Here is a 288358-nt window from a genome sequence, read left to right on the forward strand (position 1 = left end):
AGGCAAAGGACGCAGATCTCGGTGAATTCAAGGACAGTGTGGTCTACCGAGAGAGTTCCAGGACAGCCAGAGTTGTTACACAGAGAAACCCTGTCTCGAAAAAAAAGAAAAGAAAAGAAAAACAACAAAAAGTGTGGTGGCACATGCCTGGAATGCCAGCACTCAGAAGACAGTGGCAAGAAGATCCCCAGTTCAAGTCAGACAGGCCTTGGCTGTAAAGCAAGTTGGAGAACAACCCGGTGCCACATGAGACCCTGTCTTAAACAAATTAGGAACAAACCCAGAAGGAAAATCCAGGATAATGTCATTGGAGGCTGACAGAGAAAACAACAGACAGCCAAGCTGGGGATCTCCAGAATTGAGAGATAGAAAGAGGAAAAAAAAAAAAGGAACTTACACTTTCTAATTTAGAAATTACGGAAGCAGGGAGGTTTAGCGACAGCTTGGGGTGGGTGTCTCCAGAGCAAGCAGGAGCAGGCTTTGGACCAGTGTCTGGAGAAGGGAGAGAGAAGGGAGCAGGAGGGAGAAGGTTTAAATTCAGAAAGCATACTGGCTTAGCAGTGAGGGTATACAAGCAACTGAATGGAGGGAGGGACTTCTGGGGCATATCATTTCATAGCTGTCTTAGTTTGCCTTTCTATTGCTGTGATCGAACTCCAAGACCAAAAGCAATTGAGGGAGGAAGGGGGTTATTTCAGCTTACAATCTACAGTACATTATTGAGGAAAGCCAAGGCAAGAACTCAAGGCAGAAACCTGGTGGCAGCAACTGAAGCAGAGAATACGGAGGGATGCTCCTCCCGTGGCTTGTTCCTGTGGCTTGTTCCCATGGCTTGCTCCCATAGCTTGTTCCTGTGGCTTGTTCCCATGGCTTGCTCCCATAGCTTGTTCTTGTGGCTTGTTCCTGTGGCTTGTTCCCATGGCTTGCTCCCGTGGCTTGCTCCTGTGGCTTGTTCCCATGGCTTGCTCCCATAGCTTGTTCTTGTGGCTTGTTCCTGTGGCTTGTTCCCATGGCTTGCTCCTGTGGCTTGTTCCTGTGGCTTGTTCCCATGGCTTGCTCCCATAGCTTGTTCCTTGGCTTGTTCCCATGACTTGTTCCCGTGGCTTGTTCCTGTGGCTTGTTCCCATGGCTTGCTCCCATAGCTTGTTCCTGTGGCTTGTTCCCATGGCTTGCTCCCATAGCTTGTTCTTGTGGCTTGTTCCTGTGGCTTGTTCCCATGGCTTGCTCCTGTGGCTTGTTCCTGTGGCTTGTTCCCATGGCTTGCTCCCGTGGCTTGTTCCTGTGGCTTGTTCCCATGGCTTGCTCCCATAGCTTGTTCCTTGGCATGTTCCCATGGCTTGCTCCCATAGCTTGTTCCTGTGGCTTGTTCCCATGGCTTGCTCCCATAGCTTGTTCCTTGGCATGTTCCCATGGCTTGCTCCCATAGCTTGTTCCTTGGCATGTTCCCATGGCTTGCTCCCATAGCTTGTTCCTGTGGCTTGTTCCCATGGCTTGCTCCTGTGGCTTGTTCCTGTGGCTTGTTCCCATGGCTTGCTCCCATAGCTTGTTCTTGTGGCTTGTTCCTGTGGCTTGTTCCCATGGCTTGCTCCCGTGGCTTGTTCCTGTGGCTTGTTCCCATGGCTTGCTCCCGTGGCTTGTTCCTGTGGCTTGTTCCCATGGCTTGCTCCCATAGCTTGTTCCTGTGGCTTGCTCAGTTTGCTTTTTATACCACGGGCTGGGTTCTCTCATAGTCTAATCTGCTACAGGTTTTCTTAATTAAGATTCCTTCTTCCCAGAAAACTCCATGGTGTTAAGTTGACAAAAAACAAAACAAAACAAAACAAAAAAACAAAACCAAGCAAACAAAACCCCAGCACAATAGCTAATGAAGGAGACAATTTCCCTTCTATTTTCTTTTTTCTTATTTTTTTTTAGATTTATTTATTTATTATGTATACAGTATTCTGCCAGGATGTGTCCCTACAGGCCAGAAGAGGGCACCAGAGCTCATTACAGATGGTTGTGAGCCACCATGTGGTTGCTGGGAATTGAACTCAGGACCTCTGGAAGAGCAGTTGGTGCTCTTAACCACTGAGCCATCTCTCCAGCCCCCCTTCTATTTTCTTAACTTACCTTTGGGTGTATCATATTTCTTTCATGCTCTGCCTTTAGGTGGGTCTTCTTTGGGTTATAAAACAAGATTTTCTCCTTAGCTCAAGAAATCTCTGTGGCCATTTGGACAAGGGAAATACCTGCTGTTTTTTATCATAAGCCATTTGACCAAGCCATTAGTATAGGTGGTTACTATCAACCATTCACGTTTCCAAAGAGGGAGCTGGAGAGATGGCTCAGTGGTTAAGAGCACTGGCTGCTCTTCCAGAGGACCTGGGTTCAATTCTCAGTACCCACATGAGAACTCACAACTGTTCCAGTTCCAGGAGATCCGATGCCCTCACATAGATGTACCTGCAGGCAACATACCAATGTACATAAAATAAAAAATTAAAATATTAAAAGAAAAAGAGCCTGACCAGGAAGGGCTCCCACCTGTGTACAATCTGATGGTATCGGCCATGGATTGTGTCACGTGCAACAGACGGCGATGATGACAAAGATATTCATGTGTCCCAAATGGCATCTGGGAAGCAGCTGAGAGCAGAATGGTCCTTTTCATTCCCCTCTCTTCCAGCCTAGCATCCCCACTACCCCCACCCACATCTCATCTTTTCCTTCAAGAGCAACACCATCCCTTACTTGCCTCTGCCATGCCGGCAATGTCTGCCGTACCACCGCCAGCAACTCTTGGTCCCTCCATCTCTTCTGAAGAAGAGGTCTGTTCTCACAGCTGCCGTCCCACCCATCTCATAACCGAACACTGAAAGAATGTTCTTGTCTGGGTGGCTTACTAAATCAGCATCTGTGGGGTCTCATGTTTTGGATGAGAAGGCTAAGGCCAAAATGGAGTGAGAGTAACAGAGGAACGTGTAAGTGTTCTAGATTAGTACAAGTGCATGGACATAAAGAAACATATTAGAATCCTGGAAAGTTAGAAAGCCTTGGAAGTAATGTGAAGCCCTCAGATTTTTCCCAAGTAGTTGGTGAGAAAAGCACTTTCTAACTGCCTGTGCATGGTGTGAAATTCCCAAAGAATCAATAAAGAAATTATGTTAAATTTAAAAAAAGAAGAATCCAGAGTCTTCCTCCTGGAGTAGTTTAAACCAAGAGTAAGTCCCAAACTGAATTCTCCACTTCTCTTTCTGCATCTTCTGTCTGTCTGTTGTCTGTCTGTGGTGTGTATCTGATGTCTGTCCCGTTGTTTATCTCTCTGGAACAAAGGGCTTTTCTCTGTATTTATTGAATAGCACAGAAGACATGGTGTGGGAAAGAGATGAGGAATACCTTACAGAAAACTTTACAGTTTTCCAAGGGTAGAGGTTACTTTATTGACTCCAACGGACCCAGAATGGCATTCAAAATCTTAGTCAGAAATTATCATTTATTTATTTATTTATTTATTTATTTATTTATTTATTTATTTATTTATTTATTGGTTTTTCGAGACAGGGTTTCTCTGTGTAGTTTTGGTGCCTGTCCTGGATCTCACTCTGTAGACCAGGCTGGCCTCGAACTGACAGAGATCCTCCTGGCTCTGCTTCTTGAGTGCTGGGATTAAAGGTGTGCGCCACTGCCACTCGGCAGAAGTTATCTATTTATATCCACATATTGCTTGCAAAATTTATAGGAAATTTCTTTTCTTTTCTTTTCTTTCTTTCTTTCTTTCTTTCCTTCCTTCCTTCCTTCCTTCCTTCTTTCTTTCTTTCTTTCTTTCTTTCTTTCTTGCTTTCTTTCTTTCTTTCTTTCTTTCTTTCTTTCTTTCTTTCTTTCTTTCTTTCTTTCTTTCGTGTGTGCTGGGAACTGAACCTGGGTCCTCTGGAAGAACAGCCAGTGCTCTTAACCATTGAGTTATCTCTTCTTCCCCTTCTGCTGTGACTGATTTTAAAGAATAAATTGCACCAACATTCACTCTAAAACAAAACAGGCTTACAAATCTTTACATTCAAAGGGCAAGAGAGCTTTCTGTGCAAGTACAAGGAACTGAGATAAAATCCCCAGCATCCCTTCTTTTATATATTTTAAATTTTTTATCGGTCGATTCTGCTGGAGTATCCGCTGCAGATAAGCACTGGAGGGCTTCTGTTGCAAATCACCCTCTGGAGCGATGGAAGGATCTTTCTACTGGCACTTGGAGGAGACCGGATCTGGTGTTGGTGTGGGCCTGGGGTTCTGTTTATGTCTTTCCTCAGGACAATGAGGTTCCTCTTTGGATTTCTGAGTGCTGTGTGCTGCTGTGGGATGTTCTGTATGGCAAATGTGTTGCTGATTGGTCAATAAATAAAACACTGATTGGCCAGTGGCTAGGCAGGAAGTATAGGCGGGACAAGGAGGAGAATAAAGCTGGGAAGTGGAAGGCTAAGTCAGAGAGACACTGCCAGCTGCCACGATCACAAACAGCATGTGAAGATGCCGGTAAGCCATGAGCAACGTGGCAATGTATAGATTTATAGAAATGGATTAATTTAAGCTATAAGAACAGTTAGCAAGAAGCCTGCCACAGCCATACAGTTTGTAACTAATATAAGTCTCTGTGTTTACTTGGTTGGGTCTGAGCGGGACTGGCAGGTGAGAGAGATTTGTCCTGACTGTGGGCCAGGCAGGAAAACTTTAGCTACAGTGTGCACCCTGTGGCTGCTGCTGAAGCCCAACATGGCAGAGACCTATTGGTCCTTCGTGAAAAACTCTCCCCTTCTGATGCCAATGGGGATTGAGAGCCCAATATGGCCAGCTTTGGCAAGCATTAACGTAAGCCTAGGAACTGTAGCCATGTGATTGGATTCTCCAGAAGGTAATGTACGGTAACTGCTTTTTCAAGTATGTTTGAGAAGGTGTCACCCAGACACCTTGGAGATTAAGATTAACCATGAAGGTCACTGACCTCCATTTGTTAACAGTAACATGCCAGCTAAGCCTTTTCATTTTCACAATCCTCTTCAAGCTGGTGTAGTACCTACTTTTCAGGAGTGGCTCTGTGCAACATTTATTGGCCTCCTGAAATTCATTTAGCCCCCTTTGAAGATACCTTTAAAATTTGTGAACCTGAATGTAGCCATTATGAGACAATTAGTTCTGCTCCTTGTGAGCTGCCTGTTTTTTCTTTATGGTTCTTAGTTGTTCTTTTGCAGAGCTGCCAGCTTAAGTCGTGCTGGGATCAAGAAAAATGGGCCTTGGTGGTTCGTGTTCCTGGAGTTGTATCCATGCCAGTGGATGCCCACACACTCCAGAAGAGAATTTGACATCGCTGCTGCCATTGTTGCTGTTATAGCAGTGGCAACCACTGCTGCTACTGTCTCTGGGATTACCATTTCATAATTGGCTACTACAATTAGCACAGTGGAGACCCTGGCAGCAAAAGTAGCTACCACAGTTAGTTAATCTTTCATTCTATTGGGCATGATGAATTTAATTCAATAGTTATATATATTTCGATTGGCTTTGAAAATTATAAATTTATAAACTCAAGTTCCATTTGCTTTTGGGATACCATCTTACAAGGACTCCAATTTGCAGTAAGGCTCGTTAAGGAAGGGAATGGCTCAGTTGCCTTTAGCCTACTGGCTATGGGTGGGTTAGGACTTCTGTTGGTCTTTTCTGTGTCGAACACACAGATTGCAAGCCCAGCTCCACTTTGAAATCTTTGGCAGCAGTTAACTCTGCAGCTCACACATGATTGAGCCTGTATGATAATGAGTATTCAGAGAGGAGTAATGCCTGGGGAGCGCTCACCAACCTAAGACAGAGCGCCTGTGTGTCCTGGGCAGGCATCTCCATGACGGGTAAGGTGACCTGCTGACGTCCCATGCAACCTAAGTCAGAAGCTCAATTTTTAGTAAAAGGGGGACCTGTAGGGTCCTGGCCCCCGTTTTGGGTAACTGTTGCCTTGCTTGCTGACCTTGACCTTTATATTCTCCCTATGCTAATTCCCTGCTGGGTTCCATCCTCCTGAATGCTTAAGGGAAGTTCCTTGTCTGTGTATCCTTGATAATGGGCATTAACAGCTTAGATGCAAGATTGTAAAACATTGGTAGCGAACTTCTGCCCTCCGGGGTTCTCCCATTGTGCTGTAAGCCTGTATTTAAGACATCCTCCCTCCTTCAATAAATGGCATTCGGCATTAAAAAAAAAAGGGTTGGGGATTTAGCTCAGTGGTAGAGTGCTTGCCTAGCAAGTGCAAGGCCCTGGGTTCAGTCCCCAGCTCCAGGAAAATAAATAAATAAACAAACAAACAAACAAACAAACAAACAAATAAATAAATAAATGGGCTGGAGAGATGGCTCAGAGGTTAAGAGCACCAACTGCTCTTCCAGAGGTCCTGAGTTCAATTCCCAGTGCCCACATGGTGGCTCACAACCATCTGTAATGAGATCTGGCGCCCTCTTCTGTATATATAATAAATAAATAAATCTTTTTTTTTTTAAATCCCCAGCACTACAGTGAACACCAGTAACCGCAGCTCTAAGGGCAAGCGCAGAGGGAGGAGAATTACTGGGGTTTTCGGCTGCCTACCTGGCTGCTGGTCCAGTGAGAGACTCTCTTTCAAGGGAATAAGGTAGAGGGGGATAGAGTAGGATACCCAGTGTTCTCTTCTAACCTTCACATGCACACACAGTTATGGACATGACCACACATACCACCCTCACCATCCCCATACACGTATACTATCCATGTAATAGCTAATACTGGAGATAAAGCACATTACACTAGGCTATCTCTGATAGGAATTCCAACCACGCCCCATGGTTGCGCATGCCCAGGCAGGACACTTAGTCATTTCCACCTAGTCATTTCCAAGTCATATGTCCTGTGTAACCCATGCCCCATGTGCTGCGTGGTCACGTAATCACGCAGCGTGACCACATGATCTATGTGCATGTGAGGAGTAGCCACATGGGCCTGTGTGCACAGGTGCGAGCTGACCCTTAAAAAGGCAGGCCCCATGTCCCCCTGCCCCCTTCTCCCACACATGTCCTTCAGCAAGCCTGATCACATCTATCCCTTTCTCCTTTCCTTAATAAAACTCTTGTTAGTAGGTTTTTATGTTCCGTGACTTTTCCTGGCAGGATAAGAGCACCACTAAAAACCATTATTGGTACTGTGCACAGCAGGCCCTCCTGGCACTTTGCACCCAGGAACCTAAATGGGGGGGTGCGGAGTCTGCTCCATCCACGACAGCCCACTGTCCATTTGCCTGGCCGCCGGATCCTGCACACACCACTGGCTACTTCGGTTGGTGAGTCCCCCACTTTTCAGCCAGTGTAAACAGTCTCCTAGACCCGTGAGAATGACTGTCGAGTGTCCAGTGCCCCTCTGGTGTCCCTGAGACTGGGGGTACCCCTGGCCACGGTCTTCACTGGTTACGGTTGGTCCCTATAACAGGCTAAAATTTCTAGTCATCTCCCACATCTGCAGTTTGAGATATAATTCTCACAGTCAGACCCCTGTCTTCGGGTGCGTCTTCAGGCTGTGTAAGTCCAACACATTTTTCTGGCTTGAAGAAGCAGTAAATGATGTTGGACGCCCCAGGAGTCCTTGCCTTCACACACCTTAGGCACACACCTTACGTCTAAGGAGATGCCTGGTGGCCTGTGCCTGGTACAGATCCATCCTTGGCCTTAGGGACGCCTGGGGCCTTGGCTTGCGATCACGTTTGTTTTTTTATTTTTATTTTTTTTATTTTTTGCCTCTCTGCTACAGACATGGGAAATAAGGCTTCCAATTCCGTCAGTTCCACCTCTCCCCTAGGATGCCTTCTGGAAGCTTTAAAACCTCTCAGCTAAATGCCTTGCTTAAAAATTCCTAAGCTTGGTCATCTCTGTACTAAGATGGCCCAAATATGCCTTAGAAAATAACAAAAAATGGGTGCTGAGCAGTTCCTTAGACCCCGATATTTTATGGGAATTGTCTAACTTCTGCCAGAGAACAGGCAAATAGAAAGAGTTGCCCTATATTATAGCTTTTTTCTCTTTAATTTCTAAACCTTCTCTTCTGGATTCTTTCTCTCCTGCCCATATGCTCTTAGCTATGCCTGAACTGGATGAATCTCTGACTCCAGAACCTCTAACTCTGGATCCTGCAAATGAACCTCCGCCTATTCGACTTTCCACTCCCACTCTTGCTCCCAGGGTGCCTGTCCCTTCAACTCTTCCTCTGGCTTCCTCCTCCTCTTCAACAAAGGGCATTTCCAAAGGCCCAGCTCTGGCTCCAACCTTCACACCTCCTACTATCCACTCTCAGACAGCTAAAGGATCTGACCCCAGCCATTCAAACCCGCCAACAATTCTGCTTTTGCAAGAGGTGGCTGGAATGGATGGACTGGCTAAGGTCCACGTCCCATTCTCTCTTGCAGAACTCTCTCACATAGAAAAGAAACTGGGTTCTTATACCTCTAATTCTGCTTCCTTTATTAAAAAATTTCAATATTTTACCCAATCTTATAGTCTCACCTTTCATGACATATATATGATACTTGCTAATAATCTACTTCCTGAGGAACACAGGCGGGTTTGGGAGCAGGCTAGGATGCATGCAGATGAGGTTTACCAAACTAACCCCGCACACCCTCCAGGGGCTGAGGCAGTTCCTGATCAGGACCCACACTGGGATTATAACACTCAGGATGGGTCTCTAACCAGGGATAGATTTATTACCTGCCTCCTGGCAGGCCTCCATATGGCAGCCCTAAAACCAGCAAACTATGAAAAACTGAAAATGATAATTCAAGATAAGGATGAAAATGCATCTCATTTCTTAAAACAGCTCACTAACGCCCTCCTTATATATACTAGCCTAGATCCTGAAAGCCCAGAGGGCAGGCAGCTCCTTATGACCGACTTTGTCTCACAGAGCTTCCCCGACATAAGGGCAAAACTTAAATGCTTGAAGAAAGGACCTCTGACCCCACAGGCAGAAGTGTTAGCTGTGGCATTTAAGGTGTACCATGGAAAAGATGAAAAAAGCCCAAAAAAGAAACTGCCAGATGCTGGCACATGCTGTCTGACCAGTTCCTGGAAAGCCACCGGGTCCCTGTTTCAAGTGTGGGAAAGACAGCCATTGGGCCCAGGCTTGCACCACCGCCCCACAGGTGGCACCCGTAGGGCCTTGCCCAAAATAGTGCCAAAAGGGCCACTGGTCAGCTGTGTCCTAATACACGAGCAGCATAGGAATGCCAGATAAGGACCACCCTCCAGCTGACATTCTAGGCTTGGCTTTCAATGATGACTGACGCTGACCGGGTTATGTCCCGGCCACTCCCATCTCACACAGGGAACCCAGGGTAGAGATGATAATATCTGTGTGACCGATCTCCTTCCTTCTGGACACTGGAGCTACCTATTCAGTCCTGAGAGAGTACTGGAGCCCTACTTCTCCTTCTCATCTCCCTTACCTGCCTCACCAGACCCCACCACTTAATTGTATTTTCAGGGGCATTCCTCTTACACACACACTCTTAGTGGTGCCAACCTGCCCTGTGCCCCTAATGGGAAGGGAGTTTCTAGCTAAGGTAGGAGGAACTACTTCATTTGCTCCCCACATTCACCTCACCCCAGACTCGCCAGCAGCTCCTCTCTTTCTTCTCCTAGCCACTAACTCTACTAACTCTAACAGTTCGTTTCCCTTGCCAGCCTCTAAGGTGGACCCAAAAGTCTGGAATACCCAGAACCCTTCTATCACTAGGCACCATCAGCCTATTACTATCCAGTACAGGACCCTACCAGATGTATCACCCAAGCTCAGTACCCTCTCTCACTCCAGAGCCTAAGAGGACTTAAGCGTATCATTTCTGACCTTCTCAGGAAAAAGCTGCTCCGCCCAACCTCTTCACCCTTTAACACTCCATACTTGCAGTTCAACAGTCTAATGGAATCTATTGCCTGGTTCAAGACCTCTGGCTTATTAACTCTGCAGTGGTCCCCCTCTATCCTGTAGTGTCTAACCCTTATACTCTCCTGTCCACTATCCCCTCAGGAATCTCTCACTTCTCAGTTCTAGATCCCAAAGATGCCTTCTTTTCTATTCCTCTCAGCCCTCAGTCTCAAAATATCTTTGCTTTCACCTGGACTGACCCTGACACTCACCTGTCCACACAGCTGACCTGGACTGTTCTGCCACAGGGATTCAGGGACAGTCCACACCTATTTGGTCAGGCTCTGGCCTCTGACCTTCTTTCTCTGCCTCTCCCTGGCTCTAAACTAATACAGTATGTATATGACATTCCACTCTGCAGCCCGTCCTTACAGGTTAGCCAAACTAGCACCTCTGCTCTCCTAAGTTTCTTATCCAGCCCAGGTTACAGGGTATCCCCTTCTAAAGTTCAGCTGTCCACTCCCCAGGTCACCTTTTTGGGTCTAACCATTACTCCAACCCACAAGACTATTACTGTAGATAGAAAGCATCTCATCTAGTCTCTTGCAGTCCCTTCTACTAAACAGGAGATTCTGTCTTTCCTAGGAATACTGGCTTCCTACAGTATTGGGTTCCATCTTTTTCTCTCTTTGCTCACCCCTTATACCAGGCAGCTCAGGACTCCCCACACAATGCCCTCCTTCACTCTGTCACTAAACGTTTCTAGAAGCTCCAGCAGGCTCTCCTCCAGGCCCCAGCGCTTGACCTCCCAAACCAAACCCGTCCCTTCTCCCTCTATGTAGCAGAGAAGGAGGCATTTGCCCTGGGAACTCTAGGGCACCAGCTGGGACCCTCCTTTGCACTGTAGCCTATCTGTCAAAGAAGTTAGACATTACCAGTCAGGGCTGGGCACCTTGCCTCCGTGCCTTAGCAGCTGCAGAGCTCCTTATTTGGGAATCAAAGAAGCTAAGCTTTGGGTCACCTACTACTGTCTTCTCTCACCACAACCTGTCCCATGTCTTAGCTTATAAAGGCTTACAAACTTTACCTCCCTCCTGGGTTCTTTCTCTCCAGGTGGCATTACTAGAGGGTGCCACACTTACTTACCGGACCTGTCCTCCCCTTAATATTTCAAGTCTCTTCCCTCAACCCAATGCTGACTATTCTCCTCATTCCTGCACTGAAACCTTGGAGGAACTGTTGCCTCACCCTTCACACATACAGGAGGGCACATTGCCTCAGGCCACTTATACCTGGTACACAGATGGCAGCTCCTTTTTACATGAGGGGACCTGTGAAGCAGGCTATGCCATAGTGTCAGACACTGAGGTAATAGAAGCACAGGCATTACCCACACACACCACTAACCAACAGGATGAGCTGTTAGCTCTCACCTGTGCCTTCTAATTGGAACAGGGGCAATCTCTAAATGTTTACACAGACTCCAAATATGCTTTTTATATCCTCCTATCCAACGCTGCTATTTGGAGAGACTGTGGCCTCCTCACAGCAAAAGGTGGATCCATATCTAACTCAGGCCAAATAATGGCCATGCTGGAGGCTTCCCACTTCCCCAAGACTATAGGAATTGTCCACTGCTGGTCTCATCAGACCAATAGCTCCATCATCCCTAAGGGAAATAACCAGGCTGACCAGGCAGCCAGGACAGCGGCCCTCCAGGGCCGAGTCTCACCCCACCCACCTCAGGGAATCCATACAGTGCAGCTCACACCCTCACAGGCAACTCCTGACACTAGGCAAATTCTTTCCTATCTACACCAGCTCTTTCATCCTAACAATCTTGCTCTGTCTCAATTTGTAAAAGCTCACCTGCAGCCCACCTCTGAGGACTTACAGTTCTTAAGAACTGTTACTGCCTCTTGTGAGATCTGCCAAAAAACAGATCCCAATACCAAGTACAGGAGTCAGCCTTTTCCCACCCACCAGGCCAAAGGTTCCCCTCCAGGGACTGACTGGCAGCTCGATTTTACCCATATGACCACCGTCAGGAAAGTTATATATCTCCTCATGATGGTGGATTCATTTTCAAATTGGGTGGAGGCATACCTGGTTTCTAATAAGCGGGCTCAGACAGTTGCAGGTCTCCTTCTCTGAGAAATTATTCTTTGGTTTGGGATTCCTGCCTCTCTTCATTCTGACAATGGTCCAGAGTTCACCTCCCAGGTTTCCCAGACACTAGCTAAGGCTCTTACCATTCCTTGGCACTTTCATATCCCACAACGTCCTCAGTCCTCAGGAAAGGCCGAGCGCACCAACCGGTCTTTAAAATTTATTCTTACTAAGATGTCACAGGAACTTCACCTCAACTGGTAAGATTATTGCCTCTAGCTCTCCTCAGGCTCAGGGCTCTCCCTAAAGAGCCTCTTTCAATTTCTCCGTTTGAACCTGTATGTGTAGGAGACCGCCTCAAAACCAGGTCTTCTATCCAATCCTCCAACAATTCCAGACAGCCTGTTAACTCCCTTATTCTGTCACCTAAGGTCTATCCTGTGGAACTTCACAGACCATTCCTTACCTCAGCCATGTGACAGTCCTTGCCCACCCCCGATCCACATTGGGGATCAGGTTCTTCTTTCCCCTCCAGGCCAGTGCCCCTCACCCTTTCCCCTAAATGGCGGGGACCCTCTCTTCAAGGTCATTCTTGTAACCCCCACAGCTGCTAAGCTCGAGGGCTTTCCTCACTGGGTCCACCTGTCTCATCTGAATCCTTTTATCTCACCTCCATCCCAGAAAAATCTCTCTTCATCCACAGTGACACAGACACTGTGTATGTGCTCTCTCAAGTTCCAGAGGACACAAGGATTCACTGCCTTGTCACCAATTCCAGAGGAACGAGGTATCACCCCATAAGCTCTCCCTTTCCTAATTAATTACTCAGCTAATTGTTATTGGACCACCACAGAGCTGGAGGCCAAGGACCATCAGACATATCCAGGCGGTAAGGAAAAAAAACAGTAACAATCAAAAGGTATTTACACCCCCAGACCCAAAAGTGTGTGGGCTCTGCAAAAAAAAAAAAAAAAAACAAAACAAAAAAAAAAAAACAAAACAAAACAAAACCAGACTCTAATATATTAAACAGTCTCTCACTGTTGAATGCTCTCAGCAATTGATCACCTGTGTCTCCTGAATGCTAAACTAATAAAGGAAACAGGTGCCTTAAAATAAACAGCACTCGGGAGGCAGAGCCAGGCGGATCTCTGTGAGTTCGAGGCCAGCCTGGGCTACCAAGTGAGTTCCAGGAAAGGCGCAAAGCTACACAGAGAAACCCTGTCTCGAAAAAACAAAAAAAACAAAAAAAAAAAATAAAAATAAACTGTCTCTAATAAAGCTTGTCTCAGGTAAAAAGTAAGCAGAGTACTAAACACCACAATTGTCACCAGCCCAAGACTTTTATTTTCTCATGGTTGCTTCTTAATGTGTTCATATTTTTTCCCAAGCTCCAGAAACCAGCTTAACTCCATCTGGATAGGTCGGATCTACCTCAAGGTAAGTGCCAAATCCAAACCTTCCTGGTCTTGGGGCCCCTTCTATCACCCTGGGAACCCTCCAAAGGAAAAAATAAAAAAAAAATAATGATTTTTTTCCTAAGCTTTTCTGTGTCTCACCAGTATCCTGTCAGACATGAGCAGCCAAAGAGTTCCGAGACAGAAAAGATGGACAACTCCAGGGTAGCAGATAATAGCCCACCATCCCAGGACCCCTGTGTACCTCAGAAGCCCCCTTCCTTATCCCCCCAAGAGCCAACCAACGCCTACCTACCAAGGAGGCTGGAAGCAGTTTTCGGGAGAAATGATGCCCCATACCCACTCATCCTCCATCTTTTATAAAAACAAAGCGTCCAGGATGATAGGAATTCCAGCCACGCCCCCATGTTCGTGCATGCCCTGGCTGGACACTTAGTCATTTCTGGGTCATACATCCTATGTAACCCATGAGCTGAGTGGTCATGTGCGGGGTGGACCTTAAATGTCGAATCCCCTGTTTCCCCCGCCCCGCCCCTTCCTCACGTGTCCTTTCAGCAGGCCTGATCACATCTATCCCTTCTCCTTCCCTTAATAAAACTCTTGTTAGTGGGTTTGTCGTGTTCCGTGACTTTTCCTCGCAGGGTAAGAGCGCTGCTAAAAACCATCATTGGTGCTGTGCACAGCAGGCCCTCCTCGGGCTATACGGAGGGTAAGGGCGGTGGGGGGGGGGGGGAGTCTGCTCCATCCACGACAGCCCACTGTCCATTTGCCTGTCCGCCGGATCCTGCACACACCACTGGCTACTTCGATTGGCTAGTCCCCAGGGTCTCTAACTGAATCTAGAAGTCACTGGCCAGAAAAACCCAGTGGTGTTTTGTCTCCACTCACCCAGGGCTAGGGCTTCAGATCCATGCTGTCAGGTCCAAAAGAAACTCAGAAATGGCTATCTGTGGTGTCCAGTAGCATACCAAAGAGCCTGCTAGTCCCCAGACTCTCAGTATCACTCAGGACCATGGCTCTTGTCAGCATTTCTCATCTTGACTCCTACCTAAACTTCTCCAGCTCAAGGGCTTCCCTTCCCCCACTTCTCATTCCTATATAACCCGCCATTTTAGCCACCATTCTCTTGGTCCCCTCTCTCTTGGTCTTTTTTGTCTCCTCTTTGTCTCCTCCTCTCTGCTCCCCCAACCCCTCATGGCCCTGTCCATTCTGCCCTGTCCATTCTTCGTCATATACACGCCGAAAGCCTTCCCTTCAACCAGACCTTGGTGGAAAGCCATGGCCTCAGTTTATCCACATGCTACAATGCCGGTCTTTTACATGAGTATGTGCTGGAAATCTGGGCTCAGGTCCTCATGCTCCCACAAAGAATCTTATCAAATGGGCCATCTCTGGCGCACCAATGCTTCTTAAGGAGAGAGAGACAGAAATTGGGAGAGAGAATTGTTAGGCACTGTTCTGTTGGTGTGGTAGAAAAAATTTTTTTTAAAGATGAGCGAGAAAGCAAAGCAACACTTTAAGATACCTGTCATTGAGATAGGGAGTTAAGGTTTCTCTCTGTTTTTCATATCAGTTATTAAACAATTTTGTCGTATTAGAAGAAAAAAATGTCCACTCTTTCAAAATGATTACTAAGACAAGGAAACACATAAAATATGTGTGAAAAATTCAAAGTTACACATAGCAATTACACAGATCAATGGGATTCAGTGTAATGATTTCAAAAATATGATAAAGCAATCGGGCAAATACTGACGTCCATGTATTTTCAATATACTTGTATAAGTGAAAAAAAGAGGGAAACAATTATAATAAGATATAATTAAAATAGCCAAATGAATGGAAACACATGAACTATGAACCAATGGCTGAGGGGTCCACACTGGATCAGGCCCTCCGAATGGGAGAGACAGTTGATTGGCTTGATCTGTTTGGGAGGCATCCAGGCAGTGGGACCAGATCTTGTGCTCATTGCATGAGTTGGCTGTTTGAAACCTGGGGCCTATGCAGGATTGTTTGGCTCGGCCTGGGAGGAGGGGACTAGACCTACCTGGACTGAGTCTACCAGGTTGACCTCAGTCTGTGGGGAAGGCTTTGCCCTGGAGGAGATGGGAATGGGGGGGGGGGGCGTTGTGGGGAAGGTGAGGGGGACGGGAGGGGGGAGAACAAGGGAATCCGTGACCGATATGTAGAACTGAATTGTATTGCAAAATAAATTAAAAAAAAATAAAAATAAAAATAAAACACAAAAAAAAAAAAAAAAAAAAAAAAAAAAAGATATAATTAATGACAACCATGCAGTAATGGGACTGTAAGAATTTTCATCAATATGCTTCTGTAGAAACGTGAAGAGATTAAGTGAAGCCTAAATTGAAATTATTTATTAATAACTGACCCTAGAACAAAGGCCAAGCTATGGAAAGATTGGCAAAGGCCTTTCAGAGAAGCCTAAACCCGAGGAGGTGGGGTGCCTAGACCACCCAACTAGTGGAAAAAAACATTCAAAAGCACAGGCTTTGGATTTTAGGCGGGAAACAGTTCACAAAGAGAAAACCCCCTTGTCTAAGTCTAGCAGGCCTTACCCAGGCAGGGAGGAGGAAAGAGGAAAAAAAAAAAAAATTCCAACCAATTTCCAATTTTTTTCAAACAGGAAGGGCGGGGGAGCACCGAGAACACGGCAATAGTTCGTAGCAACACTGCCATCTACTGGTCAGAGAAACCTAAATTTACCGACACCCAAAGAAAGTCGACATTTTCTTCAGTTCTTCCAGTCACCGCCAGAAAGGCTAGGACTCAGAAAGCTAAACAGGATAGCGTGACCACAGAACACAGCCTTATAGGCACTAAGTGAGCCCGGGGAACAAGCCCGGGCCGGGCTGCCTACCTTAGTCTCGCCCTCGGAGTTATAACAATAGCAGCCAGAAGCCGGGACACAAAGGACCGACACAGTTAGCAAGCCCTTGGATTGGCAGGCGGTGGGTCGGCGCATAGGTCCACAGTGAGATCCTGGGCATTTTCTTGCCTTTTGCTTGTGCCGTTGTCCTCTCTTTGAGGTTTCACTTGTAGCCTAGGGGGTAGGGCAGGTGACATGCTGACCTAACGCCCGCGTCGCCCCACTTTCGATCCGTGCACCCAATCTTCTGCAGGCTCATGATCACTGTGTTCCTGGAAGCCCCCACACCCACCACGTCCACTGACCCTAACAGCCCAACTCTGCGCCCACGGGCCTGAGAAGGCTGCCACCTCACCTTTCCTTCTCAGGGGTCTTGTGCTCTTTCTCTGAAAGGTCTCCCTACCCGCGGTCACGCCCTGGGCAGCACAGATACCACGCCTTTCTGTGAAGTCTAGTAGTGGACAGTCGCCAGACTTATCTGAATAGCACAGGACCCCCACCTTCCCGAAAGTTTCACTTACTTAAACCACAGCGGTTGCAATCCACCTACTTATTTCAAAAATGCTTTATGGTTTTCTTTTGTTTCATAACTATAGAAACTTCATGAAGTGTTTCCACGTTGAAGTCAGGATGTCCTGAATACCACATCCCCATAAAACAGTTGCTTACATTTTGCTTAAGAACAAACTCTTTTATTTGCTTTGAGGGAAGAGTTGAATATTTTTTGGCCACGTTATAGATTTAAAAAGCCCGTGGGAAAAATCACTACAAAGCATTATTAATGGATAGTGGGAGTGCGGCGCGATTCTCGCTTTCTTTCCGAGCTAGACACCCTTTTCTAGGCTCCGAACTTTCATCCTGCTTGGCTGCTGCAGCTTTTCTCCTGGGCGTTGTCTCTAAAAGCCACGGAGGCAGTTTTATTAGGATGTAAGCGATTTTCAGTTTCTCTGGCCATTAGGTGGCAGTGTTGCACAAGGCAGCGACTACGGCGGCCTCTTCCCCCGCCCTGTGTGTTTGAAAAAAAACTCTATAGAGCATTTTTTTTCCTTTTTCTTTTTCCCTCTCTGCCACTGTTCTGTGGGGCCCAGCCTCAAACTGAGGATAGAATAAAGCACATTCTGCTCATTTGCCTCCATACAAACTTCTTTGCTTTTCATATTGGCAATTTTTCTTATGGGCCCACCTAAGCACCCCAGCTACATTTATTTCCATTTCTCTGTAAGTACTATTTTTTTCAAACTTGTCCTGAATTTATAGGCTTATGGTTTATGGATATGGGTTTGTGGCTAATGTTATTGCAGTGTGAATGTCATTTAACCCAGGAGTGTGTTCAAAGAAGGCGTCGCTGAGGGCTTCATGGTGCACTCCCGGAATCCCACCAGGGCTGTGGACAAGTCTCTCAAGGAGGGAAGCCATCAACACCGACAAGAAAACCTACTGAATGAATGAGAAAGTCAGTAATATGGACAAAAAAAGCCAGCAACATGAAGCAGAAATTCAGCAAGGAAACTGAAATTTGAAAAATGAAAAGTGAATGGAAATGTTGGAAATGAAAAAAAAAATCAGTGAATCAAATAATCTACAGGGGAAAGCAACACTGATCAAGAAAGTCTTCCAGAGATAGAAGTAGAAAAAATGTCAGGTAGGAGGTTGCTCATACCTGTAATCCCAGCACTCTGGAGGCTGTGGTAGGATTATTACAGTTACAGGCCAGTTTAGACTACAGAGTGTGACTTGGTGGCAAACCAAACAAAAACCCCCAAACAAAGAAATGAGGAGGATGTAGCTCAGTAGTAAATTGCTTGCCTAGTATGTACGTATGGGGCCCTAGGTTAACTCTCAAAAACTGTAAAATAAAAATCAATCTATGAATACGCATGACTACGTCATCTAAAAACATCAAAATATGATCAACAGAAGAAGTCTAAGAACCCAAGAGACAGAAGCAGCAGAGATAAAGACTGAAGTACGCTCAGCGCTCAATGAAATGTACAGAAAGAGTTAGGTACCCAACACGGGCACAGCCAGAGAAGAGCCTGTCCATGACTTACTATGGTCAACATGTCGAAAACTCAAAAGGGACAACATTCAAAGCTTCCAGAGAAAAATGCAGGAAAATGTAAATTCTGGCTGTCCCACCAGTATGACAAAGAAAACCAATGCCTGCAAGGCTGTGGGGAAAAGGCAGCCTTCTGCATTGATTGTAAGAATGTAAATTAGTCTAATCACCACAGACACCAGTGTGGATGTTCCTCAGAACCCTACAACTACAACACGACCCAGATATACCACAGAAGGCTGTATACTCTAAAGGGATCAAAGGCAGCGAACAGAGATACTTACACACCCAAGTCAGGATGCAACAGAGACAGTAGCCTGGCCACGTCTACCACTGCGCTATTCACAGGAGCTGAGAAAATGGAATTAGGCTAGCTGTTCACCAACCAATGAGCAGACAATGAAAATGTGGTACACACATATACACAAAATGGAATTTCACTCAGCTGTGAAGAAAAGTGAAATTATGACATTTTCAGGAAAATGGATCAGACTGGAGATAATAAATGTTAAGCAAAATAAGTCAGACACAGAAAAACAAATACCCCATTTTCTCTCCTATGTGGAAACTCGATTTAAATATACATACATATACACACATATGTACACACATACATACGTGTGTATATGACACAAAAGTATAATGCGGGGCTATGAAAGTGGAGGAACAGGTGTAAAGGGTGGGAGAGAGGGAAGGAGTGGAAAATGGAATACACACACACACACACACACACACACACATCATGAGAGCAGAAAGAACACTATTTAGAGAGAGAAAGAGGACCAGCAAGAGGAGGATGGGATAGGGGAGGGCAGTGGAAGAGGCAAGTAAGAAATATCTAAAAGTTTAGGGTGGAGACACCAGTGACCAGAGAGATTTAATTTTTCTATTTTATTTATTTTTCCTTTATTATTGTTATATACACACATAATACATATATACATATAACCACATGCATACATAAATACAATCAGTGAGTTCACTTAGTGCTGCTCAAATGTACATTTTTAAGAAGGACCATTTGATAGTGAGTGGATAAGGAACTGGGGTGGGGAACTCATCCCTGGGAAAGGCCGATTCCTCTCTCAGCAGTCAGCAAACTGCTTGCAGCTCTCCATCAAAACTTGGGGCCTTGTGAGATTTTCCCCTTCCGCATTGGCACGTCCGTGCTGTTGTCCTTGTTCGGGTCTTGTTTAGGTGATCACATTGTTGAGAGTCCATGGGTGCAGCTTCCCAGTCATATATAGAAGGCACAGTCTCACAGCTGACTTCCTGCGCCTCTGGCTCGTACACTTAGGGACATAACCAAACATGGTATAATATGCTACAATAAGACCAGGTACACACCATTACATAAAGACTAGACGGGGCAACCCAGTAGAAGGAAAAGGGTCCCATAAGTAGGCAAAAGAGTCAGAGACAACCCCCACACACACTGTAAGGAGTCCCACAAGAATACCAAGCTACTCAGCCATAGCATATATGCAGAGGACCTAGGTCAGACCCCTTCAGACCCCCATGAGTCCCAGCCAATTGATTCTGTGGGCCATATTCTCTTGGTGTCCCTATGCCTCTGGTTCCTCTGATCCGTCCTCCTCCGCCTCCACAGGACTCTTGGAGGTCTGCCTAATGTTTGGTTGTGGGACTCTGCATCTGCTCCCATCAGTTGTTGGATGAAGTCCCTATCATCTCTTTGATGATGCTTCTGCTAGGCTCTGATCACAGAACACTGCAGGCAGGACAGACTGCAGGTCAAAGGTTCTGCAGCTGGGCTGATGTCCCATTCCCTTTGTTTGAGGCCTTGCCTGGTTACAGAAGATTGCTGGTTCAGGCTGTGTCCCCCACTACTAGGAGTCTTTGCTAGGGTTACTCTCATGGATTCCAGAGTTTTTGTTGGACTGGGTTTCCACCTCACCCCCAAAATGCCATCCATTTTCTTTAGTTTCTCCCAGTATTTACTCTCCCACCTCCAGTTGGTATCTTCTGTTCCCAACCCCACCTACCCCCTGTTCATCAGCAATATCTGTTATAGATTTTCTTCCTAGGGAGATCCATGCATTCCTACTTGAACCCTCGTTTCTTAGCTTCTCTGGGTCTGTGGGTTGTAGCATGGTTATCCTTTGCTTTACAGCTAATATCCATTTATAAGTGAATACGTATCATGTTTGTCTTTTTGGGTCTGGGTTACCTCACTCAGGATGATTTTTTTTCAAGTTCGATTTATTTGCCTGCAAATTTCATGATGTTATTTTTTTAATAGCTAAGTAATACTCCATTGTGTAAATGTACCACATTTTCTTTATCTTCATTTGAGTTGAAGGGGCATTCTAGGTTGTTTCCAGATTCTGGTTATTACAAATAATGCTGCTATGAACATGGTTGAGCATGTGTCCCTGTGGTATGATGTAGCATCCTTTGGGTATATGCTCAAGAAGGTGTAACTGGGTCTTGAGGTAGACTGATTCCCAATTTTCTGAGAAACCACTATATCGATTTCCAAAGCAGATGAACACGTTTGCACTCCCACTAGCAATGGAGTGGTGGTTCTCTTGCTCCACATCCTTGCCAGCATGAGCTGTCACTTACATTTTTGATCTTAGCCATTCTGACACGTGTAAGATGGTATCTCAGTGTCATTTTGGTATGCATTTCCCTGATGGCTAAGGATGTTGGGCATTTCTTTAAGTGTTTCTCAGCCATTTATGTTTCCTCTGTTGCTAACTTGTTTAGATCAGTACCTCATTTTTTAATTGAATAGTTTAGTTTGTTGATGTCTAGTTTCTTAAGTTCCTTATGTATTTTAGATGTTAGTCCTCTGTTAGATGTGGGATTCCATTTATTTATCTAAGTGAATATGCTACTGGTGTTCTGTTCAGGAAGTGGTCTCCTGTACCGATGCATTCAAGGCTATTCCCCACTTTCTCTATCAGGTTCAGTGCTTTATGTTGAGATCTTTGATCCACTTGAACTTGAATTTTGTGCATGGTGATAGATAAGGATCTATTTGAATTCTTTACATGCTGACATCCAGTTAGATCAGGATGATTTGTTGAAGGCACATTCTTTTTTCCATTGTATATTTCTGGCTTCTTTATAAAAAAATCAAATGTCGATATGTGTCTGGATTTACCTGAGGGTCTTTGATTCAATTCTATTGGTTAATCTGCCTGCTTTTATGCCAATACCAAACAGTTTTGATTACTACATCTCTGTAGTACATCTTGACATCAGGGATGGTGATGCTTCTGGAAGTTCTTTTATTGTACAGGATTGTGTTAGCTGGGTTTTTTATTTTTTCATATGAAGTTAAATATTGTTCTTTCAAGGTCTGTAAAGAATTCGAATTTTGATGAGGATTATTTTAATCTGTAGATTGCTTTTGGTAGGGTGGCCGTTTTTACTATGTTAATCCCATCCATAGGTGAGCATGAGAGATCTTTCCATTTGCTGATATCTTCTCCAATTTCTTTCTTCAAAGAAGTTCTTGTCATACAGGTCTTTCATTTGCTTTGTTAGTTACCCTAAGTTACTTTATATTATCTGTGGCTACTGTGCAGGGTGTTGTTTTCCTGATTTCTTTCTCAGCCCATTTCATTTATTGTTTGTATACAGCAGGGCTACCGATTGTTTTGAGTTAATCTTATATCCAGCCACTTCACTGAAGGTGTTTAGCAGCTGTAGGAGTTCCTTGATAGAATTTTTTGGGTTGCTTGTGTATACTATCATATCATCTGCAAATAGTGATACTTTTGTCTTTTCCTGTTACTATTTGTATACATTTGATCTCCTTTAGTTGCTCTATCAGATTTTCATATGTAGAACCATCCCTGTATCTCTAGGGTGAAGCCTTCTTGATCATGGTGGACGCCTTTAATCCCAACACTCAGGAGGCAGACCAGGCAGATCTCTGTGAGTTTGAGGTCAGCCTGGTATGCAACAGCGAGTTCCAGGACAGGAACCAAAGCTACACAGAGAAACCCTGTCTCAAAAAACAAATAAATAAAAAAATAAATGAATAAAAAAAATGAATAAATGAATAAATAAATAAATAAATAAAATTGTCAGTGTTCCTTTTGTTTGTATTTTGTGGAATAATTTGAGAAGTATTGTTATTAGCTCTTCTTTGAAATTCTACTACAATTTTGCATGCAAACTGCCTGGCTCTCGGCTTTCTTTGGCTGGGAGACATTTTTTAAAAAGCTTTTTTCTTTTTTATATATTATTAAGAAATTTTCTATTCATTTTACATACCAACCACAGATTCCCCTGTCCTCCCTGCTCCTGTCCCCCAGCCTTCCCCCCAAACCCACCCCCCATTCCCACTTCTTCCAAGGCAAGGTCTCCCTCCCATGGGGCATCAGCAGAGCCTGGTACATTCAGTTGAGGCAGGTCCAAGCCCCTCTTCCCTGCACCAGGGCTGCGCAGTGACCCACCAAAGGTACTGGGCTCCAAAAAGCCAGTTCATGCACCAGGGATGGGTCCTGATCCCACTGCCTGCCTGCCGCCCCCACTAAAAAGTTCAAGCTAAACAACTGTCTCTCCTATCCAGAGGGCCTAGTCCAGTACCTTGGGGTTATTCCAATTTTTGTGTATCTGTTGAGATTTGCTTTCTGACCGAGCACGTTGTCAATTTAGAGAAGGTTCCATGGGGTGCTGAGAAGAAGGTGTATTCTTTTGTGTTAGGGTAGAATGTTCTGTGGGTATCTATTAAGACCATTTGAGTCATAACGTCTGTTAGATACCTTATTTCTCTCTTAAGTTTCTGTCTGGCAGACCTGTCCAGTGGTGAGAGTGGGGTGCTGAAATCTCCCACTACTAGTGTGTGGGGATTGATGTGTGATTTAAGCTTTAGTAATGTTTCTTTTACATATGTGGGTGCCCTTGTACTTGGGGCACAAATGTTCAGAATTCAGACTTCATCTTGGTGGGTTTTCCATGTGATAAGTATCTAATGTCCTTCCTGATCTCTTTTGATTGATTTTAGTTTGAAGTATATTTTATTAGATTTTAGGGTAACTACACCATCTTGCTTCTTAAATTCATTTGATTGGATAGTCTTTTCCCAGCCTTTTTTCTCTGAGGTAGTGTCTGTCCTTAAAGTTGAGGTGTGTTTCTTTTATGCAGCACAAGGATGCACCCTGTTTTTGTATCCATTCTGTCAGCCTGTGTCTTTTTATAGGCAAATTGAGACCATTGATATTAATGGATATTAATGACCAGTGATTGTTAATTCCTATTATTTTTTTGTTGGTAGTGTTGTGTTTTTCCCTTCTTTGGTATTTGTTGGTGTGGGACTATCTATTGCCTGTGGTTTCATGGGTACATCTAAGTTCCTTAGGTTGGATTTTTCCTTCTAGAGCTTTCTGTAGGGCTGGATTTGTGGGTGGGTATTGTTTAAATCTGGTTTTATCATGGAATATTTTGTTTACTCCGTCTATGGCGACTGAGAGTTTTGCTTGTTATAATAGTCTGGGTTGGCATCCATGGTCTCTTAGTGTCTGCATAATGTCTGTCCAGGACCTTCAGACTCTCCATTGAGAAATCAGGTGTTATTCTGATGGGTCTGCCTTTATTTATCTGGCCTTTTTCCTTTGCAGCTCTTAATATTTTTCTTTGTTCTGTATGTTTAGTGGTTTATTATGTGGCGAGGGGACTTTATTTTTTGCATCCAGTCTATTTGGTGTTCTTTAAGCTTCTTGTATCTTCATAGGCATTTCCTTCTTTAGGTTGGGAAAGTTTTCTTCTATGATTTTGTTGAATATATGTTCTGTACTTTTCAATTGGTATTCTTCTCCTTCTTCTATGCCTATTATTCTAATGTTTGGTCTTTTCATGGTGTCCCAAATTTCCTGGATGTTTTGTGCTCTGACTTTTTTGGCTTTAGTGTTTTCTTTGACTGATGAATCTATTTCCTCTCTCATATCTTCAATGCCAGAGAGTCTCTCTTCCATCTCTTGTATTCTGTTGGTTATACTTGCATCTGTAGTTCCTCTTCATTTACTCAGATTTTCCATTTCCAGCATTCCCTCAGTTTGTGTCGTCTTTATTGTCTCTATCTCAGTTTTCAAATCTTTGACTGTTTCCTTCACCTGTTTAATTGCTTTTTCTTGGCTTTTTTTAAGGGGTATATTGATTTCTTCCAATTTTTGTTTGTTTTTTCCTCAAATTCTTTATTGATTTCTTCCAATTTTTTGACTGTCTTTTCTTTGATTTAAGGGAGTTTTTCATGTCCTCTTTAAAGGCCTCTTTCATCTTCTTAAAGTCATTTTTAAGGTCGATTTCGTCTGTTTCTTCTGCATTGGGATGTTCAGGTCTTGCTGACGTAGAACCACTAGGTTCTGATGGAGCCATATTGGTTTTTATGTTGTTGACTGTATTTTTGCACTGGCATCTACCCATCTCTTCCTCCAGTTGGTACAAGCTGTATCTGTGTCTGGGGGAGGCTCTCTTGGTCCAATCAGTGCTGATGGACTCTGTGTCTCAGGGAGCAGCTCTTAGTCCAATTGGCGCCGGCAGGCTCTGTCTCAGGGAGCAGTTGCAGTCTCCGAGGAAAGGTGGGGTTTGGAGGAGGTAGGGCTTGAGGGCTACAGGATCTAGTCGGGGATGGTTGTAGTCCGATCTGTCTGCAGGAGACCTGCCTACTGGCCTGAAACTGGGACAGCAATGGGTGGTGGTGTGGGCCCAAAGCCTTGAGGCTGGGGTATTTGGCTATGAGGACAAAGACTCACCTATTAGTCCAATCGGCGCTAGCGGGCTCTCTCAGCATTTTATTAAACCCATTCCAGTGATAAATCTTTACAGTATACAAGAGCATTCCACAGCATTATAGATCTTTATAATTGTTTTTATATGCTGTAAAAAGAAGTGTCTTTAATGAGGAGTGAGGTCTACATTTTTCTGTGTGTATATAGATAAATATTTAGAATGCAGTTAAATATTATACTAGTTTAAGAAAGTGGCAGTAGTAGGTTCCTCTAGGTTCATGAGCCAAGGGCAGTTGGCTAAGTCTATAGTACCAGGCATGAAATCCCTCCTATTGAGCTGGCCTTAAGTCCAATTAGGTGGCATTTTGTTATCCCCAAGATATAAGTGCCACTATTGCATCTTTGGGCATATCTTGCCATGCTGGCCATTGTACTTTGTAGGCTTTATATGTGGGGAGGACTTTTTCCCATGGTAGTTCTTGTGCCCTGGGGAAGAGGATTTCAGGGCATCAAGCTCAGTTCCTCTAAGTCCTGGATCTGAAGTTTGCATTTTCTTCAGATCCCAAGATGCTACCAAGACCAATGGCAATATTTTATATGATTTGGGGAAGGGTGTTGCTTGGACTCCCCTGACTCACAACTCAAAAGGAGAGGAAACCAATCTTTTCAATACATTCCTTACGATGTGGTAACATTTCCCTTTTGCAGGAAGAGTGTCAATGCAAATCCCAATTACCACAGAATGTGTAGTGGAGTTTCCTCTATTTAGAGAAATGGCAGGGTCAGCAGAGTGTGATGGAAAAGGTCTCCGCTTTCTTGATCATGGTATCTTCCCTGCAAAGTAAAGATGCAGTAACATCTTATTTTTAAACTATATACAAATATATAGTTGGTGAAATTAATATACTATTTAAAAGCACAACTTAACTCCATCCTAGGAAGTAGGTAGGCAGACTGCAAACCTTCACATCTTCTTCTGTTCCTCCAAATCAAATCCTCCAGTCTCATTCCCAGCTCTCTGACAGAACACCTGCTGTACCCTCATCCCCCCGCCCCCATCTCTGGTGGGTCACACAGATTTTCCCCTTATAACTGCCCTCCCAACACTCATAGCTTGATCCCAGCCCCCAACTCCGGCAGGCACTCCCTGGGAACCCACAGGCCACTCTGACCTTGGAAGCAGGTAGGCTGACTGCAGATCTTCACTTCTCCTTCTATTTCTCCAAATGGAATCCCCCAGTCTCATCCCCAGCTCTGTAGCAGACCTTCTTCTGTGGCCTCTCCTCACTCTCTGCCCTCATTCCCAGGGGACTATTTAAGCAGATCCTGTAGCTAGAGTTTTCCTGCCTGGCCCACAGTCAGGACAAATCTCTCTCACCTGCCAGTCCCACAGCCGCTCAGACCCAACCAAGTAAACACAGAGACTTATATTGCTAACAAACTGTATGGCCGTGGCAGGCTTCTTGCTATCTACTTCTTCTATCTTGAATTAACCCATTTCTATTAATGTATAAGTTGCCACGTGGCTCGTGGCTTACTGGCCTCTTCACATGCTGCTTGTCATCATGGCGGCTGGCAGTGTCTCTGACTCAGCCTTCCACTTCCCAGCTTTATTCTCCTCCTTGTCCCGCCTATACTTCCTGCCTGGCCATTGGCCAGTCAGTGATTTATTTATTGATCAATCAGCAACACACTTGACATACAGACCATCCCACAGCACTTCCCCTTTTCTTTGTAGCTAGAGTTTTCCTGCCTGGCCCACAGTCAGGACAAATCTCTCTCACCTGCCAGTCCCACAGCTGCTCAGACCCAACCAAGTAAACACAGAGACTTATATTGGTTACAAACTGTACGGTCATACCAGGCTTCTTGCTAACTGTTCTTACAGCTTAAATTAATCCATTTCTATAAATCTATACCTTGCCACATGGCTCGTGGCTTACCGGCATCTTCACATGCTGTTTGTCATCGTGGCGGCTGGCAGTGTCTCTCTGATTCAGCCTTCCACTTCCCAGCTTTATTCTCCTCCTTGTCCTGTCTATACTTCCTGCCTGGCCACTGGCCAATCAGTGATTTATTTATTGACCAAATCAGCAACACACTTGACATACAGACCATCCCACAGCAAGATCCTGGTGGAACACCCTGCTTTCCCTCACTCCTGTGAACCCTCTCACCGACCCCAGCCCATCCCTATTCCTAAGTCTTAGGTACCAATACCCAGGAACGTTTTACATGGAACCCTCGGTGCCCACACCTATCAGGACCCCAGAAGATTTTCCTAGCAGCCAACACAGAGACACCACATACTCCTAAAAATCAGAGAGGAAACAGAAACCAAGGAACAAAACACCCACCCAACAAAGACAAGACCAGATAACAGCACCTAGAATTACAATCTTCCCAAACACAGATGCCAAGACACCAGCATAAAAACACAATCAGTAACAGCTAGGACAATGTATCTGTCTCCACTAGAGCCCAGCAACCCTACTTACCTAGCAAGAAAATTAAACCTGAGGGAAATTTGAAACTAAAAATTTAGGAATTCAAACAGGAACTACATAGGCAAGACTCACCAACACAATACAAGAGATGGAAGAGAGAATCTCAGGCATTGAAGATACAATAGAAGAAATGGATACATGAGTCAAAGAAAGTGTTGAATGTAAAAAACTCCTGAAACAAGATATACAGGAAATCTGGGACACTATGAAAATAAATCTAAAAATAATAGGAAAAGAGAAAAGAAAAGAAAGCCAGGTCAAAGGCACAGAAAATATTTTCAACAAAATCATGGAAGAAAACTTCCCTAACCTAAAGATGGTGAGGTGAGGTAGCTGTGGCTTGTTCAGCTTCTCTGATCTTCCAGCATTCACCCCAATAACTGGCCTCAGGTTTGATCTTATTAATAAGAACTTTTAAGATTCATGCTACACTCACTTATATGTGGATATTAGCTGTGAAGTCAATGGTAAATAAGCTACAATCCATACAGCCACAGAGCTTAAGTATAGAGTAAGGGATTAGAAGGAACAAATAGACCTTGCTAGGAAAGAGAAATAGAATAGATAGCTATGGATAGATGGATGGGGGTGGGGGTCTGGAATGGGAGGATCAAGTGAAAAAGGGGAAAGGAGGAGTGGGGGGAAATACAGGGAGAGAGAGTTATAATCATGGAACATCTTGAAAAGGTAGTATGGAAATGGACTACAGAAGAAACTTACTAAAATATATACCTATACAAAGGTGATCTAAATGAAATAATGGGGAAGACAGAGTCCTAACTGGACATCTCTTGTCAGTACAGGGATTGGATTACATCTAATTGAGTTCTTGGCCAAAGGTGCCCCATGGGGATCCTCAAACAATCCAGGCTGTTGCCAAGACAACTGACAAACTGACAGCAAGGCCCATTGCTGAAGACAACACCTACACAACTCATTGAACATGGAGATGTCAAGCTGGTCCCTACATAGAGTCTTAACTCCTATTTTCCAGCATCTGTGGTACAGGAATATACTCTGCATGCTCTCAAAAGAGAAATGTAAACTCCAAGCCAGCCACAACCCCTCTATCTACAATAGTGTACTACCTGCAAGATACGCTAGTGTAATGGTGGCACCCAGCCAATGTCCCATTTGACTTAAGGTCCAATACATGAGATGGAACCCATACCCTACACTGCTTGGGTGACCAAGAACATGAGATTACGTAGCCCAGGGACCTAGGGTCAAACCAAACACTACTGTTCTTAAAAAACAATAAAAGGACTCCTAATGACATTCTGCTATACTCATAGGTCAGTGCCTTGTTCAGGCATCATCAGAGAAACTTCCTCCTGCAGCAGATGGGAACAAATACAGAGACCTACAGCCAGTCGTTATGCAGAGACTGAGTGGCCTTGGAACACTCAGCCCTAAACGGGATGTCTCTATCATATCCCTTCCCTCAGAGTTCAGGGAACCCCAAGGAAGAGGAAGTGGAAAAAGTCAGAGGGGTTGGAGGAAACTAAGAAAACAAGGCCCTCTAAATCAACACAAGCAAAGCTCATAGGAACTCACAGGGACTGAAGCAGCATGTGCAGGGCCTGCACAGGTCTGCACCAGGTCCTCTGTGTGTATATTATGGCTTCCAGTTTAGTGTTTTCATGGGACTGTTGAGTGTGTGAATGAGTGGGTGTCTGATCCTTGTGCCTTTTCATGGGCTCTGTTCCTTCTGTTGGTTTCTTTTGTCCAACTTCAATGTGAGAGCTTTTGCTTCATCTTATTATATTTTATTTTGTCTTATTTAAAAAATGAATGAAAATTTAGCCCCTAGGGTAAAAGTTAACAACCAAACTGTCATTTATACCTTCTGGGAGAGGAAAAATTAATTTTCCCAAATGGAGTAACCTGGGTATAGCAACCACTCCAGGGCAGGCCTCATGTTCATATTCAGGAGAAGTTGATTAACACTGCACATTGTGTGTGTGTGTGTGTGTGTGTATACTTACATTTGGTTACAGTTAGGTGTCTGCTTTTTTTTCTTTTTGAATGTTGTTTTATTTTGTTTTCTTGGTTTGGAGGTTTTGTTTGTTTCCTGAGAAAGACCTTAAAGTTGGGTGGTTAGGGAGGCAGAGAGGATCTGGAAGGACTTGGGAATATGATCAAAATATTTTTTTGGGGGGTTTTTCAAGACAGGGTTTCTCTTTGTAACAGCCCTAGCTGTCCTGGAACTCACTCTGTAGCCCAGGCTGGCCTTGTACTCAGAGAGATCTGTCTGCCTCTGCCTCCCAAATGCTGGGAGGCTACCTAGTAAAGAGGACCCTAAGAAAGACATAGGGATCACCCAACGACAGAGAAATGGATGAGATCTACATGAGCAAACTGGGGGGAGGGGAATGGAGAGCAAGGGTCGGGGGAAAGAGAGCTTAGGGGAGCAGGAAGTCCCAGCTGGATCAGGAACAGAGTGGGAAAACAAGGAAAGAGATACCATGATAAATGAAGACCCCATGGGAACAGGAAGAAGCAGAGTGCTGGAGAGGTCCCCAGAAATCCACAAAGATACCTCCACAATAGACTACTGGCAATGGTCGAAAGAGTGCCTGAGCTGACCTACTCTGGTGATCGGATGGCCGAACACCCTAACTGTCATGATAGAACTCTCATCCAGTGATTGGTGGAAGCAGATGCAGAGATCCACAGCTGAGCCCCAGGTGGAGCTCCAGGAGTCCAATCAGCGAGAGAGAGGAGGGATTATATGAGCAAGAGATGTTGAGACCATGATTGGAAAAAGCACAGAGACAACTAGCCAAACTAGTGGAAACACATGAACTGTGGACCAATAGCTGAGGAGCCTCCATGGAACTGGACCAGTCCCTCTGGATAAGTGAGACAGTTGATGAGCTTGAAATGTTTAGGGGGGCCCCCAGGCAGTGGGACTGGGACTGGCCCTTGGTGCATGAGCTGGCTTTTTGGAACCTAGGGCCTATGCTGAGACACTTTGCTCAGCCTGGGTGCAGGGAGGAGGGGACTGGACCTGCCTCAACTGAATCTACCAGGCTGGGCTGACTCCCCATGGGAGACCTTGCCTTGGAGGAGGTGGGAATGGGGGGTGGATTGGAGGGGAAGGTAGGAGGGGGGTGGGAGGACAGGGGAATCCGTGGCTGATATGTGAAATTAAATTAATTATAAAACAAAAATATTTATAAAAAAAAGATGTGTGCCACCACCACCCAGCCATCAAAATAAATTTAAACTTATAAATTGTTTTAAATAGTAAAAATGCAAGTTAATATTTGGTGGCTCTGGTTCCTGATCTACTTCCTAAATGATGTTAGGGTTATCTCTTCTGAAAAGGAATATTAGAGCAGCAATAAAGGCCCATTAAAAGAAAAGTTCTGGTCAAGAGAACAGAATCTCAGGCTTGAGTAGACTTACATTCCAGCTGAGCATGTCAATCATCTGGCCAAGGGACCAGGACAAAGGGACCACAGCTAGGAAGGCAATCATACTAAGTCACTCTAAAGACATACAGTGGGCTGGGCATATTGAACATGTTGGTCCACACAGTCAATATCAGCACTTGAAAGGCAGCTGGGCCTTGTGAGTTCAAGGCCAGCCTGGTCTACCCAGTGAGTTTAGATTTCTGTGAAGAATTTTGTGGGAATTTTGATGGAGATTCCATTGAATCTGTAGATTGCTTTTGTTTGGATGGTAGTTTTCACTCTATTAATCCTATCAGTTATGTGTAGTTATTGTTTTTTTCCCTTCTCTTTTTACTCTTTGGGGGCCTGCCACCCAGCTCCCAAATAAATCACATGGAGTCTTATTCTTCCTTAGGAATGCCTGGCCTTAGCTTAGCTTATTTCTAGCCAGTTTTTCTTAAATTATGCTGTCTATCTTTTGTCTCTGGGCTTTTACTTTTCTCTACTTCTGTATACCTTTCCCTCTCACTCCATGGCTGGCTGTAAAACTGGGTGGCTGGTCCCTCGCATCCTCTTCTCCTTTTCTCGTTCCTTGATCTTTTTCTCCCAGATTTCTCCTCCTATACATTCTCTCTGCCTGCCAGCCCCACCTATCCCTTCTCCTGCCTCGCTATTGGCCATTCAGCTCTTTATTAGACCATTAGGTATTTTAGACAGGCACAGTAACAGCTTCACTGAGTTAAACAAGTGCAACATAAAAGAATGCAACACATTTTTGCATTGTTAAACAAATGTTCCACAGCATAAACAAATGTAACACATCTTTAATTAACATTCCACAACATAACTTAAGATTAGTAAGAATTAAGCCAGGTGTGATGGCACATACCTAGAATCTCAGTCACTCAAGAAACTCAGGCCAGACCTCCATTTCAAAACAAAACAAAACAAAACAAAACAGAAGAGAATTAGTAAGAATTAGCATAAACACTAATTCATCTTTACCACATAATCCATCTTTAGTCTTCAACTTACAGGGTAACTGATGTTTTAGGTCAAATGCAACTGTGTATTCAATGTGTAACAAACCCTGACAGCTACGCAGGTACTAGGAGTCTACATAAGAAATGAAAATGTCACTTTCATTCCAAAAGAATTTTTATTTTCCAGACTTTAGGTTTTAGGGACTTAGCAGACATTAAATTCAATATAATTGAGTGGGGGGAAATCTATCAACCTGAGACGTTTCCCAAATCCCAAATGTGTCTAATATGACATATATTTATGTATTTATTTATGTATTTATTTATTTGAGATAGGATCTCACTATGTAGCCCTGGCTGACCTGGAGTTCACTATGTAGTTCTGAAGCAGCTGGCCTGATAGAAAGATGGAATGACCCTTTGAAGACACAGTTACAGTGCCAATTAAGTAGCAGCAGCCTGGAGGGCGGGGCTGGGGCAGGCTTCTCAATATGGCAGTATATGCTTTGAATCACCATCCAATACATGATACATTTTCTCCCATAGCCAGGATCTAGTAACCAAGGGGTGGAAAAGGGAACAGTTCCACTCGCGATCACCCATAGTGACCCACTATGAATATTTTTGTTCCCTGTTCCCATGACCTTAAGTTCTGCTGGCCTAGAAGTTTTGGTTCCAGAGAGGGGCGCACTCTTACCAGGAGCCACCAGAAATATTCCATTGAACTGGATGCTCAGACTTCCTCTTGGCCACTTCGGGCTTCTGATGCCCTTAAGCCAACCTGCTAAGAAAGGACTACCTCTTCACAATGGAGGTAAGAAGGATTATGTCTGGAGTAAGCAGATCTTTTAGGGAGTCTCTTGGTGCTACCATGCCCTGTGATTAAAGTCAATGGGAAACTACAACAGCCTAATCCAGGCAGGATGACAAAGAATACAGACCCCTCAGGAAAGAAGGTATAGGTCACTCCAGGAAAAGAGCCAAGAGCTGCTGAGGTACTTGCCAAGGGTGGAGGAAATACAGAATGGGTAGTAGAGGAAGGTAGTTATAAATATCAGCTAAGGCCACATGATCAGTTGCAGAAACAAGGATTATAACTGACACAAGTGTTTCTGTCATATTTTGTTAAGAATATATATGTGAAGTTATTTGTGTTTTCGTTTCTTTATTATATAATATAACACAAGAGAATATCAGTGGTTCATAATCATATTTAAGCTTTGAGATACTAAAAGAATGTCCCTCAAGGGACATTCTAAAATATAAAATGTGTTTGCAGTTGTACATGGGACAGTTATATCAAATCAGGCATAATTATAACCTAGTTATTATTTTCACTTAGAAAATAAGCATAACATAAGTAGATATAATTGTGTGTCAAGCTGACAAGGGGTGAATTTGTGATGGCTATTCTTGGTTGTCAACTTTACTATATTTGGAATAAACTAAAGCCTAAGCTGCTGGGTATAACTGTAAGGAGTTTTTCTTGATTGGATCATTTGAGGTTGGAAGACCCATCTTAAATCTGGGCCACATCTTCGGGTGGTAGCCTACAGAAAGGACATAGAAGAAATAAGCTTTTGCTCTTTGCTTGCTTGCCCTCATTCTCACTGGCAAGTTCAATTCTCCACTTGTATTAGAGCCTACTTCTTTAGGATGCTGACATATACTGAAGATTGTAACAGGGTCCCTGTAGCTGGAGTTTTCCTGTGTCTACACAGCTCCTGCAGCCGCTCAGAACCAAGTAAACACATAGAGACTTATAGTACTTATAAACTGTATGGCTGTGACAGGCTTCTTGCTATCTAGTTCTCATATCTTAAATTAACCCATTTCTATAAATCTATACCTTGCCATGAGGCTCATGGCTTACCGGTATATTTATATCTTACTTCTCATGGCGGCGGTGGCTGGCAGCATCTCCTAACTCAGCCTTCCACTTCCCAGATTTCTCCTCTCTGCTTATCCCGCTTATACTTACACTTCATGCCTGGCTACTGGCCAATCAGCCTTTTACTTATCAATCAATCAAAGTAACACATTCACAGCATACAGAAAGACAACCCCAGCACTTCCCCTTTTCTTTTTTTTTCAAAAAGGAAGGTTTTAACTTTAACATAGTAAAATTACATATAACAAAACAATTATCAAGCAAGAATTATAGTTATAATATCTAGTCTATTTGTATTTGGCAAAATTAAAGAAGATATCCTATCTATCCTATATTTGTGAGTCTAAGGTTTTATATCTAACTTATCTTTTATCATAACTAAGGAAATTATAACTATCTAGTCTTCAACTACATCAAAGACCTCAGAAGGATATAATATTACCTGAGAAATAGGAGAAGGACACAAGCAACTTTCTGGAGTCTTGCAAGAGTAGACAGAGACAGCTGGCAGCCTAGACAGTCATCCAAAGTTCCTCTGTAAAGTTGGGGCATCTGTGTTCAGCCCACAGGCCTAGAGTCTCTCAGTCACTTTTCTCTGTGTCTTGTAGAATGTCTGGCAGTTTCCTCTGTGAAGCAGGAACCTGAAGGACCATTTCGCCAAGCAAAGTTCAGTGGTTACCTTCCTATGGGTCCTGCATATCCAGTTGACACATCCTTTGGGAAAGCAGTCCAGGCAAGAACAGTTTCTTTCCCAAATGGCTATCTTTGCCAAGAAGAAGATTAACTCCATATAGAGTATCTTCGATGCCCATCCTCCTCTCTGAAGTAAATTGGTACTGCCAGGAGCAGACATGTCTCACTGTCCAGAAAGTCTAAATTTTTAAAACATTTTAAATGTCGTATTCTGTAGGTCTTTGAAGTGTTTGAAAACTACCTACTTAATTGAATTATATCTATGTATACCTAGAAAACCTAACATGACTATAAGTTTGACTATCACAGAAGACTAATTATTAATCTGTATTTTTAATTATCCATTACAATCTAAATGAGTTACATAAACATAATACCTCAAACCAGAGTGTGTGTGTATATATATATATATACATATATATACACATATATATGTATATATATATATATATACAGTATAACAAAATTAAGTTTAAACTTGTATCAATAAACTAAAATCCATAGCAATGTAAAACATTTCTAAACAAGTTGTTCTATAAAAGTAGGCTCATTAATCTACCCTTTCATCCTATCATATCTATATGTAGCTGGAGTTTTCCTGTGTCCACCCAGCTCCTGCAGCCGCTCAGATCCAAGTAAACATGCAGAGACTTATATTACTTGTAAACAGTATGGCCATGGCAGGCTTCTTGCTATCTAGTTCTTATATCTTAAATTAACCCATTTCTATAAATCTCTACCTTGCCACACGGCTCGTGGCTTCACGGTATCTTTACTGGCCCCAGACCTTAGTAAGCCTCCAGACCTTGGCAAAACTGACTCCATGATGGAAGTGCCATTCACGCTGTAAAAGTAAGTAAATGGACAGCACTAGCTGCCAAAACTAAAACAAAGGCCTAATCCATCAAAACCCACAGTTCTGGGAGAAATCTCTAAATGTACTAACCTTGCTTTTTAGCTCCTGTAATTTCACTTCTGACTAAAACTATTCTTGTTATCTAAAGTATGTCAACCCAGAACATGGTTTTTGTGCTTAAAAGCTCACCCTGAGAAAGGCTCAGTGCTACACTGGGATCCCAAACATAAAGTTTTGTCACTGACCAGCTAATAAAGACTTTCTGTTAGCTTAAACCCATGCCCAAGCAGTCTTCCCTGGAGGATACCCCACAACATTTCTGGAGGTTCCACTGAGATCTCCAGAGACTAAACCTTGAGACACTGGGGAGGGAGTCTCAGAGCCCTTTGGCGCAGGGAAGAATATGTTGGTCTAGGGACTCCTAAGGGGTGCACAACCTGAGTTCCACATCCCTAAGATTCCCTTTGATCATTTGGTGTCTAATGCTTTGGAGGAGTCTGACACCTCCACCCCAAAATAAATTAGAAAGTTACTTGGTCTGTCACCTCCTGCCCACGTTGGGCACCAGATAAAGTTGCAATTAATGAGGCAATTCCACGTAGTTTATCTGGTAGTTAAAAGAGGTTTATTTCAGGATAACTTGCAACTAGTAAAGGGGCCAGTTACAGGATTCAGGAGAGGTGAGGTGCAGTCCAGCATGGTTCTCTGGAGAACTCTGACTTAGTCTGCAATCCAGCATCCAGGATCACAAGGAGCCAAGAGAGTGGGCACATATGCATCTCGGGTCTTAAGGGATCCCATCTTGGCCACACCTCAGGGGCAGGTCATAGGCAGGTGTGGGAGTTACCTGTTGCCTCACTGGGGCAGTGCTTCAAGGCCAAAGCTGGAACAGCTACCCACTACATATCTTTCTATGTGTTTCTGTCAGTTCTGTTTCCCTGTATCCAGTGGCTTTCTCTAGTGTAAGAAACTCCTCCATTCAACCTGCGTTAAGTCCTGTGCTCCCTCCTGTTGCGGACTCAAATCCTTTTGGCTCTGCCAAGTTGCCCAGAAAGGGAAAAAGGCTCTGCTTGCTCCATTTGCAGAGTGCTCACTAGTTTCATCACTTGACTCTTGCTCATAGTCAGGGTTGGTCCTGGTCCCCAGATGGAAGTGAAGAAGGGTCAGGCCTGTCATTCTGAGGGTACCCTGACATCTAAGCAGAATGCACACAGGGAGGGGGAAATAGATCCCTAAGATACACATACCCTCCTAAGAAGCCCCAAGGTGGGGTAACAGTACCCCTGGGCTGAGCCCAAAGGAAAAAAGAAAGTTTCACTCCTTCCTCTTTCATGTTTTATATCTCCATTTCAACCAGTAATTTGGATAATTGAAAAATTCAAAACCCATCATTCTCTGAAAAAAGAAAAAAAGAGAAACTATCCCCAGGCCAGGCAGGGGGATCACTGCCAGACAATGCAGCCTGGATGGAACAGATTTGTCTTCTGTCCAATACAGACCAAGGAGACAACTTTTGCTAGGTCCTTTTAAGAAGGATTAAAGACAACTGCTAAAAAGATTTCCTTTGTCACCCAGCTGGGCCCCAGATATTAAAACAGTTATAATGTTTAAAATTTTAAATGTGTATGTAGGTCCCAGTTGCCTGAGATAGCGTAAAGCGTGTTTAACAACAGAGAACTGATTGGGACAAGGCATTTTGCCTAACTGAAACCACTTCACATTCTGATGAAGAGCTGCAGTTAGACTTACAGATACCCAGCAAAATTTTGGTGACAACATTCCTTCTGTCAGACGAATATCTGTTGTGGCATATTCTTTTTGTACACTGTCAAGATGTGTCACTTGGATTGGTTTAATAAAAAGCTGAAGCAGGATTTTTGGGGCAGAGAGTAGGCTGAGAAGAAGAACAGAAGACACCAGGAGATGCAGAGCAAGCAGGACGGGCACTACAGAGATGAGGTAATAAAGCCATGGGGCAGAAAGTAAATGAATAGAAATGGGTTAATTTAAGTTTTAAGCACTAGTTAGAAACAAGCTTAATATATCAGCTGAGCTTTTTTTTTTTGGAGACAGAGTTTCTCTGTGTAGTTTTTTTGTGCCTGTCCTGGATCTCGCTCTGTAGACCCCGCTGGCCTTGAACTCACAGAGATCCGCCTGCCTCTGCCTCCCGAGTGCTGGGATTAAAGGTGTGTGCCATCACCGTCCGGCTCAGCCAAGCTTTCATATTTAATAATAAGTCTCGATGTAGTGATTTGGGAGCTGGCTGGTGGTACAGAGAAAGACTCGCTACAGGTTATCACGTAGCAGGAAGTTCTGCCTCCAATCAAAAGATACAGTTGGACTGTCTCTCAGATTGACAATTAAGATTGCTGGGGTGTGGGCAAAAACCAACTCCAGGACTGGCCCAATACCAAGTTCTTCTAATTGTTCAACTAACCAGTTCAGCTACCCGTCCAGATTACATAGTACCCAATGGCCCTGGACACAAAAGGGAAATTGCAGTCCATGTTGCCTGGCTTGAAGAGACAGGCATCCTGGTGCCCTGTCAGTCACCCTGGAATACACCTCTCCCACCTGTGAAAAGACCTGGGATCTCTGATTCTCATGAGTTTGATTCTTCCAGAGAAACAGGTGTACACTGTCTTGGACCTGAAAGATGCATTCTTCAGCCTCCCATTGGCAGAGGTGAGTCAACCCATCTTTGACTTTAAATGGACAGACCCAGAGGGAGGTTACTGTGGACAACATACCTTGACCAGGTTGTCCCAGGATTTAAAGACACAAAATGCAGACTTCCTGCACTTCTGTCAGAGGTTTCCTGGAAAACTAGATTATAAAAGGACCACTGAGGGACTGCTGCATGAGTTATAGACCTTGAATTACAGAATGTCAGCTAAGAAAGCCCAACTTTGTAGGCGGCTACCTATCTTGGCTACCAGCTGAAGGGAGACAAAAGGAGCCTGTCTCAGGGTAGGGTTGCTGCCATCCTCAGATCCCAACTCCAAAGACTAAGAGACAGGTTCCAGAGTTCCTAGGTGCAGCTGGATATTGCTGGCTCTGGGTACCAGAGTTTGTGGGAACAGCAAGGCCTCTCTCTATACACCAGCACAGAGGGAGACACTAAGCCCCTGATCTGGACTGAGACTAAACAAAGGCATTTGAGGCTTTAAAAGAAGCTCTGACTTCTGCACCAATCCTAGAATTTCCAGATGAATCAAAACTTTTGTATTGGTTTGCCCATGAAACGAAAGACATTACAAAAGGAATTTTAACCCAAACTTTGGGGCCATGGAAACGCCCTGTGATATACCTGTCCAAACAATTGGACCCTGTAGCCACCAGATGGCCCACCTGCCTAAGAGATGTGGCAGCTACTGCTAGTCTGATGAAAATGCAAGCAAACAAAAACAAGCTAACTCTGAGTCAAGATCCTATACACGCAGCACCCCATGCAATTGAGGCCCTCCTCTGAGGAGCACCAATGCTGTCTGTCTGTCTAATGACTGTGACGCAGTACCAGGCCCTACTCCTGGACCACCCTCGAGTCTGGTTTGAGAAACCCACCTCCACCAATCCTGTTGCCCTCTTGCCTGATGACAACCTTCAGGTGCTCATCACTAACTGTCATGAGGTGAAAGATGAAACGAGGTACATAGAGGCTGCAGCAGTTACTTTAACTGAATTGATTTGGGCCCAAGCCAGGTACCACAGTGCAAAGAGAATTGATTGATCTGACCCAGGCTTTCAGTTGGGGAAAAGGGAAGTCCACCACCATATACATGGACCAACACTATGCTTTTACTACCATGCATGTCCATATGATCTATAGAGAAGGAAGGTTTCTCACTGCTGGGAAAAAGAACACTAGAAAATCTTGGCCCTCCTAGAGGCTATTTGGCTTTCCCCAAATTGCTGTCCTCCATACCCGCCACTGACCTGGTTGTCCAGTAAACTACTGATATTCTGATGACATACCCCTGACTCCATGCTGCCTGAGACTCTATGTTAAAGAAAAAACAGACAGCTCAAACCCACACACAGGATGATGGATGACACCAGAGGGAAAGATCATTCTCTCAGAAACAAGTGACAGGACTCTGGTAACTGACCTTCACCAGGCTACTCATCTGGAGTCCACAAAACTTTGTGAGTTGATCAGACCAAGGTATGTTATACCTAGATCGGACAAGCTATTGTGGGACGTCTCAGCCAGATGCCAGGTTTGTGCTCAAGTGAATCCAAACCAGAGACGTTACCCAGGAAGGGGTACAAATGAGAGACTAACACCCTGGTGAACTCTGGGAAAACTGACTTCAACCAAGACCTGGCCCTCCCGTACTACACATGATAGGAACTAACCAGACTGTCAGCCCATTGACTGACAAAACTCATCATGACTGGGGGCAGCCCAAATTAATGTGAGAGGACTTACAAGGGGATGAAACTTGTCTAATCTCCAAAACCTTTAACACAGGCACTTCCCCTTATTCCAGTGTCTGCTATTCTGACTTACAGATTAATTCATCTGGACAACAGCAGTATCACCGAGCCCCTGAGACTACTTGGTGGCATATACTAATGGTTTGACTAAATGTGCCTCTTCTGATACTTTCTAAACTAAGCAGACAGGTTGATGATCATACATAGAAATATTAAAAGTTATCATTTCTAAACTAACAATTAGATTTAATTACAGAATGGCCCTACAAATAAGAGAGGTTTAAACGTACTTCTCATGAGAGAAGGGGGACTATACATGGCTTTGGGGAAAACCTGTTGTTTCTATGCCAATCAATCAGGAGTAATTAGAAAAATCTTGCCATGGTTGGAAAAAACTAAAAAAGACATTGCCTTAGTTAGGGTTTCTTTCTATTACTGTGAAGAGACACTATGATGACACCAACTCTTATAAATGAAAACATTTAACTGAGGCTACCTTACAGTTCAGAGGTTTAGCCTATTATCATCATAGTGGGCGGCATGCAGGCAGACACGATGCTGGAGAAGCTGAGAGTTCTACATCTTGATTGGCTCGCAAGAGGAAGTGAATTGTAATACTGGGTGTAGCTTAATTAAGCATAGGAGACCTCAAAGCCCACTCCCACTCTCACAAAGACACACATCCTCATACAAGGCCACACCTCCTAATAGTGCCATTCCCTTTGGGGGCCATCTTTCAAACTACCACAGAAATTAATTATGTAATTGGTACCAGTCTGTATTCTCTTGGTCCCCTGACTAACTACTCTGCTATCAGCACTGGCAAGGCCTTTAATTCTCATTCTGATTGGATTAAAAGTGGGTCCTGCATCTTAAACTATATGGCCAATTATATATTAAATAAAATTAATTGCTCTTAGTACCAACTCCACCTCTTCAGAGCAGGATGAGTCCACAATTTGACTCATTCACTAAGACCAGTAGGGAATGTAACAGGGCCCCAGACCTTGATAAGCAACCCCCCCCACCAACCTTAGCACAACTGACTCCATGATAAAAGTGACATTTAGGCTGTAACACTCAACACATAGACAGCACCACCTGCCAAAACTAAAACAAAGACCTAATCCATCAAAGTCCATAGTTCTGGGAAAGTCTCTAAATATACTAACCTTGCTTTTTAGCTTCTGTGGTTCTGCTTCTGGCTAGCTGTTCTTATTACCTGAAGTATGTCAATCCAGGACATGGCCTTTCTGCTTAAAATTTCACCCTGAGATAGGGTTGGGGTTGGGATCCCAAACACTCTATGTAGTCGCAGGCTGGCTAAGAGATTTTCTATTGGCTTAAACCCACGTCCAAGCAGTCTTCTCTGATGGCTACCCCCAACAAAGACCAGCTAAGACATTTATTCTAGAACTTTCTACCAGGAGACAGCCATTATTGGAATAATCAGACCATAGGTTGTAAACCACTATAAGAAATCACATACACAATGAATATATGTGTGTGTATACATACACACACACACACACACACACACACACACACACACATATTAGTTCTGTTATTCTAGAGAACCCTGACTAATACAGGCCACTTGGGCTACACAGCCAGATCTCCATCTCAAAACAAAAAAGAGAATTAATAAGCATTAGCATAAATAGTAATTCATCTTAATCATGTAATATAATTTGGAGCTTTAATTTCCAGGCTAATTGGTGTTTTAGGTTGAACACAACTATCTATTCAATGTGTGACAAACCTTGAAATTACCCAGGTACAAGAGGTCTACATAAGAAAGTGTCACATTTCATTCCTAATGAATTTGTATTTTCCAGATCTTGGGTTTTAGAGACTTAGAGGGCATCAAGTTCAATATAATTGGGGGAGGGGGAACAGACTGGGAATTGTTCTCAAGTGTGCCTAACCTAATATGTATTTATTTATTTGAGATAGAATCTCACTCTCCAGCCCTGGGTGACATGGAACTCACCACATAGACCAGGCTGGCCTTGAACCTACACCTGCTTCTCTGCCTTGTGAGTGCTGGGATTAAAGGTGTGTACCACTATGCCCTACCTAACCTGATACTTAATATAAGTCAGATATAATTCATCTTCTTTATAACAGGCCCCCAGACTTTAGCAAAACTGACTCAGCACATAGACAGCACCACTTGCCAAACTAAAACAAAGACCTAATCCATCAAAGTCTATAGTTCTGGGAAAGTCTCTAAATGTACTAACCTTGCTTTTTAGCTTCTGTGGTTCTGTTTCTGGCTAACTGTTCTTGTTAACTGAAGTATGTCAACCTAGAACATGGTTTTTGTGCTTTAAAGCTCCCCCTGAAAAAGGTTTGGGGTGCACTGGGATCCTGAACCTCAGTGTAGTCACAGACCAGATAATAGACTTTCTATTGACTTAAACTCATGTCCGAGCAGCTTCTCTGGTGGATACCCCACAACATTCTTAAAGGCTGGTTTTTCTTCTAGACGCTAACTGTCATTTTGGCTTTCCACACACAGAATTTTAAACTGGTGCTTATTGCACATCCCATATGCACTTAATAGGTATCTCGGAGGATGGGGCTCAGACATCACTTTCCCACGATGCCCTATGGGAGATTTTGATAGATCAAAGCACTCTCTCCATTTATATTGTCATTATTTTTGACATTGTCTGATTTTATATTATATTCGCTATCATGGAAGTATACATCAATTATCATATGTTTTATAAAGAAAAATTAATTTTAAAGTTTTTTTCTATATAAATGTTATTCTAAAGTAATCCCTCCATTACTGAAATGTAGAAAAGCATCATTTCATTGTATCATTGTTCACTGCCAGTATTTTTATCCCAGAGTTCTCCCTTTTTTACTTGATATGAGAGAAGAGGAAGAAAAGGGGCCTCACAGAGGAGATGGATCCGTGATCTGTTGTCTTAGTAACAGCTCTGCTTCCCAGCTCTTGTGAGTGATTCAGCCCAGGCAGGGACATTGTGTTTGGCATCCAGGAGCAGGTAATAGCCTACCTTCCTCTTTGTTGTTCAGTGCTAAGAGGCTGAAACAAAAAGATAATGAATGTTGCCAGGGAAACCAAAGCAGAATCTATCAAGGCCATGAGGAAGAAATGTCAAGTATAATACAAAATGGATGGTAGGTCCATTTTCATCCTCCTACAATCATAGATTGAGACTCTTCTGTGTTCATTTGAAGGGTTTTGTTGTGAACATACAAGTGATTCTTTCTGTACACATAACCACAAGGACATAATGAAGGTCAGAAAGAGAGACACAGGAAAAGCAGAGAAACCAGACAGTAAATGGGAGAAATATAAATTTAAAAAGATCATGTATTTCCTTTTAAGACTCATTTTGACATCCATGTCCTACTTTAATCCACATTTATATAGGATTATCAAGCAAGCCTTACCTGAAAGAAAATACAGCTTCTTTCCTTTTTGTTTATTAATAATTCACATTGGGACGTAGCTGAGCCCCAGGAACCTACGATGCTTTTCGGTAGCTCTGCCTTTATTGCATAGCAAAGTGGCACCTCCTGTAAGGAATACAGGCCAGCACCAGTTTAAAATTCTGTGTGGAAAGCAAAATGGCAGCTACCACACAGGCACACACAGTAAAAAAATAAAATAAAACATAAGGAGGGCCGAGGATCTAGCTTAGTGGGAGAGTGCTGCACAAGGTACTGGGTTCAATCCCAAATATTCCCCCTCAAAGGTCTCAGCATGGTACAAACATGCATACAGACTAATGCAGCATTATAAAAAATCATAGAAATAAATCTGCACATCCTAGATGCCAAGAACGGATTAGAAAGGGAGAGTCTCTACCATAAATTGGGAAAGCATGCAGAAGAATGAAACTAAAGTATCTTCCTACCCCATATACAAAACCCAATTCAAATCGATTAAAGACTCATACTTAGGATACGGAACTAATAGAAGAAAACCTATAGAAAAGCCTTTGGACATTGGGTTTGGCAGATTCTTTTGATGCGCCCCCCCAAGTCACTGGCAACAGAAGCAAAACTATACAAACTGAATTGCACCAAACCAAAGAGTTTCTAAATGATGAACAATCAACACAGTGCGAGAACAGTCCACACTACCAGAGAACATGGGGCAGAGCAAAGCTGCTCACATCCTAGCATCCAGGAGTAGGGGTGGGTGGCAGGGGCAGGGCAGGGGCAGTGAAGAAGGGTATCCCTCAAAACCCTACTTCCTCCAAATATGCCCATCTCCTAATAATACCATCATACTATAAAACCAGCAGTTATTTATTGACTAGGTTAGAACATTCAGTACCTGATCACTGCCCCAGAGTCCATCAGAAATGTTCTTAGGGAACATCTGTCATATACCATATACCGCATACAGCATCAATATCTTAAATATGTAAGGGATTTAGACAACTCAATAGTGATAAAAGAACCTGATTAAAAGTGAGCAGAGGGGCCTGAGGGCGCATTAATAGCTCAGTGATAGCTCATGTACTTAGCATGTGGGTGAAGCCTAGGTTCAATCCCCAGTGCAGAAAAAAATGGAAGCAATGGATTTGAATCAATATTTTCCCGGAGAAGACTGTTAGGGCTGAACGTGAAATATAGCCTACAGACTCACGTGTTTGCACACTGAATCTGCAGCTGGTGCTCATACTTGGGTTGTGGAACCTTTAGAAGGCAGAGCCTGGCTGGAGGAAGTGGTTCACTGGGGATCGGGTCTTGAGGGTTATAAGCCCAGCCCTATGCATCTCTCTGTCTCTGTCTGTCTGTCTGTCTGTCTCTCTCCTGTCCCCCTTCCTTCCTGGTGCACTGGGCTGCAGGCACACCACCACTCCGGCGGTCATGTCTTCCACTACATCCTCAAACTGTGAGCCAAAGCGGATAGATGCCTCGTCATCTTCTCAGGGATTTGCTGACAGTGATGAGAAAAGTAAAACGAAGACCTCCACATTGTCAACGTGTACGAAGATGTGCTGAACATCATCAATCATGAGGGGGAAAGGCAAATTCAAGCCACCATGACACGGAGATTCATATTTGTTAGAAAGGCCATGGTCAAAAAGACAGAACAAGTGTTGAGGAGGATTAGAAAAAGTGAACTCTTGCACAGCGGTCCTGGGAATGTCAATTAGCAGAGCCATTATGGAAAACAGTGTGGGGCTTCCTCAAAAGTTTTGAAGTAGCTGGACGCCAATAGTCCGGGCCTGTCATCCTAAATACTCAGAGGCTAAGGCAGAAAGATCACAAGTTCAAGGCCAGCCTGGATAATTTAGTGAGACACTGTCTCAAAAACAACAAAATGGTCTGAGGACATAGCTCCAGGTTGAACACTTGCCTAACATGCCTTGAGTTCAATGCATATATCTATATCTATACCTATATCTATACATATATCTCCATTTAGAAGTATGCTATAAGGGGAATGTCCCTGAGCGCTATGTCTTATCATGAGCCAAACTAAATCCCTCTTAGAACTGTTTCTGTCGGGTATTTCTCAGTGATGAAAAGTCTAACGTACATCTGTTGTGTGCTATTTTGTTACAGCATCCTTAGCAGGAATATACTAACTACACCAGTATCCTAGATTTTCATCCGGATTAACTTCTGAATCCTATAGGCATTCAATAACCACCCCCAGTGATGAAAGGGTTGAATGAAGAAGTGAGCCTGCTACTGCTGGGTCCAGGTCTGTTAATTTACATATGTGTTTCATGTCGTGCATAAGCACATCTCTTTCAACAACAGACCACATATGTGATGGTAGTTCCATAAGAGTACAACATCTGGTAATGTCATAGTCTACTCTCAGGTGTTTCCATAGTGATGAAATCACCAAACAGCACACTTTTCAAAACATATTCCTATTGTTAACCATCACTATATAATGGTCTTTTTGATAAAGGACTGAGATATGTGAAGGCCTCCCTAGTGTTTTAGGTAAACCTTGTAAAAAGTATCGATAAAATGTTTTAAGATTAACACTCCAGGTCTTATTACAAGAGGCAAGTGGAGGAACTGGACGGGCAGACACAAGGTATGGTTTCAAAGCACACACTTCAGAGATGGGAAGACCTGGGCTGGGCTCCTATTTTCAGGTGGTACCTCGTCTGCAAATTGAGGAAGGTAAATGTCTAAATTAGACAATTAGTAGGGAAATTACTGCATAGTAATTGACCTTGACCCATGAAAATCAATTTCCCTACCAGAATTTCCCCCAAACTACAAAGGGCTTTGGTAACTAAAAGTATCCGAGAGGTCTTAGCATCAGTAGCAATTCTGTTCACCTTGCCATTCACAAGAAGTTAGCCTCAGACAAGCAATTAATTTTCTTTGTAAGAGCCAACTTAGTTAAGATACCCAACTTATTTATATATTTATATATATACCTGATTATAATATTCACAAAAAATTCTAGCAAAGCTAGTGGTACACAATACATTCTCATCACTATAAGCTTATCCTCTTCATACAGGCATGCACGCACCTGCACGCACACCTACTCAAATCTAAGCTTTTTGTTTACTAGGGCAAGTCTCCCAATCTTAGAAGACACTGTAGTCAGATATGAACAGACCTTGTTTGCCTAAAACTTTAAAGCAGGCTTCACATTAACTTTTAAATTCCCTGGGAATCACAATATTAGAACACATTTGAATTTTCTGACGTCATTTCAGAGTATGCAAAGGATGGCTTGACAAAATTGAACATTGTTTCTCTTACAGAAACAATGTTTATATCTGTTTATATCAGAAAGTAGTTGCCATATATTATTTTCCCATCAGAAGAATTGTAAGACCCTGGATGAATACCTCTTTTTGGTCTTTCATAATAAAAACTATAAACAGAGGTATTCAACCACGACGAAAAACAGATACAAGTCTAAAGCTCTGTATATAACATTCAAATGGGGGGAGAAAAAAACCAGCTTTAATGGCCTTCAGCAGTCCAAGGCTGCAGTAACTATTTGTTCCACTAGGGGCAGCAGTGTATAAGGAATGGCAAAGTAAGCATTTCAATTATGTTTGCATAGAACTCTGCTAGCTGACCTATTAATTAGACATATGAAAGATCGATAATTTGGTTTTATTTCATTTTAAGAGGAATTTTTTGGGAAATGTTTTGGTGCCGGGATTCATATCTTTGTTGTTTTTAAAGCTAAAAGAAATAATTCTCCCTCCCTTAGCTCCTTCCCCTCTAGCTGACTCCATGATGAGACAGGCTTATTAGGATTTCATCAGACTCAGGCGTGGGACACAATGAGAGAGAAATAGTGTGGGGCCAGAAGAAAGAATAGAAGGCACCAGGAGTAGAATTCAAGACCTTTCTGAAGAGTCCCAACTAACCCCGAAGGAAAATCTGGTTTTTTCGTTTATGTATTTGTGACTGTGTCTGTGTGTGCGTGCGCGCTTACTCGTGAAAAATAATTGTAAGGATTAATGGATGTCTAGATGCTTAATGCCCATCCTCCACAAGAGCTTGCATTCTGAATAGCAATTTTTTCTTTATCTCAAAGTTAACCAATCAAACACACTCAGCTTCAGTTTCCTTGGTAACCGACCTCTGCTTCCTGTCTAGACTTCTGGTCATAAGAGAGAAAAGGAAAAACACAGGACTATAGCAAGCAGGCTAGAAAATGTCATCTCTTCTACCCCCGCCCCCCACTTCTTACTGCAGTCTATTTCTCTGCCTTTGTCATCTCCCCCACCCCCACCACCAAAAAAACATCAGCAAAGCCTGTTGGTGAGGTCCAGTGAGATGACATCCACCTGTATGTATCTTTGCCTTTATCTCTGCATCAGTTTGGTCCTAGCTAGTCAAATCCTCAGCAAAACAGATGTCTTTCTTTGTACTCTCTTTATTTCTGGAATATATTATTCTCATGATTAGTCACAAGCATGATCCTCCACCTTTTTTTTCTCTCCTGCCTCTTCCCTTTCTGTCTTAATAAGAAACATGAGCCATAGAAGAGACAGAGGCAGCTACTACTCATGGGATCCCTGGGTGGTGGCTTTCTAAAACCCATGCTTTGGGGACTCCCACTACTCCATCCTCATTGAACTCTGAAGGGTACACACACATGCACCGTGTCTAATAAATCTGAGTAAGATTGTCTGCGAAATTTCCCCCTTCCATGTTAACATATCCACCGATAATGCCATTGTTCTGGTTATGTGGTCATTTCTAGGAGAGGTTACAGCAGACTTAGTAGGATCCTGGCTCTTAACATCTTTACAGCCCCTCTTCCTTGACGTTCCCTGAGTCATAAATGCAGGAGCTGTGATACAGATCTATCCACTGGGCCTGGGTTTCCCACAATCCACTGATCTCTGCACTGTGTCCAGTTGTGGTTTGCTGTGATGGTCTCCATTTGCTGTAGAGAGAGGCTTCTTTGATGAGGCTACACTTATCTGTGGATGTAAGGGTAGTAAGATTTACAATGTAGAAGGAATTATGCTGGTCTAGCAAAGTGGTGGTAGTGGATTCTTTTCTAAGGTTCATGATCTCATTAGCTTGGAGAAGCAGGGTAGGTTTCCAGTACCAGACATGGTTTCCCTACTGCTCAGTGGACCTTAAGTCCAATTAGACAGCTATTGGTTGCCACCGACATGTGAGTGCCACTTACTACACCTTCATGCATATCCTTCCATGCTGGTAATTGCCCTGGTTCATAGGTGGGGCAGCTGGGTGGGTTTGTTTAATTGTTTCCCTCCCTTGGCACTTGCATAGTAATTTCTGGAACAGCAGCAGCTAGAGGCAGGATGTATGTACTTCCTGCCTACATACCTACTGCCTACATCCAATCAGGGGCAAGGGTACATCCTGACATATTTCCTGCCCATGTATTATCAAGCACATCTGGTACAGATTGCTCAAACAAACTTGTTTAGAGGAGTGAAAACATGTGGCATGTTATCTCTCATAGTCATACATCACAGGGCTTTTGCCTTTCTGCTAATTACTGTTGGCTCTTGCATCAATGATACTTTAACTAAATGATAATTCCTGTCTGGGTGCCATTAAGCTGATTGGCTATTGGATCCAAATATAAACAGGTACCCATCACAGAGTCAAGGATTTGACTCAGGATACAACTCATGGGGGAATGTGAGAGCCAAAGTTACAGTTCAAGTTTTAATTCCTATGCCTAAGAGATTTGTGAAACAAAATGCCTCTGATCTGCAAGCCCCTTGTCCAAGGGTTGTTTTTCTTGTTTAATTTTTTGAGTCCTTTGTATATTCTAGACACTAATTTTCTGTCAGACATATATTTGGCAAATATTTTTCCCATTCTATATGCTGCCTCTTCATTAGAATAATGGGAAGTGTCTCATGATGCAGCTCGGATAGTCATGGGACTGGATATGTGGACCAGGTTGGCCTCAAACTCATAGAGATCCACCTGATCCTGTCTCCCAAGTGGAGTCTGAAGGAATACGTCACCACGCCTAGCTTTTTGTTTTGTTTTGATTTTTATGAGATAGGGCCTCATGTATCCAAGTCCAACTTTGAACTTGCTATATATAGACAAGGCTGGATTTGAACTCCTGAGCCTCCCACCTCAGTCCTCTCAGCCATGACCATGTCCAGTTTATGAGGGTCTAGGGATTGAACCCAAGAATTTGTGCATTGTAGCCAAGCACTCTGCCAAGTGAGTTATACCATCAAAAAGCAATAAGCCTTAAGGAAAAAAATGATAGGAAAAAAAAAAGAGCATTCTTTGGCTTAGTGAATGTAAAAGCAATTGTTAACCATTTGGAATAAAAGTGTTTGATAATTATCTCATGAGATTGCTTCCCTTCTCCCAAGTACTGGAAATTATTGATCAGTTTGATTTGTTAAGTAGTGATGAAGATATGAAGTAATCAAAATCTTCATATACTATTGTTGGGAACATAAACTGCTATATTCTCTCCGAAACACTATTTGCTAGAGCCTATTAACATCAGAACACACACAGTACATATAACTAGACATACTGCCAACAAGAATATATACATGTTTATCATAAAATGTGCCAATGAACATTTAAGTCACACAATTAATCCTCAACTAGATACTTCTCAAATGTCCATCAACAACAGAATAGACAAATAAAATTTAGTATATTTACACAATGGAAAATCACATAGTAGTGAGAATGAAAGAAACCACATTGCAATCTTGAACATAATGTTCCCCTAGAAGGAAGTGGGTATAAAAGCATGAGTTCGTACTATACCATCTCACTTGTTAATCATCCAAACACAAATGAAACTAATCCATGGCCTAAGTAAAGATTAGAAAATAGTTTATCTTCCTGGAGGGTCAACTTCAAACATCTGTACAGCAATTTAAAACCCAGAAGGAAAGTTAGCCACAGATTCATGGGACAAAGTGGGCAACCTGATCTTTGCCAAGACATCACCCTGGGTTGATGAAGTCCTAGAGAGGATTAAAAAGCCTCCAACAAAAATATATGCTATTTTATCTTTTGGCAGCCATGGACCTGCTTTTTCAGGCCCCAAAGTCCTCTGTAGAGAGAGTTTATCAAATTAAACAAATAAACAATAATGAAGGATCTTGAAAAGTAGAAAGTAAGACACTATAACACTCTAATGTTCAGGGAATGACAGAAGGAACATAAAAGACTGCAGATGGGCAGGAGTATTGTAAAATGATGTCTCCTGGACATGACATGGCTTCTGTACCCATAAACCCACAGCAGTAGTAGCTACCTGCACAAGACCTTCACACGGTTGGGCCCATCAACACTGCACCATGGATGGGGAAGGGTTCATTAGGTCCACCTCTCTGAGAAGTTATAGGCAGCTAATTGTTGCTGGGAGATGGAAAGTCATATTTCTCAGGTATTTGCAAATTGCTCTTGCTAAAATAAGTACCTACAATCCGTGCCCATGCAAATGCCCCTGATTAGATACAGTGGGCCACAAAAAAGTCATGGAAGTAGTAGGGAGACTTGCTGGGAAGAAGGGGCTGTTGGGAGGGAATAAGGATAACAAGAGGAACATGATCAAAGTATGTCTTACATTTATATATGGATGGATGGATGAAATTTTGAAAGAATAATTTTTTAAAATGCTCAGATTTTTTTGACAGAATCTTATATTTTGCCTCCAAGTCCTGACACTCAGGGCCTATGATCCCCAAAATGCTATAGGGCCATTCTTCCACTATCTTAATAACTAGCCCGTGACTTCCTTCCACCCTTAGGAATCTCATAATCAAATACACGGTCTCTTGCTACATCTGCAATTTTTACTTTTATTACGGTTTTCACTGTAGTCCTTACATTCTCTCCATGGGCAGCCTAAGCATTTTCCAAATCTTTGCATTCTCTTTCCTCCTTGATTATAAATTACGTTTAAAACCCATTTCTGTCATCTCATATTTTATTACAAGTATTTAAGAAGAGCCATGTCAGGCATGGTGGCACATGCCTTTAATCCTAGCACTGAGAAGGCAGAGTCATGTGGATCTCTGCGAGTTCGAAGTCAATTTGACCCACACAGTGAGTTCCAGGCCAGCCAGAGCTAGGTACATAAGGAGACCCTGTCCTAAAACTAAACAAAACAAAACAAAACGAAGAGACATATAACATCCCAAATACTTAGATATTTCTTCCACTAAAGAATCTATGTGCTTGCTGGGCGGTGGTGGTGCACGCCTTTAATCCCAGCACTCGGGAGGCAGAGCCAGGCGGATCTCTGTGAGTTCGAGGCCAGCCTGGGCTACCAAGTGAGTTCCAGGAAAAGGCGCAAAGCTACACAGAGAAACCCTGTCTCGAAAAACCAAAAAAAAAAAAAAGAATCTATGTGCTTAACTATGTTCATAGCAGCATTGTTCATAATAACCAGAACCTGGAAACAACCCAGATGCCCTTCAACCCAAGAATAAATAAAGAAAATGTGGCACATATACACAATGGAATACTACTCAGCAGTAAAAAACAGTGACATCATGAAATTTGCAGGCAAATGGATGGAACTAGAAAATATCATCCTGAGTGAGGTAACCCAGACTCAGAAGGACAAGCATGGTATGTACTCACTCATAAGTGGATACTAGATGTAAAGCAAAGGATAACCAGACTATGAGTCACAGAACCAGAGAAGTTAGGTAACAAGGAGGACCCAAAGAGGGATGCATGGATGACCCTGGGAAAGGGAAATAGATGAGATCTCCCTGAGTAAACTGGGGATGAGAAGTGGGCAATGGAGGGTAGGGGATGGGGGATGAGAACATAAGGGAACAGGATGGTCCAGCTGGAACAGGGACGGAATGGAAGAGCTATGAAAGAGATACCACAATAGAGGGAGACACCATAGGGATAAGGAGAAACTGGGTGCTAGGGAAGTTCCAAGAAATCTACAAGGATGACCCCATCTTAGACTACTAGCTATAGCAGAGAGGATGCCTGAACTAGCCTACCCTGGTAATCAGATCAGTGAATACCCTAACTGTCATCATAGAGTCTTCATCCAGTGACTGATGGAAGCAGATGCTGAGATCCACGACCAGGTACCAGGCCGAGCTCCAGGAGTCCAGTCGAAGATAGAGGAGAGGGATTATATGAGCAAGGAGAATCAAGATCATGATGGGGAAATGTACAAAGACAACCAAACCAAACTAGTAGAACCTATGAACTGTGGACCAATAGCTGTGGAGCCTCAATGGGACTGGACTAGGCCCTCTGCATAAATGAGACAGTTATGTAGCTTGATCTGCTTAAGGGGCCCCCTGGCAGTGGGATCAGGATCCATCCCTAGGACATGAATGGGCTTTTTGGAGTCTACTGCCTATGGTGGGACAGCTTACACAGCCTTGGTGCAGGAGGAGGGGCTTAGACCTGGCTCCACTGAATGTACCAGGCTCTGCTGACTCCCCATGGGAGGTCTTGCCTTGGAGGAGGTGGGAATGGGGGTTGGGATGAGGGGGTGGGCGGGAGGCTGAGGGGGTGGAAGGAGGGAGGGGAGGGGATCTGTGGTTGGTATGTAAAATGAATAGAAAATTTCTTAATAAAAATACTTAAAGAAAAAAAAGAATCTATGTGCTAATGCTCATAGCATTTATTTCTATGTTCATCACAATTAAGTCTTCCATAAAACATTAGACCACAGACATAATTCAGCAAAGTTCTTGTTCACTTTGCAGTTAGGATGATTATTCTTCTTGTTTACAATAATAAAATGTTCATTTCCAACTGAAACCTCATCAAAATGGCCTTTTGCTCTTCATATTTCTATCAATATTCTAATCAACATCACACAAAAAGACTTGAGAAATTCGAGGTGAATTCTTTAGTTCTCAACTTTTGAGCCCTTCCCAGAATCAACCTCTCTATTCTGTTCACCGAAACACAGATTTTTAAGCTGCTCCTGCAAGCTATTCCAGCTCTTAGCTTTCCCAGTTCTAAAGCTGAAGTCACATTTTCAGCTATTTGATAGGACAGAGCTCCACTTTCTTTCTGTACCAGAGACTGAGTCATCTGTAAACAACAGATATAAACAGAAGTGAGTAATTTCCCACAGTTCTAGAGCCGGTAAGGGCGACATAAAGGTTCCAGTAGGTTTGCTGTGTGGTGAGGGCTTCTGACGACTTTTAAGATAGTGTCTTAGTGCCTCATCTTCTAGAGGGGAACATCACAAGGTAGAAGGGATTAAAGGGCCAAATACACCATTGCAAGCCTTTTAACTTCTTTTTTTTTAAAGGTTTTATTATCTTCCTTATTAATTAATTAATTAATTAATTATTACACAACAAAATCTTTTATTTGGCCATTGGAACCTGAGCAGAAATGGGCTGTGGAGTCATCGAACAAGGAAGGGACTGATAGCTGATAAAACAGTCTCTGTGTTTGAAGAGCTGGTCCTATTTACAGGGTTAAAAATATTCACAGCTCAGAGTCAAAGGAGGCCCAGAGGGAAGGGGAATGGTTCTCCAGGTATAAAAGCCCCATGGAGGCATGAACAGTGGGCATGCTAGTAGCTGCCCACTACCTAGGCAGCTGTAGGACAATGTCAGCCAGGTGTGTGTGTGGGGGGGGGCCAGGAATGACTCAGCATTATTTTTATCTTAATTATGTGCATGTGTGTGAATCTATGGGTGGGTATGTACATGTGAGTGTAGGTGCCCACAGAGGCCAGAGGCATCTGATCCCTGGAACTGGAGTTACAGATGGCTGTGGGTGCTAGAAACTGAACTGAGGTTCTCTGCAAGCGCACCATGTGTTTTTATCTGCAGAATCATCTCTCCACTCCTCAAGACTTTCTTTACAAGGGCAATAATCCATTAATGAAGGTGGAGCCTTCATGGTCTGATCATCTTCTAAAGGCTTCACCTTATGATACTGTTGCATTGAATAGCAAGTTTCAACAGAAATTTGGTAGAAGGCAGAAATAATTCAAATTATATAATTCAAATTATAGCATAACTGTAGAGGCCTGGCCTGCTAATTACAGCTACATTCCCAGTCAGGGCTTCAGCATATGAATTTCTTGGCATGAGATCCAAGAATTCAGTCTATAATAAACTATGATACATAAGATTGATGCTACATGTTTTGTGAGAGACTTGTCCTAGGAAGATGAAACACACACAGGTTTACTCACCTCAGAAAGGGAGCCCATGACAGACAAAGTAATGCTTATACCAAGGTCCAATTCGGGGAACCAATGACTTTTTATTGGGATACTAACTGTCTTAGGTTTCTATTGATGTGAAGAGATATCATGACTGTGACAGCTCTTACAAGGAAAACATTTAATTGGGACTGACATATAGTTCAGAGTCTGTTATCATCATGGTGGTACATGATGGCATGTAGGCAGGCATAGTGCTGGAGAAGGAGCTGAGAGTCCTGTATCTTGATCTAAAGGCAACAGGAAGTGAACTGAGCACCACACTGAGCAAAGCTTGAATAAAGGAGACCTCAAAGCCCACCCCACCAGTGACATACTTCCTTCAACAAGGTCACACCTACTCCAACAAGGCCACATGTTGTACAATATTACTTTAAGGTGTATTACTTTTGTTTATGTTGCATTTGTTTAACTCTGTGAAGCTGTGTTACTGTGCCTGTCTAAAACACGTAACTGGTCTAATAAAAAACTGAACGGCCAATAGCAAGGCAGGAGAGAGAGACAGGCAGGGCTGGCAGGCAGAAAGTATAAATAGAAGGAGAAATCTGAGGAGAGGAAGAAGTATCCAGAGAAGGAAGAGGACTCCAGGGGCCAGCCACCCAGCTACACTGAAAACCACAAGGAAGAGTAAGATTTACAGAAGAGAAAAGGAAAAGCCCAGAGGCAAAAGATAGAAGGGATAATTTAAGTTAAGAAAAACTGGCAAGAAACAAGTTAAGCTAAGGCCGGGCATTCATAAGTAATATTAAGACTCCATGTGTGATTTATGTAGGAGCTGGGTGGTGGGTCCCCCTAAAAAGAAAAACACACGCACACAACAACAGTCACACCTCCTAATAGTGCCTCTTCCTATGAGTATGGGGGCCAATTACATTCCAACTACCACACTAACCATAGAAGTGATGTCTCAAAGGCAGCTGCATCACTGAAAAGTCCACCCCAACACAGATAACGACTCAAGAAAGCTGAATCTGTGTATAGATTTATATGTTCTGTTTTCTATAAGCCTAACAAAGAAAAAGAAGTCTTCTAACAGAAAGAAAGGTTTGGATACTTTCAACTCAGTCTTGCCCATTTCTCTCCAGAAGTGCCAGCAGTCATAATATTGGGCAATGGCAGCCTGGATGTTTCTAGCATTTCTCATCAAAGAAACAGCAGCAGAACAGACCTTAATTCAACAAATCATTCTATGTATAAATCCTAATCTTAGATACTCAAGGAACATGCTCGCTCATCTTTATCTCACATAAGACAGAACAGGTGCAAAAGCGGTGGGCACTGCTCACAAAAGGGAAAGAAGACCACAAACTGGAAGGTGACCCATCACCCAGGGATAAGAGAGTCTTACTGGAGACCACAGACACCTAGAAAGACAAACAAAAGAAACAATACTGGTAACAACCAGAGAGAAGAAAGACCCCATAGACAGACGAAACCATCATTGATCTCAAAGAAATCTTAGAGGCAAAAAGACAAGAGGTGATATTTGAAGTGCTGAAAGAAAAAAAGTCTAAGAAGAGACAGTTTTTGTTTCTTGTATTTGTTGGTTGGTTTTTCTGAGACAGGGTTTCTCTGTGTAACAGCCCTGGCTGTCCTGGAACTCACTCTGTAGACCAGGCTGGCCTGGATCTCAGAGATCTGCCTCCCTCCGCCTTCTGAGTGCTGGGATTCAAGGTATGTAACACCACCACCACCAGGCAAAGAGACAGTTTTATATCCAGGAAAACAGACAGTTCTTTTGAAAGCAAAATAAATAATAAATAAATAGATGAGATAGACATTTCCATATTCTTTTAAAAAATGCAAGGAGATCTCCTACATGAAATGGTAAAGGCTGAATGAAAGGTTGTCAGGTAGTAACTTGAGGCTATAATGTATTAAGTAAATAAATGTGAAAGAGTAAAAACAAAAAGAAAGTGCAAAAACTTGTACACAGAAAATTACTGTGATGGCTAATCTTGGTTGTCCACTTGACCACAACTGGAATCAACTAAAAACCCAAGCAGCTGAGCACACCTGTGAGGAATATTTGTTGATTGGATAATTTGAGTGGGGACGATCCATTCTAAATCTGGTGTGAATATAAAATATTGTAACCATTGTAGAAAATACTTTGGCTTTTCTCAAAAGATTAAATGTAGAATTATAGTATGATTCATAAAGTCCATTACTAGACATAAGCAGGGTCTTGATATGTGAGGTAGAAATAATCCAAATGTCCACCAGAAAATGAATGGAGAAACAAAATGGGACATAGGCAGGCAGGCAGACAGACAGATATTGTTCAGTCTAAAAAAGAAGCAAAATGATGATACATTCGACAACATGGGTGAACCTTAAAAATCCGCCATGTGAGGGCTGTGGAGGTGGCTCAGTTCATGCAGCGCTTGCTGTGTGAGCATGCAGACCTGATTTGGGATTTCTAGCACCTGTGTAAAAGGCAGGCATGGGGGTTCCTGCTTGTCATCCCGGTGCTGGGGAGGTGGAGATGGCTGGCTCCCTGGGACTGGCTGGCTAAGCAACCAGCCAGACAGGTAAGAGCCCACAAAAATAATGAGGAAAAGACATTAAGAAAGATGTCAACCTCTGGCCTGTCTCTCTCCCTCTCCCTGTCTCTATTTCTGTCTGTCTCTGTCTCTGTCTCTGTCTCTGTCTCTCTCTCTGTGTGTGTGTGTGTGTGTGTGTGTGTGTGTGTGTGTGTGTGTGTGTGTGTGTGTCTGCATGTGCTAAGACCAAGAGAGGGTTGGGTTCCCTGGAGCTGGAATTACAGGCAGTTGTGAGGCACCCAACAACAAGTGTTTGAAACTGAACTCTGGTCCCCGGCAAGAACAATAAGCATTCCTAATTGCTGAACCATTTCTCCAGCCATCTAGGAAAGATTTTAAAAACTAAAAGTAAGTTGCACATATCAGATCATGCCTTTAATCCCAGCACTCAGCTCTGTGGGTCCCTTTTGAAGAGAAAATGTAGCTACATTCCTCAATTGGTTGTAATAGGGTTCTCTAGTATGTCATCTAGTACCACATTCAGGAAAATAGGATTGTTATTTTAGATTTCATTGTATGAGTATTTTTCCTACATGTATGTATGTATGTACACGTGTGTGCCTTTTACCTTTGCAGGTTAGAAGAGGACACTGGATCATTTGGAACTAGAGTTACAGATGGCTATGAGTCACCATATGGGTGCTAGGAATTGAACCTGGATCCCCTGAAAGAACAACTTAACCACTTAGCCATCCCTTCAGCCCCTGGAAAATAGGATTTCATTCTAGAAAAATGAAAACAGTAATTTTCTAGAGTCTGACAGCTGTTGGAGTACTTAATAATACCTAGTAAGTTCCTCTGTAAATTATTTTAAGCTGGCCCAGGGAGCCATTGAGGATATGCAGTTAAGGAAAACATTACACATACATACCACAGATAACCTATAATGAACTAGATTTAATTTTTCCACAATGGAATATATACTTAGAATCATCATGTTATTGTAATACTAGCACGTAGGAGGCTCAGGCAAGAGGATTGCCATCTTCTCTGAAAAATAAAGAAAGACTTAACAAGAGATCAAAGTGATAACATTTAAAAATTGTATAGGTAAAAGCGGACAATCACACAAGTAATTCTGAGCATGGTCAGTGGATGAGTCTTGAAAGCATTATGTTGAGGGGAAATACTATCTGATTCCATATGCATGAGGGAGGTGTCTGCTGTAATCATCTCCACACAGTCAGAAAGAAGAAGGGAGACTGGGGATTATCATTTTAGGGGTATAATTTTCAGTTTGGAAAAATGAAAAAGTTGGGAAATGGAATGGATGGTTGCAACAGTTGCAATGTATGTCTCAAAGTGGTTAATATGGCAAAATTTTTAACTATGTGTGCTTTATCATAATAATAAGAAGTAACAATACCTACGTAAAATTCCATAAGATTGGTTTGGGATTTTTTTCAAAACTCTAAATCTAATGTGAGTACTGTGATGTTCTATGTACTTTGGGAGTTTCTATTTAACTGCCTTTAGTTCCTACACTGTGAAATAGTATTTAATGTTATTTATCCAATCAGAATATCAGGGTCCCTGTACACAGTGTTGCCCTCAGAGCCTTAACCTTATTAAGTGTTCAGTAACTTTTGTTGGATGATAAAGACTTAAATCACTGTTTTATTTTTATAATTTCAAATTCTCCTGAAAACAGACAAGTTAAGCTGGGTGTGGTGGCACACACCTTTAATCCCAGCACTTGGGAGGCAGAGGAAGAGGCAGGTGGCTCTCTATGACTTCCAAGTCAACCTGGTTTACATAGCAAGTTTCAGGCCAGGCAAGACTATATAAGAAGGCCCACACCTCCTGGTGCTTTACCAGAGGCCAAGTGGGCCCTAGGGACTCCAGGTAAGACTTTGCCTGCAGCCTGCTAACACCACTTAAGCCTGCCCAACAACCCCAGACTGCACTCCATTTCCCTGGGCTCCATATTCTGGCAAACAACTTTGGCAGAAGACTTATGTTTTACCAGAGGCCAGGCTGGACCCAAGATAAGACATCACCCACCACCTGCTAACATTTATTTTTAAGCCTGAATAACAACCCCAGACTGCACCCCCTCCCCTGGAGTCCATATCCCTGCCCAAACCTTCAGCTGCCAGGCCTGATCTAGGGACCTAAGGTAATCCCAGCTTGTCACTGGTCCCACTGCTGGGTCCTGCCCCCAACCCAGTGGACTTTTGCCACTCAGGGGCAGGCCACACCAGTCAGAACAGAACCAGTGAGTGACCTGGAAAAACTGCACAATTCCCTAAATTCTGTATCCCAAGACCTTTCCCACAGCTCACTCTATCCCAGTTCATCGCTGGCCCCTCTGCTGGTCTCTGCCCCCAATCCATGGACTTCCACCACTCAGGTGCAAGCCACACCAGTCAGAACAGGCACAAGCCACACCAGCTTGATCAGGCTCCAGCTGCTCAGGTGCAGGTCACATCAGTCAGAAGAAGGGTGCAGGCCATACCAATCAGAAGTATAGAGACCCCCTGCTGTACCAAAGGCCAAACTAACCACTAGAAGGCCAAATCCCAACTTAGATAGAAATTCCCAATTAGACCAGAGGTTATGCCAGCCACTAGAAATCCAGGCCACAAAGAAGAGAAAACCAAAGAGGAAACAGAAACCAAGGAACAAAACACTTATCCAACAAAGACAAACTCAGAAATCAAGGACTAGAACTAAGCATCTCAAACCCAGATACCTAAACAACAGTGTAAAAATACAATCAACAACAGCCAGGGCAATATGTCACCACCAAAGCCCAGCTACTCTACAACAGCAAGACCTGAACATTCCAACGCAGCTGAAGCACAAGAAAATGAGCTTAAAAACAACTTTATGAAGATGATAGAAGTCCTTAAAGAGGAAATGAAAAACTCCCTTAAAAAAATCGAGGAAAAAACCAACAAAAAATTAAGAGGAAATCACAAATCCCTTAAAGAAAGCCAGGAAAAAAAAAAAAACAAACAGGTGAAGGAAACTATTCATGACATGAAAATAGAAATAGAAGCAACAAAGAAAACACAAACTGAGCAAATTTAGGAAATGGAAAATCTGGGTAAGTGAAGAGAAAGAAATGGAAGAGAGAATCTCAGGCACTGAAGATACAATTGAAGAAATAGATTCATCAGTTAAAGAAAATGTTAAATCCAAAAAACTCTTAACACAAAACATCCAGGAAATCTGGAACACCATGAAAAGACCAAAAACTAAGAATAATAGGTATAGAAGAAGGAGAAGAATCTCAGCACAAAAACCCAGAAATATACTCAACAAAATCACAGAAGAAAATTTTCCTAACATAAAGAAAGAGATGCCTATAAAGGTACAAGAAGCTTACAGAACACCAAATAGATTGGATCAGAAAAGAAAGTCCTGAGTCACTTAATAACCAAAACACTAAACATACAGAATAAAGAAAGAATATTAAAAGCTGCAAGGGAAAAAGGCTATGTAACATATAAAGGTAGACCTATTAGAATTACACCTGACTTCTCAATGGAGACGCTAAAAGCCAGAAGGGCCCTGGATAGACGGACGTTTCGCAGATACTAAGAGACCACAGATGCTATCCTAGACTACTGTACCAAGCAAAATCTTCAAACACCATAAATGGAGAAAATAAGATATTTCATGACAAAGTCTGTAGTTTGGAATTTTCTTTGCACCGTCAATCAGCGCCCAAATAAGGACACAGAGACTCATTAGTAATTATAAATACTCAGCCTAGCTTAGGCTTATCCCACTAGCTCTTTTAACTTAATTTAACCTGTTTCTATTCATCTATGTTTTGCTTTGGAGCTTTTTACCTTTATTTAATTCTGTATGTTCTACTTTCCTGCTTCCTCCTTGTCTGTCTGTCTGGCCCCTGGTACCTCCCTAGCGTCTTTTTTTTCTTTTCCCCGCCCCCAGCCTAGATTTCTCCACCTACTTACTATCCTACCTATACCTCCTCCTCCCTTGCTGTTGGCTATTCAGCTTTTTATTAGACCAATCAGGTTCCTTTAGGCAGGCAAGGTAAAATAGTAACACATCTTTACATAATTAAACAAATGCAGCACATCTTAACATAGTTAAACAAATGCAATGCATCTTTGCATAGTTAAACAATATTCCGCAACATTTCCCCCTTTTTGTCTAAGTAAAAAGAAAAGTTTAGCTTTAACATAGTAAGATGATATACACAAGAACAATTATCAAGTAAGAATTACATTTACAATATCCAGTCCATTACATTTGACAAATTCAGAGAAAATACTCCATTATCTATCCTATCTTGGTGAGTCCAAAGTTGTTTACCTAATTTACTTTCTATCCTAACCTGTATTACCAACCCCAAATTATCTTTTAGACCTCAAAACATTTTTTAGATAAACAATTTAAGCTTTTGTTTTTCAACCTTATAAACATTATATCTCTTATGTAAGTTTCTTCCCTAAATTTGGTAACAAGGAAAACTACAACTATCCCATTTTTCAACTCCATCAGAGACCCAAGAAGGATATAATATTACCTGAGTAAACAGTAAATGCAGAGCAAGAAACTTCCATAACCATATAAATGACAAAGACATCTGGCTGCCTGGACCCAAGGTTCCTCTGCAATGTTAGAGCATCCATCTTTGGCCTACAGGCCTCGAATATCTGACAGACTTTTCTATGTAATAGCAATTTTGAAGAACTGGATCACCTTGTCTTAGCAAAGTTCGGCAGTCTTTTTCTTTTGTGTTCTGTTTGTCTAGTTTGTCCAGTATACTGTCAGCAGTTGAGACAGGGCAGTTTCTTACCCTAATGGCTAACTTTGCCACAATGAAAGCAAACTCAATATGGAGGTTTGTGGATTCCCATCATCATCCTTTTATGAAGTAGTGCTTCCAGGAGCAGATGTGTCTTACCTTAATGAAAAGCCATAGGTATTGAACATCTTAAAAGCCATATTCTGTAGATCTCTGAAGTGTTTGATGATCTCCTGTCTATCTAAACTATACATGTTTAACCTTGAAAACATGCCTAACATGACTGACTATAAGTATGTAAGTATGATTGTTATAGATGACTACCAACCTGCATTTCTTAATTATCTTAAACAGTTTGTAATAATAGCTTTCAAGGACTAGGTCTTTATATTACATTTTAAAAAGAGCTGCATAGGTACACTGTCTTAAACAAGAGTAGAAATATATATACGGCATAACAAAAATAACCTTAAATTTGTATCAATATACAAAAATTCATACCAATATAAAATGTTTGAGATGAATAGTTGTCTTTTTATCCTATATACCCATTAAATGATGACAAACATCCATAACCCACCAAATGACCAAAAACGACCTACCCCATCTTGGGAATGTGGGCATTGTGTTTTCTAGACTGCTTCCTGTTGTCTGGGGTTGATGGCATCCACAATAGACCCTGAGAAAATTGAGATAATGGTCAAGTCCTATGAAAACTAGCTGTAACATTTGTTGTCCAGTCTCTTTGTAATGGGAAATTGTAAGGCTTATCTAAAGTCCTGGCTAGAATAATCCATGAGGCTGAACCATTTCAGCTAGTAGCCTTGAAGTTGTTCTGAATGTAGAACTCTGAGGAAACTGCAGCAAAGGCACTCTGAAAGGCTGCATCACCTGGGCCAACCATTTTCATTGGTGTCTGGTTCCCTTGCTCTGAAAACACATAAACTTTCAAAGGTAACATACATATCTGTATTAACACAAGTATGGACTACATGTTGTAAACAAGCCTGCCAAAGGTAATTTTTTGTTTTATGTTTGAGTAGGTAAAAGACATCCGTCAACTTTATAAGTTTGTTTGGACTTTATAACCAAATCTCCATCCATGCCATATGAAAGGATGGCATGTGATAAAAGGCATGGGGACTCTGTAGCCAACAATATTTATCATGGCTCATCCATTCTCATAGCTGTTCCCATGTCAAGGGATCAGCATATACATCACCTGTCTTGTAGTTTTTCTAGGTTTATTTCATTATGTCTGTAGCCAATATTTTCAGGGTGTCTTCCCCAACCAAATCTGGTTTTTATTAATTTTGAAGTAATTTACAGCCTGTCATTTCCTGTAGAAGCAAAAGCATAACCTCTCAACCAATGCAATACATCTTCTGAATTCCATTTTAAAGTTAATACATCCCTAAAGTATCTAGGCTGGTTTAATTCAGCAGTTCCTTTTACACTCCTATGTTTCTCAGCAGCTGCCGTTCATTCAGAAGCATTCAAAAAATTCAAAGTCAACAAAACACCATATAGAATCCAGACTCACCATGGATTTCTCATCATTACATGGCTTATTCTTTTCATATTACTTTACTCTTTCTTTAAAGACTTTACTTAATTATTTTTAAGCTAATTTTTCCTATGATTGTCTATACCCATTTTCTTTCCTTTCCTTAAGCACCTACACACACTGTAACCTGTTTAAAGGTTTTTTTCAATCTGGATCTGTTTTACTGTGCACCTGTAGAGTTCTCTGACCACATGAGCCAAACCTTAAACTGCTAAGGGCTAGCTAGGCCCTCTACTTTGCAGCTTTGGTGGTTGGCTCCACCCCCTCCTCAGGTCCCTGAGAACCAAGCCTTAAGCCTGCAGCTCTGGCCTAGAGCTGTGTTTAACTGCCCCTGCTCTAGGAAGTTGGTGCCTGCACTAAGGCAGGCATTTTTACTTAGCTTGCTGTTTCTACTTAGCGTGTCAGCTGCTCAAGCGCTCTGCTGCACAGCAGTGCCTCTTAAAGGAGCCATATCCTTTTTTAAAAATCATCTTTCTCAGGCCCTATGTGGAAATTCGTGCCCCATGTTTGGTGCCATTTGTAGTTGGAATTTTCTTTGGGCTGCTAACCAGCTCCCAAATAAAGACACAGAGACTTATTATTAAGTATAAATGCTTGGCCTACAAGTGGAGGGAGGGACAGAGAGGGAGAGCAATGAAAGAGATATATTGGTAGAGGGAGCCATTGGGGGTTAGGAAGAAACCTGGTACTAGGGAAATCCCAGGAATGCACAAGGATGTCCCCAGCTAAGATGCCAGGCAATAATGGAGAGGGTGCCTGAATTTACCCTCCCCTATGATCAGATTAATGACTACCCTAATTGTCATCATAGAAGCTACATCCAGTAACCGATGGAAGCAGATGCAGTGATCCACAACCAAGCACTGGTCTGAGCTCCTAGACTACAGTTGAAGAGAGGGAGGAGGGATCACAGAAGCAAGTGAGGACAAGATCATGATGGGGAAACCCACAGAGACAGCTGACCCAAGCTGGTGGGAGCTCATGGAGTCTGGCCTGTCAGCTGGAGAACATGCATGGGACTGAACTAGGCCCTCTGAATGTGTGTGACAGTTATGTGGCTAGATCTGTTTGGAGAGCCCCATGGCAGCGGGACCAAGACTTATCCCAGGTGCATGAAATGGCTTTTTGGAACACATTCCCTAGGGTGGGATACCTTGCTCAACCTTGATACAGGGGGAAGGGGATTGATCCTGCCTCAACTTAGTATGCCAGACTTTGTTGACCCCCCAAGGGAGGACTTACCCTCTCTGAGGAATGGATGGGGGGTTGGGATGGGGGACGTGGGGGAGGGGGAGAAGGGGAGGGAGGGGGAACTGGGGTTGGTATGTAAACTGAAAGAAAACATTAAAAATAAATTTTTTAAAAAGTTTTTAAGGAAAAAATAAATGCTTGGCCTAGTTTAGGCTTATCCCACTAGCTCTTTTAAATTAATTTAACCTGTTTATATTCATCTACATTTTGCCTTGGGGCTTTTTACCTTTATTTCATTCTGTATGTCCTATGCTTTTGCCTTGTCTGTCTGGCTGACCCTGGGCATCTTCCTGGGCTCTCATTATTTTTCTTCTTCCCTCAAGCCTAAATTCCTCCTCCTCCTTACTGTCCCTTCCCGGAAGTCCCACCTATATCTCCTCTCTCACTGTTGGCCATTGAGCTTTTTATTACACCTATCAGGTGCCTTAGGCAGGCAAGGTAAAACAGCAACACATTTTTACATAATTAAACAAATGCAACACATCTTTACATAGTTAAACAAATGCAGCACATCTTTAGATAGTTAAATATTCCACAAAGAAAGTCAAATTTAGAAAGTATCTATCCATAAATCCTGCCCTACAGAAGATACTAGAAGGAAAACTCCAACTCAAGCAAGTTAACTACACCCATAAAAACATGGATAATCTCACACAGCAAAATCCAAAGAAGGGAAACACACACACACACACACACACACACACACACACACACACACACACACACTCATCACCAACATAGTAACAGGAATTAACAATCAGTGGTCATTAATATCTCTTAATATCAATGGAATCAACTCAACAATAAAAAGACACAGATGGCACATGCCCGCCGCCGCCGCCCTCAACGCCGGAAGTGTCCACTCGCCTTCTACTGGCATGGCGACATCCTCCCAATATCGCCAGCTGCTGAGTGACTATGGGCCACCATCACTAGGCTACACCCAGGGAACTGGAAATAGCCAGGTGCCTCAGAGTAAATATGCAGAGCTGCTGGCCATCATTGAGGAGCTGGGGAAAGAGATCAGACCCACATATGCAGGGAGCAAGAGCGCCATGGAGAGACTAAAACGAGGCATCATTCATGCCCGAAGCCTGGTTCGGGAGTGCTTGGCTAGCCCCTGGCCAATGTGAAGGCCCATCTCGCTACCCCATGGAGATGAGAGGCTTTGTTCAAGATGGCAGTAGCTTTCCTGCCTTGGTCATTAAGCTCTGAATCCACTTTCATAAGATTGGAAGACATTTTTCAGTTACTGATGATGTGCATTTTAAGTAGTTAGGAACGATCCAGATCTTTTTTTTTCCCAAGCATTGATTTGAAAGATGTTTGTGAAGCCACTGCACAGCAAGCTATTGTTTGCCCCCAAATACCAGTGTCCCCTTTAATCTCCCTTTGGATACATTTGCCATGTGCATCACCCCAGTCGACTTCCTGTCCATGAGCTCACCTGCGTCTGCGGACTCGAGTGCAAGCCACAGCGTGTTTGCTTAGTAGATGGCCGGCCTGTGTGCAGTGTAGACCCTGCTTCATGAGCTTCTCTGCTTACGCGTTTGCATGACTGAGTGCTTTGAAGTCAGTCTCAAAAACGCACAAGTTATAAATACAGAAGAAAGAGCAATCTACCCAGCCTACCAAGCGCCCTGCAAATGTCCATCCTGAGACTGTAGATCTCAGTTCCGTGTTTACTGTGAGACGATCACAACATCTGGAAGAAAATGACTGAAACTTGCATCTTTGTATTTATTACTTGATGTAATAGAGCTTATTTTCATTAAAAAAAAGACACAGGCTAACAAAATGGATATGAAAACAGGATCTGTTCTTTTGCCACATACAAGAAACACACTTCAACATCAAAGATAGACATGACCTCAGAGTAAAGGGACCTAACAAGCAAGCTGGTGTAGCTATCCTAATATCTAAAAAAAATAGACTTTAAACCAAAATCAATCAAAAAAGAGGGAGAAGGACATTTCATACTCATTAAAGGAAAACAAATCCACCAGGATGACATCTCAGTTCTGAACAGCTATGCCCCAAATGCAAGGGTACCCACATTTGTAAAAGAAACATTATTAAGCTTTTAAGCTTAAATCACACACCAAACCCCACATGTTAATAGTAGGAGACTTCAACACCCCATTCTCACCAATGGACAGGTCATCCAGGCAGAAACTAAACAGAGAAATAATGGAACTAACAGATGTTATGACTCAAATGGACCTAACAGATATCTACAGAACATTTCACCCAAACACAAAAGAATACACCTTCTTCTCATCACCTCATGGAACATTCTCCAAAATTGACCACATACTCAGTCACAAAGACAAGTCTCAACAGATACAAGAAAATTGAAATAGCCTCCTGCAGATTATCAGACCAATATGGATTAAAGTTGGATTTCAACAACAGAAATAACAGAAAGCCTGCAAACTCATGGAAACTGAAGAACTCTCTAGCACTGGGCCAGGGAAGAAATAAGAAAGAAATTAAAGACTTCCTAAAATTCAATGAAAATCAAGCCTAACATACCCAAACTTATGGGACCAAATGAAAGTGGTGCTGAGGAAAATTGAAAGCACTAAGTGCCTACATAAAGAAATGAGAGAATTCTCATACCAGAGACTTAACAGCACAACTGAAAGCTCTAGAACAAAAGGAAGCAGACAATCCTAAGAGGAGTAGATAGCAGGAAATAATCAAATTGAGGGCTGAAATCAATAAAAAGGATCAAAGACAACAACACAAAGAATCAATGAAATGAACAGTTGGTTCTTTGAGGAAACCAACAAGACAGATAAACCCTTATCCAAACTAACTAAAATTCAGAGAGAGATAGAGCATCCAAATGAACAAAATCAGAAACAAAAAGGGGGACATAACAACAGACACTGAGGAAATCCAGAGAATCATTAGGTCCTATTTCAAAAAGCTGTACTCTAGAAAGTTGGAAAATCTAAAAGAAATGGAAAATTTTCTCAATAGACACCACTTACCAAAATTAAATCAAGATTAGATAAACAATTTAAATAGATCCATAACTCCCAAGAAAATAATAGAAGCAGTCATTGAAAGTCTCCCAACACCCCCCCCCAAAAAAGCCCAGGGCCTTCAAATTATTCCACAAAATAGAAAGAGAAGGAACATTTCCAAATTCATTTTATGAGGCCACAATCACCCTCATACCCAAACCACACAAAGATAACACAGAAAGGTAATCGCAGACCAATTTCTCTCATGAACATAGATGCAAAAATACTCAATAAAATACTCACATACTGAATCCAAGAACACATCAAAAAGATCATCAACCATGATCAAGTAGGTTTCAGCCCAGAGATGAGGGGATAGTTCAACATATGAAAACCTGTCAACATATCCACCATATAAACAAACTGAAAGAAAAAATCCACATGATAATCTCATTAGATGCTGAAAAAGCCTTTGACAACAATCCAACACCCCTACCTGATAAAAGTCTTAGAGAGATCAGGGATATAAGGGACCTACCTAATCATAATAAAGGCAAATTCCATGACCCATTTCTTCTATCCTTAACTTTAAAGCTAGAACCATGTGGCCGAAGCTGCCAAGTTCTGCTGCTTGCTGGGGCTGGAACATGGCCCCCTTGTTCAATTATATCTTCACCAGCTTTCTATCCTTCACTGCCTAAGCTTGGCTGTCCTGAAACTTGCTCTGTAGAGCAAGTTGGCCTCAAACTCAGAGATCTACCATCCTTTTCCTTCCAAGTGCTGGGATTAAGGTGTGTACCACCACATCTGGCTCTAAGCTTTTCTTTAGTTACTTTTCACAAATTGGAAATTTAGCTGGGTGGGATGTTGCCCTGAGGTCATCACTCCCTTTATTCCATTTCTTAATCTGTTTATCTCCTTGAACACAGGATTTAGCTACATTCCACTTCCTGGTGCCCCTTTTCTCAATCTGTACATTTTGTATTTTTATGTGCTCAGCTTGCTCCTTTTCATTATAAATCTTCATTAGAGTTACCACTAATAACCACAGGACAGAGTGATTAATTAATTCCTCTACCAAAAGAATTAATCCAAAACTCTTCACTTTAGCCTCAGACAGACTTTTCAGACAAGGGCAAAGAGCAGCCACATTCTTCACCAAAACATCATAAGAATGATCTCTAGGCCACATACTAAAATTCTTCTCCTCTGAAACCTCTTGAGCCAGCCCCCAACTGTTCAAATAACTCTTAGCACCACTATCTTCCATGCTCCTATGAGTATGGCCCATTAAGCAGTGCTTAAAGCATTCCACTGCTTTTCTAATCCACAGTCTCAATGTCCATATTCCCTTAAACAAAAACATGCTCAGGCCTATTACAGCAATGCCCCATCCCCTGGTACCAACTTCTATTTTAGTTAGGATTTCTATTGCTGTGAAAAGACACTATGACCACAACAACTCTTGTAAGAAAACATTTAGTTGGGGTGGCTTACAGTTTCAGAGGTTCAGACCATTATCATCATGGCAGAGATCATGGCAGCATGGAAGCAGACATGGTGCTGGCTACATCTCTATCAGAAGGCAACAGGACATCAACTGCGACACTGAGCAAAGCTTAAGCAAGAGACCTCAAAGCCTGCTCCCACAGTGACACACTTCCTCCAACAAGGCCACAACTACTCCAAAAAGGCCACACCACCTAAAAGTGCCCCTCCCTATGAGCTTATGGGGGCCAATTACATTCAAACTATGACACCTTTAGACATTTGATTTTTGACACCAAACCAAAATTATAGAATGGAAGAAAGTAAGCATCTTCAATAAATTGTGCTGGTCTAACTAGATGTTGACATGTAGAAGAATGTAAATAGATCCATATCTATCACACTGCACAAAACTCAAGTCCAAGTGGATCAAAGACCTCAACATAAATCCAGATATACTGAATCTGATAGAAGAGAGAAAGGGGAATAGCCTTGAATGCATTGGCACAGAAGACCACTTCCTGAACAGAATACCAATCACACAGGCACTAAGATCACAATAAATGGGATCTCATGAAAATGAAAAGTTTCTATGAGGCAAAAGAAACCATTAATAGGACAAACTGGCAGCCCACAGAATGGGAAAAGATCTTCACCAAATGCATATATGAACGAGGGCTAATATCCAAAATATATAATGAACTCAAGAAACTAGACATCAAAAAATCAAATAAAACAGTTAAAAAATGGGGTACAGATCTAAACAGAATTCTCAATAGAAGAATCTCAAATGGCCAAGAAGCCCTTAAATAAATGTTTAAAATGTTAAGCTGTTGTTTGAATCTAGATGGTCTTTTAATTTAAAAAAAAAAAAAAAAAAACAGAGCCAGATATCAGGATGAAAGCTGAAAGATCAGAGAAGCAGAACAGCCAGCCACTAGCTCTTACTTCTACAGAATCCTCAGCCTCAAGACAGCAAGTTCCTGTTTCCTCACACCTTATATACCTTTCTCTGCCCTGTCATATTACTTCCTGGGATTAAAGGCATGTGTGCTTCTCAATCAAAGGCATGAGATCTCAAGTGCTGGAATTAAAGGTGTGTGCCACCACTGCCTGACCTCTATGTCTAATCTAGTGGCTGGCTCTGTCCTCTGATCCTCAGGCAAGTTTATTAGGGTACACAATATATAACCACACTTAGCTATCAGGGAAATGCAAATAAAATGACACTGACATTTTATCTTACACTTGTCAGAATGGCTAGGATAAAAAACACAAGTGAAAGCTAACTTCCTGAGGGAAAAATAAATAAATAAAGTTGACTTTATCTCAACTATTTCAGGGTCCCCTAATGATGGTGTCCCCAGACAGCAGGAAGTGATTTTAAGAGCATGATACCCGCATTCCCAAGAGGTGCGGCGTATGGTTTTTCATTTGTTCAATGGATATTTGTCATTGTTTAGGGGCATTGGTTACAAGTTGTTATTGGTCATGGTCAGGGAGGAAACTAAACAAAGGAAATTAGATTCAGGGATCTCGTTCTGAAAAGAAAAAGGGGATATAGAAATGATAGGATAAAAGGGTAGATTGTTGAATCTACTTTCAAACTAAAAAAACAGCTACTAGTCTCAAATATTTTACATTGGTATGAATTATTGTATATTGTACAAATTTAAGGTTATATTTGTTAGACTGTATTATATATTTATATTTCTTTTTTAAGGTATTGTACTTATGAAGCCCATTTAGAAATATAAAGTTCTATTCCTTGAAAGCTACTTAGGATTATTAAGAAATACAATTAGTCATCTGTAACAATCAAACTTACAGTCATGTTAGGTATGTTTTCAAGGTCAAACAGAGACATATTTTAAATAGATAGATGGCATTCAAATACTTCAGAAACCTACAGAATATGGCATTTAAAATGTTTAAATAACATAAGACTTTTCACGATACTGAGACATGTCTGATACTGGCAGCACCGATTCACTTCAAAAGAGGATGATGGGCATCCAAGAACCTCCATATGCAGTTTGCTTTCATTTGTGGCAAAGTTAGCCACTGGGCACGGAAACTGCCCTTGACTTTGACTGTTGACAATGTGCTGTCCAAATTGGACAAGCAGGACATAAAAGAAGGCAACTACCGAACTTTGCCAAGACAAGGTAGGATAGTCCTTCAAAATTCCTGCCTCACAGAAAAGTCTGTCAAATATTCTAGGCCCATAGGCTGAATATGAATGCCCCAACGTTGCAGAGGAACCTGGGGTGACTATCCAAGCAGCCAGATATGTCTGTCGTTTCATAGTTTTGGAAGTTGCTTGCTATGTACTTCCTGTTTACTCAGGTAATATCATATCCTTCTCTGGTCTCTGATGGGGTTGAAGATTAGACAGTTATAGTTATAGTTTTCCATAGTCATGATAGAAAGTAAATCAGGTACAAAACTTTGGACTCATCAAGATAGTACAATATAGGATAGATAATAGAGTATTTTCTTTGAATTTGCCAAATACAAATGGACTGGACATTGTGAATATAATTCTTACTTGGTAATTGTTCTTATTGTATATAGTTTTACTATGTTAGAGTTAAAGCCTTGCCTTTTTATTTAGACAAAAAGAGGTAAATGTTGCAGGAGATTTGTTTGTGTTGCTGTTCTGAGACCACCAATGGAGTCAGACCTCGGTTCAAAGGGTGGAGTCCACACTAAGCTGGCTGGAATTGACCATAGATTTTTCTGGCTGACAGAAAGAAGCTAGAAGGACACAAAGAAGGAGGAACTAGTGGAGATGTGAGGGCCTTTTTGAGCAGGGAAGGTGGAGAAGAGAGCAGGTGATCATTTCTCCATCTTCCATGGATCTCTCAGGTTTATTTGCCTAATATTTAACTCCCTAGGTTTTTTTTTTAAATAAAGCAATAAAAGAAGTTACAATAACAGCTCATGATGGAGAAGATGTGGAGCAAGGTACACACTTATCCACTGCTTGTGGGAGTGTAAACTTGTACAGCCAATTTGGAAATCAATATGGCAGTTTCTCAGAAAATTGGAAATAGATCTACCTCAAGACCCAGCTATACCACTCCTGGGCATACACCCAAAGGATGCTCAATCATACCACAAAGATACTTGCTTAACTATGTTCACAGCAGCATTATTTGTAATAGCCAGAATCTGGAAACAACCTAGATGTCCCTCAACTGAAGAATAGATAAATAACATGTTGTATGTTTACATAGTGGGGTATTACTCAGCTGTTAAAAACAATGATATCAGGGGCTGGAGAGATGGCTCTGAGGTTAAGAGCACTGGCAGCTCTTCCAGAGGTCCTCAGTTCAATTCCCAGCAACCACATGGTGGCTTCATAACTATCTCTAATGAAATCTGGTGCCCTCTTCTGGTGTGCAGACATATAAGCAGACAGAACACTATATACGTAATAAATAAATTTAAAAAATGATATCAGGAAATCTGCAGGCAAATGGGTGGAACTAGGAAAGATAATCCTGAGTGAGGTAATCCAGACCCAGAAAGACAAACATCGTATGTACTCACTCATAAGTGAATATGAGTAAAGTAAAGTAAAATAAAGGATAACCATGCTACAACCCACACACATAGAGAAGGCTCAAGGGGGGTTGCATAAAGCTCACTGTGAAGGGGAAATAGAATGAACATTGCCAGTGGAAGGGGTGAGGGGCCTGTAAGGTGGGATGGGGATGGGAACAGGGGGGATCAGATGGGGGGAGAATGGAGGGAGAGAGTACTGGAAGAGACAACTGAAATCTGGGGGCATCTCTGGGATGAGCTAGAAACCTAGAACAATGGAAACTCCCAGGAATCTATAAGGGTGACCCTAGATAAGACTCCTAGGCAAAGGGAATATGAAGCCTGAACCGACCATCTCCTGTAACCAGTCAAGACTTCCAGTGGAGGGTTTGGGACACTAACTCAACCACAAAACCTTTTGACCTAAAATTTGTCCTGCCTACAAGATATGCTGGACTAAAGATGGTGCAGAAATTGTGGGAGTAACCAACTAATGACTGGCACAGCTTGAGACCCTGAGAGGGATCCCACCCCTGATGACCAGGACCCAGAGGTGGGATCCCCGGAGACCTAGGATAGAATAAAACATGAATGCTAAAAAAAAAAAAAAGAAATGATTTGTTATTCTGCTGTACTCATAGATTGGTGCCTAACCCAACTGTCATCAGAGAGCCTTCACCCAGCAATTGATGGAAACAGAAGCAGAAACCCACAGCCAAACATCAGGCAGAGCTCAGCGAGTCCTGTGGAAAAGGGGGAGGAAGGATTGTATGACCCAGTGGTATCAAGGGCATCACAAGAAAACGCAGAGAATCAACTGACCTGGGCTCACAGGGGCTCACAGAGACCGAACTGACAACCAGGGAGCCTGCATGGGACTGACCTAGGCCCTTTGCATATATGTTACAGTTGTGTAACTTGTTCTTCATGTGACACTCCTAACAGTGAGAGCAGGGGGCTGTCTGTGACTGTGTTGCCTGCTTTGGGGACCCATTCCTCCTCCTGGATTGCCTCATCCAGCCTTAAGAGAAGAGAAGCTGCCTAGTCTCACTTCAACTTGATACACACTGGCTGGCTGATATCCAGGAGAGGCCAGTCTGCACTTGAAGAGAAATAGTGCAGGAGGAGTGGATGGGATGGGGTGCGAGTGGGGAGAGGGGAGGGGTGGGGAAGAACTGAGAAGACGGGAGGGAAGGGAAACTTGGATTAGAATGAAAAAACAAAAAAAAATGAACAAACAAAAAAGATTATATAAGGAGAACTTGTCTCAAAAAACAAAAAAAAAAAGAAGAAAAGAAAGAGGAGACAAGTTAAGCTTTCAGGGCTGGGGAGATGGTTCACTGGATAAAGTGCTTTGCCCATAAGCTTGAGATGGGAGTATGGATCCCAAGGTCTCAAGTAACAGCTGAGCAGTCCTGTTGGCTGCCTGTATTATCAGCATTTGAGAGGCAGAGATGGGATTCCCAGGGCAAGCCAGACTAGCTAACTTGGTGAACTGTAGCTTCAATCCTCAGGTTCTGCCTCAGTAAATAGAGTAAGAGCAGTGGAGGAAGACAGCTAATGTGAACTTCAGGCCTCCACATTTATGAGCAAACAGAGGTATGCACATGCATGTGCACCTGTACACGTGTATATATGTTGCATGATTCTTTGTGGAATAAGCACTCCAACACCAATGAGAATGGAAGAGAGATGTCACCAGTGGACCAAAGCCAGGATACCTCCTGAAAGGCTTTGATAAGTACATCATTTCTCTCTTCTCTTTCCTCCCTCCACCCCCCCATACCTCTCCTTTCTCTTTCAAATTTATGACCTCTTTTTCCATCAATTGTTATTGGATGCATATATGTAACATATCTGGAGATCATTACTGACAAGCACAACTGACAGAAATGCAGAAAACCAGCCAGTACACACATAAAAATAAATAAATGCTTTCTAATATTATCCTGGGATCTTGCTGCAGTGTTACATAGTTTTGCACTATTATTCTTTATCATTGTGTCCTACAATATAGGACCACAAGTTGGTTATACAAACTGCAAATTCTTCTTTAGGAATGGTGTGCAGATTTGTGTACCTGTGTGTGCATGAGGAAGACATTGGGTATCATTCTCTATTGCTGTCTGCCTTGTTGCTTTGAGACAGGATCTCTCACTGAACCTGAAGTTCATCAATTTGGCAAGGCTAGCTAGCCGGCATGTTACCAGGATCTAGCTGTCTTTACCTACCCAAGCTGGGATTACAGACATGTGTGGCCGTGCCCAGATTTTATATAGGTGATAAGGCTTTGAACTCAGGTCCTCATACTTGCATAGTAAGCACTCCTACCATCTGAGCCATCTCTGCAGCCCCAATGTAACTTATTAGGTTGATTTTATTTAAGGTTAAATCCAATCATTTTAGGAAATGTCTAAAATGCACAGTGAACAATGGAGTCCCGTTTTACACAGACAGAATTCTGATTCCAGCATCTCTGAAGTATGGACTCCATGATTTTGCCTTTCATGCTCATCTCTGCTAAGTTATGGAGTCAGTTCTGACATAGGTTGGCAAGCAGGCAAGCAAGCAGGTGGACAGGCAAGCAAGCAGGCAGGCAGGCAAGCAGGCAAGCAGTCAAGCAAGCAGGTGGACAGGCAGGTAGGCAGGCAGGCAAGCAGGCAGAACGGTCCCTGGAAAACAGCTCTAAATTTCTTACCACTGTGTGCTTGATCTCTGATGTGTCCACCACAATGGAGCTGTCTCTAAGTCTCACATCCCCACAGGGCTCTGACTTGGTACTTGTATCTTCTGTTTCTCTATTGCATGCCTGGCCCTGACTGTAGGTTACCATGACTCTGTCCACCGTGTTCTTGCTTTCCAAAAGGGAGCATTATGATCCACTCGGTTAACAATGTACCTGAAGATTGGCAAAGAGACCACTTCTTTATAGACCATGAATTAGTCACATACATAAAACCAGTCATAAGAGACACCAATACAATAATGAAGGTGCTCACACCACAGTCAGCATACAACTAGGTTACCCCTTGGTGGGATTTTGGGTACTATGATCCCATGATAAATACATGCTCTTTAAAAATTAGCCTCTAGGGCTGGAACTGGACCTCAGTTGGAAGAGTGCTTGCCTATCATGTATGGGGTCCTGAGGTCCTTTACTGGCACAGCATACCAGGCATGGTAGCATACGCCTATAATCCCTGTACTGGAGAGGTAGAGCAGAAGGACTTGGAATTTATGGATGGCTTTGAGAAAACTTGAATAAATGAATAACTAAAACGAGCCTTTAGAACTGCCTAATATTTTAGTGTTTGTTGGCAATTCCTGTGGCCTTCACATGCCTCTTGGCTTAGAGAATTCTTTGCAACATGCCTCTGCACTGGTTTTAAATAGCATCTTTATTCTTTCTCCTTTTCATCCTTGGCCTTTCACTAAATAAACTTAAAACATTTTCAGAGCATTAAGATTTTTTTCCACCTTAAAGTTAGAACTGAGATAGAATTTCACAGAAAGCAGGAGGCTCGCTAACATATGCTGCAGGATCTCATCCACAGGTTTGCAGTGTGGATTCTCTCTCTCTCTCTCTCTCTCTCTCTCTCTCTCCCTCCCTCCCTCCCTCCCTCTCTCTCTCCCTGTGTGTGTGTGTGTGTGTGTGTGTGTGTGTGTGTGTGTGTATCCTGACTGTGTGGTGCTCTGAGACAGTCAGCCCACATGTGAAGCCTTATCCCACTCCCAAGAGCTGCTCTATGAACACAGCAGCAGTTTGTTTACACTGACATCTTCAAGAACATTTGAATACTTGCTTTAACTGCATAGCTCACTCTTCCTTTCTAGAAGGGCTGTGGGATTTAGCGATTTGGTGAGTCACCAGAAAGATCTAGGTGAATTCCACTTTTGGTATCATCAGTCTGTGGATCTCTTGAATATTCACAGCTTCCTGAGTAAAATTTAAAGTATCTTTTCTTCTCTTCTCTGTTCCCCTGCCCTAGGCTGGTTCTGAACTCACTATGGAGCTGAGGATGACCTTGAACCCCTGATCCTCCTGCCTCCACCTCTAACATGCTGGGATTACAAGGGTTCTACATCACATTCATTGCGTGGTGTTTGGGATTGAACCTACAGCTTTCTGCATCCTAGGTAAGCACTCTGCTGCCTGAACTGTATTCCCAGCCCCAAAAGATAGCTTTAAAACAAAGGGTAAACCCATGCATCTCATGCAAATGTAAAATGAGTTCATAAAATATTTGATGAAACTCATTAATCAAACCATAGTACAGCCAGTTCAAGTAGGGTTAATGAAGCACTGACTTCGGTAGAATAAAGATTATTGAGGTGAATTTACAAGTGGTCATAAACTGGTGATGGCCCTGTCTCCCAGAGGTATGGTTGAAGGATCAATTGAAATGCTACCAGGCAGATTTCGTAACCAATGTTTTAATGTAAAAGCCCCAGTTTCCTGCATTTCTGACAAGGGGGGCTCAGGCAATCATTTCAATATGCCAACTAAAGGGATGAGATATGGTGAAAAGCAGAGTGGAGATTTATTCAATGTGGCTGCAGTGGGGACAAACAAATAAAGGGGTTCAATGACTCTCAAGTCTGCTTCAGGGTACTGACAAGAGCTTTAGGTTTACATAGAGGAAGGTCTGAGGCAAGGAACAAGAGGTCTGTGTAATTAAGCAGCCTTGGTCAAAGTGTGGCCTGGTTAATCATTATATTAGCTCTGGTTCAGCCGGGTGATCTAAGTAAGACATTATCCTAGCCATAGCTGGAGGGGATTGATCCGATTCTTCTGAGATAATCAAGTCCTGCTCCAGGGATAATTTGCCCTCGTGTGGGAGTGTGGTCCTTCCTGCCAGGTCCTCCTTGTTCTTGGCATCTAAGGTGCTACAGGTTTATGACCAGGACTTATTTTTGATGAGATGCGTTAGACAGAAGACCATCTTTGAGTGCTTATTATGTCTGCAGCATGCAGCAGGAATCTAACACAAAGTAAAGGAGATGGACCCCAAATGAAAGCAGAGGGGCTGGCTTCCCATCTGGCTTTTATTACCTTGTGGGCCCAGGTGAGGTGCGCCATTGCTTTTTGAGCAAAAGCAGCTTCTTCTAAGTGCCTGCTGTAGTTGTAGTCATGTATCTATGAGCAGAACTTGTTTTGTACCACTCTCAGCTATCACAATTAACGCAGACAAAGTGAGGAATGGCACCAGACAACCCAGAATGTCATATCCTACCCAGGGTACACTGTTCCCAGGCTAGATGCCCAACAGTCATTCTGCTTCTTCCAGATTTTCATGCAAACTTGTTATACCCTCTCTTGTCCTTATGGATATGATTTAATGAGTACATATAACATACTAGGTGTGGGATTGCACAGGTCTATTCCCATACAGATTTTATGATTGATATAAATCATGTCTTATGTTCACTAAATATACTGATAATAATATACTGATAATAATTTATTCAAACATTTTTAGATTATTAAATGAAAGAGGCTTTTGTAGTTAACAAGAAATGGTAACAATGTTAAGAACGCCTTTATGTTTTATGGAATAATTTATATAAAAAACAAAGGTAATTTTTATTAGAACAAGAAAGGCCACATTTTAATTGAACATCCCCAGCCAGACTAATTAGAAATAAACACATATTGCCTCACTATCCCTGCCCGGTCGGTATAAGTACAGGTTATATAGGACATCTCTCTTTCTCAGTCTTTGTTTTTAGACAGGGTCTCACTATGTCACCCTGGCTGGCCTGGGACTTGCTAGGTTAGACCAGGCTGGCCTCCTACTCATAGAGATCCACCTGCCTCTGTCTCCTGAGTGCTGAGATTAAAGGGTACGCCACCATGGCTGGCAAGATATCCTTTCTTCACTAACAATCATTCTCCTGAAAGGCATTTGTAGAACTGATTTCTCTCATCTTTGGCATACTGTTAAAACACACACACACACACACACACACACACACACACACACACACACACACACACACACACACACACCTGTCATCTTCGGGTCCCACATCAGGAGAAAGCAGGCTTCCCTAATATGTGACTTGCTCTGTGTTACCAAAATCAGGCTGCTTCTCATTCTGGCAGTAGGTGGGGTTGGGGACTTGGGTCTTGTTGGGGACTTGGGTCTTTGTGACAGCTGAGAAGGGGGAAAGGCTTCAGGAACTAGATGTGGAAGGTCAGGTTTTCAAAGCAGCTGGGAAGGGAGAGAGACTACAGGGGTTGGGTGGGGTCAGGTCTGAGTTCTAACGAAATGCACTCCCAACTTTGGACTGAGGATATATAGCTCAGTCAATAGAGTGTTTTCCTAGCATACATGAAGCCCTGGGTTTAATTCCCAGCATCATCTGAAATCGGACATGTTAGGCATGCTGTGATCTCAGCACCTAGGAAGTGGAAGCAGGAGGCTCAGGTCATTCTCCACCAAGAAACACTTCAGGTCAAAGACAAAGAAGCCCCGAGGGAGGAAATAGCAGATTTGATGGAGGGGAAGGTTGGGCTACAGGAGACATGACTTGGTGACAAACTGAATATTATTATGGATGGTGGAGGCACATGAATTTTCACATGTTGACGATGACTTCCAGACATGAGAATGTCAAAAGGCCGTTTTAGAAAAACAGAAGATTAATTTGGATTTTACTTGTGATTTTTCAAATGTGGTCATCCAGCTTCCTGCTGGAATGCCTCGTGACATGCCACACTTTCCCCACCATCAAGAAAGAGCTCTAGCCCTTTGGAACTGTAAGGCCAAATAAACTATTTGTCCCTTGAATTGCTTTTGGTCACAGTATTTTATCATAGCAGCAAAAAAGGAACTAGTACCTGGAGGATCACATTTCGCTCTGCAGTAAAATCCAACCTGTCAGTGTAGGATTATGTGAGGTAGTTGTGTTTGGACTCCATTAAGTTAATGGAAATTTGAAAAAATGCACTGCAAGGTGTGGTGGTGCACACCTGTAATCTCAGCAGAAGCAGAGACAGGAGGATCACGAGTTCAAGACTATCCTTGACTACATAGTGAGTTGGTCATAGTGACATAAGTCAGCTTGGGCCTCAGGAGACTCTGTCTCAGAACAACAGCAACCAAAATCATCAAGAAACTCAAATAAACAAAAAATCAAACAACAATAATAAAATCCTGTAAACCTCCTAAATCACAATCCAGTTTGTGTCCTAACCAGAAATACTAAAAGAAAAGCACAAGCTACATATTATTTTAGTTTATATTTCTTAAAACTATTTTATACATCAAGCTGACATGTCTTGTTCCTAACCCCACTGCTTTCTACAAAAGCCCTTAATTGACATGAGCTTTCTTGGAGGGGAAAAAAAATACAGCGGCAGCAAACAGTAATCAATGATGCCAGAGTCAGCCCTACTGGGGGCTCCAGTGTCTTGGACGATAGGGCACGGGTGGATGAATTCAAGAACTCCTCATCCATAAAGATCGAAAAGGAACAGCATGCCCAGTGAGTAGCAGGTGTGTTAGCCTTTCCAGCAGCTGGGGTGTGTATCCCAGAATAGGCCTAGCATATTATGGTGCTGATGATTACAGTTAGGGACTCATATGTCAATACAGAGCTAGCTCATGCAGGGCATGCAGGGTTCCCTGGGTTTCCCTCCCCTGCTCCCGCCACCCCCACCCCACAGCTTTCCTTGCCAGTGTGTGTGTGTGTGTTGCCTGAGACTGTTTGGCTTCTAAAAGCTAAAAAAAATAAGTCTCTCTCACGTGCTGTTGATCAGTTGCCAGCTGCTTCCTTCTTCTGGGTGTCCTTGCCGTCTGTCTGTCCTTGGGAAGGACAGGTATTGCTGCCAAAGAGGGTCCGAGAGGCAGCCTGGAGCCCAGAGGCACTGGATTGATATCAGAGTCTGATATTTTAAGATGATTGTCAGTTGCCTCCTTTCCTGGCACAACTTTCTAGAGATACTCTTGGCTCAAAATAAAATTAAGAAGTTCAATATCCACACATATAGCTGAAGATCTAAATTATAATATAATTATAAAATAAGGATGGATGTGGCATCTCTTCTGAATTTGTATGCCTTTATTCTCTATTATAATCCTGCAGTTTGTTCTAATATATTTTATGATCATTTGAGACAGAATCTCCCGTAGTCCAGGCTGGCTCCGGACTTGGTATATAACTGAGAATGACCTTGAACTTCTGATCTTTCGGCCTCTGCCTCCCAAGTGCTGGGATCACAGACATGTACCACCCTACCTCATTTACTCAATACCAAGGACTTAGCCCAGGGCTTTCCATGCTAGATGAGACCTCTACCAACTGAACTCTAGCCTCAAGCCAGGTTTTTCCTTCATGAAACCAATATGATATACATCTCCAGCACAACTCGTGCACCTAAGTCCTGCACAAGAAAAAAGAACATCTAACAAAGGCTGAGTTCAGCACAATTAGGAATGACTTATGGAGTAGTGAATTCTGCACTAGCTTTACCCAGCAAATGGTAAAAACTGCTGGGACTCAGTTCTCATTCTCTACCAAAAATTCATAACCGTAAAAAATTCTTTAAGTAAGCAAGAACATTTAATTTTGCCAAACATAAAGGAACCAACAGTAGAGTCCTATCTTAGGAACACAGTATCTGGAAGGTGGGGCTCTTACCTAAACCTCAGAAACTTCGTAGGTATGAAGAAGCCTTCCTGAGCAGGATCTGTGCACTGAAAGGTCTCAGGCCTTGATTAAGTATCAGCAATCTGTAACAGAAAAAACTGTGAACTGTGGTGAGCCTTAATCAGAAGGGCAAGCTTATGAATGACCAGAACATCCATGAAGTAAGTCACTGAAGAGATAGTACGAGTATTGGTTCCTACTAATTCAAGCCTCATGTATTTTTTGGGCGCGGGGGATTGGGGGGTGGGACTCTTCACTGGTTTCTTCACCTGTAATTTCTACTTTTTGTTATCATTAGAATGTACTTTGAAAATAATAATACTGGGTATAATGTAAGCACAATAAATAAGCTATGACTAGATCAGGCTTTAGAAAAGGGTGTGCATTTCCTCGTAGTGAGTGGTAAGTTTCTACCATTTGTTGAGTAGAGCTAGTGCAGAATCTAGCACACCATAAATCATTGCCAATTTTGCTGGATGTAGCCTTTGCTAGACGCTCCTTTTTCCTTGTGCTGACTGTATTCTATGCTTTACTTCTTAGCAATTATCATACATACATATATAATTTCCATGTGTCTGCTTTTCTTCTCGACTAAGCCCTTAATTTTAAGGGCACAGAGAACATCATAGACATTTCTGTGGCATTGTGGACAAGAATAGATGTGAATGTTGGCAAAATAGAATCAGGAAGCTTCTTACCCAGGCTTGGATGACAAGACCATTTACTGAGATAGGAGACATGGCTGCCTAAACATGAGCTGAATCAGGACAATAGACATGCCAAAATGGAATGGGAAAAAGACCATGAGTCCCCACCCAGCCCTACACAAAGAACTACAGGCAACTAAGGAATGCTGAGAACAGGAGAAAGAGTCTTCTCCAGGGAAGAGTACACCAATTGATTATCCAACAACAAATGGTCATCCCTGAAAACATACATCCAAGTAAAATTATACAGGCTGACTAGGTTGTATTTATATATTTGGAAATATATAAATGTGTGTGTGTGTGTGTGCGTGTGCGTGTGTGTGTGTGTGTATGAACAACTAAAAAGAGGCCAAGATGTAAAGAAAGATCAAGGGGTTCATGGGAGGGACTGGAGGAAGGGAAGGGAGAAATGATGTAATTATAATTTCAAAAAATAAAAAAAAATTGTAAAAACGTCAGTACTATCCATATGGAATATATAGATATAGAAAAACAAACACAGAGATAGACTAGAGACTTTTAAGAACTTAGAGAAAAGGGGTAGGAACATGTATTAGGGACTGAAGACAGAATTCTAAGTCTGGGATGCTTAAAGCAGTATCCCATTTAGAAAATCCTGTGAACCCTGCTAAGTATCAGATAGATAACCATTGTCATAAATATTTTATTTTCTTTTTTATATGCATTATTTTAACATACATGTGTTGAAAGCTTAGTATGTTTTAGATGGCTAAGGATACAAAAAAGGACAAATAACACAAGAGTCCAGTTCTTGAAGAGCTCAAAGTCTTTTAAGACAGCAGGTATGGCTTTGGTGGGACAAAGACTGTAGGGCCCAGAGGTGATGCATGAATGCAAGGGAGGAGTGTTTTTGAGACACAGCAGGGTCATTGAACTCACATATGTAACTGAGTTCACATATGAACTCACAGCAGCTGTGAGAGTATGCACAAAGCCTGCACAAGCTCAAGACATAAAATCCCAGCATGGAGAGGGGAGGTTGGGCACGAAGACCCACCCCTAGCTGAGGAGCTACTGGCAATGGATAATCAGAGGGAGTGTCAGTTTTCTTTATTTTATTTAATTAACATTTTTTCATTTATTTTACATACAGACCAGTTTCTCCTCTCTCCTCCCCCTGTGTTTCCTTCCCCTACCTCCTCTTCCCCACTACCTCCCATCTACCCCCTCCCCATCCACTCCTCCTGTCTCCATTCAGAAACAGGCAGGCCTCCCATGGGCTTGAACAAAGCATGGTAAGGGTGTGGCCTTGGGTAGGTTAAGCAGGTTTCACTGTAAGGCCACATATCTGAGAATACATGAGTAGCAAACATTAGACTTGATATTTTTAAAGAGAACACACAAAGTTGGGTGGGTAAGAGGGGGTGATCTGGGAGATGTTGGGAGAGGGCAGTGAATATTATCAAAATATATTTGTGAAATCCTGAAAGAACTAATATAAATAAGGACAAAAAAACCCCATCCCAAAACAAAATGGTATCTGAATTGAGTATTAAAGTGGCATTTAATTGACCAAAATGACAATGACTTTTAAAAAAGATTGAAAAAGGCAGTTCTAAGTAGGAAGAAACTATAAAAAACAATAGAAATGGAAGTATAAAAATTAGTAGAAAAAGAAGTATAGGTGGATTCAGGACAACAGGTAAGATATAAGAAACTCCAAAAAGTTCACAAAGGTTGTTTTCTGACCCCAAAGAAGGCATCTACAGTAGACTTGTTCAGATTTCTGAGATAGAAAGGTACCCACAGCTAGTAGGGAGGGTATAGATGATGAAGCCTAAATTATAGCAAGGACAATGTAAGTTTTGCAATGATTCAGCCTTGTATGCCTCACGTGGGCAAGTTGGATTGCAGATACCAAGTTCATAGCAAATGTTCATCTGACAGTGACATGCAGAAGAACTAAGGACCCAGATCACCCACCAGAAAGTGAATTAGCAGGTAATCACAAACCCTTCTTTCCTTTTCAACATCTAGGGAACTCACGGCTCCTGGATCATACCTCTTTGATTGCACTGATGTAACATACTCTACCTGGACTGCCCACTTCCCCCTTCACTATCTGGTACATTCATGCTTTAAACACCCTTTGAAATATCATCTGTCCTCTGCTGTGTTTCCTGAAGTACAGTAAATGCTTTCCAACATTTTCCTGTATCCATATGTTTTCTCCTGCTTGTTCAATACAGAATGGAGAAAGAAAACATGCTCTTGCTAGGGAAGCAGGTAGGCTAACTGCAGATCTTCACCTCTCCCTCCATTTCTGCAAGTTCAACCCCCCATTCTCATCCTCACCTCTGTAGAAAACGAACAAACAAACCAACAAACCTGTGGCAGCCTGCCCCTATCTCACCTCTAGTGGATTCCACAGATCTTCAAGCCCCCCTCCCCCAACTCACTGCTTTGCCCCAGCCTCCAAATCCAGCAGGTACTCCCTGTAAAGCCACAGACAACACTGGCCAGGAAAACAGGTAGGCTAAGGTCAGATCTCCACCTCTCCCTCAGCTCCTCCAAATCCAATGCCCTAGTCTCATCCCCAGCTCTGGAGCAGACCACCTGCTGCAACATTCCTTCTCACTCTGTCCCCATCTCCAGTGGACCCCTTAGATCTTCCATTCTTTTGCTTTGTCAACACCCCCACCTCCAGCAGGCACTCCCTGGGAAGTCACAGGCCACACTGGGAAGGAAAACAGGTAGGCTGACTGCAGATCTTCACCTCTCCCGCTGCTCCCTCAAGTCTAATCCCCCAGTCTCATCCCCAGCTCTGTAGAAGAACACTGCTGCAGGTTCCTTTCCCCCTGTCCCCATCTCCATTGGATCACACAGATCTTCTTCAAACTTCCTTCCACCAAACATTGCTTTGTCTCAGCCCCAAACTCCACCAGGCACTCCCTGGGAACATACAGACCACTCCAACCAGGGAAGCAAGTCCACTAACTGCAGATCTTCACTTCTCCCTCCACACCTCCAAGGCCAATTCCCCAGTCTCATCCCCAGCTCCCTAGCAGACTGCTGCTGTAGCCTCTCCTCACACTCTGCTCTCGTTCCCAGGGGACGAACTAAGATGATCCTAGTGGAACACCTTGCTTCTTGTGAAGTTCCTCCACCAACCCAAGTCCATCCCCATCGCTAAGTCTCTGGGTACAATAACCAGAAACTCACTTTACCTGGAACCCCCAGTGTCGATATCTATCAGGACCCCAGAATATTTTCTTACAGGCAATACACAGCCACCACACTTCTCCAAGAACCAGAGAGGACACAGAAACCAAGGAATGAAACACCCACCCAAGAAAAACAAGAAAATTCAACAAAGACAATTCAGCACCTAGAATTACAATCTGAAAATCCCAGATGCCTAGACGCCAGCATAAAAATACAATCAATAACATCTAGGACAACATGTCTCCAACAGAGCCCAGCAACCCTACTGCAGCAGGCCCTAAATATTCCACATAGCTGAAGCACAAAAGGAAGACCTTAAAACAGCCTTTATGAATATGATAGAGGTCCTTAAAGAGAACAATAATAAATTGCTTAAAGAAACCCAGGGAAACACAGTGGGAGGAAAGGAAGAAAACTGTGTAAGACTTGAAAGTGGAAATAGAATCAATAAAGAAAATCCAAACTGAGATAAAACTGGAAATGAAAACTTTAGGAGCTCACCAAGATGCCAAGTCTTCATCTGCCGAAGGAGCAGAGGGACACAGCCTTCTTGGAAAAGACTGACACCCAGCTAGTTCACTCCAGTTCCTTTACGAAAACATGTACAAGGTTAACTGGGGCTGGGAAAGGTTCCAACCACCAAAGCCATCTTGCTCCTGCTGCCCATGAGAGCGGACAACCCAAACAAATCTCAGTCCCTTTTGATCATGGCAAGCCACAATCAAATGTAAGAACCCCAGGTTTGCCAGGAGTATCTTAGGACTAAGGTCAGTGCATCTGCAAGCTCTCATGTAGCAGTAGCACCAAGTGCAGATTTTCCAGAGACATTTCTTCAAGATCTGAATAGTCTCAAAACAATTTCGCAGCCTCTACTGATTAACCCAAACATAACAAAGGCTTTGCTGAAATATTTCTCTCAAAGCCAGACACAAAGGCTTTATATATTTCACTTAAAGCCAGACATAAAGGCTTTACTATACATTTCACTTAAAGCCAGACATAAAGGCTTTACTATACATTTCACTTAAAGCCAGACATAAAGGCTTTACTTACATATCACTGCATTTCATCAACAGAATACAAGAGATGGAAGAGAGAATCTCAGATGTTGAAGACACATTAGAAGAAATGAATACATTGGTCAAAGAAAATGTTAAATCCAAAAATCTCCTAGCACAAAACACCAAGGAAATCTGAAACACACTAAAAAGATAATATCTAAGAGTAATAGGAATAGAGAAAGGGGAAGAAATCCAGGTCAAAGTCACAGAAAATGTTTTCAACAAAATCACAGAAGAAAATTTCCTTAACCTAAAGAAGGAGATGCACATCAAAGTACAAGAAGCATCCAGAAAACAAAATAGACTGGATCAGAAAAGGAAGTTCCCTCAGCACATAATAATCAAAACACTAAACATACAGAACAAAGAAATAATATTAAAAGCTGCAAGGAAAAAAGACGAAGCTGGCCGGGCGGTGGTGGCGCACGCCTTTAATCCCAGCACTCGGGAGGCAGAGCCAGGCGGATCTCTGTGAGTTCGAGGCCAGCTTGGGCTACCAAGTGAGTTCCAGGAAAGGCGCAAAGCTACACAGAGAAACCCTGTCTCGAAAAACCAAAAAAAAAAAAAAAAAAAAAAAGACGAAGCCACATATAAATGCAGACCAATAAGGATTATGTCTGACTTCTCAATGGAGACTCTAAAAGCTAGGAAGGCCTGGACAGGTGTGCTGCAGACTCTAAGTGACCACAGATGCCAGCCCAGACTACTATACCTAGGAAATCTTCAACCACCATAGATGTAGAAAATAAAACATTCCATGATAAAAATCAAATTTAATCAATACTTATCCACAAATCAAGCCCTACAGAAGGTGCTAGAAGGAAAACTCTAACCTAAAAAGGTTAACTACATCCAAGAAAACACAGGAAATAAATAATTCCAAACCAGCAAAATCAAAAGAAGAGAAACACACACAGACACATACACACAAACAACAACAACAACAAAATAACAGGAATCAAAAACCATTGGTCGTTGATCTCTCAGCATCAGTGGTCTCAATTCCCCAATACAATGACACAGACTACCAGAATGGATGCAAAACCAGGATATATCCTTCTACTGCATCCAAGAAACACACCTAAACTTCATGGATACACATTACCTCAGAGAAAAGGGCTGGGAAAAGTTATTCAAAGCAAATGGACCTAAGAAGCAAGCTGGTGTAGCCATTTTAATATTTAACAAAATAAGCTTCAAACCAAAACTAATCAGAAGAGTTAGGGAAGGACACTACATACTCATCAAAGGAAAAATCCACCAAAAGGGCACTGCAATTCTTATCATCTATGTCCCAAACACAAGGGCACCCATGTTTGTAAAAGAAACACTACTACATCCTAGAGCACACATTGACCCTCACTCAGTCAGAGCGGGAGACTTCAATACTCAACTCTCACTAATAGACAGGCTATCCAGACAAAAACTAAACAGAGAAATGCTGGAAATAACAACCATTATAAACCAAATGGACCTAACAGATATGTACAGAACATTTCATCCAAACACAAAAGAATACACCTTTTTCTTAGCACCCCATGGAACGATTTCCAAATTGACCACATACTCAGACACAAAGCAAGTCTCAAGAGATACAAGAAAATAGAAATAACTCCCTGCATCCTGTCAGACCACCATGGATGATATCAACAAGCTGGCTATCAACAACAGAAACATTACAAACTCATGAAAACTGAACAATTTACTACTTACTGATAACTGGGTTAAGACAGACATCACAAAAGGAATGAAGGACTTTCTAGAATTGAATGAAAATTAATACACAACATACCAAACTTAAAGGACACAATGAAGGCAGTGCTAAGAGGCAAGTTCATAGCACTAAATGCCCACATAAAAAATGGAGAGATCTCATACTAGTGACTTAACAGCACACCTAAAAGCTCTGGAACAAAATAAGAAATCATACACAAGAGGAGTAGATGGCAAGACATGATCATACTAAGGGCTGAAATCAGTAAAATAAAAACAAACAGCCAAAAAACCATACAAACAATGAAACAAAGAGTTTATTCTTTGAGAAAATCGGAAAGATTGACAAATCTTTATCCACATTAACTAAAAAGTGGAGAAAGAATATCCACCTTAACAAAATTAGAAATGAAAAGGGGACATAACAACAGACACCCAGGAAAACCACAGAATCATAAGGACATATTTAAAAACCTGTATTCCACCAAATTGGAAAATCTAAAAGAAATGGATAATTTTATTTTATTTATTTATTTTTTTTTACCACAGCACTGTGCAGTTTATTAACCACTCAAGTACAGAATTGGGATCGCAAAGTGAACAGATATTCAGCATCTAACAGGTTGGAAGAAGCCACTACACTCTTCACAAATGTCTTCCACAGAGTCAATACAGTGCTAGCCATTAACCCAGCACACCAGGGTGCTAAGTGGAAAAGATGCAATGAGAAAAATAGCTACTTTAGAAAGACCAACACTTTAAAAACGAGTAAAACACTTCCAGTTTCTCCCCTTGAGCCCCTAAAACAGCTCATGGTCTGGATCTACCTACACGGTCCTACATCAGCTTCTAGAATATTTGTCAGGAGGGAAAAAGTAAAATGACACTGGCCAGTAAAGTTTTTGGATATTTAGGAAGGGGTGGGGAGAAAGTCAGTTCTCGGAACAAATTAGTCGGCCTCGGTCTCATCCATAGGGTCTTTGGATTCTTTGTTCTTCCACATCTCTGTAGCTGGAGTTTTCCTGCCTGGCCCACAGTCAGGACAAATCTCTCTCACCCACCAGTCCCAAGCCGCTCAAACCCGATCAAGTAAACACAGAGACTTATATTGGTTACAAACTGTATGGCCGTGGCAGGCTTCTTGCTAACTGTTCTTACAGCTTAAATTAATCCATTTCTATTAATCTATACCTTGCCACGTGGCTTGTGGCTTACCGGTACTTTACATCTTCCTTGTCCTGATGGCGGCTGCCAGTGTCTCCCTCACCCAGCTTCTTGTTCTCTCAATTCTCCTCTCTTAGTCCCGCCTATACTTCCTGCCTAGCCACTGCCAATCAGTGATTTATTCATTGACCAATCAGCAACACATTTGACATATAGACCATCCCACATCACTTCCCCTTTTTTTTTCTTAAAAAGGAAGGTTTTAACCTTTACACATCTCCAAAGTCAGCTTGGTATATTTGGGAATTTGGGCGTAGCTTCTCTTACTATTTTCTGCTGGAGGGGGGCGCTGTATCTTCTGGGGAAACAAAGAAAATTTTAGGATCATGGAGTAGTCCGTGAGGCTGTATCATCTGAGTCAGTTGTCTTGAAACGGTTCTGGATGTTGGATCATCTGGGCCATGGTGTCATCGGAGACCTTTTAGGGGGTCTTGGCTGGTCAAACCTGATGTATCTTACTCTGGAACAAATCCATAGCCTCTGGCTTTCTGTGGAAACAAAAGAGACTCTTTTCCAAAGCAACATATCCTTACATCCAAATTTTGAAGTCAAAGTATCTTTAAAATATACGTACTGGTTTAACTCAGCTTCCTTTACAATCAAACATCTCTCTGTAGTTAAGAATCCCAAAGACAACACAATCCAGACTCTCTGTGTAATAGTCATCTCTATGTGGCTTATTTTTTATATTAATTTGACTGTCTCTTTAAAGACTTTATTTTTTAAAACCATGTATTTGTTTCTATACTGTATATATCACCTTTTTTTGTCTCTTTCAAGCCTACGTATATTTTACACACATTTTAAACTATTACATCTGAATCTGTCTTATTGTAAACCTGTTGCTTTAAATTGCAGCCTTCTAAGCCTGAAACGGCATTGTGGCTGCTGGCTCCGCCCACTTTAGCTTCCCAACATGGCGGTTACCGCCAGCTCTGGGAACCATCAAGTCTCAGAAATAGTGGGTCTACGCTTTTATCAAAGCAGTGTGTAGCCCAGAAACCTCTTTTTTTGTTTTGTACTAACAAAGGCTAAATCCACAATGTAGCTTAATGTGCCACTTGCAGAGGCCTCATTCCCGCCATATGGCGGCAGGTCGAGCGCGCACGCCAGCAACCCGCCAGTAGCTCAAACCGGCAGCTGCCGCTCATTTGAGAGAGACAATTAGGAAGCTGTTTTTAGCTCCGTTTTAGAATCTTTTTTTTCAGGTTTTAGGTGGAAACTCTTGCCACCACGTTGGACGCCATTTGTAGCTGGAGTTTTCCTGCCTGGCCCACAGTCAGGACAAATCTCTCTCACCCACCAGTCCCAAGCCGCTCAAACCCGATCAAGTAAACACAGAGACTTATATTGGTTACAAACTGTATGGCCGTGGCAGGCTTCTTGCTAACTGTTCTTACAGCTTAAATTAATCCATTTCTATTAATCTATACCTTGCCACGTGGCTTGTGGCTTACCGGTACTTTACATCTTCCTTGTCCTGATGGCGGCTGCCAGTGTCTCCCTCACCCAGCTTCTTGTTCTCTCAATTCTCCTCTCTTAGTCCCGCCTATACTTCCTGCCTAGCCACTGCCAATCAGTGATTTATTCATTGACCAATCAGCAACACATTTGACATATAGACCATCCCACATCACTTCCCCTTTTCTTTTCTTAAAAAGGAAGGTTTTAACCTTTACACATCTCCAAAGTCAGCTTGGTATATTTGGGAATTTGGGCGTAGCTTCTCTTACTATTTCCTGCTGGAGGGGGGCGCTGTATCTTCTGGGGAAACAAAGAAAATTTTAGGATCATGGAGTAGTCCGTGAGGCTGTATCATCTGAGTCAGTTGTCTTGAAACGGTTCTGGATGTTGGATCATCTGGGCCATGGTGTCATCGGAGACCTTTTAGGGGGTCTTGGCTGGTGAAACCTGATGTATCTTACTCTGGAACAAATCCATAGCCTCTGGCTTTCTGTGGAAACAAAAGAGACTCTTTTCCAAAGCAACATATCCTTACATCCAAATTTTGAAGTCAAAGTATCTTTAAAATATACGTACTGGTTTAACTCAGCTTCCTTTACAATCAAACATCTCTCTGTAGTTAAGAATCCCAAAGACAACACAATCCAGACTCTCTGTGTAATAGTCATCTCTATATGGCTTATTTTTTATATTAATTTGACTGTCTCTTTAAAGACTTTATTTTTTAAAACCATGTATTTGTTTCTATGGCGGGAGCCGGGGCCCGCACTCGGGGAGGAGGGGGATCGCCTCATTCACAACGGTTTTTCGCTGGTCTGGGGGCTAAGCTAGGGAGCTGAGACCGGACTAGCTGCTCCCTTTTTTGGGAATGGAACCGTGTAGGCGTTCCCTGGTTCTATGGAATTCTGCAGGCGGGTTTAGGTACCCGCCAGCCGGGGAGAAGGCTGAGGGCGGGAGCCACCCAGGCCTTTGGAACTTGCCCCACGTGAGCGCCAGATATTGGTGAAATTATTAAGGCCACTCCACGTAGTTAAAAGGAGATTTATTTAATGGCATAACTTACAAATTAAGAAATAGGTAGGTCGCGGAGTCTGGGGAAGGTGTATTACAGTCCAGCGGTGTTCTCTGGAGCTCTGCTCAGTCCACCTCTCCAGTCCAGGGTCCCGCAACCGAGAGAGCGCCCGCCGATCCAGATCTCGGGTCCCCAGGCGCCTCCTTTCGCCCCGCCTTGTAGGCGTGGCAGTTGCCAAAGTCTCAATGGGGGTTGGAACTTCCAGATCAAAGCTGGAATGGCTACCCACTACACATCTCTTCAACGTTCCTGTCCTTCTCTCCCAAACACTCCAGCATGGCAGCCATCTGCGCCTTCCGGTTCTCTTTGTTAGCTTCCATTTTGTGGGTCAGTTTCTCCTCTGCCATTTTGCTGAAGTTGTTGTTCTCCTCAATGGCTTTCTGAAGCACTTCTTTCTCATGCTTCTGCTTCTCAGCCAGCTGCTTTAGGACTTCTGCTTCATGAGACTTGCGTCTTTCCTCTCGCTTCTTATTTCTTCCAGGGAAAGATCCTTCTTCTTTGGGAGGGAAAGGGGGAAATCGGGGACAGATTCTTTGACTGAGGGCTGAGAATCAGCTCAAAAGCCTGGCCTGAAGCATGCTTCTCCAGTTCTTTCACCTGAGTATCAGAAGATGCCATGTTGGACAGACTGGCTGTGCACCCTCCACAATCCACTGGTAAGGAGTGCCCTGCTTGCTCTGAGCCGCTAGCCACGCTCTCGGATAATTTTCTTGGTACATACCACTTACTAAAGTTAAATCAAGATCAAATGAATAATTTAAATAGACCTATAGCTCCCTGTGAAATAGCAGTCATTAAAATCTCCATACCAGGCTTTCAAATTATTCCACAAAAATAGAAACAGAGGGAATACTGCTCAATTCATTTTACTAGGCCACGGGGACTCCGGTACCAAAACATATAAAGGCCCACCAAAGACAGAGAATTACAGAACAATTTACCTCATGACCATACATGCAAAAATATTCAATAAAATATTTGCAAACCATATGCAAGAACATAAAAAAAAGATCATCCATCATCAAGTAGGGTTCATTCCAGAGATGCTGGGATCGTTCAACATACATAAATTGAAAATGTAATGTACCATAAAAATAAACTGAAAGACAAAATCTACATGATCATCTCATTAGATGCAGAAAAGGTCATTAACAAAATCCAAAAGCCTTTCATGATAAAAGAGATAAGAGAAATGACTGACATACTTAAACACAGTAAAGGCAGCTTACAGCAAAGTCAGAGCCAACATCAAATTAAATGGAGAGAAACTCAATGCAAATCCACTGAAATCAGGAACAAGACAAGGTTGTCCACACTCTCCAAATCTATTCAATATACTACTTAGTCTTAGCTAAAGCAATAACATCAAGGGGATACAAACTGGGAAGAAAGAAGTTAAAGTATCTTTATTTGCAGATGGTATGATAGTAGACATAATTGACTCTAGAATCCAACCAGGAAACTCCTACAGCTGATAAACACTTTCAGCAGAGTGGCTGGATACAAAATTAACTGACAAAAATCAGTAGCCCTCCTAGATACAAATGACAAATGGACTGAGGAAGAAATCAGAGAAACATCACCTTTCACAATGGCCTCAAATAATATAAAATATCTTGGGGTATCCAAGTGAGTGAAAGACTTGTACGATAAAAACTTAAAGCCTTTGAAGAAAGAAACTGAAGACAATATCAGAAGATGAAAAGATTTTCCATCCTCATGGATTGGTAGGATTGATATAGTAAAAATGGACAGGCTACCAAAAACAATCTACAGATTCAATGCAATACCCACCCAAATTCCAACACAATTCATCACAGATTTTGAAAAGAAAATTTCAGCTTCACATGGAAACACACAAAAAAACCCTTGATAATAAAAACAATCCTGAACAAAAGAACTGCTGATGTCTCACCATTCCCAATTTCAATTGTACTACAGAGGTATAGTAATAAAAACATCATCATATTGGCACAAAAACAGACATGTTGATAAATGGAATCAAACTGAAGTCTTGGACATAGATCCACACACATTATGGACACCTGATTTTGATAAACAATCCAAAAAAGACAACATCTTCAACAAGTGGTGCTGGTCAAACTGGATGTCTGCATGTATAAGAATGCAAATAGATCCATATTTACACGCTGCACAAAGTCAAGTACAAATGGATCAAAGACCTCAACATAAAACCAGATACACTGAACCTGATAAAAGAGAAAGTGGGAAATATCTTTGAACTCAATGGTACAGGAGACTTCCTAAACAGGACACCGATAGCACAGTCACTCGGTGAGAGAGAGGAGGGATTATATGAGCAAGAGATATCAAGACCATGATCGGAAAAAGCACAGGGACAACTAGCCAAACTAGTGGAAACACATGAACTGTGAACCAATAGCTGAGGAGCCCCCATGGAACTGGACCAGGTCCTCTGGATAAGTGAGACAGTTGATTAGCTTGAACTGTTTAGAAGGCCCCCAGGCAGTGGGACTGGGACCTGCCCTTGGTGTATGAGCTGGCTTTTTGGAACATAAGGCCTATGCTGAGACACTTTGCTCAGCCTCGGTGTAGGGAGGAGGGGACTGGACCTGCCTCAACTGAATCTACCAGGCTGGGCTGACTCCCCAGGGGAGACCTTGCCTTGGAGAAGGTGGGAATGGGAGGTAGGTTGAGGGGGAGGCTGGGGGGTGGGAGGAGGGAGGACAGGGGAATCCGTGGCTGATATGTAAATTAAATTAATTATAAAATAAAAATATTAAAAAAGAGTAAGAATTAATAAATGGGACCTCATGAAACTGAAAAGCTTCTGTAAGGCAAAGGACATTGTTATTTGGAAAAAGCCCCAGTCTACAGAATGGGAAAATATTTTTACCAATTACACATCCAATAGAAGACTAATATCCAAAATATATAAACTCAAAAACCTAGATAAAAAAAAAACCAAATAATCCAATTAAGAGTGGCGAACAGATCTAAACAGAATTCTCAATAGAGGACACTCAAATGGCTGAGAAACACTTGTTCATCATCCTTAGCCATCAAGGAAATTAAAATCAAAAGCACTTTGAGATTCCATCTTATACCTGTCAGAATGGCTAAGTTAAAAAGTATAAGTTTTATAAGACAGCTCATGCTGGTGATGATGGGGAGTGAAGGAGCACTCATCTATTGCTTGTGGGAGTTGCAAACTTGTACAGCCACCAAGGAAATCAATATGGTGGTTCCTCAGACAGTTGGCAATCGATTTACCTCAAGATCCAGCTATAACACTTTTAGGCATACACCTTCAACCTACCACAAAGACACTTACTCAAGCATGTTCATTGGTGGTCTATTCATAATATTGCCAGGAACTGGAAACAACCTAGATGCTCCTCAACTAAAGAATGGACAAGGAAACTATGGTACATTTACACAATGAGGTATTACTCAGCTGTTTAAAAAAATGACACCATGAAATTTGCAGGTAAATGGATGGAACTAGAAAAGAAAATCATCCTGAGTGAGGTAACCTGAACCCAGAAAGATTAATATGGTATGTATTCACTCATATGTGGATATTATCCATTAAATAAGTGATAACCCACCTAAAATTCAGAGACCAAGAGAAGTTAGGTATAGGGGGAGGGACTAGGATCTTAAGGATCTTCCTGGGAGAGAGAAATAGATTTTATAGGAGGACTAGGGACAGGAGGGATAGAAATGGCGGGATCAGGTGGGGAGGAGATGGGAAGATAGGGTTGACAGAGGGAATGTGGGGAGAGAATTGCAGGGCATTTGAGGGATTTTTAAGAAAATCGAGTCCAGTGGAAAGTTCCTAGAACATATGAAGGCGACACTGACCAGGTCTCCTAATAATGGCGGAGACAGAGTCCCAACTGGCCATCTCTTATCACAAAGGAAGCTTCCAGTACCAGGACTGGGTTATGTCCAATTGAGCTGTGATCCAAAGGGGTCCCATGGAAATCCCTATACAGTCTAGGCTGTTGCCAAGACAATGGGTTGCTCTCTGTAATCTCACAGTGGGGCCCACTGCTGAAGACAACACCCACACAACTCACTGAACATGGAGAATTTAAGCTCGTGACTACATGGAGCCTCACCACTACATTGTAGTGTCTTTAGTGTAGGAAGATACTTTGCAGGCTACCAAAAGAGAAATGTAAACACCAGCACAGCCACAAACCCTTTGACCTACAATCTGTCCTGCCCACAAATATGCTAGGGCAATGGTGGCACAGAACATGTGAGAATAGCCAACCAATGTCTGCTTTTACTTAAGGCCCACTCCACCAGACAGAACCCAGACCTGATACTGCTTGGGTGACCAAGAATCTGAGACTAGACAGCCCAGTATTAGGATAAAAGTGTTAGGATAAAACCAAACACTTCTGATCTAAAAAAGGAGGGGGTGATGGTAGCAATAAAATGACTCCTAATGATATTCTTCTATACTCATTGATCAGTGCCTTATCCAGCCATCATCAGAGAAGCTTCTTCCTGCAGCAGATGGGAACAAATACAGAGACCCACAGCCAGACATTACACACAGAGAGAGACCCTGGAACGCACAGCTCTAAATGAGATGTCTCCCTCAAATCCCTCTCCTGATAGCTCAGGGAACCCCAGAGAAGAGGAGACAGAAAGAGTGTGATGTAAGAGCCAGAGGGGATGGGGGACACCAGGAGAACATGGCCCTCTGAATCAAATGAGGAAAGCTCATATGAACTCACAGAGACTGAAGCAGCAAGCACGGGGCCTGCACGGGTCTGCACGAGGTCCTCCACGTACATTAAAGCTTTCAGTTCAGTACTTCTATGGGACTCCTGAGTGTGTGAAGGAGTATGTCTCTGATTCTCAGGCCCTGCTTTTTTCCTTGTGGTGGGATGACTTTTCCAGCCTCAATGCGATGGTTTTTGTTTTATCTTGTTATATTTTCTTTGTCATGTTTGGTTTTCATCTCTTAGCAGCCTGTTCTTTTCTAATGAGAGACAGAAAGGGAGTGGATCTGGAAGGGAGGGGAGGGGGGGAGGAAGTGGGAGGAGTAGAGGGAGGGGAAACTGTAACCAGGATATATTGTTTGAGAAAAGAATCTATATTCAAAGAAAAGGACAAAAATAAAGGCAGCTGTGATGGTTTCAATGAAAATGGCCCCATATCCCCATAGAGAGTGGCACTAAGAGGAGCTATGGCCTTGTTGGAGGACATGTGACACTGGGGATGGGTTTTGAGGTTTCAAATGCCCAAGCCAAGCCCAGTGTCACTATTTCTTCTTGCTGCCTGTGGATCCAGATGTAGAACTCTCTGCTACCTCTCCAGTACCATGTCTGCCTGCATGCTGCCATGCTTCCCACCATGATGATAATGGACTAAACCTCTGAACTGTAGGCCAGCCCCAATTAAATGTTTTCCTTTATAAGAGTTACTGTGGTCATGGTGTCTCTTCATGGCAATAAAACCCTAATTGAGGAAGAAGCTTACAACAAGCCCATAGATAACATCAACTTAAATGGAACCAAATTCAGCACAATTGCAATAAAATCAGGAATAAGACAAGGATTTCCACATTTCCCATACTCATTCAATGTGCTACGTGAAGCCTTAGATAGCACAATAAGATGACTGAAGGAGATCAAGGAGATACAAATTGGGAAGAAAGAAGTCAAAGAGTCTTTGTCTGCAGATGACATGATAGTATACATAAGTGACCTGAACAATTCCAACAGGAAACGTCTACAGCTAATAAACACTTTCAGCAAAGTAGCTGGATACAAAATTAACCCACAAAAATCAGTAGCCCTCCTATATTCAAATGACAAATGGATTGAGAAAGAAATTAGGGAAATAAATAACTTTCACAATATCCCCAAATATTATAAAATATCATGCTCTAACCAAGCAAGTAAAAGATTTGTATGATAATTTTCAAGTCTTTGGAGTAAGAAATTGGAGAAGATATCAGAAGATGGAAAGATCTCCCATGCTCATGGATCAGTAGGATTAACATAGTAAAAATGGCCATCTTACCAAAAGCAATCTACAGATTCAGTGCAATATCTACCCAAATTCCAACACAATTCTTCACAGACCTTGAAAAGAAGTTTTCATCTTCATATGGAAACAAACAAACAAAAACCCAGATAATTAAAACAATCCTGAACAATAAAACATCTGCAGGAGGTATTACCTCCCCCAATTTAAGTTGTACTACAAAGCTATAGTAATAAAAACAGCATGATATCAGCACAAAAACAGACGTGCTGATCAATCGAATAGAAGACACAGACATAAATCCACACACCTATGACACCTGAGTTTTGACATAGAGGCCAGTAAAAAAGGCAGCATCTTCAACAAATGGAGCTTGTCAAACTTGGTGGCTGCATGTAGAAGAATCCAAATAGTTTCATACTTATAATCTTGCACAAAACTCAACTCCAAATGTATCAGAGACCAGAGCATAAAACCAGATACGGTGAACCAGATAGAAGAGAAAGTAGGCAATGGCCTTTTTCTGGCACAGAAAAAGACTTTCTGAACAGAACATCATTAACACAGGCACTAAGATCAACAATTAATAAATGGGACCTCTGGGCTGGAGAGATGGCTCAGAGGTTAAGAGCACTGGCTGCTCTTCCAGAGGTCCCGAGTTCAATTCCCAGCAACCACTTGGTGACTCACAACCATCTCCAATGAGATCTGGTACCTTCTTCTGGCCTGCAGGCATACATGCAGGCAGAACACTGTATACATAATAAATAAATAAATCTTTTAAAAAATGGGACCTCATGAAACTGAGAAGCTTCTCTATGGCAATGGACACTGTCATTCAGACAAAGTGGCAGCCTATAGGAAAATATTTTTTACCAAGTATACATCTGACAGAGGGTTAAATTCCAAAATATATAAAGAACTCAAGAAACTAGATATTATGAAAACAAATAACCTATTTAAAATATAGGTACAGATCTAAACAGAGAATTCTTTTTTTTTCCAGAGCTGAGGACCAAACCCAGGGCCCTGTGCTTGCTAGGCAAGTGCTCTACCATTGAGCTAAATCCCCAACCCCTAAACAGAGAATTCTAAATAGAGGAACCTCAAATGGCTAATAAACACTCAAAGAAATGCTCATCCTTAGCCATCAGGGAAATACAAATCCAAACCACTTTGAGATTTCATTTTAAACTTATCAGAATGGCTAAGAACAACAAAATTCATAATAGCTCATGCTGCTGAGGATGTGGAGTAAGAGGAACACTCAAATTTTGTTGGTGGGAGTCTAAACTTGCAAAGTCACTATAGAAATCAGTGTGACAGTTGCTCAGGAAGATCCAGCTATACCACTCTTGGGCATATACCCAGAGGATGCTTCTTCCTACCAAGAGATACTTGTTCAACCATGTTCTTTGCTGCTGTATTCATAATAGTCAGATTGGAAACACCCTAGTTGTCCCTCAAGAGAAGAACAAATAAAGAAAATTTGTTACATTTATACAATGCCATATTACTTAGCTGTTAAAAAATGACAGAATTAAATTTGCAGAGAAATGGATAAAAATAGAATAAATTATCCTGAGTGTGGTATACCAGGTTCAGAAGGGCAAATATGGTATGTAATAGCTTGTATGTGGATGTTAACTGTTAAGTCAATGATAACCAAGCTACAATCCATAGAACCACAGACAGTAGGTATAGAGTAAGGAACTAGAAGGAACAGACAGATCTCATTAGGAAAGGGAACAGAATAGATGGTTATGGATCAATGAGGGGGTGGGTGCTTGAATGGGAGGATCAAGTGGGGCTTGGGAGGGAAGAAGAGGTGAGGGGAGAGAATACAGGGAGAGACAGCTAAAATTAAAGGGCATTTGAGGGGTAGCATTGAAATCTAATATGGTAGAAACTTCCTAAAATATTTACTTATAATGAAATGGAATCACCAAATAATGGGAGAGACAAGACATCTGTTGTCATAGAACAAAGCTTCGAGTACTGAGACTGAGTTACATCTAATTGAGTTATTGGCTAAAGGGGCCCCAAGAGAACCTCCAAACAACCCAGGCTGTTGTCAAGACTATAGGTTGCTCTCCAGAAACTGACAGCAAGGCCCCACTGCTGAAGACAACACCCACACAACTCACTGAACATGGAGAAGTCAAGCTGGCGCTTACACGGAGCCTTCACTACTACGTTCCAGCATCTGTGGTACAGGAATGTACTCTGCATGATCTCAAAAGAGAAATGTAAACCCCAAGCCAGCCACAAGCCCTTTATCTACAAATGTGTCCCGCCTGCAAGATATGCTAGTGCAACGGTGGCACAGAGCTTGTGGGAGTAACCAGCTAAGAACTGATTTGACTTACGGAGCACTCCAGGAGATGGAACCCATATCTGACCCTGCTTTGATTACCAAGAATTGTATAGACTATACAGCTCAGGGACCTAGGCTCAAACCAAATAATACTAGTCTAAGAAAAGAAAAGGAAAAAAAAACTTGTAGTGATTAAATTACTCAAAATGATATTCTGCTATACTCATAGGTCAGTTCAGCCATCATCAGAGAAGCTTCCTCCTGCAGCAGATAGGAAGAAATACAGAGACTAGACGTTACACAGAGAATAAGACAGACAGAGAGAGAGAGAGAGAGAGAGAGAGAGAGAGAGAGAGAGAGAGAGAGACAGACAGACAGACAGACAGACACACCTTGGAACACACAGGTCTAAATGGGATGTCTGCATCAAATTCTTCCCCTCAGAGTTCAGGGAACCCCCAGGAAGAAGAGGCAGAAAGAGTGTAAGAGCCAGAGGGGATGGAGGACACCAGGAGAGCGAGGCCCTCTGAATCAGCATGAGCAAAGCTCCTAAGAACACACAGAGACTGAAGCAGCATGCACGGGGCCTACGCCAGACTGCACCAGGTCCTCTGCGTATACATCATGGCTTCCAGTTTAGTGGTTTTATGGGACTCCTGAGTGTGAGAACCAGTAGGTCCATGACTCTTGTGCCTTCTCGTGGGCTCTTTTCCCTCTGTTGGTTCTTTTTGTCCAACTTCAATGTGATAGCTTTTGTTTTATCTTATACTTACTTTGTTATATTTTTAAAAATGAGTGAGTGAAAATCTAACCACTAGGGCAAAGGTTAACAACTGAACTATCATTTATACTGCTGAGAGAGGAAGAAAGCCACTTTCCCCCAGCGGAGTCACACTAGGTATACCCAGGGCAGGCCTTATGTTCAGGAGTAGTAGACCAACACGTAATGGACTCCACAGTTGTTTTGTGTGTGTGCTTTTATTTGGTTACAGTTTGGTATTATCTTTTTTGTTTGTTTTTTGGTTTTGGGTGTTGTTTTCTTCGTTTTCTTGTATTGTTTTGTTTGTTTCTTGAGGAAGAACTTAAACTTTGGTGGGTAGGGACAGGGAGAGGATCTGGAAGGACTTGTGGGAGGGAAATAATATGTTAAAAACATCTAAATTTAAAAACTATTCTAAATAATAAAAATATAAACCTCAAAAAGAAAGAAAACATACCCTTATTTATGAAAATTTAAAAACTATACTTAACATCTATATTGGACTGACATACTTCTGACTTCCCATAATGTTAAGATATTTTAAAATTAGATTTATTCTCGTATTATATCTGAATATTAGCTTTTAAGGCTTTGATGGGCATGCTCAATCTGCATATCCAGAAAGGTTGGGTATAGTTAGTGAGTAGGAGAGAGAAGGATTTCCACAGGAAGGGCACTACACTATGTAGATCAGGCAGGTCTCAAACTCACAGAGATCCGCCTGCCTCTGCCTCCCAAGTGCTGGATTAAACCTTTTGCCATACCATTTGTTGAGATGCACTCTTTCCTCCAGTGTGTATTTTGGCATCTTTGTCAAATATCAGATGGCTGTACTTGAGGGATTACCATACCAGCCCTCAAGTTATATTACAGATCTACTGTGATAAAAATACTACGGTGCTGGCACAAAGCAGACACGTGTGTGTGTGTGTGTGTGTGTGTGTGTGTATGTGTGTGTAAATCAAGGGAACAGAACAGAAGATCCAATCCTTATGCTGCACACTCTAGGCTACCTGGCCTCTGCACTTCCAGGTTCCCCGGCTTCCACCTCCCACTTCACCGAAGAAATGCTGGACTTATAGATGCCTAACACTGCATCTGCTTTTCACGACGGCTCCAGGAATCAAACTCCAGTCATTCAGCTTGTACAGTTAATGCCTTTGCCCACTGAGCTATCTCTCTGGCTTGATAGTAACAGTTTTTAAAAATGAGTTTTAGATTTATTTTTATTTTATGTGTATGGGTGTTGTGCCTGCAAGTATGTCTGCATATCACATGTGTGCAATGCCTGTGGAGGTCAGAAGAAGGCACTGGAGCCTCTGGAAGTATAGATACAGACTGTCTTGAGCTATCATGTGGGGACTGAATCTGGGTCCTGTATAAGAGCAGCAAGTGTCCTTAACCACTGAACCATCTCTCTAGCCCCCCATATTTTTTATGAGACATGACCTCACAATGTAACGCTACACATCCTGAAACTTGCTATGTAGACCAGGCTGGCCTTGGACACAGAGACATCTTCCTGCTTCTGCCTCACATGTTCTGGGATTAAAGGTATGTGCCACTACACTGGGCTAGGTAAATTGTTTTCGGTTTTGTTATTTTCTTCTAGACAAGGTTTCTCTGTGTAAGGGCCTAGCTGTCCCGGATGCTGTTTTGTAGACCAGGCTGGCCTCAAACTTAGAGATCTGCCTGCCTCTGCCTCCTGAGTGCTGAGATGAAAGGTGTGGGCCACCAAGCCTGGTTGATATTGTTATTAGGTATATAAATTACTTACAGAAGAAATTATTCTTTCTCAGCCTGTCATAGAACACTTTCGCTGCAATACCAAGTTTATATACTCATGAAACAATATTTACAACACTCTGAGTGGGAGTGTTATACTCTGAAATGTCATATATACCTAACCAAATATCAAAAATGAACTCCCAATATGACTCTACAGCACTTTAAGAACATCAATTGCCAAAACTGATAAGGGAAGAGGTAAAGATATAAACAATCAAGGGCCTCATGGGGAAAGTTGTTAGTGACCTAACTGCCACCACCAAATGGCCGGGGTATTAAATAACTTTACTGACTTGTTCTATCAAATCTTACAAGTGTATTATTTAAATTCACCTAGAAACCACAGGCTAATTTCACAAGAATAAGAAACTATAGCACATCTGAAACAAGATCATAGGGAATCATGAGGATAGCGACTACTTGCTGACATTCACTCTAGAATCTGGGTAGGCATTCCAACCAACAAAAGAGAAAGATAATGGTGAGTCTGACCCACCAGAGTGCTCAACAAAGCTCCATGTATCTTTCTCAACTCTGATTTGTCATATACTATAGTGACTATTATTAACTCCTGCAGCTCTTAAAAGAAATAGCAGATACCGTGTATAAGATTCTTGAAGAAGTTCATATCTAGAGGGACACAAAACAAAGACATGAATGTGGGAAGGAGATTAGTTGTGAAGCAGGGGTGGACAGGAGAGGGAGGGAGATAAGAGTGCAGGGGCTGAGAGCAGTCAGAATGCATGGTATATACGTATGAAACTGTGAAAGAACGAATTTAATTTCTGAACTGTCCATATACCTTAAACAAATATCACCATTTCCAAAAACCAACAGTAACAGTTGTGCATTGGAGGCAGTGATTGTGCAATTCAAAGAATCATTGAATTGTGCATTTAACAAGAGTTAACGTTTTTTAAATTAGCTTACACATTAACACAAGCCTTTGTTTTGATTGATTCTCCACTCATGCCCATCTCTCTGACCCTCTATTTCCCCACCGTATCCTTTCACTCTCAATATTCTCCTTCCACTTTACTATCTCATGGTTCTCTTGTCTTCTACACCCCACCTCTTGAAGCCTCCTTTTCCCTATCATGAGTCTACTTTATGGTTTATAAACTATGGAAATTTCATACTAAAAATAACATAAAACGCAGACGATACTTTGAGTACTATGACAGTCACCGCTGCACAACTAACTGCACTATAAAGAGTTGCAAGAGCCAGATCACTAAAGTCTATTCAACTACACATCATCTGAACAGCTACTGTTTGTCATACTGGTATCAGAAATGCAGATGGGAATGGCACCCTGACTCTGAATCTGGAGGAATTCCCAGGCTGGTAGGACATCAACCAAAACACAGAACAAGTTAATTCAAGTAGAGCAGGAATTCTGGAAAGGAGTTAGAGAAGCATTCCCTGAGCACCTGCACACTGAGATCTGGGACTAGAATGTGGTCTGTTTCCCAAACAGCCTGGTCTCTGAGGGAGATGAGAATCACATAACCACCAGAGAAGGAGGACAAAAAGGAAGAGAGGAGAGGGAGTGAGAGGGGAAGTGAGGGGAGAGAGGAAGCCACCCATTCTCAAGCAAGCACTTGCCTGAAGCAGGAAAAGTACAAAGGAGATCTTGATCTACCATGTGGGTGCTGGGAATTTAATCTGGGTCCTCTTTAAGAACACTAAGTGACCTGACCCACAGAACCATTGCTCTAGGCCCCCAATATCTTTATATGAGACATGGTATTACTACGTAGGACTAGATATCCTGAAACTTGCTATGTAGACCAGGCTGGCTTTGAACTCAGAGAGGTCTTCCTGCCTCTGTCTCCTGACTTCTGGGATTAGAGGCATGCACTACCATATTGGGCTTGTAAGATATTTCATTAGGTATATAAATTACAACAGAAAGTATTCTTTCTCAGTCTGCCACACAACACCTTAGTTTCAACTTACGCATCCTTCCCAATAACCTGGGAAGCTCCAGTTCTCCCGCGAGGTCACTTAACATTCTTCCTCTTCACTACTGGAGGTATGCCAGTCTGGGTGGGTTTTATTCTCCCAGTCCTTTCCTGAGCATGGGCAGAATAGGGTGAGAAGATTAGAAAAAAAATGCAACTGAATACAACAAAGTCTTCTATGAGACCCTTTTGCTAATGATTTTAGATCCCTCTCTAGTTTCTTAGGGTCTGATGGGGGGAAAGACATAAAGTAATTCAACTAGTACACAATGTGATAAAATTCTGGAAGGGAAGATATTATAAAAGAGGGACCATATCCTGTGTGGGGTTAGGGAGGGTTTCTCAAGGGTGATAATCTGAACTCAATAGCCAATGCAGCAAATGGTTGGTTAGATAAAGCACTGGAGGTTGGAGTTACTACAGTTCTGCTTAGTACATTGACTGACTGATTGATTTTGTGTGGGGAAAGAGTATGTGTGCCACAGCATATGTGAGGAGGAGGGAGGAAAATTTGCAGGAGTTGTTTTTCTCTTTCTACCATAGGGTTCTCAGGGATTGAACTCAGGACGTCAGGCTTGGTGGCTAGCACCTTTTCCCACTTTTAGTATCTCTATTTTAGATACTTTCTAGAAGAATTGGAAACCATCTTCAATTGTTAAAAGATGGTTAACTATACCACAACATACCCACATTTTCCAATTCTATGCAGCAGGATTTTCAGCACTTAGCACACCAACTCCACAATGTTACACTGGTTGGCAATCAATAAACATTTATTGAATGAATGAATGAATCCAGACTGGGTAACAAATAGCACAGAAAAAAGGTTTAATAGATGTACTGGCTAGTTTTATGTCAATTTGACACAAGCTAGAGTCATTCTGAAAGAGGGAACCTCAACTGAGAAAATGCTACCAGATTGGCCTGTGGAAAAACCTGTGGTATATTTTCTGATTGATGGAGGGTGGAGCTCAATGTGGGCAGTGCCACTCCTGAGCTGGTGGTTCTGGTTGCCATAAGAAAGCAGGCTGAGCAAGCCATGAGGAACAAGCCAGTAAGCAGTGCTCCTCCATGGCCTCTGCATCAGTTTCTGCCTTGGGTTCCTTTCCTGGCCTCCCTCAGTGATGGACTGTGATGTGGAAGTGTAAGATGAAATAAATCCTTTCCTTCCCAAGTTGTCTTTGTGTTTTATCACAGCAACAGAAACCCTAATTAAGACAATATACTTACTACATACAGGACTGCTATAGCTAATAATCTATAATGTGGGTGAGTTTGACTCCAGAACACATACCTTTATACTGTCAACTCATCCCAAAAATGGGTAAGAAGTAAATTGAGTGGTTTAGATGAGGAACAGGCAAATGATCAGGAAATGTGTGAAAAGATGTCCAATCTCATTAATAATGAAACACAATGAAAGCAACAGAGATAATAGGTACTTCTAGTATGTACAGTTTTACCAATGATTTATGCATCTGACAATAGAGCTGGTAAATTCTCTCCCTGGCCTGTGTGTGTGTGTGTGTGTGTGTGTGTGTGTGTGTGTGTGTGTGTATCCCTCTCCTTCCCCGCTCACCACTTGGTGGGGAAATATACCGTATGTATAGGGCAAACTGACATATCAACATTGAAATCTCTTTATGCTTTTGTAGCAGAGATTATTTAAAATTATATTTATTTTATATGTGTGTAGGAGAGAGGGGCAACTACAGAACATGTGAAGGTCATAGGAAACTTTGTGGAGTTGGTTCTCTCCTTCCAACTTGACATGGTTTCCAGGAACTGAACCCAGGTGAGCAGGCTTGCGTTGCAAGCACTTTTACCTGCAGCGCCGTTTCACAGGCCCAGGTAGGAAGAGTTTCACCAATGTTCAAAGTTATGTATTACACTGTTACTCCTAAGGAACCCCTGGGACTGTTCTACATTTCCATCAATGAGGGAATGTTTAAATGAATTATCATACCTTTGGATGCCTTAGTATGACAACTCCACTAAACAGTGGATTTATATGGAAAGACCTCCATTGTTTATTGGCATACGGCCATGTGGAAAAAGGAAATGGCACATAGTATGTTGAACATCATCTTATTTATGTATATACTATTAATGGTAACAACTTGCTACAGAGATGAAATTACCTAGTTATAACATAGTCCCATTGCTCTAGGCTTGAGAAAGGAATGAAGAATAAGAAATGAGAGAAAAAAATTAAAAGGGATAAGGAAGAGGTACTAGAAAACAGAGAAGTCCAAAATTTTAACTGTACATTCTGAGTTTGCAGCTGGGCTATGGACTTGCTGGTTGGGTAATTATCAGTAGGTTTTCTTCCCCCTCCCAAGCCTTAGTTTCCTTATCTGTAACACAGAGATAACAGTGCCTCTGTCTTAAGGCTCTTATGTGGCTACGTCATCGATGTAAAGCAATTACCAGCGTGGGGTACAGAGTAATGACCTAATGACACTAAATCAACACTAGCTGGTATTAATGACTAGGCACTCTGCCAAATGTTCATACATTTATTGAAGTGATGCAACATCTTTTGAACTGACATGGCTTCCCATGGAGGCTGGCAGCTAGAACGCTTAAGAGCACATGTATTTTAGGTCTGACTTCAGGACCCTCTCCACTTACTAGCCTTTCTGGACTTTACTGCTGCACTTTATGGCTGAGGGAAGGGAAGGTTCAGAGGTGTGATTCTGCCGAAGGTGCCCTGGCTCTATATGGATGATCTGATCTCAAAATCAAATGAGGGAGAAGAGGAAGAAAATAGAAAGGGGAAAGGATACCGCGAGTGATAAAGTGAAAGGAGACTACTTGGGTTTTTATCTTCAGCAGAGACCAGACACCTTAGGGCCAAGGCAGAAGGCGGGGTGGGCGGGGCTGAGCCAGAGGCAGGGGTAAACCGGGCGTCCTAGCCCGCAGCACTCACCGTCTTTGCTTCGTCCTCAGTGCAGGGCAACAGGTAAGAGCTGCTTGCAGGACTTTCAGGGCTCCCACCCACACTGCTGCATGGTGACTTTGGGTGACTAGACCTGACTCTGGAGTTTCACTGAAACTGTCTCTTCTGGTTTGGGCTTTCCTTCCTTTCCCCTCTCTTTTGTTAGTTTTCAATACCATTCATCTCACTTCACTTACTCTTTGACATTCATGCTTTCTCCTACTTTTTCCTCAATGGACTTTTCTCTGTACCCACTCCCTTTCTGTCTCCTTCCTCAACTCTCCCTATTAGTCTCCTTCTGTTTCTGTCTTTTCTTTCTCTTCCTCTCCTCTCTCTCTCTAGAAGGCATCTTAACATTTCTTCCAAAATTCTCCACCACCACCCCCCACTTGACCCTTTTCTGTCTGCTTGCCCTAGAGCAGAGCTCAAGGTTTCAGAGCCTTGGGGGCCGGGGCGGGGGGGGGGGGGGGGGGGAGGCAGACCTAGGGCAGGAAAAATGGAGGGTTTGCTGGGGGTGGTTAAGAATGGTAAGGCAGGACGGGAGAAACTGAGAAGTTGACTAATCAGCAGAAATAAAGGGAAGGAGGTGGAAGAGGAATGCTGTCATTGTGCAGAAAGGCAAGAGACTTGGAATGTCTCGGTTTTACTTCACTGTGAGATCCCAGGCAAGTCGTCTATCATTCAGCAAAGGGGCCTGCCCACAATTTCCCCCAATCTCTTGGCTTTGCTTTTGTGATCTAAATCCTGTTTCTATTCTCTTCTGACTCTCCAGTGGTAGGAAAGAGGGTTACTAGGAGGGGAGGCAAGGCCAGATGCTGCCAGCTCCTGGAAGAAGTAGCGGACTTTCCTTCAGATGAAATGATCTTAAAAGCAGGCCACAAGTAACGGGAGACGGGAAAGAAAGCTTAAGAGTGGCTTCTGGCTTTCCACAGGGGTAGAGTTGTAGCTGGTCTTTCCACAGGGGTAGAGTTGTAGCTGGTCTTTCCGGCCTATGGGGCTGTAAATGGAGTGCTGACATAAAATTGTAGAACTGGAGAGATGCAGGGAAAACCTTTGAGTAATGATGCCACTTGGCCGGAAAATTCATCATTATCTCTTTGATTTTGTTTTAAGAATACTTGGCAATCTTTTCTATGCACTGGGGTGTAGAAATCATTAAATGATGGAATGAATTAATAAATGTTCAATAGTACCTCAAATTCTACTTTAGAACATTTGAGGAAGCATTTGTCATAAAAGATAAATGTACAGTAAAGGGGCCCGTATTGGTGTAGCAGAGTGGCTTGGTGTCTAGAGTCCAGCCTTCAGCTAAGAAAATATGTAATGTTTGGATCACAGATCCACAGTGGCTAAGTTAGGGTTCTCTTGAGCCAGACTGCCTAGGTTGAAAGCCTGCTTCTTTCATTTACCAGTTCTGGGACCTGGATGAGTCATTGGCCGTTTTGGGGCCTCAGTTTCACAGCACTGTCCTGAGGCCTGAATAAGTCAATGAATGTAGAGCATTTGTAACAGTGAGAGCTCTGTTAATATTTGAATATCAGAACCAGAAGGGAAATTATGAAATTTCCTATCTAATCCAATGTCTGTGGAGAAACTAAGGTTCAAAAGGTGTAGGGGAGGTTGAAGGGGGGAGCCCAAGTTTACACATAGTAAACTGTAGTAAGAGTGAGACAAAAATCTCATCTCCAACTTTCCATTCTTGGCCTTATATATTCATGATGTGACTCCTTGGCTCCATAGTGGATGTTTTGCTATTGAGAAAAGATCTGCTACTAAGTCCTGACTGGCTTGGAACTATGCAGCCCAGGCAGGCATGGGATTCAGGATCCTCCTGTCTCAGCTTCCTGTATATGTCAAGATGCCCAGCTAAGAGTCTATGTTCCTAATACTCTCAATGGTTTAAAATGCTTCCTCTATTTAATTTCAGTCATTCCCATCTCATATTAAGTAGTGTTCTGCAGTGGACACAGAGTCCAAAGTAACTGCACTACAAAGTTGTAAGTCATAATGATGTTCAGGAAGATCAGGATGGGACAAGAGAAGTTGTAATTGAAGCTTTAAAATAACTCAAGAATTCAATCCACGTCAAGAAGGACTCTGTATTTTCCCCAGGACCCTCAGTACATTATGGCCAATAGCTCCATAGAGATAAGTATACTTGACCTTTTCATTTTTTTTACATGGGAAGCAAGCCTCAATCCACCATCATTTCAGGGCAGGACTGTACTTTGCCTCTAATCTCAAGGCCTTTCCTTCTCACTACATACTTCAATGTTGTTGCAATTGTTGTTGTCAGTATTGATGTTGGAGACATTTGTAGAAACTTGCAAGGACCTCATCCATCTTGACTCACTACAGATTGCCAGAGCCAGCCTGGGCCAGATGCTCAGACGTGATTCCAGGAAGGGTTTCTTCTTCTCTCCCACGCCCTGGGCTCATCTTAGGGAGTGGCCAGACCCCAGAGGCGATAAACTCTGGGGGGCTTTATCTATGGTCTGCAGGCTCAGCCTTGGGTGCTTTAGCCTTCACAGACAGGCAGGCAGAAGGGAGACTCTTATTTCCAGATATGAGGTAGGCACTGGATCCAATCAATGGCCTACCATGTGATGTAGGCATAATTACCTCACATATGACAACTCATCAAAGCCAAGACCCAGAAAGGAGGAGTGCCTTGCCCCAAAACATTGAACAAAGAAGCTAGGAAGCCAGAATTTAAATAAGAAAATCAAACTTTTTATGCTCAAGGGTTCACATGTATTTAGTTTAGTTTTTGTTTTTTCATTTAATCCTTCCAACCAGCTTCCTGCTTTTTACCATTCCAGGGCCCATATGCCCAGGCCCACAAACTAACTCAGGCTGCTGCGACAAGCCTGGGAGACAGGGAGGATGTTCTAAGGTGGAAAAGATGACCGGGTTGCTAGAGGTGGGTGCTTGCTCTGTGAGATTCGGGAGATGAAGGAAGTCACCGACAGGATAGGCCATGAGTTCCTCGTACTCCCTTGTCCCTCACATAGTAAGGCTCTATACACTGCAGGGGCTGCTGGATTGTACTCAGTAGCTTTCTTGGCAGAACTGGGCCTCAGTCTTCCCACTTTCCCTCCTATCTCTCCTATTGTACTGGTCTTTATCTTGTCCACCCTTTGATCCCGGCTCTCCAACTGGCTCCTTTTCTTCCAATCTGTTTCTCACTCTTGTTCTCTGTCTTTCATTTTGTTATCTCTCAATCTTACCTCCTTATAGGCTTCTTCCTCCCCTATACCTACCTGTTTCCCTTTTAAACATAGATTTATTATTTTCGATGTGTGTGTGTGTGGATCTGTGTAGAGGTGTGTATATGTGAATGCCAGGCCTGTGGAAGCCAGAGGCATCAGACTTCCTGGAGCTGGAATGACAGGCAGTTGTGAGCCACACAACTGGAGTGCTCAGGATCAAACCTGGAAGACAGTACTCCCTCTTAAGCACTGAGCTGTCTCTTCTGCCCCTATCACTGTCTCTTGATCTTTGGAGATTTTAACAAACCCACTTCTCTTTTTCGTCCAGTTTCTCCCCGCATCCCCAGTAGGGCCATGGTCCTCTTCCACTAAGTCTGTATTGTCTAACCCTCCCCCTTTATCTTGGTGTCCCACTCTGCCCTTGCTAGAGTCCCCTCTCCTGCTACGTGACAGCCCCTTTGTGTCCCTCTGTTTGTCCCTGCTGGTACATTCCCTGCTTCTCTTTCTCTTGGCTTCTTATCTCTCCCTGTTTCCTGGTTGCCCATCATCCTCTTGTCTTGTCTTTCAGTACCAGTCTTCCTCTCCATTGTTTTTATGTCTACCCTGTGCCCTTCCTTCAAGCTGTGAAGGCTTTCTCTTCCCCAGTTTCTGGTCTTCCTCCTCCTCCACCTTTCTTTCTTCTTTTATCTTTCTGAAGTTGTCTTGATTCATCCCTACTTCCCTTCTCTCTCTACTGAAGATCATACCTGTTCATTAACTTACTCCAACATTCAGACAATGCTCCCTGACAGACATATGTCACCTGCTTTGTCTTTTTCTATGGATTTCCCCCTATCTTTCTTTACCTTGGCCTCTGTCTTCATCATTGACCTACACAGATTATGTCTTTCAGCCTTCTTGGGTCTTATTTTCACCTCTGCCTTTATCTGTGTTTAACCAAAAGTCAGGAGAAAATTCAAATATATAAAAATACCAACCTGGTGGTACACAGCCTGTTGGGTGCATGCCTGCGCTTTCCTGTTTCCTGGATCTCCTTAAGTTGACAGCTGGCTTCAGGCTCCTTCTCCCTCGTTGGTAGAACATTCTCAGGACACAGCAGGACTATCCATCCTCAGGAGCTCTGGCGAATGGGATCTGTTTGCATTAGCAGGCCAAAGTTTCATTTGGTTCAGGATAAGAGTCTTTTGTTTGTTTGTTTGTTTTGTGTTTTGAGAGGGTTTCTCTGTGTCACCCTGGCTGTCCTGGAACCCACTTTGTAGATCAGGCTGGTCTTGAACTCACAGAGATGGGCATGCCTCTGCCTCCCAAGTGCTGGGATTAAAGGTGTGTGCCATCCCACCTTGCTGAGGATAATAGTCTTGGGAAGACAGTGGCTTCAAGTGTGGATCAAAGGTTGATTGTCAGGTGTCATTCTGCCATTCCCAGAGGCATGTCAATGATGCTCAGGATCCCTGAGCAGCTGGTGGCAGAGTGAGTCAGAATCCAGGCTTTCTGGCCTGTTTAGAAGTCTCTCCCTTGCCCCTTTATCTAGGGTGTTTCTCATTTCTCCCTCCCATTTAAACATCAGGGGTCCTTTCTGAGAAGGATAACAAGAGGGCCTCTGAGAAAGGCAGCAAACGGAGTGGGAAACTAAAGCAGAGAATTAACCACAGGCATGAGTTACCTGGCTTTTGGCCAGGCCCTCATGATGAAATCTCACCTCTTCCACAATTTCTACAGGACTTTGGGCTCAAGATGGTGGCAGCAGCTGTGTTGCTACGGTCCTGCCCAGTGCTCTCTCGGGGCCCCACAGGCGTCCTAGGCAAAGCGGCTAAGACTTACCAGTTTCTATTTGGTATTGGACGCTGCCCCATCCTGGCCACCTATGGACCAACCTGCTCTCAAATCCACCTTAAGGCAACCAAGGCTGGAGGAGGTAAGAAGAGGTCATTGGCAAAAGCGAATGTCGGGGTCATAAAGACAAGGGTCCAGGTCTGATATCATTCCTTAAGAGCTTGGAGAGTTAGTATGAAAAATGTCAAGACAGAATGAAATGACCTAAGAAAATATACCCAGGCTGTGTCTTTTGCCAGGGTCTTTCTAGAGCAGGGGTTCTCAACTTTCCTAATGCTGTGACCCTTTAATACAGCTACTGATGTCATGGTGACCCCCAACCATAACATGTCATGATAACCCCAATCATAAAATTATCTTCATTGCTACTTCATAACTATAATTTTATTACTGTTATGAATTTTTACTAATAAATTTATTTTACAACCCAGCTGCAGTTTCCCCTCCCTCTTCTCCTCCATGTCCCTCCCCCCACACCCCTCTGTTCCCACCCTCAATCTACTCCTCTTCCCTGTTTCTGTTTAGGAAAGGGCAGGTCTCCTTTGGATATAGATAAAGCATGGCATATCAAGTTGCAGTAAGACTAAGCACTTGTATTAAGGTAGGCAAGGTGACCCAGTATGAGGAGTAGGGTCCCAAAAGCCAGTAAGAGTCAGAGAGCCCCTGTTCCCACTGTTAGGAGTCACACAAAAGTACCAATGAATTGTAATGTAAATACCTGATATACAGGATATCTGATATGCCCGCAAAGGGTTGTGACCCACAGGTTGAGAACCACTGCTATAGTCTTATTTTCATGTTCTTCACACACTATACTTCATCCATGCTGAAAGAGATTAAAATTGCTCAAATCAATTTTCTTGGCCTATGATTCCTTGAGTTTGCATTTGACCTATGACCTTCTCCTATACTATTATCTCCTCCCATACCTCTCATTCAAAACTGAATTTGGGCATTATTGCTTCTGCAAAGCCTGCCTAGTCCCTAGCCTATCCAGTACCAACTTTTCGTCTCATCCTTTATATTGTCTAGATTTCATTTGTCCTGTTGTTTCTCCCATTCCACTGTTCCCAAGGTGCTGGTAGTGTGTGCTACTTCTCCCTGCTTAGAAATTTTGCCAGCAATAAGACCAGATTTATTTAACTCCTTGTCTCTATCATAGCCTATAATAGGACTCTGGGATTCATTAAGACCCAATAACCATGGCTAAGTACAATGTATAACTAAGAATGAACCTCCAATTACTCTCTTACCTTTGTTAGACTCTCCATCTTGGGCCAAGAGCCATTGTCCTTTCATGATGTCAGAACTCCAAGATGGGAAGAGCAAGATTGTGCAGAAGGCAGCTCCAGAAGTCCAAGAGGATGTCAAGACTTTCAAGACAGGTTGGAGTCAACCTCCACCCTATCCAACCTCTGTTCCTAAATATTGATCCCACTTTATCATATTCTTGAGCTAAGCAAATCCAAGGGAAGCTAGTATACATTCTAGGATGGGCACTCCGAGCCTTTTGCATGGGAGCCAGAATAGGCAGTTGATTAGACCAGGCACTGAAGTGCATCCACCTCAACACATACACATGCAAACTCCCATAACTTTTAGCTGTCAGTCTAAAATGGGCCCTCCTCTCTCCCAGGCAGCTAAATGGAATCCAAAAGGCTGGAATCCCAAATTTAGAAGGACCATATTATGAGAGTCTAGGTTTGTATGAAGGAAAGGGCTAAAGAATAGATACATCCTTTAGCTTTCACACAATGCAGTCCAGTAATTAGCCTTTACTCCCTGAAAAGTATTTTGAATTATCAATTTTATTAAAACAAATTCAAATAAAGTTTTGTTGTCAATAAATCATTCTTTATAAGGGTATAGAGTTCAAGGACAACCTGGCCAGAGCATCCAAGACTATTACACTTAAGGGACGGCCATCCTATTGACATCTTTCACAGACCACTTCGAGTTATCACTAAGAACAAAAAAGTTAAAGATGAAATTTTTTTTTTTTTTTTTTTTTTTTTTTTTTTTTTTTTTTTTTTTTTGGTTTTTCGAGACAGGGTTTCTCTGTGTAGCCTTGCGCCTCTCCTGGAACTCACTTGGTAGGCCAGGCTGGCCTCGAACTCACAGAGATTCGCCTGGCTCTGCCTCCCGAGTGCTGGGATTAAAGGCGTGCGCCACCACCGCCCGGCAAAGATGAAAATTTAATGATGTTCAGAAGACTAAAATGCACCAACCTCTCAAGTGCAGGGCCCAGGGGGCCTTTCCTGGTTACCTTATGCAAAGGGAACTCTCAGTGGCAAGTGTGAGTCACCTTATAGAAGGTTCTGGACATTCTAGGAGTTGCTACTTGTAGAGATGAGTGAAAGCTTACTCTGCAAAAACATTCTCCAGGAGGCGTCTATACTTCCTAAACTTGAATTTCTATACATTACACTGAACCTAAAGAGGACAACAAATACTTTCTTTTTTCTCTCTTCATGCCAATGAATTCCATATTCCCTCTCAGACCTGCTGAGCTCCTTGGATTCAACCATCCCAAGCCAACCATTCCCTAGTTTCCAGGATCCAGAGCAGATTGAAGGGGCAATTACACACCTGATTCAGAACAACATGACTGGTGAGTTTGCCAAGATGGAAATAAAGGGCTTGGGAACAGGAAGTAGCTACTGAAAGGGTGTATGACATAGGACAGGATAGGAAATGGTAAGATTTTAAACCAAAGAGACTTTAAAATTAAGCTTTAGTGCTGGTGCTGCTGGATCATGGCTTTCGTAACTAAGTCACTTCATTCAAACACTTACCTCAATTGTTTATAAGGAAAAATAAAATCACACTTATACTAATGTAGTATTTCTAGCTTATTACGAGGTCTCATTAAAAATTAGGCTTACCTCCATTATTTCTTTTCCATATTTCCCTCAAAGTTTCTCACCCTTCACAAATTCCCTTTCCATCTCCAATATCCATTTTTTCATAATGGAATTTGATTCATTTTTCTAATATAGGAATAAGGAATTATTTTTAAGTGATACAGGAAAATAAAGGGTAAATTACCATCTCCCATTAACTTTTTGTTGTATTTTCTCCCAGGCACACCTTCCTATGGCTATACACACACACACACACACACACACACACACACACACACACACACACACACACACACACACAGAGCTGCATAACAATTATTAATGGCCGAAGTGTGTTTTGTAGTGTGGCTGTATCATTATTCATTTCATCAAGAACCTATAATTCAGGTTGTTTCTATTGCTTTTGTATTCTTCCAATTAGACTGCATGCTAGTTTTACATCCATATGAATATACCCAAAGACAATTCACGGTTTTACCTTTTTCATTATTTAAACCAATGCGTCACTTACTTGCTGGGCATTTAATTGCTATATAACCTTGGTCAAGTTAGCTGATCTTTTCATGCCTGAGTTCCTTCAAATGGAAAATACAGAGACTATTAGAACTTTCCATATGGTGTTGATGTGAGAAATCAATGAAATAACATCTTTAAGGCTCCTGGAAGTAAGTTTTACATGTTTTAGGCATCCATTCGTGCTGGCTATGATAATATAACAAAATACTAGCTATTTTTAATTACAACCAGTATTATTATTATACTTCTGATACTTTCATTACCATATACAAAATAGTGTTGTCATAGGATTCTCACAACTAAGCAGGGAAAGAATTCTAAGCTCCATTCTACATATGAGGATATTAAAACAAAAAAAGGATCCTTTCAAAAAGAAAGAATTTTAAAGATTTTTAAAAATTGAGTTCTTTTGGCTGGCATACCAAGTAATGGGTTTCGCATGGCATCATCATACATATGTGTTATTATATTTCATTCTCATTTGTTCCTCCCTTACCTGGCTCCCCTTTTTTACTAGTTGGCTCTCTCTTTTTGCTTTCCTATTACATGTATTCTATTGCCTTCTCTACTTCCTACTTCCCTTAAGATCTGTTCCTCCACCTATGGTCCTCTTTCTAGCTTTTGACCTACAAATACACATGTACAAACACATACACTATATACACAACTTTAAATTTAGGGCCCACATATATATGAGAGAACATATGGAACATTTTTCATTCTGTCTGGCTTATATTGTTTAACATAATGATTTTCAGCTCTATCTATTTTCCATCAAATATCATAATTTCATTTTTTATAGCTGCACAAAATTATATAGTTTTATATGTACCACATCTTCATTATCCATTCATTTGTTGATGGCTGGTTCTATTTGCTAGCGATTGTGCACAGTGTAGCTATAACATGGATGTGCAAGTATCTTTGTGGTATGCTGACTTAGAGTCATTTGGGTTTATGCTCAGGAGTGATACGTCACATAGTAGTCCTATTTTTAATCGATTCTTCTGAAGTTTTATTTTTATCATTTTTAAACCATGCATGCATGCATGATTTGCGTGTGCATGCACCTGTGTGATAGTGCCCTTGGAAGCCAGATATTTCGGATCCCCTGGAGCTGGCGTTACAGGACGTTGTGAGCCACTTTTGATGTGGTTGCTGAACACTTGATGGAGGGTCCTCTACAAGAGCAGCACAAGCTGCTGAGTCATCTCTCTAACCCCTGTTACTTTTCAGAGGAACTTCCATACTGATTTCCATAGTTGCTGTACCAGCTTACATGCCCACCCTTAGGGTATAAGAGTTCCTCTTTGACTGCACACTTGCCAAAATTTGTTGTCATTTGTTTTCCTGACAATAGCCATTCTGACTGAAGTGAGATGGAATTGAAAAGTAGTTTAAATCTGCCATCTCCCTGGTGGCTAAGGATGGAAAGTATTTAGTATCCATTTGAATTTTTGAGAATTGTCTATTCAATTCACCAGCCCATTTACCAACTGGAAGATATGTGGGGGGGTTTTGTGTTTACTTTTTGCAGTAGAGAAGATTCTTTGCTGGCTTAGAGTCACATAGCTATCAGGTGAGGAGACATGAGTAAAAACTAGATCTAGCAATATTTCCTTCTCTGAGACTGAAGTAGTCACTCCTGGAAGGCATCTTCCACACTAACTCTGGAAAGAAAGATGAGGCCATGCTAAGAGTGGAAAGCGTGACTAAATCTGTGAATGACTTATTGAGTCAATGAGTGAGTAAGCAAAGGGATGGTTGAATGAAATAGTGGGAACCAGGGCTGGGTGAGCTCCGTGGGTAAAATGCCTGCTGTGCAAGCACAACAACCTGCATTTGAGTGCACACAACCCATATGAAAGTCAAATGCAGCACACGTGTTGATAATCTCAGCATGGTCCTGGGGAAAGATGGAAGGCAGAGACAGGAAAATCCTTAGAAGCTGAAGGGCCAGCTAGTCTGCTGCATGCCATCGTGAACCAGAGATCCTGTCTCAAACAGAGTGGAAAGAGCGTCTGTAGCTGTTCTCTGAATTCCACACATGCATCATAGCATGAACACACCTGAAGGTTTGCATACACACAGGCATATAGGTATATCATATTAAACAATAGAAGAAAAAGGAGAATTAATGAGAACCAGTAAGATATTGTTGAGCAAATAAATGATAATACATGGGAAGAGAATTAGAAAACTCAAAATCAACAACATGAGTAAAATAAAGACTAGTCAGGAAGAGATTTGAATTGAATTATTCTTATCTCTATTTCTATTCCTTCAGGAAGCCAGGTCTTCGGTTATGATCAGTTTTTCAGAGACAAGATCATGGAGAAGAAAAAGGACCACACCTACCGTGTGTTCAAGACTGTGAATCGCTGGGCTGATGCCTACCCCTTTGCCCAACACTTCTCCGAGGCATCTATGGCCTCCAAGGATGTTTCAGTCTGGTGTAGTAATGACTATTTGGGCGTAAGCAGGCACCCTCGTGTCTTGCAGGCCATACAGTGAGTAGTAGAGTGTGCACTATGAGCTGTGGGACACATCTAAAGATCGAGAGCCACACTAGCAGTGGACACCTTAATCCCACCACCATCTCTTCTGTACAAGGTCTCCCCAGTATATCTAGTCCTCAGATGCAAACTAAATCAGTCAACACATCACAGTTTCTCAACTACTATGTTTGCTGTGCAGGACGATAATGGAAATCAAGAAAGGCTCCCTGATTCCATAAACCAGAAACCGAAGTATAGAATGGTGTGGGAGGGGGGCAGGGGACAAGAGAGACAGGACTTCCTTTAGCTTTTCTAAACTATTCAAGCTATATCTAGTTTCTTTTTGGGGTTGGGGACTTAGACAGGGTTTCTCTGTGTAACAGCCCTCCTTGTCCTGGAACTCACTCTGTAGACCAGGCTGGCCTCAAACTCACAGAGATCCGTCTGCCTCTGCCTCCCGAATGCTGGGATTAAAGGTGTGCGCCACCACCACCACCAGGCTATATCTGGTTTCTACTTCCATCTCTATCTTTCTCATTTTTTCCCTACTTTTGTGCTTCTCAACCTGTGGGTCATGACTCCTTTGGGGCTTGAACGACCCTTTTACAGGTTTCGCCTATAACCATCCTCCATATCCATTTACATTGCAAATTATAACAGTAGCAAAATTACAGTTATGAAGAAGCAATGACAATAATTTTATGGTTAGGGGTCACCACAACATGAGGAACTGTATTAAGGGGTCTCAGCATTAGGCAGGTTAAGAACCACTTACTCAGGACACCATTTACACAGGACTACTTAAATTAGCACTGATCACATTAAGGAGGGGTTTCATATTTGCTCAGTGCTTAACAAGGTTTTGTTTTTGTTTTTGTTCTTCTGTTTTCTTGGGGCCAGGGAGACCCTGCAGAATCATGGAGCTGGAGCTGGTGGTACTCGCAATATCTCCGGTACCAGCAAGTTTCATGTAGAACTTGAACAGGAGCTGGCTGAACTGCACCGGAAGGACTCAGCCCTGCTCTTCTCCTCCTGTTTTGTGGCGAACGATTCTACTCTCTTTACACTGGCCAAGCTTCTGCCAGGTGAGCACAAGGTCTGAGATTTGTTCAAGGCTGGTGTCCTGCAATAGAGCATCCAGTCTCACTTGCGGCCCCTCTATTGAGTTCACTTGCTTCCTCTGCTCTTCCCTTTCACTCGCCATGCATAGTCTTAACAGTGGATGATTACATCCCTCTGCTTTCACTCCTACCACACTAGGTTGAGGGCCAGCACCAAGAGAACAACAGTGCCTAACCTCACAGAACGGTAACACCATAAAATCATCATTTCTAATACACAGTCTTTTGTCTCCATGAGATTTAAAAATACTTTTCTCTGAAACCTTTACCTGCATCCTTCACTCTAACAAATAACCCAGGTCTTACACAAATAATACAGAAATCACTAGATAGCTTTTCCTTACTTATTGACATGCAACCTCTGAATCTATCTGTTCATCGACATTTCTTCACTGTTTCACTTTACCGTGAAATATACCCTTTTGCTGAAGGCACCCCTTCAACTATGCACTAGAGCCCTTCTTCCCATCTTCCCACCTCCAGTTATGTCATCCCGCATATGCCTTCTATCAGTCTGAATCTCAGATGGATCCAATGCTCCACATCTATGTCAATCCTGGGCTCATCTAAGTGCTCAGAGAGAGGCCACTAAATTGCCACATTCCTTAACCTCTACTCGCTTCTCAAGTCCCTGAGACAATTTTGCCAACTCACCTTCAAAACAACGTTTCATTATATAATCTATCTCTGTCCTTTTCCTGTTTAAAACTCTTTAATGGATCCCTCTTGGCCCTAGGATCAAATGTAAACTCTACATCATGGCTTCTAACTAAACCAAATCTTAAGAAGGGCATGGATCTACATCTGCAATCATAGTATTTGGAAGGCTGAGTCCAAAGGACTACTACATAGTGGATTACAGGCTAGTCTGGGTTACAGAATGAGACTCTAACTCAAAAAACAAAAACTGAATTCTATCACACATATATCTTTTAAATCTCATCTTTTGACATCTCTCTTACTCTTTCACCCATTTATAAATTAGTTATTAGTCATTAAAAATGTTTCCTTAGCAATATATGTACCTTATACTGGGAACAAAGGGATATAAAGATAAAAATGTTTGGGCTTTGCTCTCAAGAAACTTCTAGCTAGGCAAGCCAAGTCCTGGAAGAAACCATGCTTCATTTTTCTCAAATAGAAGTTGTTCCTTATTTTATTAAAGACCACAATTCCTTGGTGTCTGTGAAATCTGAGGGTTCTATGGAACAGATAAATCCCTTCCCCACATTCCACACCTTCCTACCCTCCCAGTGTAGCCTCGTAAGACTCTCTGTACTCCTGTCCTGAAGAAAACCCTTTTGTGGTGCTGAGCTTGTCACCCGGTCATTCTGTGCTCTTTTTGCTGCGAATGAGTCTAACAGTGAAACCTGATAAGCATCCTTCCCTGTAATATAAACAGATGGGTGCTACCTGGAAAAGGTGAAGTGTCAAGGGGTCCAGCGAGAACCTAGTAGCGTCAGTCCAAGTCTATAAACTTTCTCTGTGAATCCTTTTTCAAGCTTTGATTTTCCAAGTGTCAAGGAGAATGAACCTAAACCCTGTCATTGAGAGACTTAAGATGCCTGGGAAATTTAATTTTCTTTCCCCTCAAGATAGTCAGAGGTCATGGCTACGCGTCCTTGGAGGGAGGAGTGTAAGAGTGCCTGGGCAGGGGAGTTGTGACAAGGGAGGAAGAGGTGTGTCACAAAGGTTAACCCAGGAGGAGGAAGAAGAGCAGGTCTTCAGAGGGGAAAGGGGTTAGTCTTTCTTCTGCCAGGCCACACACGGAGTGTAAAGTGGGAGTACTGAGACAGAAGCTTAACAATTACACATCTATTTCCTCAGGGTGCGAGATCTACTCCGATGCAGGCAATCATGCTTCCATGATCCAAGGTATTCGCAATAGTGGTGTAGCCAAGTTTGTCTTCAGGCACAATGACCCAGACCACCTGAAGAAACTTCTTGAGAAGTCTAATCCCAAGACACCCAAAATTGTGGCCTTTGAGACTGTTCACTCCATGGATGGTATGTATGTATGTGTTTGAGAGCACGTTGACTAGTATTGCTATCTCACAAAAACATGAAGATAATAACAACTAACATTTATATGGTGTTTAGTATGTTATGCAGTTATTCATAGTTTACATGTACTAATTTACTAAATCCTCATGATGAGTCTATGAAGTAGGTTCTATTATTATTATTGTTGTTGTTATTGTTGTTGCATGAAGAAACTGAGACATGAACAAGTGAAGCCACAGGTCATACAAGTAGCAAATGCCAAAGGAGAGGCAGTTATTACATTCTTTTTTCATTAACCAAATTTATTTATTTATTTTATATCCCAACCCCAGTTTCCCACCCCGCTTTCCTCTCATTCCCTCCTTTTACTTCCCTTCTGCCTCCCCCAATCTACTCCTCCTCCATTTCTGTTCAGAAAAAGGCAGGCCTCTAATGGTTATCAACCAAACATGGTATATCAAGTTGCAGTAAGACTAAGCACCTCCCCTTGTATTAAGGCTGGGCAAGGCAACCCAGTACGAGGAATAGGTTCCCAAAAGTCAGCCAAAGCACTGGGGACAGCCCCTGCTCCCACTCTTAGTCCTATAAGTAGAGCAAGCTACATAACTTGGCACATGCATGCAGAGTGCCTAAGTCGGTCCCATGCAGGCTCCCTGGTTGTTGGTTCAAACTTTGTGAGCTCCTATGAGGCCAGGTTAGTTGATTCTGTGGGTTTTCTTTTGGGAGGAAGGATTGTACAAGCTATTACATTCTTATACATAAAGAAACTAAAGTCCACAAACAGCATCAAAGTTTGTTTCAGTGCCTTATCAAGTTGATGGCAAAGTGATTATTTTCTTACTAGGCTACACAAATAACTCTATTTCCCTGCATGACACTCTTTCCATAAGGAATGATATGTAAGTCAGTCATGGCAGTGTCTGCTCTCTACAGGGGCAAATTTTACCGACTCCTGCCTAGGATTCCATGGTCCACTAGGAAACGCTGGAGTCAGACAGTATTTGGATTTAACTCCCACCTTTGATATATAATATCTGTGTGAACTTGGGGAACTTTCAAACTCTCTGAGCCCCAGTTTTCTCCAGGGTAAAATGTCTGGTTGTAGAATTGTAGGTGATGGAAGTCATTCCATTTATTACACTTTAACAGAAATGAATGACTTTATTCTGCCCTCCTTTCTTATACAACTGAAATGATGCCCAGAGCTGTGCACCAGAAGTCATGTGTTTAGGTATCTGTTTCCGGATTTACTTAAAGGAAGAGGTCCTCATTTCGTGTCAAGGTGCCACTTTTCCAAGTGAAACAAGAGAGGATCCTTGGTATTCCCTGATTTATACAACCACAAGCACCATAAATATCATGCAATCACAAACTGTCCATGTTCAAATACTAGCATAACTATTAGCTTGAGACAGTTTTTTAAAAAGATGTATCTATTATTATGTATGTATTATGCATTTGTATGTGGGCACCCATGACACAGCACACGTGTGGAGGTCAGAGGACAACTCTGTGAAGTTGGTTCACTCCTTCCATCTTGGTTGTGGAAATCTATCAGGTTCTGGAAATGTCACCAAGCTGTGCAGCAGGCACTGTCACCTGCTCAGCTACTTTACCAGCCCCTAGTGCGAGTTTTCAGAGTTGCCTTGTATTGCAGTTAGTTGATTTGCAAAATGCCGGTAATGATACAAGAATATCCCTGAACACTACATGAATTCACACACACAAGGTGCTCACTGTCATGCCCATGAGCACATTTCTACAACCATGAGGAAAGTAAAACCAGCACACTTGCATATTTTTAACATGGAACAACTATTCAGTTTTCCTAGTGAAAGTTATGGCTGCAATCACACTGGTTCTGCTTGCAAATGAACCGCTCCTTATTTTCCTGGTGGAAACTGCCTAACCTGTCAAGTCTAGAGGTGAATTTCTGCTTCTGAAATGATACCAGAATCATCACAACTGTCTTGTCTCAAGTTCCATCTCCTGTTGTTGGTTGTCCTTATGGTTTGCTACCTTTTCCCCCATTATAGGTTTTATTCCTGGTCCAGGGCCCCTGTTTCCATCTGAAAAAGTTTCTTCTGTATTCCAATTTTCTTTACCTCAGCAATTTCCAGGGAGCAGAGGGATAGCAGAAGTTGTATGGTCTTAGAAAATTAAGAATGGCCACAAAGTCTATTCAGATGACATCTAAAATAGCACGAAAAATACTAAATAGGTATGGAAAATGGAAGACTATGACATAGCTTCTAATTAGATACATTGTGACAGAACCTGAGGAAGAGGTTCCTCAGAGAAAAACCACCCTCACAGAGACCCGAAAACTCAATAAAGCAGAAACATAAAGGAACTTGGAATGAAACACAAGGGTACAGAGAAAGCAAGCAGAAGAAAGGAACACACTGAGGAAAAGGTGAGAAAGTAAGGAGCTAGAGCAGAGGGAGAAGAGAAGAAAGGCAGAGACAGAGAAACAGAAACAAGCATGGACACCAAAGAAGACAGTGACAGAAATCCAAACAGACAGACACAAGGAGGGCCAGTGAAGAATACTGATGTTGATAGGTTATCAACTGTAGCTGGCCAAGGGGGCGAGCAGCTCTCAAGGGAGGGCTATAGTAAATTCGAGCAGAACATGGTGTTTTTCAAGTTAAACACAGGTATAATATAGTGACTGCCACCTCTAGATAGAAATGTATAATCCCAGAAGTGATGGGGGCAGCAGAGAGGCTACAAATGATAGAAACAAAATTGTCAAAATGAAGTAAAAATAATGACAGAATGGGGAAATACACAGGGTGGGGGTGAACACAATCACAAAGAACTGGGGTATGAGTGGGGTTCAAATGGTTGATGCTTGGAATACTCCCAAATGAGGGCAGACACCTTCCCCCTTGTCTACAACACCTTTTTCTAAGTCAGAGTAGGCTTAAATGAGAAAACAGTCAATTCCATATAGGAAATGGAGCTGGGGAAGGGTTATGATTTCCCACTCCTTTCCCTGGGCTTTTCTCAGGTGCCATCTGTCCTCTGGAGGAACTGTGTGATGTGGCCCACCAGTATGGGGCCCTGACCTTCGTGGATGAAGTCCATGCTGTAGGACTGTATGGAACCCGGGGTGCAGGGATTGGGGAGCGTGATGGAATTATGCACAAGCTTGACATCATCTCTGGAACTCTTGGTGAGTGTCTTAGTTAGGGTTACTGTTGCTGTGATGAAACCCCATGACCAACAGCAACTTGGGGAGGAAAGGGTTGATTTGGCTTACATATCCCGAACCAGTCCACTGAGAGAATCCAAGGCAGGAAGAGGTAAGCCAGAGCAGGAACTCAAACCAGGTGAAAACCTAGAGGCAAGAGCTCATGCAGAAGCCATGGAGGGGGGCTGCTTACTGGCTTGCTCCTCATGGCTTCTTTAGCCTGCTTTCTTATAGAACCCAGGACTACTAGCCCAGGGTGGCATTACCCAAAATCACTGATTAAGAAACTGCTCTACAGACGTGCCTACAGCCCAGTCTTATGGAGGCATTTTCCCAATTGAGGGTCGCTCCTCTCAGCTGACTCTTGCTTGCGTCAAGTTGACATAAAACTAGCCAGCAGTGAGCAAACACTTTGGGCCTCCCTTAGATGCAATCTAGAGAAGTGGCCTCCATCAGACCTATTTCTTCTTCCTGTTTACAGCTACAGGGGTTGTTTGGAAAGAACTTATTATCCCAGGCTTTTGTCCTACCAAATCATCTCTTTCCCATTGCATTGTACAGTCACTGAGAAATTCTGGATAAGTTTTTCTAAAAGGTTCCTGAAATGGACCAAACAGCTGGACTCAGCTAGAATAAGAAAACTGTTTCCCTCCCAACACCAGCCCCAAGTCTCATCTTAGTTATTCTCTAGGCCGTAACCAACTAAAGGTCCCCACCCTGCTCCTGCCTATCTAGTCAGCACATATGGCAGTATGTGGCAGTCCTATCTCAGAACCACAGAACTATCAACTCTGACACGCACAGGAGAGATGCACAGTGGACTGGGAAGGAAGTGTACCTGCCTGTGTTACCTGGGGCCTTACCCTGCCTCTCTGGGGTCTGATCATCAGGTCTATGCATAACTTGTATTACTTGGTTGTAGGCAAGGCCTTCGGCTGCGTCGGTGGCTATATCGCCAGCACTCGGGACTTGGTGGACATGGTGCGCTCCTATGCTGCAGGCTTCATCTTTACCACTTCACTGCCTCCAATGGTGCTCTCTGGGGCTCTAGAATCTGTGCGTCTACTCAAGGGAGAGGAGGGGCAAGCCCTGAGGCGGGCACACCAGCGCAATGTCAAGCATATGCGCCAGCTACTAATGGACAGGGGCTTTCCCGTCATCCCCTGCCCCAGCCACATCATCCCCATCAGGGTAAGAAACCCATCATGCCCCCTGCCTTCCCCACCCCCCTTTCCGGGAGCCTTCCTATTTCCAGTAAACTGCTTCCTGCCCTTTCAATCAACATTTTGCTTTCTTATGACCCTCCCCCACAAATATAGACTTTGCTGCCTGTTTTGAAAAATTAGCCAATATAGATTAACCTATCTTTTTTGCATCAATCATTGCCCCACTACTACTAAACTGCTCTGATCCTCACAATATTGAGCTTATAATTTAGTGTTTTTTAAGTTGTTTATAAAAACTGTCAGTGGATCATAAAATCAGTTTAGTGGGTTATACTTAGCACTAAAAATCGGGAAATACAGAATAGAAAATGTTGGAGCATACAACACACAGTAAAAGCTGCCAATTTGTTCAGGTTTGTATATACTCACACCTGATTATACTGTAAAACATACTTGTTACTAACAATTGAGGTTAAAAAACAAAGCCATAGAAATAGCTGGTACTTTGGATCCCTAGCTGTGTTTAAATGTTTCCTACTTCTAAAATCAACCACTGCTCCTTTCTTAAAGGACATCTATTTATGTGAGTCAGTTAAGTCAGGGTGTAAGAAGGACACTTCTTGTGACAATTTTGTGGATGAGAAGGAAAGAATAGTAACCATGAAGGATTGGTTCCAGCCCTGCCCACGGCTCATATCACCGGTCCATATCATAATCCGTAAATGTTCTCATCAGTTTGTACAAAACAGTGTTACATTTCCATATAATCTACTCAGTCCTCCAAGATACATTTAATCTTCTCTAGATCACCAATAATACCAAATTCAAACAAAAACTACTTAGCCACTAAACTGTATTGTCTGGGAAGTATCAACAAGGAGAGTCCATAAATTAGATATTTGAATGTTTTCTTTTTAATCTGAGGCTGGGTGAATACTTGAATGAAGAACAGAGATACAGAGGACCAACTAGAGTCACTCTGTTTAACTGTCTAATTTTTAAATTAACCTAGTGACAGCAGCCCAGAGGTACCCTGGCTTTCCAACCACGCCAATTTAACCAACACGCTTGTTGTACAAAGAGTATCAAGACAAGATACCAGTTCTATCCCTCCTTCAAATCTCATTGCTGGCTCTGGTCTCCCTGTGATAGAGATTCTGGAGCTGCCACTGCCTAGGCCCTTTATGAAAAAACAATCTGTCCCCAAATTCAGTGTTCCTTGATCTGGTTCCCTCCACCTCCTTAATGGAGCTAGTGTGCAATGGTGGCCCAGGGTGAGTGGTACTGAAAGGCCTTTCTTTTGAGCCCAGGTAGGTGATGCGGCACTCAACAGCAAGCTCTGTGATCTCCTGCTCTCCAAGCACAGCATCTATGTGCAGGCCATCAACTACCCAACTGTGCCTCGGGGTGAGGAGCTGCTGCGCTTGGCACCCTCCCCCCACCACAGCCCTCAGATGATGGAAAACTTTGTGGGTAAGTAGTCAGCATGAGTGTCTACACTTTCCTACCAGGCTCTATACCAGGGTCACAAATGAATAGGAAACAGCCCATAGATTCACTGGGCTCTAGTTTAGTTAGGGAAATCAGAGACACAAATAATAGTGGACACAAACAACGATATCAGGTGACATCAAAGATTAAGAAGCAGAGTACCTGGGGAAGTTGTGGGAGCAAAGAGGAGGGCACTAACCTAACCTTCAGGATTTAAGATAGACTTCCTAGGGGATGGGACCTCTGAGCTGAACCTTACTAGTGAGTGGTTTGGGACCAAAAGAAGAGGGTTGATAGGGAGTATTCTGAGAGGAGGAAGGAACACAAGGAAAAGCAAGGAGGAAGGTGAGGAGGCGCTACATGTGAAAAACAGTAACAGCTGAGCTTGCCTGCACATGCCCCAAACCCCAGCACTTCGGAGCTGGAAGTGGAGAGATCAAGAGTTGGAGGTCATTCTTGACCACAGCTAGTTTGAGGCCAGTGTATGGACTGAGGAGGCCAGGTCTCAAAAGCAACAATGAAAAAAGGAATTGCTGGAATGGAGGATAGATAGTAGGATGAGAGGGTGTTGATCTATGAGCTTCAAAGACAACATAAACAAGGACTAGGTTTAGAGGCTGGTAGAGCTGAGCTGAGTACTTTGGGTTTTATCCTGAAAAATGACATTTTGGTATATTCACCCAATGTTTACTGTATTTCTTTGGGGTGTATTTTTGAGACTGCAATTTAATTATGACATTTCTCCCTTCCATTCCCCCCTACACACCCTCCCATTTACCCCTCCTCACTGTCCTTCAAATTCATGGCTTCCTTTTTCATCAATTGTTACTGCATACATATATGTATTTGTGTATATATACATATTCTCAAATACAACCTGCTGATTCCATATAATGTTACTTGTATGCACGCTGGCATGGTGTAGTTTTTAACATAGAACCTAGCACATAGAAGTTGCTCTGTGAAATATATGCAGGCAATCAATGGCAGAGGAGACAGATACAGACTAGTCTGATATGATGAGCTGAGTGGCTATGGAACACGAGCAAAACTAGAAAGGATTTATAGTTGAGCAAGTCTTTGTGGTCCACATTGAACTACATGTGGACATAGTGCTAAGATTCTAGACTAAAAGAATTCCAAGAGTACTAAGTAGATAGAAAGCAGAGGGCATGTACTGACAAGTCATTCTGTCTAGCACATAGGCAGGATAATCTGAAGAAGATAGTTAGGTGCTATTAATCCATTCATTCACTTAAAAATATCAAATAAAGCTGCCTAATATCCATTATTAACCTATGACAAGCACTGCTTTAAATGTATTAACCCACTTAATACACAGGCTAGAGATACTTTTATAATTTTCATTTTGTACTTTGTACAAGTGGAAGTATAAAAAGTTACTGGTTCGTGATCACATAGACACTAGGGTCCTGACTTACCTCTGTGGTCATAGCTACTAGGCTTTTTTTTTTTTTTTGATTTTGAGACAGGGTTTCTCTGTATAGCTTTGGAGCCTGTCCTGAAACTCACTCTGTAGCCCAGGCTGGCCTCGAACTCACAGAGATCCGCCTGCCTCTGCCTCCCAAGTGCTGGGATTAAAGGTGTGCACCACCACCACCCGGCCACTACTAGGCTTCTATGAGTGGATGCTTTAGTCTCTTCTCTAGCTCTGGGATTTAGTCAGAGAGCTCTCAGTGCTTAGGCCTCTGAGTGCTCACTTATGCAGGAAAGACATACTAGAGACATCTTCTTCCACTACTCGATCTCATAGTCAACTCATCCTGAAATCCTGCACATCTTCTCTTTAACTTCTTTCAAGCTTAGTTTCCTTTCTCTGTTGCTATTTCTTAAAAATATATCAATATATTTCCCCCTCATTTCCTTGCGTCTCTTTGAGGTTTTTCTAAAACCCCAAAATATTGCTCCACTTCCTAAACCTCTTCATTGCCTGTTGTTGCATTTTCTAAGCTCTTAGAATCTATCCTCTGGAACAGCGACCTCTATCTAAAGTAAGAGACTCAAGATGACCCACAGGCTGAGAATATATATCACTATTTAATATGCAAAATGACAACAACAAATGTCCATAATATACAAATAAATACAGGTTGGAGGGACCTGCTAAACCATTTATACTGCTGAGGATGTGTAGCCCCACATTTGTAGAGACCCCTGGACTACAGACCAGAGTTGAAGCTCCTCAGTATGACAGTCAGTGCTGTGTACGTGGTGCTGTTTTTGCCCTGTCCTGTCCTCTCTTCTGCCATGTGCATTTTACTTCTCTAGCTATGTCCAATGAATATGTATTGTGTACTTACTACGGGCTAGACATTGTGCTAGGGACCTACTAATAGACAAAATACAAAATTCTACCCTTCCGGAGCTTAACTCTAGTCGAAAGGGATGTTTAATTTTTAAAAAAATGAATCAATCAATTAGCACTCTGGTTCAAAGTGTTAAGGGAAAACATAAAGCACAAAAGGGTGACAATATGTACTGCAGGCAGGCACTGGCTCAGAGAAGGGCCGCAGGTTTGAAATGGCAAGGGCAGAAAACATTGAGGTGACACTAGAGAAAAGATTTGATGGAGACAAAGAGGTTAGCTGGGTAAATATCCAATGGACATCCCAGAGAACAGTCCAAGGCAAATAATAGTCCTCTTATATTGGGGGAACAAGAAGATGGGTGTGGATGGATGGTATAGGTAAGTGGCAGAAAAGTGAGCAGAACAGTCATATGGAGGACAGAGATATGAATAGTTCAGGTGTGTCCATGTTGTTGGATATAGCTATTAGGCAGCCAAGCAGAAACGCTACAAGTCTGGAAACTGACACAGAGTTCTAGGAAAGCTGGAAATAAAAACTTCAGAACCATCAGCACACAGACGGTGTTTAAGAACCTAAGACTAGATCGTACCAGCAAGGGATGGGGGAAAAAAATGGCGTTTAAAACAGAGACCAGCCACACACCTGAAGTACTTCCTACAGTTGGGTCACAGTCCCTCCTCTGGGTCCCTACACACCTCAGGAATGCGGCCCCTACCCTGCCTCACAACATCGATACCACAGTATGATTACTTTTAGTGTCATCTTTATCAGGTTAGGGTTTTCTAAGCAGAGATTCACTGTTGAGCTTATACATGTCCTTTATGTAGGGAGTGGTACAGGCTAGTACAGCATGGTTTTGATCCTGTCATAGGCATGATTTCCCGTCTTTTACATCTCAGCATCAACAGACAAATGGTGGCATTCATGGGTCACACTGAAACAAACAACCAAATTCACTTCTGGACCCAAGTTCCCTCAAAGGATTGTGGGAGTCAAGATCTTGGCGCATTTGTAGCAACAACGGTTTTAGCAGACCACGTTTAACTAATTCTTTCCCTCTTCTTTTATCCCCTTTCAGAGAAGCTGCTGCTAGCCTGGACTGAGGTGGGGCTGCCCCTCCAGGATGTGTCTGTGGCTGCATGCAATTTCTGTCATCGTCCTGTACACTTTGAGCTTATGAGTGAGTGGGAGCGATCCTACTTTGGGAACATGGGGCCCCAATATGTTACCACCTATGCCTAAGAAGCCAGCTGCCTTGGATGCCCACACCACCTGCACTCCATTTGGGGCTGGGTTTCTTCTATTCTCTGCTTTGTTGTGTGCTTCTAGCTGATTGGATTCTGAAAATAAAGAGCAACCTGAAGCATTCGTAGCCCTTTGGTGGACAAAGAACAGGGAACTGTACTATACTGACTCATTCAGACAAGTTCCAGCCCCACAAGGAAACCACAGATTACTTGGTGGTCTGACCACTCTATTTTACTGACAGAAAAAGCCACATTTAGGAAGAGGAGAGAAATGCTCCGAAACTGTATTGGAAGTTGTACAAAGAGCTAAACCCTTAGCAGACTTGAAGTAGCTTTCTCAAAGGTTTCAACAAAAATACAGGGCTCTCCTCTTCACTGGTACACCTGGAAAGCTGAGCCGCAGGTAGCCTCTGATATCAGAACACTAAGTAGGTCTCAACTAAAGATGGACTGTCCTTTGGAAATAATGGCTTTCCCAAACCAAGAAATCTTCCAGAATGAGGAACAAAATGTCTTTCTTGATCTACTATCCTCTTTCCTTCCAAAAGCATGTTACATGATTTACAAGCCTTTCTCAAGGTGAAGGAAGAGGCTTGGATATAGTACACAATGTCTTCACACAAGGTTTCCAACAGGGAACTAGTAACTCTACTGGCTGAGGTGGTCATCTTCCGAGACTTAAGGTATCGCAGGCCCTGTGACTCAGAGGGCTAAAACACCCCTTCTTTCTCTCTGATGAGCACCTGTTACATCTGAAGAACCCACAACTTGGGAAGCTCTTGTTTACATATACACAACCCACACCACACCCACCTTCCTCACTGATCCAACCTCAGAGTCTCGGGTAATCCCTGGAGAGCAGCAGACTCCTTCATGAGGCACATAGCTCCTCCCTCCAACTGCTGCCTTGGCAGTATGACACTGGGCTATGGGAGGCTAGAAAGCCTAGTACTGAGAAAGCCTGACTCAACTTTCTAGAGTGCATCAAAATATCCACTCAACACAGCACACTGAGACAAAGGCCAGACTTTATTTATGAACGAATACAGTGTCTAGAAGGGCAGAAGGGATTTAAACTAGTTCCTGGTTCCTATGTGTATGAAGAGGAAGGAACAGAGATATGAGAAGAAGGGAAGAAAGGGAGGGAAATGAGAGAAGAGAAAGCAGAGAAAGAAAGGAAGCCTCAGGGGAGAAGACAAATTTAGAGGCATGGACCTGGCATCAGACCCTGTGCATGAGGTAACCATGCCAGACGTCCCTAGGCCTCAGTTCTTTCAGCTGGGCCTGCTCCAGAGGAAGAAGTTACAGCGAGAGGAGGGGTCGCTGGGAGGACCTCGGGGCCTAGCACACATGTAGAAATGGCGGCCCAAGTTGGGTCCTGCCTTTTTCACAGTACGCATCACACACGGCTCCTTATGGCCTCCACAGAGGGGCATGGGTGAGGGCCCACTCAGCATAGACTTCCAGAAGGAGGTCCGTATTTCTTTCTCATCTTTGGCCTCTGAAACCTTGGCCTTCTCTTCCACCACTGTGGCCACTGTGACCTCTTCTGGAGTCTCTGGGATGGTAAGAGTGCCCACCAGAGGCACACTAGGTAGTTCCACAACAGGAGGGGGTTGGGGAAGGTTAGAGGAAGGCTGGAAGTAACTCATCAGGTCTTTCTGGTTCCTTTTGGAGCCGCCTTGACTTTTCCGAGGCCTGCTTGAATGCATGCGAGCTTTACTTGGGTGTTTCTGTACCTGGATTTGATGGCTGGGCTGCGGTACTGGCTGAACTCGTACAGGTTCTTGTTCCAGAGGAACTAGGAAGCGAAGAATCTTGAGCTGGGTACCTGCAAACTCAGGGAGGAAGCGGGTACACAGAGCTGGGCACTGTTTTGCTGGCACACAGGACACATTCAAGACAGCTCCCACAGGGCAATGGTCAGAGCCCATCACTTCGGGGAGTAGGAAGGAGGACTGGAAGGTGTCCATGACCAAGGTACTATCCCCCAGTACATAGTCAATTCGAGTGCCATAGTTGAGAGGGCGTGCACCACTGACCACTGACCAGCAGGTGAAGGCCCTCTCCTGTTTTGGATGGAAGTAACGGTAGCTATCCATGAAGAGCCCTGTGTGGGATCCAGCCTCCATCCCTGGGTTACTGAGCAAGCCATCCATCCACTTACGCCCTGGGTCCTCTTCAAAGCACTCCTGGGGAAGGGAAAGGGAATGAAAAGCCACAACTAGATCCTTAGAACAGGAAGAAATTGAGACTAACTGTTTCATTTTACAAGTAAGAAAATTTGGTTATTCTAAAGAAGATTCCTGTTCAAGGCCATATAGCCCAGGCCATGCAGAACTAGGTTTTGGTGTTCTTTTCTTTTCTTTTCTTCCTTCCTTCCTTCATTTATTTTTGTGAAAGGGTGTTTTGCCTCCCTGTGTATCTGTGTATCACGTGCATGCAGTACGCATGGAGGTCAGAAGAAGTTGTCAGGCTCTCAGAAACTGATGTTAAAGATGGTTCTTAGCTGCCATGTGGGTGCTGGGAATCTAACCCAGGTCCACTGCAAGAGAACTAAGCACTCTTCACAGCTGAACCATCTCTCCAGCCCTGACAAGCATGAGCTTTGAAATAAACGGTGTTAGAAATCAAAGCCTGGGGTTGGAGAGAAGGCTCAGTTAAAATGTGTACTATTCTTGCAGAGGATTTGAGTTTGGTTCCAGCACCCATACAGACATCTCAAAACCACTGTAACTCCAGGGAATCCAGTGCCCCTGGGCCTCTGTGGACGCCTGCACTCATGTGCAAATACCCCCACACAAGCATACAATTTAAAATAAAAATAAATCTTTAAAGAAGTTCCTATTTGTCTCTCTCTATCCCACATTATGCTTACCTTGACATAAATGCCAAATCTAAAGGTCTGTTGTTTGCTTAAACAAAATAATTCCCAGAAATGCTTTACAAAAGATTCAAAAACAAAACCAAGCATGGTAGTTACGCCTGGAATTCCAGTACTTGGGAGGCTGAGGCAGGATGATTGCCACCTTGGGTATATTGTAAGACCCCATCGCAACAAATAAACAAGAAAAATGGTTGCCTCTACAGAGTAGTAAGCCAAAATCAGGAGTTGGAAGAACGCTACTTTTCCTTTAAGATCCCCACTCCATGCTGACTGGTTTATCTCAGGTGTGTCAATGTCCTCACTGACATCCCTCCTTCCTTAGGAGGTTGGGGAATTCAGGCATCCAAGTCTGTGTGTGGCCTTTGTCTCCGATCCCTGATCCATCCACCCATGTCTTTATTCAGTTCACCTACTTGCACACCCATTGATTTAGTGCAACAACATATTCACAGAACACCTGTTCTGTGACAGAACTGATGCTGGGGCCAAGTAGATACAGTCTTGGGAACAAAGGATGCTTACTTGGGGAAACGATTTGGGAACAAGATGTGGTACTAACTTCAGTAGAGGACACTCCAAACTCCAAGAACAGCTTTTGTGATGGGTTTGTGCACAATAGCTAAATGACCCGAAGGGACACCAGACTGAGATTCCAGTGGGGTAAGACTGCCACTGTCCATCAAGTAAAAGGTGCTGGCTACTCAGACTAGCATGGTGTCAAAGAGGACACAAGATGCAATCATGAGATAATGCGGAGCTAGAACAAACACTGCTGCCTGGCTGGCTCTGGGGAAGGGTAGAGAAGGACAAGAAGATTAGAAGAGCGCTCTGGTGAGAAGCTTGCACGGCGTGGAGTTTATCATCTTCGACACACTGCCACCACTTCAGAGTAGCCAAGTTCTGCTAAGAGCCACACCTACGCTTCTGGGACTCTCCTAAACACCAATCAAGGAACCCTGCCTTGCCCCCTTTCTGAAGCACCTCCAGGGATGAGTAATACTGTGTCAACACTGACCATGCCTTTGATGTTGATATACAGTTTTTGTTTTCATCCATGCTTTCTAGATCATAATTCCTCCTCACAGAAAATCCTAGAAACTACAACTTTTCTTCCCAGGAAGGCAGACCACATAAACTAACCCTTCCCCGCATTTTAGGTAGCCAATGAAACAGACCCTTGTATTATCTTAAGGCATAAGACCCTCACTCCAGACTCTCCACCTGGGAACCCAGTGGCCATGCTGGCCCGGGAAGCAGGTAAGCCATCTTGATTCTCCTTCCTGTCCTACACTGCAATTCCTCAGCCTCATCCCCAGCCCTGTGGCAGAGCGCTTGCAGGGGATGGTCCTCCTACCCACTTTCATTCCCTGTAGACTCCAGCAAACCTCAAGGCGATCCTAGCTTTACTACTTCCTGTGGACCCTCTCAGCTCCCCACCCCTTCAAACCCATTACTGCTCCTTTGTATCAACTGCTGATACCTCCAAACACTCTCTACTTGGTAATCCAGAGTCCACACTGGCCTGGGAAGCAGGTAGGCCATCTTCCCTCCATCCTGTCCTCCACTGCAATTCTTCCGGTCCCATCCTCAGCCCTGTAGCAGACCACTTGCAGGGGTCTATCCTCCCGCTCTGCCTCAGGTCCCTGGGGACTCCACCAAACCTTGCAGCAGACCCGGTTTGCCTCCTTCCTGTGGACCCTTTCATCACCCCTTCCTATGTGTCAGCCCCCAATACCTAAACACACTTTCTACTGGAAACTGCAGTGGCCACACTTGGCAGGGACTCAATTAGGTGAACCACTCTGTAGTTCCTGTCCTCCACTGAGAGCGCTTCATTCTCAGCCTTAGTCTGGAAACAACTTGCTGACAGTGCTCCTCCTCTTACTTCAACTCCATCCACTGGAGACTCCAACTCTTGGTTCAGACCCAGGGTCGAGCGAGCACACTCATGCCTGTCTTTCTAGATAATTCTTTGCCTTACTGCAACCTACTTGATAGATCGCCTCTTCGCACCGCACCTCCCAACTCCCTATGAACTCTACTGCTAGAGTGTGGCTAGTATCCCCTTGGCTCTTTCCTGAAGTCTCTCTCTGTCTTTTCTCCTAGCCCATCCCTACTCCTCTCTGCCACCCTCTGTGGCAGAGTGCCTGAGGAAACTCTATCAGGCGATGCACAGCCACCACACTTTCCGAAGATCCAGAAATGGCAACGGAAACCAAGGAATGGAACACCCACCCAACAAAGACAAGACCAGATATCAGCACACAGAATTACAATCTTCCCAATCCTAGGTGCCTAGACACCAACATAACCACACAATCAATAACAGCCAGGACAGTGTGGCTCCACCAGAGTCCAGCAACCTTACTACAGTAGACCCTGAGAAATGTAATATAACTGAAGCACAAACAAAACAAAGACTTCAAAATAGCTATTATGAACATGTCCAAGGTATAAAGAAGGTGTAAATCAATCTCCTAATGAAGTCTGTGAAAACACAAACAAACAAAGAAATGAAAAAATGAATATAGACCTGAAAGTAGAACTAGAATCACTAAAGAAAGCCAAACTGAGATAAAACTGGAAATGAAAAACTTATGAACTCCAACAGGAAACACAGAAACAAACCTCACCAACAGAATACAAGAGATGGAAGAGAGAATCTCAGGCATTGAAGATATAATTTCAATTGTAATGGATACCTCAGTCAAAAAAAAAAAAAAGTTAAATCCGGGGGTTGGGGATTTAGCTCAGTGGTAGAGCACTTGCTTAGCAAGCGTAAGGCCCTGGGTTCGGTTCTCAGCTCTGGAAAAAAAAAGTTAAATCTAAAAAACTCCTAACATGCTAGGCAGTGGTGGCTCACGCCTTTAATCCCAGCACTCAAGAGGCAGAGGCAGGTGGATCTCTCTAAGTTCGAGGCCAGCCTGGGCCACAGAGTGAGTTCCAGGAAAGGTGCAAAGCTACACAGAGAAACTCTGTCTCGAAAAACAACAAACCAACAAACAAACTAAACTCCTGACACAAAACATCCAGGAAATCTGGGACACTATGAAAAAACCAAATCTAAGAATAACAGGACTAGAGAAGGGGTAGAAACCCAGATCAGGGGCACAGAAAAGATTATCAACAAAATCATGGAAAAAATTTTCCCCATCCTAAAGAAAGAGATGCCCAAAGTCCAAGAAGCATACAGAACACCAAATAGACTAGACCAGAAAAGAAAGTCTCCTCAACATGTAATAACCAAGACACTAAACATATAGATAGAACAAAGAAAGACTATTAAAAGTTGCAAGGGAGCCGAGCAGTGGTGGTGCACACCTTTAATCCCAGGATCAAAGGTACAGAGACCTAGTTTCAGGTTAAATAAAATGAAGAAATTTGTGGCTAGCGGTAGCACATGCTTTTAATCCCAGCACTCGGGAGGCAGAGCCAGGCAGATCTCTGTGAGTTCAAGGTCAGCCTGGACTACAGAGCAAGATCCAGGACAGGCACCAAAACAACAGAGAAAACCTGTCTTGAAAAAAAAGTTGCAAGGGAAAAAGACCAAGTAATATATAAGGGCAGACCCATTAAAATTACACCTGACTTCTCAAGGGAGACTCTAAAACCAGAAGAACCTGGACAGATGTCCTACAAACTCTGAGAGATCACAGATGCCAGACTACTATACTCAGCAAAACTTTCACTCACAACTGATAAAGACATTCTATAATAAAACCAAATTTAAAAGGTATGCATCAACAAATCAACACAACAGATGCTGTTAAAAGGAAATCTTGAAATCTTAAGAGGCTAGCTACACCCACGAAAACATAAGGAATACATAATCCCTGACCAGCAAATCAAAGCCGGGGAAAAACCCACACCATAGCAACAAAATAACAGGAATCAATAACCACTGGTAATTAATTGCTCATTGGTAACTCTCAACATTATTGGTCTCAATTCTACAATAAAAAAAAAGACTAACAGATTGGATTTGAAAACTGGATCCATCTTTCTGCTGCATCCAAGAAACAACACCTCAGGGAAAGGGTTGGAAAAGAGTCTAAGCAAATAGACCTAAGAAGCAAACAGGTAGAGCTATTTGATTAGCTGACAAAATAGACCTCAAATCAAAACTAATCAGAAGTGAAAGTGAAGGGAGCTACACACTCAAAGAAAAAATGCACTGAGAGAGTAATGCAATTCTAAACCTTTACGCATCAACCACAAAGGTGCCCAAGTTCATAAAAGAAATGCAACTTCAGCTTCAATCACGTACTGATCCTCACACGGTGCCAGTGGGAAACTGCAATACCATACTCTCACCAGCAGACAGGTCATCCAGACAATAACTAAACAGACAAATAATGCTGGAGCTAAACAACGTCACAATCAAATGGACCTAACAGACATTTACAGAACATTTCATCCAAACACAACAGAATATACCTTCTCAGCATCTCATGGAACTTTCTCCAAAGCTGACCACATTTTCAGACACAAAGCAAGTATCAACAGAAACATGAAGATTGAAATAATATCCTGCATCTTATCAGACTACCATGAAGTAAAGCCGGATATCAATAAATAGAGACAACAGGAAGCTTACAAACATATGGAAACTGAACATCTCTCTACTGAATAAAAAAAAATGGGTCAAGAGAGAAAATTTTAAAAAAATTTTGCCGGGCGGTGGGGGCGCACATCTTTAATCCCAGCACTCGGGAGGCAGAGCCAGGCGGATCTCTGTGAGTTCGAGGCCAGCCTGGGCTACCAAGTGAGTCCCAGGAAAGGCGCAAAGCTACACAGAGAAACCCTGTCTCGAAAAAAAAAAACAAAAAAAAAATTTTTTTAAATTCTAAAATTGGATGAAAATGAATACATAACACGCCCAAACTTATGGGACACAATGAATGTGGTTCTAAGAGGCAAGTTCATAGCACTAATTGCCTACATCAAACAAACAAACAAAAAAAACTGGAGAGATCTCATACTAATAACTTAGCAGCATACCTGAAAGCTCAAGAATAAAGAAAGCACACATAAAGGGAACAGATGGCAAGAAATAACCAAACCAAGGACAGAATCAATAGAAACAAACAAAACAAAGAACAAATAAAACAAAGAGTGGGTTCTTTGAGAAAATCAGTAAGACTGAGTAACCATTACCCATGTTAACCAAAAGACGAGCAAGAAGATCCAAATTAATAAAATTATAGATGAAAATGGGGATATAACAACAGATACTGAGGATATCCAGAGAATCATAAGGACATAAATCTATACTGAACCAAACTGGAAAATGTAAAAGAAATAGATAAATTTCTTGATATATACCACTTACCAAAGTTAAATCTAGACTAGATAAGCAATTTAAACATACACATAACCTCTGGTGAAACCTATAGAAGCAGCAATTAAAAGTTCCCGAACCAAGGCAAGCCCAGGGCAAGATGTATTCAGCACAGAATTCTACCAGATATTCAAAGAATTAGTGTAAATACTTCTTATATTATTCTACAATATTGAAACAGAAGGAACAACACCTAATTCTTTTTAAGAGTCACAGTTACTCTGACACCTAAACCACACAAAGATCCAACAAAGAAGAAAATTACACAGGCCATTTTCCCTTATGAACATAGATGCAAAAATTCTCAATAAAATATTTTCAAAGTGAATCCAAGATAATCAAAAAGATTATCCACCACAATCAAGTGAGCTTCAGCCCAGAGATGAAGGGATGATTCAATATATGTAAATCAATAAATGTAATCCACCACATAAACAGGCTGAAAGACAAAAACCACATGATCATCTCATTAGATGCAGAAAAGGTCACTGACAAAATCCAACACCCCTTCATAATAAAAGTATTGGAGAGATCAGGGATACAAGGAACATACCTAAACATAATAAAGACAGTTTACAGCAAGTCCATAGCCAACACCAACCTAAACAGAGTGAAACTCAAAGCAATTCTAATAAATCAGGAACAAGACAAGGCTGTCCACTCTCTCCATACCTATTCAATATAGTACCTAAAGTCTTAGCTAGAGCAATAAGACAACTGAAGGAGATCAAGGGCATATAAATAAGAAAGGAAGAAGTCAAAGTATCTTTATTTGCAGATGATATGATAGTATACATAAGTGATCCTAAAAATTCCACCAGAAAAATTCTACAGCTGATAAATACTTTCAGAAAAGTAGCAGGATACAAAATCAACAGACAAAAATCAGTAGCCCTCCTATATGCAAATGTCAAATGGACTGAGAAAGAAACCAGGGAAACAATACCTTTCATAATAGCCTCAAATAATGTAAAGTATCTTGGGGTAACTCTAACCAAGCAAGTGAAAGTGTTGTGTGATAAAAACTTCCACTCTCTAAAGAAAGAAACTGAAGATTATTAAATTTCCCATCCTATGGATCAACAGGATTAATATAGTGAAAATGGCTATCTTACCAAAAGCAATCTACAGATTCAATGCACTTCCATCAAAATTCCACCTAAATTTTTCATAGAAATTATAACTACAATATTCAGCTTCATATGGAAATACAAAACACCCAGGATAGCTAAAACAATCCTGAATAACAAAAAAAACTACTGAAGGATTCGCCCACTCCTGATCTCAAATTGTACTATTGTAATAAAAATCAGCATGGCACCGGCATAAAAACAGGCATGTTGATCAATGGAATAGAATGGAAGACCCTGACATAAATCCACACACCAATGGACATCTGAGCTTTGATAAAGAAGCCAGAAATATACACCAGAAAAAAAGAACATCTTCAACAAATGCTGGTCAAACTGGATGGCTGTATGTAGAAGAATACAAATAGATCCATACTTATCAACCTACATAAAACTCAACTCCAAATGAATCAAAGACCTTAATATAAGGCCAGAAACCATTAATGTCATAGAAGAGAAAGTGGGGAACAGCTTTGAACTCAATGGCACAGGAGAAGACTTTCTAAACAGAACACCGACAGCACGGCAACTAAAAACAACAATTAATAAATAGGAACTCATCAAACCGAAAGCTTCTGTATGGATACCATCATTTTGACAAAGCGGCAGCCTACAAAATGGGAAAAGACCTTTATCAAATACATATCAACAGAGGGCAAATAGCTAAAATATATAAAGAACTAAAAAAAAAAAGTGGACGTCAAGAAATAATCCATTTAAAAAATGGGGTACAGACTTAAACAGAGAGTTCTCAAAATGATGAAACACAAATGGCTGAGAAACACTTAAAGAAATGTTCAGTATCCTTAGTCATTAAGGAAACGCAAATCCAAACCATTTTGAGATTCCATCTTACACTAGTCAGGATGGCCAAAATGAATAAAACAAATGACAGCTCATGCTGGAGAGGTATGAAGAAAGGGGAATACTCATCCATGGCTGGTAGGTTTGCAAACTTGTCCAGTCACTATGGAAATTAGTGTGGCAGTTCCTTAGGAAATTGGGAATAGATCTACATCAAGATCCAGCTACAGGGGCTAGAGATGGTTCAGTGGTTAAAAGCACTGGCTGTTCTTCTAGAGGACCTGGGTTCAATTCCCAGCACCCACATGGCAGCTTACACCTGACTGTAACTCCAGTTCCAGGGGATCTGATACTTTACACTAATGCTCATAAAATAAAGTTAAATAAAAATAAAAAAAAAGATTCAGCTACATCACTCTTGGGAATATACCCAAAGTACTCTACACCCTACTACAGAGACACTGCTTATCCATGCTCAATTTTGCTCAATTCATAACAGTCAGAAATTGGAAACAGCCTAATGTCCATCAACAGACGAATGGATAATGAAAATGTGATACATTCACAATGGAATATTACTCAGATATTTAAAAAATGAAATCATAAAATTCGCAGTTAAATGCATGAAGCTAGAAAAAAAGTCATCTGGAGTAAAGTAACCCAGACCTAAAAAGACAAATACAGCAGGTATTCACTTATATGTGTATGTTAGTTTTAAAGCTTTCAATGTCCATGATAGATATAGAGTAAGGGACTAGGAGGGATGGGAGGAGTTCCTGAGGAAGGGGAAATAGAATACATAGAATACAATTACGGCTACACAGAGATGGGTGGGAGGTGGGGGTGGGTGGGACCTGAAATGGGAGGATTAAGTAGAGACTCGGAGGGAAGAGGAGGATAAGAAAGAATACAGTGAGTGACAGCTAAAACTAAAGGCCATCCAAGGGGCCATATTAAACCTACTACAGTAGAAGCTTATTAATATATATATATATATATATATATATATATATATATATACACATAACTGAAAGAAATATAAATGAAATCACCAAATAATGGGGGAAACAAAGCTCCAACTAGACATCTCTTGCTACCAACTGAAACCTCCAGTACTAGGAATAAGTTACATATAATTGAATTGTTGGCCAAAGGAGCCCCATGGAAACCCTCAAACAATTCAGGCTATTTCCAAGGCTATTGATTCCTCTCTACAAATTGAAGGTAAAGCCCTATTGCCAAAGATAACACAAACATCTCTCATTGAACACAAAAAAGTCAAGCTGGTGCCTAACCAGAGCCAGTACTCCACACAATACCAAAGGACAAAGATAATCAGCAACTCAGCTATAAACCCTTTGATAAACAGTGGTAACCTGAATGCATGATACACGTGTGCAAAAGTGGCACCAAAGTGTTGGGAGTGAGCAACCACTCTCTGACTGGATTTAAGTTACACTCTATGACATGGAACCCATGCCTGACACTACCTTGGTGGCCAAGAACCTGCGACGAGATGGTCAGGAACTTAGGGAAAACCAAATACCATTGTTCTGCTAAAGGAATGTAACAATATAATGACTCTTATAATCTGCTATACCCATCACTGCCTTGCTCAGCCATCATCAGAGGAGCCTCCACCTGCAGAAAATGGGAGCAAATATAGAGACCCACATCTGGACAATGTGTAGACAGTGATAGACCTTGGAACACTCAGTCCTAAAGGGGGTGTCTTCATCAAACTCTTCCCCTCAGGGCTCAGGGAGATATGTGGAGGAGGAAGAGGAAAGACTGTAAGAGCCAGAGGGGATGGAAGACAGCAAGGAAACAAGGCCATCCAGACACATGCACGAATTCATGGACACTGGAGCACCTTGCACAGGGCCTGCACAGGTCCGAGCCTGATGGCGTCCAACACTGAAAGAGGGAAATGGACATGATCTCCCATCCCTAACATAAAGCTATCTACAATAGACAATTGCTCACAAAGGGAAAATGAGTTTTCTCCAATGGAGTCTCCCTGGATATGTTAACCACACTGAAGGGCAGGCCCCATGCCAAGCAGTAGGTGGCCAACACAAAATAAACACAATGGTACTTTTGCAGATCTTTGTCTAAGCATTTTTTTACCTTACTGGTCTTTTGCTTACATATTATGGTTTCCAATTTTGTGTTTTTATGGTTGCTCTCTCTCTGTCTCTGTGTGTGTGTGTGTGCGTATGTGTGTGCGCGTGTGCGTGTGTGTGTGCGCGCTTCTACAGCTCTTTGTTTCATTCTATTCTGTTTTTTCTCTTTCTCTTTGTTTTCTAAAGAGAGAGGGAAAGGAGGAAGGCATGGAGTTGAATGGGTAGGGAAGAGGGGAGGATCTGGGAGACGAGGGAGGGGAAATCATGATCAGAATACATTGTGTAAACAAATCTATTTTCAATAAAATAAAAGCGCTTCCTTCCAGAGGATCCGTGTCTGAACCACTGAGGAAGGACGAAAACCTGCCACAGGCCTTGATGGGTTTCCCTATCCCATTTATGCTCATGCAGTGAAGTCTCCGTGAAACCGCAAAGCAAGGTTCAGAGACCTTCTGGACAGTTCAACATGCCTCGGAGGCACAAGGCGGCAAATGATGGCTCATCCATGTGTTGGGAGAATGGCCCACCCAACTCCACAGCACTGGAAGCTTGGCACTTATGGCCCTTCCAGACCTTCCTCCACATGTACTTCTTCATCTGTCTATTTACTTCATTTCCAATATTCTTTATGGCTAATCATTGGACATAAGTTAGAGTGGCTGCCTGAGTACTTGCTTTGCTCTAGCAAATTAACTTAACCCATGGCCGAGGTCGGGTGAACCTCAATTTCTAGCTCAGAAGCTCCAACTGTGACTGGGTCTGAAGTGACAGTCTTGGAGAGTAGTCCTCAACATGTGGGATCTGACCATGTTTGGGGCAGACAAGTCATAACTGAACAGCATTAAAGGACAACTAGCTGATGCGCACAGATGAAGAGCAGCTTGCTTGCTTGGAGGTAAGGAGAAATCCCCACATCTTTTGAGCTCACAGGAGTCTTCTATTGGTTATTATAGTATGACAGCAGAGAAAAAACAGGCAGCTTGCTTTTCTAGCACAGCAGTCCTTTCTGTGAGGATGGTCAAGATGAGAAGTTTCATATACATTCTAAGGTAGTGCTTCTCAAGCTTGTACATATAATAACATCTCCTGTAGGACTTTTCAACAAACCATTACCATGGGTCCACACCTAAGAGATTGATTCCATTGTTTGGGTATAGTATTAAGACACTGATAGGTTTGCTCTAATATGCAGTTAAGGGTTAAGGAAACATTGGCCTAGAGGGAATGAGAGGCTCATCTAAGAAAAAAGAGAGGGGATGGCGGCTTATTTGGTGAGAGTGAAAAAAGCTAGAGTAAAAAGAGCTTTTGCAGAGGGTGGAGAAATGATGTATGTCTGAAGTGAAGAGAGTATACAGAGATACTGAGGATGGAAAGAGACAGGGCACTAATCAGAAAGCACCTTGAATGCCTGGCCTCAATGCTTCCTCTGTATCACAGAGGTAAAGAGGTGGTTTGCAAACAGGAAAACTGTACTCAAAATCTTTACCATGCCCACAAAGGAGTCTGCAGCCCCACCTCCTGCCACTCACCTCCTGTCCCATGACACTCTAAAAAGGATGAGACTTGAAGTTCTCCACACCGTAAAGGTTCAATTAACCTCTAAAGATTTAGCTGGTTTTAGCTATCTGACTGATGTCTTTGCCTGCCTAGGAATTCCATGTTTGGGTTACTCTGGCTTCCTAGGGATGCCACCTTAGCCATGAAAGTGCCACTCTAGAACTGGATAGCAATGTATCTATGACACATTCACATACTGAAGGCTCAAGAGCCATGAGCTAGATTGGACTTGTTCTCCAGCACATGGGCCAGAGCCAGGCCAAGGTAAGGTCAGTATTGTCTACTGAATGAAAGACAAAAGCTCATACATATTTTAGAACAGTATTTCAGTGGGACCATATAAAATTTAAAAAGCTTCTACGTAGTAAAGAAACAATCGGTAGAGCAAAGAGACAACTACAGAACATGAGAAAATATCTTCAAACTACTTATCTTATGGAGATTAATATCCAGAGCATACAAGGAGCTCAAACAACTCAGTAACAAAAACAGGTCTGATTGGGGGCCAGAGAGATGGCTCAGCAGTTAAAAGCATTGACTTCTCTTTCAGAGGTCCTGAGTTCAATTCCCAGGAACCACATGGTGGCTCACAACCATCTCTAATGGGGTCTGATGCCCTCTTCTGGCATAAAGGCATACACGCAGCTAGAGCATTTATATATATATAAAATAAATAAATCTTTAAAAAAAATAGGTCTGATTGAAAAATCAGTAAATAAAGCCAGGTATGGCAACACATGTTTTTAATCCAGCTCTGGGAGGCAGAGGCAGGTGGATCTCTAAGTTTGAGGCCAGCCTAGTCTATAGAGTGAGTTTCAGACTAGCCAGGGTTATACAAACAACCAACCAACCAAAAAGAAAAACTTGCAAATAATATGAATAAATATTTCTCAAAAAGATATAAAAGTGGCGAATATGAATATGACAAAATGTTCAACATAATTGTCAGAGAAATGTGAACCAAATCCAGTGTAATAGATAGCATCTCCCTCTCAGTCTTGTTAGAATGGCTATTATCAAAGACAAGGATACATGGAAAGGGGAACTCTCATACACTGATGGTGGGAATGTAAACTAGTATGAAAGTTCCTGAAAATGTTTAAAATGAAACTACCACATGATCCAGATAACCTACCATGTTCACTACAGTAGCATTTACAACAACCAAGATACACAGGCAACCTACACATTCATTAATGAACAAATAAAGAAAATATAACACGCATACAGAATACAATATGACTTAGCCAGAAAGAAGACTATATATAAGTCATTTGCAGCAAAATGAATGGAACTGGAAGACATGAAAACAAGGCAAGCCCAGAAAGATAGATGCCATGTGATCTCACTCGTGTATGGAAGTCTGAAAGGTTGATCTCATGGAGCAGAGTAGAACAGTTGTTACCAGAGTCCAGGAGAGGTAGGAAGAAAGGGATAGAGTGGTTGCTTAATGTGAACAGTGTGACAGGAAGATAAAGGCCTAGTGTTCCAAAATATAGTAATAACTAGCAAGAAATTATTTTATATTTCAAACCAGGTAGTAGAAAGAATTTTGAATGTTTGCCCACACAGAAAGACAAATGTTTGAGGTGACAGATATGGTAATTTACCCCATTTGACCATTATACATGTCAAAATATTACATCATACTCCATAAATACGTACAATTATTACATGTAATTTCAAAACGAAGAAAGAACATATTCACACCAAGCACTATTTTTCCATAAAGGAAGTGACCTCCGGTGCCAAACTTCCAGTACTGGCCGGCTGGGTAAACAGAACCAGAGTGGGGCGTAGGTTTAGAGGGAGCCTTACCAGACTGCCTGCATCACAGTGGTCAATGGGTCGATGGGCTGTATTTAGGTCTCCCAGGATTATCACATGACTGAAAAACACAATGTGGGACTGTCAGCTGGACATTCCAGAATGAGCAGTCCCATATCCTTTTTTTTCCCTAGACCCGAGAGCTCAGAGGAGCAACCTCCCAGCTAGAGCCCTTGCTACCAATTACTCATAGCAGTGTGCCTCTTCCATTCTCCCATTTTGACACATTCTGGATGCTTCTCATATATTAGGAACCAAATTCTGAGTGGCAAAGTTGACACTGTTCCGTATGATATGAACGCTTCAATGATCTCCATCTAATTCATCGTTCTCATCCTTCAAAGCTGAGCTCGGACAGCCCTGCCTACAGGAAGCACTCCATGGTTACTCCCACTTTTTTCCTGTCTGTCCTTGGAACTAGGTACTTTACCACCCTCGCCTCATTTTGTCCTCAAAACTCTTCTATGGGGTAGGGATTCACACAGGCATTTGACAATAGAGAACATGGAGCAGAGCTGCCCTTAAGGCTTATGGTAAGTGAAGAGCCTGAACAAGTGCTCAGAGTACAAAGCCTGTGTTCATGTCACTTTACTCTGTCCTCACACCTCTTAAGCCAGAAAGGCTTGTTCAGGGCAGCACGACAATGTTTGAAACTAGACTGTAAAGGAACTCAAAGACAAAATTCTATGTTCTTTTATGGAGCACGACATAAGGTTAGTCACCAAGATGAGCTCAACCAGCCTGGCTGCCTAGACTTACAATACCTGCCAGCTGCCAAGAGTGCTTCTGCTCGGATCTGCAGCAGGCGATAGAAACGCATCTTGAAAGTCAATCGCTCAGGCTTCCCAGGATCCACATGTGGACAGTACACGTTGATCAGGGTCAAGGTCTTCTCCTTCCCTTCCAGTGTGCTGCGGAGAAAAGAGCACCCCCCAAAAAAGGTCAGTTTCAAGACTCCCCTTCCATACTCACACCATGCAGCTTCCAGTTAATGGTTGTTCACGGGATGGAAGAAAAAGGGTTTGGGAGACACCAATGAGCAGGTACAAGCAGGTCTTAGGAATGGACTCTAGGTGAGGCAAGGAGAGCATAGTACCCAGGTAAACTGGGTGATAATGCTGCCATTCATGAAGATAAGATACCCAGAAAGAAACCAATTTGGGGCCATGAGTTCTGTGCTGGCTAAGCTGCTTTTGAGTAGCCTGTGGTAATTAGAGAGCTGTACTCCCAGGCTAGTCTCCCACAGTAGAGAGGGGAACACAATGCTCAGAAGGAAGCATGATTTGCCAGGATTAGCCCAGCCAGTACTAGAGGCCAGGAAGGCAAGTTTGGGAACTTTTCTACAGCAATTGAATACCTGTAAGGTGGGCCTTATATTCTGGACACTAAGACTAGAACCAGAGATGGTCTGTAGGAGGAGGATATGGGCTATTACCGGATCTTATGCTGTGTAAGGAGGGCCCGGCCCTCACTATCCAGAACCCGGAGTTCTTCTTGGGTGAACTCATCCATGTTTCCATAGCAACCAACATCCCCATTTAGGGTGGCAAAGACACCACTCAGTCCTTCTTCAGCGGCTACTGGGGTAGCACTATCCTTACAAAAGGTAGCCACACCTGGGGACAGACAAAGTATCCTGAATGGGATTGGCAGCCAAAACACTACTGTACAGCCTGTTCCACTCCAAATAGCCCCATACAAGGAATAGTTTTGGTTATCTTTGTTAAATGTAACTTTTTAAAAATGTATGAACAATCCTCCTAATTCATGGGCCATATACGGCTCTGTAGAATCCGAAGCAACTTGGGTGCGGAATGTCGGGGTGTTCTGTGTAGCGTGGGTCAGTTGCAGAAAGAAGGTACTCCAAGATGAAATTTTAAGGCCTATATGGCAGGAGGAAGGTCCAGCCTCTCTGATGGACTGAACCTTGAAGAGCCATACAAAGGCGTATTTACTGAGTGTTACACAAAGTTGTTTTGGGGGTAAAGCATTTCCTCATACCAAGGTCCACAATCTAATCTCTATGTCTCACTAAAGGAAAGCATCACAGGCCCTCCTGACTCTAGTCCTTTATCGTGTGTCATTTGTAGTACACAATACTCCAAGAGCCTCGGGTGTGCCAGAGGCGTCTTGGGACCGAAGTCATGCAAAGCTGCAACGCCCCTTCAGAAAAACAATTCTACAAATCATGGAAAACAATCACTGATTTCCACAAAGATTCTTTACTGTATTGCACAATGATTCTTCAAGGTCAAAGTACTTCTAGAAAACAACTATTCATTCCAATGTCTACCCCAGATAGAGTGACTCTGCTAAATTCCTAAAACAAGTAACCCATACCCTGAGGCCTCAGTTTCATCTAAAAAGAACAATAATAATAATGTATTTTACACAGATACATGACAAATGCTGATAAAATATTGGCTATTAGTATAATCACATGCATGAATATCTAAAGTCTTGTAAGAACCTAGAAAGTAAGCATTATCCTCATTTTAGAGGTGAGAAACCTGAGATACAAAGGTCAAGTAACTTGCCAGAGAACACATAGCTAGCTAGGAAGTGAGCCATGTCTTGAACCCTAGCAGTTGAGCACCAGAGCTCACACAATTAACCATGACATTACTGTACTTCTGAGGGCCAAAAGGATAATTTGGTACATAAATATTAGGCTTTATATAACCTCAGATTATGCAGCTTTAGCTTTGAAGATGAAAAGTTGGAATATATTACCTTCTCATTAAATACCAAAACACTTTTCTGCTACTTGCCTCCATCACCAACACTAACTTAAATACCCCAGAAGACCCCATTTACCAGAATAGCCGCTACGGCTGCGGCTGAAGCTGAAATAGGAGTTATAGCCCTCAACAACAGCCAGGGGCTCTGTCAGTGCATCTCCTGGGGGGAAAAAAATGTAATATAAAGTTAGAGGTAAAACTAGTACTGTGGACCCATGAAAGACTGGAATTACAGTTATAGGCTAATTACTAGCATACATCAGAGCCATAACTAGCAGGGGGAGGGGAGAGAGAAGTATTTATCATGACAGGAGCTAGAAAGATGGAAAGGTCAGAAAGGGAACTGATATTCAAATTAAATGGGGAAGCAGGGAGAGCTGAGGAGAGCGAATCCGGGCTAAGTCTTGTGGTCCAGGTGATGAGAGGACTGGTGGGAGAATGCCTGCAGTGGACTGGGGATCTGAAGTGAGGGTAGGAGGCAGGAGAGGGAATCAGGAATATGAGTGGGGGATGACAGGAGAAGAAATTAGGAGTTCTAAGTTTGGGGTAAGACACGAAACAGGAATCTGGGGCTCTGAGGTGGAAGAACAAAGAGGAATTGGGGATATGGAAAAGAGAAATTGGAGTCTGGGTTGAGGACAAAGATTAGGTAGGAATTAAAGGACTGAAGTGGGAGCAGAGCTGGAGAACTGAGGAATCTGGCCTAGGAGCAAATTCAAGGCACCGAGTTGGGACGGTAGAATGGGCGGGAATCTGTGCCTGCGGGTTTCAACTGGGAAAGCAGGCCAGGAGTGGGAATTGGGGGCTCTAGCTGGGGTGGGGGAGTTTAAGAGTAAAGGGATCAGTACTTTCAGGTGGGTATAAGGGCAGGATTCTAAGTACGGGTAAACGGAAGAGTGAAATGAGGTGCAGCAGGGATCGAAAGTTAGCAGAAGGAAGAAAGCACGGTAGAGATCTTGGATTCTCAAACGCTTACTGGTCACTTTGGTCTCCTGGAGACAGACAATATCGGCATTCAACTTGTCCAAAATGCGTCGCAAGGCCGTGGGACAGCTGTTGGGTTCCTGGCATGTGAGCCCCTGCAGGGGACTCCGGATCCCATTGATGTTCCAGCTTACCACGCGCAACATTTTGGTAAACCGCCCGGTTTCAGGAAGCACGCTTAGGCGCGGAAATTCAGCGCCGCCCGGAAGTGAGCTAGCTCCCCGCCTTCCTCACGCGTTTGCGCAGGCGTTCTCTCAGCTGGTTCCTCCGCCCCCTGCGACGTGCGGGACGCACGCAGGGCGGGGCTTCGAGTTCAGTTCTCACAGGCGGGAGACGGAACTGAGGTGGAGAAGCTGTAGGGAAACCGGGTGTGGTCGCACAAGCTTGCAACCCCAGTACTCAGGAGACTGAGGCAGGGGCAGTCATGAATTCATGTCCAGCCTGGGCTACATAACAAGACCCAGTCCAAAACCTGGGAAGAGTGACTGGTGAGAAGCGCGTCCCTGGTTGGGCTCCTTTTCTTCTGGCCGCACGCTGGCCTGGACGCCCGATTCTGACTCCTTTTGTCGACACAAAAGTCCCCTTGATGCGTCAGGTTACTTACAAATGGGATTTTGTCACTTTGCCAAGGGTTGGTCCTCTGGGGAAAGAAACTCAGCCAAAGCCCTGCCCTCCCCTCCCCCACATGGAGACAGAACTCCAGTTTAAGTGAGCGGCCTCTGGCGGTGGTTGAGGGGCCTCTGTCCCCTGAGTCCTTTGGGCAATGGCAAAGGGAACTTTCTCAGCTGAAAGATAGAGCAGTTTCGATTGAGTCTGGAGGCAGGAGACTGCCTCAAATCCTCCCTGTATAGCCATATTTGTCTTGGCTCTCATAGCATGTAAAAGATGAGACAGAAAACATAACTTGGCATTTGGCTCCATTTCTCAGATGAGCAAAATTGAGGCCTGGAAAATTTATACTTCAGAATAGTATTATTGTCTCCCGATGCAGCTGTGGTTTTCCCGTCTACATTGTGTCATTTCATTCTTAGGAAAAACCAGGAAAAGGCGCTGAAGCTAAGTAGAAGTTGAGTAAATTCGTCTCAGTCTCACAGAAGTGGTAGAGCCAAGATTTAAACCCTTCTTAATCAGGTAAACGATTGATTTATTTTGAGTTAATATTTTCTGTCCACGCACCTCTGCATTTAGGTATTTTCCTGTGGGCACCGCTGCACTTTATGATCCAGTCTGTCACAGCATTGACCACAGTGCACAACTCCCATTGATTTCTGTTGTCACTAGACTGCCAACAGCCTCAGTGGTCATCTCTGACTAGCATAAATGATAAGGGAATAAGTATTTAGCAGATGGATATAAACAGATCAATGGGTTCTTGACTTATTTTTGAGTGCACAGAAACAGAATTAACAGGCATAGGCCAATTTCCAGGGAAAAGTATAACTTTCCACCCTAAGGTTTTTCACTGAAAATGGCTGCAGAGTTATTTGCACTCAAGCACAGACACCCTCAGAATTTCACAGCCTTAGAGCCATCATCCTCTATGGCTACAGAAAGAGCCACAGTGGGCTGCTCCCCCACTCCCAGGGGACTTAAAGGTTGCTAGTTATTGCCAGCAGAAAATAGCTCTGTAATTAAGAAAAGCCTGTGCCCTGAGCTTCTCCATGCTTTGGGAGTTGCTGGCTAAGGATTGAATCCCAGGAGTGGGTTAACTAGGACAAGGGAAATGAACATTTTTCTTCACGTTGCCAGATTACTTTTAAACAAGAGATTTTGCCCATACTGCACTGAAGTCAGATATGGAGCTCAGCTCCAAGGAAATCCAGTTCTTGCTCTCCTCAATAGCTGGTTTTCATTTCCTCATTCTCCAGTGACTTGTTAATATTAGTACTGACCTTTGGGGCAAGGTGAACACATGGTTGGACTGAAGAGAAAAGGCTCTGGGTGGCTCAGGAACTTCTTTGGCAGATAGAGCAGCTAACATTTCAACACTGCACACACCCCTTAACAAGGGCGCTTCCTCAGCCTTCCCAGGAACCAACGGATGCCACCCACTGGACCTGCTTTGGGGGTCTGTAAATGCAGGAGAGCCATCGGATAATTAGCGATGGAAGAAAAAGCCTCTAAGAGAACAGGTAGGTGAGAAAAAAGGAAAAGTAGACAGGTGTTCCACAGGTCAAAATCCTTGCTTCAGGTTCTTGGGAAAGTTTTCTTTGCATAGGAGTTTGATTGGGCTATATTAAAGGGTGTGGGAGAATTGGGAAAAGATGATATGTATATCTAATCTATCTGTCAGTATTTTAAAATCCAGTTGTACTTGACTGTGTAGGATACTGGCCTAAAGGACAATCCCCTGCTATCTTTGAAATTCCAATTTTCATTTTATTTTCTTTAATTTTGGAAACAGGGGCTAACTATGTTTCCCATGCTGGCCTGAAACTTTTTTTGTATCCCAGACTGGCTGTGATTGTGTGATCCTCCCAGCCTACCTTCCAGCTACGTAGTATAGTTTTAATTCAGGGTACCATAAAGATCAGATCTCTGACCTCTCCTCTAGTGTATAAAGTAGGGTTGCTCTGCTATGAACTTTTGACAAGTTCTTTAGTTTCTCTGGGTGTCAATAGACACCTTAGTAAAATATAAATTAAAGACCCTAGCCTGCTTCCCACAGAGGTCTGACCTGATGATCAAGCAGGGTGCGGGTGGGGGAGGCAGAATCCAGAGCTCTCTGGAGACACTTCAGGCCTTTCCTGCTGTGTCTGAGATGAGCACTCTTGGCTCGTATGCGGCATCCACAGGTAGTACCACGCACAGCACTCTACATGCGCTTCTTCCTGACTGACTATGGTTAATGAAGAGCCACTCCTGTGACTAGAATACAGTGAGCTTTGCAGACCAGACATGAGTCGGAAAATAGTGGAACCATAGGCCAGGGTGGCTGCTGGCAGAGAAGTCCTGATATGTGCTCATCCATGAATCTAGCCCGTAAGCATATGATCAACCATCTGTCAGCCTTCTAGCCTGTCACAAATGCATTCACAACCATGCCTTTCAAGGCTTACCAGTAAGATCCCATTTATGATTTTATTGCCCATATGTACTACTTTGATGCTTTAAATGAGATTCCTCTCCACACTCAGTCCTTGGAGGTAGGAGCAAGCTCTCCGGGTCTTCAAAAGTCATAATTCATAGTTTTCTTCCCTAGAAATAGTCCCAGTTTAAAATTTATGGTTCAACCTTTAGCCTTGAATGTGAATCTGATGCTGAGTGAACCCCGTGTCTATAACCAACACATTAAACCTTCTCAGGGAATTTCATAATTTTATTTATTCTATTCTATCCCAAAATTTTAAAACTTTCTTAGATGCCACTCTTTACCTCAGACAAATCAGCTCCCCCATCCATTTCCCTGAAAGCTGTTATAATAACTACCACAGTGAACTGGGATTTCTTTTTTTTTTCCTTTTTTTAAAATTTTTATTTTTATTTTGCAATACAATTCAGTTCTACATATCAGCTATGGATTCCCTTGTTCTCCCCCCTCTGGCCCCCCTCACCTTCCCCCCAGCCCACCCCCCATTCCTACCTCCTCCAGGGCAAAGCCTCCCCAGCGGACTGAGATCAACCTGGTAGACTCAGTCCAGGTAGGTCCAGTCCCCTCCTCGAACTGGAATTTCTTATCGCATGTTTATCTCATCTGCAGCAGAGAGATGTAGACTGTGAACATGGTCACTGAACAAGTGTCTTCCATACCAGAGCCTGAGATGAAGAGTCAGTAGATCACAGGGATCCAGGCCCCACCTTCAAGGATCCCACAGTCTAGTTAGGTAAAGAGAAACCCTTGCTCGCATAGAGGCATGTGGGCAATATGAGAACCAAAGGCAAAAGCCTCTCTCAAGGCTACAAGGCTGACTTTCAGAGAAGGTAAACCCTAAAACGGGTTTTGATGAGCAAGACAGAGCTCAGTAAGAATAGAGGATGCTCCAGACTGAGCAAAAGCCTAAAGACAGGAAAATGCTGTGGTTTGGGGCCCTGTGAATCAGCCAGTGTAGTTAAACATGGAGGTCTGAGGGATAGGAAACTGAATAGGTAGATTGAGACTGATTTAGAAGAAGTTTGAATGCTAGTCTGAGGCATTTCTAGAAGATTTGATTTTTTTTTCTGTTTCTGGGCTCAGAATTGATAACAGTGGTAAAAAGTTTCATAGGCAGATTTAAATTAGGTTATCAAACCCAGACCCTGAGTTTTACCCTTTCAGACCTTGTCAGAGGCCCTCTAGCCACCTAGCTCAGATTTCCTGCTACTAAAATTATCTTCTTGATACTTGGCAGTGTCATAAGGACAAATTTGTAAACATAAAAGATATGTTCATGTTATTGGCTAGATTACCTTGGACAAGCCATCCCCTCCTCAGCCTCATTTCCCTGTGTTCTTACTGTGGATGTTTGAAAGGAACAAGTAAGATAAATGAAATAGTGCTTTGTGGGCATTGGAAACCACAGAGACATGGTAAGATGCTTCAGACAGACTTACACTACTTATGTGACTTGTTAGGGTTAAGAAACTTGTGTCTTGCAAAGTCTATTTCTGAGACTCTAGGGGTTCTCTGCTAATCTGAAAGACCTAGTATTCTTTAACTTTAAATTGACACATAATTGTACATACTTGTGTGGTACTGTATGACATTTTATTACATGCATATAATGTGCAGTAATTAATTGGCATATGTATCACCTCAAATATTTATCATTTCTCCTCTCTACCAGCTACTTTGAAGTATGTAATTATCTGGTGTCAACCATAGTTATCCTGCTGTGCTCTGGAACATCAGAAGTTATTCCTCCTATTTACCTGAATCCCATACCTGTTGTTCTCTCTTCCCCTCTCCCTTCCCCACTAGTCTATACTCAGCTTCTTACCAACATCTTCTAGGTTCTGCAGTAAGTGAGAACATGTAGTATTTGACTTTCTATGCCAGACTTAGTTAACAGAAACCAAAAATAAGTTTACATCTCTAATTGATTCTCAGGAACTCCTTATAGTGTAAGTGTTAATTCGGCATCATAATATCATGATAGAGCTTATAGATTACTTGAAAAAAAAAGACAACTCATTTACTTCACAAAGGAAACATCAGTGTTGGATAATATATATTCAGCATTCCCTGGGTTTCTTTATATCAATACATTGGATCTTCACTAACGCTGAAGGAATAGACACTCCTTTCCTTCCCTATATACCAAATGAAAGAGCAAAACAAAACAGAAACAACTGAGTCACTGGAAAGTTAGCCTTCTGCCCAATTTCTCAGATCCGGCAATGGGCAAAGTAAGATTCCATCCAGGCAGTGTGGCTTCCAATTCCATTGTTCTTAACTGTTGTGATCCACTGCCACAGTAGGTACATTGACATAGGTAGGCTTTGGTATTGAAAGTCTTTTATGATGTATACACAGCAACTGGAGTGACTCTAACCCTTGTATAGACTAAGGTTCTGAGAAGATATTTTAGGAAGCTCCTTAAATGGCAGAGTGGAGCTGGGAGCATTTGAGGGCAGGACCTAGAGATTTCTTTTCCTGAGAGATTGCCCTTGCGTAGTCCAGCTCAGTGGAAGAAAGTTGAGCGTCCTAATACCCAATCACTGGAGGTTTATTGGGGGTGGGAAGGGTACAAAGAATGAAGTAAAAGGGCACTTGGACATCTTCCAGGCAAGCTGTGCAGCTGCATGAATTCTACAGATAAAAGTCTCAAAATAACCAGGGGAATGGCAAGAAGAGTGGGGACAAGTGAAAGGGAGACATCTGGATGAGGTGGCCCTGGCCTGTGGATGTGTGCTAGTTAGCTAGAGGCCATTGCCTCTTGTCCCTCATACATACTGTCCTCAGTGCAGTTTCCACTCTCCTAAGCCCCCATCCCAACATCTTGGCATGAAGAGCCTTAGCTGGGGTTTGGATTAGATTGTGATGCCTTTATTGCTGTATCATCTCATAGCATTGGCAGCCATGTGAACAGTGCTTATTTATCGGCTCTCTGCCTAGCAATGGCTGCACTCACTCCTATTCCCAAGGTGTCAGATTTACTCTGATTTATTTAACCTTGGCTGGAGAGTATAAAGATGATCAGATAGTGCCAATCTCTTTGGAGTTCCCTGGACAGCTCATTTTAAAAGGGAGAGGTCCTGTGGAGAGGGAGGCAGCAGACTCCAGGGAAGGACAGTTTTGCAATGTCTTGTTGAGTAGGGTGAGCAGAGAGGTAGTGAAAGTCTACTTCCAGTTCAGGTCTTAAATTGCTAGCTCCAAACATTGCATTTTGAATTAGGGACATTGTGTTTGTGTTTTTGTTTTGCGGGCCCTGAGTCTGTTTCTGAGTTGGAGCTTCACATTTTAATTACGCCTGCTCTTTATTTCAAAGCTGAGACCTATCTCCATCACCTTTGCCATGCCACACCACACAGGATGTAAGCACATGATCTTTGGTTTTTCATTTGCATACTCTACTAGTCCTGTCTTCATTGGCGGGAAGTAACTGGTCAGACCTGGGCTGTCTTGCTGGCTGCCTTACTTGCTGGGCTCCAACTTATCTTCTATGTACATAGCCCTTAGAGTTCAGAGGCCTCTGCTGACTTCTGCCTAGCCTCTGGCTTTCAGCACCCACGTCCCCACTTGTACATACAGGAGCAGAAGGAAAAGAGGGAGCTGGAGATAGTCTGTGAGAGGCTTAGAAACCCAGTGCATCCCCCTGTCCCAGCCCTGCCACCTGCTGCTGTGGCCACAACAACAGAAAGGACAACTAGGAACATAGGAAGAGAGGTCCAATACCTTGTGGGCACTGCTATCATTCGCTGCAACGACTAAGATGGCTCAAGAGATGGGGGAGCTCACTCAAACCAGGTTACAGAAGATCTGGATTCCACACAGCAGCAGTAGCAGCGGGCTGCAACGGCGAAGGGGCTGTAAGTGGGGTTTACATTCGTGGGTGGTGGGGGTAGGTGGGGTTAGAAGAACAAACGGTGCTCCCTATCCACTCCTGCCCTCACCTAGAAGTTGGGATAGATGAGCAATGGAATAAAATAGCTAGAGCATAACAAGAGGCTAATATGAGAAAGGGTAAGGAAGTAAGAGAGAAAGGCAGGCAGAGAGGAAGACAAAGAATGAGGAGTAGATAAAGAGCACCGAAACTACAGGGACCCCTGACTGAGGGCTTTCCCCCTTGAATCGGGAGCTTGTTTAGAATGCTTCTCGTTTAGAATATGAGCATTCTAGTTTAGTACTATTCAGAATATTTGATTTTGGCATCTTTTATGTGCGATCTGGAAATGAATTTTGTTTAATTCATGCCAGGGTGAACTAAGGTGACGGTTCCTGGCATGGTGTCTCAGAGGAGAGGTGCTGAGTCCACAGCACTACCATGTCACTGGCCAGCATCGCCCTTCCTCTTTCACTGTCCTTTTCAAAATACGTCTGTACCTGCCTGCGCTAGCAAAGACCGAGTACTGGGCTCTTGTAGTGCCTCCCTGGCCTTGACATTTCTAGACAGTCTTGCTGTTTTCAGGAGTTGAGGAAAAAGACAGTATCACAATGCCAAGTCTGCTGGTGTATTATTCACTTTGAAGTTTTAAGGAACAGGGACTAAGGGAAAGTAAGCAAAGCTTGGAAATAAGCTTGGAAACCGAAGTATGCCATTTCTCATAGATAACCAAGGATAATCATGCAACAAGGTGTTTGCAGCCCAGCTTGAGAGAGCAGAAGGGGGTTAGAGATAAGACATCTGTGAACTGCAGGACTTGGACAGCTCAAGCAGCCACTGAGGAAGCTTCCAGACTCTTAATGTTAGAGGAGGGTAGGCCTAAGGCATACGAGGGGCAATACTTCATCATAGCAGTTCCAGGAAGATGTACAATATTAGATTAGTGCATAGGATGTAGGATACGTATACAAGAAGCAGACTGGAGAATAAAACCCAGTGTCATGTTCTCCGTTGTTCTCTCCATCAGCAATCCTAATTACTCATCTGGCAATGTAGGAGTCTGTATGCGATAGAACCTCATTCCACCCTTACCCATCCAGCCACTCTTGATCCTGTTGGGTTTAGCTGACAAACAGTGAAGCCATTCTGCATACAAAGCTCTTCCAGAGTGAAAACCCTTATATTCCTAAGAAATCTGACCAATACTCAGGAAGCAGATTCAGGAGGATTGCTGTAAGTTTGAGAGCTAGTCTTAGCTACACTGTAAGTTCTCAACCAGCCAGAGCTATATCTCAAAAGCTCCATCTCAAAAACAATGTAAGAACAAACCCCGCACAAAACAGAAAAATATGTGTTTATTTTAATTATGAGCTCCACATTCCTTAGTTTTTCATTAGAGTAATACTTACCAGATGCAAGGCTGTGTAGCTTTGAGTCCCACCTCCTGTGTTTGTAAATGCAGACAAGCCTCTTTTTGCTTCTGTTCTCTCACCTGTACACTGATGTTTCTAACAGTGCTGTTGCAAAGATTAGATAAGCTGAAGTGGGTAATGTGCTTAGAAGAATGTCCAGCACATAGTATGCACTCAGTAAATGTTATTAAACAAAAACATGGTTGCCTGCTCTTATTCACTATCATACCCAGTGTTAAATCCTGAGCCTGGCCCAGGACAGATGCTCTCTAAGTGATCACTTAGCTTTTTACTTTTACTTTTATCATTGCGGTTTTCACAAGACACTCCTTAATGATTAACTGAATTTTGTGGCCAGGGCCTTCAGCAATGTCTGCCTTTCCTCCCAGGCTAGGTAGGCAGGCTGTTGTCCCCAGAAAGGTCTGACTCACCTTTTGCTTTCCTCTCTGGAAGATAGAATCAATAATTTTGTCCTGACTATTAAATGTCTAGCCATGTATAGAGTCCTTGGATAGCTGCACTTTCTTACCAACATTATATGTAGATGAGCCACACATATTATTGTTGTGTCTTCCTAGCTTGCTTATTTTTCCTTTTTGTGTGCGATTATATTTTGTGACTGACTATCTTGTAGTTTACCTATTTTACTATTGATGCCCATTAGATAATTTTGAAATTTTAGCTTTAAACAATAGTGAAGTGGCCATTTATCTTAGTAAATTCTTGTATCTTGCCCTTCTTATGGAATATCTTGGCTATTCTTGGCCAACTGCTCTTCTCATAAACTTTGGAATCATCTTTTCAAGTTATACACAAAAAGAGGCAATATTTTAAAGATTTGTTTGGAATCACACTCAACCTATAAATCAATATGGGGAGAATAACCATCTTCTGATATTTAATCATCCTTGAACATGATATATCTCTTGACAAATTTTGACTTTTTTCATGTTATTTGGAGTGACATTTTATAATTCATTCTAGGAAGGGTTTGCACATCATTTTAAGGAGTTTTTCTTGTTTATTTTTATTGTTTCTATAAAGAGTACCTTTGTAGAAAGTTGTGTTTTATAGTAGTTTGATGCTATATATATATATATATATAATTAGTTTTATATGGTGAATTTATAACTGACAAACCTACTCAGTTTTCTTATTAGTTTTGGCAATTTTTGTGCAAATTACAGCTTTCATTTTTTTCCCCAGCAATCCTTATTCTTATGATTCTTAAATATCTTTTTTATATTAATAATTTGCTAAGACCCTCCCCACCTCCAAAACATACAAACACACATACAACACAGTGCAATGTTAAAAAGTATGTTAATAATGTGCATTTATAGGTTAATCCTGTTTTTAAAGGGACTGTTTTTGAAAGTTTGACCATCGAGTAATTAAATGTTTTTTGGCAGATACCTCTTAAGAAGGTAAGGAAGTTCTTTTTTTATTCCTAACGACATAGTTCTTTAAAAGTGAGTTGGTGTTGAAATTTATGAGTTGTATTTCTGTATCTATTGAAATACAGCATGATTATTTTAATTTTAACTTTTTTGTGCTACATGTTTTTTCTTATTATGAGCTAACCTTGCAGTCCTAGGACATAAAAGTACTTCTAAATTTAGTTCAGTAAAATTTTGTTCAGTACTTTAGTATTTTCTTCAGGAGAGATTCTGTTTTCATGTTGTCATTTTCTGGTTTTGGTGTCAAGGTTATACTAACATCATGCAATGAGGTGAGAACTATTTTCTTTCATTCCATCTCTGACAGAGTTTGTCCCCGAACTATCTGTTCCTCAAATATTTGGCAGAACTTCCAGATCAAACAGTCTAGTCCTCGTGTGTCTTTTAAACCTTTCAACGGGTCCAGTTTCTGTGAAAGTTACAGCGTTTGTTTTGCTTGCTGCTGTCCTTGTGTCAGACATGCTAAGTTACGGTTTTCTGGGAATTTTCCCTTTCACACGTTTTTCAAGTTTATTGAAAGTTTGTGTGTGCATCTTTTAAAAGATGTTTTCTTGTTATATGTTCTTTTTTTTCCTAAGATTCATTTATTATTTCTGTATTGAAAAACCTTTTTTCACACACTGTATTCTCTAACAACATTGTTTACTTGTACCTTTGTTTTTTTCCCTTGACAAATTTTGTGAACAGTTTATAAGCTGTATGGTTCTTTTTAAAATAAAAAATCAGCTTTGGGTTTTGTTTTTTAAGCTTCATTTTTTGTTTGCTCCTTCTGTATCTTTATTTTTTGCTTAATCAGCTTTCTAGTAGCTATTCATATCTTGCTCTCTTTGAATATTTTTTAAACTGAGTTAGATGTTCATCTCATTTATTTTCAGGCTTTTTTCTTTTCTGATCTATAATCGGCCTACTAAACAGGGCTTGTGTTCTATGTATGCATAAATCTTTCTAGACCATTTGATAACCAGACACTGCCATAGATTTGCTTAGTCTATCACTTACCAGTTGCCCTCATTGCCTTAGTCTCTATTTCAGGACTGCTAGAACAGCAGGACACCTCTTTTACTTAGTGCCAGCCCTTGAGCCAGCTTCTGTTTAGATAGGTCATATCCACTCAAATTCCATTCCTGCCAGAAAACAGACTTTGGATGATCCCAGGTCCTTGAGATATACTTTATGGAGCATTTGAAAAGACTGTATATTTTACCTTTGTGTTGTGTTTATCTTAATTAAATCTTGCTTGTTAATATGGTTGAAATGTCCCACTATTCTACTGGAGTTTGGGCTGCCTATCATTGTGGAAAATTTGTTATTAAGGTATCCTAATAATTTGCCAAATTTGCCAGCTTATTACAAATAATTTTGATAGTTACAAATATATTTAGACTGCTGGTTAAGTTTCCATCCTTGGACAAATGGCTGAGGTGCCTTTAACATATCAAAGCAGGACCTGACAGCCAGGTTCTCCTAGCAGCCCTCAGTCCAGACTTGTTATAGGGTATGGTTGGCATACCCCGCCCTCTGCCCTGAACTCTCCAGTCCCGGGGATGGGCTACCCTCCCCCAGAGGCTTTTCTCTGTATGATCTAGACATTTTGGTTACCTGCCCTTTTGTACCTTTGGCCTCCTGGCTACTGAACCTGGTTCCCCTCTCTCCCTTTTCCCGTATCTTCCTCCTCTCCCGCATAGCCCAGCTCGGTCTGGTCATGTCCACTCTAGATTCCTCCAGATATCCCTGCCTCTGACTATGCTTTCCCACATATCTATAATAAACTTTCTTCTCCACCATACCTAGGACCAGCCATATCCTTTTCTTTACTCTTTCTTTTTTTTAAACTGCTATATCTTTGGTAATATCAAATACTTGATTATTGTTGTCATATTGCCCTACAATCTTATTTTCCTTTGATATTAATATACCTGCACTCAGTTGTTCTAAGTTTAATATTTGCCAGGTATATTTTCCTTTTTAAAATTTGTTTTATTTTGTTTGAGACAGAGTCTCTCTATTGAGTAGCTTTGACTGTCCTGGAACTCACTCTGTAGACCAGGCTGGCCTCGAACTCACAGAGATCCACCTGCTTCTGCCTCCCGAGTCCTGGAATTAAAGACATGCACCACTACTACCTGGCTTCTTCACTTCTTTTATAGTATCCTTCCTTCCTCACTCTCTCTTTAATGAGATAAAGTGTCAGGTAGTTCAGACTGGCCTTGAATTTCTGATCCTTCTGTCTCTACCTTCCTAGTGCTAGGTTGACAGGTATGTACCACCATGCCTAGCTTTTACAGTGTCTTTTGAAGTACAAACATTTTTAATTTTGAACAGTATAGAAGCAGAAAGATCACAAGTTTGAGGCTAGCCTTGACTACATAGCATCTTTCAGGTCAGTCTTGGTTGCAATACTATGTCTCAACAATACAATTGTTTTAATTTTGATAAGTCCAGCATACTTATTTTCTTTTCTTGCTAGTAGTTGAAGTATCATTTCTAATAAACTAATTGAATGCCATAAAGATTTATACCTAGGTTTTACTTTAAGAATTTTGTAGTTTTGGTTCCTATATTTAGGTCTTTAGTCCATTTTGAAATAATTTTGTCATATGGAATGAAACAATAACATAACTTCATTTTGTCTTTACATGTGAATACCTGGTCATCCCAACTGCATTTACTGAAAAGATTTCTTTCCACACTGAATTATTTTGACACCATTAATGAAATTCAGTTGACCATAAATTAAAGGATTTATTTCTGGGCTTTTAATTATACTGAGCCCCCATTAATTACACAGTCTTCATTACTATACTTTTAGCACATATTAAAATTTACATATAATAAATTTTGAAACTTTGGAACATGAGTCCTTCAGTTTTATTCTTCAAAATTATTTTGGCTACTTTATACATCTTTTGCATTTTCATATGTATTTTGGGGACGCATTGGTCTATTTCTGCAAAGGGGCTGCCTTTGATCTGTAGATCAGCCTGGGAGTATTGCCATCTTAACAATATTGAGTCTTGGCTTTTGAGCTGTTTCATTTACTCGGGTTGTTTTGAACTTCTTTGTAATTTTCAAAGTACACTTTTATGTTTATAGATTTAATTTTTATGGCAGAATAAATGGAATTGGTTTTCTTAATTTCAGTTTTCTCATTGCTACATTTAAAAATATTTATTTTATTTTTCAGATTATAATTACATCATTTCCTCCTTCCCTTTCCTCCCGTCAAGCCCTCCCATGTACCCCTCCTTGCTCTCTTTCAAATTCATGGTCTCCTTTTTCATTAATTGATGTATATGCATATATGCATGTATATACATATATATTCCTAAATACATTAATACAATCTGCTCAGTCTGTATACTGTTACTTCTGTATGTGTTTTCAGGGCTGGCCTTTTGCTACTGGACAGTCAATTGATGTGATCTTTCCTGGGGAAGACTGTTTTTTACCACTCTCAGCTTTCTTTATTTGCCTGTAGTCCTTTGTGTGGGGTTGAGGTCTTGTGGGCTTTCCCTCATCCATGTTAGCATATCTGCTGTTGTCCATATTCAGCTCATGTTTAGGCTGTTGTGTAGGCGGAAGTTTCTGTCCCTCTAGCAACTTCCAAATACCCAGCAGCCACTTCCCAAATCACCACACAGAGGCTTATATTAATTATAAATGCTCAGGCTTATTACTAACTAGCTCTTACCTTAAATTAACCCGTAATTCTTATCTATGTTTAGCCACGTGGCTTGGTACCTTTTCTCAGTATGGCATTCTCATCTTGTTTCCTCTGTGTCTGGCTGGTGACTCCTGACTCTGCCCTTCCTCTTCCCATCATTCTTAGTTTAGTCACCCTGCCTATACTTCCCTCCAATCAGCATTTTATTAAACCAGTTCGAGTGACAGATCTTTACAGTATACAAGAGGATTAGTTCACAGCACTGTTGTGTTGGTAAGACTTTATGGTATACCTTCTGTCATCCCTAAGAGACACAATCTCACAGAAAACTCTATTCCTCTGACTTTTACAATCTTTTCCCCACCCCTGTTTCTCAACAATCCCTGAGCCTTAGGTGTGGGATTTTTTTTTTTTTTTTTGGTTTTTCGAGACAGGGTTTCTCTGTGTAGCTTTGCGCCTTTTCCTGGAACTCACTTGGTAGCCCAGGCTGGCCTCGAACTCACAGAGATCCGCCTGGCTCTGCCTCCCGAGTGCTGGGATTAAAGGCGTGCGCCACCACCGCCCGGCTGGTGTGGGATTTTTTATTGTAGGTGTATCTGTTGAGACTGGGCTCCACAGCTCTGTGTTTTATTTGGTTGTGGTTTTTTGTAATGGTCTCTGTCTATTGCAAAGGTAAGTTTCCTTGATGAGGGATGAGAACTACACTTATCTATTGGTATAGGGACAAATATTTATCATGTACTTAGGGATTGTATTGGTTTAGTAAAGTGACACTTTATAGGTTGTCCTCTAAGATCTATGACTTCACTAGCTCTGTGTAGTTGGCTAAATTTCCAGTAACAGGCCTGATTTCCCTCTCATTGTTTGGGACGTGGGTCCAATTAGAGAGCTGTTGGTTACCACCAAGGTTTGAGTACCACTACTGCACCCTTAGGGTTATTGTGCCATGCTGGCCGTTGTTGTGGTTCATAGGCATCATAGGTGGGTAGGACTGTTGGTTGCTTCCCTTCTTCTGATACCATAAAAGCTAGTCCTCACTGAAGAGGCGTTTGGATCAGTTCCAGCTCAGGAGCCTCTGGGTACTTTTTCTGAAGTGCATGGCATCTTCAGCAGTAGTGTGTATGCCCACTTATGAGGGCAACCAAGGGCAATAACAATACCCTATAATGTTTTGGGAGTCCCTTGGACAATCTTGATGAATAACTTAAAAGAGGGTTTCTCATGCCTGGTGTTGGGGTTTTGTTAGATGGTCTTTAGGTCTTGGCAGGAGCATTGTCAGTCAAAATGGGAAAATTTCATTTAAACTATATATGTATGTTTATATACTAACTTATGTATATTATAGTATTTTTAGGTAGTTAATAGTATGATTCCTTATGACTCTTCAAACATCCTTACTGTTAGTTTATCCTCTTCCCACCTTCTTCTGTATTTATCTCCCTCTTAGTCCCTAATGAAAGCCCCCCCCGCCATTTTTCTCACTTTTCACACTCAGATCAGTTGTACCCTGCTATTCCCCTTTCTATTGCTCCCAAACCCCAGCAATGGCCCATTATTATGTTTCTGATTTCTGCATTTACTCTAGGTTATGTGATCATATATGAAGATTTGGAGTTAGGGACCATGGATAAGAGCATGTGATATTTGTATTTCTGAGTCTGGGTTGCCTCATGCAACCAGATGATCTTTTCTAGTTCCACGCATTTACCTAATTTTTTTTTACCTCATTTCTACTTTATTGATGTGTAACTGATTTTTATGTACTGATCTTGTTTCCTGTGACATTGCTGAAGTAATCATGTTCCATAGTTTATTGTATTCCTTTAGCTTTTTTTGTATATAAGATTATGTTATCTACAACAGAGATAGTTTTATTTCTTCCTTTCAATCTGGATTACTAAAATTTATTTTTCTTGAGTAATTATGTTGTCTAGAACCTCTAGTTGGATGTTAAGACAGAAACGTGTGGCCACAGACACAGAGACTGGTGTAATGCAGGCTCAAGTCCAACAATGTCAGCAGCCATCACATTCTACAAGAGGGAAAAAAATGTATCCTCTTCATATGTCTAGCCTCCAGAGCTGTGAGAAAATAAATTTATCTTACTTTTTAAAAGAGAGAAACAGATGAGGTTAAAACAAACACCTTGCTTTTGCCCTAATCTTAGGTAGCTAAACATTCAATCATTCACCATTAAGTATGATATTATTGTGAATTTTTTATAGAAGCCTGTGATGATTACCTTGATTGGCGACTGGATTGGATTGAGAAGCACCTAGGAGATTAATAAAGTACAGCATTGGGTCTGGCTATGAGAGCACATGCAGGGAGGATTAACCAATTAGAGTTCTTCCCTGAATGGGGATGGCACCATTCCATAGGCTAAGGGCCCAGGTAGAATAAAAGAGGCAGAGGAGAAGCTCCCTAGTTCAGACCTCTCTCTGCTTCATATTATAATGTGAGCTGCTTTGCTCTTCCCTATGCTCTCTGCCATGATGGACTGAAACCGTGAGCCAAAGTCAGTCTCTCCTATCTTAGTTGTTTTCCTCAGGTATTTGCCACAGGAACAGAAAGTCTGATAAATACAATATCCTTTATGAAACAGAAGCTTTTTCCTTCTGTTCTTTGTCATGTGGCATGATTGTGTGGCTTTTTCATTTTCAATTTTTGTTAAGCAGTATTACATTTACCAATTTTCAGAAATTATACCAACTTTGCATTCCTATAAAAAATCAAATTTGGTCATAGTATGTAATATTTTTTAATGCTTCTCTGGATCCAATTTGCTAGTATTTTGTTGAGGTCACATACTGATCTGTAATTTTCTTCTAATATCTTTGTCTGGCTTTGGTATTTCAGAAATATTTTCATTTCTTCTTATTCCATCCCACTGGCCACACAATTTCAATGTGTCAGTTTTGGAAGCAGCATATTCAAGTTGTAGCATTTGCCCTAGGATTTACAGTGTACATTTAAATATTTAAGTTTACATTCAAATAACAAGTTTATCTTCAAATATCACTTCATGTATAGCATAAATACCTTTTGCCCAAGGATTCCTAATTCCTCTGACTTTCCCCTTGGGACTTTGCCATTAATCATTCCATTTATCTATATGCTATAATCACCCAATACATTGTACTCTAACTTCCATATGCACAGGCATAGGCATACTCATCCACACACACACACACACACACACACACACACACACACACACACACACACACACACACATAAAAAAGACCTCTGTTCAAAGAGATTAGTCTTCAGGAAAATACAAATCATAACAATAGTGATTTATTACTATATGCCTATTAGAATAGCCCAAATTTTAAAACATCGAATTCTCTTTTCCTTCATTAAAACTATGAAAAATCCCTTTATTAAATCCTTTTCCAACTCTTTTCCTTTTTTATATAGATCCACATTTCTGACCTCTATCTAAAGAGCTAAAGAGCCTTCAGCATTGTCTAAAGCACCCTCAGTGTTGATTATAGGACAGACCTGTTAACACTGAATTTATTTTTAAGAACATATTGCTGAATATTGATTCTAGGTTGACAGTTTATTTTTTTAATTCCCTTTCCCTGTCTTCTGTCTTCTGATAAGTCTCTGAAATCTCCATCATTGTTCTTTTATTGATTAAGTGCCTCTCCCTACTCTCTTTATGACCTCCTTCAAGATTATCTTTTTCTTGCTTTTTGTGAAATTAGTTAGAATTATAATTGCCAAAGATTGGAAAATTGTTCAGTCACTTATTTTGGGCTTCCCTTTTGGTCACATTTCAGAGAGAGTCTCTTCTCTCTCTTGTAGCTTTCCCAGTTGTAATCACAGTACTGAATGTTTATTGGCATATTACTAGGGTGTGGGGACAGACGACTGTTCTCTTGTCCTTTAAGTTAAAATTATATAATTGATTAGCGCAGTGGGCCTGTTTCTTGCAGCTGTGACCATCATGAGTATTCCTCTCCCTTCTCTGTCCAAAGTATTTGCAATCTATTTTCTTAAAACTCTCTTTCCCACTGACGATAGACTTTAATTTTTTCCTTAGGTGAGACATGAAGGCTGGAACAGGATTGTTATGGGACAAATTTACCTTCCTCTAACTGTTCAAAATTGCTAACATTACAAAGTCCTTCCTTTTAGATCTCAGACCTCTGTTAAAGAAAAGAGCTAGAGAGAGACTCACAGTCGCTATGCTTATGTTCTTCTGTCCAGTGCCACATGGGGAGCTCCCTTTTAACTGCTCTGTGAAAAGCATGCGAGGTTCCTGTAAAAATATTTAATAAAAGTGTGGAGACTCCAAAGAGTTCCAAAGGTTCCTTTGGGGCCTTCTTACTCTTGTGCTAAAGTTTGTCAAAATCATTATTGAAGAATCTTACTAGCTTAGGGCCTTCATTTGTTGTCCCTGAGTTCCCAGTGGGACAACTGGCTTTTAATAAAGTGAACCAAGTAGAGAGCAAGAGAGAACCAGCAAGATTAAGACAAGGGTCATGATCTATTTACAAAGCACAAGAGTTCACATGAGAACTACCATACAAACTACTGCATGTGCTCTGTTTGACCGAGGGATCTCCCAGTAGACCTTGCCTCCCAACAGCATTTTAGAAACCAGAAAACAGTTCAGTTAGTACTTTTATTTACTATACATTTGACATAGGATCTAGCACTTTCACTCCTAGGTATAATAATTCACTTCATTTCTCATAAAGAAAATTGAAAAAATGTTTATACAAAATATATATATATATATATTAAAATATAGAGCTTTATTTAAAATTCATGAAAAAAACTAGAAATAACCAAGATGCCTTCAATTGATGCTGGATTAACAAACTAGAATACCACTCAGGAATAAAGAGAACTGTTGAGTCATACAACAATTAGAATATATCTCAAATGCATTACAAACTAAAATCTATTGTGCTAAGAAAAAAAAAAGCCTGAATCAAAGGTTGACTAGAATATAATTCAATCTATTTGAAATCCTGGGAAAAGCAAGGTTATCAGAATAGAATATAGATCATAGTTATCTGGGCTTGAGGGTGGGATGTCATTAGTTCTAATTATAATCAGCTATGTAAGGGAAAATTATAGGAATGGAATTGTTCTGTATGGTGTTATGGAAGTGAATATTTGACTTTATATACTTGTAAAAACTCAGAGGGCTGAATTTGTGTTTTGGTTTTTTAAACAAATTATGTAAAGTATTTGGATAATCTAGCATTGAATGTAGTTTGTGACATATAAATCTGAACTGTATTACAAGTATATAGAACAACCTTACCAAATTGGATGGAGGGAGAAATAAATAACTATTGTTAATGGTTTGATTGATACTGTAAGACTAATAACAGAAAGTATCAGTGCATAGATGCTACTGTCATTGGTGAATTTGTTTCTCATAGGGTTTTGTATAGTGGATCTCTTAAAAGTTGTTTAGAGGTTCCAAATCTTATTTAACTCTTTTGGGAAATGTTAACGTTTTTCTTTTAGTTTTCTGTATATAATATTTTCAGAGCTTTTTCAGAAATACTATTTAGACCTGTCTTCTGTGTACCCCTCCCCAGTGGTCTGTCTGGGTCTTGGATAGAAGTCTTAAAAGGTAGTTAGTGAGCTTCTAAATTGGTATCCTAATTAGCACCAAAACACTAACAAGTCATAAATAAACTCTTTCTTCTTTTGTTTCTTTTCAGTGCTTTCCAGTTTCTTAGGCTACCATTTTCTGTCCTCTGTTCAGAAACTACTCACTGTAATGATTGTACTCCTTCTAGAAGCAATGTAGAAGGAAAGGAAAGAGGGAAAACTCCTATGAAGTGTAGTCAGAAGTTTTCCTGTGTCCCACCCAGTCCCACAGCTGCTCAGACCCAAGTAAACATACACAGGCTTATATTAATTATGAACTGTATGGCCATGGCCTATGACTCAAGCTTCTTGCTAGCCAGCTCTTATTACTATACTCAGCCCATTTCTATTAATCTGTATGTCGCCACATGTTCCATGGCTTTATTGTGTGCCATTAAATGCTGTTCCCTGGACAGCGGAATGGCATCTCCTCTGCCTCTGCCTTTCTTCTTCCTGTCTCTCTCTTAGATTTCTTGCCTGGCTATATCCTGACTCACCATAGGCCAGAGCAGCTTCTTTATTAACCAATCATAGCAACACATATTCACAGCATGCAGAAAGACATCCCACAGCACTCATCCCACAGCGATGAAATCTGCTTGTGTCCTGCTGACGCTGTCTCAAACTCCAGAAAGATTCTCAACCCATAGCGGTTTTGATTCCTATAAGCTCCAATTCTGGGCCACTTGTACTTCTGAGATGCCTTTGAGGTTGCTTCCCTCACTATAGAACTAAATTGTAGAGTCTTGTTGTTTATTTCTGCTCTTTTAGGGGGCCTGTCACCAAGTTCCCAAATAAATCACACACAGAGGCTTATACTTAATTATAAATGCCCGACCTTAACTTGCCTTGGTTTCTAGCCAGCTTTTCTTAAATTATCCCAACTACCTTGTGCCTCTAGGCTTTTATCTTTCTCTTACCTTATTCTTTTTTTTTTTTTTTTTTTTGGTTTTTCGAGACAGGGTTTCTCTGTGTAGCTTTGCGCCTTTTCCTGGAACTCACTTGGTAGCCCAGGCTGGCCTCGAACTCACAGAGATCCGCCTGGCTCTGCCTCCCGAGTGCTGGGATTAAAGGCGTGCGCCACCACCGCCCGGCTCTTACCTTATTCTTACTCTGTGGCTTGCTGGTTGTGTAGCTGGGTGGCTGGCCCTGGAGTCCTCCTCCTTCTCTGGCTCCTCCCTTCACTCTTCCATCTTTTTCTCTCTCCTCCCAGATTTCTCCTTCTATTTATACTTTCTGCCTGCCGGCCCCGCCTATCTCTCTCTCTCCTGCCTTGCTATTGGCTGTTCAGCTCTTTATTAGACTAGTCAGGTGTTTTAGACAGGCATAGTAACACATCTTCACAGAGTTAAACAAATGCAAAATAAACAAAAGTAACACCCCTTAAAATAATATTCTACAACAATAGAGTAAATAAAAACCCAAAGGAGGCTGGGATATAGCTCAGTGATGGAGCACTTGCTTCAATCTCTAGTAGCTAACCTCCCACCCCCCACCCCCCCACACACAAAATAACCTCGCTGGGCAGTGGTGGTACACATCTTTAATCCCAGCAGTCAGGAGACAAAGGCAGATGGATCTCTGTGAGTTCGAGGCCAGCCTGGGCTACAGAGTGAGTTCTAGGAAAGTCGCAAAGCTACACAGAGAAACCCTATCTCAAAAAACAAAAACAAAAACAAAAAAAAGAAAGAAAGAAAATAACCTCAAAGGATTTCTCCCATTGTCTCTGAACATTATTTCTCACTTCTGTTTCTTTTTTTAAAAGTATATTAATATGTATTTATTTATACAAAGTTATGGGATTCTTTGCTCAAGCCCAAACTACAAGCTTTATTCAATGACTTACTCTGTCCATTAAACAGTGCCCATTTCTGTGTTTCATGTGATATTAAATTCAGGCTCAGGATAGTGAAGGCTATAAAAATAGTGTTAATTGTGTAACTCTCTAGATGTTCCTGCTTGTTTGTTTGTTCTTTCATTTATTTATTTAGGGGTGAGATGTATACCATGGTCTGTAAGGGGAAGTAAGACAACATCTAGTGAGAGTCGGTTCTTTTCGTTCACCATGTGGCTTTGGGGTTTGAATTCAGGTCAGAATTGAACTTGATGACAAGTGTCTCTTTGCTCAGGCCTCTCACTAACCCTTGTTTAAGACAGGGTTTCACTGTGTAGCCCAGGCTAGTCTCAAGATCATGATCTTCCTTCCTTAGTTATCAAGTGCTGGTATTACAGGTATGTGCCATTAGACGTGTTTAATTATTCCTTCAAACTCTGGTATTTTTTCCTAATTCACTTTCCTATGCCTATGTTTACTTTTCAATATTCATGCAGAGGTTCAGGCATTCTTTTAGGGTTTTATATTTTAGTTATTGATAGATAAAAGATCCTGATGACTAAGGATGTTGAGCAATTCCTTAAGTGTCTTTTGGCCATTTGAAATTCTTCTGTTGAGAATTCTCTGTTTAGCTCTGTAGCCCATTTTTTAATTGGATTATTTGGTATTTTGGTGTCTAGTTTCTTAAGTTCTTTATATATTTTGGAAATCAGCCATTTGTCAGATGTGGGGTTGGTGAAGATCTTTTCCCATTCTGTAGGCTGTCATTTTGTCTTATTTACTGTGTCCTTTGCCTTACAGAAGCTTCTCAGTTTCAGGAGGTCCCATTTATTAATTGTTGCTCTCAGTGTTTGTGCTACTGGTGTTATATTTAGGAAGTCTCCTGTTCCAATGTATTCAAGGCTGCTTCCTACTTTCTCTTCTATCAGATTCAGTGTAACTGGATTTATGTTGAGATCTTTGATCCACTTGGACTTGAGTTTTGTGCATGGCAATATATATGGATCTATTTGCAATCATCCACATGTTGACATCGAGTTATGCCAGCACCATTTATTGGAGGCATCACCACAATTTCTTTAACCATTCTGTTGGAGGACATCCAGGTTGTTTCCAGTTTCTGGCTATTATGAAGAGAAGAGCAGTGAATAAGCAAGTGTGCTTGTGGTAGGATGGATCGTCCTTTGGGTATATGCCTAGGAGTGGAATAGCTGGGTCTTGAGATAGATCGATTCCCAGTTTTCTCAGAAACTGCCATATTGATTTCCAAAGTGGCTGTACAAGTTTGCATTCAAACCAGCAATGGAGGAGTGGTCCTTTTGCTCCATATCCTTGCAAGCATGAGCTGTCACTTGTGTTTTTGATCTTAGCCATTCTGACAGGTATGAGATAGAATCTCAAAGTCATTTTGATTTGCATTTCTCTGATAGCTAAGGTTGTTGAACAATTCTGTAGGTGTATCTCAGCCATATGAGATTCTTCTGTTGAGAATTCTCTTTAGAGCTGTACTCTGTTTTTTGTTTGTTTGTTTTTTTGTTTTTTGTTTTTTGTTTTTTTTTTTTTTTTTTTGGTTTTTCGAGACAGGGTTTCTTTGTGTAGCTTTGTGCCTTTCCTGGAACTTGCTTTGTAGACCAGGCTGGCCTCGAACTCACAGAGATCCACCTGCCTCTGCCTTCTGAGTGCTGGGATTAAAGGCGTGTACCACCACCACCACCACCACCACCACCACCACCACCACCACCACCACCCGGCCATGCGCCACCACCCGGCCATGCGCCACCACCCGGCCATGCGCCACCACCACCCAGCTGTACTCTGTTTTTTAATTAGATTATTTGGCTTGTTGATGTCTAGTTTCTTCAGTTCTTTATATATTTTGGAAATTGACCCTCTGTCAGATATGGAGTTGGTGAAAATCTTTTATCATTCTGTAGGCTGCCATTTTGTCCTATTGATGGTTGCCTTACAGAAGCTTTTCCGTTTTAGGAGGTCTCATTTATTAATTGTCAATCTTAGTGCTTGTGCTCTTGGTGATCTGTTCAGGAAATTGTCTCCTGTGCCAGTGTGTTCAAGGCTGTTCCCCTACTTTCTCTTCTATCAGGTTTGGTGTGCCTCGAATTATGTTGAGGTCTTTGCAAATGCTTGGATTTGAGTTTTCTGTGGGGCGATAGATGTGGATCTCTTTGCATTCTTTTACATGCCAACATACAGTTAGACCAGAAGATGGTTTCTTTTTTCCGTTGTACAATTCTGGCTTCTTTATAAAAAAATCAGATTTACATAGGTGTGTGGATTTACATCTCTGTCTTCGATTCCATCCCATTGATCCATCCACCTGTCTGTTTTTATGCCAATACCATGGAGTTTTTATTATTATAGCTTTGTAGAAGAGCTTGAAATCAGGGATTATAATACTTCCAGCAGTTCTTTTACTGTACAGGATTATTTTAGCTATCCTGGGTTTTTTGTTTTTCTGTTACCTATTTCTCATGGTGCTATTTATTTTCATGATATTTACTTTCTTAAATTCTTTATGTATTTTGGATATTAGCCCTCTATTTGATGTGTTGCTGGTAAAAATCTGTTTCCATTCTGTAGGTTGCTGCTTTGTCAGAATGATGGTGTCCTTTGCTTTACAATAGCATTTTACTTTCATGAAGTCCCATTTGTTAATTGTTGGTCTTATTGCCTGTGCTAACTTTGTTTTCAGAAAGTCTTTTCCTATGCCAGCGACTTCAAGGCTATTTCTCACTTTCTCTTCTATCAGGTTCAGTGTATCTGCTTTTATGAGTTTTTGATCCATTTGGAGTTGAGTTTTGTGCAGTGATAGATCTATTTTCATTCTTCACATGCTGACATCCAGTCTGACTAGTACCATATGTTGAAGAATCTGTCATTTTCCCCTGTGTGTATTTCTGACTTCTTTATCAAAAATCACTTGTCCATAAGTATACAGATTTATGTCTGGGTCCTCAATTTGATTCCATTGATCAACATGTCTGTTTTCATGCCAGTACCATGCTGTTCTTATTACCATAGCTTTCTAGTTAAGCTTGAAATAAGGGGTGATGATAGCTCCCACAGTTTTTTTTTTCCCTAAAATTCAGGATTATTTTAGCTATCTTTGGTTTTCTGGTTTTTTTATATATAAAGTTCAGAATTGTCCTTTCTAGGTCTGTAAAAACTTGTGTTGGAATTTTGATGGGAATTGCATTGAATCTGTAGATTGCTTTTGGTACGATGGCCGTTTTTACTATGTTAATACTGTGACATGAACATGGGAGATCTTTCTATCTTTTGATCTCTTCAGATTCTTTCTTCAACGACTTGAAGTTTTTATCATGCAAGTTTTTTACTTGCTTGATTAAAGTTACCCAATGTATTTTGCATTATTTGAGGCCGATGTGAGAGGTGTTGTTTCCTTGATTTCTTTCTCAGTCTATTTCTCATTTGTATATAGGAAATTTGCTGATTTTCGTGAGTTACTTTTGTGTCCTGCTACTTTGCAGAGAATATTTATCAGCTGTAGGAGTTCCCTGGTGGAATTTTTAGGGTCACTTATGTATACTATCATATCATCTGTAAATAACCATACTTTTACTTCTTCCTTTTCAGTTTGTATCCCCTTGATCTCCTTCAGTTGTCTTATTGTTCTAGCCAAGACTTCAAGTACTATATTGAATAGATATGGAGAGAGTGGATAACCTTGTCTTGTTCCTGATTTTAGTGGAATTGCTTTGAGTTTCTCTCTGCTTTCGTTGATGTTGGCTATAGGCTTGCTGTAAATAGCCTTCATTATGTTTAGGTAGGTCTCTTGTATCCCTAATCTCTCCAAGAATTTTATCAATAATTGGGTGTTGGATTTTGTCAAAGGCCTTTTCTTCATCGAATTAGATGATCATGTGGTTTTCACCTTTCAGTTTTTTATATGGTGGATTACAGTTATAGATTTAAATATGTTGAACCATCCCTGCATCTCTGAGGTGAAGCCTACTTGATCTTTGTGATGTGTTCTTGGATTTGGTTTCCAAATATTTTATTGAGTATTTTTTTCATTTATGATCATAAGGGAAATTGTTCTTTAATTCTTTTTGTGTGTTGGGTGTTTATGTGGTTTAGATGTCAGGGTAACTGTGGCCTTGTAAATGAATTGAGGAATGTCCCTTCTGTTTTTATTTTTTGAAATAATTTGAGGAGTATTAACTCTTTGTACTGGCTGGTTTTTTTTTGTGTGTGTGTTTCAACTTGACACAAGCTAGAGTCATCAGAGAGGAAGGAGCCTCAGTTGAGGAAATGCCTCCATGAGATCCAGCTGTAAGGCATTTTCTTAATTAGTGATCAATGGGGGAGGGTCCAGCCCATGGTGGGTGGTGCCATCTCTGGGCTGCTGGTCCTGGGTTCTATAAGAAGGTGGGCTGAGCAAGCCAGGGGAAGCAAGCCAGTAAGCAGCTCCCCTTCATGGCCTCTGCATAAGCTTCTGCCTCCGGGACCCTGTCCTGTTTTAATTCCTTTTCTGACTTCCTTCAGTGATGAACAGCAATGTGTAAGCCAAATAAACCATTTCATCCCCAACTTGCCTTTTGGTCTTGGTGTTTTGTTGCAGCAATAGAAACCCTAACTAAGACACTCTCCTATAAGAGTCTGGTGGAATTATGTGCTAAAACCTGGCCCTGAGCTCTTTTTTTTTCCTGGTTGGCAGACATGTGACTGCTTCTATTTTACTATGAGTTATAAGTGTTTAAATTGTTTATTTTGTCTTGATTTGACTTTGGTAAGTGGTATGTACTGAGAAAAGTATCCATTTCTTTTAGAGTTTCCAATTTTGTTGGAGTAGCGGTTTTTAAAGTATGTCCTTATGATTTTCTGGATTTCCTCAATGTCTCCTGTTATGTCCCCATTTTCATTTCTAATTTTGTTAATTTGGATATTCTCTCTCGGCCTTTTAGTTAGTTTGGATAAGGGTTTGTTTATCTTGTTGATTTATCAAAGAATCAACTCTTTGTTTCATTGATTCTTTGTATTGTTCTCTTTGTTTCTATTTTATTGATTTCAGCCCTGAGTTTGATCATTTCTTGCCATCTACTCCGCCTGGGTGTGTTGGATTCTTTTTGTTCTGAAGATTTCATGTGTGCTGTTAAGTGGCTAGTATGAGATCTCTCTGATTTTTTTATTTTATTTTATTTTATTTTACAATACAATTCAGTTCTACATATCAGCCACGGATTCCCTTGTTCTCCCCCCTCCCACCCCCTCCCCTCCCCCCCAGCCGACCCCCCATTCCCACCTCCTCCAGGGCAAAGCCTCCCCAGCGGACTGAGATCAACCTGGTAGACTCAGGCAGGTCCAACCTTCTCCCAGGCCGAGCCAAGCAACCCTGCATAAGCCCTAGGTTTCAAACAGCCAACTCATGCCATGAGCACAGGACCCAGTCCCACTGCCTGGATGCCTCCCAAACAGATCAAGCCAATCAACTGTCTCACCCACTCAGAGGGCCTGATCCAGTGGGGACCCCTCAGCCATTGGTTCATAGTTCATGTGTTTCCATTCGTTTGGCTATTTGTCCCTGTGCTTTATCCAACCTTGGTCTCAACAATTCTCGCTCATATAAACCCTCCTCATTCTCGCTAATTGGACTCCCAGAGCTCCACCCGGGGCCTAGCCATGGATCTCTGCATCCAGATCCCTCAGTCATTGGATGGGGTTTCTAGCATGACAAATAGGGTGTTTGGCCATCCCATCACCAGAGTAGGTCAGTTCGGGCTGTCTCTCGACCGTTGCCAGCAGTCTATTGTGGGGGTATCTTTGTGGATTTCTGTGGGCCTCTCTAGCACTTTGCTTCTTCCTATTCTCATGTGGTCTTCATTTACCATGGTCTCCTATTCCTTGTTCTCCCTCTCTGTTCTTGATCCAGCTGGGATCTCCTGCTCCCCCAAACTCTCTTTCCCTCGACCCTCACCCTTCATTTCCCCCACTCATTTCCAGGCTGTTCATGTAGATCTCATCCATTTCTCCATCATTGGGCGATCCCCGTGTCTTTCTTGGGGTCCTGTTTTCCAGGTAAACTCCCTGGTGATGTGAGTAGCAGTCCAGTCATCCTTGTTCCACATCTAGTATCCTCCTATGAGTGAGTACATACCATGTTTGTCTTTCTGAGTCTGGGTTACCTCACTCAGGATGATTTTTTTCTAGATCCATCCATTTGCCTGCAAACCTCATGATGTCATTGCTTTTCTCTGCTGAGTAGTACTCCATTGTGTATATGTACCACATTTTATTTATCCATTCTTCAGTTGAAGGGCATCTAGGTTGTTTCCATGTTCTGGCTATTACAAACAATGCTGATATGAACATAGCTGAGCAAGTGCTCTTGTGGTATGATTGAGCATTCCTTGGGTATATGCCCAAGAGTGGTATAGCTGGATCTTGGGGGAGATTGATTCCCAATTTTCTAAGAAAGCGCCATATTGATTTCCAAAGTGGTTGTACAAGCTTGCATTCCCACCAGCAGTGGAGGAGAGTTCCCCTAGCTCCACATCCTCTCCAGCATAAGGTGTGTTCAGTGTTTTTGATCTTAGCCATTCTGACAGGCGTAAGGTGGTATCTCAGAGTTGTTTTGATTTGCATTTCCCTGATGATTAGGGATGTTGAGCAATTCCTTAAATGTCTTTCAGCCATTTGAGTTTCCTCTGTTGAGAATTCTCTGTTTAGTTCTATAGCCCATTTCTTAATTGGACTGTTGGGCATTTTGATGTCTAATTTCTTGAGTTCCTTATATATTCTGGATATCAGTCCTCTGTCAGATGTGGGGTTGGTGAAGACCTTTTCCCATTCTGTAGGCTGTCGCTTTGCCTTGTTGACCGTATCCTTTGCTCTACAAAAGCTTCTCAGTTTCAAGAGGTCCCATTGATTGATTGTTTCTCTCAGTGTCTGTGCTACTGGTGTTATATTTAGGAAGTGATCTCCTATGCCAATGCGTTCAAGACTACCTACTTTCTCTTCTAGCAGGTTCAGAGTAGCTGGATTTATGTTGAGGTCCTTGATCCACTTGGACTTAAGTTTTGTGCACGGTGATAGATATGGATCTATTTGCAGCCTTCTACTTGTTGATATTTTTTTTATGTCAGCACTTAGTGCTGTGAACTTTCCTTTTAGCACTGCTTTCATTGTGTCCCATAAGTATGGATATTTTATGTATTCATTTTCATTGGATTCTAGAAAGTCTTGTTTCTTTTCTTTATTTCTTGACCCATTTTCATTCAGTAGAGAGTTGTTCAGTTTCCATGAGTTTGTAACCTTTCTGTTGTTTTTAATATCCAGCTTTAATCCGTGGTAGTCAGATAGGAATCAGGGTGTTATTTCAGTTCTCTTGTATCTGTTGAGACTTGCTTTGTGTCCAAGTATGTGGCAGTTTTGGAGAAAGTTTCATGAGGTACTGAGTAGAAGTTACATTCTTTTGTGTTTGGGTGAAATGTTCTGTATAGATCTGTTACATCCATTTTGTTTGTGGTGTCAGTTAGCTCTAGCATTTCTATCCTTTATGTTTTGTCTGGATGGCCTGTCTATTGGCATGAGTGGTATATTGAATTCTCCCACTTAGTGTGTGAGAGTCAATATATGATTTAACTGTAGAAGTGTTTCTTTTACAAACTTGGGTGCCCTTGTGTTTGGTGCATAGATGTTAAGGATTGCAATGTCCTCTAGGTGGATTTTTCCTTTGATACATATGTAGTGTGCTTTCCTATCTCTTCTGATTAGTTTTTGTTTGAAGTCTATTTTGCCAGATATTAAAATGGCTCCACCAGCCTGTTTATTAGGTCCAGTTGCTTGCAATGTATTTTTCCAACCCTTTACCCTGAAGTGATGTCTGTCCTTGATGTTAACGTGTGTTTCTTTGATGCAGCAGAAGGATGGACCTGTTTTCACATCCATTCTGGTAGTCCATGTCATTTTTTTTAGGGAATTGAGACCATTGGTGCTGAGAGATATCAATGACCAATGATTTTTTATTTCTGTTATTTAGTGGTGTGGGTGGTGGTGGGTGGTGATGGCGGCGGCGGTGGTGGTGGTGGTGGTGGTATGTGTATGCATGTTTCCCCTCTTTTGATTTGCTGGTCTGGAATTATTTATTCCCTCTGTTTTCTTGGATGTAGTTATTACCCTCTTATGTTGGAGTTTACCTTCTAGCCCCCCTTCTGTAGGATTTGTAGATAGATATTGCTTAAATTTGTTTTTTTTTTTCACGGACTTTCTTATTTTTTACATCTATGGTGATCGAAAGTTTTATTGGGTACAGTATTCTCGGCTGGCATCAGTGGTCTCTTAGAGTCTGCATCACATCTGTCCAGGCTCCTTTGGCTTTAAGGTCTCCATTGAGAAGTCGGGAGTAATTCTAATAGCTCTGCCTTTATATGTTACTTAGTCTTTTCCCTTGCAGCTTTTAATATTCTTTCTTTGTTCTTTATGTTTAGTGTTCTGATTATTTTGTTCTGAGGGAACTTTCTTTTCTGGTCCAGTCTATTTGGTGTTTTGTATGCTTTTTGTACTTCAATAGGAAGCTCCTTCTTTAGGTTAGGGGAACTTTCTTCTATGATTTTGTTAAAAGTATTTTCTGTGCCTTTGAATTGGGCTGTTTCTCCTTCTTCTATTCCTATTATTCATAGATTTGGTCTTTTCATGGTATTCTAGATTTCCTGGGTGTTTTGTGCTGAGTTTTTTATATTTAATCTTTTCTTTGACTGAGGTATCCATTTTTTTGATCGTAGCTCCAGTGCCTCAGATTCTTTCTTCCATCTCTTGTATTCTATTGGTGAATTTTGCCTTTATGGTTCCTGTTTGAGTACCTGAAATTTTCTTTTGTAGATTTCGTCCAGCTTGGGTTTTTCTTATTGATTCTACTTCTACTTTCGGGCTTCAAGGGATTTGTTCATTCCTTCTTTAAGAACTCTATCATATGCATAAAGGCTGTTTTAAGGTCTTTTACTTGTGCTCCAACTATGTTGGAATTCTCTGCTGTGGTTGGGTTACTGGGCTGTAATGGAGACATACAATGAGTATAGCTCCTGACATTACTAGGAGGCACAGTCTCACTGCAGACTTCCTGATCCTCTGGCTCTTATATTCTTTCTGCCCATTTTCCTCAATGTTTCCCAAGCCTTGGATGAGAGAGTTATTTTGTAGCTGTATTCATTGGGACTGGGGTCCACAACTCTACATTTTGGTTGGTTGTGGTTTTCTGTAGTGGTCTCTGTATGTTGCAGAGATAAGCTTCCGTGATGAAGGGAGAGGACTGTACTTACCTGTGAGTATAAGGACAAATGTTGATTATTGTTAGAGATTATGCTGGTGTAGTAAAGTAGTGGTAGATAGCTCTCTCATCCTGTATGATTACCTTTCAAATAAAACATTTAACATGTTAGTCATAGCCAGTTTAAATCGTCAGTCTGATAATTCCAGCATCAGTGTCATAACTAAGTGTTTCTGATGCTTTCTCTCTCTTCAGACTTTTTGTTTGGTCTTGATTCTTCTCCTTTTGTGTTGCCCCCTAGAGACAGTCCACCTTTTTTATCTCATGAAGATATTTGCAGTACTGTTTCATCTTGGGTTTTTTGTTTTTTGTTTTTTGTTTGTTTTGTTTTGCTTTGTTGGGTTTTTTTTTTTTTTTTTTAAGATTTCTTTAAACATTTTATGTGTATGTGCCGGAGTCCGGCTCCAGGTGACGGCAGGGTCTGAAGGTGGGTGGATGCAAGAGCGGCGATGGGAGGAGTCAGATGCAGGACACTTCTTAGTTTCATGTTAGGAGAGATGGACAGAGAGGAGGCACATCTCGGGTGGCTTGTCCTGCTCTGACAGGAGCTATCCCCTGCAGGACAGGTCCCAGAGAGGATCTAAGGAGTTGGTGAAGGAAGGAGGTGAGCCAGGCCATGGTGGTCAGGAGGATCTTGCAGCCGGACTGACTAGCAGCCAGGGTGCTTCTTTATTTATACAGGATTTAGTAAGCAGGGATACATTCATGATGTTCCAAAACATAGATCATATCATTTTTGGTTTTAGACATGTAGTTTCACTTCCTTTTGCTCATCTTTTAGTCATCATTAATAAACTATGACAGAACAGTTATCATTTTCAATCATTTTTTCCTCAAGTTTTGATATCACTAATAAACAGAGTTTATGCATTAACCCTATAACCCAATTTTTATGAATCCAGAGGCATATGAGAGCCTGTTCTCAGGCTGGTAGCTTTGGTTGTTTCCAGGATGCTAGACCAAAACAAAATCTTCAAAACAGCCAGGCATATTGCCATGCCCCAAGCAGTGTATTATTAACTTTTTTTGGTTTGTTTTTGTTTTTGTTTTTCGAGACAGGGTTTCTCTTTGTTGTTTTGGTGCCTGTCCTGGATCTCACTCTGTAGACCTGGCTGGCCTCAAACTCACAGAGATCCACCTGGCTCTGTCTCCTGAGTGCTGTGATTAAAGGCATGTGCCATCACCACCTGGCGTATTATTAACTCTTAATGATCAGTGTGCCCAGGAAAAATCCTCAGGCTAAAGCTGCTGCAGTTATTATTCAAATTCTGACATAATACAATGTTTCTATTTTATATCTTTATAGAATTTGTCTATATGTCTAATCCTGGCATTCTGTTGTTCCTCGGTCATATGCCACCACAGTGGCTCTGCATGTGCTAACTGTCCTAAGAGAGGGAGGTTCTGACCTCTCATTCTTTCATCATCTTCCCACTTCATACTTTGCTCAATATGTCTCTGTGTAGGGCAGAAGTATATGTCACGTAATTGTCTGAGTTGTATAGTGGGAAGAGGCTTGTAATCTGAACTGTGGCCAACTCCTCTAGCCCACCGAATCTTGTTGACTTTTTTAGTTTACTTTGTTTTGAATATCTTGTTCCTGTGTAAGTACAGGGACAGATGTTTCAAAAAATGTCTCATAGCTTCATGAAGAGACCTCTGGCTTCTTTATGTGTCATAATCTCCAAGGTGTAAGGAAGATTTTCAAGTAGATAAGGATATCTCCTTAAAAGTGGGGGGAATAGTATGTTCAGGGCTGTCCTGTGTAAACTTAGAGGCAGCATTCCTGGGAGAAGGCATAAATGATTCATAAGAAGTTTTCCATCAGTCCAATATCCCCAAATTGTACAAATATTAAAGTCCCTCAAGTACGCGACAGGTGGAGATGAAAACCAAAGGTGGCATGACGGCCATCATGCGACTCAGCTTTGCTGGATCTTTTATCAGGCAGATATGCTGGCTTTATGACTTCTGCCATTCCATTCAGATATGGCTGTGACATGTGTGAGTGCTTTGCTGCATGTGTATGTGCTTGTGGAGGGCAGCAGAGGGCAATAGAGTCCCTGGAACTGGAATTACAGGTGGTTTTTGGCTGACACATGGTTGCTAGAAACTAAACCTGGGACTTCTACAAGAGCAGCAAATGCTCTCAACTGCTGAACCATCTCTCCAGCCCCCTTCACTACTACTTTTCCTGAAGCTATTTAGTTTGGTAGTGAGGAATGGGGAACTAAGATGTTCTGTTACTAAGTCTCAGTCCTTGGCAGGCTTCCCTTGAGTATGGAAGGTGTGACCATCACAAGTGTTTTTGCACTCCAAATGTAATGAGAAGGCCTAGCACCCTGCTTGGCAAGTACATTTTCTGTATTTCTTCCCACTTCAGAGAGTTTTCGTCGGTGCCCTTAACTTTTGTTTCGCCTCCTTCTGCAGATTGAAATATTTTCCCTCCCAGGTAAGAGAAGGTAAATTGGTCTGCCCTGAGTTCCAGGAGAGAAGGGGTAGATTGATCAGGATTGGCTGTCAGGTTCAGTAAGCTACCACCAGTGCTCTCAAGCTACAGTTTCTCTTGCCTTTCCCTTGGAATAGTAAGGCTTTCCCCACAGGAATATGGAGCAAATATTCTGGGCAGAATTTGAGCAATGGTTATTGTTCTATTCTCTTCCCCAGGCCAGAACTATACAATACTTTTCTCAGGATTTTTCTCAGTCTTCTCTGCCAGCACCTGAAGGAAAATTGAAAAAATATTTAAAGCTGTTTGTCTGCAGTCCTTTTGAATGTCACATTAGCAATGCCTTAGCAATTCATTAGTCAGTTTATCTGGATCTTCTTATGAGTTTGTATATTGTTCATCAGAGTCTGTATCAACTAAGAAATGCCAGAGTTCTATTGCCCTCTGCAGATGCCTTTTTTTACAAGTTTAAGTTGGCTATCTGCACTGTAACCTCAATTTTCTGATGATTCTAAGAAAAGTTGTGATGCCCATTTAACACCCCCCTTTTTTTCTCATAATGATGGAAGTAGTGTGGTTTCTAACTCTACATCTCTAAGCTAATAGCAGATGAGCCTCTAAGTGTAGGGATAAGCTTTTGAGGATCTTTTTGTCTTCTAGCATCCATACCACAGTTCACCAATTCTCCCACAATGGTGATCATGGTGGGTTTACCAGCTCGAGGCAAGACCTACATCTCTACGAAGCTCACACGCTATCTCAACTGGATAGGAACACCAACTAAAGGTATGTCTCAGAAATCATTTTCTATATATCCCTACCACAGGCCACTACCTGAAAACTGAGGAAGGTAGAAGGCCATCCCTTTCAGTACAGAAAATGCTGCACATCCTTGTTTCCAGGATTAGAACCTCTTCTACCACTGCTATTACCACTGTCACAACAGTCTTACAAATTATATCATTTCATGAGACTATGTTCTGTGCTTAATACTATGCTGGGTTTTAGGCATAGAAAAACAAGTATTAAGACTAAATCTGCTCTTCAGAAGGCTCACAAACTCAAAGCAATCCTCTGAGTACTGCAAGTATTTTTTTTATCACAACTACATTATCCCATCAATAATACTATTGTTTTATGTGCATTGGTGTTTTGCCCTGGGTGTCGGGTCCCCTGGAACTGGAGTTAAAGATAGTTGTGAGCTGCCATATGCGTGCTGGGAATTGAACCCAGATCTTCTGGGAAGAGCAGTCAGTGCTCTTAACCATTGAGCCATCTCTCCAGTCCCCAATAACACTTTTTATCATTATAGTTTTTCACTATTTCATAGTAAAAAAAAAATAAGGCCAAAGAGGTGAAATACCCTTTCTAAAGGGACACAGTTATAAGTGATAGGATCAAGATACAATTGATTTCAAATCTGACATTCTCTCTAGGTCTAATGCATGACTGTATTGAAGGGAAGAGAGGGATCCTGTATTCTCCTTTCATTCATCATTTTCCTCTTATCCTTTCTCTTGTCTGTCCCATCATTGTATCTACTCCATCTATCCAGTCACCCTTCCCTCATTCCCATCAAGCCTTCTCTGTTTTCTCCTCTTTTTTGTGTGCTAGGGATTGAACTCAGAGCTTTGTTTATAATAAGTATATACTCTACTACCAAGTTATACCTGGCACCAAATCTTCTCTTCCCTACCCCACCCCCCATTTATCCTTCCTTGCCTTTCATCCACTTTCTCTAATTAATTCACTAAAGTTTTCCATGTTCCAAAACCCATGCCAAGCATTAGGAAAGAAATAAAAATGGGTGAGACTCAAGTCCTGTCCTTGAAGAATTCTAACCCTGAATGGTATACATAACAAGTCCTAGGCTGGACTAGGGCTTCTCAAATGCATGTTGAGGATGCTCACAGAGGGAATTACTGACTGACAGGCATCAAAACCTTCATGGGTAAGAATATATCTAACATGGGTCCTGTGGGAGGAGGAGAACCTTTGATGAAGCAGGGAAGGTAGGAAAGAGCCATTGTCTACAGAATTGCAAGCCTGAGGAGCTTCTACTGAATGAAGAAGCTCATGACATAGTAGCAGATGTGTCTCTGTCCTGATCCCCCTTTTATTCTGTTTCTTCAACTTAACTGCTCACATAGGTCTTCAGAGTCATATTCCAAAGTACAAGACTGATAATACTTGTGATCTCCAAAGGTCTCCTTGGTCTGAAGTTTTGAAACCAAGTTCTTTTACTTCTGTTCAAGACCATCCACACTTGACCTATTCCAGATTTTCAGGCTCCAGCCACAGTGGTTGACCCCTTTCCCCCAAACATACTTTGCTTTCTGCAAATGTTATACCTTTGTTCAAGGAGTGTCTACCTACTTGTAATCTACTTATAATGTCCTTGCTCCCCACCATCACCCTCTTACCCACCAGTAAAAGATACCTACCCCAAAAGGCCTTGTTCAAATAGTGCTTTCTCTACGATACTCTAAGCTAACCCCAAATGTAACCTTTTCCTTCCCCCTCACTCTTCTGCATAGTTCAGTATTGTCTCTGTTGGAGCACTTAAAGGATTCTGTAGGAGCTCCACTGTTGCCTGATTTGGTTACTGTCTAACTTTTTAGTTTATAAGCTGCTTGAGAGCCCAAACACAAAAATCTAGGTGTGTGTGTGTGTCCGTGTGTGTGTCTGTCCGTCCATCCGTCCCAAAAGTCATACCGCTCTTTACAGAGTAAGTGTCTGTCTTGGTCACTGTTCTATTGCTGTGAAGAGACACAATGCCCACGACAACTATTATAAGACAAAACATTAAACTGGGGCTGGCTTACAGTTTCAGAGGCTTAGTTCATTATCAACATGGCAGGGAGCATGGCAGCATGCACGCAGACATGGCACTGGAGAAGTAGCTGAGAATTCTACATTTTGATCCACAGGTACAGAGAGAGAGAGAGAGAGAGAGAGAGAGAGAGAGAGACTGAGCCTGGCTTAAGTTTTGAAATCTCAAAGCCCACCCCAGTAACACACTTGTTCCAACAAGGCCATACCTACTCTAACAAATTCCGTACCTCCTAATCCCTGATGACTAAGCTTTCAAATACATGAGTTTATGGGGGTTATTCTTATTCATACCACCATATTCCATTCCCTGGTCCCCATAGCCTTGTAGACATATCGTAATGCAAAAGTGCATTCAGTCCAAATTCAAAAGTCCCCATATCTATCACGGTCTCAACACTGTTTAAAAGTTCAAAATTCAAAGACTTCTGTGACTCATGGCAATCTCTTAACTTTAACCCCCTATAAAATCAAAATAAAAAAGCAGATCATATAATTCCAGTGTACTGTGGCATAGAATATGCATTGTTATTTCAAAAGAGAGCATAGTGAGGAAGTACTGGACCAAAGCAAGACCAAAACCTAGTAGGGCAAACTCCAAATTCTACATCGACATGTCTAATGTCAAAGTGTTCTTCAGATCTCCAACTCCTGTCAACTGTAACACCCTATTCTCTCTCTTGGGCTGGTTCCATACCTGCTCTGCAGTTCTCCTTAGTGGGTATCCTACAACTGTGACATCACCAACATCTTGGGGTCTGCAGTACAATCCGTGCTCCACCTTTACAGCTTTACACAATGGCCTCTCTGGGCTTCCATGCTGGGGCTCTCCTGCTATAGGCCTAGCCTCAGCTACTTTCCTTAGCCACAAAGGGAAATTCCATATCCCTTTTCTTGTATCCTGGACTCTATAGCCAGAACCACATGGCCAAAGCTGCCAAGTTTTTATGCTTGTTGGAGCTGGAACATGGTCCCTCATTCAAATACATTTTCATTAGCTTTCTGGTTTTGATAATTTTCTTCACTGCTTAAGCTTTTCTTAATTCCTTTTCACAATTTGGAAGCTTAACTTGCTGGGGCCTTTCCCTGAGGTCACCACTCCCTTTATTTCATCTAGCATCAGGCTTTTCTTTAAACTTTTTATCTCTTTGAATACAAAACTTAGCTCCATTTTACTTCCTGGTGCCCCTTTTCTCCTCAAATTGTACATTTTGTGATTTTCCTTTCTCAGCTTGTTCCTTTTCATTATAGATTTACATAAGACTAATTACTAATAACTACATGACACAGTCAATACTAGCCTGCCTTGAAATCTCCTCTGCTGGGTCTATTAATCTTTTTAGATTAGTTTAAATTAATTCAGTTTAGCCTGAGGCAGATGTGAGAGACCTACCCATTTCTATGTGGGAGGCCCACTCCTACTTTTTCCCCAGGGTACTCTTGAGGAGGGAGGAGTGAGAAATATTTAGATAGAAAGATAGAAGAGAGAGAAACAGAAACACAGGATAGCCCAGGGAGGGCCTAGGGCAATATTCACTGGCCCCTTCTGTCTCTTCTAAAGGGCTTTTTATAGGAATTCCAAGGGGTGGAGCAACAGACCTCCCCCTAGCATGACCAAGTGCAGATCCTTCCAATCAACTGGTAAACATGCACGTGGTCAATCCATCCTCTAATGCAGCCCTGCTGGGTAAAGCAAGCTCAGATCTCACTAGGAAACCTCCGTATGCTTCCACAGGCAGATTTTTAGGACAAGGGCAAAAACCCACCACATTTCTTTGCCAAAATATCACAAGAATGGTCTCTAGGTCACTTGCTAAATATCTTCCCCTCTGAAACTTGAGCTGGGCCCCAACAATTCAAATCACCCTTAGCACTGCCTTCTATACTCCTGCTAGGATGGCCCATTAAGCCTTGCTTAAAGCATCTAACCACTTTTCTAGTTCAAAGACCCAAAATCTTTCATATTCCTCCAAATAACAACATGATCAGGCCCATCATAACAATACTAGGCTCCCTTTCTTTGTCACTGTTCTATTGCTGTGAAGAGATACTATGACCAAGGCAACTCTTATAAAGGAAAACATTTAATTGGGGCTGGCTTACAGGTTCAGAGGTTTAGTCCATTATCATCATGGTGGGAAGCATGGCAACATGTAGGCAGACATGGCCTGAAAAAGTAGCTGAGAGTTCTATGTCTGGATCGACAGTCAGGTAGAAGAGAGAGTGACTATGGGCTTGACATGGGCTTCTGAAACCTCAAAGTCCATCCCCAGTGACATACTCCCTCCAGTATGGCCACACCTCCTCCAACAAGGCCATACCTCCTAATCCTTCTCAAATAGTGCCACTCCCTGATGACTAATCAATCAAATATATGAGCTTATTGGAGCCACTTTTATTCAAACCACCACAGTATCCTAAATTTATTTCTTGGATGAATGAATTAATGAAATGTGATTTCTTTAGCTGTTTATCCTCTTTCTCCATTCCTTCTCTGTTTTTTTCCCCATCACAAGTGGGAAAGTACTTTTTAGAGATTTACATTTAGATTATCCCTTATGATATAAAATAACCTTGGTAACTGGGAGTCAGGAGACCCAGTCTGTATATGTTATCAATTCACTCTTGGTTTGACCTTGGATAACTGATTTTGCTCTCTGTATCTCATTTCTTTATCTTCCCTATTGAATAGGACATTTAAACGTTGGAATTTATGATAAAGTAACATACTTATAGTCAAACAGACTTGAGTTTCAGTTCCAGATTGCCAGTTATTAACTTGAAAGCTATTTTGTACCTCTGAGCTTTACTTTCCTCATTTGTAAAGGTGAAATGGTTAACCCTACTTTGCAGGACTAATATGAGAGAGAAAATGAGTTGGTACCCATAATTTGTAGTTTTATATGTATATTTTCCTTTTATATGTACAATTTCCTATAATTCTGCCATCTACCTCTGAGGTTCCTTCCAGCAAGAACATATTTTTGGCCACTCCAATCTTCCCAACCTCTTCACTAGGGTTTCCTGTTTTCAGTGTTTAATTTAGGCCAGTATCGACGAGAGGCAGTGAGCTACAGGAACTATGAATTCTTTCTCCCAGACAACATGGAGGCCCAGCTTATCAGGAAGTAAGTGCCCAACATTTAAGGATCTGTGCTGCCCTTCGCCTGAGGAGTACCTTTCTTCATATCCTTCTAGGGGAGTAGGATAGAGTAACTTGCTTTTCCATGGGTGTCCAAGCTTTTGACATTGCAGCATAGTGTGGTCATCTACAATGTTCAGGCTTGAGAATTACTTAGTCAAGTTATGAAAAAATAGGGAAAAAATGCAGTCTCAGTGTTTTAGGTAAGTTTACAATTTGTGTTGGGCCACATTTCATAATTATCCTATGCCATGAGTTGAACACCCCTGTGTCCAGTCTTTCTACCAGCCTACTTGAAGTCTGCTCTAGTAATAGCCATTCTCTATCAAGAAGCATTTACAGTCTTCTGTTTCTGGTAAGAGAACATAGAAATTTCTTACCCTAGCATCTGAGATTGAGTGTTTCAGTAGCTCAGCCCTCTTCAGTCTCTGCAATGTCATCATTTCAACTTTAAAGTCTCTTTTACCTATATGGATGTAAATACTTCTAGGTGCAACCTGGCTCTCAACTGGGTCCTCACTATAGACCCAGTAACCAGTAACCAGTAAAGAGATTTTTTTGCCGAAAGCCTAAGTATATTATGTTATGCCTATCATACCTGTGTTTACAATGTTGCCTGTGTTGGAAATTCATTAGCTCAAAGACCTCATCCTTAGGCCTTACCTGTGTTCATCAACCAATTCAACTTGAGCTCCAGTAGCACACAGTTAAAGCCCTAAAACTAGGATGCTTTGATCGCTCAACTTTTCTTGTGCATGTCATCTTATACATCATCTTAAGCTGTACACACAGAGCCAGTTTCAACTGTGACCCCTCTGTACTTAACATGATGCCTAGAACAAAAGGGGCTGTGTAGATGTTTAACAGATGGATAATTTAGTATAAAACGTATGAGAGATGGTCCATAAGAGAACAGCGGTGAGGGGAACTCATCCTGAGAAGAGGGATTGTCTGCTTCTTTCTCTGTTTTTCAGGCAGTGTGCTCTGGCTGCCCTAAAGGACGTCCATAAATATCTCAGCCGTGAGGAGGGTCATGTTGCGGTAAATAATCTTCCATTTTCCCCCTCAAACTGTCATTATGGAAAATAGATAATATGTACTAAGTATTTATTTATGCCATACATTATTCCAAGTACTTTGTTTATATTAATAATTTAATTCACATTGCCCCATGAGATAGTTGTCATTATTATACTCTATTTTAGATTCCAAAAGAATTACCATAGAAAGATTCAGTTGTTTCCCAGGTTGGTACAGTATTTGTAGAATCCATACTCTTAAGCCCCATGCTTCATTGATTTGTCCTCAAGATTTAGCAGTATAAAAATTTTAGATATGTAGAACTGAATTGTATTGCAAAATAAAAATAAAAAATAAATTTAAAAATAAAAGAAATTTTAGACTGCAGTACAAACATTACTGTCTTTTCTTCTATCAAAATGTTATAAACTTTCTTATTAAAAATCCTTGCAAACAATTATAAACATACCATACCAAAATAACAAGACCCGAAGTCTATACAACTCCGTAGACTTCCATACAGTGTAGAACATAAGCTGTGAAGCATGTCTTTTGTTGTTGTTTTTTCTTTTCTTTATTTACAGAGAGATTTGCCCAAACATCTCGGCAATTTAATGTCTTACTTAAATCCTTGGGTTAGAGGTCCTCAAATATGTGGATGCTAAGGATAAGGATAAGGAATTTTCCTGTTCCTGAGCTTTTCTAAGGCTTTAGGAAGGACAGGTCTCATCTGGGGAAGCAACTATATAATTGCTCTATCAGTAATTCATGGCTGTTATCAGAGCAAGTCCTTCGTCTAGGCCTGTTACTTCACCTATAACATGATCCTAAGAAAAATCCCCAAACTTTTCTCATGCCTTGTTACATTTGTAGGGTGGAGGACATTTCTGAGCAGACAGTAAGGGCTCAATGAATGCTTTTGAAAGCGACACAAGCCAATTCCAAACCCTCCTTTTTCGTTAAGGCTCTCTTTAAGTTCTGCCCCCTTCTGGAAGCCCTCCACTTGGAACAAAGGTGAATGAAGAATGGTATTATATCAACACTAGATTGAGAGTAAACCAATCTTATTACATGTCTCTAGGTTTTTGATGCCACCAACACTACCAGAGAGCGACGGTCATTGATTCTGCAGTTTGCTAAAGAGCATGGTTACAAGGTAGAGTGACACAGCCCTGCTTACCTAGAGCAAATTCCAAGGAATTACAAATTAGGGCTCTTAGAGCAGCCAGTTTGGACCCCGTGGGCTCAACATCTAGCTTCCTGGTAAATTCAAAAACAACAGAGCAGAGCAGAACAGGGGGATGTTCAGGTTAGGCAGTGGAAGCTGGTTACTGACAGGCTGATACTGGGAATAGTGAGGTGGCAGTGATGAAGGAGTCATGAGAAACATGTAAGAACCAAAACCCAGCAGAAATCTGTGGCAATTCAGTTAGAGCCAGGCTGCCTCGTAGGAGTCAGAATCCTGAAAGCACCATTGTGTGAAAGAAAGCATTCTTTTTAGAAATGTCCCTAGGGATGACTCAGGGGTATCAAGAATGGGTATACTTATTTGGCTCGCCAAAAAGCTCTCTTTTCTCTTCTAGGTCTTCTTTATTGAGTCTATTTGTAATGACCCTGACATCATTGCAGAAAACATCAAGGTAAGGAACACCAATTACCTTTCTTCCTTAGTCTTTTAAAAAAAATACCCCCACAACAGATTGCTGGCAATGGTCAAGAGACAGCCCGAACTGACCTACTCTGGTGATGGGATGGCCAAACACCCTATTTGTCATGCTAGAAACCCCATCCAACGACTGAGGGATCTGGATGCAGAGATCCATGGCTAGGCCCCGGGTGGAGCTCTGGGAGTCCAATTAGCAAGAAAGAGTAAGGTTTATATGAGTGAGAATTGTTGAGACCAAGGTTGGATAAAGCACAGGGACAAATAGCCAAACGAATGGAAACACATGAACTATGAACCAGTGGCTGAGGGGTCCCCAACTGGATCAGGCCCTCTGAATGGGTGAGACAGTTGATTGGCTTGATCTGTTTGGGAGGCATCCAGGCAGTGGGACCGGGTCCTGTGCTCATTGCATGAGTTGGCTGTTTGAAACCTGGGGCCTATGCAGGGTTGCTTGGCTCGGCCTGGGAGGAGGGGACTGGACCTGCCTGGACTGAGTCTACCAGGTTGATCTCAGTCCTTGGGTGAGGCTTTGCCCTGGAGGAGGTGGGAATGGGGGGTGGGCTGGGGGGAAGGTGAGGGGGGGGCGGGAGGGGGGGAGAACAAGGGAATCCGTGGCTGATATGTAGAACTGAATTGTATTGCAAAATAAAAAAAAAGTTTTAATTTAATTTACATTTAAATCCTCATGTATGTATGTCTATATATGCACGCATACATTATACGTGTGTGTGTGTGTGTGTGTGTGTGTGTGTGTGTGTGTGTGTGTAATGTGTGAAATGTGTGAAATGTGTGAAATGTGGAATGCACATGCTGTGGTGTGTATGTGGAGGTCAGAAGATAATTTCAGGTGTCAGTCCTCACCTTCTACCTTATTTGAGATAGGGTCTCTTCTTGTTCTCTGTTGTATTTTCCAAGCTAGCTGGCCCTTGAGATTTTAAGGCATCCTTCTGTCTCCACTTCTCATTTCACAATAGAAGCACTGGGATTACAGATGCACACCACTACATCCAGTGGGTTTTGGTGATCCAAACTTAGGTATTCATCCTTGTGTGGCAAACTACCCATTAAGTCATCTCCCTAACCCTCAATCCTCCTGATTCTGTCTTAGGCTTGGCTCATACCTAAAAGACTTAAAGAATGCATTCCTCTCCGAGATGCTCCTCCCACTTTGTATAAGAAGCACTCCCCTGACCATCCTTGCCCACAGTGTTCCTATAAAGGTAGATGAAGCCAGCATCTGTAGAGCCCTTAGAATGCATCAAGCACTAAGCTTGACTCTCTCAGTTTTTTTCACAACAAACCTACATGTTTGTTGTAGAGGAGAAACTAAGGCTCAAAGAGTTGAGTTGGCAAAGACTGGTACAGCTCAAAAAAAATGGAAGTAGGAATGCACCCCAGCTTGGCTGTCTTTCTCAAAAGCTCATATTCTGTATTGTGCCCCACATTGCACATCAGAATCATTGCTACTTTTAACCTCTTAACTGCATGGTCTAGAATTAGATCACTAACAAACTTTTGTTGTTCCCTGCCCCTTCAAATTACTGGTGCTCAGGAGCATAAGAGACCTTAAAGGCCATCTCTTTCAACCTTTCATCAAGTACTTAAATTTTCAGCTAAGTATTTGTCTATATTTCTGTTCACACCTATAGTAACAATACTCATTGTCCTTAAAAAAAATGTAGCTCAATCAAAGTGAAATTTATCTCCCTGTAACTGCTACACATTTGTCCTATTTTTATCTCTTGGGATATATAGCATGTTCAAATCTTTTTCCTCTTCATCCACGCAATTATCCATCCATGTATTGATTCAGGAGAAACTGTACACCTGGTGGGCCTTGTGGACATTAAAGATATAGAAACAGCCGGGCGGTGGTGGCGCACGCCTTTAATCCCAGCACTCGGGAGGCAGAGCCAGGCGGATCTCTGTGAGTTCGAGGCCATCCTGGACTACCAAGTGAGTTCCAGGAAAGGCGCAAAGCTACACAGAGAAACCCTGTCTCGAAAAACCAAAAAAAAAAAAAAAAAGATATAGAAACAGTGAAAACCCTTCTCTTGAACTCACAGTCTAGTTAGGGACATTGACAGATATATCGACAGAGCCCTTGAGATTAGACATGAGGTAAGGGGAAAGAGGTTGTAGGAACACAGTGGTAAGGGCCAATCTTGCATGTCAGGGGATGCAATGGAAAGCCTCCTAGTAGAGATAACAGCAATATCCTGATGTGTGCACAGGAGTTTTTACAGGTAAAGAATTGAAATGAGGAATAACATACACTAAATATGATACATCCAAGGAACTAAGTAGTTTGGATCTGATAAAGCAAAATGTATGTCCAAATAGGAGAGCAGTAAGGGATGGTAGTGAAAAGGCAATTGGATTTGTCACTTGCTAAAATAGTTTATACTTTGTCCTAAAAGACACTTGGAAATGGTGAAGGAGTTTAAATAGGAGAGTCCCGTTGTCAAATGTGCATGTTATAAATATCCTTCTAGGAAAAATAAATAAATAAATATCCTTCTGGGAACAGTGAGATGGCTCAATGGGTAAAAATGCTCAGCACACAAGCTGGATGACCTGAGTTCAATCCCCAGAACTCACATAAAAGTGAAGGGAGAGAACCAACTCCACAAAGTTATCCTCACACTCACCATGGCATGCATTTGTCCCCCGACACCACATCATACACATATACATGCACACAATAATAATAATAAAATAATGATGTAAAATTTAAAAAGGAATGCCTTTCTGACTACCAGCAATCAGTCACAAAGCTCTAGTGAGCGTAGGCAAAAGAGATTGGCTATTTAGAAAAGAGATTAGAGAGGCTTAGTTTCTGCTAGTGAGTGAGATTCCATGTAGGTTCAAGTGATTGAGTGGAGGGGTGGGGAATAAAGGAGGAGAAGGTGGATTCTGGAGGATTAGGAGGTGCCAGTCTTTGATTAAGCCAATGACAACATGCCTATTTTCTCAGCCATAAACAGGACAGCCTTTATGCTCTCAAGTCAAGATATCTTACTCTTCTGCAACAGTTTCCTGTTTTCTTACAGATGTTTTCAAGCAGTGTGTGCTCAGGGAGTAAATACATTGTAAAATATAGCCCAGCTTCTCTTTGCTTGCCTAAATTTGTCAAACTCTAAGTTTCCATGCCTTTGTAATGGGGTGTGTGGTAGTCAGTTGTCTGTAAGGGCCCTTTCCAAGTACAATGTCAGGATCTCTGTTTCTCCACATTTATCTTCTTCCCACCTTCTCACAGCAAGTGAAACTAGGCAGTCCTGATTACATTGACTGTGATCAAGAAAAGGTTTTGGAAGACTTTCTTAAGAGAATTGAGTGCTATGAGATCAACTACCAACCCTTGGATGAGGAATTGGACAGGTAAGAACCCAACAACACCCCAAAGTCAAGGTCTAGAGCCTTAGCCCAGTTTTGATGTCTTATGGGACCTAAGGAAATGTCCACCTTTTGGTGGCCTTAATTTTTCTATCCATAATATCAGAAGTGGGACTTGATATGTCTTTATGACCCCCTGCAGTCCAATTTTCCATGAAACAGTGATTCCTTGATGTGGGATGTATTCATGAGGTGACTAAAGTTGTGCCTTCCTATATAATAGGCACAGATCGAGACTTTGCTCCCAGAACAAATGCCTCCCTTCTGTGGATATTGTGTTGTTATTGCAGAAATACTAGTCACATGACTGTCACCACAGTATCTAAACAGATTTGCTTTTTTCTTCCATCACATTCCCATAGTACCTCCATAAAGGAGGCTGTGGTAGAGCTGAGATCCTAAATTTCCAAAAAGAGGAAACTGAGTCTTAGGGAGCTGAAGCTACTTCCCAAGCTGTTACCATAAGTCATAGGTGAGGCTAGAAGTCTAATCACATAGTCTGTCTCCTGTTGTTTCGCCTCTCATAACCATCATATATCTCTTCAATCAGCAAGTCTTTGGAAACTTTGCATGTTGAAGGTGTAAATAGAGTCAAATGAGACGGGTTCTGTCCTTAGGTAGCTTTTACAGAGGCTCAACATATGAAAAGACTATAAAGCAATAAAATAAGAAAATTTGCTTTCATAATACCAGCTACAGATAGGGAAGTATTGGTTGGCAGTTTAAAGCAGATGTGAGTTTAGATATAAAATGTTCAAAGAAACTCACTTTCTTTCAAAATGGGTTCTTATGAAAACAGACTCTGGCTACCTATACTCTTTGAGACCCAGGTATGAAGTGTAAAAAGGCTGTAAATGGTCATTATTAATCTAAGAAGTTTAAAAGCATCCTTTCAGTCTTATCCAATGAAAATGTAAGGAAAATGGGTATTATCACTTTGTAGTTTGGGAAACTGACAACTAGGGATTGATCAGGTCAAACGCTTGCCCGAGGCTATACAGTCTATACTGTCAGCAATACAGTCTATACTGAATGAAGCCTGTATTTCCCAAATTTCAGCCTGATTTCACCCCTCCACATCCTTCTATCACAAGAAATATCAAATGAGACTTAAAAATTCAGTGTAAGGGGCATGGCCTTCATGTGTAATTTTACAGATTACTCACTGTGCATGCTCCCTGAATCAAAGATACACTTGTTTCTCTCAGGAAGACATGTAATGGAACTGGGTTGTTTATGTTTTGAGAAAAGTGGCTTTTTCAGATTCCACAAAGGCACTGTGTAGGCTAACATCATAAGCAGAAAGGGGGCTGAAGGGAAAGAATGACATTAAGGTAACCCATAGACCTAAGTCTAGACACCTAGAGGTGCACTGTTGGGTTTCGTTTGTTTCTGTTATTCTTTTGATAAGCCCATTGAGCCTGAAGAAGATAGATGTAGAAGGCCAGTTTTGTTTAATTATTGTTAATAAATTAGTTATTAATTTATGTAATTAATAGACATTTATAGCTCATGCATCACGACCAGCTTTAGCAGTGCCTAAGGAAGACAAAGAAGCAAGGCTGTCCCTGTTCTGCTATAATGCCCAGTAATCTGGAGAAGGTGGTGTATATACAGTTGACCCCAGGTGTGGGAACAGTAAGCCAGATGATTGAAAGAACTCAGAACAGGGAACTTGGCCCACCTTGAAGGAAGAATGCCTGGAAGAACTGGATTATTCAGTAGGCAAGCTAACCATGTGTTCCGGGCATCAGCAATGTTGGATCTTGCAAAAATAAAAAGAATACTATTCTACAACCATTTGACAATTAGTATTTAAAAGCAGCAACAAAAAATGGGCAAAAAATAAAACCAAGGCCTCCTCATTAGTATAGTTTATGTATTTTATTTCAAATTGCACATGTTAGGTAGGAGTGAACATGAACTTTTATAATAATTTGTTATTGAGCAATTATAAATAACTTTATATAGCTCTAAACTCCAAGATTTCTTAGAGAGAGTAAATGTCCTAGCTTTTTAAAGATGTATACATAGGAGCTCAACTTTGGAAATCAGCAGGGTACATCATTTCAAGCAAAATGAAAAGTACTTTGAGACAGCCGGCCTAATTAGCTCTTAGTATGAAAAGAGGAGAGGAGTACTGAGAGTATTCCAAGTACAACAGCAGTACAAGAATTAAAAAGTCATGGGGAAAGTGTGGTGCTGAGAGTGGTGAGACCAATAGTAGATGGCATGTAAAATCACTTAGGATGTCAGACATACGAAGCTATGGAATTTGAGAATTCCCTTAGAAATACATAGAGTCTAGTATTAGGAACAGACATGAGCCAGGCAGCATGATTACATCAGAGATCTTCTGCTTTTAGGCTCTGAGGATCCTAAAGAGATCACTGAAGTGGGACACATTCTGTGGCAAATTGCTTCTCTGTGTGCTTTAGTTTTCTACATGATGATCTCTTCTCTGAATGATGGCTGTGAGGATTCATACATCTTAAAATCTCCCAGTCTGTGCAAGATACACAGAAAATATTCAACAAATGCAAGTGTTCTGTGGGAGCCACTGCATATGGATCCCAGAGCTGTGAAGGATGAGACTGTAGATGTAAAGGACTTCTCTAGGAAGATCAAGGAAATAGCTCTCTGAAACCAAAACCATCAGCAGCCTTATGGGCCCTGGGTTGCTTGTGTCACCCTATGACTCCATTTCCCACACCTCTCTCTTCCCATGGAGCTCTCTCAGATTCTTACAGTCAAATAACTAGAGATTTATGGCTGTACAGAAGCTGTAGAAGTCTTACTTCATGGCTCTAAGTCTTCCAGTCTGTTGTATCTTCACCCTGCCTCCCAGATAGGTTGTTGTATTTGATTAGTTCTCAGTATATAGTTACTAGAGCTGAGCACATAACTAAGGGGACCACCAGGAACTTGGGGCCGTGACCATAAGTTTGCTAATGATGTTCTGTACCATTTCTGTATCCCTTCACACCAATATTTGGCATACTGTGCTGTTTGTGACAAGAATGTTGACTATTATCCACGTGTTTTCAAGTGTATGTTTCTGACTGCTCTAAGTGTTCCCAGAGGGCAGATAACTTCTACCCAAAGCACAGTGCCTAAATTCAGATGAAAGTACTTGTGAATTGCAGGTGTAGACTGTAGAGAAGAACCTCAGCCAATTGCATTGTGATTAGGAAAGGTAAAAAGGCAGGTTGGCTCAAGCTGAAGAAAGGAGATGGTAGCCCACAGTGATGAGGTCCTTGGGGTTGTCAGGAACAAAATCTCTAGGACATATACCTAGAACAAGACTAGGTATAGCATCTTGTTAAGTAGAAGCTGAACTCCAGAGGAGGATTGGAAGCAGGATGTGTGATTGGGAATTTCTCTTGAGATCAACTCTCCCTACCATTAGCACTTAAGATGTTTGTTTCTGCTTGGGTCCGGCCCAGTCATCTGTCCTACATCAAGATCTTCGACGTGGGCACACGCTACATGGTAAATCGAGTGCAGGACCATGTTCAGAGCCGCACAGCCTACTACCTCATGAACATCCATGTCACACCTCGATCCATCTACCTATGCCGGCATGGTGAGAGTGAACTCAACCTCAGAGGCCGCATTGGAGGTGACTCTGGCCTCTCCACTCGGGGCAAACAGGTAAGGAGGGTTCCAAAGACTCAAGTGGGTAGACTAGGAGGGGTGGCCAATGACTGGGTTTTGAAGAGACGTATCCTTTGATGGGAAAGGAGCAAATTATGATCGATCCTTATCTTCTACCATTAGTCACTGAATCCTGTCACAGACATTGAATGGTTCCCACATGCCTACTGCTTCTGCAAGACCAGTTGCATGGTCCTCCAAGGCTGGCCAAATCTGACTGCTTCTCGAGCTCTATCACAGAGACCACCCTTCCCATACTTGATGCCTCCCTCATCCTCCTCACCACTCTGTCCTTTGCTCATGCTCACCTTGCTGTCCCTTTTGGTCCTTCTGTCAGCTGGTAACTGTCAAGTACATAGATAGGTGACCTGAGGGTCTCAGCCTGAATCCCTCTTCTTCATGACTCACTGTTGATGTTCTCCCCTACCTCATTTGACAAATCACACTGCCCCCACCCTACTGCTTCTCATCACTCCATTTCTTTCCAAGGCCCTGCTCCTGCTCCAAGATCTAGTCATCCTGGAATTCCTCCCTATTCACTCCTTATCTCATAGGTCACTGGCCTTTGGGAACATCTCTCCTCATTGTGGTCTATTACTGACTCTCTCTGATCATTACTCTCCCTGTTCCCAGCCTGATATAGAAACCTTTCCATTCTGGGTACTGGTTTTATAAAGGGATTTATTTCTCAGCTTCTGGTCCTTTACCTAGGCTTGTCATCACACATGTTGCTGGGGAAAATCACTTAGGGATAGCATAGGGAAGAAATGAAGTACAGGAGAGGCATTAGTGGTTCTTAGTGTCTTTTTTTTTTAGTTTTATTTGCTTTTATTTTACATGTATGTGTTTTGCCTGCATGTGTGTCTGTATGCCCCGTGCATGCCTGGTGTCCACAAAGGCCAGAAGAGGGCATCAGATCCCCTGGAGTTATAGATTGTTGTGAGCCATCATATGGGTGCTGGGAGCAATAACAGCCAGTGCTCTTAACTGCTGAGCCAACTCTACAGCCCCTTACTGTCTTTTATTAGACACCTATATACAGCCACAGTACCATCAACTTCCACATGTATTTTTTGAATACCATCAGCAGTGTGAACTGAGCGTAACTGTCATTGTTTATGGTTGAGGAAGCTGAGCAACAGAGACAGAAAGCAGCCTCAGGTCACATGGTCAGTACAAGATAACATAGGCAGGACTGAAAACCAGGCTTTCCTGCCTTGCCTCAGCACCCCCGCTTGATAGGTGGGAGATGTCCCAAACTGGGACTGTCCCTGAAGCCCTGTCCTCAGAGAACCTTTCTGATCCCTGTGGACTGGAAACTTCCCTCTGGAAGTTGCCTCTGACCTGACTCTTACCTCTCATGCTCTCCAGAACAGAGACTGAGATCACTTGAGGTATTTTTTCATCTCCAGGACTTCTTTGCTATAGTTAGTCCATTTCTTACTTGCACACTCATTGGAAAAGTGGCCATGTCCACATGAGTACCTCCTGCACACACACATGTGTATGTATGTATATGTGTGTGTATATATATGCACACATCAGACCCAAACCTTTGCATTCTTCAGCCCGCTGCACCAGGCCTGGTTTTAAAGGCCAGCCACCCTAATCTCTATAACTTGCACTTAACTAGTACCTACTGTGTACCAGAAAATAGTTTGCTTTCCACACAGCTCAGAGACAAGGCTGGATAAGTGCATGATGTTTACATTTTATAGGTATGATATAAGGTCAGAGATGGGCACTGTGTAAGGGAGCTATTAGGGATTTGCCTTTCTCTTACTCTCTCAGGCAAGGGCTTCTTCTACCCATGAACACTGACTACTGACTTGCATCTATCATACAGATTTGTGCCTATGACCATTTGTGCAGATTTACCTAGGACATGCCATGTTTGATTAGCACCTTGTACACAGGGCTCCCATGGCCCTTTGTGGTTCCCTTCTGTACTGCCAATGTTTCTCTCCCTAAGTGGCTGGATCTGGGGGGATTAACACTCCAGCATCCAAAACAGGGCTATGAATACTCAATGCATGTGCAAATGCCTTTTAGCTGGGTACCAGGATCCCCATTCAAGCAATGGGAATTCACAGCATCAGAGCACTGTCTTTCAGATCCTTCAATCCATACTTCCAGACCATATTCTGGGCACTTATAACCTTAGAACCCCATTGTAATGGCCTGAAATCTGCTTCAGTGCAACTAGCTGATAGTTTCCTCCAGTCTCCAACTGAGGACAGGCTATGGTCACAGGAATATTAACTTTCAGGCCCAAGTGTAGCCCCAAGGTTACTCTTTGTGTGGAAGAGGACCACTGGAGATGGAGCATAACCAGAACTCCGTGATGTGATTTGATTAACCTCAGACATGTAGTAAAGATACCGAGAAGTGCTGGATGTCATCAGAAATGGAAGGAGAAAGGATGCAGACCACAGGGTGTTCCATTTGTTCTTAGCCTCCACATGTTAGAGGTGGGCCTGTTTGAATGAATGATTCACCTATTAGGGGGCTCAGTGAACAAGCATCAGTGTCCCCTACGCTAAGCATAGATACTCTTTTTCACTTTCTTTCATCCTTAGTGGTTCAGGAAAAGATATGGCTTTTATTTTTGACCCTTTATGACTGTACATATTTGTTAGATATAATTCACTATTTCCAAGCTAATTGTATATTGGCCCATCATCTTATGGGTTTAATATTGTGTGTGATGAGAACGTTCAAAATCTTCTAAGGGTTTGGATATATACAGCACCAATTTTTAACAATAGCCACCTTACTGTGCATTGGAATATTAGAACTTATTCTCTTAACTGTAACTTTGTACCCATTGATCAATCTCTAACCATAACTTCGTATCCTTTGATCAGCCTCTCTGTATCACACCTTCTCAAGAGTATGTCTTTATGTAATTTTTTTTGTGGTGCTAGGAATAGAACCCAGCACCTCAATATCTTTTAGGCAAATGTTCTACCTCTGAGCCATAATCCCAGGCTTATCTTTATATAAATTTAACCCTCGTTTTCTTGCTTGTCCTTCAGTACTTCACCATTCACGAGAGATTTAAACTTGTTCTTATGGCTCCCTTGGTCTTTCCCTTCTCACTTCTTTTTTCCTTTCTTTCCTTTGTACCCCTAGTATGCCTATGCCCTGGCCAACTTCATTCAGTCTCAAGGCATCAGCTCCCTGAAGGTGTGGACTAGCCATATGAAGAGGACCATTCAGACTGCTGAGGCCCTAGGTGTCCCCTATGAACAGTGGAAAGCCCTGAATGAGATTGATGCGGTAAGATAGAAAGGGTTAATGTCCTGGCATGTGTGTATGGAGGTGGTAATTAATTCTAAGATTATCTCATTGGTTACCTCTATTCCAGGGAACTAATTAATTAGTTCATCAAACCTTGTTTTATGTTTTGTCAACCAGCTATGTATAAGAGAGCATTTTGTGTCTTGGAGATCTTGTGAAGTTCAGCATGGGATTGGCCTATGGGAACGTCTGTGGGGCATTTTCATGATTTTTAATTTATGTAGGGGGGCCAGCTCACGTGGGCAGTATCATCCCTAGGCAGGTAGATCTGGGCTGTATAAGAAAGGCATCTTAATGTGAGCCTAAAGGCAATAAGCAAGTAATCATGTTTCCTCCGTGGTTCTTGCCTCTGTTCCTGCTTGAGTTCTTGCCCTGACGTCCCTTGGTGATGGACTGTCATCCTACCCCAAATGCTTTTGGTCATGGTTTATCACAGCAAGAGAACCAAACTAGACAACTTAGATAAGGTAGTTGTTATTTTCTATATTTTGCAGATGAGGAAAATGAAAGTCAGAGAGGTTAAACATGTTGCCTAAAGTCAAAATAAGAAGGTAATGGTCATTTCCATAGGCAAAAAGCCTCACAATACGCCTCAGAATAGAAGCTTAAAACAGTCTAAAAGGATCTTTGTGCACTTTATTTCCTATGAGTAATGTTCATTCAGAAAGCCTGACACTGCAGAGCTGTTTGTAATTTGTAAGTGTTCTATTCCCTGTCCCTGAAGGAAGCCTGGTAGATAGTCCAAAATGACAACAGCCCAAGTGTGGTGACCCCAGGCACCAAACAAACAGAGTTTAATTAAAACTCACACACTTTGAAGGAAATGTCAGAAACAATATCACTTTTTACCACTAGCACCAGCAGCCTTGCCTATGGGGATTTCTCAGTAGACTTGGAAGCTCTCAGAATTTATCTTCCTAGACCCACTCTGAAACCATTAAAAATTTCCTAGTTTTTGCCTTCTGAAGTATCTGTGGATAGATTTTTTCCCAGAGATATTAAAATAGAGGGCAGGACAGGAAGGTTAAGGAAGGCTATCCAATGGGAGAGTTGCACTGTATTGTGTACTTGCATACAGAGTTTCAGACATCTGCCACAAGTATGCTTACAGGTATACACATGCACTTCACAGTCACAGCAGCCCTCTTCTGCCAATCATGTCTGCACCATATATGCACACACATCTAGAAATAAATAGAGGCACATCATATACATATATGCATTTCATATGGATACAGATGAGCAAGCCACTGACATGTACAAAACACTAATACATAGATAGCTTCAGGCATAGTACCCAAATTCATAGACTTCAGACATAGTCACACAGATACAAATATATAGCAGAAATATAATGCAGAATGCACATATTCATGGATATATGCCAACAATACACATGAAGACACATGCCACAGAATCACCCACATGGGCATATTCTCAGATACTTAGACACTCTGTACATACACACAGAGTGCACTACATATGCAAAAATAGATACACAATATATACACAAACACAAGGCTTTGAACATATCTCAAGCACACTGATGTGTTTATCTAATTCTTTATCAATAAAAAAAATCAGGAGTCAGATATCGGGGTAAGAACTTGAGTGATCAGAGAAGCAGAGAAGCCACCAGTCACCTCCTCTGTCCTCAGTTCCTCCATCCAAAAGGCCTGAGATCCTCTCTCAGCCCCACCTTACTACTTCCTGTCTCCTATCTGTCCTCAGTCCAAGACCTCCATGGTTAATTTGGTCAGCTAGTAGCTAGCTCCGCCCTCTGACTCAAAGCAAACTTTATCATCAGAATGCGGTCAAAATATCACACAACAGCACACATAATAAGCATGCTGCACATGCTTACAAACACAGTAGTAAGTCCCTATTGTATATATACCTATATATAATGTACACATATAGAACTATTGAGGCAATCATAGGAAAATATCATATACTCAGTCTGAACACACCCTTCCATTTGTCTTCACACACACAAGCCAACACACCTCACACACACATACACACCACAGGCAACAGGTACAACTCCAGAGCTACATTCACAGAAACCCAGGTGTTATATTATTCTATAATCATTGGTCTCTGAACTGTGTGAAAAGCTATGTGGATTTCCCTTGGTGTTTATATTGTTCACAAATACTTTTTAATAGGGTGTCTGTGAGGAGATGACCTATGAAGAAATCCAGGAACACTACCCTGAAGAATTTGCACTACGGGACCAAGATAAATATCGTTACCGCTATCCAAAGGGAGAGGTAAAGTTGAAGGGGTGGTCTCACTCCTAGGATTCTTCCCCCGTATCTTCATTCCAACTGCCAGAGTTTTGTAAATAGCTTTAGAAACAAGGCAAAGCATGTTTTCAGTAGCTGCCACCTGTCAACGTACATGATCATCTGATCCTTAGCTGTTAGGCAACCTAGCTCTCTTCTTTTAAAAATATTCATTCATTCATTCATTCATTCATTCATTCATTCATTCATTCATTCATTCATACATTCATTCAGTGCCATGCCATGCGTACTTGTGAAGGTCAGAGAACCCATGGGACTCAATTCTCTCCTTCTACCATGTGATCCTGAGGATCAAACTCAGGTCATCAGGCTCAGTGATAGTTGCTATGACCTGCTACTCCTCTTTTTTTTAAAGCTTATAGGCATTATGTACTTGTACAAGAATATACTTTATCCAATGCCTTGTATTTGTCATGTCCTCACTGGACAACTTGAAGTAGCTCAATATACTCTAATTCTGTAATATTTTATTGCCAACTTGCCTAAAGTTCCAGGCTCTCTCAGCAGTTGGCAAAGAACAAAAGCTATTAGTTTAATCAACTTCTTGGCTACCATGTGAGCCAGACCATAATTTTCCTGTCTCTATATGAGATGAATGCTTATTGCTTTCAGTACAGCCTCTACCTAGCCAGTTCTGCATTTTAATGTATTTATTAGTCATACTCCATCTCTGATCCAAAACCCTATGAACAGTTATCTGAAAATATGGACATCTGGGAAGATAAAACAGTAGATGTTATGTTCAGTCACAAATCACTTTAATATTTTCATCTTCATTCTCAGAAGGGACTTTATTAAGTTAATGTTAATTTGTTCTCATTTCCTTTATATATATTTTAGACTGTGTTATTAGAGGCATACAAATTAAAAGCAATGTTGTCTTCTCGCTGAATTACATATTTTTATTAAGAATGACTTAACTCTTTTTCCCTTACTAATGCTATTTACCTAACACAAATCTAGCTCTACATGGTATCTTCTAACCATTTTCTGAGTTCATCTTTATTTATTCACTTTCAACTTCTCTGAGTACTTTTGTTTTATTTATGTCTCTTATAAGCAGTTTATAGTTGAATTTTGTTGTTTTTAATCCAAACTGAAATATGTTTTTTGAATACTAAGCATGGTACATATATTTTTCCTGGTATTACTGACTTTTTAACATTTGTTTCTGTTGTCTTGAACTTTCTATGCTTACTTTATTTTTCTCTTGCTTTCCTTAGGATTGAGTTTTTCATCAGTATGTGTTATAATCTGTTTCCAGATTCTTATGGAGGTTACGCTAACTTTAAAAAATCCATCATGGTTCTTTCTGTTTTTGAAGATATCCCACTAAGGGTATGAGGTCAAAATATTGTACTTTAAAATCACTCTGAATAATTTGTTGTGTATTGCTATACAATCAACTTGAACATTTAACTTTTTATATTTCTTTTTTAATTAATTTTTTTCATATAATATATTTTGATTATGTTTTCCCCTCCCCCAACTCCTCCCAGATCCTCCCTACCTTCCCTCTTGCCCAACTTTATGTTGTTCGTTTTATCTCTCTCCTCTCTGTCTCTTTTAGAAAAAAAAACACAAAAACACAAAAATGAAAATCAAACAAAAAACCAGTAAGACAGAAAATGCCAAAACAAAACAAAAAGCTCACAAAAACAAAACAAATAAAACATGGAGTTAATTTTGCATTGGCCAGCTACTCTTGAGCATAAGGTCTGCTCTGAAGTGTGCTTGATATACCGGTGACAATACATTGGAGAAAATTGATTTTTGATTTTGCCAGTGGGTATCAGTTGCAAATAACGTCTTGGTTAGGGGTGGGACTCCGTGTCCACTTCCTCCTCTCAGTGCTGAGACCCTGAGTGACTTGAATCCATGTAGGTCTTGTGCATGCTATCATAGATTCATATGTGCATCAATCCTGTTGTATCTGGGAGACACTATTTTCTGGAAGTCATCCATCACCCCTGACTCTTAACAATCTCTCTGCCTCCTCTTCAACATAAGATCCCTGAGTCTTGAAGGGAGGGGTTTGATGAAGACATCCCATTGAGGATTGAGTGTTCCAAAGTCTCTCACCCCCACACATTGTCCAGTTGTGGGTCTCTGTGTTTATTTCCATCTATTACGAGAGGAAGCGTCTCTGATGAGAGTTGAGTGAGGCACTGATCTATGAGTATAGCAATATGTCATTAGGAGTCATTTATAGTTATGCTCCTTTAGCAGAATAATAGTGTTAGATTTTTCCCATAGGCTAATGACCTATCCAGTGTCAGGTTCTTGGACACTTTAGCAGTGTCAGGTATAGGTTTCATCTCATAGAATTAGGCTTAAATCCAATTAAAAACTGGTTTGTTATTCCCCTAATGTTTGTGCCACCATTGCACTAGTATATCTTGTGGGCAGGTCACTGTTATAAGGCACAGGTTTTGTAGCTGGATGACATTGACAGTTACCTTTCTCCTCTGGTAGTGTGCAGAGTACCTTCCAGTACCATGAATGCTAGTCAGTAGGGGTAAAGCTTAGTTGGGCACTAACTCAACTTCCCTGTGTTTGATGACATAAGTAAATTTTGTCTTCAGAAATAGGGCCTTACTATCAGATTGTAGAGAAAAACCAAAAGCTTGCATTGTTTTGTGGCCTTCTGTGGGACCCCTTTGGCCAATGATTCAACAAGATGTAACCCATTCCTGGGACTGGAGTTTTTACTTGGTAACACAAGATGTCTCATTGGGACATTGTCTCTCTTATTATATGGCGACTCCATTTAAATTCCTTTCATGTATGTGTATATTTTAGGAAGCTTCTACAGTAGAAGGTTTCCATGTGGTTTTTCAAAAGGCCTTTAGTGTTAGTTGTCCCTCCCCATAATACCCTCCTTTACCCTACTCTCCCATACCCCTCCCCAAGGAAGAGGAAATAGAACATAGTGTTTTATATATATATATATATATATAAAGGTGAAACTGCAATAGGAGCATTTAGTATTTGAATATACATGGCTAACGATCTAAAAACCAATGTCTCTGCTTTCCCCCTAAGTAGTATAGGATCTTTCAAACTTCAGTAACTTCCTGTCCTTACTTATGTGTCTTATATTTTCATGTAGCCTCAATCTCTTAATCCCTGCTGTCGTTGTAACTGTTATTATTACTTTATAAGTCATTTAACTAAATATTTACTGATCCTTTGATCATTCTTGCTTCTATGTCAAGTTCCATTTTTCCATTTTGTTATGGAAGTTTCTCTACTGAAAATCTGTCATTAGTACTTTCACCCTTCCTATTATCTAAAACTATCTTGGGAGTGGATCCTCAATCTTCGATGTTAATTGGTTACATATGAAACTCCCAGTTGATTATCATTTTCTCAGCACTTTAAAGATATTTCTCTCATTGTTTTATTGTTTCCAGTATGGCTAAGAAATTGTTCGGTTTCATTATTGTTTCTTTGCTCATTGGCTAAGTGAAAAAAAGCCTTTATATCTTTGTTACCTATAAGCTTCACTCTTCTATGTCTAGATACTTACTTGATTTACCCTCCCCACCTCCTCCCCTCACTTCCCTTCATCTCTCTCCCCTCCCCTTCTTTCCTCTCCTCTTCTTTCTCCCCTTTTCATCTCCTCTCCTCCCCACTCTCTCCTCCACTTCTCCTCCCCACTCTCCCCTCCACTTCTCTCCTCCATCTCCTTAGTCCCCCTTTTCCTTTCCACTCTCCTCCCCTCTCCTCAATATCCCTCCACTCCTCCCTTTCTCTCTCTCTCTCTCTCTCTCTCTCTCTCTCTCTCTCTCTCTCTCTCTCTCTCTCTCTCTCTCTTTCTTTTTTTCTTTCTGGTACTGAGGTTACAAAACTTCCTACATGTTCTTTATGCCATCAGCCTTTTAAAATAAATTGTTACAGGAAGCTTTTCATGTTTTCCCATCAGAATCAGAGAGGCAGATACATTTTCTTACTATTTCCCTTTTTCCTGTGGATGGACTTTTTCTATTTTGAACTTTTACTGAGGCTATAATATCGGGAACTATGGGGGTCCGGGAAGAATCTACAACCAGCTGATAATTTAATCCTTGATGAAAAGAAACGAATCTATGTACACAAAACTGCTTAGTCCATACACTTTATTCTTCTGTGTCAGTTCTCTCTCTACACAGCTTCTATTCTGCTCTCGTGCCTAGCTTCTTTCTTACCTGATTTCTCTCTACATTATCTGCTGTCCCCTCTATGTTCTCTCATCTTAGTTCTGTCCCTTCTAGGTTCTCATCCATCATCCAGTTCTTTTCCATTTTAGCTCTTCTCTCATCTCCTTCTATCTCATCTTGATCTTCTTCATCTTGTTCTTCCCCATCTGGCTCTCCTTCATCTTCCATCTCGTTCCTCTAGTACTCTCTTCTAGCCCTTCAGTCTAGTTCCTCTCCAGTTCTTACCCATCTAGTTCTTCTGTTCTCTTTTGTCTTCTTCATCTCATCCTCAAGTTCTATATGTCAAATCCTCCTCTAAGTCTCCTTACACCTCTCTGTTCTCCATCCTCAAGTTCTCTAGGCTATTCAGCTATAAACTCAAGCAATAGCAATCCTCTGGCACAGCAAGGTCACCAGGCTTGAATTCTTACAGGGTCATAAAGGCAGATAAGAGTTTTCCTCAGGCAGTGACCACCAGGCTTTCTTTTACCACCCCATAGGGGAGTGGTAAAGGAGGAGGTCAACTGAGAACTAATGATCGGTTAGTATATCAAAAAGGGAATTTATGTGCTCAGTCTACATCCCTAGAAGTGGTTAGGTAAGAAGTTAGGAGTCTATAATGTTAGTAAGGCTGTACAAGAAAGGAGGGTCTCACCTTAAATTGCACAAGAAATAAAGCGATAGCCTGACTTAGGAAACAAGCACTTTCCACAAGGGTGTTACCTTAGTTCAGGAAATCATTTGGCCTTGGATGCTTGATAGGTATTTTAAATAAATACACTGTTAGGAGTTCTTGGAACCACACATAGCATACAAGAAAATCATTGTGGGAATTGGACAATATATATACAAAAGCTAAAATATCACCAAGACTTCTTAAACCATGGCTTGACCTTAGTAGTAGCTTTTGTGATAATAGCCGAATTCCATTACATTTTCCTGCAGCTTGCAGCATTATAAAGATTTGTCCTCTGAGAGTCTCAGATTTGTGTTGAGTCCCAACTCCTAGCTTAACTCCTATTTCTATAAGGTTTTTGAAATCCCAGCTTCTTGGTTAATGAGATTGCCAAATATCCCAGTAGAGCTGTGGCATCTACACCCACTTATTTTGTTTTCATTTTTCATTTTGGAATACTACAGGTCAGAATTTTCCTTATTTTCTTTGAAATGCCAGTTGTACAGTTAAGTACACATTTCATAGTGTGGGGTATAGTGTTGTCTTTTAGCCCACACTTATTGTTTGGTTCCTTTAACAGACAAGAAACTAAAACCCTAAGAAACAGGTGATTTGCCTTAGTCATACTGTTGGGTCAACAATTCAACTGGCTCCCAAACCAAGTTTTTTTTCCGCTGGGTAAATAGCTTCACCCCCCACTCCCACTTCTTACCAAGTATTTCTTTTTTTGTTTAGTCCTATGAGGATCTGGTTCAGCGTCTTGAGCCAGTTATAATGGAGCTAGAACGACAAGAAAATGTACTAGTGATCTGTCACCAGGCTGTCATGCGGTGTCTCCTGGCATACTTCCTGGATAAAAGTTCAGGTAACACCCCACGCCCGTTCCTGGTGTGAAGAGCTGGATATGATTTGAGATGCTGATGTCAGCAATTAGAAGTTTATATCTTAGTGGTTAAAAGCACAATATTTAAAACAAGGATATCTAGGTTCAAACTTGTTACACGTGTCTGTGCTACCTTCAGTAAGTACTGTTACCCCACCCCCCACCAGCCTGTTTTCTCAACTATAAAATGGAAAGAATTAATGGTAAAATTGAAATAAACATGTTAAAAGCCAATAACAGATGATGCATTTATGGGCTATATTGCCATTATTAGTATACTCTTAGCTAATCTGTAGAATCTGCATACTGAAAGCCAGCATAAACAGTCTGCCACAGCTTCACATGCTGAGCCAGTATATCTCTGAAGCACACTGGCCTCAGCTGAGAGTGAGACCTATGCCCTTGCTGTAGGAATAATTTCTCTAAGATAGCAATGTCTATAATTTAATTTTTTCAAGTGGTAATTTATTTTTAAAAACTATCTAGACCCTGTATTTATGAAAGTATGTATACACAGACTTTATATATTGCCATACATATATATACACAGACTACTTACGCTTTGCTGTCATACATATATACACAGGCTTCATATACTGCCATATGTGTGTGTATATACTTAATATATATATACACACACACTAAGACTTCATATATTACCATACAGACTTCATATACAGCCATATATACATGTGTGTGTGTGTGTGTGTGTGTGTGTGTGTGTGTGTGTGTGTGTGTGTGTAGAGAGAGAGGAGACTACATATGCTGCCATACATATGTATACACAGACTTCAAATCCTGCCATACATATGTATACATACATATTCTCAGGTGGCTTGGCACCACCTTCATATGACAATCCATTTCTAATGTGGATGCTGAAATGTTGGCATTTCCAAAATATTTTGAAGGTATTTGGGAGCAATGCTAAATGCTATTTTTTAATGTCTACAGTGTCCCAAACTCTTGAGTCAATTCTGTTATGCTAATTTCAAAATAAGGAATATATAAACTATGGAATAATTCAAGATTGGAATCCAAGGAACTTGAGAACTTGACATTGGATAAGTCCTATTTTCTACCTGGTCTTCAACATCCTCCCTTGAAAATGTCCTTACTTGAAATAGGTGATGGACTATGTGATGGAGGTCCTTTTAGTATTAGAATTCTGATATGTTTACATCTCTGCTTTTCAGAGCATTTTTTTGAGATTGTGAGCACTGTTCCCATTGCTCAGATGACAAAACCAAGGCTTGGAGCAGTGAAATGACTTGCCCAAGTTCATGGTATAGGAGTTAATCCCCGATGCCTGTCAGAGGCCCTGCCCTCTCAAATATACACAGGGGCCTTGCAGTTACTTCCTAATGTCTCCATTTCTTACCATCTTTCACACAGAGACCATTCTAGCTGCTCACAACTTCTCCTGGGAGCAAGGTTGCACAGGGCTAGGCAGATAGTTTTACCCTTAGTCAGGAGAGTGATGAAGGAATGCCCAGAGAAATGATATGAGTTAGAATGCATACATGCAGACTGCAGGACTAGGGCATCTTCAGATTGTACCTAATCTAATCTTGTTCTCTAAAATGGGGACACTGAGGACCAGAGAGAGGAGACAGTGGTAGAGCTGGGTCAGAGACTGTAGATGAGTTACTTCTGTTCTCCAAAGCTGTTTGTTCATATGGAAAGTAACAGTGGACAGGACTCAGAGCATCAATGAGGGTACAGTGTGGTCATACACACAAAAACTGTCGTTGGCCCAGAGCTTAATTATAATGATTGACAGTGAGGAGGAAGAGAGTCAATTTCCAGGAAAATGCCCTCTCTTGATATATCAGGAGATTGAGAGGATGGTGGCATGCTTTAAAGCCTACAATTAACCTAAGGGACAAGAAGTCATTACCAGAGTTGGTACTCTAGCTAAATAAGGGAAGTAAGGATATGTAATGCAGCCTGGAGAGTGGTGAGGTGGATATCAAGACAAAGTGCCCCAAAAGGTGTACATCCCCAATGCTCTGTGAGGCCCTCCATGGTGGCAGTTACAAACTGCAAGGGCAGAGTAGGCATCTTGTCTTCAGAGTACCCTTCCTAGCCATGGTACATTTCCCCTTGAAGCCCATTTCCTTATCTATGGAATGAGCCAGATCACCCTTCCTTTCTGTCTGTCTGAAAAGTAGAAACACTGGTCTTGAAAGGAAATTGTACATAAATGTTCAGAGTCACTTTCTGCGCAATCGTCAATAACAGGAAACCAGTGAATCAATCAGTTCTTGTCTATAAACAAGTTGTAGGAATCACACAGAGAAAGAGGGAGAGACAGAGACAGGGAGACAGATGGGAGGTGGGGGGTTGCTGCCTGAGCTGGAGGAAAGAGTGTAGGAGTAGTCAAATAGTACATGTGCCTCTGCCACGGAAGTAGTACTTAGAAAGGTTTTAGATTTGTGGACTCTTGTGGGGGTAGAGGGTGTAAGGAGTCTGTGGAAAGTTGACCTGGGGCAGGAGGGAGGCTTGCTTTCATCTCCTGCTGATTCTGAGTAAAGAATTGAGGCCCCTAGGTGGGTACCTAGCCCTACCATGGGACTCACACTCTGTCCACCTTTCCCAAGGCTGTCTTTCTCCTGTTTCCAGGCAGCTAGGTTGCTCTCTTTTACCCTGCTTAGCTTGCTCTTGTGACTACCCACCCTATAGAATACCAGCTGTAAGTCTGTACTGGGACTCAAGTAGGAAGCAGAGGTAGAAGGAGGAACACCCAGCAGCCTGGATGTGGTCCTCTGCCCAGTACTGCACCTCTCAAGGCTGTTTCTTCCTCCTTTCCAGATGAGCTGCCCTATCTCAAGTGTCCTCTGCACACAGTGCTCAAACTCACACCTGTGGCTTATGGTAAGTACCCTCGCTCTCATCTAAGGAAAGGCACGTAGAAGCCAGGACTATGCCTCTAGTGCCTACCATTTGTTCTAGAAGGTTCCTGGGTGAGGTTCCCTAGGTGGCTGGCAGGATGTCCTGGTAAAGGTGCAGCTGGTGAGAGTAGGATAAGAGGGAAGGACTAGGCTAGCATCCAGATCCAGAGCCTGGCTCTTTCGGTCTCTACTTGGGTCCTGAGTACAGAACATTGTTCTATTTGTGTCCCCAACAGATACCTCAGGAAAATTACAGGTTGGGGCCATATTGAAGAATGGGGGCATTAGTTACTTATGAAAGGTTCATAAGCAAGGAAAGGAAATCAAATGTAGCCCAGGATGTGAACAGGATAAAAGGACCAACTGGAACCCGTGATAGGGTAGTCTACAGGAACGGTGCTGAAGGGGCCACCACTGAAGAGTGGAGCTCCTGTGTCAGCCCCACGCATCTTCTTCTTCAGGTTCCCTAGAACTTCCCAGGAATCACAACTTTATTATTCCTGTAATTGTCTTCTGAATAAACCTTGCCTGGGTTTGAGTACCCAGAACCACAGCCTAGGACTCTCCCACTTAGCATGGCTTGGAGGACCCACAGGACTCTGTCAGCCATACATAGATTAAGACCACTGGCTTATAGGTCGCAGAAGTTGGGGGAGATCACAAAGATCATCTCCTCTCATTTCTTTCCCCATGTACAAATGCGCAATTGAAGCCGAGCAAACAGGCACACGAAGAACTGGGCTTTGAGGCCCGAAATCTTTCCCGCACATCCTACAGCTCATCTGAACTCCCCTGCCTTCAAGGGAGATATAATTTAGGGCAGTGGTTCTCAACCTTCCTAATGCTGTGACCCTTTAATACAGTTCCTCATGTTGTGGTGACCCCCAACCATAAAATTATTTCTTTGCCACTTCATAACTGTAATTTTGCTACTGTTATGAATCGTAATGTCAATACCTGATATTCAGGATACTGATATGCAACCCCCCAAAAGGTCGTGACCCATAGATTGAGAACTGCTGATCTAGAGAGCATGGGCCTGGGTGTGGGCAGGATGACGGGAAAGGTCTTCACCTTCGGGAAGACCTGGGCTTATCCTGAGTGTTGATGGACACATGAGTTATTCTTTTCTGAGGCTGCCGAGTGGAGTCCATCTACCTGAATGTAGAAGCTGTGAACACACACCGGGACAAGCCTGAGGTAGGTAGGGTGCTCTGTACCCAAGCTGGCTGTTAACAAGGTACATTCTGAAAGTACCTTCACACATGGAAAGGCTGTCTGCAGCCCCAGACATCCCAGGTGTTTCAAATCAATCAGCACTCAGAAATGGCAAGAACCATAGTCTAGGCCTGTAGAGACCCAGGGCTATGACAATCCCTGCTGAACAGGCCTCAGGCTGATTCCCGGGCATGCCTAAGAAGAGTACCAGGACCCATCCCCTGCTGAAAGAGGGATGCCTGGCAGTGAGGACAAGAGACAAGACAGGAGCTGGGGCCCTATACCTCCTACTAACCCTGGGCTCTCTCCTTAGAATGTGGACATCACCCGTGAACCTGAGGAGGCCCTGGACACTGTCCCTGCCCATTACTGAATCCTTTCCAAGTGGTCAGATTGCCTCTGTCCTCGTTGCTTTCCTCCTGTAGGAACTGCTGCCCTTGTTCTCCCTAAGCAGACTCTGGCTTTGTCCTGAGAGTGCCCTACCTCCAGTGAAGAAGTCCGTAGCAGCTCCCAAACAAGTCTCAATTCCTAAGGAGCCTACTTAGTCATGGATAAAGTTCTTCTTAAATAACTATTTTCTAATGAATAAAGACATGTCTTCCCACCTATAGGACGGGAAGAGGCTATATGGCTTCTCCCATTGTTCTCAAGAGCTTGATTCTTACCCAACTCTGGTACTGTTGGTGAAGAATGGGTGAGGACGTCTGAGATCAAAGAGTCCTGGGGTAGCACTCTCAAAGATGGAAAAGATAGGTCCTTGTGAGTTCCTGTTGGTTTTGTTCCTTGGCAGTGAAGTTACTCGGGAACAAGATGTATTCATTATTATACTCAGAGAAGAATCTATCACTTGGGCTAAGAGCTTCAGTCTCCTCCAACTCTTGCTACTATCCTGAGTAATTTCATTGCCTATGTTAATGATGCCATTAACACCCTCCCTCCCTCCCAGGGATGTGACCCCCTCAACTTCAGTGGTTATCTGTTTTCATTTGTGGGATCCTCTCTCTGGGCTAACTTACTGGCTGGAAGCTTCCGGTTCATTCAAGTCTGTAAAATTTTATCATCCTTAAGACTTTAGCAGTATGCCTCCACACCATAGGCATTCATGTAGTATTTCCTAAATGAACAGTATCTGCCCTTGTTCATCAGTATGTTCCTTTTGGGCTCTCCTTTGTCTCCTAGTTCTTTAGTCTCTCAATATTCTTGAAATCCCTAACCAACTTGGACCTACTTCTTCAGCCACACTAGCCATATCTAATATACTACTCATTATGGGCCAGGTTCTAGTGTCCATGTGATAAACAGACTCATAACCTAGCTGCCGCCGCCTTTGTTCTCTAGTCCTTTCATCAACCACCCAGTAAGAGCCAAGCCTTGAATCATCACACTTTTTTTTCTGGGATCTACTAGGGTTGTAGATCACTACTTGAAACAGGTCTATTTATCTACTCCTACAGCCACCCTTGAATCCTGTTCAAAGTCAGGGTCACCCTGTATTTTCTGGCACCCTGTCCCTTTCCACTGTCTCGTACTACTTCAGTCAATTCCTGACTCATACATATCAATCCCCTGCCTCTCATTTGGCTTTGGCCCTACAGTCCATATTTATTTTTCTTTCCTATCCCAAGAGAATGTCTTCTTGCTCCCACGTCAACTCCTAATTCCTTCCCTTCTTATCCCTCTATTCTTAAACAATTACCCCAAGTTAGTGTGAATTTACTATCCATAGCTCTTTCTGTTTGCATTCTACCTTGGGCTTCCCCCTTCCATATCTTTGCTCAAGCTATTATCCCTTGGCCTGCCATACTTTCCTAGAGCTCTCTGACTCTGAGAAATACCTGCCTTTTAGCTGGAGCCCCAGAGTCCCCAAAAAGCTAAGTTGAACTCTAGTTGTTCTACAAACCCTGAACATCACATCTAGCCATATCAAAAGATGGAATAAACTCAGATTCCTTTGGCAAATTTAATGTAACTCTGATACCAAAATATGACAACAACACAGGAAGCAAACACAAAGCAGGAACAGCAGATTTTTCAGTGTTTCACTCAGCTAATGGGTAGTAGCTGCTTAGGCTGCTGTGTGGACAGAGATTCCAAAGCTGCACATTGGCTCCATGGGAAGTACTGCTGCCTTAGCGTTATCTGTAAACATGGGTAACAAACCTGAAAAACAGAGCAGAATACCCAGAGACATGTTAGCACCAGGCCCATTTCCTCCCGTTTCCTTTCTTGTCTTCATCCTCATCCTTGGTCCTCCTGTCTTAGGGTTTCTTCTAGTAGCTCCCAACTATCATAGCTTCCCCATGGGTCCTGGCTCTGGGAATATTGCACTTACCTGAAACTTCATTAGCCGTAAGAGAAGCCACAGGCACCCAGGTTAGTGGCTCCACCACCGAAGCCAGTACCGGTGCTTGGTCCACCGCCGAATCCAGCATTGCTGTTCAGTCCACCACCAAAGCCAGCACTGCTGCTCAGTCCACCACCGAAGCCAGTACTGGTACTCAGTCCCCCACCGAAGCCAGGTGCAGTGCTTGGTCCTCCGAAGCCGCCTCCAGTGCTTGGTCCGCCAAAGCCAGCTCCTGTACTTGGTCCACCACCAAAGCCACCAGTGCTTGGTCCACTGCAGAAGCCAGCACCAGTGCTTGGTCCACCACTAAAGCCAACAATAGAACTGGGTCCATTACTGAAGCTGGAGCCGGCGCTGGGCTCACCAGTAAAGCCACTGCTGGTGTTGGAATCACTGCCAAAGCCAATGATGGTATTCAGTCCTCTGTCGAAGCTGGCATTAGGCCCACTGCCAAAGCCATCGCCAGTGCTGAGGCTTACACTAAAGCCTGCACCAGTGCCAAGTGTGCCGCCAAAACCATTATTGGTACTCAGGTCACCAGCAAAGCCATTAGTGACCAGGCCACCACCAAAGCCAGTGCCGCTGCCAAGTCCATCACCAAAGCCAGCACTAGTGCCCAGTCCACCACCAAAATCAGTGCTAGTGTTTAGTCCACCATCAAAGCCAGCACTGGTACCCAGCCCCCCACTGAAGTCAGCATTAGGACTTAGTCCACCACCAAAGCCAGTGCTGGTGCCTAGTCCACCACCAAAGCCAGTGCTGGTGCCCAGGCCACCATTGAAGCTAGCACTGGGGCCTAAGCTTCCACCAAAGCTGGTGCTGGTACCTAGGCTGCTGCCAAAGCCAGCACTGGTGCCCAATCCATTTCCAAAGCCAGCACTGGTACTTAGCCCATTCCCAAAACTGAAAATGGCACTGGTGCTGTGCCCCTCACTGTAATTGGCACTGGTAGCACCACTAAAGCAGGAGTTGGTGCTGGAAGAGCCTCCAAAGCATAGGTTGGTGTTAGATGCACTGCCAAAACAGAGACTGGTGCTGGGTGCTCCACCAAAACAGAGATTAGTGCTGTGAGAACCACCAAAGCTGCCGCTGGTAGTGGGAGCACTGCCAAAGCTAATACTGCTGCTATGCGTACTACCGAAGTCAGTGGTGCTAAGTGCCCCACCAAAGCCAACGCTGGTACTGAATGCACCACCAAAGTCGGGGTTGGTGCTGATGGCACTGCCAAAGCTGGCACTGGTGCTGATGGCACTGCCAAAGCCAGCACTGCCATTGAGTGCACCACCAAAGCTGGCACTGGTACTGATGGCACCGCCAAAGCCAGCACTGTTATTGAGCGCACCATCAAAGCTGGCACTGGTACTGATGGCACCGCCAAAGCCAGCACTGCCATTGAGTGCACCACCAAAGCTGGCACTGGTACTAATGGCACCACCGAAGCCAGCACTGTTACTGAGCGCACCACCAAAGCTGGCACTGGTACTGATGGCACTGCCAAAGCCAGCACTGCCATTGAGTGCACCACCAAAGCTGGCACTGGTGCTGATGGCACTGCCGAAGTCAGCACTGCTACTGAGCGCACCACCAAAGGTGGCACTGGTGCTGATGGCACTGCCGAAGTCAGCACTGCTACTGAGCGCACCACCAAAGGTGGCACTGGTGCTGAGTGCACTGCCAAAGCCAGAACTGGTGCTAATGGCACCACCAAAGCTGGCACTGCTGTTGAGTGCATTGCCGAAGCCGGTGCTGGTGTTGATGGCACCGCCAAAGCTGGCACTGCTGTTGAGTGCATTGCCAAAGCCGGTATTTATGGCACCACCAAAGCTGGCACTGCTGTTGAGTGCATTGCCAAAGCCAGCACTGGTGCTGATGGCACCACCAAAGCCGGTACTGCTGTTGAGTGTACCGCCAAAGCCAGCAGTGGTGCCAGAAGAGCCACCAAAACTGACACTAGTGCTTAGTGTGCCACCAAAGTCAGAGCTGGTGCTAGAAGAAGCACCAAAGGAAACACTGGTGCTGAGTGTACCACCAAAACCAGTATTGGTGCTAGGAGAACCACCAAAGCAGATACTGGTACTGAGTGTGCCTCCAAAGCCGGCACCAGAGCAGGGAGAGCTACCAAAGCAGACACTGGTGCTAAGTGTGCCTCCAAAGCCAGTGGTGGTGCTAATTGCACCACTGAAGACAGTGCTTGTGGTAGGTGCACTGCCAAAGCTGGTGCTGGTGCTGAGTGCACCACTAAAGCTAGCTGTGGTGCTGCTAAGTGTGCCTCCAAAGCCACAGCTGGCTCCACCATTGAAACTGGCACTGGTACAAGGTGCACCACCAAAACTAATACTGGCTCCACCACTGAAACTGGTACTGGTGGTAGGAGAACCACCAAAGCTAATGCTGGATCCACCACTGAAACTACTGCCAATGCTGGATGCGCCACCAAAGCTGATGCTGGCTGTGCTGCTGAAACTGGTGCTAGTGTTGGGTGCGCCACCAAAGCTGATGCTGGCTGTGCTGCTGAAACTGGTACTAGTGTTGGGTGCGCCGCCAAAGCTGATGCTGGCTCCACTGCTGAAACTGGTGCTGGTGCTGGATGCACCACCAAAGCTGATGCTGGCTGTGTTGCAAAAAGTGGCACTAGTACTGGGTGTACCACTGAAGCTAATGCTGGCTCCACCACTGAAACTAGTGCTAGTGTTGGATGTGTCACCAAAGCTGATGCTGGCTGCACTGCTGAAGTTGGCAGAGGGGTTGGGTACACTACCAAAGGTAATGCCATTTCTGCCACCAAAGCCACCACTGGGACTGGGCATGCCACCAAAGCCACCATTGGAGTTAGGTATACCACCAAAGCCACCACTGGGGTTGGTTATACCACCAAAGCTAATACTAGCACCATCACTGAAGCTATTTCTGGTACTAGCTCCTTGACTGAAGTTGACATTGTTGGTGGGATCTGTATTTTCTTGGGCTCTGGAGTCAATTTCAAAGGAAAATCTGCTCCAAGCCTGAGCATCATCACCCAACTCTTCCCTTGTTAAGCAGTCAATATCCATGTCATCCCAATTCCAGGGCCCAGCCACAGCTTCCTCTCCAATCCCCATTTGGGCTCTTGCCTCAGCCCTGGCCTCAGCCTCAGCCACAGCCACAGCTGCAGCCTGAACGTCCATCTCTACTGCCTCCCGGTACTGAGCAGCCCAGTCTTTAGGATCCTTCTTCTGTACCTAAAATGGAAATTATAATTATTATAAGAAAAATAGCCTTTATAGTTATGTGTGAAGTACCCATTTATGGGATCCACACAAAACTAATCGGTGTAAATAAAAAAAAATTTCTAGAATTCTATGAGTAAGTCTTGATATCAAACTTCAGCTCTGATAACTCAGGCACCCAAGTTATGTCCTTGGACAAGTTACTTTATATCACTGAGCCTAAATGTCCCCATTTGTAATATGGGAAACGATAAGAGACTAAGTATGTTATGGATTAGAGACTAAGTGTGTTATAGACTGTATTTTCCCAGAATTCTTATGTTGAACACCCGACCCCTAATCATGACTATTTGCAGACAGGATCTTTTATGGGTATAACTTAAGTGAAATGAATGAGGTCTTGATCAAATAGGATTAATGCCCTTATAAGAAAAGGCATGAAAATGAACTCAGGCTTGCTCTATGCTATGTGAAGATGCAGAAAAAGTTAGCATCTATAAGTCAGAAAAACCCTACACCATAAACTGACTGTACTAGATATTGATATAGGGTTTTTATTTTCAGGGTTTTTTTTATCTCTGATACACTTTGGGAGTGTATCAATTTCTGTATCTAAAGCCATCCAGTTATTAATAATATTTTCTAATGGCAGCCTGAACTGACTGATGCAATGTAAAAATTAACTAGACAATGAAAGATATATATCTTGCAGTATATATCTGGGACATTAATGTAGATTTATATATTTATATACAAAGCATATGTTGCCCCATACCTGCTCACTGCACACAGCCCACCTCGGCCTGGAGAATCCCATTCCCTTAATGTGCCAAGCTCAGGAAGTTCATTACCTTGCATGCAAATTTTAGGACTTTCATCTTGCTAGTCTCATGGTAAGACCGCAGGCCCCAGAAGAATTCATATTCAGGTGGTCTGCTGTTGGGGACCCTCTTGTATTCCAGATACCTTGGAGAAAGGAAATGAAACTTGCTTCTAAACAAGCAAAACTATTGTTTAACCACTAGGCCTCAGATGAAGCAATTTCCTCTAAACCAACAATCTGGAGAAAAATTTTCAAGCCCCCCCCCCCCCCCAACCCAGACTCATTCCCATGGAAACATGGTTCCATGTAAAGCCATGGTGATACATATACAGGACATGATACCACAAAAGACAGATGTGTTTTGTCTCCCATGAAGACTAACCCCAGATTGCTTTTGGGTATGCTGTTAATAAATGGGCCATTTTGGGCCCCTGCTATGAGTACACACCATTGCAAGGGTCCTAATGGGGCTTGGCCACAAGAATTTTATATTTTATAGGACTTAAGTCTAGGCCACAGGATGCCCATCTGTCTATAAAGAGTGTGAGAAAGGCATTAAGTATTTTTTGAACCAAATTGCCACACCCAGAGCACTTCAGAGGTACACAAAACCTTGAACACTACTTACTTCTGCTTCACGAATTCATCTGTGATGAGTTTCCTCACTTCTCCAAAAAGTGAATGTCTTACCCTAGCAAAGGAAAAAATAATCAGTGAATATAGATCAGAACTTCCCAGATGAAGGTAGAGGTATTTCCCAACATGGAACAGATTCTACAGCCAATGAGGCAGTCTCAACGAAGTGAAGATAGTAGTGAGCATATGGCCACTAGAAGAAAACGGTGGAGGCCAGATGGCACTTTGTCAGGGATGCCTGAAGGTCCACCTTACACCTCATCTCAGAACAGACAGAAGACATAAAGGAGAAAAGAAGCAGAGTTCAGAACAATCTCGTCATTCATCCAGGTAAGAAACCCCCCAATCCCCACCCCCACCCCACGCTCCCCAGACCACCAGGTTGATGCAATCCTGGGACCGTCCTCGCTTGCCAAAAGACAACACGGACAGCAAGCGCTGAGAGAGCCCAATCATACCCAGGACGCAGCCCCAACTTGCGCAGCACCTCCCAGATGACAGCTGTAAGAGGAGGCAAGGAGAGAAAATGAGCATCTGGAATTCAGACAACAGTCACCTATTCAACTGCATGCCCAGTCACTCACCCTCACTGGCCTTGTTGCCATTCATGAAAATGACACTTAGAATCACCATGAGGAGGCCGAGCTTAGGTGTGTCCTTGGTCCTAAGAGGATAATAGGACAAAGAGAAAGTTTATGATCATAAGTCATCATCTATCCAACACAGTTCATTAGGCCAGCCTCTCCTAGATGCCTCAGATACAGAGAATTCGGCCTACTCTGTGGTCCCAGCTATCTATGACCCAAGGCAAGGTGCTTTCACTCTTGAGTTGAGGTCTCCAGTAAAATGGGAAGCCACATACTATCCCTACCCTGGGTTAGCAGGACATGGACGATTCCCTGTCAACCACACAGGCGCTCAGTTAATGGGAGTCTTTTCTTTCTCTCCTAAAGCCCCCGGCCCCGAGAAGTTCTAGATGGAACCCCAGTGACACCCCTGCTCTCAAGCATCATGATCCACACCAGAAGTCCCTTTGAGAGCCACCCTTCCACAGCCAGGCCAGGCCCCAAGAAGAGACAAGTAACAACAGGCTGATTTCCTGGGAGCCTGTTAGAAAGCAAACGTGGCAGCAGGAATGGCCACTCCAGGCTCTCAAACCCTTCTGTCATAATCTGGTACCACTGTTGCTCACAGGGATCCAGTCATGTGTGGGAGCTGGGACATGGGCATTTAGACCATCTTTCCTGAGCTTCTCAGAGGAATCAGAAGCCCCTTCCCACCCTAGCGCTTTCCCAGCTTACGTTCCCAGTATGCCTGCAGAGGACTCCTGAGTGCTGATAAGAATATACAAGCTACTTTGCTTATCAATTTCCTTCAGATTGACTCGAAACATCTGCCAAGTAAAAGAATAGCCTGTGAGATTGCAAAATATATCTTAGGTATCAATTAGCATGTTGGGCATTCTGCAGAAAAGTAAGGGTTTTGTGTGAAATAGAAAATGAATGTAAAGCATATAGTTCAGTACCAAGCACATATTAAATATGTAACAAACATAGGGTAGTCATCCACAGCATCTTTGTGATCATTGAGCATCTGCATTACATGAGACGGTGTATCCAGCAACAGACAGAAGCCGGGACTGAGCTACATAGCTTTAGTACTAGCTGTGTTTCCACCGCTGACTTGCTGAGTGATCAGTGGCTGCCCCTCCCTAGGCCACTGTGTGCTCATCAGCACAGTAATGGGAATGTATTAGGTCTCTGTGCTTCCCCCCAGGAGGATGATCATATACCTTTCTTCTGTTTAAGGTTTCCCCAGTGCACCCATCCCCCAGGACTGCCCCTTCACCTTCTCCAGAGCGTAGCTTGCTCGTTCAATGATCTCTGGGAAATACTCATCATATTCTTGGATGACATCCTTCAGCATGTCTGCAAGAAAGGGGAGACAGAAGATGCTAAACTGTACAGAGGCCAGATGACTGTGGTCTTTTACAAGCCCTATGTGGTCAGGGTAGCTATGGTGAAATATGAGTGTGGCTGCTGAGGCGGTAGGAGAGGAGGTGATGAGTAAACAGCCACAGGCCATGGGGAAAGAGAAGTGAAAAAGAGCTCAAGAAGGCTACCTGAGCGCTTGATGGGGATCTTTGTCTGGTCCTTAACCAACAGGTATTTCACCAACTTATTTGCCTAAAAGAGGAACAGTTGGGGAGGTATCAATACAGAGGCAAAACACTTGGAAGAATCTCAGAGAATGAAGAGAAAGAAAAGCAGGGCATGAGCAGATTGGATTCTTACCCTTTCCTGCAAAATGGCCACATCTCGGGGTGGTGGAGGCCTCCGGCCCCATGGGATCCGCCTGAAATTATTCCCAGTTCTTTCTTCTCCGTTGAGATGCTTAGACTTTATCAATGGACAAAATTTCTGGAGTTACCAAATGAAAAAGATTGCTGTTTCTTCCAGAAAGTCCCCCTGGAGTCTAGCAAGCCTAGACTCTCTCCTACAGAGGGGTGTGGCCCTAACACTGGCTACCCTGACTCCTACGCTTTTCTTTCACTGGCTTCTAGGTAACATTGTATTTCAACCTCAAGGGCACAGCCAAACAAGGACATGGCCTGGGGGTTTTCCCTTTTATTTGGCCACCACCATACTCGGCTAGCTATAGACCTTAGATGGATCACTTCATTCCAGGACTTTGTTTTCTTCTCTGTAAAACTGGGACTTACAGTCCCCAGTTGGTAAGAGTTATTTTCAAGAAATCCACATATAACCTGGGTAAATGTATATGACACAAAGTATGGCACATGGTTAAATATGATGTAAATACAAAGTGAGTTACACATAGGTCTTGACCAAATACACAAATGTATTTCCCTACCAATCTATGAACTACTAGTGGACACAACTGTATCACATTCTTCTCAGCATTATCCTATAGCCTGTATGAGCACAGGGTCATTCTTGAAGTTAAGTGACTCAGGAAACATAAGACAAATGAAAAACCCAGTATAGGAATGAGAAAGCAGCAAAAAGTTAAGGATAATGTCAAAGATCTCACCTTGCGGTTCCTTTTGCCCCGGGTTCTGGTTGTGGGCTCTAAACTCAACTGAGCCAGATAGTCATCTGCCAAGGCCTGGACAGCAGCAGCAACCTGAGTCTCAAGGGCACTAATGCTGGCCTGAGAGGTATGAGCTCCTTGTTCAGTGATTTGAGCATGGCTTTCAGTTGCCCGAGTCTTAGTGGCAGCCTTTCGAGCCCTGGACCCTCTCCTAATCCGTACAGTGACTGATAGGGCATGGTTTGTGACCATTTGAATGGCAGGTGGAGCCTCAGAGAACTCAGAAGCAGAATTTGGGCCTTTATTGGCAACCTTCTTCCCCTTGGGCTTTTTGGGCCTTAGAACTACAGTTGAGGCCTCAATCTGTCTGCCAGATCCCTCAACAGCATTTGAGGACTCTACATATTCAGTGTCAGTATTTGTGGTCTTAGCAGTTGTTCTTTTAGCTTTGCAAGTTTTCTTGGTTCGGATAGTAGCTGCTGTGGCCTGGATACTAGCTGTCTCCTTGGCAGTTTGGCCTTGGGTTGTAGCTGTGTGTGTAGCAGTCGAAGCCAGTGAGATCTCAGTGGCACTAGGTATAGTCTTATTGGCAGCCTTCTTTGCCTTAGAAGCTTTCTTGGGTTTGCTGACAGCTATCAAGGCCAGGGAATTAGCTGACTCATTGGCAATTGGTGACTGGATAGTGGGTGAGGTACCTGGTAGGTTTAGGGCATGTAAGGGTGACTTGAGCTGTGTAGTGACATCCTCAGTGCCAGTTAGGGATACCTTAGGTGTAACTCTCTTTGTCTTGGCTTTCTTGGTCTGAGCAGTAACTGAAGCCTGGATATTGGCTGCCTCAGTAGTAGCTGAAGCCTGGCTGATCTGGGTGAACATTGGTAGGTTTAAAGCCTGCAGAGTTACTTTAGGCTTGTTGCTAGCAATGTCATTGGCAGATGGGACTGGAGGGGGAGTGGGTGTGGTCTTAGTAATAGCTTTAATAGAAGTCTTCTTGGTCTTGTTTTTCTTAGGCCGGCTGGCAACAGGGGGGTCCTTGGATGCCGACAACAGGGTATGCATCAGCAGGACATTGTCCTTCTCTGTGGTCTCAGTCTGTACATCTGGAGAGAAAGGAAGCCCTAGGCTCCCAGAGGGAGGCAGAGGGCCCTACATACTTAGGATTATAATCCTAAGGGGCCATCTGGCCTCCCTACAACCACCCCTCTTTACAGTGGACTCCCCTCCTGGGCAGTTTGATTGAAAGGGGGTGGGAAAACAAGGAGGAAGCAGGAGATAATCAGGCAAATTTCCCTCTTCCCAGCACCATGCAAAGGAAGATTGAGCCAGGTTAGGTAGGGAGGTTAGGTAGGGAATTGTGGAACTACACAGTGGTAGTGGACTCCAGAGTGGTAAGTGAATTTGGGGCAGGGCAGATGGTCTGGTAAGAATACAGAGAGGTCTCACCTGGAATGTGGGCATCCGATAACTATAGTCATTTCTTCTATCCATCTTCCTGAGAGGCTAGTAGCTGAGCCTGAAAGAAATAGAGCTGAGTTAGAGGAAAATAAGGGAGCAGGGAGATTCATCAGAAGTCTCACTAAATCTGAATGGTGAAAGAATTTACCTAATTTGGGGCACCAAACCTTTCTGGGTTTGCCTATCTAGAAGCTCAGGGTATCTGGTTTCTGCGTTCCAGCACTTCCAAGATGGCAAATCAGTTCTACGACCTACACCTAAATACCCTCTACCACACCGCAACCTGACAGTGCGCATGCGCACAGAACACACACACACACACACACACACACACACACACACACACACACACACACACACACACACACACACACCACGCATGCCGCATGCTCACAGGTTTCCCAAATACACACACACACACACACACACACACACACACACACACACACACACACACACACACACACACACACACACACACACCACGCATGCCGCATGCTCACAGGTTTCCCAAATGAGCTTGGTCCTAAGGGCCCTCAGTACGCATGCGCTTTGGTGGACAGGACCATCTCTCACCATCTCGTTTCCACTTATGCCCACCCTCCCCCTCTGAGCTACAGAACATCTCGGTCCCACCCGCCGCCTCCTAACTACACCATTTCTAGTCCACCCTTTCCCTTCAGAAGTGGCTCAGGCTTCGCAGGGTCACTTCGCGCCTCCCCCTCTTCCTCCCTCCCCCAGCCCCCCCCCCCATTCCTTTGCGTCCGCGCTGCCTGTCAGCCACTCACCCTCGCTGTGGTTCCGCAGTCCTCCGCACCTCCCACCCCTCCGCAAGCCCCCTCCCCCCGCGCCGCAGTCGCCTCTGCTGACACTGCCCCCCCACCTTGGTCCACGTCTGCAAGGGCCCAGCCCCGCCCTTTCTGCAACATGGATACCCCACCCCCAAATTCAACAGGGATACCCTTGGTGGATTCCCAGCTCCCTAACCCTACCAGGTCATTCCCCCTTTCAAACCAGTGCTAACCGGATCCTAGCCCGCCCTTTCTCCATTCCAAGCCTGGTCCTTTGGCCGTTTAAAAAGGCTTTTGTCGCTCCTTTCTTGGTCCCGATCCGATCCATCCTCCGTAGCCCAAAGGGAGTCTTTCTTAAGCTTAATCCGGGTCCTTAATTCCGCCCCTTACCTCCCTCTTGAACTTGGTACTCCTCCCTTTTTGCTACAGCCAGAACGACTTCTCAACGTTTCCTTTTCACAACCCCAAACAGGTCTGCATCCCTTCTTTCCATCCCCAAACTGAGTCCAGACCTTCCCGTAGCCCAGAGATCCCGCCTCCGCCTTTCCCCCTGAGAATTGGGTCCAGGCACCTCTAAACCCACCACATCAAAACCGCTAGATCCCAAACCCCGGCAGGTTTTCTTCAAACCTTAATGTTGTGTGAAGCCAGTCACCCCGAAGCCGCAGCCTTGAAGGCCCCACAGGGTCTTTACCAAAGCTAGCCACCTCAGCTCACCTCGCCCTCGTGAGTCCAGAGGACGTCTGCTCTCTCCAAGCCTCTGCTCAGGTCTGAGCTTGTTACCCCCCTCCCTCGCCTGGCCGGAAGTGGTCCTGCCTCTTTCCGCCTCCAGAGGGGGGTCTCCGTCCCTACCGGCCCGCCCCACCCCCTCCCTGCTTAAGGACTTCCCGATCTCCTCAGTGCAGCTCCTCTTTTCTGTTTACTACCTCTTGTTCAGCATCACACCTATTCTCCATTTCATTTCTCTGTTCCCCATTCTGTGTCCCTGCTCTATTTGATTTTTCTGTTTCTCTTGAAGAGAATGACTTCAGAGCTCCCACGCCTGCCCCGACAACACTAATTACATAGCGTAATACACTGTGAGAACAGAGGATTATGTCACATTCATTGCTGACTTTCAAATACGACCAGATTAAGATATTTAGAGTCTCTAAACATTAACAGGATGCTCCCAAATAACTCATGTATATATTATATAATATATAAATTAAATATATATTTCATATATTTTTTTAAAGTAGATGTAAGAAAAATCAATTAGGGCCAGTCAGATGATTCGGCGGGTAAAAGCACTTGCCACTAAGCCTGAGGACATTAATTCTATTCCCTGAACCCACATGGTGGAGGAAGAGAACCTTACTCCCACAAGTTGTCCTCACAGTTCTGTTTGCACACAAACACATTATTTATTACAAATAAAAATGTAATAAAATCCCTGGATCTTTCAATTTATTTCAAAATAATTGCATTGATGCCTTTTTAAAAAGCAAATTATTTGAAAAATATTGGAGTGGGCATTTAACAAAGCACTGGTGTAATTCCAGAACTACTTGGGAGGAAGATGTGGAAGGATCTTGATTTCAAGTATAGCCTTCTACAGTGAGACTATATATGAAAATTGTATGCATATAATGCATATATACACATGTACATTTGTATTATGTAGACATACAAATATACATGAATGTCTTTTTTTTCATGTTCTTCTTTCACTGATGCACTGAGCAAGGACTTTAGGCTGTCTCTTGTGATATAGTGCACTACTCCCAGTGCCAGAAACATTTTGTGGCATTCACTTTTTCATTCAGTTATGTTAAAGTGAGTAGAGATGATTATGTCAGATAAAAAAGATATGAAGTCAAAAACTAAAATGACACATTATAAAAAGAATGACATTACAGCTTGGGGATGGTGGTCCATGCTTTTAATCCCAGTACTCAGAGGCAGAGACAGGCAGAACTCTGTGAGTTCAGAGCCTAGCCAGGGTTACATAGTGAGATCCTCTATCAAAACAAAACAAAACAAAACAAAAACCAACAAAAAACCCAAAACAACAACAACAAAAGACTATATAATAAGAGACATTTCACAAGGACCACATAAAAATTACAAATATATATGAATTCACATTGAAGTACCTGGATATATGAAACAATGTTAATAATGAAAGGAGGGATGGAGTGCAGTAGAAGAACAGTAAAGAACTTCAATACCCATCTTCCAACGATGTAGGGATTATCTGGATGGAAAATCAGTAAAGAAAAGATGGACTTGAATTTCACTTTAGGCTAAATGAACTTAACAGACATCTACAGAACATTCCAACCAACAGCTGCAGAGCACACATTCTTCTCAAATATACATGCAGCAGTCTCCAGTGCAAATCCTAAGTAGGGCCACAAAAGAAGTCTTAACAAATCTAAGAGAGTATTTGTCAAAACACATAGAACTGAACATCACAGAATGTGAACTTTAATATATACAACAAAATTATCCACAGCATACAGTGATTCCCTTGGTGAAATAAAATCTGTGACAAGTAAATCTAACTTTACTACAAAAGTATCCTGAAATTACACATTTTTATGATGAAAAAGGAAAAAGGAACTGAAGATTGAAAGAACCTAAGTCATGTTGCAAAAGGTGAAAAAAGGAACAATTTACCTTAATATATTTGGACAACTGATTGACTGGAAACTATAAAATGAGGGCAAAGGAAACCCTATAAATAAACTGTCCTCTAGGTAGTACATTTCTTTATTTTTTCCCTTTTTGTTCTTTTATTGAAAATAGATTTTTTTTTCTCACACAATATATCCTGATTATAGTTTCCCCTCCCTCTACCCAGTTCCTCCTGACTTTCCCTGCCCTCCGGATCCACTCCATTTGTGTCTCTCATTACAAAAGAATGGGTTTCTAAGAGATAACCAAACATAACAAATAAAATATAACAAGATAAAACAAAAAACATCACATTGAAGCTGGACACAGCAAGCCAACAAAAGGAAGAGACTCCCAATTATAGATACAAGAATCAGAGACCCATTCCTTCACTCATTCAAGAGTCCCATAAATATACTAAGCTAATAGCTATAATATATACAGAGAGGATCTGGTGCAGACCTGTGTAGGCCCTAGGCTTGCTGCCTCAGTCTCTGTGAGCTCATATGCACCTTTCTTAGTTGATTCAGAGGACCTTAGTTTGCTGGTGTCCTCCATCTCCTGTGGCTCTTACAATCTTTAGCCTCCTCTTCCACGGGATTCCCTGAGCTCTGGGGGGAGGGATATGATGGAAACATCGAACTTAGACTCTGCATAATGTCTAGCTGTAGGTCTCTACATCTGTTCCCATCAGCTGCCAGAGGAAGCCTCTCTTATGATGACTAGATAAGGCACTAATCTATGAGTATAGAAGAATATCATTAGAAATCATTTCATTAATTTTTTGACCAGTAGTGTTTGGTTTTACCATAGGTCTCTGGGCTATCTAGTCTCTGGTTCTTGGTTACCAAAGCAGTGCTGGGTGTGAGTTCCTTCTCATGAAGTAGACCTTAGATCTAATCAGACATTGGGTGGCTACTTGCCATGTTCTGTGCTACCATTGCCCTACTCCATTTTCCAGGCAGGACAGATTGTAGGGCAAAGGTTTTGTGTCTCAGTTGCTGTCCATATTTCTATTTGTGGTAGCCTGCAGAATACCTTCCCACACCAAGGAGACTAGAACATGGGGGGGGGGCTTCACAGTGAGCTATGCGTGTGTTGTCCTCAGCAATGAGGCCCTGCTGTTAGTTTGTAGAGAGCAATCTTCTGTCTTAGCAACAGCCTGGGTTGTTTGGGGATTTCCATGGGACCCCATTTGGCCAACAGCTCAATTGACTGCAACCTAGTCCTGCCACTGGAAGCCTCTCCTGGTGACAACAGATGGCTAGTTGAGACTCTCTATCCCCCATTACTAGGAGTTCTTATTAGAATCATCTTCATAGATTCCAGGAAGTTTCCACTGCACTAGGTTTCCATACCACCCCAAATGCCCCCCTCAATTCCAGCTGGCACTCCCCACACTCTCTCCCTCGATGCCATCCACCCCACCTATCACCTATCCCCATCTGCCCACAGTGTACCCATAAAATCTATTTATCCCTCCCAGGGAGATCCCTGCATCACCCCTAAACCCCTCCTTGTTACCTAACCTCTCTGGGTCTGTGGATTGTAGCTTGGTTATCATTTACTTAACAGCTAATATCCACTTATAAGTGAGTACATACCATATTTGTCTTTCTGGGTCTGGGTTACCTCATTTTGGATTATTTTTTCTAGTCCCATCCATTTGCCTGCAAATGTCATGATGTCATTGTTTTAACAACTGAGTGATACTTCATTATCTAAATGTACCACTTTTTTATTCATTCTTCTATTGAGTGACATCTAAATTGTTTCCAGTTTCTGGTTATTATGACTAAAGCCAGAATGAACATAGTTGAGCAAGTATACTTGTGGTAGGATGGAATGTCTTTGGAGTATATACCCACGGATAGTATAGCTGTGTCTTGAGGCAGATCAATTCCCAACTTTCTGAGGAACCACTGTATTAATTTCCATAGTGACTATATAAGTTTTCACTCCCACCAGCAATGGAGGAGTATTCCCTTATTCCACATCCTCACCAGCATGAGCTATCACGTGTTATGTTGATCTTAGCCATTCTTGCAGATGAAATCTCAGCCTTTTTGATTTACATTTCCCTGATGGCTAAGGATGTTGAACACTACTTTAAGTGCTTCTCACCCATTTGAGATTCCTCTATTAAAATTCTCTGTTTAGATCTATACCCCATTTTTTTTACTTGGGGTTATCTATTCCCCATTTTTAAATTGGATTATTTATAGTATTTTTATATCTAGTTTCTTGACTTCTTTATGTGTTTTGGATATTAGTCCTCTATTGGAAGTGGAGTAGGTTAAAAAAAATTTTTCCCATTCCGTAGGCTGCTGTTTTATCCAAATGACATTTATCTTTGCTATACAGAAGCTTCTCAGTTTCATGAGGTCCCATTCATTTGTTGTTGATCTTAGCGTCTGTGCTAACAGTGTTCTGTACAGAAAGTCTTCTACTGTGCCAAAGAGTGCAAGGCTGTTCCCCACTTTCTCTTCTATCAGGTATCTGGTTTTATGTTGAGTTCTCTTGACCCAGTTGGACTTGAGTTTTGTGCAGGCTGTTAAATATGGATCTATTTGCATTCTTCTACATTCAGACATCCAGTTTGACCAGCACCATTTGTTGAAGATGCTATGTTTTTTTTCCAATGTGTATTTCTGGACTGTTTATCAAAAATCAGGTGTCCATATATATGTTGATTTATGCCTGGGTCTTCAATTCAATTCCATTGACAACATGTCTGTTTTTATACCATTATCATGCTATTTTTATTACTATAGCCCTGTAGTACAACTTGAAATCAGGGATGGTGATACCTCTGGAAATTTTTTTATTATTCAGGATTGTTTTAGCTATCCTGGGTTTTTTGATTTTCCATATGAAGCTGAGAATAGTCCTTTCAAGGTCTGTAAAGAATTGTGTTAGAACTATGATGGGGACTGCATTGGATCTGTAGATTGCTTTTGGTGGGATGGTCATTTTTACTATGCTAATCCTACCGATCCATGAGCATGGGAGATCTTTCCATCTTCTGATACCTTCTTCAGTTTCTTTCTTCAAAGACTTGAAGTTTTTAATCATAAAAGTCCTTCACTTGCTTGGTTAGAGTTACCCCAGGATACTATATATTATAGGGGACTTTTATGAAAGGTGCTGTTTCCCTGATTTCTTTCTCAGTCTGTTTCTATTTGTATATAGGAGGGCTACTGATATTTTCAGTTAATCTTGTACCTATCCTTTTTGCTGAAAGTGCTGATCAGCTGTAGGAGTTCCCTGGTGGAATTTCTAGGGTCATTTATGTATATTATCATATTATCTGCAAAATACAATACTTTGATTTCTTTCTTTCCAATTTGTATCCCCTTGATCTCCTTCAGTGGTCTTGTTGCTCTAGCTAAAACTTCAAGTACTATATTGAATAGATATGAAGTGAGTGGATAACCTTTTGTCTCTGATTTTAGTGTAAATACTTGGAGTTTCTCTTAATTTGATATTGGTGATGGGTTTGCTGTAAGTAGCCTTTATTAGGTTGAAGTATGTCCCTTGTGTCCCTATTCTCTCCAGGACTTTTATCATGAAGGAGTGTTGGATGATGTCATCAACTTTTTTTCAGCATCTAATGAGTTTTTTCTTTCAGTTTGTTTATATGGTGGATTACATTGACTGATTTTCATATATTGTACCATCCCTGAATCTCTGGGATGAAGTCTACTTGATCATGGTGGATGATCTCTTGAATGAGTTCTTGGATTCTGTTTGCAAGTATTGAGCATTTTTGCATCTGTAATCGTAAGGGAAATTGGGCTGTAATTTTCTTTGCTGAGTCATTATGTGGTTTGGATATCAGTGTGAATGTGGCCTCATAAAATGAATTGAGCATTGCTCCTTCTGTTTCTATTTTGTGGAATAATTTGAGGAGTAGTGGCCTTAAGTCATCTTTGAAAGTCTGGACTTTTTCGGTTGGGAGACTTTTTTTAAAGATTTATTTATTTATTTATTATGTATACAGTGTTCTGTCTGTATGTATCCCTGCAGGTCAGAAGAGGGAACCAGATCTCATTACAGATGGTTGTGAGCCACCATGTGGTTGCTGGGAATTGAACTCAGGACTTCTGGAAGAGCAGCTAGTGCTCTTAACCTCTGAGCCATCTCTCCAGACTGGTTGGGAGACTTTTAATGACTGTTTCTATTTCACTAGGGGTTATAAGTTTCTTTAAATTGTTTATCTGATCTTGATTTAAATTTGGTAAGTGGTATGTATCCAGAAAATTATCCATTTTTTTTTTTTTTTTTTTAGATTTTCCAGTTTGTAGGAGTATAGGTTTTTGAAGTATGACCTGATGATTCTCTGGATTTCCTCAGTATCTGTTGTCATGTCCTCTTTTTCATTTCTGGTTTTGTTAAATTGGATATTCTCTCCACCTTCTAGGTAGTTTGGATAAGGGTTTGTTTATCTTGTTGATTTCTCAAAGAACCAACTCTTTGTTTCATTGATTCTTTGTATTGTTCTTTGTTTCTATTTTATTGATTTCAGCCTTGAGTTTGGTCATTTCTTGCCATCTTACTCCTCTTGGGTGTGATTTTTTTCTTTTTGTTCTAGAGCTTTCAGGTGTGCTGTTAAGTGACTAGTGCTATGAACTTTCCTCTTAACACTGTTTTTCATTGTGTCCCATAAGATTGGGTATGCTGTGTATTCATTTTCATTGAATTCTTGACAGTCTTATTTTTTCTTTATTTTGTCTTGACCCATTTTTCATTCAGTAGAGAGTTGCTTGTTTTCTATGAGTTTGTAAGCTTTCTGTTGTTTCTGTTGTTGATGTCCATCTTTAATCTGTGGTGGTCAGACAGAATGCAGGGAGTTACTTCAATTTTCTTGTATCTGTTGAGACTAGTTTTGTGTCTGAGTATGTGATAAATTTTGGATAAAGTTCCATGTGGTGCCGAGAAGAGGGTATATTCTTTTGTGTTTGGGTAAAATATCCTGTAAATATATGTTAAGTCCATTTGTTTTATAACATTTGTTAGATTCAGTATTTCTCTGGTTTTGTCTAGAGGACTTATTGTTGGTGAGAGTGGGGTATTCAAGTCCATCACTGTCAGGGTGTGAGAGTCAATATGTGATTTAGGCTGTGGTAGTGTTTCTTTCACAAACTTTGGTGCCATGATGTTTGGGTATAGGTTTAAGAAATGCAATGTCCTCTTGGTGGATTTTTTGTTTGATATGTATGTAGTGTGCTTCCCTATTTCTTCTGATTAGTTTTGGTTTGATGTCTATTTGGTCAGATATTAAAGTGGCTACACCATTTTGCTTCTTAGGTCCATTTGCTTGGGATATCTTTTTCCAACCACTGACCCTGAGGTAATGTCTGCCTTTGATGTTGAGTTGTATTTCTTGCATGCATCAGAATAGATCCTGTTTTGCATTCATTCTGTTAGTCTGTGTCTTTTTATTGGGGGAATTGAGACCATTGATATTGAGAGATATCAATGACCAATGATTGTTGATTCCTGTTATTTTGTTGTTGGTAGTGGCAGTATTGGTGGTGGTGGTGGTGGTGGTGGTGGTGGTGGTGGTGGTGGTGTGTGTATGTGCTTCCCTCCTTTTAATTTTGCTGGTGTGAGATTATTTATTTCCTGTGTTTTAATGTATATAGTTAATCTCCTTAGGTTGGAATTTTCCTTTATCACCTTCTGTAGGGCTTGATTTGTAGATAGATGTTGTTTAATTTTGAGTTTATCATGGAATATCTCTTTTTCTCCATCTATGGTTATTAAAAGTTTTGTTGGGTATAATAATTTGCCTGGCATCTGAGGTCTCTTAGAGTCTGCAGCACATCTGTTCAGGCCCTTTTGGCTTTTAGAGTCTCCATTGAGAAGTCAGGTATAATTCTAATAGGTTTGCTTTTATATGTTACTGGGTCTCTTTCCCTTGCAATTTTTAATATGCTTTCTTTGTTCTACACTTTCAGTGTTTCATTATTATGTGGTGAGGGGACTTTCTTTTCTACTTTCAACCTATTTGGTGCCCTGAATGCTTCTTGTACCTTCACAGGCATCTCCTTCTTTGGGTTAGGAAATTTTTCTTCTGTGGTTTTGTTGATAACATCTTCTGGGACTTTGATCTGAGTTTCTTCTCCCTCTTCTATATCTATTATTCTAAAGTTTGGTCTTTTAATAGTGTCCCAGATTTCCTGGATGTTTTGTGTCAGGAGTTTTTTAGATTTAACATTTTTTTAATCAGTGTATCCATTTCTTCTAATGTGTCTTCAGCACCCGAGATTCTCTCTTCCATCTCTTGTATTTTGTTGGTGAAGATGTCATTCCTGTTTGAGCTCCTAAATTTTTCATTTCCAGTTTTATCTCAGTTTGGGTTTTCTTTGTTACTTCTATTTCAATTTTCAGTCTTTCACAGTTTTATTTACCTCCTTCAACTGTTTGCTTTTGTTTTCTTGGCTTTCTTTAAGAGATTCATTCATTTCCTCCAATTGTTTGTGTTTTCCTGGATTTCTTTAAGGGACTTATTAATTTCCTCTTTAAGTACGTCTATCATCTTCATATAGCTGGTTTTAAGGTCTTTTTCTTGTGCTTCAGCTATGTTCTTATATTCAAGTCCTGCTGTTGTAGGGTATCTGGACTCTAGTGGAGACATATTATCCTGGCTTTTGTTGATTGTGTTTTTACACTGGCATCCTAACATCTGGGCTTGGGATGATTAAAGGTCTAGGTGCTGATTTCTGTATTGGTCTTTGTTGGGTGAGTGTTTTGTTCCTTTGTTTCTGTTTCCTCTCTGGATTTTCCAAGGGTGTGGTTGCAGTGTGTTACCTGTTTTCCTGGCCTGCTCAGCTGGTATGTCCACAGGGAAAGCCTGCTGGTGTTGGAGGCTGGGATACTGCAGTGAGTTGGGGGAAGGAAGGTTAGAGGAAGAGGAGGATGTCTTTGTGACCCCTTAGGGATGAGGTCAGAAAGGAAAGGGAGACCACAGCAGGTTTCCAGCTACAGAGCTGGGGATGAGACTGGGGAAATTGGATCTCGGGAGCAAGCAGTAAGAGAGGTCTGGGTCTGACTTCAGCCTACTCGTTGCCCTGGGAAGAGGTGCCCTTGGGTTTAGCAGGGGTTCGTGCTGGAGTTGGGGTCTGGGACAAAGCAGTAGTGGGGGAAAGGAGGTTAGGAGGAAATGGTTTGTAGGATCCACAGGAGATGTGGGCAGTGGTAAGGGAAGGCTACAGTGCTAGGGCTGAGACTGTGGTATTGGGTCTGGGAGAGCAGAGATTATACATCTTTATTATCACAACATGGATTAACAGTTAACAGAAGCCCCTATACAAACATGCTAGGATGGAGCAAATGAGTAAATGAGTAGTGGATGATGGTCAAACTTTCTGAAAGCTATCAGGAAGGGAAATTACAGATACTCAAGAAAGACAGATGTAAATGTATTCTTGAATTGGAGTTAGGAACTTCTAGAAGAAATCATGTTTACCTTGCTTCATACAAAGATGTATGAATAAAAACAATGATATGTGTATATATATATAAGTTAATTCATAAAATGCATTTTCTTGATCTTTCTCTCAAGATAAGTTCATAATATTAAACAACCCTAATATCTAGATCTTGGTTCCTAAATAATAATCTCCAATAAAAGAGCCAAAATTGTGGAGAAATCACTAATTCCAGGGATCATCTGAGAAAAACGTAGTATGACCCTGAGGCAACTTGGAGTACTAGAAAGTAAGGAACTGCTCAAAAAACGAAGGGAGTGGTATAGCTTGGATATATGGTAGTTCTCGTTTTATATTAAAAATATTGCTTTTAGCCAGGTGGTGGTGGTGCATGCCTTTAATCCCAGCACTCAGGAGGCAGAGCCAGGTGGATCTCTGTGAGTTCAAGGCCAGCCTGGTCTACAGACCGAGATCCAGGACAGGCACCAAAACTACACAGAGAAACCCTGTCTTGAAAAAAACAAAAAAAAAATTGCTTTTATTTTTTCACTTTATAATTATATCATTTTCCCCTTCCCTTTCCTCCCTCCAACCTTCCTTTGCTCTCTTTCAAATGCATGGCCTCTTTATTCATTTATTGTTGCTACATGCAAATATATGTATTATATATAATATATATATATATATTATATATATATACATTCATAAATATAAGTTGCTCGGTCTGCATAATGTTACTTGTATGTATGTTTTCAGAGTTGACCATTTAGTATTGGATAACTAGTTTCTGTGCTCTTCCCTGGGGAGGACAGTTTTCCCACTCTCAATGTTCCTTAGCTGCCTGTAGTTCTTTGTGTAGGTTGAGATCTTATGGGCTTTCCACTGTCCACTTTGCCATTTCTGTCCTCGTTCAGTGTGGGAGTCTGCCAGAGTCCAGCTCCTACCTGTCGAAGGGTTCTTGGGGGGAGGAGAGAGGAATGAGGAAATGATAGAAAGGTAGAAAGAGACAATAAGAAAGACAGAGACGCAGGGTAACTTGGGGAGGGCCCTGGGTCAATACCCAGTCGCCTCAAGGTTTATTCCAAAAGGCTTTTAATACAATGCCAAGGGGCAAGGCAAAAGACCTCCCCCTTTCAATATCAAAGCACAACATACAGCCAAGTGCAAACCCTTCAAAACATCTGGTAACCATGCCCATGGTCAAATCATCCTATTATGCAGCCCTGCTGGGTAAAGCAAGCTCAGATTCTCTGACCTTGAATAAGGTCTTTCTAGGAAGCCTCTGTGGGCCTCCACAGTTCAGCTCGTGTTTAGGCAGCCAATTGGTGAGACTTTATGAGTGTGGCTTCTGACATTACTAAGAGACAAAAAAATCACAGCAAACTCCCTGATCTTATAACCTTTCTATGTAGTTGGCTGGGTTTCCAGTACCAGCCATGGTTTCCCTCTTGTTGAGGGGGTCTTAAGTTCAATTGAAGAGCTGTTGGCTACCACCAAGGTATGTGTGCCATTACTGCACCTTAGAGTTATGGTATATGCTGGTTTTTGTTGTGGTTCATCAGCATTATAACTGGTTATTACTGTTGGCTGCCTCCCTCCTTTGGGAACTTGCATGGTGCCATCTGGTACTATGAAAGCTAGTCTTCAAGGAGGATGATTTCAAGCCAATTCTAGCTCAGGAGCCTCTGGACCCTGCATCTGAAGTACCTGATGTCTTCAGCAATAGGGACTTACCTTCTACCTCTGGGAGCACCTAAGGGCAATAGCAATAGCCTGTATGCTTGGGGAATCTCTTGGACAAGTCTGACCAACAACCCAAAAGAGGGCCTCTCATGCCTGGTGTTGCAGTTTTGTTAGATGTTGTTTGGCTTTTGAAAGGAGCATTGTCTACCCAGATGGAAAAATTACATTTAAACTATATAGCTATATTTATTTACTGACAAATGTGTATTTTAATTCTTTTTAGGTAAATTGTTAGTAGTATTATTCCTTATGAGTTTTTCAGACATCCTTACTGGTGTGTTACCCTCTTCTCCTTCTTCTATATTTTTATCTTCCTACATCCTCCTTAATTAGAGTCCCCCATTTCCCATTCTCATGTACCCATCTTGTACCCATCTATTCCCCTCTCTATTGATCTCCAGCCCACCATATCCTGGCAATGGTCCCTTTTCACTTTCCTAGTTTCTGCAGTTACTCCAGGCTATGTACTCACATCTGACAATTCATAGTTAGGGGACCTCAAATAGAAGAGAACATGTGACGTTTGTCTTTCAGGGTCTGCGTTTTCTCACTCAATATGATATTTTCTAGTTCTATCCTTTTACCTACAAAATTCATGATTTCATTTTTCCTTACAGCAATTCGAGTAGTATTCCATAGTATATATGTACCACATTTTCTTTATCCAGTCATCAGTCAAAGGACGTTTAGGTTGTTTTCATTTCCTAGCTAGTGTGAACAGGGCAACAATGAACATGGCTAAGCAAGTATCTGTGGAGTAGGATATCAAGTCCTTCAGACATATGCCAAGGAAAGGTATGGCTGGGTCATGTGGTAGATTTATTTTTAGCTCTTTGAGAATTCTCCACACTGATTTCCAGAGTGGCTGTACCAGTTGGCAATCGCACAAACAGTTAATGAGGATTACATTTTCCTCAACCCCCTCCAGTATTTGTTGTCAGTTGTTCTATTGATCTTTGCCATTCTTACTGGGCTAAGATGAAATATCAAAGTTGTTTTGATTTGCATTTTCCTAATTGCTACAATGAACATTTTTTGAGATATTTCTTAGCCATTGTTTTTCTTCTTTTGAGAACTCTCTGTTCAGGTCCATTCTTCAAATGGGTTGTTAGGAGTTTTTTTAATTCTTTTTTTGAATATATATATATATATATTTATATTTTATATAGTCTGGATATATATATATATATATATATATATATATATATATATATATATATATACACTAATAGATGACAAGATTTTCTTTCATTATGTGGGATTCCTCTTCACCTAATTGGTTGTTTCTATACAGAATCTTTTTAGTTTCATGAAGTTCCACTGTCTATTGTTGGCCTTTATTTTGGGACAAATGGAGTCCTGTTTAGGAAGTCCTTTCTTACACCTATATTATGTAGGGTGCAGCCTATATTTTCTTCTAGCAGTTCAGTGTTTTTGGTTTCACATTTAAGTCTTTGATCCATTTGGAATTAATTTTTGTGCAAGGTTATATATATAAGGGTCTAATTTCATTCTGCATGGAACATCCAGTTTTGATACTTTTCTTCAGCTTATGTTTTTGGCATCTTTCAAATATTAAGTGGCTGAAGTAACATGTACTCATGTTTAGATCTTCAATTTTAAAAAAAACAAGGTTATCTTACATGTCTATCTTACATATCCTGAAATGTTGCTGAATTTAACCTTTATGAAATTGGGGGTAATCGCCATTTACAGAGTCTTGTTATCTGCAAACACAGTTTTTGCTTATTTTTCTCTTCCTCCTCCTTATTCTTATTCTTGGAGACAAATTCTCACTACATGGCCAGGCTGACCTCAAACTCACAGAGATTCTCCTGCTCTGCCTCTTGTGCTGGGACTAAAGTCATGTGTCACCATGCCTGCTTGGGTCAATTTTGTTCCTTTGGTCTATGTTTTTGTTTTTAATGCCAGTAACCATATTGTTTTTATTACCACGGCTCTATAATATATATTAGGATCTGGAATGGTAACCTTTCCACCATTGTTCTTTTTGCTCAGAATTGTTTGGCTACCTAAGCTTGTTTTGTTTTGTTTTGTTTTGTTTTGTTTTGTTTTGGTGGTTCCATATGAATTATAGGATAGTTGCTTTTTTTAAAAAAATATGTGTCTGTGAAGAATGAAATAGAGATTTTGGTTGTGATTCCATTGGATCTATAAATGGCTTTTGGTAAAATGGTTATTTTCATAATACTAATTCTATCAATTCATGAACATGGGCTGTCTTTCCATTGTCTAATGTCTTTATATCTTTCTTCAGAAGGTTAAAGTTTTTATTCTAGAGGGCCATCACTTCCTTAGATACATTCTTAGATATTTTATTTTCCTTAAGCTGTTGTGAATGTGAGTGCCTATGATCTCTTTCTCAGTGTATTTGTTTTTGGTGTAAAGAAAATATATTGATTTGTGCAGGTTGATTGTGTATCCTACCACTTTCCTGAATTTGTTTAACATTCCTAAAAGTTTTCTGGTTGAATTTTTGAGATTTATAAAGTATAATGCCATCTGCAAATAGGGATAATTTTATTTCTTTTTTCCCTATTTATAACCCTTTAATTTCTTTCTCTTGCCTTATTGCTCCAGCTCCTGCTTTGATCACAGTATTGAAAAGAAGTGGTGATAACAGACAGTCCTGTTTCCTTCCTGATTTCAAAGGAATTCCTTCATTTTTCCCCATTTAGGATTATTTTGGCTGTTTGTTTCACATATATAGCCTTTTTTATGTTAAGGTATATTCGCACTAGTACAACATTCCCTAGGATTTTTATCATGTTGGACTTTGTCAAAGGCGTTTTTGCATCTATTGAAATGATCATGTGGTTATTACATTTTTTGACTTGCATATGTTAGCAAACCATTCCTGCATTTCAGAGATAAAACCAACTTGGTCATGGTGTATAATCTTTTTGGTGTATGTCTGTATTCTGTTTGCAAGTATTTTATTGAGCATTTTAACTCTATGCTTATTAGGGATATTGACTTACAGATTTCTTTGTCTGGTTTTGGCATTAGAGTGATCCTGGCTTCATAGAAGGAGTTTTGGTGTATGCATTCTGTTTCTTTAAAAATTTTAGACAAGCACCACCTATACCAGTTGGAAGAACAGGTAAGTGACTGGTCTCCCAGATAAACTGCCCTGATCTCTAGACCCTAAACCCCGGGTACATCCCGTGACCCCCCCTCCCATCTCAGCCCCAGCAAGGCAGCTGGGCCCTGACCCCAACTCAGGTGGAACCCCACTGCTCTGGTGCAGACCCCAGCAGCAGGCCAGCAGGTGAGAGACCTGCAGGGAGGCTGCACCACACCACTGCCACCCACTGGACTCTGTTCTCACAAGACCCACTCCACCACCCAACCACACCTACCCCAGCATCCTCCCCATGGACAGCCCTCTCCAGCAGCATCAGCCCACCCTATAAGCACAAGTGCCACCCACACCAATTGGAAGAACAGCAGCCCCTATAGGCACAAGCACCATCTACACCAGTTGGAAGAACAGATGAGTAAATGCCAATATAAGAATACATTCAACAACATACAGGTCAATATGACACCACCAGAACCCAGTAATCCTACAACAGCAAGACCCGAACATCCCAACGCAAATGAAGCAGAAGAAAATGACCTTAAAAATAACTTTATGAGGATGATAGAGGCCCTTACAGAGGAAATGAAAAATTCCTTTAAAGAAATTGAGGAAAAGATAAACAAAAAATTGGAAGAAATTAATAAATCTCTTAAAGAAAGCAAAGAAAAAACAAACAGGTGAAAGTATCAGTTCATGGCTTCAAAATTGAAATAGAGGCAATAAAGAAAACAGAAACCTAGGGAATTCCGGAAATGGAAAATCTGGGTAAGTGAACAGGAACTACAGATGCAAGCATCTTCAATAAAATACAAAAGACAGAAGAGCGAATGTCAGGCATTGAAGATATGATAGAGGAAATAGATTCATCGGTAAAAAGATAATGTTAAATTCAAAAACATTCATAACATAAAACATCCAGGAAATCTGGAACACTATGAAAAGACCAAATCTAAGAATAGTAGGGATAGAAAAAGGAGAAGAAGTCCAGCTCAAAGGCACAGGAAACATATTAAACAAAATCATAGAAGAAAACTTTCCCAACCTAAAGAAGGATATGCTAATGAAGGTACAAGAAGCTTAAAGAACATCAAATAGACTAGACCAGAAAAAAGTCCCCTAGCCACATAATGATCAAAACATCAAACATAAACAATAAAGAAATAATATTAAGAGCTGCAGAGGAAAAAGGCCAAATAATATATAAAGGCAGAACTATCAGAATTACACCTGATTTTTCGTTAACTTTCTTGTTTGGTTTTTGGTTTTTGGTTTTTCGAGACAGAGTTTCTCTGTGTAGCTTTGCTCCTTTCCTGGATCTCGCTCTGTAGCCCAGGCTGGCCTTGAACTCACAAAGATCCTCCTGCCTCTGCCTCCCGAGTGCTGGGATTAAAGGTGTGCGCCACCACTGCCCAGCCTACACCTAATTTTTCAATGGAGACTCTGACGGTCAGAAGGTCCTGGACAGATGTTTTGCAGACACTAAGAGACCACAGATACCAGCCCAGACTACTATACCCAGCAAAACTTTCAGTCACCATAGACAAAGAAAACAAGATATTCCATGACAAAACCAGATTTAAACAATATCTATCCACAAATCCAGCCCTACAATAAGTGCTAGAACGAAAACTCCTACCCAAGGAAGTTAGCTGCACCCATGAAAACACAGGCAATAGATAATCTCACACCAGCAAAACCCAAAAAAGGGGAAACACACACTACCACCAACAACAATAAAATAAAAAAAAACAGGAATTAACAATCACTGGTCATTAATATCCCTTAATATCAATGGACTCAATTCACCTATAAAAAGACACAGGAGCCATCCTTCTGCTGCATACAAGAAACACACCTCAATACTTCAAAGACAGGCATTACCTCAGAGTAAAGGTTTGGGAAAAGATTTTCCAATCAAATGGACTTAAGAAGCAAGCTGGTGTAGCTATCCTAATATCTAACAAAATAGACTTCAAACTAAAATTAATCAAAAAGATGGAGAAGAAAATTTTATATTCATCAAAGGAAAAAATCCATCAAGATGAAGTCTCAATTCTGAACATCTGTGCCCCAAATACAAGAGCACCCACATTTGTAAAAGAAACATTACTAAAGCTTAAATCACACATCAAACCCCACACATTAATAGAGACTTAAACACCCGACTCTCATCAATGGACAGGTCTGCCAGACAGAAACTTAACAGAGAAATAAGGGAACTAACAGATGTTGTGACTCAAATGGACTCAACAGACATCTATATAACATTTCACCCAAACACAAAAGAATGTACCTTCTTCTCAGCACCTCATGGAACCTTCTCTAAAATTGACCACATACTCAGTCAAAAAGCAAATCTCAACAGATACAAAAGAAATTGGAACAGATACAAAAGATCTGTATCTTATCAGATCACCATGACTTAAAGTTAGAATTCAACAACACAAACTACAGAAAACCTACAAACTCATGGAAACTGAACAAGTCTCAACTGAATTACCAGTAGGACAAGGAAAAAATAAAGAAATTAAAGACTTCCTAGATTTCAATGAAAATTAATGCATAACATACCCAAACTTATGGGACACTATGAAAGCATTGCTAAGAGGAAAGTTCATAGCACTAAATGCCTACATAAAGAATTTGGACAGACTCCAAATCTGCCAGCTCCAAGTGGACCAAGAGGTGAGTCTTTGTTCTCCTAGCTGGTCACCCCAGCCTCTAGTCTTTAGGCCCAGGGTTGTGCCCCATACCCCTACCCATTGCAGTCTCAGTTGCAGGCCAGCAGGCAGGACTTCTGGAGGCAGGCCAGACTACTACCATCCCCCACCAGACCCTGTAACCTACAAGCCCCACCCCACCCTCCAAACCTACCCATCCTCCGAGATCACAGCTGCTCCCTGAGACAGACTCTGCCAGCTCTGAGTGGACCAAGAGCTCCAATTGGACCAAGAGCTCTAGTTGGAACAAGAGTGCCAATTGGACCTAAAGAGGTTCCCTCAGACACAGACACCGTTTGCACCGATTGGAGGAAAAGATGGGCAGACGCCAGTGCAAAAATACATTTAACAACATAAAGAGCAATATGGTACCACCAGAACCTAGTGGTTCTACATAAAAACCTGAAAATCCCAACACAGAAGAAGCAGAAGAAATCGGCCTTAAAAATGACATTAAGGGACTGGAGAGATGGCTCAGAGGTTAAGAGCACTGGCTGTTCTTCCAGAGGTCCTGAGTTCAATCCCCAGCAACCACATGGCGGCCCACAACCATCTGTACTGAGATCTGGTGCCCTCGTCTGATGTGCAGGCAGAACAATGTATACATAATAAATGAATAAATAAACAAATAAACGAATCTTTAAAAAATGACGTTAAGAAGATGATAGTGGACTTAAAAGAGGAAATGAGAAATTGAGGAAAAGACAAATAAAGAATTGGAAGAAATCAATAAATCCCTTAAAGAAAGCCAAGAAAACCAAGAAAAAGCAAGCAAACAGGTGAAGGAAACAGTTCAAGACTTGAAAACTGAAATAGAGGCAATAAAGAAGACAGAAACAGGGAATGCTAGAAATGGAAAATATGAGTAAATGAACAGAAACTACAGATGCAATCATAACCAACAGAATGCAAGAGATGGAAGAGACAATCTCTGGCATTGAAGATATGATAGAGGAAATAGATTCATTAGTCAAAGAAAACATTAAAGCTGACAAAGTCACAACACAAAATGTCTGGGAGATCTGGGACACAATGGAAAGACCAAACCTAAGAATAATAGGGATAGAAGAAGGAGAAGAATACCAGCTCAAAGGCACAGAGAATATACTCAACAAAATCATAGAAGAAAACTTTCCTAACATAATGAAAGAAATGCCTATAAAGATACAAAAAGCTTACAGAACACGAAATAGACTGGACTCCAAAATAAAGTCCCATCACCGCATAATAATCAAACCACTAAACATGCAGAATAAAGAAAGAATATTAAGAGCTGCAAAGGAAGAAGGCCAAGTGACATATAAAGGCAGACCCATCAGAATAACACCTGACTTCTCAATGGAGACTCTGAAAGCGAGAAGGTCCTGGACAGATGTTATGTAGACAATAAGAGACCATGGATGCCAACCCAGACTATTATATCCAGCAAAATTCTCAATCACCATAGATGAAGTAAACAAAATATTCCATGATAAAACTAGATTTAAACAATACCTATCCACAAATCCAGCCCTACAGAAAGCAGTAGAAGGAAAAAAATCCAACCTAAGGAAGTTAGATACACCCATGAAAACACAGGCAATAGATAATCCTACACCAACAAATGCCAAAGAAGAGAAACACACAACACTACCAACAAAAAATAACAGGAATTAACAATCACTGGTCATTAATATCCATTAATATCAATGGACTCAATTCACCTATAAAAAGACACAGGCTAACAGAATGGATATGAAAAAGAATCCATCCTTCTGCTGCATACAAGAAACACACCTCAACTTCAAAGAAAGACACTACCTCAGAATAAAAGGCTGGAAAAAGACTTTCCAATCAAACGGATTTAAGAAGCAAGCTGGTGTAGCTATCCTAATATCTAACAAAATAGACTTCAAACTGAAATCAATCAAAAGAGGTCAGGAAGGACATTACATATTCATCACAAGAAAAATCCACCAAGATGAAGTCTCAATTCTGAACATCTATGCCCCAAATACAAGGGCATCCACATTTGTAAAAGAAGCATTACTAAAGCTTAAATCACAATCAAACCCCACACACTAGTAGTGGGAGACTTCAACACCCCACTCTCACCACTGGACTGGTCTGCCAGACTGAAACTTAACAGAGAAATAAGAGACCTAACAGAAGTTATGACTCAAATGGACTTAATAGATACCCACAGAACATTCCATTCTAACACAAAAGAATATACCTTCTTAGCACCCCATGGAACCATCTCTAAAATCGACCACATACTCAGTCACAAAGCAAATCTCAACAGATACAAAAAAAAACTGGAATAACCTCTTATATTTTATCAGACCACCATGGCTTAAATTTCAACAACAAAAAAAATTACAGAGAGTCTACAATCTCATGGAAACTGAATAATGCTCAACTGAATCACCAATGGGTCAAGTAAGAAAAATAAAGAAATTAAAGTTTTCCTAGAATTCAATGAAAATTAATGTACAACATACCCAAACTTATAGGGCACTATGAAAGCATTGCTAAGAGGAAAGTTCATAGCACTAAATGCCCATATAAAGAAGTTGGAGAAATCACACACTAGAGACTTAACAGCACACCTGAAAGCTCTAGAACAAAAAGAAGCAAACTCACCCAGGAGGAATAGATGCCAGGAAATAATCAAATTGAAGGCTGCAATCAATAAAATAGAAACAAAGAGAACAATACAAAGAATCAATGAAACAAAGAGTTTGTTCTTTGAGAAAATTAACAAGACAGACAAGCCCTTATCCAAACTAACCAAAAGGCAGAGAGAGCATCCAAATTAACAAAATCAGAAATGAAAAGGGAGACATAACAACAGACAATGAGGAAATCCAGAGAATCATCAGGTCATACTTCAAAAACCTGTACTCCAGAAAATTGGAAAATGTAAGGGAAATGGACAATTTTCTGGATAAGTACCACATACCAAAGTTAAATCAAGACCAGATAAACTATTTAAATAGACCAATAACCCCTAAGGAAATAGAAACAGTCATTAAAAGTCTCCCAACCAAAAAAAGCCCAGAACCAGATGGTTTCAGCACAAAATTCTACCAGATTTTCAAAGAAGAGCTAATACCAATACTCTTCAAATTGTTTCACACAATAGAAACAGAAGAAACATTACCAAACTCCTTTTATGAGGCTACGGTTACCCTGATACCCAAACCACACAAAGACTCAACAAAGAGTGAGAATTACATACCAGTCTCTCTCATGAACACTGATGCAAAAATACTCAATAAAATATTGGCAAATCTAATCCAAGAACACATCAAAAAAATGATCCACCATGACCAAGTAGGCTTCATCCTAGAGATACAAGGATGGTTCAACATATGAAAATCTGTCAATGTAATCCACCATATAAACAAACTGAAAGAAAAAAACCACATGATCGTCTCATTAGATGCTGAAAAAGCCGGTGACAAAGTCCAACACCCCTTCATGATAAAGGACTTGGAGAGATCAGGAATACAAGGAACATACCTAAACATAATAAAGGCAATTTACAGCAACCCAACAGCTAACATCAAACTAAATGGAGAGAAATTCAAAGTGATTCCACTAAAATCAGGAATAAGATAAGGCTGTCCACTCTCCTCATATTTATTCAATATAATACTCAAAGTTCTAGCTAGAGCAATAAGACAACAAAAGGAGATCAAGGGGATACAAATTGGAAAGGAAGAAGTCAAACTTTCATTATTTGCAGATGATATGATAGTATACATAAGTGATCGCAAAAATTCTACCAGGGAACTCCTACAGCTGATAATCACCTTCAGTAATGTGGCAGGATACACGATTAACTAAAAAAAATCAATAGCCCTCCTATATACAAATGATAAACAGGCTGAGAAGGAAATCAGAGAAACATCACCCTTTACAGTAGCCACGAATAATATAAAACACCTTGGGGTAGCTCTAACTAAGCAGGTGAAAGACCCATATGACAAGAACTTTAAGTCTCTGAAGAAAGAAATTGAAGAAGATACCAGAAAGTGGAAAGATCTCTGATGCTCGTGGATAGGTAGGATTAATATAGTAAAAATGGCAATCTTACCAAAAGCAAGCTACAGATTCAATGCAATCCCCATCAAAATCCCAACACAATTCTTCACAAACCTCAAAAGAAGGTCTCCAACTTCACATGGAAAAAAAACCCAGGAAAACTAAAAGAATCCTGTACAATAAAGGAACTTCTGGAGGTATCACCATCCCAGACTTCAAGCTCTACTATAGAACCATAGTAATAAAAACAGACATGTGGACCAATGGAATCAAAGTGAAGACCCTGACATAAATCCACACACCTATGAACACATGATTTTTGACAAAGAAGCCAAAATATATAATGGAAAAAACAAAGTGTCTTCAACAAATTGTGCTGGCATAACTAGATGTTGACATGTAGAAGAATGCAAATAGACCCATATCTATCTCCATGCACAAAACTGAAGCCCAAGTGGATCAAAGACCTCAAGATAAATCCAGTTACACTGAACCTGATTTAGAAGAGAAAATGAGAAGTAGCCTTGAAGGCATTGCCACAGGAGACAACTTCCTGAATATAACACCAATAGCACAGACACTGGGATTGTCGATTAGTAAATGGGACCTCTTGAAACTGAAAGACTTCTGTAAGGCAAAGGATACTGTTAGCAAGACAAAATGGCAGCCTACAGAATGGGGAAAAGATCTTCACCAACACCCCCCATCTGACAGAGGACTGATTTCCAAAATATATAAAGAACTCAAGAAACTAGACATCAGAATACCAAATAATCCAATTAAAAATGGCATACAGATCTAAACAGATAATTCTCAACAGAAGAATCTCAAATGGCAAAAGACATTTAAGCAATTGTTGAACATCCTTAGTCATCAGGAAATGTAAATCAAACTGACTTTGAGATACCATCTTACACCTGTCAGAATGGCTAAGATCAAAAATACCAATGAAGAGGATGTATGGTAAGGTGAGCACTCTTCCACTGCTAGTGAGAGTGCAAACTTGTACAGCTACATTGGAAATCAATATAGTGGTTTCTCAGAAAAATGGGAATCAATCTACCTCACGACCCAGCAATACCAGTCTTGGGCATATACCCAAAGATGTTCAATCATATCACATGGACACTTGCTCAACTATGTTCATAGTCATTTTATCCATAATAGCCAGAACCTGGAAACAACCTAGATGCCCCTCAACTGAAGAGAGGATAAGGAAAATGTGGTACATTTACACAATGGAGTATTACTCAGCTGTAAAAAACAATGACCTCATGAAATTTGCAGCCAAATGGATGGAACTAGAAAAAAATCATTCTGAGTGAGGTAACCCATACCCACAAAGACAGTCATGGTATATACTCACTCATAAGTGGATATTAGGAATAAAGTACAGGATAACCAACCTACAATCCCCAGCTTCAGAGAGACTAGATAACAAAGAGGGCCCAAAGAGAGATGGATGGATTTTCCTGGCAAGGGGAAATAGAAGAGATCTCCTGGGAAAACTGGTGGTGGGGTTGGGGCGGGATGGCAGAATAGGAACTTGAAGGGGCAGCTCTTTCTCTTTTATTTTATTGTGATGTTTCTTTACATCTTCTTTAAACTCATTGAATTATTTGATGAAGTTTATGGTTTTCTTTTAAATTCCATGTCCTAGTGTTAGTCTAAGTAGTTCTCATTGACAAAAATTTCTAAGGAATTGGTATGCTTTATAGAGGAAATACTGGCTTGACCTTTCATATGGTTCGTATTTTTGTGATGAAATCTAGGCATGTGGAGTTCTTTTGTTAGTTCTGTGTCTGATATGGACAGAGCAGGTTATTGCAGAAGAGAAGATGTGTGGGCGTGTTGGACATCTGAGTTGGAAATGGCTTATGTGGAATGAAGTCTGGTGGACAGAGGGGACCGTGCTGGTGGTGATAGATTTGGGTTGATAGGTTGTATGTGGCATAAATGGGGCCCGTAGGTTGGGGGAGTAGGTAGGGTAGATCCTGGCCAAAACCTAAATATTGGCTATGTTGAAGGCAGGGGTGACCTACCTTGGCTAGGATGCTGGATGTGGGACCTGGGCTAGATCTGGTGGGTTGGGAGGGTCAGGCAGAGTCAACAGGCTAGACCCTTGAGAAGGATGTACAGGATCTGGCTGGGTGGGGATGTTAGATGTGGTGAGGGAGGGGGCTATGGATTGGGAAGGCAATAGTTTTTCTTTTCTTTTTTTTTCTGGAGCTGAGGACCGAACCCAGGGCCTTGCACTTGCTAGGCAAGCACTCTACCACTGAGCTAAATCCCCAACCCCAGTTTTTCATTTTTAAGATGCTTTCACCCGAATTTCTGTAGTGGCTGCAATGGCTTATTCTCCCAACAGCAGTGTATAAAGGTTCCCCTTTTCTCACGTCCTCCAGCATTTGTTGTCATTTGATTCCTGACTATAGTCATTCTGACCAGGGTGAGACGAAATCTCAAAGTAGTTTTAATTTTCATTTCTTTAATGGCTAAAGATGTTGAACACTTAAAAAAATATCTACTAGCCATTTTTGTTTTTCTTTTGATAACTGTTCAGTACGTTGGCCCCTTTTTATTAGTTGGCACTGGTTTGTATATGCATGTTTAATTTTTAAAGTTCTTTATGTATTCTAGATATTAACCCCTTGTCTGAGGGAAAGGTGGCAAAATTTTTCTACCATTCTGTAGGCTGCTGTACATTCTGTTACCAGTTTCTCTACCCAAAGAACTCTACATCTTAGCCCAGAGATACTCACACACCCATAGTTGTTGCTACTATTTTCCCAGTTTCAATGAAAGGGAATTAAGTTTAGGTGTCCATCAACACATGAACGAAGAGTACAAATGTGGTACATAAACACAATGGAATTTTATTCATTTATAAAGAAAAATGAAATTTTCAAGAAAATTGATGGAACTGGAAAACATTTTATTATGTGAGACTCAGAAAGACAAATAATGCTACTCTTTGTTGTCACTCATGTGTAGATTCTAACTTCTAATTATTAAATACATGTATCTAGGTGGGAGTAAATATAAGTAAAGACTAGGAATCTAGGAAGGGCATCATGTGGTTGGAAAAAATCAACTGTTAGGGAAGGTGATGGGAAGGATCATAGAGCATATAAAATATGAAACTGCAGGGAAGATTACTGGGGCCAGAGGGATACATGTGTGAAAGGAAGGAGGCAGCAATATGGGAGGAAACCAGTACGGGAATCAACAAAGCTGCATATGTATAGAAATGTCATAGGAAACTGTTACTTTGTAAATTAATTCTAAAAATTGTTAATATTTAGTGTGTGTGTGTGTGTGTGTGTGTGTGTGTGTGTGTGTGTGTGTGTGTGTGTGTGTGTGTGTGAAAGTGCCACAGCATGCAGGTAGATGTTGGAGAACCATTTGTGAAAGTTGGTGCTATCCTTCCACCATGCAGGCTCAAACTCAGGTGGTCAGAGTTGGCAGCAGGCATTTTTACTGGCTGACCCTGCTTTGTACGCCTTTTAAAAAGAAGACTAAAACAATGAGAACAAAATAACAAAAATACACCAAGGAAATAGCATTCACAAGCTGGGTGGTGGTGGCGCACGCCTTTAATCCCAACACTCAGGAGGCTGAGGCAGGCGGATCTCTGTGAGTTCGAGGCCAGCCTGGTCTACAGATCGAGATCCAGGACAGCCACCAAAGCTACACAGAGAAACTCTGTCTCAACGCCCCCCCCCCCCCGAAAAAATATCATTAACAAGATGGATAACTAGATATGCCTAACACTCATTGTTCACACACAAAAAGGATTAAGAAACAATGAATAAACAACTACAGGTTGACTACACTAGTGAAAGGAGCCTGCAGCGGCAGGAACTCCACGAAGCACATCAGTGTGAATCCGGGATCACATGAAACATGGGTGTGAATGGCTTCTCTCTGTGAGGGAAAGGGGAAAAAAGAGACTCGCTGAAGTCTTCTTTATTGCTGTGGACACCTATGGTCTCTGTCAAGGTACACCTCTGATGTCCTCATAGGTCTTGAGCATAATTTATAGAATTGCCTGGACTACACAAAGCTGCTTTACTTAAGAGGAAAAACCCACAGTGAGGTGCTCTGATCCAAGCTGCTATCTCACAGTCCCATCATGAACTCAAGTGAGCTGTTAAAGAATGGGTGTCTTAGTTAGGATTTTCATTGCTGTGAAGAGACACCATGACCATGGCAACTCTTATAAAGAAAATATTTAATTGGATCTTGCTTACAGTTTCAGAGGTTTAGTCCATTATCATTTGGTGGGGAGCATGGCAGTGTTCAGGCACATGTGCTGGAGCTGAGAGTGCCACATTTTGCAGGTAACAGGAAGTCAACTGAGACACTGGGTGGTATCCTGAGCATAGAAAACCTCAAAGTCCACCCCCACAATGACACACTTTCTCTAACAAGGTCATACCCACTCCAACAAAGCCATACCTCCTAATAGTGCCACTCTCTGTGTGATTATGGGGGCCGATTACATTCAAACTACCACAGTGGGGTTTGAAAAATTAAACAAAACTGACAAACCTTTAGGTAGACTCAGGGCCAAATCAAATCAGAGGTGGAACATGAGACATTACAACTGTAACCACAGAAAGAGAAAGGAACATAGGACACTACAGCAAACAACTATATGCCAACAAGTTGGATAACATCGAAGACATTTCTGGACACACCTACTAAGATTTAATTATTAAGAAAGAGAAAATCTGCCGGGCAGCGGTGGCACACGCCTTTAATCCCAGCACTCAGACGCAGAGCCAGGCAGATCTCTGTGTGTTTGAGGCCAGCCTGGTCTACAGAGTGAGGTCCAGGACAGGCACCAAAAAAACCTACACACCAAAACTACCCTGGAGAGAGAGAGAGAGAGAGAGAGAGAGAGAGAGAGAGAGAGAGAGAGAGAGAGAGAGACAGAGAGACAGAGAGACAGAGAGACAGAGAGAGAGAGACAGAGAGACAGAGACAGAGACAGAGACAGACAGAGAGAGAGAGACAGAGAGAGACAGAGAGAGAGACAGAGAGACAGAGGCAGAGAGAGACTGAACAGATTAGTAATGAAAGATATTAAGTCAGTAATAAAAAGTCATTCATTAAAGAAATGTCTGTGACCTCAGGGTTTCACTGCTGAGTTCTACCTAATATTTAGGAAGTTAATACAAATTATTCTCAAACTATTTCAAAGAACTGAAGAGGTAAAAATAATTCCAAAGTCACTCTAAAGTGACAGCATTATGTTTATAAGTTCAACCGGTTAAAGACACAGCAGTAACAAAAATGGAAACTACTAGAACACAGTCCGATCAACATATTTACAAAATGCCTTGACAAACTACTAGTAAATCAAATTCAACCAAATGCAAAAAGATTATTCAGCACAATTCAGTAGGATGCATGTTGGGCATACAAGGATGATTCGACCTCAACAAAATGAAGGACTAAAATATTTTTTATCTCTTCAATAGATGTGGAAAGGGCAGTTTACAAAATTCTATACCCCTTCATTGTTGTGTGTATGTTCCTAGAAAATCACATGTATAATGTGACTTTGTTTTGTGATTCTATTACACAGGAGGATAGATAACTTAAACAGGAGAGATACTGTTTTTAGCTCATAATTCTTGTTGTTTGGAGGGCCCAAGTAGCATGAAACCTTCACTGTAACAATGGTCCCCAAACTGCACCACAAATACCACTGAAGCAGAGAAGAAACTGGCTACATGAAAGAAGGTCCATACATGTGGATGGTCCCCATGACCTAAGTCCCTTCCTCTTCACCTGTCTCCCTTTTATTAATGGGTTTTTTTGCATTTATTCACCAAACCACACTACTAGGTACCTTTTGTTATTTCTCTAGAGAGGCTGTGAATTTTTCAAATTCGAATGCTCTGCTACTCTTTTATTAAAAGTTTGTCCTTGTATCCTTTCTCTTCTTTCTTTTCTGGGTAAAGGTAACTAAGTAACAGCCTGAGTGCTTTGATGTTCAGAACTTTCATCATTTTAAAATTCAGTCTTCCATGATGTCCCAGGACATGGACTAGTACATGCACTGTGTTCTTTACAAAGATGTGCTAAGAATGGCTTTACCTCCAATTTCCGACAAGATAGTCCTCATTTTCACTTGAGGCTTTATCAGCATGTCTCTTACTGTCCGAATTCCATTCATCACTTTGATAACAGTGACTTAGCCAATCTCTAAGAAATTCTAGGTATTCATTTTCTCATTTTCTGAGTTCTCATCATAATTGTTATAATTCTCCATGTAAAGCAATAGATGCCTTTTGAAGCCTCTTCCTTTAAATTCTTCCAGTCTCTGATCATTATCCAATTCCAAAGCTGTCTTTATAATTTCAAGTTTCATAACATCATTCCACTTCTCAATACCAATTTTTCATTTTAGTCGGTTTTGCATTGTTTCAACCAAGTACCCTAATCTGAGTAACTTGTAAAGTAGAGAGATTTATTTGGCTTATGATTATGATGGCTGGAGAGCCTAAGTAGTGTGGTGCTATCATCTTGATGAGTATAATGATTGTGTTACAACGTAGTATGGAAGCTGGTAGGGAACTGAAGATAAGAAGAATAGGACATACATAGGGAATAATCTCACATTACAGGAACATGCTCTCATGGAAAGTAACTATATTAATTTACTCCAAAAGTGATGGCCCCGTGAGAACTTTCCACTAGACTACACCCCTGAAGACCTCTCAATACTATTACCTTGGAACCAAACATCCTGAGCACAAACATTTAGGGGAACAAACCATATTCAAAGCATGACACAAGAAATATACCTCAACAAAATAAAGGCCATGTATAATAAAACCCACAGTCAACATTATACCAGTGGGGGAAAACGGAATGGGGAGATGTTTTGTCTTTCCTATGAGGAATGTGTTTTTTTTTTCCCTATGAGGAATAACACAGCCATGTTCATTTTTGCGACTTTATTTAACACTGTACTACTGGATGTACTAGCTGGAGTAATTAAGCAAGAGAGAAAAATAAAAGACTTTCAAATTAGAAATGAAAAATTTAAATTGTTCATGATTGTAGACAACATGATCTTATAGAAAAAAAACCCTAAGAATCTGTTGAAATGGCTAGATCTAATAGATAAATAGAGATGGCTGCAGGCTTCAAGGTCAACATGAATTAATTAAAGAAAAAAACCCTAAGAATCTGTCGAAATGGCTAGATCTAATAGATAAATAGAGATAGCTGCAGGCTTCAAGGTCAACACGAATTAATGAAAAAGTTTGAAAATCCCACTCACAATAACTACAAAAATAAAACAATTAGGGATAAAGCTGACTGAAGAGATGTAATATCAAAAACTATATATCATACTATATGTAAGAACTGAAAACTCTCAAACATGAATGAAAGAAATTGCAGAAAATAAACGAAATGTCTGTTGCTCAACATTTGGAAGAACCAAGATTACTAAACTGTCCATACTAACCAAAGTAATGTACATATTCAGTATAACCCCAATTAAAATGCCAAATGTGTTTTCCACAAAAAAATAGAAAAAAGAGCCAGCCTGGGCTACAGCGCGAGATCCAGGAAAGGCGCAAAGCTACACAGAGAAACTCTGTCTCGAAAAACCAAAAAAAAAAAAAAAAAAAAAAAAAAAAATAGAAAAAAGAAAACCAAAATTGTTTTAAACCACAAAATGCCCTAAATAGTCAGACACTGTTTAACAAAATTGTGGACATTACTCTAACCTGATTTCAAAATATACTACAAAGTAACATAGAGCAAGACAGCATGGTACTGGTATAAAACATAGAACAAATTTTAAACAATATAAAAAGCTTAGAAATAAACCCACACCTCTATAGCCAAGTACTTTTTATTTAACTTCTGCTTATGCAAAATAGTGGGCTTCATTCTCATATTTCCACACACATATGTCATTTGCTCATATTCACCCTCATTTTCCTCGTCTGTTTCCCCACCTCCTGTTAGGTCCCTTCCTTCATGAAACAACCTCTCCTCTGCTTCCATGGCATAGATAGTATAGATTCAGCCTCAGCATTAAAAACAAATGTGCTCTTTGTCTTTCTTACCCCATGACTCTCTTGTCCCCCATCCTTTTAGACCACTTCTTTCTCCCTTCTACTTTCATGCCATACATAAACAACATTCAGAAAACTGATGTTTGACCTTGATGACAGGAACACACAATGAGGAAAAAAATAATCTCATTAATAAATAATATTGTAAAGCTCGATATCTACACGCAGAATAATAAAATTAGACACATCTACTATAATATAGAGAAAACAACTCAAAATGGATTAAATGCTGAAATTACTAGAAGAAAATATGATAGAATGATCTATGCTATTGGTCTGAGTAATGATTTTGGAGGGGGGAATATTGCCTCCAAAGAATAGACAAAAAGACAAATAGACAAATGGAATTACTTGAAACAGAAAAGGTTCTGTTCAGCAAAGGAAGCAATTAACAGAGTAAACATACAACCTTAGAAATGGAAGACAGAATTTGCCAACTACACATATGATTAGGGGTTAATTTCCACAATATATAATGAACTCCAACCACTCAATAGCAAGAAATCAAACAGCTGTATTAAATTGGCTAAAAGATCTGAATAGACATTTCTGAAAGGAAAACACACAAATGGCCAACAGGTATGTAATAAAATGCTGAATATCACTAATCATCGGGGAAATTAAACCAGAGTAAGTTTTAATCCTGTACTTACTACAACAGTACTTTTTAAAAAAATGCTGGCAATGATGTGTGGAGTAAAGTAACTCTCATAGCCAGTTAATAGGATTATAAATCAGCATAGTATCAAGAACAACAAGTATGGAGCTTTCTCGCATAATTAAAAATAGAGCTACTGTATAAACCAAATGAAATCAGCATGTTGAAGAGATACCCATACTCCCATGTTCATTACCATGTGATTCACAATAGCTAAGGCAGAGAATTAATTTTGGTATTTAACAACAGATAAATAGATAAGGAAATATGTATGTGTACATATATGTATACACATGCATAAATACATACATATGTCAACATGGAATAAAATTCTGTCATTTGAAAAAAATAGGTGAACATGGAAGATATTACATTAAATGAAATTAGCCAGGCACAAAAAAATAAGTACCACATAATGTCACTCATGTGGAAACTAAATTAGCTGTTCTTATAGGATAGTATACAATGATGGTTTCTAAAGGGTTATGTAGTTGGGAAAGAGATGTTGGTCCAAGAATATACAATGACAATTATATAAAAAAGAAAAAAAGTTCAGAACAGGGAAATATATATAAACAATGAGCCTGAATAGGCAAAATGTAAATAAATAATTATTTTTGTCAAAGGTAACGAGGGAAAAATCGGTAGGAAGAGGAAGAAAAATTGAAATGTGGCTTAAATCTCAATAAAGCTGTTTAAAAATGCTTTCCTCCACCACCCAAACTATAACACAAAAAGGGTTACATCAAAAGAAGACTACAGCCTATCCACAAGATCTCTTATTGAGAAAGTAAATGATACAGTATTAGATTATAAAAATATGCATATACAAAATTTCAAACATCCACATGTCCTTACCAATAGAAAGTAAATAACTGAATGACTAAATGTAGAAGCCCTTCTTGGTGAAGAATTTCAAGTAAAATATGCAGATGTCCCCTCTTGCAGGAAGTGGTGCTGATCTCACCCCCACATTTAAATTTTGGTTGCAGTTAGTGAGCTCATTCTAAAAAGAATACACCAAAAAAGGAAAATAATAACTTTACAGTGCATAAACTTAACAAATACTACCACAAGCAAGTGAACAAGGCTAACACTACTAATATAGCTACCATGCACTTCCAATATGAAATCTCTTAACCATAGTCTAATTAACTAAGAAAGAAATCAGATAAACCCAAATCAAAGGGCAGACAACAAACTCTTTATAACTCTTAAGTCTAGTACTCTTCATAATTGTCAGTATCATGAGGAACAAGGAAAGACAGTTACAGACATAAGGAAACTGGGAGACATAGCTAATAAATACAATATGATATCTTGGTTTGGGTTCTAAAACATGAAAAACACACTAATAGGAAAAACACAAGGCTAGAATTTAATTAGGAATATTTTTTAGTTAGGGTTTCTATTGCTGTGAAGAGATACCAGGACCACAGCAGCTCTTATAAAGGAAAATATTTAATTGTGGTTGCTTGCTTACAGTTTCAGAGGTTTAGTCCATTATCATCGTGGTGGGAAGCAAGGCAGCATGCAGGCAGACATAGTGCTAAAGAAGAAGCTGGGAGTTCTTACATCTTGACTTACAGGCAACAGGAAGTGGTCTGAGACACTGGGTGTGGCTTGAGCATGCATGAGACCTGAAAGCCCACCTCCACAGTGACACACTTCCTCCAAGAAGACCACACCTACTCCAACAAGGCCACACCTCCTAATAGTACCACTCCCTTTGAGGGCCATTTTCTTTCAAACCACCATAAAATATATACCCGTGTTGGTTTCTTAGTTTTCACAAATGCACCCTGGTGATACAAAGTAATAATATTAGTCACAATTTAGTGAAGGGTATACAGGAAATATTTGTACTGTCTTTGCAACTTTCCTGTAAATCTGAACTCATTCCAAAATACAAAATCTTTTTAAAAATTACAGAAATTCCAAGCCCAGGGTAATCTGCCCTCACATGTGTGTTCTTCATTTTTAAAATATGTTTATATACATATTATTACAATCTTACATATTCCATAGAAAATTAATACTCATAGGGATTCAAACACCAGAATTGGCAGTAAGAATTGAAATTCCAGCCTGATACAGGGGGAGGAGCTTGGTCCTGCCTCAACTGGACATACCAGGTCTTGCTGATACCCATGGGAGGCCTTACCCTTTCTGAGGAGGGGATGAGGGATGGGTGGGTGGAGGAAGCCTGGGGAGGGGAGCAGGAGGAGGGATGAGAGGGAGCTCTGTGGTTGGTATGTAAAATGAATAAATATTTCTTAAAAAGAAAAAAAGAATTGAAATTCATATTATATGAAAACACTACATTTTTTTGCGTTCTTTCTGCTACTTGCATTTGCATTTCTTTCTGCTATTCCAAAAATAATACTGCTATAATATTCTTGTTATGATGGGGTGCATAAAAACAAATTTCTATTATATTGGAATTAGGCATAGAACTGCTGCTGTGTAAAGTATACAGATATTTCTTACCATTTTACTACCAAATATTTTTCAGTCACTGAATATCGTCTCACAGGGTCCTTGTGAGATGAATGGGTTTTCCTGTTACCTGATTTTCTCACTAAGGCGAGGCTTGTCTAGATCAGTTTGTCTGGAGGCACTAAAAGGTTGCAAGTGTGCTACAGTTTACTAAAACATAAACATACATTCCTAGCAGTCCAGGGCCAGAACATTCAAGAGCCACCTGCAGAAAACAGTTCTAGAATGGAATGTGATAAAGAACCAGCTGCCCCTAATCCTTCAGTGCTGTCAGAAAAATGATAAAGGAAACAGAAGACAAGAGCCTAAGCAAAGGCCTGATTTATTTGACCAATAGATTGAAATAGCTACTTTTAGATTTATGATTTATTAAACACACAGACAATGGTAGGAAGAAGACCCAAAGGTACCAGCTCAGTATACACCTAGTCCTGTATACTAAAAATAATATCAAAACAAAAGGGGGCAGATAATTATATCACAAATTATGAGACACACCGGTGTTGAGAAACCAACTTGAGAGTTCAGCTGAGCAGTTTATAAAGACTGGCTCTGTGGCATGTGATATGGCCTTATGAAAGTCTTCTATAGACCTTCCATCATCTTGCATTCTGAGAGACGTTCAACTGAGACTAAGCTATAGGTAAAAGCCTTTTCTTGTACTTAAACAAAATACTCAAAATTAAATAAGGTATGGTAAGAAAAATATTCAGCCTCAGACATTTTATTATGCCCATCCCAACAAGATAAATATTTACATTCTTGAAGTAAACATATTGAGAGATTTTATGTGTTTTGAAAATTGAATACCATAATGCAGGAGTTGCTCCATTAAAAATTATAGACATCCAGAAAGAAAGGGCATGGAGTTGGGGGTGGATCTGGAAAGAGTTGGAGGAGGGGAAACTATGGTCAGAATATGTTGTATGAAAATTTTTCAGTTAAAAAAAGGAAAAACATCACAACTAAAAAATTATAGACATGGAAATAATATTAACAAACAAGAACTCCAGCTAGAAATGTAGCTTATAGGTATGATTGCCAGTCTTCATCCTATTCTATCTAGACATCTATCCAGGGATTTATGGTTTTTAGTACTAAAAATCAGGAAACTGGAATATTGTTCACCCAAATAGTAAGATAAATTTATTCACTCTTAAACATCTTAGCATGGTCCTCCAAACTAACCTTTGCCAACATAATCAATTCAAGATTGTGCTTTGAGTTGTTTGTTTTGTTTTGAGGCAAAATCTTCACTGTATAGTCCTGAAAATCACCATGTAGATCAGGGGGGTCTTGAACTCACAGAGATCCACCTGTCTCTGCCTCCTGAGTGCTGTATTAAAGGCATGAACCACCCACCACAGCTGACAAATTTGTATCATGAAAAATTATAATATTGAACTAAACATTGATACAGATTTGCTTCTGGTAAAGTAACTTCACTTTTCACATAGATTATCACTTTGAAATCCAATCTTTTTTTTTTTTTTTTTTGAGCTGAGGATCGAACCCAGGGCCTTGCGCTTGCTAGGCAAGCACTCTACCACTGAGCTAAATCCCCAACCCGAAATCCAATCTTACAAAAGATATTTTTCCTACAACTTAAAGATGAAGTTAAACTGGGCATGGTGGTGTATGCCTTTAATCCCAACACTCGGGAGGCAGATCTCTGTGAGTTTGAGGCCAGCCTAGTCTACAAATTGAGTTCCAGGACAGCAAGGACTGTTACACAGAGAAACCCTGTCTCAAAAAAAAAAGATGAAGTTAAATTTGATTAGCCTGAATTCAGCAAACAGAAGGTCCAGCTTTTAAGTGAGTCCTAGCCACATTTTTCAAAGATTTTGTTTGAATGTGTGTGTATGCATGTGCATGCACACATACATGAGTATAGTGCCTTTGGAGGCCACAAGAGGGCATCAGATCCCTTGCACTTGGAGTTACAGGTGGTTGTAAGCTGTCTGACGTGAGTGCGGGAAATCAAACTCAGGTACTCTGCGAAAATGGTATGTATTTTTGAACTGCTGAGCCGTTCATTTCTCCATTCCCACAGCCTTGTGTTTTTAACCATTTGTATACATTAAAAAAATAGCATTATGTGTTCTTTCCCTAAATTTAAATATATTTTTGAGATTTTAATATAATTACATCATTTTCCCCCTTCCCTTTCTTTCTTCCAATCCCTTCTATGTACCAACTCCCTTACTCTCCTTCAAATTCATGGCTTCTCTTTCTTTCATTGTTGTTATACACACACACACACACACACACACACACACACACACATATATATCCTGTTAAGTCTATATGATGTTACTTGTATGTAAATATTTTCAGGGATGACCATTTGGTATTGCATAACCAATTCAAGTCTCCCCAACCTGAACAAGGCCAGACACCAAAAGACATGCTAGTATGGATGGGGGAAAGCTCTTGGAGCCTCAACACTAGACAATAAACTACAAGCAACTAAGGAATGTTGAGAGTGGAAGAAATAGTCCTCCCTAGGAAAGAGTGCTCCACTATGTTTTTAATGAGCTCCACAGGCTTGTGTTTTTAACCATGGTAAACATTTAGATTCATAAAAAAAATTGACTGCATCAATCATAATCCCTAAAAGTATGCACTATATTATTCTTCCTTATTTTTTAAGGAATAATCACTTATTGAGTACACTACAAGGGGCAGTAGATTGATCAATAACTGTAGTACAGCCTGAACTAGTACAATATTTATTTCCCTACACTCACTGCAAATTGTTAATAATTCAAAGTACAGTGTAGCATACACTAGGCCCTGGGTTTTACATATATATGTAAATATATATGTAATTATATATATATATATATATATATTACATAGGGTAACTAGATTAGATCCCTTAGATCCCTCCTTAGGACGTTCAAGTCTACTTGGTAAATAAATCAGAGCCAAGCTCTTGAATCAGAGCCAGGATTGTTACGTATGTCACCTAGGCACAGCAAGAATTGAAAATTGCATACTCCCCATCTTGATCAAAGCCCTCCTTAGCAATATAATTTCTGTTATTAGTTATTCTAAAGACTTTAAAATAATGTTGTGTAAACAAAAGTATTTGACAACAGCATAAGGCTAAAGATAATATATCAATGTTCAGAAATTCAGTTGTTTTATATATAGTTGTTCTGTTGTTTTAGAAAGAGATTAATCCCTTTTGAAAGTTAGTATTGAGTTGTTTTTTTTTTAATTAATGCTAACCTGTGGGTAACTAACTGTATTAATGAGATGGTTGTTTATTTGTATTTTGAAACAGAGTATCACTATATTGCCCTAGCTGGCCTGAAGCACTCTAAATGGAGACCAGGTTAGTCTTGATCTCACAGAGATTCATCTGCCTTTGCCTCTTGAGTGCTGGGATTAAAGGAGTGTGTGATGTAATATTTTATTAATTCTTTGAGAATTTCACACTATATATTTTTATCATATCTACCTCTTTCTTCTCCTCAAAACTCCTCCCAGATCTACCCGTGATTTCTTAATTCTTCTTTTAAAAAAAATCAAGTCCAACTTGTACACCTACTCATGGGTGTAGGGTCATCATCTGGAGTTTGGTCAACCTACTAGGGGTCACACCCTTAAAGAAAACAGACTCTACCTCCCCCAGAGGCCATTAACCATCAATAGCCCTTCAGTTATGAGGGGAGGCACCCTCCACTCCCCATGCTAGAATCTTGATGGGCTTGATCTTGTACAGGTCTTGTGCAGATCACCTCAGCTGCTGTGAGTTCATGAGCACAACAAACACACAATTTCACTCCAGTCCTCCCTTGCCTCTGGCTCTTAAAATCTTTCTGTCTCCTTTTCTGTAATGGTCCTGAGCCTTGGAAGGGGGTAATATAGATGTCCCATTTGTGGCTGAGCATTCCATTGACACTTATTCTCTGCCCTTAGTTTTTAATCACTGTGACAAAACACTGGAGAAAGACAACTCAAAGGAGGAGACATTTATTTTGGCTCATGTTTTCAGTAGTTTTAGTCCGTTATCAGATGGCTCCATTTCTTTTAGACTTGAGGCAAGGCAAGTCATGATGGTGAGTGCATGTAGTCCTTATGGATGACCAGAGGTGGAGAGAAAAAAGAGCCAAGGATGTATCTAGTGACATATTCCTCTAACTAGGTCACATTTCCTAATGGTGCAAACATCTATGAACTCATAAATGGACCCTCCATCACCCCAAGTTAAAGAAATGTTCTCTTAATGTTATTCAAGGATGCTTTTCTCTTTCTACACTCACATGATCAATATGATTAGTCCCCATAGCAGTCACTTCATTGCTTTTTGTAATCTTCCCATGTCTTGCATCTACTAATTCTCTGATGTTATCCCTGTGTGCCTCAGTAATTCTGTTCCTCTAGAGAACCCTGCCTAAGACACAGTGCAGGATCTGAGAGGAGCTGCAGAGAGAACAGAATATGATCAAAATACATTATGTGAAATTATCAAAGAATAAATAAAAACATTAAAATATATTTATATACATACAAATGACATATATGCATACAGTTTGATTTGGGAAGAAAATTTATCTATAATATCAACTTTAGGAAAATATCCCAGTTTCTTGTATGGAGTTGGTATTGTATAAAAGTAAGTAGCCATTTTGGTTTAGAAATGTTAAGCTTATTTTTTCCATTTATATAAGAATAGTACACTGTAATAAATATGTAAGGTTTTATCGACATTGTTTTTATTATAAGAACTAGTAAGTATTCATCAAATGATGCTATAAAGTGATACCTATGTTTATTCCAGCACTATTCCCAATAGCTAAGATAATGGCATCAATCTAGGTGTCTGGATGAACGAGTAACGAAAAATGTGATCATATAGATATAGATATATTAGCCATAAGAGAATGAAATTCTGACATTTGCAGCCAAAGGGAACTGGAAAACTTTAAGTTTTATTAAACAAATCAGAAACAAGAAGACAAGTATTCTACTGTAGAATGGTCCTCAGTAGAGGTTAGGAAGGTAGGCATATGGTTGGTAAACACCAGATTTGATAACTGTACATTATATGAATGTGCCAAATATCACATATGTCAGGGACAAGGACAGAATCTCTAGTTAGTGGAAAAATACAGACCCCCCCCCCCATAAGACAGGGAACTAGATCATCTTACAGTCAGGTTGCCTAGCAACAGGACATCGAGTAGAGCCCTTGACCTTTTCACCCTGTAAACATCCTATACAAACATCCTGTTAGCTTGCCCCACCTTATGCAGATGACAGCTTCTTGCTCCCTCCACCTGCAGGAACTATATAAACCCTCCTGGAGAAAAATAAAGTTGCACCTTGATCAGAATCTAGACTTGGTGTATTTCCTTTGTATCTCCTGTCCCTACATTCCGTCCTTAGGGTGGTCGAGAACCCATTGAAGCCCTGCAGGTGGGGCAACTGGCGGGAAAACTTTAAGTTTTATTAAACAAATCAGAAACAAGAAGACAAGTATTCTACTGAAGAATGGTCCTCAGTAGAGGTTAGGAAGGTAGGCATATGGTTGGCAAACACCAGATTTGATAACTGTACATTATATGAATGTGCCAAATATCACATAGAACCTCTATTAATATGTGTGTTGATAAAAATATTTTAAAAAATTAGAAGTATCACCTACTTGTTCATAACTTGTGTCTGATGTTTGCAAATTTCAATGGCCATTTTCCACATGGGTAGATATGGCAGGGAAAAAAACTAGAGGAAAAATTCATTCTCTTGAAAATAGTCTGGACCTTTTCACTCTGCCTAACTTCATAATTTAACATTCAATTTAAATGCATGTCCCCTATTGGGTCACAAACCAAACTGTTTCTATTGAGTGTATGTTCCACTGATAGATATGTCATGGTCATCCTCAAGGTTTGATTTTCTCCTTTAAGAGTCTACCTAGGAGCTGGAGAGATGGGTCAGTGGTTAAGACTTTTGTTGCTCTTATAAAGGACCAGAATTCAGTTCCCAGCATCCATGTCAGATAGCTTGCAACTGCCTTTAACTCCAGCTCCAGGAAAGCCAATATCCTCTTCTGGCCTTAGGGTGCACTGAACTCAGGTGCACACATTTTACTAACCAGTGTTCTGTTTCTGACAAGATACTACCTAGCCAGCCAAACAGGCATTTGGAGCTGTGTCCGCTGCTGCTGCTACTGCTGCAAAGCCAGATGCTGAATTGAACCAGACAAAATGGACTTGAGACATGAAAGATGCCACATTGACCTTCTATTCACACCTTCCATGAAGGTGTGAATAGAAGAAATCATGTATAACCTTCTCCCTTATTACCGACCCCTTGCTGTATTTTTATAACTTTTTTTATAAAATGTATTTATTTTACATCTTAACCGATCCCTCCTCTCCTCCCATCCCCTCTCTCCATCTCCGCCCCCATCCACTCCTCCTCTATTTCTATTCAGAAAAGGGCAGGCCTCCCATGGATATCAACAAAACATGGCATATCGAGTTGCAGTAAGACTAAGCACCTCTCCTTGTATTAAGGTTGGGCAAGGTGTCGCAGTCTAAGGAATAGGGTTCCAAGAGCTAGCCAAAGCATTAGGGACAGCCCTTGCTCCCACTGTTGGGAGTCCCACAGTAGGCCAAACTACACAACTGTAACATATATACAGAGTACCTAGGTCAGTCCCATGTAGGCTCCTTGGTGTACAGTTCAGACTCTGAGTTCCTAAGAGCCAAGGTTAGTTGTTTCTGTGGGTTTTCTTGTGATGTCCTTGACTCCCCACCCCCGTCTCCTACAATCCTTCCTCCCTCTTTTCAGCAGGGTTCCCCAAGCTCTGCCTAATGTTTGGCTATGGGTCTCTGCATCTGTTTCCATCAGTTGCTGGATGAGGGCTCTCTGATGATAACTAGGCTAGGCATCAATCTATGAGTATGGCAGAATATTGTTTGTTAGGCATCATCACGTTGACATTTTTTTCCAATCGTATTTGGTTCTATCCATCCAGCCTGTGGGTTCTGGCACTCCAGGCAGTGTCAGTGGTGGGCTCACTCACGTAGCATGGGTCTCAGGCTGGACCAGTCATTGGTTGGCCATTCCCATGATTTCTGCTCCACCTTTACCCCAGCACATCCCATAGTCAGGATAGACTGTAGGTCAAAGGTTATATATCTGGGTTGGTGTCCTAATCCCTCCACTGGAAGTCTTTCCTGGTCATAGGAGATGGCCAGTTCAGCCTATGTATCCACTATTACTAGGAGCCTTAGCTGGGGTCATCCTTGTAGATTCCTGGGTGTTTCCCTCTAACCCCTTGCTCTTAAAAGGACTTCTGTTCTTTGATCAGATTAGAAGTTGATCTGTGAGCCAATCCTCCAAGTTTCTCCTTATTCTCTGTCCAAAGAATAACCTTTCCTTCATTGTGACTCTTAATTTTGCTGTTGAGTCCATTATTCTTTGAGGGAGACAACAGAATTGGGATTGGAAATTGCTGCCTCTGCTAGCTCTTGCCCACGGATTGAGATGTGTCTCCCTGTTACCTTACATTTTTGGCTATCCTAACCTGTTTTACTGATACTGTGTGACTGGGCTGGGGAAGCTAGGTAGGCTCTCAATGGTGTACTTATCCATCTAGTGCTATTATAATTGTGAATGCTCCCCATTTGGAATATCCCCAAGAAGCAAGAGAAGTATTACACATACTTAACACATCTCTTCCTGCAATTCATTTAGCAGCATTAGTTCATTTAGCAGCACTTGAACATGCATTGGCCCCAGAGGACCTACTCAAAAATTACATCATTCCATTGTACATTCTGAGTCAGTTCCAAATCTAGTTAAAGTCATTTTCCCAACATGCCCATGGGTTTAGCTCAACACTAGAGTAGCTTGTTTCTCAATTTCCAAAAGAGCTGAGGTGTTGTTGTTGGATTTATTTATTTTATGTGTATGAGTGTTTTGCTCAAATGTATGTCTGTGCACCACCACGTGGGTGCCTGGTGCTCCTGGAGGTCAGGGGATCAAGTCTCCTGGAACTGTAGTTAATTGTCAGTTTTGAGAAGTATGTGGCTGCTGGGAATTGAACCCAGGTCCTCTGCAAGAAAAAGTTTTATTAATTGCTGAGCCTCTAGCCCCAAAGAGAAATTTTGATGATGTAGTTATAAAATCCCTAACAATTCCTGACTAGAGTGTCCTGATTTTGCTTTTTCTTGAAGGGGAAGGATCTAGGTCAAGACTGCATTGAAATCAGTAAATACTATCACAGTGTTACTATCACAGACCTCAGTGAGAGGTTCTGGTTCCTCTTAGCTCCCCATTTGTCCATAGTAAATACAAAAGCTGGCCAGGGATTCTGCTTTCCATTTTTTAGCCCTTTCATGGCCTGACAATAAGACATGCTTTTTCTTTTTCTCATGGAAAAATTATCAGTATATCTTTGGGACCCTCCTGTACAATAGCCAAGTCCACAGAACCTTTAATTGGTATCATTTTCTTCTTTATCCCAAGGTACTTTTTCCTAGTCCTGTATCCAGGCTTCTATTCTGGAAGTGTGTTTCTCCCAAGCTAAGTACTTTCTAGGGGCCATCTCAGGGGCACAAGAGATTTTATTATCCCTTCTAGCCTAGCCTAGTGGTGCCAACTAAAAATTCCATTGCATCAGGCCCTGTGTGGCTGTCTTGTCCTTTTTTCTTTGTTTGTTTGTTTGTTTGTTTGTTTGTTTGAGAGAGGGTTTCTCTGTGTAGCCCTGGCTATCCTGGAACTCTCTCTGTAGCCCAGGCTGGCCTCAAACTCAGAGATCTGCCTGCCTCTGCCTCCCAAGTGCTGGGATTAAAGGCATGTGCCACCACCACCTGGTGAAATTTTTATTTATTTAATTCTTTCATATACTCTGTCCTGACCACAGTTTCCCCTCTCCTCTCCTCCCAGGCCCTCCCCGTTCAAGGTAATTTTAATTTGCACTTTCCTAATTTTGATGGATGATGAACACATTTTGACATATTTCTAAGCCTTTTTGAGACTGGGTTTCTTTATGTAACAACCTTGACAGTCCTAGAACTCACTCTGTAGACCACAAGGCTGGCCTCAAACTCAGAGATCCACCTGCCTCTGCCTCTCGAGTGCTGGGATTAAAGGTGTGCACCACCACCTCCCAGCTTGTCTTATCCTTTGATAGCACATGTTCTCTATTACAAACCCAAGTTAGAGCTATAATGGTGAAATGAGAGTAAGTGTACAGGTCACCACAGTAGTGGGCAGAAGTATCGTCACTCTTTGAGGCAAGGCAAGGGCTCTACATGGAAAATGTGTTCCTCTCCAGTTTTACACTCCTGTCTCTCCAGCTAAGTTGAGGCTAGTGGGCCTTGAATAGAGGTTCTTTTATGCTTCACTCTTCCCACTACTCTTCAGTCCTTCCTACAAGCTATCAGAGTTAAGAATGCACGACTGTCCCCATGAGTATGTAACCACAATGATCTTGGGCTCTAGGAACTACTAGCAAATGTTCTTTCTGCCAAGGAATGAGCCTGGAAGCCATACATAGTGGCATATGCCTGTAATTCTACTCAGGAGACTAAGGCCAAAGATTGTGAGTTTGAGGACAGGCCGGGCTACACAGCAAGATTTGACTAAAAGAAAAATATAAGCCGTGAGTACAACTGGAGTCTTTAGCAGGGGCTAGGAGTCTGCAGAGATCCCCTTTCCCACTTCCTGCAGTTCCAGGACAGAGCAGGGGTTGGGGAGACAGCCAAGGCCAACTGAGTTGTCTGTGCTGGGGGGATTGGTTGTATCAAGTGTGGATGCCTTGGGCTGTCCTGATATGATTGGCTGCTGTCTCTTGTCTCCCTCCATCTCTTCCTCTGCAGAGACAGAGGACTAGGTTAGTGGAGGGAAGGTAGAGGGAAAGGGCCAACAGCACTACCATCCCTGCTGCCTCTGAGGTCCACTACCTACTTGGGCCAGGGGGTCCAAGGCTGACTGATGGCTGAGACTACCCTGTGGTGTTAAGTCTGAGGCCTGAAGTCCTAGGACTACCTTGGGAAAGTACTCCATCTTATTCCCTGCCCTCGGGTACTCTGTGCCTTCAGAGCTAGATCTTGCTTTTTCCTTCTTCAGAGGAAAACAGGAAATGGAAGGACAGTAGGGAAGAGCCTCTGCCATGGCACTCTGACATCCTTTCATATAAGCAAAGGCTTAAATTGTAGGTGTTTGAAACTGGGGCTCCATATGAAGCTCAGACTGGCCTCAAACCTATATACCACATATCTGTCTAACTTTATTGAATCTGAGTCTTGGTTGAATAGCCATCCTTCCCAAATATGAACTTATGGGAGGCCTATGAGGTGCATAAAACAAAGCCATTTCCCAAGTGCTTTCCTGACTCTCCTGAGAGGCTGTGCATGAAATAATTACTTTTCTCCTGGTTCTGATAAGGTGTGGAGTGTCTGGCATTACCTTCTTCAGAACTGTAATGAGGAAAACTGTGTAGCTGAAGTATAAAACTGGCCCCTCAGTACTGGGGTATACCGCAGTTTGTGTTGTCATAATCTGACCTCTTTTGTGGTGATGTCATTCTTCTTAATGGGAGACAAGAACTGTGAGGAATTGGCATGTTTTATTATGCTTTCATTTATTGCCCATATAAATAATAAACAGCTTGAATCTGCAATGGTTCATTGTTCTGAAGATAAACATATATTACTGTACTCTGTCTTCAATAATGTTAGCAGTATTCTCCATAGGCCTTAGAAATACCCCCCAAACAGCCCAATCTTATACTATTTCTTCAGCTAACTGTCCCTCAGTTCTTTTGCCTGGAACCTCTCACCTCCCTAGAATGACTCCAATGCCTATCCATTGTCTCAGACTTTCCTGAGGCCTCACATGCATGCCCTGGAATTTAGTAGTAATTCTTTGCTCAACAACTCCTTATAGTCTCCACATCCATACCTCTCTTTTGATTTCTTTTTGTCCCATTCTGATACATAGCTCTATTAGATATATCCCTATTTAGAATGTATTCTGCCTTTGCTGTATCTCAGCCAGTATGTTGATGTTGCAGATGAAGTAAGAAAATAGCAAAGTCAGTTATTGAATTCTGATTCTGGAAAGCCTTGATCCAGCAGTGAGGCATCATCTCCCCCACAGTCAGTCACTTTTCCTTTAAAATTGGATTACATTTCTTCAGTGTAAGAAGAGGGATATAGATTTAAGCCATATTTTAGCCAAGAAGCCAAGAAACATTTAGATTTAGAAAAATGATAGAAAGTAGAGAGAGGTAGACTAATTAAAATAATTTAATCCTTGTTAATTCATAACAAAACTAGAGAGAGAGAGAGAGAGAGAGAGAGAGAGAGAGAGAGAGAGAGAGAGAGAGAGAGAATGTTTATGTGTCCCTATGGATTCTGAAGAGAGAAACGATAAACTTGGTAAAACCTGGGCTGAGATGTCAAGCTTATATATTGGTCTGAAAATCAGAAAAGAGAATAAAATACAGTTCTTTCCCACCCTACCCCCAAGTATATAGCACAAGTATCTGGCAAGATTCCAAAATCCGGTTGCAACGTATTTTACAAGAGTAAAGAATTGTCTGTGTAGGATTTCAGCAAAAAAACCTATTCATATTTCCTGTCGTTGAGAGCAGCACACAAACAATGGTATATTTCCTAGGAAAGGAAACTGAAGTCTATGATCAGAAAAAGAAGATACATGAGAGACTAGCACAAACAAATGACCAAAAGCCACATAAGAAAAGATCTCAATGATGCCAGCATTGGCAGATAAAGAACATGGATTATTAGATCCTCAACTCCACACTTCCACTCCAGATTTTAAATATGAACAGCCGAGGGTCAACAAGTAGATACAATTAAGTGTCTGCCACCCAATGTGATAGTAAAAGAAAGGATCAGCATTAGAAAGAAAAGAAAGTACATCTTATACCTTTAACATGATGGATATGATTTTGTACTGTTAATGTAGGTAAGTTTAGAAATAGTGTTGATAGAAGTAAGTTTAGAAATGGTTATAAATGGAAAAGCCCAAACATTTCTTTTTTACTCTTTAAAGAATATTTATTTTACATCCCAACCATAGTTTCTGCTCCCTCCTCTCCTCCCATTCCCTCCTTCCCACTTCCCTTATGCCCCCCCTCCATCCACTCCTCCTCCATTTCTGATCAGAAAGGGGAAGGCCTTCCATGGATATCAACAAAATATGGCATATCAAGTTATGGTAGGACTAGGCACCTCCCCATGTATTAAGGTTGAGCAAGGCAACTCAGTATGAGGAGTAGGTTCCCAAGAGTCAACCAAAGCATTAGGAACAGCCCCTGCTCCCACTGTTAGGAGTCTCATAAGAAGACCAAGCTACACAACTGTCACGTATATGTAGAGTGCCTAGGTCAGCCCCATGTAGGATCCCTAGTTGTTGGTTCAGTCACGGCTAGCTCCTATGAGACAAGGTTAGTTGATTCTGTGGGTTTTCTTGTGATATTCTTGACCACTCTGGATCCTACAATCCTTCCTCCCTCTCTTCAGCAGGATGCCCCAAGTTCAGTCTAATGTTTGGCTGTGGGTCTGCATCTATTTCCATCAGTTGCTAGATGAAGCCTCTCTGGTGACAATTGAGCTAGGAACCAATCAATGAATATGGCAGAATATCATTAGGCATCAGTACAATGACTTTTTTTCTCCAGGCATGTTTGGTTGTATCCTAGGTCTTTGGGTCATCCAGCCTCTGGATCCTGGCACTCCAGGCAGTGCCAGGGGTGAAGCTCAAACATTTCTAGGTTGAATGTGCCTGAGAGAAAGAAAAAGACTCTTCCAGCCACCTGGTGGCAGTATACTCTGTTCCGTTTTGAGGGGCGAAAGGCTTCTTTCTAATTGCCATGTTGTTTCATGGTCCTCTATAAGTGGTATGTTTCTCATGTATTAACCTTTCTGACTAGAACCATCCTTGAAGAATCATGTCCATCGAATGAAAGTGAGACCTCTTTTATTTCCCCATCTATGGTTCTGCACCTTCAGCGTAGGTACAATTTCTCCCTTGTATTCCATTAAGTTAATATTGGTGTCTTAGTGTCATCCAGATCAAATATTGCTGTCACTTGGTTTTCCATATCTGCCTTCTCAAAGATAACCGGTTAGCTCATCAAGGGCATGAAGTTAAGTCCAACTAATCTTGAGGTTTTCAAATTAGAAAGCAGAGGCCAGGCAGATTTCGAAAGCTCAAGGATTGTTCAAGAACATGTTTTTATGGATATGTAAAGAAAAATCAATGTCCTTTATTAGAAAGATGTACTTATACATTTATACTTTATCCATAAAGGTTAATTCAATTCTATTTTTCCTGCTAGATGTGCTCTGTTTTGATATAACAGAATGTAAATGTCTACAATCTATAATTCCTCCAGAAAAAAAATGGAACATGTTGTCATCATTGGCAACATTCTTCATACCATTCAGTAATATGAAGCTTACACTTTGTTTATTACAAATGTGGCTTTATATGTTTTCTTTTCTTTTTTTGTTTTTTTTGTTTGTTTGTTTTTGTTTTTCAAGACAGGGTTTCTCTGTGTAGCTTTGCACCTTTCCTGGAACTCACTCTGTAGTTCAGGCTGGCCTCAAACTCAAGAGATCCACCTGGCTCTGCCTCCCGAGTGCTGGGATTTAAGGCATGCACCACGACTATGTATTTGGGCTGGAGAGATGGCTCAGCCATTAAAGGCTAGGCTCACAACCAAATATATGTTTTCTTTTCATGTTAAATATTCCAATCACCTGTGAATCTAGAGACCTTTATGGGACTTGGCTATACTTATGTAGCTAGAGAACAGAGAATAAACATCAATTCTGGAGCCCATTCCCTCACTATTTCTCCAGATCTCTTCAACTACATATCTCCAATGATGGACCTTAAAGTTTTCCAAGATGTCTCATTTGGTGAAAGCCATGAGCCTTGAAGTGGTAAATGGTAGATGATATAAATATAGGCTTCTCCCTTCCCAATCTTACTAGATGGTAGCCAGTCAGTTTCACCTGTATGCAGTGGTGGTTAGAGTGATTGTGAAGGGAGGACCCAGTAGACACAAAAGACAAGGAAAGGGAGTGTGGAGTGAAGGGAATATTAACATATAGGTAGATTAAATCAAGAACATGGTGGGGGACACATCGTGTATCCTAATAAAATTTTCCTGAAGATCAGAGGACAGAACAAGCCACTAGATTAAACATAGAGGCCAGGCAGTGGTGGCACACACCTTTAATCCTAGCACTTGGGAAGCAGAGAGCATCTGGATCTCTGTGAATTCAAGGCCACCCTGGACTACATGAGATTGAGCCAGTCTAGGAGAGAAACACAGCCAGGCAGTGGTGGTACACACTTTTAATCTCAGTACTTGGGAATCACACACCTTTAATCCCAGCACTAAGAAGTAAGTGATATGGTTGGGCAGAGAAAGGTATATAAGGTGTGAGGAGACAGGAACTAAAGCCCTTTTCAGCTGAGAAACTTTTTTGGCAGAAGCCCTTTTTGGCTGAGGACTTAGAGACATTCAGAGGATTTGTGGAGTAGGGGAGGTGAGATGTGGCAGTGGCTTGTTCCTTTGTCTTTCTGATCTTTCAGCATTTACCTCAATAACTACTTGCGGGGTTTTTTTTAATTAAAAGACCATTTAAAAATCATGCAACAGGTGAGTGAACAGAGATAATATACAAGACATTTCTATAAGAGGAAAGAAAGAATTTTGAAATTTTTTATCATGAAGAAATGATAAATTTTTGAAGATATATTAAGTATTATAGAGTGTGTACCTATTGAAACATTAGATGATATCCTGTTAATAAGTACAGATTTTTTGGTTTTATGTATAGGTTTTTATAAAGGTGTAAATAGAAATAGCAAGAGGAATAATATAGGAGATGGTGAGAAGTTGAATCCTGACTGTAGCTGGAAATATCTTGGTCTGGCCCAGCCCTGCAATCCCACAGCCACTTATAAAATAATCACTCATAGGCTTATAATTTAATTACAAAATGTATGGCCTATGGTTTCAGCTTCTGGTTAGCTAGCTCTTTCATCTTAAAATTAACCCATTCCTATTAATCTATATGTTGCCACATGGCCATGGCATTACTGGTCTGCTGGCATCTTGTTGCTCCTTGGGCAGTGGCTGGCATCTCTCCCAACTCTGTCTTCTTCTCTTTGTATCTCTACTTGGATTTCCTGACTGGATGTAAGCTTTCTCGCCATAGGTCAAAACAGCTTTATTTATTATCTAATGGAAGAAATACATATTCACAGCATACAAAAAGACATCCCACTGTACTTCCTCTTTTCTAATCAAAAATGCCCATCATCCTCTTTGCAGTAATTGGTACTGCCAGGAGCAGACGTGTCTCACTGTCCAGAAAAGTAAAAGTTCTTAAAACATTTTAAATGCCATATTCTGTAGGTCTTTGAAGTATTGGAAGATTACCTACCTAATTGAACTATACCTCTGTATACCTAAAAAACTTAACTAACATGACTGTAAGTTTGATTATCATAGATGACTATTAATCTGTATTTCTTAATTATATTTTACAATTTTAAATGAATTACTTTACAATTTTAAATGAATTTACTTTAACATAGTAAAATTATATATAACAAAACAGTTATCAAGTAAGAATTATAGTTACAATATCTAGTCTATTTATATTTGGCAAAATTAAAGAAAATATTCTATCATTTATCCTATTTTTGTGAGTCTAATGTTTCATATCTAATTTACCTTTTATCATAACTAAGGAAAACTATAATTATAACTATCTAGTCTTCAACTCCATCAAAGAACCCAGAAGAATATATTACCTGAGTAAACAGGAAGTGCAGTGCAAACAACTTCCATAATTCTAGAAATGACAGAGATATCTGGCTACCTGGACAGTCATCCAAATTTCCTCTGTAACATTGGGGCATCTATCTTCAGCCTACAAGCCTAGACTCTTTGGTATAGCTTTCAGTGAAGCAGGAAATGTTAAGAACTGTTCTGCCTATTCTGGCAAAATTCATCAGTCACTTCTCTGTGTCCTGTAGAATGTCTGGCAGTTTGTTCTGCGAAGCAGGAACCTGAAGGACCATCTTGCCTTGCAAAGTTTAGTGGTCACCTTCCTATGGGTCCTGCATGTCCAGTTTATACAGCATCCTGTCAAGCAGTCGAGGCAAGGGCACTTTTTTGCCCAGTGGCCAACCCTTACCACAAAGAAAGCAAACTCCATAATGAATTTCTTCAGTGCCCATCATCCTCTTTGCAGTAATTGGTACTGCCAGGAGCAGACGTGTCTCACTGTCCAGAAAAGTAAAAGTTCTTAAAACATTTTAAATGCCATATTCTGTAGGTCTTTGAAGTATTGGAAGATTACCTACCTAATTGAACTATACCTCTGTATACCTAAAAAACTTAACTAACATGACTGTAAAGTTTGATTATCATAGATGACTATTAATCTGTATTTCTTAATTATATTTTACAATTTTAAATGAATTACATAAACATAATACCTTAAACAAGAGTAGAAATATACATACAGTATAACAATTAACCTTACATTTGTATCAATAAACTAAAATCTATAGCAATGTAAAATATTTCAAATGAGTTATTGTTTCTTAAAAGTAGATTTAATAATCTACCCTTTTATCCTACCATATCTATATCCTTCATTTCTATATCATATCCCCCTTCTTTTAGAAAGAGATTGACTATGACCAATAACAGTTTGTACCAACACCCTAAACAAAGACTGCTGTGTGATGTTCTGTATGCTGTGAATATGTGTTGCTCTGATTGGTTGATAAATAAAATGCTGATTGGCCAGTGGCCAGGCAGGAAGTATAGGCAGGATAAGCAGACAAGGAGAATTCTGGGAAGAGGAAGGCTGAGTCAGGAGATGCCAGCCTGCCGTCCAGGGAGCAGCATATAATGGCACACAGGTAAAGCCATGGAACATGTGGCAACATACAGATTAACAGAAATGGGCTGAGTTTAAGTGTAAGAGCTAATCAGTAGTAAGCCTGAGCTAATGGCTGAGCAGTTTTAATTAATATAAGCCTCTGTGTTTACTTGGGTCTGAGCGGCTGTGAACTGGGCGGGACACAGAAAAACTTTCGGCTACAAAAGACAAATATCCATAATCTATTTTGGGGGAATGTGGGTGTAGTGTTCAAGGCTACTTCCTGCTTATTGGGGACACTTTTAATCTTATGGTGATCCTGAGAAAATTCAAGATAATGGCCAAGTCCTGGGAAGACCATATAACTTTTATTGATAAATACCATCTGTCAAGGTTCGGGAGGGCTTGCTTGATCAAATCTGATCCATCTTAACCTGGAAAAAATCCACATCCTCTTTCTTTCTGTGGAATAAAAGCAGAACCTCCTTTCTAAAGCAAAATATCCTTAGACCCAATTTTTTTTATCTTTTCTTTTTTTATTTAAGAATTTTTTTATTCATTTTACATACCAACCACAGATCCCCCTCTCATCCCTTCTCCCACTCCCCCCACAGCCTTCCTGCCCCCCTTGGCCCACCCTCATCCCCTCTTTGGAGAGGATAAGGCCACCCATGGGGAATCAGCAAAGCCTAGTACATTCATTTGAGGCAGGAATAAGCCCCTCCCTCCGGCAGATGCCTCCCTCAAGACTGAGCAAGGCATCCCCCCATAAGGAATGGGCTCCAAAAAGCCAGCTCATGCACCAGGGTTAGATCCTGATCCTACTACCAGGGGCCCCTTAAACAGACCAAGCTACACAACTGTCTTGTGTATGCAGAGGGCCTAGTCCAGTCCCATGCATGCTCCATAGCTGTTGCTGTGGGTTTATAGTTTGTGAGTTCCCACGAGCTTGGTTCAGTTGTCTCTGTAGGTTTCCCCCATCATGATCTTGACTCCCCTTGCTCATATAATCCCTCTTCCCTCTCTTCAACTGAACTCCCTTAGCTCAGCCTGGTGCTTGGCTATGGATCTCTTCATCTGCTTCCATCAGTTACTGGTTGAAGGCTCTGTACTATCATAATCAAGAATATCTTTCTCCTGTGTGTATCCCATTAAGTGTTTTCTTCAGTGCTTATGAACTGACTTAATTTGTGCCTTTATTGAAACGTTCCTCATGGAAGGGACCCATGTATATAGGAGGTAGAAGGTTAACTGAAGACGAAATTTATCTGTCGTCACAGAAAGCCATCATTCATGCTAGGATGAGGTTTTTCATCTGTGTTGCAGCTAGTTTTTTTTTCATTTTTCTTTATTAAGAAATTTTCTACTCACTCTACATACCACCCACAGATCCCATCTCCTCCTTCCTCCCACCCACCCCTAGCCCTCCCTCCCAAGCCACTCTACATCCCCACATCCCCCAAATCAAGGTCTCCCATGGGGAGTCAGCAGAACCCAGCACACTGAGCCTAGGCAGGTCCAAGCCCCTTCCCACTGCACCAAGGCTGTGCAAAGTGTCACACCACCAGCACTGGGATCCCCAAAGCCTGCCCATGCACCAGGGATGGATCCTGATCCCCCTGCCTGGGTGCCCCCCCAAACAGTTCAAGCCAAACAACCATCTTCCGTATCCAGAGGGCCTAGTCCAGTCCCATGGGGGCTCCACAGCCACTATATACCCAAATTTTGAAGTCAAGATAACTTTAAAATGTCTCTATTGGTTTAGCTCACAGCCTTTACAATCACATGTCCCTCTCAAGTTAAAAATCCCAAAGACAATGCAAGCCAACTCTTTTATGACTATCTATATCTTTTCTCATCTCTCTCTCTCAAGCCTATATACCGTTTTACACACAATGTAAACTGTTCAGGGTTTTATTCCATCTGAATCTGTCTCATTGTGTATCTATAATCCTTTTCTGGCCAGGAGAGATTTTAAATTGTTAAGCTGCATGGCTAGGATCAAATCTGTAGCTTTGGCTGCTGGTTTCCACCCCATTCAGCTTACCAACATGATGGAGGTATGCTGACCACCAGCTCTGGGAGCCATGCTCACCACCAACTCTTGGAAGCAGTGGGTCTATGTCTCCATCAGGCAGCATGTAGCCCAGAAACTTTTTTTGTCTGTACTAGGAAAAGCTGAATCCACCACATAGCGTGCTGCGTTGCTTTGAGATGCCTCTGTGTACTGTGGTGGGAATCTGCCATGCTGTAGCTCAAGCCCACATGCTGAGGCATCTCTGTATCATGGCTCACATGAGAGACACAACTAGGAAGATGCTCTTGGCTCCATTTTAGAACCCCTTTTTAAAGCCCTCTCAGGTTTTAGGTGGAAATTCTTGCCCCACATTGGAACGCCAGATGTAACCAGAAATTTCTTGGTCCCACCTGGCCCTGCAGTCCCACAGTCACTTATAAAATAATTACTCAGAGGTTTATATTAATTACAAACTGTATGTCCTATGGCCTCAGCTTCTTGCTAGCTAGCTCTTTCATCTTAAATTAACCCATTCCTATTAATCTATATGTTGCCACATGGCCATGGCATTATTGGTCTGCTGGCATCTTGTTGCTCCTTGGGCAGTGGCTGTTGTCTCTCCCAACTCTGTCTTCTCTCTATATCTCTGCCTGGATTTCCTGACTGGATGTAAGCTTTCTTGCCATAGGCCAAAACAGCTTTCTTATTATCCAATGGGAGCCACACATATTCACAGCATACAGAAAGACATCCCACAGCACTGCTTGTTGCCTCCCACATAGTGGACTGTGAAATCCCCCATGATGCCTGATCTGGAGAAGACAGACTGATCTTGCAGTGTTGGGGAGAAGGTGATGCGGACACAGGTCTCTCCCCTCTGTATCCTGGTGGATGGGGGCACGTCACCCTCACCTGTATGGGTGTTGAGGTGGGATGGAGGGCTCAGTGGAGAGAAAAGCCATGGACGGAGACAGTGACAGGGCCATGTGTGAGGAGAGTGAGAAGTGCAGTCCCCCACACTCCCAGCTGCTCCACCAGCCTAGCATGCCCTTCCAGCTGTCCCATCGTCACTCTGTCAGGAGCCCTGTGGCCAGCTCCCGCCCTGCCCCACTCATCACACCCTGTGTGCCAGACCCAGTCCTCCCTCAGCTCCCAGCACTGGAGGTAGAGGGTCTGTCCTTCACTCATGACCTCACCCTGCCTCACTTCCCACCCAATCCATGGCCTGTCTCTGGAGGACTCTCATGTCCCCAGCTCCACCAGGAGCCTCAGTGTCCTCCTCCAGAGGGGTAGTGTAGTGGGTGGTGAGGACAGAGACAGACACAGAGGCAGGGCTGGGCTCCTCTCCTGTCCTTCCTGCTGTGAGATAGGCCAGGCTAGCAGGGATCTCCTCTGGGACACAGCTGTGTGGCTCTTTTCTCCCTCTTCCTCCTGTCACCCAGAATCATGCGTGTCAATGAGCCCTTCAGAGTCTCATGAAATCACTCATGACTTTTGCTTCTGGACATTTGCTGAATCAGCTGCAAGATCAACTCCTCTGGAACTTTAGTCCAAGACAAGTGTCCATTTAGAAATGTCTCGGGGCCTCCTTTTCTCCAGAAAATGGAGACTTGGGAATTCTGCTCCCCCCTCCTTCCTGCTACAGCTGTCAGGAAGCTTAGGGGCAAACCGAGCCCCCATGCTCTGAGGCGCCTGCTCACATACATTCTCTGGGCTTCCTTCCTTCCAGAAGTCTTTGTTGTTTTATTCCTATAGGATAGTTTCTATCCTTAGCTTTTAGATTTTAATAGGAGTTGCCATTTATAACTCAGGGCTTAAGAATACTCGTTCATGGTATTGCTTCTGGAAAAGATGAAAGAGCAATAATTTGATCTGTTCTACCACCGGAATGAAGACCCCAAAAGTCAAAATTAATGGAACAACAGGTTTGAAGATCTCAGTTATCAGGCAACAAAAGACAAGTATCCTCAAAAATGAACAACAAATGAGGTATGTTCTACAGTTCAAATAATTAAGCATTTCCTTATTAACTTTGTCCCAGAATAAAGATAAATTATATCCACAGGAATAAAAGGTATCAGCACCCCAATATCTGGTAATCCAAAAATAAAATTGTATATGATAGATAATGAAGAGAAGTATCACTCAGTGATAACTGAACCAGAACTGACATGATACATTTAACACACAAGCACCTCTATAATTCAGTAGCAAAACACAGTAATACTTTAATTCTTACTGCTCTGAGAATTTGAGGGGACATTTCTTCAGAGAGGACATAGAAATGACCAACAGATATGTGAAGAGATGCTCAAAATCACCACAGAGAAATACAAATCAAAACCACAATGAAATATTGCCTCACCTTTGTCAGGATAGCCATTACCCAGAAATCGAAAGGCAAGCAGCGTTGCTGCAGACCTTCAAAAACTGGAACCCTAGTTGCACCCTTTTTGTGTGGATACAAAATGGTGTGGAATTCGTCTGTTTCCTCACTGCATACAAAGTGTGCTCAGCCTCCTCACACACCTGCTGCCACTTGTAGAGCTGCTTTCATAGCCCTGATGGCCTGTAAGCCAAAAGAAACTCTTCATCCTCTAAGTTGGTTTGGTCAAGTATTCTTTCACAGCAACGAGAAAAGTATTAATAACTATAGTAAGATACGTAACACCATAAATAAAATATTGAGAATAATGTGTTAAATAAGTCAGGGTGGGCACCACATGTGGTAGAGACCCAGGTGGCATTAGCTGAGCGTTTACGTCCTGATCCCCAGCACTCCTGTGGTGATATATTGTGTATCCTAATAAAATTTGCCTGAAAATCAGAGGACAGAACAAGCCACTAGATTAAACATAGAAACCAGGCAGCGGTGGCACACACCTTTAATCCCAGTACTTGGGAATCACATGCCTTTAATCCCAGCACTTGATATCTCACACCTTTAATTCCAGTGTTTGGGAAACACACACGCCATTAATCCCAGCACTAGGAAGGAAGTGATGGCTGGGAGGAGAAAGGTTTATAAGGCTTGAGGAGACAGGAACTAAGGCCTTTTCAGGCTGAGGAGTCCTAGAGATAAGAGGTGGCAGTGGCTTGTTCTTTTTGTCTCTCTGATCTTTCAGCAATTACCCTCATATCAGGCAACAGGTTTTTTATTAAAAGACCATTTTAGAAATTCTTGTTACATCTGGGCCCAACATGGGGCACAAATTCATGAAAAAGCTGCTTGCCTGTTGCTCAGTCTGGAGCTACACATGTCCAGAATCTCCACCCAGCCTGAGCCAGACTCCCTAACCTGCTGGCTAAGTGTTTGTTGCAGCCTCTCTGCAGCAAACTCCATAGGCTTTTGGGCTCCAAAACCCATAGGAGTTAGCCACTTTCATATGTTCCCCTGTGTAGACCACTGGATGTTTTGCTTCTTTCCTCTCCTGATGAGTTTTGACTTTCTCTGGGCCCCCTCCTTGGGCTGCTGCCACATCATCATCTGAATCGTCACTGTCAGCAGATTTGCTGAATCAATTGGGATATCTTAAAGGGAGAAATTAGTTAAAAGAGGGATTTTTCCCATATTAAAAAATGGGAAACATTTTTACAATGGTCTCTGTTTGATAATATGATTGACAGTCTGAAAAAGGAACGGTTAAATGGGAGGATAATTAATGTTGATGGGATTTATGTAATGTCAATTATAAATATTATTTGTTTGATCATGTCTGTTTTATCATTTAAAAAGTTGGTTGATATTAGTGCCAAGATAAAAGTTTTAGAAAACCTGTAAAAACAGATCATAGAGATATTCAGAACCAGACAGAAGAATTTAAGGGAGAACCAATCTCAACATTGCATTATAAAGTTACAGAGAAATAGCCTAAGGTTTTCAAACAGTCAACCTTAACTTATCCAGGAACTACCAAATGATAGCTATCCTCAAGGCTGTGTATGAGCTGATTGTGTACTCCTGTGCAAATGTTATATTTGAAGAAATTCAAAGAAGCAATAATCTCATATGGCATCCACTCATCTTTTGTGAAGCAGATCTTAAACTCCTGGTCAACTTGTAATAGGGTCCAAAAGAAACCTTCGCTGATTTCTTACAAATACTGACTTCAGCAGTAAATAGAATGATACCAAATTAGGAAGCTAGACAGATAATAATTGAATCTCTGGCTTTTTAAAAGGCTAATGTAGAATGCAAAAGGGTAATTAGGCCATTAAAGGCAAGATTAGCACTCTTGGAGGAATGGATCCGGGATACAATTAATATTGAATCTCGTGACCATGATGATTCTTGGATAGGAGAGGTAATTTCCAAAGGTTTGAAGAAAAATAGTAATGTCAGATGTTTTAATTGCAGTAAACAAGGTCACCTAAGAAGGGATTGTAAACAGGGCATTCCTAGAAATAATATTTTTTCAAGGAATAATCCCAACAGAACACTCCTCCCTTCTGGATTATGCAGAAGTTATGGCAAAGGCAGACATTGGACTAGCGAATGTAGATCAACAAGGAACAGACAAGGTATTCCCTTTCCTTTGCTGTCAGAAAATGCCCTGAGGGGGTCTCTTGCCAGCCCCCATGTCAAATTCTGTTTAGTCCTTCCTGTAATCATGGAAGAAACTCCTTCTCAGAGCAATTAAAAACCTATTGACCATACTGCTCTAGATGATAGAACAAAATAGAAGACCGAACAAAAAAATCAGGAGAAACCATAAATCCAAATATGATAAAAATTAGATTTGGAAACCTCCCCAAAGTTAGAGTTAGGGAAGAGTTTTGTTTTTTACTTTCAGGAGAATAAAGTCTAAGGAATATGAAGAACACTGTACATATGAGACATCTGAAGAAAAAGGATAAATCATCCAGAAAAAAAAGTCCCACAAAAAAGATTTTCTGCAGTGAACCATGACCATGACTAACAGTGAATTTGAAGTATCTGAAAAGATGGTGCAGTCCCACCAAGGATGTCTCCACATGGACTATGATAGAGCCAGAAAGCCGACAAACACCACACAAAGATCACCTTTGGACTATAAACTGCTCAGGACAGTATCGAGATGGCTAGATGAGATGATACAGCCTTACAGACTACTCAAATCATAAATTTTCTTTGTGTCCCCATAAGACTACCAGCACCCCCAATCAGCAGGAAGTAGCCTAGAAAGCTATACCCACATACCCAAAAAATGGATTATGGATGTTTGTCTTTGTTTAAGGGTTGGTTAAAAATTACTGGGCATAGCCAATCTCTTTCTAAAAGAAGAAAGGGGGATATGATATAGAAATTTACTATAAAGAAATAATAGGATAAAAAGGTACATTATTGAATCTGCTCTGAAAAGAAAAAAAAGATATAGGTATGATAAGTTAAAAAGGTAGATTATTGAATCTAATTTTAAAAAGCAACTACTAGTTTTAAATATTTTTGTATATTGTATACAAATTTTGTATATTGATACAAATTTGAGATTAAATTTATTGGAACATACTGTACATATATTTCAAATCTTGTTCCAGGTATTGTACCTATACAACTCATTTAACAATGTAATATAAATTGCTAGTCCTTGAAAATTATTATTACCAAATATTTAGGATAATAAAGAAATGCAGGTTAGTTGTTAGTCACCTATTACAATGGAACTTGTCAGGTTAGGCATATTTCAAGTTCAAACATAAATATTTTAGATAAACAGGTCATCTTCAAACACTTCAGAGATCTACAGAATATGGCATTTAAAATGTTTTAATAACATAGGTTCTTTTTTTATAATGACACATATCTGCTTCTGGCAGCACCAATCTACTTCAGAGAAGATGATGGGCATCAAAGAAACTCCTTATGGAGTTTACTTTCTTTGCGGCAAAAGTTAGCCACTGGGAGAGAAAGTGTGCTTGCCTCAACTGCTGACAGTATGCTGTCTAAATGGAGAAACAGGACACAAAAGAACTGTCGAACCTTGCCAAGACAAGGTAGGGAGTCCCTTTAGAAAATCCTGCTTCACAGATGAGTCTGTCAGATATGCTAAACCCATAGACTGAAAATAGATGCCCCAACGTTGCAGAGGAACCTTGGGTGACTGTCCAAGAAGCCAGCTGTTTATGCCATTTCTCACATTTTTTGGAAGTTGCTTGTTTGCACTTCCTACCTTTTCAGCAAATATTATTTCCTACTCAGGTCTCTGAGGGAATTGCAGATTAGATAGTTATAGTTATAATTTTCCTTGTTAACAAATTCAGAAAAGAATCTCACTAAAGAAGGTGTGTATAAGTTTGAAAGACATCAAAAGATAGTTTGGTGTTGGTAATACAAGTTAGGATAGAAAATGAATTAGGTACATTTTGGACTCACCAAAATAGGATAAATAATGGAGTATTTTCTATGAATCTGTCAAATCTGTCAACTGGACATTATTAATGTAATTCTTGACTGTATATATTGTATATACTTATTGTAATAGTTTTTCTTATATTAGTTATAATCTTTTATTATTTTAGACAAAAGGGGGAAATGTGGTGATATATTGTGTACCCCAATAAAATTTGCCTGAAGAACAAGCCACTAGATTAAACACAGAAGCCAGGCAGCGGTGGCACACACCTTTAATCCCAGTACTTGGGAATCACATGCCTTTAATCCCAGCACTTGATATCTCACACCTTTAATTCCAGGGTTTGGGAAGCACACACGCCATTAATCCCAGCATTAGGAAGGAAGTGATGGCTGGGAGGAGAAAGGTATATAAGGTGTGAGGAGACAGGAACTAAGGTCTTTCAGGCTGAGGAGTCCTAGAGATAAGAGGTGGCAGTGGCTTGTTCTTTTGTCTGTATGATCTTTCAGCAATTGCCCCCATATCAGGCAACAGGTTTTTTATTAAAAGACCATTTTAGAAATTTGTGTTACAACTCCCCTTCTATACCACCCTCCATTTGGGTTATCCAAGTCCATTGCTGCTTGCCGGAAACACATACATCATCTCAGCAAGTCTCCCTCCTTCTGGGACTCTCCTTATACCAGTCCCATTTTCTATCAGGGATCCTATAGCCACCACACATGTTGTAGACCCAGGTAGGCTACCCAGCATTCTCCTACACTGCCACCCTCCATTCGAGTTGCCAGTTCCCTTGACGGCTATTCAGGGATGCATACCTCTGTAACCAGAGATTCTTTGTCCTGCCCTGTCCCATAGCCTATGGTAATATTTTATTTGTACTGAAATGTGATTTTATTTGTATGTTAATAAAGTTGCCCGGGGGTCAGAGCTAATTATCAAGCCATAGAGAAAGCTGGGCGGTGGTGGTGCACCCCTTTAATCCCAGCACTTGGTAGGCAGAGCTAGGTAGCTCTCTGTGTGTTCAAGGATACAGCCAACATTGGAGACACACGCCTTTAATCTCAATACCAACCATAGAAGACCTGGAGGTCTGTACAGACAGGCAGTTACTAGGAGGTCATGTGGTTGGGTTTATAACCAATGAGAAGGCAGAACAGAAACTCTATAAAAAAGACAGACACAGGAAGTAGGTCTCTTTCGGAGAGGTAGGACAACAGCGAAAGTGAAGGGTAAGGTTTTTAGCTCTTAGCTATTGCTGTGACCTCTTGGCTTTCATCTCTGTATTGGTTCTTTGTTTCTTATTTAATAAGACGGTTGGTTACATCTACAACAGCCACTTCCAAATAATCACTCAGAGGTTTATATTAATTATAAATGCTTGGTTGATGGCTCAAGCTTACTACTAACTAGCTCTTACACTTAACCCATAATTCTTATCTATGTTTAGACATGTGGCTTGGTAACTTTTCTCAGTACAACATTCTCATCTTGCTTCCTCTGCATCTGACTAATGATTACTGACTCTGCCCTTCCTCTTCCCAGCATTCTTAATTTGGTCGCTCCACCTATACATCCTGCCTGGCCCATGAGTGTTTTATTAAACCAATTTAAGTAACAAATCTGTCCAGTATACAACAATATTATTTCACAGCACACCTCCTCTAGGCTCTTTTTCCTCCAAGGCTCACCTCATCCCAGCCTAATCTCCACTGTGGACCCTCCAGCCATCACACATGACCCAGAGTCCTACAGCCCTGCTAGTTGCCCAACTGGGATTCTCCAGTTGCCTTGTCCAGCTTTGAGACCCAGAACCAGTCCACAATGCCAGGAGAAACTTGTTTCAGGGCTTCTTCACCAAATTGCTGATGACATCGGGCTGTAGCAGAGAAACAGAAAATCAGGATATATCCCCAAGTACTAGACAGAGGAAGTAAAAATTTCAATCATACTATGAATTAGTCTCATCATGAACATTGTAAACACCTCTGCTGAAAGAGGAAAGGAGACTTTAACAGACAGGGAAAAAATTCAAGCAACAAACTAACTTGAAATGCACAAATTCCAATACAGAAGTAAACACACACAAAAAAAACCAGATACATCACCTTCCAAAAATGCAAATCCCATAGTAACGACCTCTAATGTAAATGAATTCAACATAACTATAGTCAAACAAAGAAGACAAAAAGATGAATGAAATAAGGAAGTCCATCCAAGATTGATCCCACCCAACACAATGATTTCAGTAACTCTCTCTTAACAATAGATAGGTCATCCAGCAATATACAAAGACACCCTAAATTAAAAATCATCACAAATCAAGTGGATTTAACAGTTATCTACAGAACATTTCACCCAAGTATTGAAGAATGCACATGCTTCTCACTAGCCCATGGATCTTTCTCTAAAATAGACCACATATTAGAACAAAAAGCAACAAATATAGGAAAATTATAATCACATCCTGCATTCTAACTGACCACAATTGAATAAAGCTTAATTTCAAAAGCAACAGAATCTATAGAAAGTATACAAACTTATGCAAACTAAACAACACACTACTGGATAATAATTGGATCAATAAAAAAATCAAGAATTTTATTAAGAATTGAAAGAAAATGAAAATACAACATACCAAAATCACAATAAAAACACTGCAGTAAACTTTCTCATATGACTGAGTGCCTCCTTCAAAATGATTTAAGGATCTCAAATAATTAAATCAATGATGCACCTGAGGCCTTGGAAAAATAAGAGAAAACAACACTCCCCAAAGTAGATAGTAGCAGATAAGCAAAATAAAGATTGAAATTAATGAAATAGAAATGAAAAAATATAAGGAATCAATGGAAAAGAGTTTATTCTTTGAAAAGATTAACAAGCTTCTCAAATATTTAACTAAATTAGCCAAAAGAAAGAAGAAATTGATCCAGATTTATAACATTAAAGACAAAAAGTGAGGTATTACAACAGACACTGAAGAAATTCAAAGAATCATAAGGACATACTTTAAAATCCATACTCCACCAAACCAAACTTGGAAAAATAAAAGAAATGTATAAACCTCTAGACTTATATGGCCAATCAAAGCTAAATCAAGATGAAATAAATAATTTGAATAGGCCTGTGTCATCCAATGAAATAGAAGCAGCAATTTAAAATCTTCTAACCAAAAAAAAGGGGCACAGAGACAGATAGATCCAGCACAGAATTCTACCAGACCTTCAGAGAACTAATACAAATACTCCTCAAATTATTTCACAAAATAGAAAAAATATGACATTTCTAAATTATTTTTATGAAGCTAGTATCACCCTGATATAAAAACAAGACAAAGACCCAAAAAAAGAGAAAATTATTGGTTAATATCTCCAATAAACATAAATGAAAAAGTTCTTAATAAAATACTTGCAAACACAATTCAAGAACACATGAAAAAATAATTCATCATTATTGTCTTACTTACTGTTCTATTGCTGTGAAGAGACAGCGAAGAGACACCAAAGCAACTTATAAAAGAAAAAATAATTCATCATTATTGTCTTACTTACTGTTCTATTGCTGTGAAGAGACAGCG

General features: G+C 41.6%; 5 protein-coding genes, 1 long non-coding RNA gene, 1 other non-coding gene and 1 pseudogene across 17 annotated transcripts; 3 read left to right on the plus strand and 5 right to left on the minus strand.

Annotated features, from left to right (window-relative positions):
• Positions 1-19095: 19095 nt before the first annotated feature.
• LOC128121403 (uncharacterized) lies at positions 19096-113882 on the minus strand. Of its 3 annotated transcripts, none has more exons than XR_008222205.1 (12): positions 113234-113803; positions 112504-112588; positions 111660-112141; positions 104525-104640; positions 81265-81356; positions 80370-80509; positions 75317-75517; positions 62388-62464; positions 43284-43409; positions 32669-42912; positions 31878-31913; positions 19096-19668 (listed from the first exon to the last, which is right to left on the minus strand). It is a non-coding gene; the product is annotated as an uncharacterized LOC128121403 (long non-coding RNA). The 3 variants fall into 3 exon arrangements; XR_008222193.1 differs by lacking the exon at positions 19096-19668 and adding an exon at positions 25119-25914 and having other exon boundaries at positions 31878-42912; positions 113234-113341; positions 113769-113882; XR_008222200.1 differs by having other exon boundaries at positions 31878-42912.
• On the plus strand, positions 65333-69845 carry LOC128121298 (cyclin-dependent kinase 2-associated protein 1-like). Its single transcript, XM_052755880.1, has one exon. It carries the CDS (start codon positions 65428-65430, stop codon positions 65734-65736), a length of 309 nt encoding a protein of 102 aa, XP_052611840.1. The 5' UTR covers positions 65333-65427; the 3' UTR covers positions 65737-69845.
• LOC128121344 (stathmin-like) lies at positions 88463-94369 on the minus strand (annotated as a pseudogene).
• Positions 106140-131076, plus strand: Alas2 (5'-aminolevulinate synthase 2). Its single transcript, XM_052755588.1, has 11 exons — positions 106140-107494; positions 112402-112597; positions 113778-113900; positions 115016-115126; positions 118183-118405; positions 119294-119478; positions 121342-121521; positions 124535-124699; positions 125640-125908; positions 127194-127356; positions 130783-131076. Exons 2-11 carry the CDS (start codon positions 112417-112419, stop codon positions 130944-130946), a joined length of 1764 nt encoding a protein of 587 aa, XP_052611548.1. The 5' UTR covers positions 106140-107494; positions 112402-112416; the 3' UTR covers positions 130947-131076.
• An 885-nt stretch (positions 131077-131961) lies between these two features.
• On the minus strand, positions 131962-150566 carry Apex2 (apurinic/apyrimidinic endodeoxyribonuclease 2). 2 transcript variants are annotated; one of them, XM_052755663.1, is made up of 6 exons: positions 150341-150566; positions 149441-149524; positions 148059-148239; positions 147388-147534; positions 146615-146684; positions 131962-133143 (listed from the first exon to the last, which is right to left on the minus strand). In XM_052755663.1, the coding sequence occupies exons 1-6, from the start codon at positions 150492-150494 to the stop codon at positions 132226-132228; spliced, it is 1554 nt and encodes a 517-aa protein (XP_052611623.1). In that variant the 5' UTR covers positions 150495-150566; the 3' UTR covers positions 131962-132225. The 2 variants fall into 2 exon arrangements, with proteins under 2 accessions (XP_052611623.1, XP_052611712.1); XM_052755752.1 differs by lacking the exons at positions 148059-148239; positions 149441-149524 and having other exon boundaries at positions 150341-150562.
• A 33156-nt stretch (positions 150567-183722) lies between these two features.
• Pfkfb1 (6-phosphofructo-2-kinase/fructose-2,6-biphosphatase 1) lies at positions 183723-214864 on the plus strand. The gene is made up of 13 exons (XM_052756975.1): positions 183723-183847; positions 188928-189021; positions 190010-190076; positions 191137-191211; positions 191639-191695; positions 194981-195102; positions 198564-198771; positions 201910-202056; positions 204246-204350; positions 209979-210108; positions 212941-213003; positions 214156-214220; positions 214552-214864. The coding sequence occupies exons 1-13, from the start codon at positions 183754-183756 to the stop codon at positions 214609-214611; spliced, it is 1287 nt and encodes a 428-aa protein (XP_052612935.1). The 5' UTR covers positions 183723-183753; the 3' UTR covers positions 214612-214864.
• A 1320-nt stretch (positions 214865-216184) lies between these two features.
• Positions 216185-227492, minus strand: Tro (trophinin). 8 transcript variants are annotated; one of them, XM_052756693.1, is made up of 13 exons: positions 227471-227492; positions 225742-225811; positions 224302-225444; positions 223542-223667; positions 223370-223433; positions 223096-223175; positions 222549-222640; positions 221832-221911; positions 221706-221748; positions 221240-221302; positions 220640-220754; positions 216571-219800; positions 216185-216398 (listed from the first exon to the last, which is right to left on the minus strand). In XM_052756693.1, exons 2-12 carry the CDS (start codon positions 225784-225786, stop codon positions 216582-216584), a joined length of 5070 nt encoding a protein of 1689 aa, XP_052612653.1. In that variant the 5' UTR covers positions 225787-225811; positions 227471-227492; the 3' UTR covers positions 216185-216398; positions 216571-216581. The 8 variants fall into 8 exon arrangements, with proteins under 8 accessions (XP_052612653.1, XP_052612733.1, XP_052612233.1 ...); XM_052756773.1 differs by lacking the exon at positions 227471-227492 and adding an exon at positions 227262-227383 and having other exon boundaries at positions 223542-223646; XM_052756273.1 differs by lacking the exon at positions 227471-227492 and adding an exon at positions 227262-227383.
• LOC128118250 (small nucleolar RNA SNORA11) lies at positions 220936-221060 on the minus strand. Its single transcript, XR_008221081.1, has one exon. It is a non-coding gene; the product is annotated as a small nucleolar RNA SNORA11 (small nucleolar RNA).
• Positions 227493-288358: the final 60866 nt, after the last annotated feature.

Source organism: Peromyscus californicus, unplaced genomic scaffold (assembly GCF_007827085.1).
Source record: "Peromyscus californicus insignis strain IS unplaced genomic scaffold, ASM782708v3 Scaffold_10__1_contigs__length_136768540, whole genome shotgun sequence".
Taxonomy (NCBI): domain Eukaryota; kingdom Metazoa; phylum Chordata; class Mammalia; order Rodentia; family Cricetidae; genus Peromyscus; species Peromyscus californicus.

Bases quoted from the DNA above. Each gene is read 5' to 3' on its own strand.
- Tro (XM_052756693.1), bottom strand. From the start codon at position 225,786: ATGGATAGAAGAAATGACTATAGTTATCGGATGCCCACATTCCAG. The intron at 223,434-223,541 runs GTAAGAATCCAA...TTCCTCTTTTAG, and splicing joins TGGCCATTTTGCAGGAAAGG to GCAAATAAGTTGGTGAAATA. The intron at 220,755-221,239 runs GTAAGTAGTGTT...CCTTTCTCCAAG, and splicing joins GATGAATTCGTGAAGCAGAA to GTATCTGGAATACAAGAGGG.
- LOC128121298 (XM_052755880.1), top strand. From the start codon at position 65,428: ATGCCCGCCGCCGCCGCCCTCAACGCCGGAAGTGTCCACTCGCCTTCT.
- Pfkfb1 (XM_052756975.1), top strand. From the start codon at position 183,754: ATGGTGATCATGGTGGGTTTACCAGCTCGAGGCAAGACCTACATCTCT. The intron at 191,696-194,980 runs GTAAGGAACACC...ACCTTCTCACAG, and splicing joins TCATTGCAGAAAACATCAAG to CAAGTGAAACTAGGCAGTCC. The intron at 213,004-214,155 runs GTAAGTACCCTC...TTCTTTTCTGAG, and splicing joins ACTCACACCTGTGGCTTATG to GCTGCCGAGTGGAGTCCATC.
- Alas2 (XM_052755588.1), top strand. From the start codon at position 112,417: ATGGTGGCAGCAGCTGTGTTGCTACGGTCCTGCCCAGTGCTCTCTCGG. The intron at 112,598-113,777 runs GTAAGAAGAGGT...TACCTTTGTTAG, and splicing joins GGCAACCAAGGCTGGAGGAG to ACTCTCCATCTTGGGCCAAG. The intron at 115,127-118,182 runs GTGAGTTTGCCA...CTATTCCTTCAG, and splicing joins GATTCAGAACAACATGACTG to GAAGCCAGGTCTTCGGTTAT.
- Apex2 (XM_052755663.1), bottom strand. From the start codon at position 150,494: ATGTTGCGCGTGGTAAGCTGGAACATCAATGGGATCCGGAGTCCCCTG. The intron at 146,685-147,387 runs GTATTGTAAGTC...TGTGTTTTTCAG, and splicing joins GCACTCTTGGCAGCTGGCAG to TCATGTGATAATCCTGGGAG. The intron at 133,144-146,614 runs GTAAGGCTCCCT...TCCCTTCCCCAG, and splicing joins ACTGTGATGCAGGCAGTCTG to GAGTGCTTTGAAGAGGACCC.